This window comes from Culex quinquefasciatus, chromosome 3, assembly GCF_015732765.1.
Source record: "Culex quinquefasciatus strain JHB chromosome 3, VPISU_Cqui_1.0_pri_paternal, whole genome shotgun sequence".
Classification (NCBI taxonomy): Eukaryota; Metazoa; Arthropoda; class Insecta; order Diptera; family Culicidae; genus Culex; species Culex quinquefasciatus.
In genome coordinates this window covers 140,389,940-140,630,300 of record NC_051863.1, presented here as the reverse complement: position 1 = coordinate 140,630,300, position 240,361 = coordinate 140,389,940, and the positions used below count along the sequence as shown (strand labels likewise).

At 39.2% G+C, this 240,361-nt stretch overlaps 18 protein-coding genes and 1 pseudogene across 23 annotated transcripts; 10 read left to right on the top strand and 9 right to left on the bottom strand.

The window, feature by feature from the left end:
- Positions 1-2,016: 2,016 nt before the first annotated feature.
- LOC6033564 (otoferlin) lies at positions 2,017-27,839 on the bottom strand. Its single transcript, XM_038261237.1, has 17 exons — positions 27,710-27,839; positions 27,187-27,661; positions 14,535-14,661; positions 13,724-14,089; positions 13,311-13,442; positions 12,702-13,229; positions 9,058-9,195; positions 8,638-8,997; positions 8,238-8,474; positions 7,740-8,183; positions 7,414-7,613; positions 6,996-7,363; positions 6,479-6,941; positions 3,271-3,391; positions 2,890-3,192; positions 2,726-2,826; positions 2,017-2,410 (listed from the first exon to the last, which is right to left on the bottom strand). Exons 1-17 carry the CDS (start codon positions 27,837-27,839, stop codon positions 2,179-2,181), a joined length of 4,725 nt encoding a protein of 1,574 aa, XP_038117165.1. The 3' UTR covers positions 2,017-2,178.
- LOC6033565 (tetraspanin-18) lies at positions 19,425-87,521 on the top strand. 2 transcript variants are annotated; one of them, XM_038259324.1, is made up of 8 exons: positions 19,425-19,616; positions 20,628-20,721; positions 59,355-59,380; positions 79,222-79,420; positions 79,690-79,788; positions 85,591-85,719; positions 86,371-86,733; positions 86,796-87,521. In XM_038259324.1, the coding sequence occupies exons 4-8, from the start codon at positions 79,355-79,357 to the stop codon at positions 86,946-86,948; spliced, it is 810 nt and encodes a 269-aa protein (XP_038115252.1). In that variant the 5' UTR covers positions 19,425-19,616; positions 20,628-20,721; positions 59,355-59,380; positions 79,222-79,354; the 3' UTR covers positions 86,949-87,521. The 2 variants fall into 2 exon arrangements, with proteins under 2 accessions (XP_038115252.1, XP_038115251.1); XM_038259323.1 differs by having other exon boundaries at positions 19,425-19,640.
- LOC6033567 (cubilin homolog) lies at positions 87,384-99,437 on the bottom strand. The gene is made up of 13 exons (XM_038261236.1): positions 99,364-99,437; positions 99,025-99,300; positions 98,270-98,960; positions 97,984-98,211; positions 95,909-97,922; positions 94,457-95,851; positions 94,054-94,397; positions 93,637-93,997; positions 93,249-93,581; positions 93,007-93,191; positions 88,597-92,949; positions 88,450-88,536; positions 87,384-88,396 (listed from the first exon to the last, which is right to left on the bottom strand). The coding sequence occupies exons 1-13, from the start codon at positions 99,435-99,437 to the stop codon at positions 87,533-87,535; spliced, it is 11,205 nt and encodes a 3,734-aa protein (XP_038117164.1). The 3' UTR covers positions 87,384-87,532.
- Positions 99,438-104,701: 5,264 nt separating this feature from the next.
- LOC6033568 lies at positions 104,702-108,295 on the bottom strand. The gene is made up of 5 exons (XM_038261235.1): positions 108,275-108,295; positions 105,770-105,998; positions 105,613-105,706; positions 105,072-105,555; positions 104,702-105,007 (listed from the first exon to the last, which is right to left on the bottom strand). Exons 1-5 carry the CDS (start codon positions 108,293-108,295, stop codon positions 104,702-104,704), a joined length of 1,134 nt encoding a protein of 377 aa, XP_038117163.1.
- A 603-nt stretch (positions 108,296-108,898) lies between these two features.
- On the bottom strand, positions 108,899-109,787 carry LOC6033569. Its single transcript, XM_001843946.2, has 2 exons — positions 109,727-109,787; positions 108,899-109,678 (listed from the first exon to the last, which is right to left on the bottom strand). The coding sequence occupies exon 2, from the start codon at positions 109,655-109,657 to the stop codon at positions 108,953-108,955; it is 705 nt and encodes a 234-aa protein (XP_001843998.2). The 5' UTR covers positions 109,658-109,678; positions 109,727-109,787; the 3' UTR covers positions 108,899-108,952.
- Positions 109,788-109,874: 87 nt separating this feature from the next.
- LOC6033570 (probable prefoldin subunit 4) lies at positions 109,875-110,655 on the top strand. The gene is made up of 3 exons (XM_001843947.2): positions 109,875-110,032; positions 110,101-110,319; positions 110,462-110,655. Exons 1-3 carry the CDS (start codon positions 109,988-109,990, stop codon positions 110,609-110,611), a joined length of 414 nt encoding a protein of 137 aa, XP_001843999.2. The 5' UTR covers positions 109,875-109,987; the 3' UTR covers positions 110,612-110,655.
- On the bottom strand, positions 110,598-126,382 carry LOC6033571 (DNA repair and recombination protein RAD54B). Of its 2 annotated transcripts, none has more exons than XM_038262402.1 (3): positions 126,357-126,382; positions 123,807-126,299; positions 110,598-110,732 (listed from the first exon to the last, which is right to left on the bottom strand). In XM_038262402.1, exons 2-3 carry the CDS (start codon positions 126,258-126,260, stop codon positions 110,613-110,615), a joined length of 2,574 nt encoding a protein of 857 aa, XP_038118330.1. In that variant the 5' UTR covers positions 126,261-126,299; positions 126,357-126,382; the 3' UTR covers positions 110,598-110,612. The 2 variants fall into 2 exon arrangements, with proteins under 2 accessions (XP_038118330.1, XP_038118331.1); XM_038262403.1 differs by having other exon boundaries at positions 123,807-126,276; positions 126,357-126,377.
- A 1,639-nt stretch (positions 126,383-128,021) lies between these two features.
- LOC6033572 lies at positions 128,022-129,747 on the top strand. 2 transcript variants are annotated; one of them, XM_038260033.1, is made up of 3 exons: positions 128,022-128,221; positions 128,560-129,414; positions 129,521-129,747. In XM_038260033.1, the coding sequence occupies exons 2-3, from the start codon at positions 129,346-129,348 to the stop codon at positions 129,728-129,730; spliced, it is 279 nt and encodes a 92-aa protein (XP_038115961.1). In that variant the 5' UTR covers positions 128,022-128,221; positions 128,560-129,345; the 3' UTR covers positions 129,731-129,747. The 2 variants fall into 2 exon arrangements, with proteins under 2 accessions (XP_038115961.1, XP_038115962.1); XM_038260034.1 differs by lacking the exon at positions 128,560-129,414.
- A 23-nt stretch (positions 129,748-129,770) lies between these two features.
- Positions 129,771-141,990, top strand: LOC119768799 (probable RNA helicase armi). Its single transcript, XM_038260031.1, has 2 exons — positions 129,771-129,988; positions 138,517-141,990. Exons 1-2 carry the CDS (start codon positions 129,796-129,798, stop codon positions 141,885-141,887), a joined length of 3,564 nt encoding a protein of 1,187 aa, XP_038115959.1. The 5' UTR covers positions 129,771-129,795; the 3' UTR covers positions 141,888-141,990.
- Positions 131,890-133,594, top strand: LOC6037390 (annotated as a pseudogene).
- Positions 133,593-135,538, bottom strand: LOC6039955 (DNA polymerase subunit gamma-2, mitochondrial). Its single transcript, XM_038260032.1, has 4 exons — positions 135,058-135,538; positions 134,316-135,001; positions 133,949-134,199; positions 133,593-133,888 (listed from the first exon to the last, which is right to left on the bottom strand). Exons 3-4 carry the CDS (start codon positions 134,082-134,084, stop codon positions 133,605-133,607), a joined length of 420 nt encoding a protein of 139 aa, XP_038115960.1. The 5' UTR covers positions 134,085-134,199; positions 134,316-135,001; positions 135,058-135,538; the 3' UTR covers positions 133,593-133,604.
- A 10,168-nt stretch (positions 141,991-152,158) lies between the features above and the next one.
- Positions 152,159-163,199, bottom strand: LOC6033574 (importin-4). The gene is made up of 6 exons (XM_038261851.1): positions 162,871-163,199; positions 153,868-156,417; positions 153,576-153,799; positions 153,384-153,516; positions 153,147-153,324; positions 152,159-153,081 (listed from the first exon to the last, which is right to left on the bottom strand). Exons 1-6 carry the CDS (start codon positions 162,922-162,924, stop codon positions 152,957-152,959), a joined length of 3,264 nt encoding a protein of 1,087 aa, XP_038117779.1. The 5' UTR covers positions 162,925-163,199; the 3' UTR covers positions 152,159-152,956.
- A 1,703-nt stretch (positions 163,200-164,902) lies between these two features.
- LOC6038029 lies at positions 164,903-165,731 on the top strand. Its single transcript, XM_001847822.2, has 2 exons — positions 164,903-164,967; positions 165,038-165,731. The coding sequence occupies exons 1-2, from the start codon at positions 164,948-164,950 to the stop codon at positions 165,729-165,731; spliced, it is 714 nt and encodes a 237-aa protein (XP_001847874.2). The 5' UTR covers positions 164,903-164,947.
- Positions 165,732-166,243: 512 nt separating this feature from the next.
- Positions 166,244-167,436, bottom strand: LOC119770246. Its single transcript, XM_038264747.1, is given in 3 exon segments — positions 166,244-166,610; positions 166,613-167,305; positions 167,371-167,436. Coding segments are annotated over 2 exon segments (1,053 nt in total). The 5' UTR covers positions 167,304-167,305; positions 167,371-167,436; the 3' UTR covers positions 166,244-166,248.
- Positions 167,437-169,123: 1,687 nt separating this feature from the next.
- On the top strand, positions 169,124-181,279 carry LOC6033576 (acetyl-coenzyme A transporter 1). Its single transcript, XM_038260464.1, has 4 exons — positions 169,124-169,339; positions 169,409-169,747; positions 169,865-171,049; positions 180,698-181,279. Exons 2-4 carry the CDS (start codon positions 169,520-169,522, stop codon positions 180,878-180,880), a joined length of 1,596 nt encoding a protein of 531 aa, XP_038116392.1. The 5' UTR covers positions 169,124-169,339; positions 169,409-169,519; the 3' UTR covers positions 180,881-181,279.
- Positions 181,280-181,295: 16 nt separating this feature from the next.
- On the bottom strand, positions 181,296-183,591 carry LOC6033575 (probable ATP-dependent RNA helicase Dbp73D). Its single transcript, XM_038260463.1, has 3 exons — positions 183,499-183,591; positions 181,951-183,444; positions 181,296-181,891 (listed from the first exon to the last, which is right to left on the bottom strand). The coding sequence occupies exons 1-3, from the start codon at positions 183,519-183,521 to the stop codon at positions 181,318-181,320; spliced, it is 2,091 nt and encodes a 696-aa protein (XP_038116391.1). The 5' UTR covers positions 183,522-183,591; the 3' UTR covers positions 181,296-181,317.
- Positions 183,592-188,281: 4,690 nt separating this feature from the next.
- Positions 188,282-195,265, top strand: LOC6033577 (ribonucleoside-diphosphate reductase subunit M2). Its single transcript, XM_001843954.2, has 4 exons — positions 188,282-188,438; positions 193,369-193,590; positions 193,653-193,933; positions 194,111-195,265. Exons 1-4 carry the CDS (start codon positions 188,367-188,369, stop codon positions 194,709-194,711), a joined length of 1,176 nt encoding a protein of 391 aa, XP_001844006.2. The 5' UTR covers positions 188,282-188,366; the 3' UTR covers positions 194,712-195,265.
- A 4,186-nt stretch (positions 195,266-199,451) lies between these two features.
- LOC6033581 (phospholipase ABHD3) lies at positions 199,452-232,435 on the top strand. 3 transcript variants are annotated; one of them, XM_038262870.1, is made up of 6 exons: positions 199,452-199,643; positions 215,896-216,163; positions 226,285-226,558; positions 226,619-226,936; positions 230,525-230,661; positions 230,726-232,435. In XM_038262870.1, exons 2-6 carry the CDS (start codon positions 216,059-216,061, stop codon positions 231,179-231,181), a joined length of 1,290 nt encoding a protein of 429 aa, XP_038118798.1. In that variant the 5' UTR covers positions 199,452-199,643; positions 215,896-216,058; the 3' UTR covers positions 231,182-232,435. The 3 variants fall into 3 exon arrangements, with proteins under 3 accessions (XP_038118798.1, XP_038118797.1, XP_038118796.1); XM_038262869.1 differs by having other exon boundaries at positions 199,452-199,951; XM_038262868.1 differs by lacking the exon at positions 199,452-199,643 and adding an exon at positions 211,323-211,522.
- Positions 232,436-235,843: 3,408 nt separating this feature from the next.
- Positions 235,844-239,004, top strand: LOC6033582 (peroxisomal targeting signal 1 receptor). The gene is made up of 3 exons (XM_038263400.1): positions 235,844-236,590; positions 236,695-236,889; positions 237,379-239,004. Exons 1-3 carry the CDS (start codon positions 236,210-236,212, stop codon positions 238,651-238,653), a joined length of 1,851 nt encoding a protein of 616 aa, XP_038119328.1. The 5' UTR covers positions 235,844-236,209; the 3' UTR covers positions 238,654-239,004.
- The last annotated feature ends 1,357 nt before the right edge of the window (positions 239,005-240,361 follow it).

Below are 240,361 nucleotides of genomic sequence, written 5' to 3'. Positions count from 1 at the left end.
GCATTGTAAAACATTTATTTTGATTTTTGTTTATTCAAAAGAGAATCTTTCAGGCTTTTTAGCATTTTCCAATTTTGGGATCGCGGAACAAAAAAAATGTTCGCAACTGGAGCTTAAACAGTGTTTTCATGAATTAATTGATATTTGGCAAATGTTGTCAAAAGCCTATTTTTTTATATCAACAGGTTTTTGGCGAGTGTTTTCTTGTTTTCCGTTTCGTTTTTTCAACAAACTTTATTTCCATCCATTGGGATAAATGTATTAGTCACAGCTGTAAGGATCCCCCAAAACTCTGTACTGCACTTACAAAAACTATTGTTAACCGACAACTTAAGAAATAAACATAATTGAATTGAAAACAACATTTTGTGCTACTTTTTGTTTTAAAGTTTTGATTTGTTTAAACATGTTTGTTTGATCCACATTTCGAAAAAGTGCAAATATATATTTGCATATATATGCGTTCTTTAAATTATTTTTCAGATTGGTATAACGAATTATTTCTGAATTAGTAATAATGTAGGTTCTATAAGTGAATAAAAAAATGTAGTGGTTTGGTTCCAAAAACTTTAAATTTTGTTTGTCGTGTTGATGAAAATTTGAAGATTCAAATAATCCATGAAGACACTCGTTGATTTTTAAGACAATGTTCGTTCAATTCGTTCAACGTTCAAATGATTTTTCCTAACACTTTTCACTGATAATCCTTTTTTCTCTATGGTTTTTAGGTATCCAAAATTATCAGCTCACATCACAACACTTTCTTTCCTGGAGAAAAAAAAAAACACTTTTCCACTAAAACACTTCCGGGGCGGGAAAGCTCACACGTTGTAGCTGCTCGACGGTTGGACAAAAACTAACTCGAGCGCGCTGATTAGTCCGGAACGTAACTAGTGTGTCGTCGGAAAACTGCGTCTGGTTGGGTTGGGTCCTCCTGCCTTCCAGTATTAACTTGACGTCTGGGAGGGGGCGAGGGTGGGCCAGCCAGGAATAAATAGCAGCGCAAGCGATACATTAGATGAGCAATTCAAACGCAGTATCACAAGTGTCACCCGTACAACAATAACAGGGTGAAATCCGCTGGAAAGGGCATATGTACACACTTTGAGGCGCGGGTGGATGGATGCAGAAAAATGAAAAAAAAATATCCAGAAAAATCAACCCGCCAGAGTTTGCGATAGGATATGTGTGACACTTTGACGAATGGATAAACAGGCGTTGATAACGTCGACTGCGCGGTGTGTTTGTGCGGCTGATCGTCCTTTTAACACAATTTTATAGACACATTTAGGTACTTGCGACTTACGTGGGTGTTGAGAATATGGTGATGCAATGATACCAATATTATGAAATAGAAGAGTGATGTCGACAAATTTGAACAAAGGAAGCATTTTCGATAAAATGCCTCAACCATTACGCACTTAGATTTTTATACCGAATTCGGTAGTTGAAAAATCGCTAAAGATCGCTTTAGATCGTTAAACCATCTGTCAAAATGAACATAATTTTACCAAATTTTGATTGTACGATTAACAATAATGAACTTCATTACCGAATTTTGGAAAGCTCCTACCTAATTCGGTAAATTTCAGTTTACCGAACTGTTCAGCAGTTGAAAATTCGGTAAACCGAATTCGGTAAAAAAAATCTAAGTGTGTAACTATCAAATTTCAAGCAATTGTTAACTCCTGTTGCAATTTTAAGCAGTATTTTATTTACAGCATTCTTAGTCTCAGCCAACCCCTTCAAGAATAACCAAGTTTGCTCACCATTTTTTTATTACTGATCACGAAAAAGATCAGAATGATCAACTGATCATCTTTTTTGCTTATAATTTAGTGTCATCTTCCAATGTTCTTCCACCAATACAATCGAGCATTTACCGTAAACCGTTCAAACACAATCCATCACCATACCTTTGTTTGCAAAGTTTATTTAAAAATATTCTCGATAATCCTACCGCCCAAGAGCTTCGACTCGTTTTGCGATGAAATGAAAAATTGCCATTTTCCACAATCAACACAATTATAATTGTAATTAGTCCACTGATAACATGCCGATAAGAGGGAAAAACGAAGAAAGGAAGCCTGGTTTGTCTGGTTCGCGCCATTGTACACATAGAGAGGCAACATGTGTCACAGAAGTAAATAGCCAACCGCCAACCGCCAATCCATCTGTCTACGGCACGTCAACGATCCCGGTCCGGACGATGCGATCCGTGGACGCTTTCCGGGCGAGGGCTTGGCTGATGATGGTGGAGGTGGGCAGCATGATTATCAGCCCGTACAAGAGCAGAACCAGCAGTAGGACTAGAGTACAAACGAGGAGTGCTTTGCGTGCCAATGGCCAGAGGATTTTCCGGAACGACTTGAGCGGACTGCGGTACCAGTTGAAGGACGTGTCTGGACGGCTGGGTGGGAGAAAAAATAAATCACTTGGGTTAACGGAAACGTCTTTTAAGTTGATTTAATTAGGATGATCCGCGTGGAGAGAGAGAAGAGGGAATCCTGCTAATATCATCGAATTATATATTTTTTGTTTTGATACCCATTGTTGGTGACGTCCCTTCCGTGGGTGTGTCTTATGTACTTTGAACACAATGGCCTGGTGAAGCCTCTCGAAAAGATACTAATTTTAGCTCAAGCGATACGCACACAGAGCGAACTTTTAAGGGTGCTTTGAGATAATCGAGTGAAAATCTGGAAAAACATTACGCGCAACTTACTCTGGCATCACCAAACTCTGGGGTGGTTTTCGTCCTCTACCAGCAGGTTGCAAAAGCGCTTCCTCCTCAGTCAAAATCTGAAGCTCCAGCTCGATTTTACCCTTTAATCAAGTGCAATATGTGAACATAAACAAATTAACAAAATTTCCACCAGTTCCACTCACCGTTTGCACCAATTTGCCGTTTCCATGGCCAACAATTGGGTACCAACCGCGAACTTTGCCTTCGCGGAACAGATTCAGGAAACGCCGTTCGTCACCTTTTGATCCTGAACCGGGCTCGGGTAGGCCACATTTCGCAGGCTTTGAAGCTGGAACCGGCAGTTGGGCCAGATTCAGGTTCAACGTCCCCAAGAAGTCATCGCGCGTCAGTAGATCATTATCCCACACCTGCACCGTCAGCAGCGGGGGAACTTTGTGTTCGGTGTCGAGTTGCTCGTAGAAACTTTTCTTGCGTCTTACCACCATCTGGAAAGAGTCACCGAACGGCATCAGTTGGATGTGGTGGCGTTCATTACGGTGTTCTGCGAACGATTCGATTCGTACCATAATATCGGAGCTTGAGTAATTAAAAGGGAATATCATACGCCAGTTGAAGTTTCCGGATCCGTCCAAGGACCGGTAATGGATGTCAGTGAACTGGGCGTCCGAAATGTCCTGCAACCAGCTGGAAATGTTGTTAGAATTTGAACTTAAGTCTCCTTACGCTACTAGTCTATAAGATTATATCTATGTAACATAAAAAAAATCCTCTAGATAATGATGCAAACACAGATAAGGCTGGTACAAATATCTTTAAAAGTTTTTGTCTATTTGAGAGAGATTATCAGAACATTGATCATCAATTACAGCTTTCCTAAAGTGTTTTTGACTGTTTAAAAGTAATAAATAGCTCAAATTAATGTAAGCACGCAACTCTCTATTGTTGATGTATTTGAAAATGTTGTTTGGATAGCGGTAAATTGCAAAAGTGAGTTCTTAACTTTTTATGAACTTTTTTTTCAGCAATTCGTCAATCTGATGTGAAATGCAAAAAAGCAGAGAACATATAAAAACAAGATTTTCTGTTACAGTCAAAATTGGCGAGGATAAAAATTCGATTGATAATTAATTTAAAATAAAGTTTAGAAAATCCCATTTGTTTCGAAATTATTTTCAGATTCGAATTTACAATTTCAATACTTCAAACTTACGTGAAATTATCTCAGGATTCCGAATATGACAAAATTGAGAACAAAAAGTGCCGCCATGGCGGCCTACAGGGCAAATACGAACGTTGTGAAATGTTTGTTATAGAAAAATCGAAAAACTATGAGAAAAACTGCGATTGGCCAAAAAGTTAATATCGTAGGCTTATAGTCCATGAAATTACCTATCTTTTGACCTATGGGAGTATGGGTGTTGGAGGCTGTTGCAAAACGATATTAAGGTTTTAAAAAAAACCCGTTTTAAACAGTAATTTGCTAAAGCTATGAGAAAAAATCAAATCAATCCTGGATGTCTATGGCACATTTTGAAGTGCTCCAAAAGACCTTTCGAATGCATCTAAGAGAGTTGGAATTGATGAAGTTTCAAGGAAATGCGAGCAACTTTAAGATTTTTTATGTTTTTTCGACCTCAAACTTAAAAGCCCGTTTTACCCCACTTCCCTTTGTCGTAGAGGGCTCATATTTGGCATGAGTTCATCTTCGCTAAAAGTTTCATCCAAATCGGAGCACCTCGATACGACCGCTAGAACAAACCGAGCAATATTTACAAATACTGCCTCTTAATTATATTGCTCATAACTGAAAATAGAATATTTTTTTCAGTGTGGTAGAAACCTGGATAGTAAATAAGCTTACGTAAATATTAAAACAAGTTAAATTAAATAGCTGTCAAAGGCAAACTTATGGGAAATTGGACGAGCTTTTCGGTAAACATATTTTCGAGACTGAAAAATTAAGTCTGTCATATAGAAATTGCCAAACACAAAAAAATAGTTTTTCAACAATTTATTCTTAAAACCGCTGTATCTCAACAAGGATTGGACATAAGATAATGGTCAATATGGAGACTTTTATGTAAAATTGCCTGAAAAATCGATTCCCACAATCGGCTTTAAAAAATTTTGACGCTTAGACCTCTTTAAAAAAACAGTTTTAGTAAATGATTTTTGTATTTTTTTTAGGAGAGACATATCATTTTGCATTTTTCATGTAACATCTTAGGCCATTTCCTCAAAAAAATTCAACGAAAAAAAATCGTGACATCACCTTAAAATTTTACTTTTAAACTTAAAAAATTTCATAGAAATAGCGTATTTTTTTAAGAAGCCCGTCCAATCGGAGTGTTGGTACGGTATGTCCACGCATCCGTCCTCCCCTGTAGATTCTGTGTAGTGTGATCCGTTCACAGAATCCTCTCTGCGGTAAACACAACGCAGTAGGGCTGGCCGCTTTAATTTTTGCATTTCATTTTCGGGTGTTCTCGGATGAACTGCAATTATTAATATTGACAAGAAATGTGCTTGGGGCGTAATCTAATCACAAGACTTTCCAGCATGCTTTCATCGGACTGGCTGCGTTTGTGTTAGATAAGATTAAATTAGATTAGATCAGATTTGATTAGATTAGATTAGATTAGATTAGATTAGATTAGATTAGATTAGATTAGATTAGATTAGATTAGATTAGATTAGATTAGATTAGATTAGATTAGATTAGATTAGATTAGATTAGATTAGATTAGATTAGATTAGATTAGATTAGATTAGATTAGATTAGATTAGATTAGATTAGATTAGATTAGATTAGATTAGATTAGATTAGATTAGATTAGATTAGATTAGATTAGATTAGATTAGATTAGATTAGATTAGATTAGATTAGATTAGATTAGATTAGATTAGATTAGATTAGATTAGATTAGATTAGATTAGATTAGATTAGATTAGATTAGATTAGATTAGATTAGATTAGATTAGATTAGATTAGATTAGATTAGATTAGATTAGATTAGATTAGATTAGATTAGATTAGATTAGATTAGATTAGATTAGATTAGATTAGATTAGATTAGATTAGATTAGATTAGATTAGATTAGATTAGATTAGATTAGATTAGATTAGATTAGATTAGATTAGATTAGATTAGATTAAATTAAATTAAATTAGATTAGATTAGATTAGATTAGATTAGATTAGATTAGATTAAATTAGATTAGATTAGATTAGATTAGATTAGATTAGATTAGATTAGATTAGATTAGATTAGATTGGATTGGATTGGATTGGATTGGATTGGATTGGATTAGATTAGATTAGATTAGATTAGATTAGATTAGATTAGATTAGATTAGATTAGATTAGATTAGATTAGATTAGATTAGATTAGACTAGACTAGATTAGACTATATTAGATTAGATTAGATTAGATTAGATTAGATTAGATTAGATTAGATTAGATTAGTGTGTTTTTTTAGAAGGCCCGTCCGTTTCTTACAAGTTTGTTTTTGACCACTTTTTGATAAGATGCAACGGCTTCGAGATACAGTAATTTTTAAATTACAAAATACAAAAATATTGAAATAACTTACGCCTTTATCAAATGTAATTTTCGAGTATAATTGGCTATACACAAAAATGGCTTGTATAGGCCTAGGATAACATGTCTAAGTTTCATTGAAATCGGAGTGGGTCGGGTACAAAAGCACCAGAATAATTCTTTATTTGAGCTGGAATTGTTCTATGCAACCATGGACCACACTACTTACCACTTAACATAAATATCGCTCATCAGTGTTCCGAAAATATTCTTCTCGTCCAAAATCACATCTTTCGTGTTCCAAACAATCACTCGCAGTTCGTACGGCTTTGGAGGATTCGGGGTAATATCAACTAAATTGGGAACACATCCCTCGGGATATGTTTCAACCCAAAGCTGAAGCTTCCCTTGCTCGATGCGTGGATTATCCGGATGATACAAGGATCTCGTTTCCACGTGTTCGGGAACAAAATGACAACCAACTACGGGGATTTTGTAAAAATTCTTCAACGCCGCAAGGGCCAGCCGCTCACGTGGGTCTTCTGTGGTTGAAATCAGGGTGTCATCTTGGAAGTCTACTCCCGCTAAGTGAATTGATTTTGCCCCGTATTTGGGACCCGCTATACAGCTTTGTCGGCAAATCTGTTCCAGTAGCTCCGTTGGCTTCTTTTGATGACGCCACGCGTTGTACCCTTGAAAGAAGCTCGAATAAGTTTCAATCACATGACTGAATTAGCAGTACAAACCCGACGAGCTGTACTCCAGTGGTAAGCCAATCGACAACGCATGACAGCTTTGGTATCGATCCTCGATGTCAACGCACGTCGTTCCAATCAGATCGTCCGCGAAGCAATTGTCATGATCAAGCACGGATATCTGGAGGTGCTGATCCCTGGGAAGACTTCCGTGCAGCACGAATCGCTTCCCGAACACGGGATTCGTTTGGTCTTTCACAAAGTTTGGACGGTCCACGATCTTTGTGCTACCCAGCTGAAGCCTTACGTATGCATCGGATAGACTGAACAGATCGCGCGATCTCAGGTTGAGTCCTTGCACGATGTACACCACGACGATGACTTTGGTTTCGGGGGCCAGAATGGGGATTGAGCGAAGGCTGGAAATATTTGATCTTGAAAAGTGGGCAAAATAGAATCTCATACATACTTGAAGTTGAAAAGAGAATTTACTGATTTTATTTCATGACTTCCTTCAAACGGTTTGATCAAAATTTTGCACTTGACCATGCCATATGATTCAGCTGGTTTCAGCTGATTTTGTCTAGCTTTTTTGTACAGAGGTACCGGGATACTCCAATCGTGAAAATGCTCAAACTCTGGAACTTTCTCCAGCTCGCACGAATAAATCTGGGAGGGAAAATTAGTCTAATCATTCGGTGGGATTTGAAACTTTAGATTAAACTCCAAGAGCTTTGACCAGAGGTAATCAACTAAATGGGAGAACATGCTCAAGTTCATGCAATAAAACATTACCTTCAATTTGTGCTTGTGGGCGGACGGAAGCGGGCTGGCACTATTGTAGAACTTGGTCCACCATGTGTAGTCCGTCTCGAGAGAGTTTCGGCGCTTAGCCAAATTAGTTTTGACTGGATGCATGATACTATTTTTGACGGTGTGCCCGATAGTTTTCAGAGCAGGAACTAACTTTTCAGACAATCTAGTTTTACGTGTATCGAATTCAATTAGTGGTTCTTGCTCGGCACTGTGGAACGAATCCGACGAGGATTTCCGCAGCATTATTTCAGAATCCCGTTTTCGGAGCATGTGTTGCTTTATCGAGTTTAGATTTACTTCTTGGAAGAACTGCTCTGGCCTGTCCATCATATTTGCACCAACAACTTTTCCTTCTTTTGAGCATGAACAATCAACCTGTTGCACCATCAATGCCGGCCAATATTCAACATTTTTCGGAAGCATCTGAAACTGAAACTTAAATTTAAAGCTCCAAGCTTGTTGTAACTATTTTTTTACCAAATTTCCAGTTGCATACACGTCCACAAAGTTTATCGACCGACCGCCGCTACTTTTACACGAAAGCCCACTGGAAAGTTTCAGTTCGCCGAAAATCATCTGAAGCCGATATCGACCAGCACTTTTGAAGGGCAGCGTCACCAAATCTCGCAACCCCGTGAACAGGACCTCCACCGTAAATTTCTCCATGTCGGGAAATATATTTTGAGGATCATCTTCAGAGGCATTTTCAAGACCCTTTAAAAAAGTTAGAAAAAAAAAACAATAAAAAGAAAAAGTAAAGATTTAGTTGATTCAGATTTTCCTCTAGGCACAAAAACGATGTAATTCGTCAATTAAGACAAAATTCCATCAGCTGACACTCTCGAAGCCATCACTCAAGTATCGACCTCTTTATTACCTGATGCTGAACGTGGCACGACATCAGCACGCTCGCCATTTTCGTTCCATTCCGGTACAAGCCTACCCAGCGGAGGACCTTGTCCAGTCGTTGGTCATCGAACTCCTTCCACTGGCCAGAAAGTTTGCCCTTCCGGTGGGAGACTACTTTATGGCCCACTTCCGGTGCTGAGGTGTGACCGTCGGTGTCTGGTGGTGTCAATGTCTCATTATTTTCACTTTTTCTACTATCCAATAAAGAATAGCTCTCCGGAGGGAATACCATGTTGGTATCGTTGGGGTAATCTCGTTCCTGGAAAGTGGGACGGAGGCTACATTTGAACCATCCAGTGCCGATTACTTCATACGTTTTGTGCGTGCCCTGGCGAAGATAAATTTAAAGTATTTAAATATCCTTTAAAATATTTCTGGTTTGTTTTACCATCCGGGTATCTTCGTCAAGCAAGAGAAGCATCAAGGTCAGTTCGTCGTTGTAGAACCAATCGATGCATTCCAATAGATTTACATCCCGGAATTTAATAACCTCGTTCCATGATGGAGACAGCGTCTGATGAATTGTCTGAAATGAGTGGTAATTTGCATATCATTTTCCTGAATGTGGGTCAGAAAGTGCTGGGGGTAGGGCGTCCATATTTCAAAGTATTATCCTTTTTGAAACTTTTCTAATTCCATCCTAATTTGACGACAACGCACAGTGGTCCAGATCGCAAAATTAAGTGGAAAATGGATTTTCGAAAATGGTTGTTTTGAGCTTTGCTTCAGAAGGCAACTGGTTGGTTGAAAATGGTTCACGATTAATAACTTTTGGGATTTTTTGTCTTCTAGAAAGTTGTTGGACTTGCTATTTCAAGCAACTTTGTCGAAGACACCAAAATTTATCTCGTAATCTACGCCTTCTATGACCAAATTTATAGAAAGCATCTGAGCAAACCTTCAAAAATTTTGAACGTGGCACCAGGTTGTTTTAGAGAAAGTGATGTTCTGAGCACTTTTAGAGCTCTAAAAACGAACATTTTTTTGTTGACATGCCAATTTGGACTTAAGGGTCAAAGTTACAGCCATTTTAAGGTAAAGATGCAAATTTAAAACTTAAATATCTCGAAATGGCGCAAGCCAAATTTTAAGCACTAGGTTGCATTTGAAAGGAAATCTCAGAGGTGTTTTCTTTAAACTCGAGATATCTTCATTTGAAAGTCTAATTTTCAAGGGAAAATATGGGACCACCTAACGAAATTCGAAAATGTCCAAATTTTTCCATGTATTTGCTGAATGCTGAATCTCATTGAGCCAAAGTATCGAAAAATCGAGTTTTGGTCATTTTTTGGGTTTCCATGCAAAATTATCATTTATGACCAAATTATGACCAAAACTCGATTTTTCGATACTTTGGCTCAATTATGAGGGCAGATTCTGATTCAGCGGGCAAAAATACATGGAAAAACATATATTTGGACATTTTTCGAATTTCGTTAGGGTGGTCCCATATGATTTTCCCTTGAAAATTAGACTTTTTCAAATGAAGATATCTCGAGTTTAAAGAAAAATACCTCTGAGATTTTTTCAGCGTTTGTAGTGCTAGATCTCCTCTTTCAAATGCAACCTAGTGCTTAAAATTTGGCTTGCGCCATTTCGAGATATTTAAGTTTTAAATTTGCATCTTTACCTTAAAATGGCTGTAACTTTGACCCTTAAGTCCAAATTGGCATGTCAATAAATAAAATGTTCGTTTTTAGAGCTCTAAAAGTGCTCAGAACATCACTTTTCTCTAAAACTTAACCCTGAATTGCCACGTTCAAAAAACTGATTTTTGAAGGTTTGCTCAGATGCTTTCTATAAATTTGGTCATAGAAGGCGTAGATTACGAGATAAAATTTTGGTGTCTTCGACAAAGTTGCTTGAAATAGCAAGTCCAACAACTTTCTAGAAGACAAAAAAAATCCCAAAAATATTCCTGTAAAGTTAGATTTCCAAAATCACCCTAATCGTGAACCACCCTAATTTTCAACCAAACCAAAAGTTGCCCCTTTCCATTTGCAACAACTCTTCTGAAGACACCAAAGCTCCAAAACTTAACCATTTTTCGAAAAATCCATTTTCCACTTAATTTTGCGATCTGGACCACTGTGCAACGCTAATAATAATATTTTTCATACTGTTTCACAAATGTTTTGCTACGAAAATACATTCATACCAAGATTCATAGAAACAGCAATCTGAACAATTAATATGATAAAATCATTTACAGTTTTAAAAAATCTTAAAATCTTTAACCACCTTAAAATTTTTCTTATTTTTATGATTTTTAATTTATTTGGAAGACTAGCATTTTAAAATGTTCCCCTAAAAATCCCGGAATGGTTTCACTTTTAATCGCAGCTTTTGTAAATTAATGTACAGCACTTATTCGGTAACCGGGCGGAGAACGTAGCCCAGTCATCGAATGCTGCTCACTAACTGGGCTGAACGAAAAGTTATGAGGGGACCATCGATGCATAATATTTTTCTGATGTAATATACAAATAGAAGTTACTTATTTTTTTTTACAATACTAGCTTTTTATATTCCTTTAATTGTGACATTGTAAAAAGAGGATTTTTTCAGCACGAGTCGTACATTTATCCAACGAGGTTCACCGAGTTGGATAAATACGACGAGTGCTGAAAAAATCAAGTTTTTCAACGAGTTCCATATAACATTTTTTGCAATTTCGAAAAACACCCATTGAGTGAAATTTTAAGTCGAATTTTCATGTATTTTGTCAATAAATCGATTAAATCAAAAAAATGTTGGAAAGTGTTACTTTTCGAAACAAGTGCTGAAAAGTTCAACTTTTCAGCACCCATTTCAGTGCTGAAAAGTAGAACTTTTCAGCATTTTTTTGAAAAGTGTTGCTATTCGATTCTGTTATTTTTGGTACAGAAAAGTAGGCTATTTCGTCGTTCAAGAATGACAGGAAAAGTAAGTAGTTTCACGACGGAATTGCAAAAAAACATTTTTTTGCAATTGAAATGGGTGCTGAAAAGTTGAACTTTTCAGCACTTGTTTCGAGAAGTAACACATTTCAACATTTTTTTGATTTAAACGATTCATTGATAAAATACATGAAAATTCGACTTAAAATTTCACTCAATGGGTGTTTTTCGGAATTGCAAAAAATGTTGTATGGAACTCGTTGCAAAACTTGATTTTTTCAGCACTCGTCGTATTGTCGGTGAACCTCGTTGGATAAATGTACGACTCGTGCTGAAAAAATCCTCTTTTTGCAACTTGTTGCATAAACTACTATTAGAGCATTTTAAATTGTGTATGGGCAGCAAAAAAATACCTTTTAAGCAGAAATTTTGATAAATTGCACCGTAAATTCACATAATGTTTGATTTTTTACCTTAAAAAGCATTTTTGTTTATTTCAATAGTGCCCAAGTCTAAAAACAATTTTTTAAACTATTCCATCCATTTTTTCAGGGTCCTCTCGTAAAAAAATACAATGATTGGCAACAATGCTAAATATTTCTTGAGCCTTCATAGCTCAATATTGTCTTTTTTGATATGTACGGGAAGGTGGGGCAAGTGTAACAAGCTGAGGAAATGCTCGTTTTTTATGGTTTTATTATTATTCTTGTATTTTATTATCATGATAAATAATATACCAAGTACTTATACGGTAAGATATTTTCTTGTATTTTTTTCGTTCTTCTTCTTCTTATAGGATAACTTCATTCTGGTTTTAGTTCCATCATAAATTAAAACCCATTAAAAACGAAAATAAATCAGTCAGATTTTTTGATAATCGCCTTATTCCAGGTTTTGACAAAGGCTTTGATAGAAAAATTTTCAAAAAAAATCTGTTTTGTACTTAAATAAAATGATTTTAAAATTATCGATTTTCCGTACGTTCTACTCAACTAGTGGGGCAAAACGAACAACCCGTTGGGGCAAGAGGAACAATGATGATACGACATGTTAATTTGCTAACAATTGAACTGTTATCACTTAAACATATCAGAAAGGATGTATTTGAAACGTTACTTGGACGCCCTATTTCCGGAAACGAAAGCTGCCTTACCGCAGTTGCCATTTCGCGGTTTTCAACCAGCACCACCAATTTGGGATCACTCAGACCACTGCTGTCGAAGCCAGCCACAATTTTCCCCTGGTACACATTTGCAGTACATTTTACGGGCCCCACCGCTGATGTATGACATTGAACTTGCTGCTGGTTGTGATGCTTGTCCTGATTTTGTCGCTTGGTCCTTGCCTCTTCCTGCTCTTCCGTGCCCACCCAAATGGCCACGTCCAGCTTGGCGTACACACAACCGCACTGGTCGGGGCCACACGAGTGCCGACAGCTGATTGGCTTAACCAGCAGTGCCCTGCGTTGGCTGGCACCATTTAGGCCCCTCGTCGGTGATTTCCTATCACTGCCGGAATCTGATTGCCACGGCAAATAGTCGATGGTATCAAGTCGGCAGAATGCATCACAGGGCAAGGTCTCGCCAGCTGAAGTGCATCCTTTCGATGATGAGCCTTGAGTGCAGAAACGACCGGATGAATGACTTACTAAGAGAAATCCATCGGGGAGGGCGTTTTGAGGCTGGAGGTGGGGTAGTTCTTGGAATTAGTTGTAATGACGAACTTTTCGGCTGAATGAAATTTAATTTATCAAAGTGCTCACGTTATCCGCCAGTTGCGTCAGCTTTTGCAGCAGTTTGGTTAAATCACGTTGAACTGATAGAATCTTGTCGTCAGCGAGCGGTGACTTCTCGGAATAGCTTTTGAGCTCTTTTAGAGCAGCGCCGAAGCAGTCCTGAAATGAAAATGAAAAAGGGTGAACTTTTGTTTATTTTAGAAAAGCAGTTTTTAGATAATCAGTAAAAAGCATGTGATTTAGTGCCGTAAAGTTTGGTCAAATTGAAAATAAGACAAACTTACGATTTGTTGAACATTATGCAGCATCCATTTGTGGTCCCAGTGTGTGTATCTGTTATCATTTCCCGCGTAGAGCAATCTTCTAGCTTTTCCGATACTTTCACCAATTTCATTGATCACATCTAGGATAGCCGATTTCAGGCGGTCAGCATGACCAACCCCATTGTCCACACGGAAAAGCTCAAATTTCTCCAGCAGTCGCTCGCCCAACGTCAACGTTCGGTGGAGTGCAATTAATGGATGATATTTCCAGCGAAAATCCGGACATTCGAATCCCACTGTCAACACCGGGCGCAGAGAGGATTCCTTGAAGGTGGCGTAACGAACTTTTGATATGGCCAATTTGTCCAGCTTCAGTTCGACGACATTCGATCTGTTATCTAAGCATTTTAATGAGATTTTGATTTTGGACGGTTTGACCGCGTCGAACACCAGCACGTTGAGAACGATAAGCTTTATCAGAAACTTTTCCTCTTTGAAGTACTTTGACGCATCCAGCGCGACAGGAATGGATGTAGTTTGGCACTTTCGTGGAGAAATTGAACGATTGTGCACAACTTCAGTCAATAGGGAAAGTAACAGTTTTCCAGTGTAAAGAGAATGATTTTCCCCACGATAAAAATACAAATAGGATGGCCCAAACGTAGGAAGTGTGTCTAAAAACAAATAAAGCTAATGATTTCCAAAACTTCAACTCACTCATCTATCCTACAAACGCCATCAACCTCCATCGAAATCGTCTCGAAAGGTATTTCCACGCTTGCCAAAACTTTTTTGTAGCAGCAATCACTAACAACTACATCAACGATGAACGTTTGTGAAAGTGAGGGAAAAGTTCCAATGAAAGTGATTTTTTCGTTCCACTCGTGAGTATCCTTTGCCCGCACAAACCTCGTCCTGGACTGCATCCGGGGAAAACGCAAGAAGAACTTAAAGTGACAGCTTCCCGAAACTAGTCCAAACGATTTACCTTGATTCCACCGTAGGTCACCTGTACAGCGTAATCTGATTTGTCAGTGAATTCACCGCGAAAAATGCTGATGCAGTACTTGACTCGTTGCAGGTTGCCATCGTCGGTGAATGGGGTCAACAGATTGCTGGAAAATCGCAACATTTTAAAAGTAACAAAAATAATCTGCTGAAAAAGCTTACTCCTCAATAACATCAGTGTCCGTTGCAAGCATGGGAATTGGTTCGTCAGCCTGCATGCTGGATACAATTGATAAATCTAGCTGTAGATACCCAACGCTTTCAGCAGAATTGGAGAAATCTTCCAGTGGGATCCATTTTTGAAGAAAAGCATGATCTAAATGAAAGTCATAAGTAATCTATACAAATCAAAAAATTCAATCTTACATGGATTGTTCCAAATTGTTTTCATGTCAATGGAAAATTCGCCAATACAGCGGTTCTTTTTGGAAACACAAGTATGCTGAAATAGTGCAATGTTCATGTTCATCTTTACAAGATTTTTCTCGGAGGTTTTGAGTTCAAACACAAAATACTGAAAAAAAAGATTTGAAATGCATTATAATTATCAAAAACAAATTATCTTTTACCTCGTTGAAATACGGACAATCGGAGTTTCGGAATGTTTTAGTTCTGCGAAATTCTCCATTGAATGCAACCAGTACGAATAAATCCTCATTGAGAACCGGCAGATGGCGAGCTTTGTGGACGGTGGTACACACCAGAAAAGGTTGATCGACACTTTCGAAGCAGGATGGATGCATTTTGCGTAACGGTTGAAGAATATTGCGTCCACTTTGAAGTGTGATTGACTTTAAGTAGGCAATGTTACTAAACCCGAAGCTAACTTGATTGATTTTGAGGTTAGCTTTGCGATACAGTCCAGACTCAATTATCCGAAGTCACGATATTTTTTTCAGTTTTTTCCATTTTTAGCAGCTTAAATAGGACCCCGTGGCGCGGTGGTTAGCGGCTTCGGATGCCGATCCCTCATGTGTGCTAAGGGACCCGGGTTCGATTCCCGCCCATCTCCTCTGGGTGTTCTGTGTTTGTCCCGTTAGTTAGTAAATTCAGTCTGAAAAGACGGTGTGATGTCTATTAATCTATTAATCAATTTAAATATGTCAAAATAGCGATGAAACATAAAAAATAGAATTTTTTTTTAATCGACACTTGAAAAAAAAATCACGGATTTTTTTTTGAATTTTTGTTTTTCGATTGGATGACAAAAAATATTATGTTATGAGATATAGAACACACATATGGTTATTTTGGTCGAAATTTGTTTAACAATAGAAAAGTCGAAAATATTCTTTACATTTATTTTTGGTTCAGATGTAACTTCAAAGTTGCACAAAAAACACTGATTTTCGACCACATCAAATGTGGGTTGACGTGATATTTTTACCTCGAAGTTTATTTTCCTTTTTTACCAATTTTTGAAAATAAGTAATTATAACAAAGCCAATACTACAAAAAAATTTTGACCACCTTGTAGCTAGCTTAAAAAATGCCTTTTTTATCGTCTAAACTGTGTTTCTCAACCGGTGAGGAATTCCCCCTGGGGAAGTGTGACTAAAGCCTGATCTACATCGGGAAACTGCTGCGATCCTACGCTGCGCCGCGATGACAGATGTGAAATAAATTCGTTCTAAATACGCAGACTTTCCTGCGAGTATCTACAAGGGGCTGCGTTGGTTGCTGTGATTTCCCATTTGGAACTGTCAACGCAGCAATCATGCGAAAATTTTCATTTATTTCAAAATTTAGAACTTGCGACCTGCGGTCTGCGATTTTAGTACAGAATCGTAGCACCGCAGCATTGTCATTGTAGAAGATCAGATTGATTTGCATGTGTTTAAAACTTGCGCTTGCATCTGCGATCCTGCGAGTTTCCTGTTGTATACCAGGCTTAAGTCATATCTGACGTTTTATTGCAAAATCATGTTTACAAATAATTATAAATCAAGTGGTTTTCATTATTTGTTTTTATGAGTATTCACAGTTTGTATATTTTTTCGAAAATTCAACAGTTTATTTAAAAAAACAGCTTTTTTTCTGTGCGTTTAAAACATGGTTTTATACATGAGTAGTTCTAGAAAATAAAAAAATATTTGCCTCATATTTTTTTCGATTCACATTTCTATGATTTCTGTGTTCATGCATTCGTTAAACCTGAAAAGGTTTTTTAATCTTTTTTATGTGTTTGTGTGTTTTTTTTTTAATTTTCATTTTTATTTGAACATTGGAGAACTTTTAAGATGTTTTGCTGAATAGCAACGGAAGTTGAGTATCAAACAAGAGCTTTAAAAATATAAGTTTTAGCATTATGTCAAACTGGCAGGGATAGGATAATCGCAAAAAAATCATTTTAGCTTGCGAACTTTCTTCACCCGCGAAAGAGAGAGGAGGCGAATCACAGAAAAGAAAATCGCTTCCGAACTTCTCGAATAAAATCAATCAGTTAATGATTGTTGGTGATTTTCCTAATTAGCACCACTTAAAATTCATTTATTTCGTTTTGTTTACACACCTCGGCCATCTACAAAAAGTGGCAAATCTTTTTTCGACGTGTGACGTTACACCTGCAAGTGTAGTAGTGAAATAGATGATCCACCTAATAATCAAAATGATGATTTTTTGAAATTCCTTTTACCGATCTTTCGAACGCGAGAGAGGAGAGTCAAGTTCCCTTCCGATTTTGTCTCTTGATGAGCGTCAAATGATTTTCTTTTGATAATGATTCTTCCATCGCTGCAAACAGGAAATGTTTGTTTTTAAGAATTGCACTTCATTCAACATTATCAGTTGAACAAATATATTTTAATAACAGGTTTGCAAAATAAATATTCGCATTAAATTCTCTAAGTCTTCAGAAGTTGATATGCTTAGAATTTATTCATGCTGTGAAAAGCACAATTTTGATCAAATATTGATAATTATGCATTGATACAAAAAAAAATTAAAATGTTTAAGGGGGAATAAAGCACTTCAAAATAAGCCAATGGTACGAAAAAGGTTGAGAACCACTGTTTTATATTAGGATATTAGGGTGACAATGAAAACTGAAAATTTTGGAAAAGCTTCTGCTCGATTCCTTAGGTAAAATTAGGCATCTGTGCCAATTTTGAGCTAAATCAGTTAAGGCTTAGGGGCGCTCTTAAGCGTTGGAGTCTGTAACGGATTTAAAAAAAATGTATTGAGAAAAGCAAAAAAACTGGATTTTTCTCGGAAGATGAAGTTAATTGTGTCGGAATTCCATCAAGTGATAAATTCTATATGAAATTTAACGCTCTGCAATTTTGTCGAAGAGTGTTGAGCGATCCGAGTTGATTCTGGAAAATTATTAGCGAAGACGTTTTTGTATGAAATGATTTTTTTTTTCATCGATCTACACCTTAACCTAAAAGCTCAAAATTGGGAAAGATATTTAATTTTGCCTAAGGAATCAACCAGGGGGTATCCCAAGAATCCATTTAATTGTTGTCACTCTAATAAACTGCTGCCAAAATTGTGTGGAGACTTGTAGGGACAAACTAATGATGCACAATGTCTTCTTGGTCGTAGAAAAAGAACACACAAAGTTTCATCCAAATTAAAAATAAAATACTTAATTTTATATCCGATATGTTTCCTCTTTCTTGGAAGAACTGCTCAGAGATGACTTGATGCTCCTACGAAATTTTGATGAAATCTTTAGCATTTTTTTTATTTGTGCGAACTATTGATGCAATGTAAGATACAGTGAGTGTTAAAAAATCACAAGTTTTTTTTATGAAATATGATCAAAAACTAATATAATAATGTTCATAACAATATTAAGCATTATACAAAGATACCTAACACTCGTAAACAAACATTAAAAATTGGAGCGATAGTTGTCAGGATATCTTCAGTTGAAATATGAAGCCTAAATGCAATCATTTGAAAACGTTGAAATCTAAAATGTAGATTTTTTTCGAATACTGAAATCATTATATGTTTAAACATGATTTGTGGAACACATCTGAATAACCATTTAGAGTGTAACTTCTTTGCCAAAATTGTTATCACAACATTGAATACCCCCTCACAAAAGACGGGTTTCAAAAACATCCAAAACCAAAAAAATACCTTTTAAAAAATTCTTGAAGTGTTCAATCGTTGATTGTAACAACTTCCATGTAAGCCCAATCGTTCAAATTTGCATTCGTCTCTACTAAATCGACGCCTCTGTGCTCTCTTATGCTAACTAGATAAGAAAACCAGCAAGCTTAGTACAAGAGAGCACAGAGGCATCGAGATACAACCAGCGACAGTAAAAAAAATCAAAGATCTCTTTTTATGATTTATAAAACGAATCAATTCATTATTTTATTTTATTTTATTCCCTGTGGTACGAAATTATGTTGTAAACATTAAAGCTCCTTCAAAATTCACCGTTGTAGAGTTCTAAAAGCTTCATCGGACAGTGCTGGCACCGCTTACATACAATGCTACAAAGAGCAAACAGCTTTTCAATGACTGCACCAACACAATCATGAATCCATCATCAACAGGTGGTGAATGCTTGCCTAAGACTGGTTCAGCTAAATAAAGCATTCTATTTAGATGTTTGTAAAATACTGTTTGGTTTTGGACTCTTTTTTCATGAACAGGTTGATGGAATCAGAATACTTAATAAAGATTTTAATTTGAACTGTTCTTAACGCTTTTTCTAAACAATTATATTTGAATGTCTTACAACTTACAATATCTTAAAACCAACTCACTCTCCCAATTTTCCTCCCCTAGCAAAACTATGCTCACTTCCACAACATAACATCGCACAAACACATACAAACATTTCTACACCCTCAGCTGCCGATAGCATCTGTTTTATGCTGCTGCACAAGCCATGACAGTGCCCAGCGTGAGATCATCGGTTGAGGTTGTATTTGAATCGTCGTCGTTGCTTGCGCGGTTCGTCACTGCTTTTGGCGCGCTGCCTCGTTCAGTTTGGCTCGAGTCTTTGAACAGAGTCGTTGTCGTCGTTGTCGCGTGTGCTCGCGTTTTCCTTCGGGTCTATTCAGTAAAGTTCAAAAGTGAACGTGTGCCTCTGACGGTTTGTTATTTTTTGCTGAAACAGGTTTGTCACATTTCTCCTTTCGCTGGAGTCTTGACTCTTTTTTTTTTCGTGACGCGAATTTTTAGTGAGTTGTTTTAAGCAATTGAGGGTAGCTTGTTGTTTTTTTGTTGCGTTCTGCTTCTTCGGTGGAATTTCGGTGTGCCAAAACATCAACAAAATGCTCGGAGAAAGGTTCTGATGTTGGCGCGAACAAAAACGGTCATCGCGCGGTTGTTTGTGTGTGAACACGGTGTACGTGTGCGGTTCAGTGTCTGAGTGTATGTTTTATGTGTTGTTCTTCGTTTGATGAAGCTCGTTAACTCAATCAAACCGAACTCCGGAGAGTGATCGCCATAATTCAGGCTTGTGCGAATTTCCCATCGCTAAAGAAGAGAGGAAATTCAATCAGTGGAAGCAAAGAGCAACAAACATCATCAGAAGAAACAGAGCCAAAATCAACAGAAGAGACACGCGGGACAAGCAATCGGTGGATTCTTCTTGGACAAGACGACGTCGTGTGCATCGAGAGAAATTGAATGCATCCGATCATTAACGAATTACTGCTGGACAATTAGCGAATTAGTCAATTGAGTTGTTTTTCTTCATTTACACATATTATTTAAATTAGTTTAAATTAGCACTTTTGCATAATTAAATCAAAAATTAGCAATTCAGAATATTTCTCATAATTTTATTTAAATCAATACTATAACTGAAAATATGTCTGAGGTTCGTCTACACGACACAAGCATTATTCAAATTTCACAGTCACAAATATTCAAATTCAAACTTTAACGAATCAATTCCCAGAACATCGTATCAATGAGCTCATCGTAAGCCACAACATACGGCATTCAATTGAAATTAAATATTGTCGTTCTCTGGCTGGAGAATCTTTTTTTGTGTTTAGTTCATTCTTACCATATATACATATTCGTTCAGTTGTGGTGGTAGACCGCGCGTATTTGTTGATATTTCATTACCCCGTTGCGTTGCGTTGTGTTCCAGATAGGGATTATCATCGCCGACTAGTACAAGATTAGGCGGGGTTCCGGAGGCTGCGCCGAGTGTTTGTCGCTGATTGTACAACTGGAACTATACGGTAAGTGAGTGTGTTAGTGTTTGTCTGAGGGAGGGTTTGTTTTTAAATATTGAAGGGAAATATCATTGAAATTTTGCTGGTTTGATTGATGTTCCAGTATCGTAAATAAGAAAAAGTTGTCCCATTTTCCCGTTATTAAAATGTTGTATATTTAAAAATGTTGTATATTTCATGTTTTAAAAGCTTCTAGTATTTCTGAACCAGTTGCAATGATTAGTTTAAAAACTTGATTTCATTAGTTATTAAGTAGTCATTTTCACTCTATTCTTTAAAATCTTAAAAGTTTTGATAGAATTAACCAAATTGTATGCTTCCGGTAGCAAAAGATCCAAATCTTTCTACATTTGCAACTGTCATAAGAGAGAAAAATATCGTCCAATTTAACCGGAGATATTCCAGATTCCATTGGGGTACCTCGGCCCTGTGTGTTTTTGGTCGATATAACAAACACTTTTCCACCGAACAATGCCGAAAATGATACAAAACTTTTTTTTCGTAAAAACGCTACAACTTATTGTGATCGCAAGCAATTAATTTATTTTTAAAATAATGTTTGCTCTCAAACCTTGTAGCACATTTTTACACACTTAAAAAATAACCCTGTAACCCTAACCAAATATGAGCCTAATTGGTTAAAACTACGATTTGTGAGAGCCATTTTATCATTGTTCCCTGTGTCTCATTGATGACTACTCTACCCTATTCAAATCTATGAAAATTGTTGTGTGTTGTATGTCAGTTACTGTTACAAAACAATGCAAATCCCAAATATGAGCCTCTCGGGCGTCACGAGGTGCAAAGTCTATAGGGGAAATATACCCTTTCTAATCAAACTCCTATCTTCATCATATGAAGAATTTGATGCTCGATTAAAGCTCCAAAAATACTGTTTAGGCTATAAACTTACCAGCAACAGCACCGCCTCAAGTAAGCACTCAAATTTATGCCATTTACTGGCCAAAAGATCAAATTTAATGCACTTTTGATCATAATTTCTATTTTGCAAGGCCATTTCTCATCATTTTGGTGGCACACACATCCACACGCAAGATAAGAGGTTAGCTGCTTAACGATAGTCGCCATCAATATCTTTTCACTTGCGCTAACGATTTCAAAGCGCTTAAGATATAAAATTGCTTCCAACTACCGGCAACGTGTTCTTTTACACAATAGTTAGTCAATCACTTGGAAAATAATCCCGAAACATGTAAATAATTAGCAAGCGCCATCAAAAAACAAACGCGCCTAGTCTATTGACGTTTGAATTTTGACGACCCATTCCAATCAAATGCTGAAGAAAACCGAGCGAGAAGCGAAGGCAAATAGGGGAAGGTGGGGCAAGACGACCATATGGGGCAAGAGGAACAATCGCTCGTACGGCCGTAATTTTTACAATTTTGATTATTTCCAGTATGAGGAATTGTTGCTAGCAATGCAATTAGCTGATTCTACTACCACATAACCGCCAAAATGACGTAAACGCCACGGAGCATAAGATTTAATGAAGTTTTTTCGAAACCTTTGTTTTCTTATAATATTTGGAAAGTACAAAATAAGGCATAGGATTCGTTTGATGGCTCATTTTTTCAAAATGCAATTTTTCCTAGATCAGTAGTGTCCCTACCAATGACTTCCACCTATTACAAAGTATGATTTAACTTTTGGTTATTTTGTCGAGAGCTTTTAAAAAATCTTGTTCAGGTGGGGCAAGTGTACCATATAAATTTTTAATATGGAAAAAAATACGAATTGCTGCAACAACATATTTTATTGGGAAAGAAATACTTAAAAGTACTTAAAAACTGATAAATAATTGTTAACAAAACATTTCCAAACAAAATATAGTGATATTATGAAAATGTACTATTTGTCATCTCAGTAATATTTTTTTTTCGAAAAAACGATAAAATTTTTAGTAAAAATATATTTTTTAATCTAAAAATGAAAGAAACGTTTCAAATACATTGTAATCTGATATATCTAAGCATGTTGTTTCATGCATTGTTCCTCTTGCCCCAACGAGTTGTTCGTCTTGCCCCACTAGTTGAGTAGAACGCACGGAAAATCAAAAAATTTAAAATCAGTTTTTTACAGCCAAAAACTGGATTTTTTTAAAACCTGTTCTATCAGAGTCTTTGTCAAGACCTGGAATAAGATGATTATAAAAAAATCCGACAAATTTTTCAAGTTTTTAATGGGTTATAACGAGCATTTCCTTAGCTTGTTACACTTGCCCCACTTTTCCCACCAACACCACCAGCAGCGCCTGTTGTAGTGAGCCAGTGATGCCAGGAAATTGTCTCTATTAATGCTACATTCGTGAGCGTTCGCTTAAAATTTCATCAGTTTTGGCAGCACTAAGCTGATCCAAAAGAGCGCTGGAGGAAAAAAAGAACTAAGCTGAAAATAAGAAAATGGGCATGGCCTTATGCACTTGACTAATTAGAATGCGTTTGGGAAATATTTTTTTTAAATGTATTTAAAAGGAATAGCATAACTTTTAATAAAAGTGAAAATAAACAGAAATGTTCACAAAAAGTTGCTTTACTCGTTGGTGTACTTGGTTTTAGAAAATGTCAAGGAACACTCCAGATTATCCAGCATCATTCAAACACGACCGCTTATTAGGCTTAAAATGGGTATATTTCCCTTAGATATACCTTTTTGCTGTGGCCAATTTAAAAAAAAAATCCAAACTTTGAAGGCCTGTACCGACTTCCATGTTGCTCAAACCTTCAATGTAATATGTACCAAAACTTGCGCAAAGATCTGGCCTACACATCAATGATGCTGAAAAGTAATATTTTAGTGGCCAAAGTTCTTCGAAAAGTATCATTTTGAAAACAAAATTCTTTTTACGTGTCAAGTCCTGTTTAGCATGCAAATGCAAATGCCAAGCTTCTGTTAAGTCTATCAAGCTCATATTTGGGATTTGGGCTCACTATGTTCACTGGAACAAGCCCCTGAATACCCACCAAGAAGTCATTTTTGTTACACTCTCATAATCATGCTGGCAGTATGTGAAACAGTGATGTGATAAAATTTAGTTTTGTCATACACCTCGGTGACAATTCCTAGTCGCTTCATAGCTTCTAAAATGAAACTTAATACCATGATGATACAATTTGTAATAAGTCGCCAAACAGCATGATCGCAGCACAATGGTCATAAAATAAAACGAACGATTGCTAGCACAAATTGCTCAATGAAGCAATATTACTAATTGCTTTCGTCCCGGTCGTACTTGCATGCCACCACTACAATGCAGTGTGAGTTCACTTCTGTTTGTTTAATGCTGTAACTTGTCTAGTGTAAATTATTGACCTATAAAAATATTTCATAGCATTCAAAAATATATTACCTTAAAAAATAACAAATCAATTTGACAAAAAAAGCCACCGTCGATGATTTTGTAAGCACACCAAATTGAAACCCGATCTGGGGAACGCAATTTCCTTTCCAAAGACTAGAGGCGCATGGCGAAGGTGTTTGTTAAACCGACATCGTGACGGCAACTACAAAAGTGTTTCTTTTAGCTTTAAGGTAACTAGCACTTTTTCTGAACGAATCTGCAAGATTACATGTTTGGTGATTTGATCAGCAACCTTGAATAAAATTAAACTTGAGCTCGGTTAAAATACGTTGAAATCCAAATAGGTCCAAAATAGGTACACTGACTCCTTCTCCGCAGTGTCCAACACGCTGGCTGGCCGCATCAACCACTTGCCCTCAGCTTCTGGTCACTCCTGGTGTGGGGTGAAATTTAGCTCCTACTATACTGATGAGACAATACAAGTAGAGTAAGAGTAGTGCTAAGTACTGAACTAAGAGGATCAGTATCAAGTTTCCTGGTGTTCCGTCCTGTGTACAAACTTGTTCCACAGGTGACAACGCATGATTGGGTTTCAAGTCAAGAAACGTTTGACATGAGCAAAGCCGTAAGCTTGAATGTAGTTTAATGCTTTCCAAGTCGATATTTTCAAATGTTCGGTAACACTAACTTTGAAGCCTAGTTCAGCAAAGATTTGTCCACTTCAGCATCCTAGCTAGCAAACTTACTGGGGAGCAAACGCAAGTCGAGCATGACACTAAAGTTGCACGTGCAGAGTGCCATAAAACGTACAGTACAAATAGCTTAACGAACTTTGCCACAGGTGCACACACACACCTGGGAGACGAAGGCGAAACTGTCTGCGGAATGAACCGCCAATTTAGTTACGAGAGTCTGCAAAACTGGCCCCCCTCTCGAGTTGGGCGCAATTTGGCGTTGCTCGACTGTGAAAGATGATTGTGAAAAAAAGGGGGGAAGTGATGCAAATTTGCTTTTCGTTGAACCTTAGTTTTAGTTGATGTCTTTGGCGCTGGAGAGTGCACAGTAAAATGTGGCATTTTACAGTTGTTTAGTTTATGAGTAGGTTTTTATTTTAGATTTCAAAACAACCGCCGTTAATACCTCTAACATGATTTTATTTTTGGAACCAAAATATCTAAACATAAATTGTACATCATTTTAACCCAAGATTCACATGCGTCAAGATAGCACAACGATACCCTTCAGCAGAAAAGGTTATCCCAATTCGCCCCACATCACGCGGAACACCGTTGATGAACCGCTCGGAGGTCTTCGACACATCATCACCACGATCGTCCCCTCTTCAGAACCGCGATGCCAATTTCCAGCCATAATGTGATGTCCCGCCGTGTTGACCGACATTTGGTGAACTTTTTGTGCAGTGTACACACACGGTCCGGCCGGACCAGTTTTGCAACGTTGCACAAAATGCTTTTACGAGGGACCAAAACAGCCGCCCGAAGTGAGGGGTCCTTGGTGCAGTGAAGGTAGCCCTCATGAAAAGGTTTTATTTTAAATTTTGGGGGATCGTGATGTGGAAACCTATACGGAACGAAACAGGTTTCTCCGCTATCCCAGAGAGGGTCACCGATTGTGGTCTGAAATTTATTGTTCCATTTTGAATGGTGTTATGCAACTTTTTGCGATGGTTTCGGGGCAATTTTCGCCAGGTTTGTGACATAATTCTAGGAAGGTCAACTAGATAATACGTGTAATGTTTATTATGCAAACGTGGTTAAATCACACACTGGCAAAAAACAATGTTGAGTTTTACTTCAGTGTTCTGTTTTGCCCAAGTCAGTCGCTTTACATTCTATTTTAGGTACGGTTATTATGACGAATTTGATTTGGTGACTTTGATGCCGCACGACAACTTTGGGCCAAACATCGATGCTTTGAAACTGAGATATTCGACGAAAACTATGAAGCACTATTTATTGTTGCCACAAGCATTACAGCAATTCCTGGAAAATCAAGTCGGTGATATAGAAATTGCCAAAAAAAACCAACCCCTGTATTTTCAACATTTTTATTTCAAAACCACTGTATCTTCACAAGGATTGGACTCGATTCGAAAATCGAAAATCGATTCTCACTACCGATTTTTGAACATTTTGACGTTTAGACCACTGTTCGAAAAAACAGCTTAAGTAAATTATTTTTGTGTTTTTTTAGGAGAGACACGTGAGTCTATTTAAAATATAAGTTTTAAACTTAAAAGCGAAAAATATCATAGAAGTGGTGTGTATTTTTCTTTCAGTGTATTTTTTAAGATAGCCCGTGCAATTTGCTACAAGTTTGTCTCTGGCCACTTTATTTTTTACTTTTTTTCAAAGTAGAGCAGTTCTCTACGGAATCGGAGTAGGCGTTGCTGAATGGTTACGCTGTTCGCTTTGAAAGCGGAAGGTTCTGGGTTCGATTCCCATCTGCTCCTATCGAGAAATTATGGATTTTTTTTTCTTAACTTATTTTTATTAGGTCCTTTTAGGTGCTGTGACCAGGTTGGGACCGAGGATCAGTTAAACAATATATAATAACAACACAAAACTCCTTAAATTCCATACTTGGAGATCATGTAACTGACGAGGGTTACTTGGTCCAAGCGGGTCTTGCAGGTCTTGAACCTGCCGATGTACTCGGAGAAAATCCCCCACAGCTCAGCCGAACTGTAGAGTACCTCCCCGGCTTCCTTCTCCGTGGCTCCACCGTCTCGGGGGCCACCTTGGCTGCTTCCTGCGGGTCGAGGGCGATCCTTCAATTTTCCGTCCGGAACTGCGCCCGGCAGCGGAGGGAACTCCGCCGGCGTGAACGCCGGAACTGCTGGACTCTGCTTCTCCGCCTTCCTTGCCGGCGGTTTTGGTTTCGACGCCTGCTGTCGCCGCTGGATGAAATCCGCACGCTTGGGGCAGCTGCGGTCCGTAGCTTCGTGGGCACCAGAGCAGTTGGCACACCGCTTTGGCTGGGCTTCCTGGACTTCGCACTCGTCCGTCTTGTGGGGACCCTCACAGTTGTTGCACCTCCCCTTGAGGTGACAGTTCCTGGTTCCATGACCCAGCTGCAAGCAGTTCCTGCACTGGGTCACTTTCGGTCGCTTGTTCCGGTAGGCCTCCCACCGGATGTGAAATCTTCTCAAGCGCTTGATTTCACTCAGCTGCTTGAGGCTGGTGTACCCCTTGGGGAACGTAACAATGTACGGGGTTTCCTCTGACGAGGCGAACTCTCCCTTTCTCTTGATGGCGTGCACCTCCGCAGCATCCAGGTTTTGCGATTCCTTGAGGTTCTTCTTGACGAATTCAGGTGAAGCCGACGGAAGTCCTCGGACGACGACGCGGAGTTGCCGCTCGCTTCGTTTCTCGTGGGTGTAGAACTCCACTTTGTTCGCAATCAAGTGGGCCCGCGCGGTCTCAAAACGCTCCTCGGAGGAACACAGCAATTTGATCCCAAACGGAGTTAGCTTGTAACTTGGCTTGGTGGTGCACGGCGACATTACAGTCTTCAGCTTGGCGTAGCTCGTATTCTTTACCACCAGAGGTGGTGGTTTCTTGGCCACTGGAACCACTGGAACCGGTGGGACGCTTCCTTTCCCGGCTGGGATACCATTGTTATTGTTGTTGTTGTTGTTCTCCGCCAGCGGGCTGAACTTGTTGTTGTTGAGAAGATTCTCCTCTGAGCCATCCCCGACAACGGCTCCGTTGCTGGTCTTCCTCCGCTTCCCCGTTCCATTTACGGAACGAAACTCGTCCCCGTCGGGTTCTTCCACCTCCATCCGTAAGCACTGTGCCGCGCCACGAAAACAGCAGAAAAAACAACCGCTGTCTCCGGCTGTCAGACGTAAACTGAGAAAATTATGGAATTCTGAACACTTGAATATGAACGAAAAATTCATTAGCTCGCGGCGGGGTTCGATCCCCCGTCCTTAGGGTCAGCAGACAAAAATGCTAATCACCAGACCATCGAGGCTTAGTTGACTAGAAGGATTAAGAATGCTATAAGAATCCAAGAAACTTGATTGGAATGTGAACCTAAGAACAGGACATGCAATATTGAATGCAAGTTGAATTTAAGAACTTTACTGGTTGCATACTCGTTAGGCGAATATTTAACTTTCAACACGACCAGAATTCACCACAAAAAGCTTGGTGAACCAAATTGGAAAGCTTCCAAAATGAATCCAAGAACATACGAAGAATTAAGGACTATACATAGATTTGACCGGCCGCATCACTTACCACGGTGAATCCTGGCTTCACACCCATCTTACTAACACCCTCAAACCTCACGTGATACTTTGTCGAAGACGCAGCCGATTTAGCGGTCTTCATCACTCAAGTATCGGACTAAAATTCCTATCTTCTTCCCCGTGTCTTACCACTGGTCGTGGCCGGCGCTCTGATTGGCTAGCATGATAGGGACATTTGAAAGTTGCGAAGTGGTGATGATTGGTTCCTACTCTTCATCTGTGGTCCACGGAGCAATTCTTGGAGGTCCTGGCCAATAACAGAGTAGCAACTACGGGTAGACACCAATGCTATGCTATGCTAAGTAGAGCAGTTCTCTACGGAATCGGTCTTTTTTCTTTAATTTTAATTTTTGTATTTTTTAATCCGGCTGAATCTTTTTTGGTGCCTTTGGTATGCCTAAAGAAGCCATTTTACATCATTAGCTTGTCCATATAATTTTCCATACAAATTTGGCAGCTGTCCATACAAAAATGATATGTAAAAATTCAAAAATCTGTAACTTTTGAAGGAATTTTTTGTTCGATTTGGTGTCTTCGGCAAAGTTGTAGGTATGGATATGGACTACACTGAAAAAAATGATACACGGTAGAAACTTTTTTTATATGTTTTAGAGGACATCAAATGCCAACCTTTCAGAAATTTCCAGAATGGGCAAAACATCTTTGACCGAGTTATGAAATCAATACATTTTGAGCATGAGTATGAGCATGGTTGACTGCCAATGAGCTGCTACTCCGTTATTGACAGATCAGCTGAAGTTAAACAATGAATCAAAAATGATTAGTGGGAGCCAACCATCCGTTCACTGTTTAACCTCTGAAGATCCCTGCTTTATTAGTCAGCCTGCAGTTCAACGAAAGGGAGGAATGTTAGTCCGATAGTTGAAGTTGCAGACTCATCAAGCACACAGTTTTTCGCTATATACTTGTTGATACCGCTTGAGACCGTTGAATCCACAGCATCTCCTTCAAGCATCACGTGATTAATATTTTTTTGGGTTAGTAGGATAAGGTATTGGCTTTTCGATGCCTCCCGAGCTACGATGCTATGGGGAGGACTTTCATAACAGACCCGTCGGCGAGCCTTCCGAGCAACGATGCTATGGGAAGGTCTTTCTGGTTAACACACAAAATCACTCACTCACAATTATTTCACTCCACTATTAATTATTCCAAAATGTCAGTGCGTCTTTCGATCATTATATAGAAATGGCTTTTTCACCATAAAAAATAAAACCTTAATCGAAAAAATTATACACAATTTACCCGACGCCGTGCCTTCCGATCAACGATGATATAGGAAGGGCTTTGAAAATCACAAAACAATTAATTAAGATCACAAAAAACACCAATTACTCAACGAAAATTACGCTCAAGACACAAATAATTCAGTAAAGCATGCTATTATTCGATTACCACAATCACTCACCCCAAACGAATAGCGACACAAAAGCACACAAAAAATTAACCTGAATAATCACGACTTCGCGTCCCCACTTTCAGCGCGCCAATGATGCTATTATTCGATTACCAGCACACAAAAAAAAATAACCTGAATAATCACGACTTCGCGTCCCCACTTCCAGCGCACCAATGATGCTATTATTCGATTACCACAATCACTCACCCCAAACGAATAGCGACACAAAAGCACACAAAAAATTAACCTGAATAATCACGACTTCGCGTCCCCACTTCCAGCGCACCAATCAAAACATCTTTGACCGAGTTATGAAATCAATACATTTTTTCCAAAAAGTCGAAATATTGGTCGCAAAAATTTTTCAATTTCATTTTTCGATGTAAAATTGAATTTGCAATCAAAAAGTAAAAGAAATTTTGATAGTGCACTTTTTTTTTCAAGTTATAACCATTTTTATGTAACTTTTTTCAAAATAGTCGCAGTTATTGATTTTTCTAAAATAGTGCCCATGTTTGCCCACTTATGAAAAAAATATTTTTGAAAAGCTGAGAAAATTCTCTATATTTTGCTTTTTCGGACTTTGTTGATACGACCCTTAGTTGCTGAGATATTGCCATGCAAAGGTTAAAAAACAGGAAAATTGATATTTTCTAAGTCTCACCGAACTAATGGTCCGATTTACAATGTTAAAATATGAAACAGTCGTGAAGTATTCCGATCGCCAAAAATCAATTTTCCAACCGATTTTTGAGCATTGGAAAGAAGAACTCTTAAAATTTTAGAAAATTTCAGGGTTGGAAGTTTAACTTGTTTTATGTGACTTTGCCAATGTTTTTAAAAATGTCATTTTTTTAGGGGTCAACTTTGGCTGTGTTTTTTACTAACATTTCCTATATTTTCAGTAAAAAGAAGTATGCAGTAATTTTTGTAGTGTCCCAGACTATGCCTCTACGCATTTAAAAATGAAAAAAAAAATCAAATTATGATGGTGCATTTCTATAACAGAAAATGTGGAAAACATGCAAAAAATTGAAAAAGTGACTGTAAAAACGTGAAAAAATTAGATAGTCGAAATGTAATTATATTAGGTGGTAGAGTAGGTTAAATACTACCAAAAACAAACATGAAATAAACAAGATGAATGCAAATTTAAATACTAAAAATGAAACAAGAAAAACATAAAACAAGAGAAGTAAAGTTTTTCGTAGAACAAAAGTTGCTCAAAATGACCTACTGAACACGGGAAAAATAAATATTTTCGAAAAAAAAAATTTTTTTTCACGTCTCTCATTCTCCAGCAGCCGACCGGCACGAGTCAGGCGGCAGTGGTTGAACAGACACAGTAGGCTTACAGTCACATGCTAGCAGTGAACTGACATTTTGGTTTGTTTCATGTGTACGCTGGGTTGGAAACTTTTTGCAGGCCTGATCTCAGCAACCAAAAGTCGTATCAGCAAAGTTCAAAAAAGCAAAATATAGAGAATTTTCTCAGCTTTAAAAAAAATGGATGGAAAACTGCGACTATTTTCAAAAAAGTTACCTAAAAATGGCTATAACTTGAAAACGGTGAACTTTATGAAAATTTCACTAAAGTACTTTTTGATTGAAAATTTGATTTTACATCAAAAAATTAAGTTGAAAAATTTTTGCGACCAATATTTCGATTTTTTTTTTTTTGTAATCAGTTTTGATTCAAACATTCATAACTCGGTCAATTTTTATTTTAGCACAACCTGAAAATATCTGAAAAGTTGTCCCCTAAAACATATCAAAAAAAAAAATAGTGTTTTTTTGCAAATCAAGTATTAATGACAAAAATTTAAATCAAAAATCACTAAATTTTTTTACCGTGTTTCGTTTTTTTTCAGTGTAGTTCTTATCCATACCTACAACTTTCCCGAAGACACTAAATCGATCAAAAAATTCCTTCAAAAGATACAGATTTTTAAATTTTCATATATCATTTTTGTATGGACAGCTGCTAAATTTGTATAGAAATTTATATGGACAAACTAATGATGCAAAATGACTTCTTTGGGCATACCAAAGGCAGCAAAAAAGTTTTAGCCGGATTAAAAAATACAAAAATTAAAATACAAAAAAAATCGAATGACCGAAAACTGAGAGAATTGCTCATGTGTTTCTAAGAAACATGTCTGATCCCATCTATCTTGTCAAGGAACAAAAAAAAAAGGAACAAACATCAAACAAAAACCACACCGGCCGGATCAAGCCCGGTGAGGCTACTTCCTGAAGAAATATAATATTTATTACATCATTTCACGCCGCCACCACGCGACCGGTTCGATGAAGTGTGAACGACAACGGTGGGGGCCAAGATTAGATTTTTCCTGGGACTCTGCACAAGACAAAAAAACGCACATACAAAGTTTGAAGGAAAAGGTAGAGGCCGCGGCGGGGAACTCCGGATAAACGAAAGTAGCAAAATAAAAACCACATAAAATTGATCTTCGTCGACCGGGCGGTGTTGATGGCTGGCAAGAAGTGACTTCCCCAACCGGAAGTACGACATCAAATATAATGACTCTTGGTGGCCGGGTGGGTTCAGGTAACCAGGTAGGGTGGATCGGGCCATTACGGCCCTGCGGTTGATTTTCCCGGTGGTGGTCGGTGGATCAAGCTGGCTGTGTCTTTGGCGAAACTGTCGTAAAGCTGTTGCCGCGGTGAAAAATTTGTGGCCGCGGTTGTAATCTAGTTGGTGATTGGACGAGGTCCAATCTAGCGTAGCGATTCCGATCATCGTCGAAATTGGGGGGTTTGCTTGATCAGGGGTCTAGTTATCGAACATTGAAATTTCATGGGTCATTTCATAAAATTTGCTATTATGCTGGTGATCATACAACTATGTTTGAAGTATGAACATTTTCCCAAAAACTATTTGAAGAAATGTTTAACCAAACGATCAAGACACATTCACTAGGTGTAACGTGGGTTTCATTTGAAAAGCGATTCCTCACAAAGCAGATTCTCTTTGTTGGCCAACCTACAGAAATAAGGCAATTCTCGTCACGCTCATTAAACCGGGGCTCCACGGTGGCACCACAAAAACCCTTTAGAACCTGTCTCCCACTTTGGTATTCAGACCACTCCATGTGAAAGCCCTACCGCACCTCAACCTCAACGACTCCGAGGGTCATCGGAGACAACCAGCTTGAATCACACAGACATTCCCTAGCGCTGGCGAGTCTTTCGATACACTTTGCCTACCTATGTTTTTATGGTAGTTTTTTTGTCGTTGTTCACATAATCGACTCACAAAGTCTCAAACGGATCGAACCGCACACACGTGTATCGTTGGGGATGTCGACATATTATCCAATCTCTGTGTAATCTCCCGGCCATCAATACGCCTTTTTTATGATGCATACTAATATGTTTCGAGAAGCGCATCGCGTGATGAAAACATGAATGGGTATAATTACAAGCAAATCCGAACATCCCTAGCCCTGGTATACGGTTGGCTGGTGCTGAAAAGGAAATGCACAAGAAGCAATTAGAATGTTTTCTTACTTTGCAGGCTAAACACGAGCTTAACGCACTTGTACGAATGGGCTCTGACTTAATTAAATGGCCGGCTTCCTCTACTGAGCGACGGTTTTTTGTGGCTTGAGAAAACTGCTCTGCTCTTCATAAAACATGTCCCGTTGTTGAATTATGTGGAATAATTTCGTCAATGTTTGTTAAAGAACGTATAGCGTAAAACTACTATTTAGTTGATTCCCTGAAATAAAAAAATGTCATATTTTGGAATCTTTAAAACAAAAAAAAAACAAAAGGTCAAAAAATTAAGTGTTGTCAGATCACCTTTTTGGCACATCTTAAAGTTCTTTCAAAAACCTTTCTAATGTCGATCTATCACGATCTATCAGTTTTTCATTCAAAACGACTATTTTTATAATCTTTCAGACCTTTGCCAAAATGGCTTTTTAAGCATGTTGGAGCACAATGTAAAAAAGTATAACAAAATTGAAAGGAGTAATATTACCTATTTTATGATGTAATATTGACTCAATTTAGACAAAAAAAAAACTAGCAAAACACTGAAACAGTGGTGAATTCGTACAGAAGATTTGTTTGTTAATTTGAAAGATTACTATTTTTTCAATTACTCATGTTTTCTGTTCTGAAAGATTTCCAATTCCCAGATGTAATATTACCATAATTTTTTTTACTGTGTACTTTACATATCATTACAATTGTTTATAAGAACCTCCCCTATTTCTGAAATGATATGTATGAGTAAATGTAGGTCGTTAAGATGTTCATTTTGCGAGTGATTTTATAGCCTTTCTTTTGTGAGAAGGGAAACATAATATTAAATATATTTAATCATTTTTGAGTTAATATGAATTACAGTCCAGACTCGATTATCCGAAGGCCTTGGCAAAATTTCACTTCGGATAATCAAATCACAAAAAAATAATTTCACTGTTTTTTATTTGTTTTTCGAGCTTAAGTATGACCCCTAAACTACTCTAAAATGATTTAGAACTTTTAAAATCAAGATGGCGATGATGAAATATTGAAAAATGCATTTTTAATTTATTATTCAATAAAACATTGGGTGCTAGTCATACAAAAAAAAGTATATAAATGTTTGAAATTATGTATCTTGACAATGTATTTATTGATCGATTTGGTGTTCTCGGTAAAGTCTTAGGATATTATTAGGACTTTTCGAAAACAATAGGAACACGATAAAAAAAGATTTTTTATTTAATTTTTTATCACTAAAAGATGAATTCTTTCTATCAATTCCCGAAATTTTTCGATATGCTTTAGGAGACTAAAAGAGACATCTTGTAAGCCACAGTGCATGATGGTGCAAAATTTGGTTCAAAAGAAAAAAAAGATTTTTGAAAAATATCGCTATCATAAAAATTTCAATTACAAAAATTAAAAATGTTAAAATTTAATAAAATTGACTTGAATACATGAACTCTAAAAATTCGATAAATTTCTTTTCAAAATCAAATTTGATTTTGAACTTTAAAAATATTCAACCTCAATTCCGATATTTTTATCTCTGAAACCAGATTTTGCACTATGATGCACTATGGCTCAAATGACGTCTGCATCAAAAAAGTTCCAAAATTATAAAAAAACGTATTTTAGGAATTCAACTTTTAATGATATGGACTATGGAGACTTGTATGGAAAAAACTAATGGTGCAAAATAGCTTTATTTTACATAGGGAATGTGAGGATAAAGTTTTATCCAAATAAAAAAATACAAAGGAAACTGAATTTGCGGAATCGTAGAGAAGTACTAACGTGGAATTTTTTCCTTACATTTTGAAGGCATTCGAATTTGATTTACCAATTTGGAAATAACTCAACTTAAATTGCACAAAATGTATTTTGTGTACTTAATACAAAAACGAAACCGTATACATATTGGTAATTAAAAAAATGCGTAAGTAAATTAGCTTCGTGTTATTATCTGATTTTCTTCGGCTTTTAACACAAATTTCTGAAATGTTAATACGTTCTTTATTCTATTCTATTCTTTTTTTATTCTATCCTATTCTATAAAATATACCATAAATCTAGAGAGCATTTGTTTATCTCTAAATTTTGAGTACACTACAGATATACATGTGTGGCGAAACTCACTTAAGTACTAGTGAACAGATTAACTGCTCAAAGCTAAGCTTTACTTTTGAGCAGCCAAACTCGTTTAACCGCTCGATCTAAGTTGTACCACCGGTAGAACTTCAAGGAAAATGAAAACGAAATAAAACTAGCAATTCCCCCTAGAAAACATGCATTTCGCACAAAACTAGCAAAACAACTGTTGCTCATTGCACCATCTTACAGCTCAGCAGGTATGTTTCCACCACTCACCAGTTTATCCAGTTGGCTTTAAGCCTGGCAGTGGCAGCAGCACTATCGATTTCATCCTACCGAGGGGAAACCTGGTGCTGCTGCTGGCAAGTTCCTAGGTTCGTTTCCACTCTCCCGCAGGGGGGACAAGTGAAAGCGATTATGTTGGCTGATGCGTGGGAGGCGGCAGCCTCATAAAAGTGCACGTAACACATAACGACCACCGAATGGCATTCATATCCGCTGCATAATTCAAACACTAAAAATATCACGCGATCTTGCCATTGCTAGACTATTGGGTGGGGGAAGGTGGAAACGGAGAAAAATAAACACCAACATAAAGGGGGACCGAATAGTAGGAACAACTACCAGAGTTGGCATAGAATTCCATGGGGGACACTTCATGTTTCTTTGGCTGGACTGTGTGTCCCAATGGAAGTGTTTTTTTCTAATTCACTGCGAGGGAGTCAAACCGGTCACAATTGGCTGGATTCGGTATTGTATGGCACCAACGCTGCTGGCAGGAAGCATTCCAAGAAATGTACAGCGCTCAAGAAATAGGGGAACAGCTGAGTTCAACGAACCGGGTTCGTGAAATGTTGAACGCCAATTCACCTCTATTGGCATGTATTTTAATTGTGATCGTAATTAGCCACCCCCTCGTAGCATGCAATCGATATTGATTCTGTTTAATAACTATGTGCATAAATTTGAAAGGAAACATGCTAGTCAGTTTGATACTCAATTGGTACTTTTTAAATGTATGTATGTATGTATGTATGTATGATCCCCATACCCGCAGGCAACTTGGTCCCGAAACACATGTGAGCGCTAGGTGAACAATTCGATCATCTTTTACTCCGTAATCTGTACACCCACATGCATAAGTTTTTTTGCACGAATTTTAATGCTACAAATACCGGCGCATAGAACAAAATGGTTTCCCTCTTCCCTCCCCAAGCGCCGGAAATTTGTAGCGGGTGTAGGGACACTTTGTATAGACGCCCTTGTTCCCATCACGTCACTGAGGGTATGGAGCGACGAGAAATTAATAAGCATACCCCCTCAGTCGAACCTTCATTAGAGAAGCAGGCAATCCACAACTCACAGCGAACGACCAAGGGAACACCCTACCGCGTATTTAGTGGAAATTGGCGTAGTTAGTCTTGAGTGGAATGACTGAATGTTAGCGTATAAGTGAAAGTTTTTGTTGTATTATAACAAGAACGGGCTCACCAAATTATGTATCTTCAATACCAGCTTCATCTTCAGTATCAGGAGTGGTCCGATTTGATTAATTTGAGATCCGTCGACAAACTTGAAATAGCCAGATGGTTGATGATACGAATTTTCACCGAGTTTGAAAACGTCACCGACGGACCCAATGGTTGTCCGAGGAAACGCACCGGATGAAGATCACCATCCGCCGATGAGTTGCTACCAGGAAACGTTGATGTTGAAATCCGGAAAGCAGCTAAATTTTTTGCAACAGGCTCGGAAAATCCAAAAGATGTGTTCCTGAAGTCACGCTGGAAACCACCGTCAGGACGCATTTTCCGCGTCCACCACCTTCTCCACTGGATATCGGTAGACATAACGGCAATTTTTCGCACTTTTTGAAACGAAATTGTGGGAGGAAATTCACTCAATTGGTACTTTTTAAAACTCATAAAACAACATTGTTAAACCTCGTCGATTTGCGTGAAACTTTGTCCTAAGATATCCCTGTTCAAGAATCCGAGGTAAATTTTTCGATATCTTGTTCTAGAACATTCGAAAAAATACGTGTTTTCAATAATTTACAGGAACTCGTGATTAGTAGGGTGCCCAGAAAAAATGAACCCATGCTCAACAAGCGAAAAAATATTTTTTGGGTGATTTTAAGCATCTGTACTAATGTTGAGCGAAATTCGTTGAGATTAACCCATTGATACCCGAACCTGAAGTTGGTGTAAAGTAAGTAAAAGTAATTTGCTTGTTTTTGCAATTCCGTCGTGAAACTACTTACTTTTCCTGTCATTCTTGAACGGCGAAAAGGCCTACTTTTCTATACCAAAAATAAAAGAACCAAATAGTTACACTTTTCAAAATAAATGCTGAAAAGTTCTACTTTTCAGCACTGAAATGGATGCTAAAAACTATACATTTTTCAGCTCTTGTTTCGAAAAGTAATACTCTTCAAAAAAATTTTTATTTAAACGGTTTATTGGCAAAATACATGAACATTTGACTTATTATTTCCTATAAAAGGGTGTTTTTCGGAACTGCAAAAAATGATGTATGGAAATTGAAATTGCATAACTTGATTTTTTCAGCACACGTCGTTGAAAAAATCTTGTTTTTGCAACTTGTTGCATAAACTACTATTTTCGATTTGTGTGAGTAGCAGTTGATAACAATATTTAAAAAAATTCAAATATCATAAAAGCAACATATACGTTTTATAAAAACATTTGACTACAAACTATTCGTTTATATCTCGGATTAGTTTTTAAAAAGACGTAAGATCCAATGGTAAACAAAGCCTTATTTGCATCGGTGTTCGACCTACTGGCGAAAAAACAATTTCTTAAGATGCTTAAGATTGTTCATCTACACGTCTTTTTAGTGCCTCAAACTTTTACTTTAATGAAAAATGAACGAATAATAAATGAATAAATGAAATTTTGTTACAATTTTAAGAAAAACGAATACACTCAACTCCCGGTGGTTGGTTTCGTTTGACACTTTTTTAGTTTGTACCCCGTTGGTTGGTCAAAGTCAAACTAAAAAGTGACGAACTGTCACAAGGCGCTCACGCATACTATCAAAACAAACGTCTGCTCGGGGACCCCGTTCGTTTGACAAAAGTTGGTGTCAAACCATCGGGGTTTGAGCGTATTAGTGTCTGAGGTCACGGTGGCTCTTACTGCTTTTTGAAAACTCACCCGATATATCGACGTGAGAATGATAATAAATTATTCAAAAGTCATTCGATCGTGGGGGCTTTTTACTCCAAGTTATTTCAAATTATTTTGCAATTTTATCGGCAATTCATTCCACACTTGCGTAATCACTCGAGTTTCCTTAGCTGGCTCGTTGAGACAATCATGACGAACAAAACTAAAGGCTTAGAGAAGCATGCTCTTGAACAGATGGAGAAAAATTATTATTACACTTTAAAAACCTCCTCTCGACTAAATGAATGATCATAATTTATCAAACCGTGTGGTGTTGAGCAAATCTCCCTCCCTCTTCAACGATCCTTTCTCTTTTCACTTTATCCTCATGTACTCAACCAAAATCATGGTCTCAACTTTACTCGCATAACTACACCTAATGTTCACATTTTTGAATTGCACATAACCAACAAACACCTCATGATGATTGAAAAATGAATGATAATGATGATTATGACAATTTTCATACTTTTGTGCCCGGGTGACTTTTGATTGGCTTCATTGGTCAGCATGTGAGTACTGTGTTGTGCTACCATTCCATTCTCTTTCTTTCTGTTCGAAAACAGGGCCTCATCTCGTCTCTTGTTTTGTATTATGGTCCAGTCACTTGCGCAACAGGTTTTCTGCTCCCATGACACAGATTTCCGACCGCGTCAACGTCCAGCAGATCAAAATCGCGCTGAAAGCTGAATGGGGATGGACCCCCAAGCAGCATCAATGACAGCTCTTCATCACAACACCTCGGCTTCGCGGTTGATGAGGTTTCTGAATCATATTCGAGCGATTCTCTAGGAGTTTTTCATTTTTCTTAGACTGTCCTCACAGAATTTTTTTTTTCTAATGCCATTGTTCTTTTAATTTTCTGTAGCTAAATTCAATTTAATTTCACTGATTTAAAATTTAAAAAAAAATGATAATTTCCAGAGAACTGCCAATTTAGTGAATGGTAGCAGCATCGCCCAACAACGGTAGCATAAGCCATATAGTCGCAGCTTTACGAGACTTCTATTCAACCTATATTTAGCGAGGAGACTCTATTGAGCCCGTGATGCGTGGAAATTTATTGATTGATTGTTCGACGTGGGCCAAAGGTTGCATAACGCGACGCGACCGATCAGAACGTCTGGAGCTTTTGGCACAGACTCGCGTACACGCGCCCGACATCAAACCTGTAAGAGCAACCTGCTGAGAGCTTCGACGTTGCAGTAGTAGGTGGAATTAATGGTTGCCGGAGGGCGGACCACTAAGCTTCCCATTAAGCGATTAAGTCGAGAGAAGAAAAAAAACGTGGTAAACGTGGGAGAAACGTGGCTTTAACGATGAGCTTTCATGGCAAGGTGCAACGAGTAGTGAGTAGTGCGTAGTGCAATTGTTTCACACCGACTGATGACTGACTTGCTGACGGTTGGGCCTTAATTTCATGTAAACGATTGACCCTGACCGGGAGGTAACCGGCAAGTGGTGGTTTGCTCAGGCCCAAATGGCTTGTGGAAATGCAATGCTGCGTGTTAAAACTTATCTTCAAGAAGTTCTTTCTTGTTGAGCCTAAAGCTGCTGTTAGAAGGAGGGAAAATTGGCTTTGGGATTAAGGTAACAGAATTGTAGGACTACTTATGGGATGATCTTTTTCTTAAGATTTAATCCTATTTCTATCAAATTTGCTGATTTCCAGTGTAAAAACTAATAATTTTGCAAGGCTAGCGATACAAACTTGCTCATTTACTCCCTATTATTCTTAGGGAACCAAGGTACAAAAATTAAATATTTACCCTTTTTTCCAAATTGAATTCGGGGTTAATTTCAACTGCTTTTGTTTTGTGATCAACATAACTTCACTAGTTTTCAATTTGTTTCGTCAATCAATGCAGTGAGGCAACAATATTAGTGGCTTTGAAATGTCATCATTTATGGACAACCCGTTTTTTAAATTGTGTTTTTGATGTACCACAATTCGGATCCCAGATTTTTATGAAGTTCTGGAACCTCTTCAACCCTGGATATGTCAAAAAATCAAACCATCCACATTAACGACCCCCGGGTCTTTTGTGGTCTCTATTGCAAGTTTCTGATCGAACCTTGGAGTCCGAAGGCTTGAATGGCGAGAGCACCCAAACCTCTTTCTACTCCAAGGAACCTTGAACCCCAGTGTTTGAACTGACGACCTTTGGATTGCGAGTCCAACCGCCACCAGCGATTCCACCGGAGTAGGCTTGGTTTGGTGTGTTGTTTGTACTTATGGCAAAGAGACGACTCCTACACCTAGAATGACTTAACGGCCTAACAAACCAAGGCCGGGACCGACATTTTAATTCCTCATCCGATGGAAGGTTGAAGCAGATGAGAATCGAACCCAGAATCATCCGCTTATAAAGCGGACAGCGTAACCATTCGGCCACGCACTGCCACTGTGGCCGATATGTACCGGATAGTAATAGACGAGTTCTATGTTTCTATGATCAATTTTTCTATATTGATGTCTTTGTGAGGGGTGGGTCCAATTTGATCTCCATCCGCATTGACTGTTTATTGTTCCTGATTTTTTGTTTTTCTTTTGCTCTTCCTTCCTCTATATCTGTCTCTTTTATGTCCTTGGTTAGGGGATTCATCGATCTATCCGCATTGCCATACTATCGTTTTATTTTTATTTTTGTCTTTCTTCATATTTTCATTGCTTTTTTCAAACTTACTACCAGTCTTTTTGATGCGATACTGAGCCGATTTGCTCTCCATCCGCATTGACCTTTTCCCATCGCAGCGATTTCATGTCAAAAAGGAAGGATCCAAATTAAAAGTGCTCCGATTTTGCTCAAACATTTGGCATGCGAGGTTCTTGACCAAAATAATAAGACCTTTTTTTAAGATTAGGGTGTTCCTATTCGAAATAGGGTGGTCCAAGAAATTATGTTTTCGTCGATTTTAGCAAAAAAAAAGCAAAGCAATCCACTTTAACGGCCCCCGGGTCTTTTGTGGTCTCTGTTGCAAGTTTCTGCTCATTTCTAGGTGTCCGGAGGTTATGTGTGGTGAGTCACTCAAAACCTCTTTTACGCTAATGGACCGACGTTTTACTTCCCCATCCGATATCAAATCTCGTCTCGAAAAATGCCACCGGGTCCGTCTGAGATTGAACCCAGACCATACTGGGGTGAGAGGTTACCACGCCAACCACTGCGCCACCGGACCCGGCCGATTTTAGCATAAACCACTATTTTCCAAAAAAAATCATATCTCCGAAACGGCTTTACTAATTTTAGAGCGCCATGTTTCAAAAGAAATGTTGACAGTTGGGCTTTTAAGGAAAAATATGTTGGGGTCCAAAAAACTAGCTGAATATTTGAAAAGGTCCTATGAAAAATTTAATTTGCTGATTTGAGGTCTCGGGACCAAGAGCTCATATCGGAAAATATTTACCCCTCGATTTTTTCCCTGGTTACATATCCAAAATGGCGAATATCCATTTACAGTATTTGGATATATGATTTTTGAGCATAAAAACTGTTTTTTTGACGCGTCGCACGGAAAAACTGGATTATGACGGAAACGGGAAAAACTACTTTTTTCACTAAAACTGCGATAACTTAAAAATTTTAGTAATGAAGAATATAGTTATTTATAGTTTATTAATTGTACAATTCTTAAAGAATGACTAATTACTACATCAATCAATTTGTCAATTTCATGCTGTGTGAGGCCTGTTTTCCAGTCCTCTCAGACTTTCATATCGGAGTTTTTGGAGGTTACTGTCGCAAGAAGATTATTTTCCCCTGATGACACCGTGAGTGATTTTGATCTGCTCCTTTTTGGTCTAGGCAACCGCTACATAGGCCATCCTTGTGCCCTGTTGGTTATCAAATGAAATTAAAGTCAAATCACGTAGCAAAAGTCAATTATCACTTTATTCTTCTTTTACCAGGTACAGTGAATCCTCTTTTTACGCGGTGCGTTACTTTTTTCTAATTTGTCGATTTCTCTGGAACGACGAAACATTTTTGCAATGTTTTATAAGCAATTCGTAGGTTTTGTTCAGATCTACTAAACGCTTTTAAAGCATGCAAAAATATTGTAAAGTTTAAGAGCAATCTTCTAAACAAAAAGCGTAACGCCACCGTGTAAAAAAGAGGTTTCTCTGTATTTGGTATGAACACACTATATTGCTACATATTTTGAAAAAGCCTCCAGTCTGCTGATTGGTCACACTTTTGTATACAGCAATTCCCCACGAAAACAGCATGATTCGAAAAAAAAGTTCTCTGATCGGGCTCAAAATTTTTCTGGGGGATCCTTGGCTGAAATAATTAGACCCGTATTTTTTTGTTTGGCCATTAGGGTGACCTACGCCGTGTTAGGGTGGTCCGAAAAATGGCAATTTTCGTCGATTTTCGCAAAAACCACTTTTTTCAAAAAATCATATCTCCGCGCCATTTCATCCGATTTTAGCTGTCCTAGACGCAAAAGAAAGGTGATTAGTTTGGCTATTTGGGAAAAATAGTAAGAAGTTTCGAAAATCTAGCTTAACATTTGAAAAGGTCATATGAAAACTTAAAATGCTGTTTTGAAGGTCTCGGGACCAAAGAGCATATGTCTGAAAATATTTTTATCGGATTCCTCGGAAAATTTCACATAACATATCAAAAAATGGTGAAGTTATGTTTTCGATACTCTGAGATACGATTTTTTGAAAATAAAAACTGTGTTTTTCGACGCGCCACGCGCAAAAATTGGAAAATGACGAAAACGGGGAAAAATCGACTTTTTTCACTAAAACTGCGATAACTTTAAAATTTCAGCGATGACAGCGATGACCTATATATGGTACCAAAAGTTGCGTCTTTTAATTACGAAAATTTTAGTATCCTAACATGTATAGGTCATTGCTGAAATTTTAAAGTTATCGCAGTTTTAGTGAAAAAAGTCGATTTTTCCCCGTTTTCGTCATTTTCCAATTTTTGCGCGTGGCGCGTCGAAAAACACAGTTTTTATTTTCAAAAAATCGTATCTCAGAGTATCGAAAACATAACTTCACCATTTTTTGATATGTTATGTGAAATTTTCCGAGGAATCCGATAAAAATATTTTCAGACATATGCTCTTTGGTCCCGAGACCTTCAAAACAGCATTTTAAGTTTTCATATGACCTTTTCAAATGTTAAGCTAGATTTTCGAAACTTCTTACTATTTTTCCCAAATAGCCAAACTAATCACCTTTCTTTTGCGTCTAGGACAGCTAAAATCGGATGAAATGGCGCGGAGATATGATTTTTTGAAAAAAGTGGTTTTTGCGAAAATCGACGAAAATTGCCATTTTTCGGACCACCCTAACACGGCGTAGGTCACCCTAATGGCCAAACAAAAAAATACGGGTCTAATTATTTCGGCCAAGGATCCCCCAGAAAAAATTTGAGCCCGATCGGAGAACTTTTTTTTCGAATCATCATCATCATCATCATCGTGGGGAATTGCTGTATATTTAATCAATTTCTTTAGACAAAATATTTATATTAACAAGATATATCATGGAATATGAAAAGGAGCTTTTATATGCTCGTTACACATCCAAATTTATGTTGAATATAATACACAAAAGATAATGATTCATTTTACTTTATTACAATTCATTTGAGGTTCTAAAAATCAAAAAAAGGTTTCTATATAAACTGGATGATGTCATACCAAAAAGGTAAAGTTAAAATTACCCTAGTGGAGTCACGCTGTTATTTTTTGCAATACCCCTTCAAAAGTCAGTGGTTGAAATAAAATTTGCATTTTTTCCAATAAACCTGCACACACTCGACAACCTTTCCATGCAGTTTGAACCAATATTCGCAAACGACCAAAACCACCCCGACCCGTACCAGATTGACTGGAGAAAACTTGTTTCTTGATGGGCTTTATTTTTATCCTCTTACGGCAAGAAGTGACCACCGCCGCCGCCGTAAGACGCCAACGGCGAAGGTCACCAAACACAGCCAGTTCTCAAATGTCACATCGTGAGTCCCGCTGTACCCCCTTATTGCTTGAAGGCCTAACAATATTTGCATTAGAAATTTTTGTCCCACAAAAAGGTACTAATTGAATAGGTAAGTTACGCTGGAATTCCACAAACATTTGTTTCTCTCATCAGCATGATATCAAGGGTTATCAAGCGAACATGTGTTACATCAAATAAGTGGAGATAATGGCAATGATGAAGCCAAGTTAACACGCACGTGGTGGTGGATGGCGCACATTTTACGCGGGAAAATTTCTAAACAATGGCGGTTCGCTTTAACTCTTTTGACGTAAAATTATTCATAATTAATTGACTACTTGCTTATCTGCTCGTACACATTGCCTTCATGGGATGCAGGGAGATCCGCGTTTACTGAACAGTTGTAACTGATTTTTTACAATTTTGTTTCCTTATTTAACATTTTTATCAGATCAAGAACATGGAAGAACTGAAAAAAAGTTTTTTATGGTTCATCTCTTTATTACAACATTTTTATCAAATTTTCTAAAAACAATTAGATTGCTGTGACCAGCTGCATCCTCTTGAAATTCATAACCATGTTTTCAAACCCCAAATGAAAGTGAACGTCTCTTCACACAAAAAAACAGGTGGTCGCAGATGTTTGTACACACTCTGGCAGCAGTTTGCCAATTCCAGCGCCAACATCTGCGCAAAACGACTGCACGCAGAGGAAAAATAAATCCTAACCTCTATATGGTGGATTTATGGTGATTTGAACGCTTTATTTCGCTTTCTTGGCTCTGCCAAGCTGAGAGCGACGTTCAGGTCTTGTTGGCGTTTGATGCAATCAACGCGTTGATCGTCAACAGATCGTCACCGAGATCGGAAAAGGGGTCCAGTACGGTGACAACTCGGTGCCGTTGACAAACCCGCGGGTGAAGGTTTCGCCGTCCCGCGAACGTCCGGACGTTGTTTTTCTCTGCTTCAAAGTACCCTTTTACAGGTTACAGGTTTTCTAAGCGCAAGTAAAAAGAGAAAGTTTGACCGAGAACTGAGACTGCTGCACATGCCGATACAGACGACGAGGAGTTGAAGTCTTTCTGCAGAAACAGGAGTTCGGGCCTGATCGATGGCTGTCGTTTGATGTAATCACCTCGGCAGTTCATTAACCTTCCATATTGACCCGGTAGTTAATCTTTCAGCAAACGCCACAAACGCTAAGTGATTTAGAAATTAACCTTTACAACAAAAGTCAAACTATTGGCTGTTGAACAAATTGGTCGTGCGGGGTGCCCGAATAACCATGATTACGACTACCCAAAGGGCTTGAGGTATAGGAACAGGTTTTGGGGCGGCAATGTTTTGAAATCCACTGCCCTTTCACCGTGAAGAATAGAAAAGAAATAAAAGACATGAATGGACTCTGTTCCCCCAGCCCAATAATAAACTCTATTGTGTGTCGCCTCGAGACGAAAATCGGCAGTACCGACGAAAGTGAAGCAAAAGAGTTGTAGCGCAAGGAGGTGTTGATCGCAACCTGTTGATCGCGGCCTGACGAAACCAACCAGCAAACGATGGTCATTCAGAGTAGTTCTCTTCAGAAAATTTTCCATTTTCAGTTATTTTGTACTTTTTGAATCTGCAATAATCTGCAATAATCAGCAAAAACTTTAATTTGAAAATTTGTTGTTTTTTAACTGAAGGGTTATTGAATTAAATTTTGAAAAATGCTTTAAAAAAGCTAAATCCGTTTCCTCGAGACTAATTCTTCATTGATCAACGTCCGCCGAGATGCCGCCCCCTGTGATTGGATCGTGGGCACCGGCCAGTGGCAATCATCGATGTAAAGTCAAAACCTGTTTGGCAGTTTTGCCTTTATTTTTAATAACAGCGCGCGCGCGCCAAAATAGAAACTTTGGCCAGATAATAGTACTTCCGATACGGTTAGCTTTTGACCAAAACTTTCCTCACGATCGATCGGCCAAACGTAATCATCATGCAAGCTACACACGCATTCAAAAGTCGCGTATTTTTTGGGCGACTTGAACGCCCGAGAGAAAAAAAACTAAATAAACAAAAGTGAAGCAATTATGTTGCGGGTTTGTTTCGTTTAGAAAAAAAAAAACGCAAAAATTCGCCAATAAAAGTCTGCTTGGCAACTTGAGCAGCTGTTTTCTTCCGGAACTTGAAGTGTGTTCCCCCCGGAAAGATCAACCAAGTCGCGTGAGTTGGAAAGGTCCAACCGAACACCCGATTTGTTGTGAACGGTTTAACGCGGTGTAATTTGACCTTTCCCAATCTGCCGTGGCCGGCCACGGTGCGTTCCAAAACCGGTCCCGGGAGACCAGCGCATGTGCGCGCATCACCACGGACCGTAAAACGAATTATGTAAACGAAGATGAATGGTTTGTTATGCCGTCCGTAGCAAAATAAAACTCTCTTTCCTCAGATATGAGGAAATTGGACCGTAAAACCTTCAAAAAATATTAAAATTCTACACGGTAGACCACAGCCAGTTCTATAGAGCTCACTCGGACGGAACTCAACATTTCCTATTTACTCAAGAATTTTCCCTTTCAAGCCGTAGTCTGTAATGCCTCACGAACCGTGAAGGTTTTTCAAGAGGTTCTGAGGCGTGCGCGCGCTCAGTTTCCACACATGTCGGTCAGGTCAAACCGGACTGGTGGTCGGGGTGGACGTAACTTGACCGTGACCAGAACCGAGTTATTCAATCTCCGCCGAAAAGTGCGGCAGCGGCGATGAGCGGGCACGTACTCTCGCTACTGGGTGGATCGTTGCGGTTCGTTGACTTTGGCGTTGTTTTTAACTGATAATGTATGGATTGAGAATTTATTATATAATTGGCTTGATTTGATAAAACTGAAATGAAGGTAGTTGGTTATGATAGCTGCTAGTTTTGTACGATCTTGATTAAAGATTTAATGTTCAAAAATAATATTAGAGCAATTCTCTGAGATTTCGGTCATTTGATTTTTTCTGATTTTTTGAGATTAAATATGTCTTTATTGAACTTTCTTATAATAATTACATTTCATTTACATTCTAAGTGGTATGGCTACATGCTCTTCATCTTTGTTATATTTTTCGTTTTCTTATTAACTGTTCACATTCATTTATTTGTTTCAAATTGTTTTACATTTTTGCATTAAATCGAATACATTTGGGTAAAAAAGAAAAAAAAATCGCTTTAACAACTAATCCTAACTTAAAACTAAAAAATAAATTCATTGAAATATTCAAAATCATTAGAACGAGTAAACTACGAACTGTATTTTAAGATAAATCCTCCAAGCGTTCTTACTTGTTCCGCACGAGTTTTGCAACCACGCAGTGTTGTTGTCATCTCGATGAAAATGTTCAGAAGTTCTTGTGGTGAAAACAGGTCACTACTGCCTTCATCCGTTGATGCTGGTTGGTTTTCCTTCGGTTGCTGACTGAAACCAGGAGGTGTTGTATGCTCTGCAACTCTTTGCCGCTGATTCAACGGCAATGGCTGCAGATTTGGAACCACTCGAACAGATCCCGCTCCAGGTGACGCCAAAGCAGGAAAATCCACGTCCGTGAAAGTTGGTGGTGTTTTGCGACGATTTGGTTGGTGCCTCGTCGTCGCTTGCTGCCGAATTTTTACAAACTCAGCTCGTTTTGGGCAGCTCCGATTCTTGGTAGAATGGTCGCCGCCGCAATTGAAGCATTTCGCTTCGATGTTCTCGTTGATTGTTTCGCAAGCTTGAGTTTTGTGCTCACCTCCGCAGGTTGCACAACGACTCTTGATGAAACAGTTCCTTCCACCGTGTCCAAACTGCAAGCAGTTCGAACACTGTGTCACGTCACGGTGCACTGGACGATAACGTTCCCAAGTCACGATGATGTTGAAAATTGCCCGAACTGCTTTCAGCTCAGACGGCGTTGTCGATCCTTTCTCGAGATGAACCAGGTACAGTTGATCACGATACTTGATGTCCTTGTTGTGTCTCGTCATCTTGAAGACTTCGAGCACGTTCAACTTAAGGGTGTTGAGCTCTTCTTTCAGCACACTCACATCCATGTCGTACAGGCCTCGGAGGACCTGTTTCATGGGGCGTTTACCTGGATCGTCATGGCTGTAGTATTCAATCTTTGTGTTGTTCAGGAAATCCCGAACGTAGTTGTAATCCTTTCTGGTAGGTAGCAGAATTTTGAGTCCATCAGCACACAAGCGAATGGAAGCTCGTAAAGCACCAGATTTGATAAACCCGGTCAGCCACTTTCGCACCGAATCCGAAGACGATGTTTTCACAAAAATGGGTGGCAACTTTTCCCGTCGTTCAAATTCTTCCTTCTCGCTCACGTCCACAGGGAGGGTAGCGAACTGGTTTCCAGACGAATTTTGAGCGTCCTTGCTCAAACTGCCTGGCTTTGCAGGTAGCGCTTCGGCATTCTTTAGCTTCTTCAAATCTGCCGATCCTGCTGGTGAGGACCGCCTCTTTTTCTTGCCGTGAGGCATTTTTGCACTTTTTAAGCACTTTTTTGGTTTGTGAGGGACGCACGTCTGACTCGCTTCTCTGCTGATCGCAGACTCTTGATTTTTTCTGTATTTTTTAATCCGGCTGAAACTTTTTTGGTGCCTTTGGTATGCCCAAAGAAGCCATTTTGCATCATTAGTTTGTCCATATAATTTTCCATACAAATTTGGCAGCTGTCCATACAAAAATGCTATGTGAAAATACAAAAATCTGTATCTTTTGAAGGAATGTTTTGATCGATTCGGTGTCTTCAGCAAAGTTGTAGGTATGGATATGGACTACACTGAAAAAAAATTATACACGGTTAAAAAATTTTGGTGATTTTTTTTCACTTTTTGTCACTAAAACTTGATTTGCAAAAAAACACAATTTTTAATTTTTTTTATTTTTTGATATTTTTTAGAGGACATTAAATGCCAACTTTTCTGAAATTTCCAGAATGGGCAAAAAATCTTTGACCGAGTTATGATTTTTTTAATCAATACAATTTTTATCAAAAAATCGCAATATTGGTCACAAGAAAATTGATGTTTTCTAAGTCTCGCCCAAACAACCCACCATTTTCTAATGTCGATATCTCAGCAACTTATGGTCCGATTTACAATGTTAAAATATGAAACATTCGTGAAATTTTCTGATCTTTTCGAAAACAATATTTTCAAAAAATTTAAATCAAGACTAACATTTCAAAAGGGCGCAATATTGAATGTTTGGTCTTTTTGAAATGTTAGTCTAGATTTAAAAATTTTCAAAATATTTTTTTCGAAAGGATCGGAAAATTTTACGAATGTTTCATATTTTAACATTGTAAATCGGACCATAATTTTTTGAGATATCGTCATTAGAAAATGGTGTGTTCTTTGGGTGAGACTTAGAAAACATCAATTTTCTTGTTTTTAAACTTTTGCATTGCAATATCTCAGCAACTAAGGGTCGTATCAACAAAGTCCGAAAAAGCAGAATATTGAAAATTTTCTCAGCTTTTCAAAAATATTTTTTTCAAATGTGGGCAAACATGGATACTATTTTTAAAAAAAATCAATAACTGCGACTATTATGAAAAAAGTTACATAAAAATGGCTATAACTTGAAAACGGTGCATTTATCAAAATTTCATTAAAGTACTTTTTGATTGCAGATTCAATTTTACATCAAAAAATCAAATCGAAAAATTTTTGCGACCAATATTTCGATTTTTTGATAAAAATTATATTGATTCAAAAAATCATAACTCGGTCAAAAAATTTTTGCCCGTTCTGAAAATTTCTGAAAAGTTGGCATTTGATGTCCTCTAAAACATATCAAAAAATAAAAAAAAATTAAAAAATGTGTTTTTTTGCAAATCAAGTTTTAGTGACAAAAAGTGAAATTAAAAATCACCAAATTTTTTTTTACCGTGTATCATTTTTTTTCAGTGTAGTCCATATCCATACCTACAACTTTGCCGAAAAAACCAAATCGATCAAAAAATTCCTTCAAAAGATACAGATTTTTGAATTTTCATACATCATTTTTGTATGGACAGCTGCCAAATTTGTATGGAAAATTATATGGACAAACCAATGATTTTTTTTTTTTAATTTATATTTATTTTGATTTTCTTTTCCATGTACATTCATTCAGTTAAAATATTATTGAGTGTCCAATCACAATCGATGACTTTTCACCTCAATTTTAAATACTAGCAACTTTCATTTATTCATGAAATATTGTAGCTTTCGCTATTCAGTGATTTTAAATGTAGGAGGTCCTACATGTACAAAAGGGAAAAGGGATACCTTAAAACTAACTTATAAACTATATAAAGAGCGGATCAATGCAGCTGAAGACTGCAATGATTTTTGTCGAAATGCATCAATTATCTTATTGGACATAACATCCAAAGTGTCAACTTCGGCTAATTGATGAAGTTCACTGGTGCTGAACCAGGAGGAAGTTTCAGAAACATTTTCAGAATTTTGTTCTGAATCCTCTGAAGTTTTTCTTCCTGGTTAAGCAACAGCTTGTCCAAATCGGCACAGCATAAAGCATGGCAGGTCTGAAAATTTGTTTATAAATTAACAGTTTATTCTTGAGACAAAGTCTAGAATTCCTGTTTACAAGTGGATACAAACATTTAATATATTTGTTACATTTAACCTGGATACTTTCAATGTGATCCTTGTAAGTAAGGTTTTTGTCAAAAGCAAGTCCAAGATATTTCACTTGATCCTCCCACTTTAAATTTACCACATTCATCTTTATAATGTGATGACTTTTTGGTTTAAGAAAATCAGCCCTTGGTTTGTGAGGGAAAATAATAAGTTGAGTTTTTGCAGCATTTGGAGTAATTTTCCATTCTTTCAAATAAGAATTGAAAATATCCAAGCTTTTTTGTAATCTTCTTGTGATGACACGAAGACTTGGCGGAGATGCTTGTATCATCAGCAAAAAGTTATTTCTGACATCCTGGGGGCAAATCAGGCAAGTCAGAAGTAAAAATATTGTATAAAATTGGACCCAAAATGCTTTCTTGAGGGACGCCAGCACGTACAGGTAGTTGATCAGATTTGCTGTTCTGATAACATACCTGCAGAGTACGATCCGTCAAATAATTTTGAATAATTTTCACGATGTAAATCGGAAAATTAAACCTTTTCAATTTCGCAATCAAACTTTATGCCAAACACTGTCAAATGCTTTTTCTATGTCTAGAAGAGCAGCGCCAGTAGAATAGCCCTCAGATTTGTTGCTTCGAATTAAATTTGAAACTCTCAACAACTGATGAGTAGTTGAATGCCCAAGGCGAAATCCAAACTGCCCATCAGCGAAAATTGAATTTTCATTAATATGCGTCATCATTCTATTAAGAATTATTCTTTCGAATAATTTACTAATAGATGAAAGCAAACTAATGGGCCGATAGCTTGAGACTTCAGCAGGATTTTTATCCGGTTTTAAAATCGGAACTACTTTGGCATTTTTCCAACTACTGGGAAAATATGCCAAATCAAAACATTTGTTGCAAATTTTGACCAATCTACTTAAAGTTGCTTCAGGTATTTTTTTAATTAAAATGTAAAAAATGCCATCCTCACCAGGGGCTTTCATATTTTTAATTTTTTTGATAATAGATTTTATTTCATTCAGATCCGTATTAAAAACATCATCTGATGAAAACTGTTGTTCAACAATATTCTGAAATTCTATTGAAATTTGATTTTCAATAGGACTCAGAACATTTAAGTTGAAATTATGAGCACTCTCAAACTGCTGAGCAAGTTTTGAGCTTTCTCCCCATTAGTTAATAGAATATTATCACCATCTTTTAAAGAAGGGATTGGTTTTGAGGTTTCTTAAGAACCTTTGAAAGTTTCCAAAAGGTTTGGAATAAGGTTTAATTTGTTCGACATCTCTTGCGAACTTTTCATTTCGCAGGAGAGTGAATCTGTGGTCAATAACCTTTTGCAAATCTTTTTGAATTCGCTTCAGTGCAGGATCACGAGAACGTTGATACTGTCTTCGGCGAACATTTTTCAGACGAATCAAAAGCTGAAGATCGTCATCAATAATGGGAGAATCAAATTTGACTTGGACTTTAGGAATAGCAATATTCCTAGCATTCAAAATTGCATTAGTTAAAGATTCCAAGGCTGAATCAATATCAGCTTTGGTTGCTAAAACAAAATCATGATTTAAATTGTTCTCAATATGATGCTGATACAGGGCCGTAGCCAGGATTTTTGTTCGGGGGGGGCTTGGGTGCAAAAATTCAAGGAGCATAAAAATCTGCAAATCATTTATACCATCACTTGGTTTGTGGTATAATTACTGAGATGAATTGTAAAATTGTAATGTAATGTATGCAAAAAAGTTTTCGAAGATTTTCATATTAAGTTTTCAATGTCTTTATTGAAGAAACTCCTTCGTCATTTTTTTTTTCTTTATTTTAACAGCTAGTTTGTATTAAAGGAGTAGAGAAAGTGTTTTTTTTTAACATTTTCTTGAATTGTTTAATTGTAATCAAATTTCGTGATAAACGTCGCTAAATTTAACTTAACTTGAATCAAATTTTTGAAAGCAAAAAAAATTTTTTAAACTAATATCGATTTATCTAACCATAAGTATTTTGTTTTCTGTCTCTGTATCTGTATCAGCTGTGTGATAATTGTGATGGTTTATCTAACATTTTTCATTTTTTCTAGCACAACATAAAACTCATAACTGGAATATTTGTTTTCCTTAAAATTTTATAAACAAACTTAAACAATGTTTTATTTTAATTCTTCTAAGCTATTGAAGCCATTTCATATTTTGCGAAGCTCCTGGTGCTCTCAAAAATAAATAATTTTAATGAAATACAAAAAAATATAATCGTTGAAATTTCAGCTTCTGAAGTGTCTCCATGGTAATTGGACGACCCTATAGGCCTATAATAAATAACTGTTAATAAATAGATTTGAAGAAAAAAAATCAGTGCCTGTGTTTAATTTTAATGTGCTAAAAAATTTAGATAAAATGTATTAAATTAATTTTTAACGCCAAAATATTCACTGGAAGAGTTGTTAATAATGCATATGTAACCATTTTTAAATGCATATGTAACCGTTAAAATTTTCCTCGATTGCATCAAACATTAAAACGATTCATGTTTAACTTTAATATTCCGATTAAGCGCCATTTTCAAATTCATTACTCATTGTATTCTGAAAATTGGTCCAGAATTTGAGCAAAAATAAAATTTTAAAACATTACAAAAAAATTTAATCAGATCTTAATTCTAAAAATATTTTTTTAATAAAATTTCAATCTATCGTTGCAGTGCTGCTTATCTTCGAAATTAAAAAAAAAAATTAAAAATAAAATTTTCTGATCGAATAAACGGTTAAATTTAAACCAAAGAGTATCAAAAAGACATTATTAAAGATATCCAGAGTCAAAATATTTAAAAGTCTATGAATTCATAGAAATCATTAATTTATCGATAAAAAAAATAAATCCACAGTAAGCTTTAAAGTGCATATTTCGTTAAAACACAAAAATTAACATTATCCAATTTATTGTAAATAGTGTACAAACTGTTTAACAAGTATTTCAATGAAAATGATATAACAGCAACATCAAGCAAAACTTGTATTGTTCTTATCGTGTAAAGACTCAGAACCATTGGAGATTGATCTATTAGTTCCTGAGACACATCTTCTTGAAATAAAATAAAATGTACGATAAAAATTGTAAATGCGAACACGATTAACAAATTAAATTCTTCAATTCACTTATTTATTTATTTTGAAATAAGTGTCAAAACTATATTATTTTTAAAATAAGTTTTGATAACCAATATGATTTTACAAGATAAAGGGGAAAAATAATGTAAATTGGCTGTGGTGGTTCTAGAAAAGACTCTCTGAATATTTCTAAGCAAAACAAAAAAACACTCGAATGAAATCCTTTTTTTTTCTATTTCTGGGATCTAATCATGTTTAATAATTTGATGATTGAAAATTATTTTTTGAATATCTTTATTTAAAAATGATAAAAAATGTTTTTTTTATAATTTAAGGATTTTTTTAGTTGTAATTATTTTATTTTTTTTATGTATTTGATTTTTTTCATTTTTGGAATTTCTGATTTTTTTGAAATTATCATGTGTAATTATTATCTTAAATTTTTGTTTTAAAAGTACAGAATACTTTATGTAAGAATTCTTAAATCAATTACATTTTTCCTGTAAATCAAATCTTAGTCTGAATTTTGCTACAAGAACTATATTTTACATTCAAACGAAAATTTAAAAAAATGTCCTGTTGTACGGAGACTCTTAAAACTCCATACAAAAAAATCTCAGGAAACGGTAAAGAAAAGGTTTACGAAAAGACTTCTCGCGGTACGCAGCTGAAAAGGAACAGAAACAAAAAGCGTCGTTTGATATTTCTTCGGGTGCAATATGTGTTGATGAGATTTTGATTTGTTTATTTGGATGCCACTGAAAATAACGTTTGAAAATAATGTATTCGCTTAAATAATATTGAAAAATTGCCTCATGAAGCTGACTATCAAAACGTTGAATCTTAAAATGCTGAAATAAGGGAAAAGCCATTACAATAATCACTTAATTTTCTGGTAAAAATAAATAAATTTAGGAATACTAGAATTCAAACATAAAAATATTTAAAGCATCCAAAAATTAAGAATGAAAAAACATAATTTATTGGATTTTGAATAACTTAATTTTAAAATGATATTTTTTTTAGTTTAGGATTTCTTAAGTTTTAATTATTTTAGGCGTCATCCATAAAGTACGTACGCTTTTAGGGGGGGAGGGGAGGTTACCGTAGGTGTGACAAGATGTGACGAAGGGGGGAGGGGGGGTTGACTTTACTGTGACGTCACGCTAGGTTTTTTTACGAACGCATAATATTATTTCAAATTGTGCACAATTAAATGTGAAGCTCTTTTCTACAATGTCTTGCTTACTTTTATTAAGAAGCATCACATTATAATTGATTCTATAGTCACAATTCTATTTTTTTATTCAGCTTGAACTTAAATATTTTGCAATTTCTGGCTCGATACAACAAATGCTTTGAAAGCTTTTGTTTGAACTTATTAGATACAAAGCTGTGAAAAACAGTTTTCAAGATTTTTTAAGACTTGAATGTTATGACAGGTCTTCTGATTTTTATAAGGTACAAATCTGGTTTTTTATATATTAATTCTTTAAAAAAAAAATAGTTGAGTGTATTTTGTTATACAACCCGTCATTTTTCTTCATATGAAAATTGGCAAAAATACAAAATAACATTATTTGAGAGTATAAAAAAATAAAATCAAAATAAATACTAGAAAAAATCCCATCGAAAACAAGGGGAGGGAGGGTTTGGCAAAATGTGACGTACTTTTTGAGGGGGGGTTTGACCTTGCGTGACAAAGTGTGACATAGGGGAGGGGGTTAATTTTGGCCGATTTTGCGTGACATACTTTATGGATGACGCCTATTAATTTTTCAGTTTTAGATTTTTTAATTTTTGGAATTTCAGATTTTTTGATATTATTCTGTTGAATTGCTATCTTAAATTTTTTATGTTTTTATTTTATTTATTTTTGATTTCTGGCATTTCTTTGTCTTATACCAAAAAATTTGAAATCAAAAATTATGAAAGTTTAGAAATTTGAAAGTGTAAAATTTTTATTTTTTTTTTATTTTTTTTCACCTCCGTGTAAGCACGAGAGCAAGCAGCAGCCAAGTGCTCAGTGCTCTATCGTTTTTTCGATTTTTTTCGCCGTAAGTTACCGTGTTTACCCGCGAGTTTGCTCCTGCAGCATGCCAAAGGCCGGCCGTGGCCGTGGCAGTTCGAGTGCGGCCTCGAAAAACCCGCGAAGTTCGTCTACCGGCCGCGTGCAAAAAGGTAAACAAACCAACGCCGTGTCGACCGCCATCGCGCAGGGGAGCGTGAGCGCAGAAGGCATCGACAAAAAGTTACTACATCCCGGATATGTTCCAAGATCACCAGTGCGAACCCGTTCCGGTACTTCCGGTGCCACGACCAACACGTCAACATCCGCCAACATTCCCATCAGGAACGAGTTCCAGATGCTGAGCGACGATAAATGAGATGTTACTGAATGGAACAATGTTCAAATCTGCAGCTCAATTTTTAAATATTGGATCCATAATCTACAAAAACTGAGCCCGGCAATGGACAGGCAAATTACTTAGTTTGATCAATCAATTTTTGATTCTCTATCTTACAAATTATTTCTGGGAAGAGAACACACAATCATTGATTTTGAGATTTTTTAAGGTAGTTCAATTTAAAAAAAAAATGGAAAAAATTTCGGGGGGGGCTGCAGCCCGGAAGCCCCCCCCCTGGCTACGGGCCTGTGCTGATACCTGTCCCAATTAGCTTTGTGGTAATTAAACACAGAACTATTGGGTCTGGTAACTGCTTCATGAGAAAGTGAAAAAGTTACTGGAAGGTGATCAGAATCAAAATCAGCATGAGTCACTAAAGGACCACAATACTGACTTTGATTTGTCAAAACCAAATCAATTATTGATGGATTTCTAACAGAAGAAAAGCAAGTTGGCCCATTCGGGTATAAAACCGAATAAAGACCAGAAGTGCAATCTCTGACTAGAATTTTACCATTGGAATTTACTTTTGAATTATTCCAAGATTGGTGTTTGGCATTAAAATCACCGATGATCAAAAATCGAGATCTATGCCGAGTAAGTTTATTCAAATCCCCTTTGAGATAATTTTTATTTTCCCCAGTGCATTGGAATGGTAAATATGCAGCTGCAATCATAATTTTCCCAAAAGAAGTTTCAAGTTCAATGCCCAAACTTTCAATAACTTTTAACTTAAAGTCACGTAAAGTGCTATAAGTCATACTACGGTGGATAACTATTGCAACTCCACCGCCATTTCGATTCATTCTGTTATTGGTAAGTGCCAGTTTTTAAAAATGTTTCGGTTATAACAGCAACATGCACGTTATGAACTCGTAAAAAGTTGAAAAATTCATTTTCTTTCGCTTTTAAAGAGCGAGCATTAAAATTCATAATATTGATGAAATTACTTAGATCCATGATTAAACTTCAGGGTAAGAACAACATCATTCGCAAATTTTAATCCAATCTGGATAGCTTCCATCATGGATGTAGCATTACTCATTGTTTGAATCAAACCAAACAGTGAGTTTTGCAAAAAAGTCATTTTTTCAAACGTAACATCGCCGAGATCAGAAGATCCCAAAACGTTGCCAGCAGAAACATTTTCAAATGAAATTTGAGGTACCTGCCCAATTTGAAAATTGGTAGAGGATTTAAAATTCGTAGATGAACCCGAACCCGAAACGACGTTGGCATAAGAAATGCCATTGCTGTTACCTAACTTTTCCACGGTAGGGGTATTTCTAGCATTGTTCGAGTGAGACAGCACGAACGTTTGATTTAAAGATGCAGGTACAACCTGACTTTGAGAAAATTTCGGTTTGGATTTCGGCTGATGCTTAGCACGAGAATCCAAAACCTTTTTTCTGATGGGGCAATCCCAGAAATTTGATTTGTGATTTCCACCACAATTTGCACATTTAAATTGGGTGACTTCTTTCATGGGACAATTGTCCTTGTCGTGAGAAGAATCCCCGCAAACCATGCATTCTGGAACCATGGCGCAATGATCAGTACCGTGACCGAATGCCTGGCAACGCCGGCACTGGGTCAGATTCTGGCCATTACCGCCATGTTTCTTAAAATGCTCCCACTTTACCCGTACATGGAACAAAAACTGAACTTTGTCCAAAAGTTTCAAATTGTTGATTTCATTTCTATTGAAATGAATCAGATAAAATTGTGAAGTCAAACCAAAGCGAGAAATATTCCCGTTTGATTTTTTCTTCATTGGTATTACTTGGGATGGGGCAAAGCCAAGCAACACCTTAAGTTCGTTTTTGATCTCATCCACCGACAAGTCGTTGGAGAGACCTTTCAGGACCGCCTTGAATGGACGAGCATTCTTGGTCTCATACGTGTAGAAATTGTGTTTGTGGTTTTTCAAATAACCAACAAAAGTTTGGTGATCTTGTAAAGATTCCGTCAACAAGCGACATTCTCCTCTTCGACCAAGCTGGAACGAAACCTTCAAATTGCAAGTTTCCTTGCAATTCTTCAGTTGCGTTCGAAAGCTGGCCAAATCGGAGACGGAAGTCACTACAATTGGCGGAGCCTTTACTCGTTTCTCGACGGCAGAAGGCTCAGTACGAGGAGAAGGATCCTTGTCAACAGTTTCGGATAAAACACCGAAACTGTTTGCCAATGGAATTGGAGGATTGACCTCACTTTCAGAATCAGAATCAGACCTCGGATGAGGCTGTTTTCTTTTTCTGTTTCCGTTAGCCGATTTAGCGTTCAAACGCTTCACCGACGTAACGACCAAATCTTCAGAAGATTTGCGTTTACCTTTGTTTTGACGCATTTTGCAAGCAAAGTTCTCTTAAAAAGATGGCTTCGTTTGTAAAATACAACAAAATTTCAGGTGGGGTTAGTCTTGAAAAGACTGTTTAGAATTTGGGAAAATAACTCAGGTAGTCTTTAAAAAGACTGTGATTTTTTTTGTTGAAATAACTCTGAGCTTAGGTAGTAAAAAATACCGCAGCTCTAGTGTCCGTTCACCTCGAAGGTTCGCAAGACACTGACAAACTAATGATGCAAAATGGCTTCTTTGGGCATACCAAAGGCACAAAAAAAGTTTCAGCCGGATTAAAAATACAAAAATTAAAATTAAAGATAAAAGAACGATTCCGTAGAGAACTGCTCATTACTAAAAACATTCTGACTGGCTTATTTACTGAAAATATTTTTTTCTCTTCTTTCAGGCAAATAAACACGACTCTACACTCAGGTAAGATTAAAACTACAAATCATAATTTAAGTTGTTTAATGTATCATGTTGAGTGAAATTTTAAATCAAAAGCTTGGAATCAAAGCTTATTCTCAACGCTCAACGCAAGAACATAAAACTGCTTGAAACGTACACATAAATTTATAGTCTAGCATCAACAGTAAACTGCTGAGACATTTTATAGCCTGCAGAACAATTGAATCAGTTTTACGAGAATTCCAACGAATTCTGTACCGTGTCCAGTCTGAATTCCAAGAAATTTTCAATTAATCAACAGTTTGTCCGACTGCTTCTGCTGCAAAGTCCATTATGTCACACCACTGATGTTAATCCCATTAGAAGGCATTAATTGAAAATTAATTAGAGCGACATCCAACCAGCAGGGCTGAGGGCGCCCTCTTAGTTGGTAAGAGCCGGAAGCACCGCTAACAAGAAACAGGTCCCATCGGATTTATTCAAAGCATGTAGAAAGCGGTGACAAAAAGAAGCAATAAAACAGTTCCAGCAAAGCATTGTGAACAACAAGACAAAATACGATAAAAATGTACAGGACAGTCAAAATCGGAGATGATACAACTTGTGAAGTGAAAAAATGAATATGAGAGATGTAACTTTACACTAGATTCTGTGTGATTGCATTCAAATTGCATTTTATCATTAAAGAATCACACAGCATTGGAAAAAACACTAAAGTGTCTTCAATGAGTTTTTACTGTGACTTGAGCTGCGTCGTACGCACTGCGCGTAATTGACAAGTGAAATAAATATGCATGAAGCCGGAGAAAATTGTGCATGAAATTGATATCGAACTATTGTAATTCAAGCCTCGGCCCGCATCTCATCATCGAGGGAGCATTTCTCATTCGTTCATTCACCGCGCCGTATTTACGATGGAAGTCTTTCGTGCTGTTTGAATTGTACGTAAAACAAGTTGGACACACTTGAAGAGGGCCGTACTGATCGAATCGTGTTGGGTTCGGTCAGGATTTCGAGCACCGAATGACAACGTGGTGATCAAGTTGCTGTTATGTAAAACTGAAAATATTTGATATTGGGGGGAGGGATTGTTATAAAATGTTCAATATTATTGTATCAATTTGCTGACATATCAAAATATGGGCAGTCATTTTCAAAATTTTAAGAAATTATAAAAAAGTTGTTTTTGGCGTATTTATCAAATTTTAAAAGTGCTTTGATAATATTCGAAAACTTGTATCTTGAGACGAGATTTTCTGATTGATTTGGTGTCTTTGGCTAAATTATAGGTTATAATAAAGACTATTCAGAAAAGGGAAAAGGGACCATTCATAAACCACGTGGATATCTTAAGGGGGGGGGGGGGTCTTTGTGTGGAGATTGTCCACGATCCATACAATAAAGTTTTTTTTTTTTGTATGGACAATTGTCCACGAGAGGAGGGGGTGTAACAGATTTCCAAAAAAATGTCCTCGTGGTTTATGGATGGTCCCAAATGCTGATTTTTTTATTTCACTTTATTAGGGACATTCTACCGAGATTCCGACCATCTCTCCAATGATAGCAATCATATGACTCCTGTCACCACGCAGCATACAAAGAGAGAGACAAAAAAGAGAAAGAGCACGTAGTCTCGTTCGGGCGGCTGCTTGAGTGGTGCTCATTTTTCGTTCGTTTCGTCTTCGTGTTTACGTTCACCGACCGTCGCCAAGCAATGACGGTCATGATAGTCGTTGTGTGTCAGCGATCAAATATCGTTTTGGGAAATGATCGCTGACAGAAAGTTCTATCGAATATCGAGCAGTCCCATTCAGTGATAGATCCCTTTTCAAGCATTGCCTGCAATAGACGGTATTTTTTCATTTAGAACAAATAATTTCATTTTAAAATTAAGTGTTTTTTGTAACTTTGCAGGTTTTTCTTTATACAGTGTACCAATGTTTGGAAAGTTGTAGGGCAGAAAAAAAAACAAAAAAAAATCTTCACGAGTTATCAGAAATTTACGGAAAAGTTTATTGAAAATGTGATGATTTTGACTAGTGCTTCCATCCCGGAAATGCCCTGGATAAAATTCCCGGGATTTTTCCAAAACTGGGAATTCCCGAATCCCTGGAATTTTTATATTTTGTCTCGGAAATTCACAAAATTGAAAAAAAATCTAAATTTTGGTCTGGAAATTCAGATTTGGTTTTGGAAATAGATGAGCAATTGAATATTTAGTAATCAGTTACAATTTAAAACCGTATTTTTTTTTTTGAATTTCTCAGCATAAATTTAGAATATTAGCAAAAATTGTTAAAATTTTAGTTTACAGATCCGCAAAATACCCAGTGCTTAAAATATTTTCTATATAATTATATATTTTTACAAAAACTTGGTATTATTTAATTTGTGTTACTTATATTTATGATTTTAAATTTCAAAAATATTATATTTAATTTAATGTTAATATGTTTTATATGAAACATGATCTTCTAAACTTATCTTAAATTTTATTTGTTGTCGTTTCTTGTTTTTTTTTGTAAATTGTTTTCAAAGAAATATTTCAAGCTTTTCTAGTCTTGTCATATTAAAAAATAAAAAAGGGAAAAATATATTATATAAGAGACTTATTTGATTTGAATAACATAAGATTAAAAATTGTGGTTCATTTTAAATCCAAAGCACAACAAAAAACACAAAAAAAAATCATTTTATTTTTTTTCAGCTATCTAAAACTAATAAAAAAAATAAAAATAAAAAAATATTTTCCCCGTTTCCTGGGAAATTCAAAACCCGTGAAAATTGGACGCCATAATTTTGACGATTTTTGACAAGTTTTTCGTAGCTTTTAACTTCAAAATTCAACCGTGTGCCTTTGAAAGTATTTTTATTGGAAAGTTAGCAAATTTTGCATAAGAATGACTCTTTGGATGTTTGTTGTTGTTCGGGCACTGCTTGAAAATTGTTTTTTTTTCTAAATAAAGAAACAAACCAGATATTGCCGGTGTCAATTACTAGTTTTTGACAAACTTAAACCCCTTCGATTCTATTCCATTTTTTTGTGGTTTAGTGGAGGATAAGTTCCAACTTTTCAGTTATGTGTGAATGTTGTTAACCAATTTAAACATTTTTGTAAAAAATATTTTTTCAAAGTGTTTTGAAATATACTCAAAACGATTATTTTAATTCATTTTCGGCTTTGGAAATTGAATTTGCCTCTTAATTTTTTTTATTTTTCAAAAGTGCACGTTTTTGGAGTTTTTGTGATTAAAAATAAAAATGCAGAGATTCGAGATCTCATGAAGCTTAACCCTCTACTTTTGGCGATTTGTGCATTCGACCTTATGTCTTTAAACTTTTTGTTACAAAAAGTCACCCACGTTTATTTAAGTGGTATAAAAAATAAGGGGTGTGCATTAGGGTGCCCAGAAAAAATTACCCCCTGCTCCACAAGCGGAAAACAGTTTTTTGGGTTATTTTAAGCATCTGTGTAAATTTTGAGCGAAATTGGATGAGATTAACCCATTGATACCCGAGCCTAAAGTTGGCGAAAAAAATGATTTTCATACAAAAATGACTTTTTTAAATCGTTAATAACTTTTCAGGATTGAGTTGTACAGCTTGGTATGTTCTACAAAGTTGTAGAGCATTAAATTTTCAATAAGAATCTCACTTTTCGGAATATTTGGATGGAAGAAGCGCATCGTGCAGACCAAACCGTAAGAAACTTGGGTTTTCAACACATTTTTTCGATTTTTTCTATACAAACTTCACCTTCGAGTATATGATGACCGATTTTGCTTATATTTGACCCAGAGTCCTAATATGGCTAAAGGAACAATATTCAGCTTGTGGAGCGAGGTTTTGAAAAAAAGTCCCATATTCTGGGCACCCTAGTGTGCATGGTTGCCTATAAGAGGGTTCGCATGGTATCTTAAAATGATTCCATATAATTTATACCCAAATTTACAATTTAAGTTATCGGTAAAAAATTCACTAAAATTCAATTCTGTCGACTGGACTGTGTTCAGAGAGCCTACATTTTTCCTACCTTTATGAAACAGAAGATTTTAGTGACATCAAATTCAAAAATTGAATTGTGTTTTCATTAAAAAAAATCTTAAGTAATAAATCGAATCATAAAGAATTTACTGGTATTCCGTAACTCAATCATTTATCTGTAAATTCATCACAGCTTTTTTCTCAAGATCCATCTTCTAGTGCGGACAGTGATTGATTAGACATTTCATCAATTTCTCGTCACACAGCATCGATGAGCTGCCGCTTGAAAGCCTTTCACAACCGCCCGACTCACATGCCAACCGTACGAAGTGATCCACCTTTGAGCTCTTACCAGGGTCCCCCAATCTCGCTGTGACGACGCCATCGACGGTGGCAGTCAGTGTTCGATTTTTAGAAAGTCTTCCCCTGTACCTCCCCGGGGTAGCCCCAGATGTTCAAGCTTGGTTCAACGGCAGCAGCAGCACCGAGTAAGTGGGGTGTAATTGTAACGTGAGTTGTAATTTAAAACTCAAACCTCAACTCTGCGAAGGCATCTTCCTGCTCGGTGGCACTTGGACGTTCAACCGAGGGGGTTCATCGCTTAAGCAGAGACCCCTCTCGGCTTACCTTAACAATTAGGGAGGGAGGGTGTAGGAGAAGTTGGGGGTCACGTATCTATTAGAGGGAGCGGACTGTGAAAGTCGTTATGTGCGCGCATATATGCTAATTGTTCAAATCAATAGCCTTACTTAGTTGGACTACAGGACAAGGCAGACAAGGGGATGGAGAGCGCCTCTGCTGGAAGAGTGCGGCAAGTACAACTAACTTTCTTCGCGCAGGGGAGCCCATCACCCCCGGTTGAACCCTTTTTTGCAAGTGTTTCATAAGTGTCAAGTGCCTGAGGGGTACGTTAAGGGGCAAAGCGGTTGTACACTGCTGACAATTCGTTACGGCTTTTGGGGAGAGCGCGACAACAACTGCATACAGATTATGTTGTAAGATGAAATCTTATCTGGTAACGAAGCAGCGATCATCGATGTTGGGTTTGCTTTTCAATTAGTCGAACTTTAACCGCTTTCTACAGCTTTCTTTCATGCAGTTTACATTCGTGTTGTAAGTACAGCTATTCAATTTCATCCTCAAATTCAAGATAGTCGCATAACGAGAAACTGAATATCACTTCCACTAATAGCCAAATCATATAATTTTCATAAATAACATTTTAAAGAAGTAAAACTAATACTCTTTGAAATCTGAACACCCTGATCATTCTATGCTACTCACCAACAAATCCCAGCCTATGATACCGCCTCCAATCCGAGCAATACTTTCCACAAAAGGGTTTGCAGAAAGCCACTTTGGCGGTCATTGTCGATTACTGGTCTGTAGACCGGCAAACTGAGCCAATAAAGAGGAGGCAAGAACCGCGAGCATAAAGAGAGCCCAACTAAAAAGCCACCGACTACAGCACTGGGTTCTGCCCTCTTCCCGCGAAAATTGCAACCAAAGAAAAATGTGAAATGTCGTAGTACCTAACGGAATATTTTTTTCGTGTGTTTCGATTGTTGAACACACTTTTCATCCGGTCTCATCAACGCGGAGGAATGGGTGGGTCTGTGGTCATGGCCACTGTTTTGCGCGCTCCCTCTTAGGCCGCCGTTTATACCTGCGGTCTTCTCGTGACCATTTCTTGGGCTGCATAATGTGGACACCGCGATGAAAACCAACATTAAACACCCCGACTGTTACGAATCGTGGCTCTGATTGACGTAATTTGACGAACAAGTGCGCTGTGGACACTCTGATGTCGCTAAGACCACACACGACGAAATGCGTTTTACCTTGACCGAAAATTGTCATATTCTTTGAGTACCAATTTAAAACGATTTTCAACTTAATTGAAGTCAGTTTTAAACTAACGAACGGCTTCAAATTCTATTTTAGATATGATATTTAGATATGACCGGTTTCTCCTGTCTCGTCAGAGGCGCTGGAGCAGAAATCCCACGTTAGAGGAAGGCCATGCCCCGGGGGGCGTAGTGCCAATAGTTTCGTTTTTCGTTAGATATGACATGTCTCGAGTTTTTTTTTGAAAAGGTCCTATAAACAAAATTTTCAAATTTTGCTTTTTGGGTGTTTTAAGAACCGCCTTGAGTCAGGGGTATCCAAAAACACCTAAAAAGCAAAAAGTTAAAATTTTGTTTATAGGACCTTTTCAAAAAAAACTTGAGATGTGTTGATTTCAACTTTTCATTTTGGTATCAACTTCAATTATTCTCAGGATATAAATTATCACGTTCATATTAAAAAAAAAACTGGACTCGTTTTAACATTTACGTAAGCATATTTACTACCCAGGTTTCTACCACACTGAAAAAAAATCTATTTTCAGTTATGAGCAATGTAATGCTTATATCTGTGAGCCCATATATCCAATTGAAATGCTGTCAAAGGCAAACTCATGGGAAATTGAACGAGCTTTCCGGTAAAAATATGTTCGAGACTGAACAATCTGTCTGTCATATTGAAATGGCCAAACCCACTAAACAACCTATTCTTTCAACATTTTTGTTTTTAAAACCACTGCATCTTCACAAGGATTGGTCATAGGACAGTGATCAATATGGAGACTTTTATGTAAAATTGTCATGAAAATCGATTCCCACTACTATTTTTTTTAAATTTCGTTTAGTCCACTTTTCAAAAAAATAGTTTTAGTAAATGATTTTGGTATTTTTTTCGGAGAGACATAGCATCCTGCATTTATCGTGAATCTTTTTGTAACATTCAAGGCTATTTCCTCAAAAAAATTGAACAAAAAATATCATGACATCACCCTAAAATTTAACTTTTAGCTTAAAAAATTAAAAATCTCATAAAAGTGGCGTGTATTTTTCTTTCAGTGTTTTTTTTTCCAAAAAAGAACCCGTCCAATTTCCTACAAGTTTGTCTTTGACCACTTTTTGATACGAATACGGCTTCGAGATACAGTAGTTTTTAAATTACAAAATACAAACATTACAAATTAACTTACGCCCTTCTCTAATGTTATTTTCGAGTATAATTGGCTCCATATACACAAAAATGGCTTATATAGGCCTAGGATAACTTGTCAACAAAATTTCATTGAAATCGGAGAGGGTCGGGTACAAATCACCAGAAAAAATCTTGATTTGAGCTGGAATAACTCTGTTGTGTTTATATCGGACAATACAATAATTCTAAAGAAGAAAGAATTTTTTTGAAAAAAAACTTGATAAATACCAAATAATATACCCAATTTATATGTAAAAATAAGAAACTGTGCCAATTTTGAGCGAAATTGGTTGAGGTTGAAGGGTCGCTTTGGTCGTTGAAGTTTGCATGGGAATTTTTTTTCCAAACATCTTAAGGAGAAGCAAAAAGTTTTTCTCGATGGTGCTTTAAAAATTGCTTCGATGAAAATTGTTATTTGAAAATCCGAGGTGACTTGTCGTTCTTTATATATTTCAGCCTAAAAGTGAACCGAGCCACGTAGCCCAGTGGTAACGCTTCCGCCTTGTAAGCGGTAGATCGGGGTTCAAATCCCGGCTCGGACCAACACAACTGGTGATCTTTTCCCTTCTGTATTCGATTGCTTAGTAAAAGGAAAGTAGTATATCGTCACAAACTGGACCTTATGAACGACACCTTAGGAAGGCGACCTATGGAATGTTAACATTAACCTTAACATGTTAACATTAAGTTGAGAATGAAATTGCCACTGAATCCGCTTTGTTAATGCCGGCCCCGATACTCTTCAAGGGTGTTCCCCTCAGGAACTAGGAAAGATTTACTTTTTTTTACTAAAAGTGAACAAGTTAAATTAATTACGTACATTTTATAATGTCTTTTAACGTCTCATTTGATAAAAATTAAATGTTTGCTAAATAAAAAAATATATATAATTTTGAGGTTAAGTAAAATTTAAAGTTTGATCAAATATTCACTAGAACTTGATTTTGAAAATATCATATTTTGGTGCCACTACAACCAATTTTGTAGTATTCATACATTTTCCAAATTTACTTAGAAAATTGTTCTACTGAAAATGCCATTGAATCTAAATATATTTCTCTACCAACTCACACGAAATCGGGAAAAGTTGCCCCGACCCCTCTTCGATTTGCGTGAAACTTTGTCCTAAGGGGTAACTTTTGTCCCTGATCACGAATTCGAGGTCCGTTTGTTGATGTCTCGTGACGGAGGGGCGGTACGACCCCTTGCATTTTTGAACATGCGAAAAAAGAGGTGTTTTTCAATAATTTGCAGAATGAAACGGTGATGAGATAGAAATTTGGTGTCAAAGAGACTTTTATGTAAAATCAGACGCCCGATTTGATGGCGTACTCAGAATCCCGAAAAAACCTATTTTTCATCAAAAAAAACACTAAAAAAGTTTTAAAAATTCTCCCATTTTCCGTTACTTGACTGTAAAAATTTTTGGAACATGTCATTTTATGGGAAATTTAATGTACTTTTCGAATCTACATTGACCCAGAAGGGTCATTTTTTAATTTAGAACAAAATTTCTCATTTTAAAATTACGTGTTTTTTCTAACTTTGCAGGGTTATTTTTTAGAGTGTAACAATGTTGTACAAAGTTGTAGAGCAGATAATTACAAAAGTTTTGATATATAGACATAAGAGATTTGCTTATAAAGATCACGAGCTATCGCGATTTTACGAAAAAAAAGTTTTGAAAATTTTGGTTTTGAAAATTTTGGTCGTCGTAGGTTCCCATTTATCGCTATTGAATTGTTTGAAGTTTCGATAAGTAGTTCAAAAGTTATGTATAAAAATGTGTTTTCACAAATATCCGGATCTCAATTATATGCATGTAAACGATGTCCGGATCCATCATCCGACCCATCGTTGGTTAGGTAATTGAAAAGCCTTTCCAATGAGTCAAAAACATTGAAGATCTGGCAACCCTGTCTCGAGTTATAACCATTTAAGTGATATTTATGTACTTTTTTGATGCCGGATCTCACTTAAATGTATGTAAACTATGTCCGGATCCATCATCCAACCAATCGTTGGTTAGGTAATTGAAAGGCCTTTAGAAAGAGCCAAAAACATTGAAAATCTGGCAACTCTGTCTCGAGTTATGACCACTTAAGTTATATCTGTGTACTTATTTTTCTGGATCTATAAAAAATAGCTGAAATATTTGTCCAAACCACTCATATTACCCATTTTTGGTAAAAAGTGGTGAGGGAGGCATCAACCACATAGGTGGATTAAGTTAGTTTTTTAGAATACAGTCCAGACTCAATTATGCGTAGCCTCGATTATCCGAAGTTTCGATTATCCGAAGGTCGATTATTCGAAGGTTTGTATAAGACTTCGGATAATCGAGTCACGAGCAAAAACCTTTTCTTTTTTTTCATTTAGGCCGTTGCAAATATTTTTTGAAGTTTATGTCCCGCGGCTCTGATCAAAGTCGAGGGGGGGGGGGGCAAAAAAATTAATAAAATATAAAAATTTAAATTGCAAGCCTAGGTTTCAACATTTGGACGAAAAAAGTGTTTTAAAATGCATTTTACAGGTTAACAGTAGCTTTCCAATCATTAGTTTTAAAAATATCGAGGCATCGACGGATTTTTTTTTTCAGCAAAAAAAAACTTTTCTGTACATTGGTATTTCATGAAAATTTAAAATGTTTTCAAAGGAATTCAAACATGCTAAATATGATTATAAACGCGGGAAAATGAATTTTAACTGGTTTTCAGTTGATTAAACTTTAATTTTCTTGAAGTTTTCTGAAAAAAAAAATTTTTTTTGCCCCCTGATTATTCAGGCCAACTTTGAAGGGTATTTGTAACGGCCTTACTTCTTTTCAACATCAAATTCGAGTTTTACGACCCCATTTTAGTCAAATTTGAACAGTTATAAAATGCATATTTTCAATATTTCATCAACGCCATGTTGGAATATCGTACGAATTTAACAGAATGCCTATTTTAACAGTTTCCAGCTACTTGTTGAAAAATGTGGCTTAAACGTTTCCTTAGGAAGTTCTTAGGAAGTTATAGAACACCCTCACTTTACTGAGATATCAGAATAGACCCCAAACAAAGTTTCATTAAAATCTATAAATAATAATTCGATGTGATATAATTCTGTTTTATATACAAATAAATGATCTTAGTGAACATTGGACTTCCCGTTAAACACTTCAACGCCCGATAATTTTAGATTTCAATTTCTGCAAATAATAAAATCGCGACACTTTTTCCCCGACCCATCAAACATGGTGGAATCATGAATGTTAATTAAATTAGTGCGTAGGTGTCAGTTATAACAGTTGGGCCTTTCGTTGCCTGATCTCAAAGTCTACTTGCAGTACCCCCATTCTCAATTAAGTATTTCTCCCTACAGTTCAACCGCCTGGTTCACTCTCTAAAGCTGCACACCAGAAGTGCCCCATTCGGGAATCGCACACGTCCAATTAGTGCTTCATTCGAAGTAAATTGACGCTACTATGTGACTTGTGAGCATTTTGTTTTTTCCTGCTACGTCCACTTCTGGCTTGACCCCCGTGAGCTGACCTCTTTGCCGTAGATTCCGGGGGACGTTGTTCGATTTGACTACGTGCCTTCGCGCTACCCAGTATGTACTCAGAAGTGTCGTTGATTTGCACACGAGATAAATGATAACAAGAGCTGTAAAGCTCACGAGCCATGTCGTTTTATTTGCTGTCTCGTGTTTGGATAGAGCTGACGATGTAGTTTAAATTGGTTAATTGTGCGGATAACGTTTGCATCACCGGCGGCGACCGGCGATGGCATCTTTCTTAATTTAATTACATCGTGTGACGGATGTGTAACAAATGTGCCACATGACTCATAATTGGAGATAACGTCGGTTACGTTTGGGGGGCTTGATGAGCACACGCATGATTGAGACGGTTGAGATTTTTCTCGTACGTATAATCATACATTTTACGTGCCTTCCAGTGGGCATCGTGAAGTAATACGCACTCTGTAGGGTTGAAAATTGCTGGAATTTAACACCCCAGACCCACATGCTGGGCTTAATTAAGATAAACACGTCCGATGATGATGGTCGGTGGTGGGAAAATTCAAGTGGCGATCGGAAGCTAAGAGTTTAGTACCTGTTGAGCCAGCTAATTGCGTCTTCGAAGTGAGCTTTTTTTGTTCAGCGGAGTTATTTGAAGCTATTCGAAGTGTCTTATTTGTAAAGTTATAAAACTCAATGCCCATTTCTTCGCTGCTCATTCATTCGCGTTTATCCGCTTCGGCGATGATGATCTGGAAAAGCCGCCAACCATCGCTCCATTCACGAACTGGTAGGAAATGACTTTACAACACCCATTGACTAGTTAGCGGCAGCAGCCTGCACCACATGGCTGGCATCAGCGCAGACGACAAGTGGTCTTGTTACTGAAGCATGGCCAGCACCATCATTCACACGGAGTCTTTCAGCAGCTCATGTGACTGGGAAACATGAGAGCAATTGCCCCACAAGTTTATCTCTGGGCGGTCATCAGCTGGCATCACTGGTTCGCGTTGTGACCGCACCCTGGATAGGCCGGAATTTTTATATCAGATCACACTCGCTTCATCGACTTTCCGAGAGTTTAAAAGTCTGCAACGTTATGGCTTAGCATGTCAATTGCAATAATATTACTAAAATCCAGAATCTAATTTAAAATTAACGATATTTATTTTGAAGCTAAAAAACTGGTTACCAGGTTTTGAATGCTTGAATTACCAAAAACATTATTTAACCCCTTAAGGCCTAAATTTTGAATTTATTTTTTAGTTAATGATGGAAAAAGAATTCTTATGACCATACGAAATGTATAGGCCAGTTTTGAAAATTTGGATTTTTGGGTCAAATACTCATCAGGCCTGAAAGAATTAAATGAAAAATTCAAAATATAATTTCTAGACTTATTTGGAAAAGGCCTTTCCAAATAAAACTCTAGATTTCAGGTAATTATACTTGTCAAGCAGTTGCATTTTTTATATTTACTGGATCTTTATAAGGCCGTTGCAAATAATTTTCAAAGTTTATGTCGCCCCCCCCCCCCCCCCTTCGAAATTGGTCTGAAAAATAGGGGCCAAAAAATTTTTTTTCCAAAAAACTTCAAAGTTTTCATGAAAATAGAAGTCGAATCAACTGAAAACATTCTAAAATGCATTTTTCTGCATTGATAGTAATATTTAGCATGTTTGGGCTTGTTTGAAAATGTTTTGAATTTTTATAAAATTCCAATATACAGCACCGCAAAAAAAATATTTTTCGCAAAAAATAAAATTTTCGTCTATACTTTATTATTTTGGAAATAAATGATGGCAAAACAACTGGACAGGTGTATAATGCTTTTTTAAACACTTTTTCATTAAAATATTGAAACCATTACTCGTAATTTCAATTTGTATACCGTAAATTGGGGTCAATCGGGACACTTGGGGCGAATTGGGACAGCAGTTTTAACAATGTTGGAGCACAATATTTTGATTTTTCTGGTTGGTTTCGGTTAGATCAGACTCAGGCCAACAAAATGTGTACATCCATTTCCAAATTTAAAAGCTTTAAGTGTTTTTAACTGCTGTCCCTATTCAGACTGTAGTCCCGATTCACCCCAGATTACGGTACTTTTTTATTTTTTTATCTTTTTATCTTTTTTTTTATCTTGAAAATGGAGTCCTTTATAAAAAATCTGTAAAGTACTTTTCGATGGCAAATATACAATAAAAATTTGGTAAAAAATATATATATATAAAATTTCGATTTTTTCCAAAAATCACATTTTTTTCTAAAATTCATAACTCGGCGCAGAATTTTTGAACATACTTCTCTATGACTAAAAAGTTGCTGGTTTTGATTCCCTAAAACATATCAAATCGCGAAAATAAAAAAAAAATGGGAAATTAAGTTTTTGTAAAAAAATAGTTAGGTAAAATATCGGGAATTTTTTTCCGTGTACCTATTTTTTCTAGATATTCCTCAACAATACCTACAACTTTGCCGAAGACACCAAATTTATCAATTTTTTTTTCAAAAGTTACAGATTTTCGAATATTTACGTACCATTTTTGTATGGACAGCGTGCCAAAATTGTATGAAGACTTGTATGGGTGAACCAATGACACAAAACAGCTTCTTTGGTCATAGGGAAGCCCCCCACAAAGTTTGAGCCAAATAAAAAAATACAAATAAAATCCATTTCCGGTTTTGCTGACGAATTGCTCACCTGTCCAGTTGCTTTGCAATCATTAATTTCCAAAATTTCTAAATATTGACGAAAATTTTATTTTTACGAGAAAAAAAAATTGCGGTGCTGTACATTGTAATTTCGTAAAAGTTCAAAATATTTTTAAACGAGCCCAAAAATGCTAAATATCATTATCAATGCAGAAAAAGGCAATTTATATTGTTCTCTGTTCATTAGACTTCTGTACTCATTGAAATTTTGAAGGGGGCGGCATAAACTTCGAAAAATATATGCAACGGCCTAAACTAAACAAGATAATTGCAAATATAAATACTAAGAATAAATCAAGAAAAACTTAAAACAAGAATAGGAAAGTTTTTCGTAGAACAAAAGTTGCTCAAAAACACCTCCTGAACAAAAGAAAAATAAAAATGTAAGAGAAAAAAAAATCGGCAGTAGAGGGCTATAATAAAAAAAATAGTCGCAATAATGTGTCAAAAAATAATATGGGCATAAAAAAATGACTGTATAGTATACTATACTTATTTTAACGTAAAAAGTATTATTCAAAATTTACAAAAAAACCAAACTATCAAATCAAACCACAGAATTTCATAAAAGTTTAAGAGTTCTGTTTTTGAATACTTTCTGAACATTTAAAGTTGGTAAAAAAAACGTCGAAAGGCAGGGTGAGAGTTGAGGTTATTTTTTAAGCAAATTAAATTAATTTATCAAAGTTTTATCAAACAATAACCCATTTTTGAATGGAAGAACTTTTGAACATTCATGATTAAAAAACTTTTCTATTTCATTTAAATAAAAGTTACAATAAATAAACTTACCTAAAAAAAAATCAAAGTTTCAAAAATGCATAATAAGTCGAATACCAAATCGAGTCTAAGTTCTCACTATAACCATTATTTCCTCACTCGAAGTTAACACCGCTCCATTCCAGCCGTTCCAGTTGCTGCATACCGGCGTATAATTTATTCATCCCCATCCCAGCGAAAGGCTGGAGTAAAATTGAAATTGAAAGTGCTGTGCTTACTCACGTGTGCATGCCTGCAGCTAGCTAGAAGCAAAAACGAAGCCTAACCACACTGACTGTCTAAGCTTAGGGGCAACTTTGCCTCAGTCAGTCCCCAAGTCCGGTCCAGAGGTGTGGAAAACATCAGGCGACGACGGCTGAAAGTGAAATTCCCAACCCCCCTGGCCGGCAGCGACTATCAGTCCCTTGTACTCCTCCTCCACGGTGATGGTCGGTCCAGACAGACCCGGCGTAGTGTTAGCATAACCTAATTTAGAAAGTCCGGAAAAAAGTCCACGGCTATCGGTTTTTGTTTTCAGAACCCACCCGCGGTAGATGGCGTGTGTTCAATGAACTCGGAACTTTTATCGAGGCTAAAGATAAAGTGCAGGCCACGTGCTCGGGTGCAATTACGTCGAGCCCCCCATCCATTTGGCGCCCTCCAAGAGAAGTTACCTGTATGCTAAAAGTGGGTCCCTAATTCACTCCTCTGGTGATGCATCTACTAGAGTGTGAGAGAGATAGACAGAGAGAGAGGTAAATGCAACCAGCCAATTTCCGCAATCATAAATCTTAATAACGATCGATGCACTTTGGTCTGACATCGATCGACCACGCAGTGCTTGCATAACGTTAAGTCAGATCTCCAGCAAGTGAGCAATTCAACTTGACTCTGGATAGAGGTTTGCACCACTTGTGGATATCGAGAGGCGGTTTCAATTAAAACAATTCGTGTCAAGTACGTGTAGATCTTGCACCTTTACCTTTACATGCGTGGTGCATAATGTGGGGGAAAAATCTTTTACTCGAAGATAAGTGTGGCATGGAAATGTACAGCAAATTGGCGTAAATCATGTCTGCTTTATTAGCTTAATCGGAACTTTTCTGTTAGCAATTCAACCTTTCCAAATAGATACTAAATGCATGTTCTAAAATATTTACTAAAATTTCTTACTCCTTTACAAAAAAAAAATCTTACTGAAAATGAGCTCAACTTCATCCTGATACTACATTATTCAACCAACACTCTCTCTGCGCCTCTATCCCTTCGGATCGATCATTAAAAATTTACTGTTGACACAGTTTGAACCGCCACTTTGCACGCTACATGCAAGCGTTGATTCGACTGGCCTGATGTGTTGCTGATACGGGACGGGAGACACTACTATACAGGTTGTTTTAGCTTTGATGGAACACAATGGATGCACGTCATCGATCGGTTGGTGGAATCATGATCACGAAACGCACGAACCGCACAGGGAACCGCCAGCTGGAGTACCTCGAACGTTGAACGAGTTTGTTGGTGTTAAGGGATATATTGCGGTGTAAACAGATTCAGTAGGAATTCAGTTCAATGCCAGTCAACGGAAAATGAAAGGGAATAATGGTTTCAAGATTCATTGGTTTATTATTGCAAGAAATTTTCATTTTTGTAACCCAATTTAAACGAATGTTTCCGACATTTTAAAATAATTGATTATCTTTCTATCAAACGCAAACCTCATAGCCAAAACACAAACCATAAAAACAAACTAAAAGCTGATGAAAATTACTCCCTCGTGTTGTGCGGTTGTGTGCTGCACGCCAGCGAGAGCTTCATTACTCACCTCAGAGGTATAACGTGGTCGTGTATCTAAAAAAACAATATTTAAACAGCGATCCCGTGACAAATTGCATCATTCCGCCGGAGACTGCAATCTTGCACACTCGTCGTTGGGTTCCCAGCGAGCCCTCGCTTATCTACTGCAAAAGGAAATGGGGTTAGAGCAGTGATGATGAGTACAAACGCTTAATTATGAGCGGTGTTTTTTTTTCGGCAACCAAGGATAACGGACTTGTTGATACTGGCTTTATGGCTGTAAACATTTGCGAAATTATTCACTAAATTGTACTTGAACGAAGCTCATTTCCTATTCGTAATGAAGATGACTAATAATGTCGTTTATTTCACAAATAAATGGGCTGTTTGAGATCCAGATTCCAAAAAAATCACAAATATCAATTAAGTGATCATAACTTCAGGCAGGGTTGAAAGATCAGCAAGCTTTGGGACTCGCTCAGAAAGACTTTCGATTGTATATCCAAAGACCCATCTGGATCTAGATCTGGACATATATTCCATACGACTAAGTGAGATCCGGCTTACATGTACTTAAATTTCACTTAAGTTGTCATTACTTGAGACAGGGTTGCCAAATTAATAAACTTTGCTGGTGAATTTTCTATCATCAATTTTTTTCGTAAAATTACAGTTTAATGGTACGAAACACTAAACCGGATCGAATTCAAAAATTGCGAAACAATTTTGGTCACATACATACACAAAGACAGACATAAATTTCAGTTTTCGACTCTGAGTTGATAGGGATTACAGTATTCCCAGGATTCCCATTAAAACACGAGATATTAGCACCAGGCGGTAGAGGATGTTCCAACGCATCTCCTGGAACTTGAATTTCACTGAAATAGTGTTTAGACTTGGCTGCCGATGCGAAAAACCAAACGGCTAATATGCCACTCTTATGGTAAATTGCCTTGACGGAGAGTTTGTGACAAACACTAAAACGCGTTTTTCTTGGAATACTTGATTTGGCATAATAGCCGAATTTTCAATTATGGGCAGATAAGTGCTTATAACTTTTGATAGGGTTGTCAGATCTGCAATGTATTGAACTCATTGGAAAGGTCTTTCGATTACCTATCCAACGACCTGTCGCATGATAGAACCGGACAACGTTTTCATCAATATATATGAGATCCGGCCTGAAAAAAGTACGTAAATAACACTTAAGTGCGTATAACTTTCGATAGGGTTGTCAGATCTGCAATCTTTTGAACTCGTTGCAAAGGGCTTTTAATTACCTATCCAACGACAGGTCGCATGATAGATCCGGACAACGTTTTCATCGAAATATATCAGATAGAGGCCGGAAGGTTCATAAATAACACTTAAATGCTTATAACTTTTGATAGGGTTGTCAGATCTTCAATGTCTTGTACGCGTTGGAAAGGTCTTTCAATTACCTATCCAATGATAGGTCGCATGAGAGATCCGGACAACGTTTTCATCGAAAAATTCGAGATCCAGCCTCCAAAAAGTGCATAAATAACACTTAAGTGCTTATAACTTTTGATAGGGTTGTCAGATCTTAAATATTTTGACGCATTGGAAAGGTCTTTTTATTACCTTTCTAAAAATGTATAGCATGATTTTACGAAATTGGGCATATCTCTGCCTGTATTCGACCAAAACTGATACTTATTTTAGAGAACGTGTTCAAAAAAAACTGTTCTCTACAATGTAATTGATTCGAAACTGTTTTAAAATGTAGTGGCAGAGGACTAAACAAATATTTTTGAGAGTCTATTGAGTAATAAACAGCTTTTTAATGAAATAATCTATGTTTTGCATTGTTTAATGCTCAAATTTGTATCCGGGTTATAAGTTGCTGTATTTTCATGACAAATTATGCAATGAAACGCTTTTTATTCGGATGTCTTGGTTCTTCAAGCTTTGATTTTGGAGTTATTACAAAGAAAGACATAATTCTGCTAAATTTGGATCGGAAACATTTTTTAAAGGTCAAATATGTAAGTTAGAGTCTCCTTAGACATATGCATAAGAAATTGGATGGATATCAACATGAACGCACCGATTTTCAGCGACTTTTCTGAAAAAATATCCTATAAAATCGAAAAAAAATCTTCAAAAAAAAAGTTACTCTAGAGCAACTTTTGCACCGTGATACACACTAAGAAAAAAACGTGTAATTTTCGGTCAAATAAGATGCACATAACTGGAGCATCTAATCAGACCTAAGTTTGGGTTAAATAAGACGTAAAATTACACGACCAACAATCATCCAAGTTCGTGTAAAATTACATTAACATATTGTTTGGTGGAGAATGATTCTAGTAGGAATCTTGTTGGATAAAAAGAAACGTTTGTTTATTTGAAGTTTATGATTTTATTGCAACACATTTCAATTCATCACACAACTAATTGTCACTAGCCACTAGTCACAGCAACTAATTGTCTTATTTTTCTTCCTCGCATTTTCACCGAAATTTCATCTATGGCTTTGTTCCATTACAAATTTTCCGGCATGCCGTTTGGAGTGTGTTGGTCACACAACTGGAAATGTTGCCATGCTTGAAGGAACTCACTTTTTGGGCACTACGGTTTTGGTCCACTCCGGGAACATCCTCTTCAGTGGACAAAACTGGAACTGGAACATCGCCGATTTTTTCTTTGAGCTCGATGATTTCGGCAACCTGCGACAAACCGCAACGCAACGGAAAACGTCAAAACTATTAGTGTTTTATTTTGCCACCTCAAGAATGCTTAAACTTACCTTTCTCATAGATTTGAGTGCCGATAGCAGGTCCAGGCCAGTAAAAAAAATTAAGATAATCTTGACGAAAAAAGCTGACACAACAATATTTTTTGCGGCGTCAACCATGGCGAACGTTTTGACGTTTCGCCACTCAGACAAAAGTGTAACGGCTAAAGCTCGTGAAATTAGGTTTCGTTTGATGTAAAATTACATAAAATTTGATGCTCCAGTTATGTGCATCAAATAAAACGTGAAGTTGGGTTATAAGTAATGTAATTTTAGGTTTCGCATGAGGTTATGGTATTCCAACGAGAATTTCATCAGTTTACGTCAAAATAAACATAATTTTACATTAAATATACGATTACATGTTTCGGTATTAGGTTTAATATACGATCACGTCAAATGTAAAATTTCAATTTTTTTAGTGTGTAACTGTCATATCATTTCAAAAAGGTTTTTAAACCATTTTTGTCAAGAGCCTAGATTTTTACGATTTTTACCATGTATTACTGGCTTAACCAAATTGGATGTCATTTGAATTAGTAGGTATCAGTAAAAATCCTTGTTAGAAATGTTGGATTTGGATTGCAAAACGGTTTGGTTCAATTCGTTTCATAATTTTCGAGAAATATCAACTGTGTTTCAAGTTAAAAAAATACTAAAGGTATTATTGAAAAAGTTTTATTAGAATCAGAACAACTTCCAATAAATTTTGAATTTCTCGAGAAATTCTTTGAAAAATTTCCGTTTCCGAGATTTTTGTTTCCCTGGACTTTGGACGCTCAAATAGGTATTATTAAAGGTGGGTCAACGATCTTTCTGTAAATAGCTCATTTTTAGAGCAGGATTATAGCCTTACCTCAGTGAGGAAGGCAACATATTATCGACATATCGTTTCAACAAATTTCACTCTTTTTTCTCTTGGCTGATCCGATATTGCCAATCCGTCTTGGAGTCCTTTAAGCTTAGGCAAGAATTTCAAAAGTTACGCAACTTTATTTAAAATTAACCTAACTGAAATTTTAGAACATTTGAAGGTTTGAATGAATCTTCAATAAATGAGATGTGCAGTTCTAAATGCTGTTTGACAAATTACAATTTTCATTATTGAACAAATTGTCTTTAGATTTCAGATGACATTATCAGATCGTGAAATATTTCCTTGGAGTGCGTATTTAACAGAAGTCATATATTGCACCACAAATGCAATCTCCTCCATTCAGTAGAACACTAACCCCATTGCCAAAGGTCGCCTCTTTGATTACTCATCTAACCGCGCAATTTTCTTCTCGTTTTTCCCAAACAGATCAAGGTGCAAGCACCAAATAGCAGCGCTACCCTGTAGCAGCAGTAGCGCATCATCGAAGGAAAAACGACGACGAACCAGACAACGACAATCACAAGAGCCAAGAGACGGTGGCGGCCCGCTTTCCCGCGAGATGGGATGCGACTGTGAATCATGCATAGCGAGGTCGCTATTGTCGGTGTTCAACTTTGTGTTCTTCGTAAGTTGGTGACTACTGGTCGACTGGTGAGATTGAGGAGGATCATTTCACTATATCATGATTAGTCTCTGAAATATTGCAGAATTTTGATTTTCTCTATTCTATAAAAACGACATTCGGTGAAATGACCCTCACTCGTAGACACTCACGGTTGACCTGAATATCCGGACAAAGAACCAGCAACCCGGGTTGGCCTTTCCGAGCCATTCGGATGCCACAGCTGATGAGTAATTTTATCATAACCAACTTCTCCTCCACTACTCTTCCAGGTGCTCGGATCGATTGTTCTAGGTGTGGGAGCATGGCTGGCGGCAGACAAATCATCGTTCATAGCGCTATTGAAAATGGTTGAAAGTGATCAGCTGGAGGTAAGTGGCCATCATGAATCAACACTAGTGAGGGCTGAGGGCGCAATGTGATGAAAACTGAACCGTTAATAGGAGTGAATTGTTTACTAGAACAAATTCAACCGCATAACTCCAAGTCAGCCTCACTTCACGGTGTTATTGCGTAGGAGTACGAATCGAGCTTAGAACCCCAACGTCTGCAGAATGACGAAGCTTCGCATTGCAACCCCACGATTAATTAAGATTCAATGCAACGCGCGAAGATCCGTACACACGCGAGGAGGGGGGGGGCAATTCCCCCCATATTTGTTTTCGTTCAGCGGCTACATACCTCTCTACCGCAATTAATTGCTTTTGTTTGAAATATTACGTGTATGAACGTTTGCTATAGTGGTGCTGCTGCACCTTCTGGGCAACACTTGGGCCGGGTTAATTTTATGGCGGTTCTAACGCCTTCGGACGATCTCGATTTGGGGCTCCGAGATGGAAGATAGATTTGCATTCAAATTAGTCGCACGTGATGTGCAGCTGAATAATAAAAATGTGTTTTATCTGAATTACGCCATTTTCTCCTAATAAATATATTAAGCCTGAAATATGAGAAACTGTCTAAAATTTTGATAATTTACTGGTGATTTTAATGTTGTTTATGAAACTAAATGGGCTATCCTAAGAAAATATTTTCTGATCGATTTTATAACAAAACACATTTTTGAAGTGAATGTCAAGTTGTGTTTCACCTTCCTGATTAAGAGTATGTTCGATTCAAAATATTTTATCGTTCAAAAAATAGCGTTTTCGGAAAAATGTTTATTTTTATGATTATGCAGACGCATGGTATCAAATAAAAATTTAAAAAATTCAATAAAAAACAACATTTTTAATAACTAGCTATAATAATAATATGTTTTTTTTTAGATTATTAAAATTTACTTGAGCTACCATGATATTTTAAGGGTCTACTACACGCGAACATTTTTTGTTTCGACTTTTTTACGGAAATTGTCATAACTCTGAATAGAAAACAGTTAGAGTCCCACTTTTTGTATTAGGTCCTGTAGAAATGTTATGCAAAGTTAACAAAACCTAAACTGATCTGATTGTTTTAATAGTTTCTTCAAAAAGTAAAAAAAAAACTTGCGAAAATAAAAGCTAATCACCTGCCAAATATTGGAGATTCTCATTGCAGATAAGGCAAATAAGGTGCGCACTCTTGCCCCGGTTTACTCTATAAATCTCCCATGGGTCATCTCGATTAATAATACTTTGCTTCCACCATACCGCATGACATCAACTTCAAAAATCGTCGCTTGTGTGCCCCTTATGCTGTAAAAAGATAAGACTTGTCACAATTTAGCATGCAAACGACGAAATATCGAGTTATATAATTAAAAATAGGGGCAGGGGGGGCAGAATGGACCATGGGGGCAGAACGGGCCACCCTTGGTTTTGGGCTTTAGAATGGATTTAGACAAACTGTAAGGCAAGGGTCTTATAAAGGACGGCAAAAAGCATCAGCATACCGGAAACGAGGTTTGAATTCATTGTATTTTTCGAATTATGAGCAAAAATGTAAATTTATTGACGAAACCACGCAAATGTTGTTTATTTCTAGGTTCTTAAATAAGCTTTTTTAAAAGTTGGATTGTTTGAAAAAGTTTGCTCAATGCTTATAACGTTACTAGATGCTACTACCAAGGTATACAAACAACAACAGAACCTTACAATCATTTAGAGGCTTGGTGGTGGAAGTGTTAAATTAAATCCACTTGGGGGCAGAATGGACCACCCTTTTCCTTCCTTATAAAAACAATCAAAAGTTAATTTTTTTTAGCTGGATGGATTATTTCACTTCTGGTAGAATCACAAATCACGTGTAATGCAACATTAGTTGATTTTTTAGTTGTTTTGACGCTTAGTTGTAAAAGTAGTGTCTTTTTTCGACATATTTACACTATTTTCAAAAATCTTTGTTTTGTTAAGTTACTATTTTTGTAAAAGTGATCAAATTTCATGGAAACTATAATGGAAAGGTCCCTCAAGTTATTTCTTATCACCCTTTAACGTTGTATTGAAAAAAATGGGTTGTTTTCTAAGGTGGCCCATTCTGCCCCGCACCCTGGAAAGTAAGCCGATTTTTTTTTTTTTTTTTTGAAGTGGCTCAAAAATAGTTTCAAGTAAATTTTTTCATCAACCAAGTATACAACATTGAAGGGAACATTCCAAAGCATAAGCCTACTATACTGAATCCATTTTTTTTTTTGTTTTTCTATGGTTTTTGGTGCATTTCCCTTAGGTGGTCCATTCTGCCCCCCCTGCCCCTATATGATATTGTAGGTATTGTTGACGACTATTCAGAAAAAAAATAGTCTAGTTCTTTGAAAAAAATCTGATGTATGTATGTATGTATGTATGATCCCCATACCCGCAGGCAACTTGGTCCTGGAACACATGTGAGCGCTAGGTGAACAATTCGATCATCTTTTACTCCGTAATCTGTACACCCACGTGCATAAGTTTTTTTGCACGAATTTTAGTGCTACAAATACCGGCGCATACATCAAAATGGTTTCCCTCTTCCCTCCCCAAGCGCCAGAAATTTGTAGCGGGTGTAGGGACACTTTGCATAGACGCCCTTGCTCCCATCACGTCACTGAGGGTATGGAGCGACGAGAAATTAATAAGCATGCCCCCCCCAGTCGAACCTTCATTAGAGAAGCAGGCAATCCACAACTCACAGCGAACGACCAAGGGAACACCCTACCGCGTATATAATATGGTTGGCGTAGTTGTCTTCAGTGAAATGTATGAATGTCAGAGTGGATGTAAGAGTTATTTGAAAATAATAATGGAAAGCTCTCACCAAACAACGGAGTCTTCACATCTGAGACGAGCTTCAAAAATGTTCATCTTGAAATTTTAAGTTTAAATCTTCAATCTTGAGTTGCTCTACTTCTCCGTGCCGGGTTCCTGGTACTTTTCCCGCGATCCATCCAAGATGCTCTTCTCAAGCGGCTCCTTATATCCATGCTTCCGCTGGGCATTCAGAGGTGTTGAGACATTCTTGATCCAGAACTTGATGGCTATCGGTATTCGGCACACTTCCGGCATTAAGCTGCCCGTAACGCGAATGTAGGCACTTATCCGTTTGATGGAAATCTTATCGAACACACGCGAGGAAATGGCCGGAGGTTTGGACATTTCCTTTTACAGAACGGATTAAGCATTTTCCACCAGGCGCACACCGAGTTTAAGACCAATCACAAGCCGTACGAACTTATTTGTCGGAAAAAAACATTTTAATTTTTACTCAAACATACAAAAACGGAAAACTCCATAAAAAAAACACGAGCAGAAAAATTAACGTCCGGCCTCTAGTTCTTTGAAAAAAATCTGATTTTTACTTTTTATTATAAAAGTAGTTAGTATAAAAACTATTTTTATAATTGGAGAACCAAAAAGGCATATTTTGCATCATAGAGCATAATTGTGAAATATGTGGATCAGTAGCTATAATATTTGATTGAAAAATTAAACCCCAAAAATCTATTTTTATTTTTCCCGTGCTTACTAGGTCATTTTGAGCAAATTTTGTTCTACGAAAATCTTTACTACACTTGATCTATGTTTTCTTGTATCATGCTTAGTATTTTAATTTGGATTTATGATGTAGTTTATGTTTCTTTCTGGTAGTTTTTGGCTTATTCTACTATCTATCTTCATTAGTTTTTGCCTTTTTAAGTTTTTCATTTTTTACTGTCATTTTTCCAATTTTTTGCTTGTTTTTCACATTTTCTTTAATAAAATACCCAGCAAAAAAGATATGCGTCGCGTCTCGCGACGCCCGAGACGCCATTTGGTTTGCTGAGGTCAATTTTTCGAAAAAATGCCAAACTTTGAAGGTCTGTTACCGAGCTCCAGGGTGCTCCAAATTTCAATGTTATATATACCAAAAGATGCGTAAGGATCTGGCCTACACGCTAATGATGTTGATAATTATGCCAAATCAAGTATTCCGAGAAAAACGCGTTTTAGTGTTTGTCACCAAACCTCCGTCAAGGCGATTTCCCATAAGAGTGGCATATTAGCCGTTTGGTTTTTCGCATCGGCAGCAAAGTCTAACACTTTTTCAATGAAATTCAAGTTTTAGAAGATGCATTGGAACATCCTCTTCCACCAGGTGCTAATATCTCGTTTTTGCCAAAAGTGGATATAAGCCGTTTTTTCAATGGTGGGCAGTATAGAAAATGTTATGAAAAAAAACATCCAATGTTAACCCCAGAATAAATTAGATTTTCAAAAACATTGACAAAGTCACATACAACAAGTCAAACTTCCAACCCTACTTTTTTATAACATTTCAAAAGTTCATCTTTACAATGCTTTTTGAATATCAAAATTGGCAAAAAAAAATGATTTTTGGGAAAGTTTTAAATGTAGAGGGTTAACACTTCTGCTAACAAATTAAAAAGTATTTTTCAGTGATAATGCCTTCATCGATTCATTAAATGTTTTGTTCTCAGAAGAAAACTGTTTTGAACTGCTTGAAACATTTTGTAGTCCTAATTATTTTGCGTTCTTTTGAGATTATTTTTGGTCACATTTTTTTACTCAAACTTAAAACTTGTGATTTAGATTTTTCAATTGTTGCAGTCAATCAATAAAAGTCATTCCAACCAGTGCATTTCAGCACACTCATCAACCAGTACTGCTCTCAAACAAGAAGAGAGGTCAAAAACCCTTCCGGGCGGGCAGGCAGTAGTTGCAATGACCCGGCAACAAAGACCTCCCATGCCAGCCAAAGGCACGTCCATGGCGAAAGACCTTCAAATTTGCATATCTAATCATGAAAATGCAATTTGTGCTGGTCGTTATGCTGACCCCAAAGTGGGTTTACTCGCGGCCTCCTGTGTAGAATGTTCCCCTGAAAGGGGGATGGAATAAACATGCATAAATGGGGTGGCGCTTTTTGCGGAATGCTCGTTTCACTTCCGGCAAGTTCTAATGAACTTTGCTCTTGTTTGAAGTTTCAAAAAATGCAACTTTCATCGATTGGTTGAGCCTGTGGCATAATTGGTCAAGAACGATCAGAAATGTATCGGCTGTAGTTTGGTAGACTTTTATTCATTTCTTTCAAAGGAGTAAACGACCGGAAAATGTTACCCACCTGCCGCTGGTCATAAATTTTAAATTGATAGTTATACCATAGTTTGATGAGAACTTTACACTGCCATAAACACATGTCTTTCATTGCGTGGTTCGACTACACTTAAACACAGCTGACGAAATTGAAACTAAATAATAAAACAGCTTCAGCTTCGTTATGAGCGGTAACGGAACGAATGTGTCAATAAAAATCGCGTTATTGTACTGCAGCAAGTGCTCCCAAATATGTACCAAATTTACGAACCATTTATAGACAGACTGGCGTCTTCAATTAAATATTTTCATCGGTTGTTAGCATAAGCCGTTCCGACAAACATCCTCCTCGTAACGAGTTGTTTTCATTTTGCTATTCTCGCCGCGCAAAAAAAACACACAATTTCCAACCTACATGCTAAGCGTTTTTTAAGTCCACAAAGTGTGACCAGGGAATGACGAAAAGCTAGGTTTCATATTACACACGCAGTTCATCGCAACTATGGACGCCCATTTAACTTTGAACACTCTAATGAATGTGGCCTGTCCGGAGTTGAGAAAATTTTAGTCCAAATTGTTGCGACCTATATTCAAGTATTTCGTTACATCCCCGGCCCGCATTAAATTAGTTGTAATTCGTCCAATTTAACACTCCTTGTCCTACATTTAATGTTTAATTCGCAGCACTTTACACAACCGCAAGTGATAGAACAACTGGCGTACTGCCTGATGGCGATCGGAGCCGTCATGTTCTTCCTGAGCTTCCTCGGATATTGCGGCGCGATACGGGAAAGCCAGTGTCTGCTGACCACGGTAAGTTTGTGTTCTGTTTCCAGAAATTTTACAGATTTTAGATGTTGAATTTGAATAGAATGTTGATGTCGTATTAAAAATAAGGCATTTTTGAACATAAATACTTCAATGAAGACAATTATAGACTTTTTATAAAGACTTTTAAATCTAATGTCAATATTTAGTGTATTTGAACAGTCGAGTTTTTAAGAACAACAATACTAATGTAATGGTTCAAAATTAGTACGTGTTACCAACCAACTAACAGCTGAAACAGCAATAAATAATGTTCCCCAATCAATTCAGCCCAATCTGGGCCGTTGCAACATTTTTGCCTGCTGACAATTTGTGAATATGTGTTTTCAGTTTCAACGTGTATCCACTTTATCGCTACATTTCCCAGCAATTCAATTTAATCTGGCCAACCGCGAGCAAGCGCGCGTTCGAGGTACGTGTGTAAGCGCGCTTATCCAGCCGGCAGCACGTGCTCCACGTGATTTTCCAGCAAGCGACAACTTGCTGCCTGAAACAAGGTGGCCAACGAACTGGAAATGTTTTGAGCAACTTTTCTAAACCGAAAAATGCTGCTCGTTTCGCAACCACTTGGGAAATTTCAACCCCTCGAGCTTAATCTTGATTTCTTGTTTTACCCCCCTCTCTCTCCCTCAACAGTACGGCCTGTTCCTGCTGGTGATACTGATTCTGGAGGTGACTGCGTGCGGGCTGGCCGCCGCGTACAAGGACCGCGCCAAAGTCGAAACCAAGAACTACCTGCAGACGACCATCTCCAAGTACTACTCGAGCCACGACCGCAACCAGTCGGACGCCGTCACGCTGATGTGGAACTACCTGATGTCGGAGATGCACTGCTGCGGCGTGGACGACTACCGGGACTTTGCGCTGTCGGACAAATGGAACGAGAGCAAGGGCAACCGGATCATCCCGGAGGCGTGCTGCATGCAGACGGCGCTGTTCGAGCCGCTGGACCGCAGCTGTCCGTACTCGCCGTCCGACAGCAACAGCTACTACAAACAGGTAGGGTCTTGAACTTTAACTTCTTCGCGGAATCAATCGATCAATTTTGTTCTCTTCCGCAGGGATGTTACAACGCACTGATCGACTGGATAATGTACAACCGAAATTTAGTAATCATCGTGGCCATCGGGGTGGGATTGGTGCAACTGTTGGCGATATTCCTCGCGTTCTGCCTATGCAAGTCAATCGAAAAGTACCGCGGTATGCGGCTGTAAAGCGGATCCAAACACTACAACAACACGCGTGGGATCAAGCAGCAAGAGAACAATTCATATTGTAGAGTAATTAGGACAGAATCTCAGCGCGAGCCTTTAGCCAGGTCGGCGTCGGGGCGGAACCAATCACACATTACGTTCAAAGCAAGATTAGACTTTTTAGCCGGTAAGACTAAAGCCGTTCGACAACGCGAGAGACAGAGAGAGAGAGGAGAAGGGTTATCGAACGTACAAGTGCACTTCTTTTTTAGACATCATCAGAAGAAACACGATGGCCATTGCGTTAGCTGCGAAACAAAGCATACACAAACACTTTAGACATTCAGAGAAAATTTTTGGCTAGATCTTTCAAGAGGGAGAAACGGAGAAAAGATTTGTTTTCTTTCACTTCCGAATCGGCAGCATCGATTGTAGACGCGTGTAAAAAGCAGTAAATCGACTATTTTTACAAGCATGCTTTATTGATTCACCTACAGTAAGTTATGTAATGGTACATAAATTCGAATATTCGATTTTATATCTACGATAACCAATTGTTTTTGTTAAGAAAATAAATACATTAATTTAAAAACACTTTACAGACTTTAATACTCATTGACCTGCGCTCCCTTTTCAATAGCCATGAATTTGGCCTGCCAACCGGTTCCTCCAAAGTTTTGCGTTTGCTTGTACACAACTTGCATAATGTTACTCTCGCAGATGAATGTCGCTGGCGTATCTCCTCCGCAGTGTCTTCGTTCCTCGCTAACAGCCTCGCCCTTAACCTTCATCAACTTGACATAATCCGTGCCGCACGTGGTCTTGCTGCCCATATCAAACACGTCGAACTTGAAGGCAATGTGCATGTTTACCGGAACCGTCACCGTCCACAAACAATCCATCCTAGTTCGATTGTTGTTTGGGTACAGCGGACTAGTGAACACTCCTCCATAGTTGAAGATCTCCCCCCCACATCCACGACCCTTGTCCGTAGCCAAATAAGTTGCATCCAGCATAGTCGTTGCGTACTCTGCAGTAGACGCCGGAATATCTATCGTCAACGCGTTACCTTCTGTAAAAATGGGACTTGGCGTAACGTAATTGCACAACAACGCCATCTGCTTGTCCTTCCCCAAACCATCGTATATCCGAATTCCTTCCGTCGTACAGTCGGTCGTGTGCGTATAGAACATTCCAAAGTACAGCGCAATCGTGTAATTCTCCGGCACTTGGATCGTCAGCGTGCAATGTTCGGTTCGGCTGAAATAGTTGTTGCCGATGCGACCCTGCAGCCGGGTAAGGTTCTGAGCACAGATCTGATTCTGTCGCACTGCCAGCTTGAATCCCTTGTCTTGGCTCGCTTCATCACTCTGAAACTTGACGTATATCTTACTAGCTGCCGAGTGATACGTTGCTGGCAGCTCGTTCTTGCCGCAGTAGATGTGGTGGGCGTTGGGATTTCTAACTCCCTATTAAAAAACATGTTAATCTCCACTCAAATACTGAAAAATCATAAACTTACATGATAAAACGAAGATTTATGCGCATGAGTTGACTTTCCTCGGAACACCAAATCCTCTCCAAGGCCTTCATATATGAATGACTTCAGCTAGAAAAACACACAAATTTGATTTAACATACATTCAAAACAATCTTAAATCACCCATACATTAGCATCAAACACTTCGATCCGATCGGGGCACTTCTCCTCCTGGTCGTTGTAGTCCTGCAGCTGCAAGTCCTGGAACTCTACCGTGATGGTCTTCCCAGCCGGGACCTCCAGCATCCACATGCACTTGCTGTTCGGTGGGTAGTTTCCACTGCCATAGTTGGGACTCTTTAGGTATTCCAGCTGACCACTGGACAAGTTGTAGTATCCAGCCCCGCACGGAGATTCCACCAGCGAAACCGTAGCGCCAAATCCGGTTCCCTTCAGGGAAGAATCCGTAACCAACCGGGCAAACAGTGCTGAACTGAACGTGCTCGCTGCCTGAGGCAAGCTGTGTCCGCAGTATTTTCCGATCAACTCGCCAAACGGTCCCGCTCCGTCCCGAACTTCCACAAAGTTGTCGGAACAATCGGTTACGTTACGCTCCGATCCCACGTGGAACTGGTTGAAGGTGAGCTGTACGCCGAAGCCCTCCGGTGCCTTGAACGAGTACTGGCAGTCCTGGATCTTCTTGTTGTCGCTGCCTATTACGGTCAAGTCGTACTGTCGAGATTTTGTGTCCAACGTTATGTCCCGATCACAATCATCAAAGTAAAGCACCTTAGCTGAGAATCGATGACTACCGGAAGAAAACGGTTCAGACCGGTAGTAAATGACTCCATGGGTAGCTTGTTTAATACTAATCATCGGAGCGTGGGCAGTAATGTTTCCACAGAGTGTAGCTAATTTCTTTTCCGGCGATCGTTCCAATCCTTTGTACACCTCTACACTATCGAAATAGCAGCCATCCGAATGTTCAATATCAAGTTCTTCGAACCTTATCACCACCTTCTTTCCGGTCGGTATCGTGATGTTCCACGCACAGGTAACGGTGTTGTAACCATAAGCAGTAGTAGTACCCGTCATTTCAGGACTCTCTATTTCAGTTGATTCAGTGATTGACCCTCCGCAAACGTCCAGCTTGTACTCAAACTTGAATCCACGTGACTCCAGCCAGCGATCAGTTTGGAACACCACCGCAATTCGATTCTTATACTTTAACCGACCCGGAGAGTCCTCCTTGCAATAAGTGCCCACCTTTTCCCACTGGAAAGGCTCAAAGTACTCCTGCTGTTTATAAATCGTTACATTGTCGTACATGCAGATCGAAGTTTGGGGACCATTTTCCAGCGAGAAGTCCAAAAAGTTTACCCTTATGAATGAATCCTTCTCCTTCGTTACAAACGTGTAATTGCAAGTTTTCATCCTCTCGTAGTTCAGCGGATAGTTCGGACTGGTCATTATTCCTCCCACTCGGTCAACCTCATACACTCCACCGCAGTTCTGCTCCCACTGCACAGTGAATCCATCACTTTCAACGGTTGCATCCGTTCGGAAAATCACCCTCATCATAGATCCGGTTGAGTTGAATGGTTTCGGAGTATCCTTTCCACAAACGCGACCCAAACTCACCCACTCATTGTTGACTCGATCAAACACCTCAATATGATCCTTGGAGCAGTTTTCACTCTTCTCCAGACTGTATCTTCCAACAAAGTACATCCCAATGTGGTATCCATTGTCGGCTTGCATCGTCCAGATGCACTCCGTGTTCGGCAGGTACTTCCCGTTATTAAGCGCAGATGCAAACGCGTACGAATTCTTGTGCAGTGTGCCACCACAACCGGAGGACATCTGAGCCAACGTCAATTGGAAATTACCACTGGAGTTGTAACTCTCCGAGTGGTACTCTACAAACAAATGCGGTCCTTGGGTCGTGAGCGTTTCAAAACCGGTGTCCTTGCAGAACCGACCCAACAGTGGGCTCATCGTATTTGGTCCGTTGTAGATCATCATGTATTCGTCGTCACATGATTGGTTAAGTGCAAAGGTGGTAAAAAGAATACTGATGATACTGTTTTCCGGATAGTTTACATACCACGCACAATCAATCGGGTTTACAACGTTACTTAACCTATTTGGACTACTTAAATTCTTGAACTCAGCTCCAAACATACCACCACACTTGTGTACTTGATATTGCAGCTTGAACTTCACCTCGCCCAAAAACAATCCTTGCCTAGCCAAGATGGATACATCGGAAAATGGCGACCGAATTACATCCGTTGCCGTAGCATTTCCGCAATACTTTTTCAGGAATGCATTGTGACCGAACGATCCAGATCGTCGGACGAATATTCCACGCGTGTTCATAGTACACGCACTACGGTACGTCCCGGCACTCATGTCTCTGAAATACATCGCCAAAGTACCGTTCACTGCGGTCGTCCGTTTGTACTCACAGGTGTAGCTTGTTTGGTTGATCGGGGTGGCAATAATTCCTTGGTCACCTTCCAAATTTCCAACACAAATCGTAGGGTCTTCACTGCTAAAGTGCAGCTTAAATCCTCGATTTCCCGACGCTATCCGAGACCAGAAGTTGATCATCATCGTGTTGCCGCTAGAGTAGATTGGTTGTTTGTCGTAACCTCCCATCACAAACTTGATACGGGAGGCGTAATCAAATCCATGATAGAAGCCAATTCGCTGCAGGTAACTCGCACTCAACGTGGAGAGATCCAAATCTCTAAACTCGACCTTAATCCGGCGACCCTCGGGAACGGTAATTCTCCACTCACAGAATCTCTTCAGCCTCAAACCATCCGCCGGATACCCGGGACTGGTTATGTCACCGGAAGCAGCGTTGATTTCACTTCCACATCGATTATCGGTAGAGCTGAACGTGAGCTTAAATCCGCGATACATTGTTTGAGCATTGAACGAGGTGAATACGACTTTCATCAGGTTGTTTTCGGTGATGATCGGCGGTGGCAGCTGAGTACCACAGAAGGTTCCCTGATCGATGTCGGTATTGTTCTCCCCGGGAACTATCGAGTATATTTTAATATTATCTAGCGTCGAACAGTTAGGGCCACTTGGCAAATGGAGATCTTGGAATGTTACATTTAGGATTGTATTCATGCTGCCGTGAATGTAATATTCACAAACCGTCTTCGAAGGGTATCCTCCTTGGACTGGATAATTTTTAGATGTTATGGTTCCTCTCGCAGCATGGAATGAGCCTCCACATGGAGAAAGAGACACGCGCAGCTTGAATCCATTTCCAGGATCCGAAAAGTCAGTGAAATATTTCACTCGTAGCATGTTCGATGTTGTTAGCTTCGATTGAACGACCTCTGAACCACAAGTGGAAACTAATACATCTGCATTTGATGTTCCTCCGTCTCTTAGTTCCACGTATTCCTTTTGGCATAACGATGAATACTTCAAGTTAAACTGTTCAAATTTGTACACCAACGTTTCTCCACTCGGTGCCATGATCGTCCAAATGCATTCACTGTGTGGGAAGGGTACCTCCGGATAGCGTGGTGTCGTAATAATCGTTGAATTGTTCTTTCTGAGCAAAATGTTCCCACCGCAGTCCATACCGACCTCACGATACGAAAGCCGGAAAGAGTTGGAAAGGACATGTCCGGTGAAAAACTTCACAAACGCTCGGTTACTCGAAGTGTTCACCATCTGCGGTATGTCGTTGCCACAGAATGCTCCCAAAAGTGGCGAATATTCGTCTATTCCATTTTTGATCGTTACAGATCCGACACAACCATCCGCTGTTTTGCCGATTTTGATCGCATCAAACTGGAACTGGATTATTCGTCCCGGGCGTACGGTAATGTTCCACATGCACACCGGATCCAGGAATCTGGCCATTGTCTGGTTCGTATTAACCACTGCAGAAACTTCTATAACGCCATTTGGCTCCGTTACGACACCACCGCATCGCAAGGACACGAATCCAGTGAATCCGGTTCTGTTGTTCAAGTAATCTGTGTTGAATGCAACTTTTAGGAACGGTTTACCGTGGAACGCTGACTTGACTCGATAGCCGAAGGTGCATATTTTCTCCGGGGAAGACCAAGAAATCATATCCGAGGATGTTGAAATTGCCAGATAATCCGATAGACATGCGTCAGTCTCTTCCAGATCTACATAATCAAGCTTGAGCATTGGATGCAAGGTTGATATGGACGATTGGAAAATCCAGCTACAGTTTAAGCTCGTTCGATAGCCATCGGGATATCCAGGGGATGTCAGATTATAAATAGTTGAGTTTTCACCTAGGACAATCACTTCATGACCTCCACAGAACCCATCGTCTAAGATGGTTGCAGCCGTTACGGAGTCGGCTCCGATTTGCATCCAGTTCAACAAAAACTTCGATGGCCCGTTAGCATCCGAATGGTCCAACCGCAAGTAAACTACATTAGATGTAGACGTGAGAGAGTCCGGAATCGATGTTCCACAAATCTCTGGTATTAGTGGCTCGGCAGTGTCGTCGAAGCCGTCGTAAATCTGAAAAATTGAAGACGTACAAATAAATATAAAATCATGTTACTCGTTGTAGAATACCTCCAGTTGTCCCTCACAGGAATCCATAAACTTCGAGTCGATATCAACGTCGATTAATTTAATTGAAATCACCGATCCCACATCGACAATTATTCTCCAAGAATGCACCTCATCGCGTGCATAAAAGTGAGGATAGGTGGGCGATGCAATGGACCCACTCCTTCCAGTTAGTTCGTTAAAGTGATCTATGTGTAATAAAATTGTTAACACTCAAAGAAATCAACTCTAAAAACTGATCATACCATAAGAATACTCTGCCAGGAAACCCTTAGCCACACCTTTATCGCTTGTTTTAAATTTGATCCACAAACTGTTCGCCGAGGTGATATTGGTCATCGGTTGGTCCCCGCAGTAATCCCCGATCAATTTGCCACTACCAGAAGACTCTCGCACCTCGAGATAATCTTCGTTGCAATTGTCGGACTCCAAAATGTTAATTGACTCTACGTACAACCGAATCATATTTCCCGGTGCAGCCTTCAGTTGCCAAACGCACTCAACGTTCATGGGGTACGAATTGGGATAGTTTGGCGATGCTATCTGACCGGCGAAGGAGTGAAGTTCTCCACCGCACGCTGGAAGGACGATCGTGATAGATATTGTAGGACTTAAAAATTTTATCTGACCTACCATTGTCCAGTACGCTGTACGACGCCACCAGTTGAACTCCCATCAAGTTGTACATATTAAAGTCCTCCGAAGTGATGTGCACCACCAGCGAATTTCCATTGCTCACGATCACCGGTGGAGTCTTGCTGCCGCACCCACTGTACCGTATCGGGCCTTCGAAAGTGTCACCATCGTGGACGGTCAAATTTGCCAGACAATTGCCATCCACCTCAACGATGTTCATGTGCAACACCTGCAGGGTAACGTGTCGTGTCAACTCATTCGCCGTCAAAACCCAGGTGCAGTTTTCCGACTTGATCTTTGCAGTATTCTCCAGCGAAATCATCCCGGAGTCCGTTACATTGATTCGGGAGCCACAATTCTAAGTTGAGGGATGAAATTGATTTTTTGTTCAATAACATTGTGTGAAATACTCACGATCGAGAAGTTGGCTCGGAATCCCTTTGCTTCCAGTGTTGCGTCCGACTGGAATGCCACGAGCATCTGATTACCCGAGGAGATGACCGAGGTAACGTTCGAAGCACTGTCGCAAATGGTCATCAACAGATTGGCCGCGTTGCGGTTAGGTCCATCGTACACCTTCAAATAGTCGTTCGTACAGTTGGGACTTTTGATCATGCCAATATCCTCAATGTTAAACTGAAGAGTGTGAGAAGGATCCGTCGATATGATCCACTCACAAGATTGGTTACTGGGGTAGTTCTTGGGATAGTTTGGAGAGTACAAATAGCCCTGATGCACCGTAAGCGGACCTCCACATTCTAGAAGATTTTAAAGATTTTCAAAAAGGTATTATCAGCAGATGAAAATGCCAACTTACTTTGAGGAACTACTCTGTAGCTTGCCTCGAATCCTTTGTAAGTATACGAATGATCGCTGAAAAACTTCACGTACAACGTGTGGCCAGCACTAACCAGCTTAACCGGTTCCTTCTGGGTATGGCAAAGCTGGGTTACCACCTGGCTAAAGTCTTCCGTGTTAGATATGGTGAGTCCATCGAAGCGGCAATTACTCGAAGATTCCATGTTGAAGCTGTTCACCATCAACTCGATGGCAGTTCCTGGAGGCATCGATATCGTCCAAAGGCACTGGGTGTCCGGTGGATACTCGCGTGGATAATTGGGTGACGAAAATGTTCCACCCGGTTTGGTAAGGATTCCTCCACACCCGTTGATCTGCCACTCCAATCTAAATCCACCATTTTCTCCGCTGCCATCAGTGCGGAAGCCAATTTGCAATGTGGGACCCTTCGAAGTTATCTTCGTTGGCATATGGTTGCAGTACTTGTTCGAAACAGGTTGTTCGCCAATTTGCTCGGTAATTTCCACATAATCGAAATTGCAAACATGTGAATTGTTTTTATCGAACAGCATTCCATTCTCAATGTCAAAGTGAGAAAACTCCAAGTCTATTTTATTACCAGGTGGAACCGTTATTGTCCACAAACAGTCCGCTTTGACGGGGTATTTGTCGGGGAAATTCGGTGACTCAATCACACCACTATAACCGGTTATGTTCCGCTGGCATAAGATTTGATACTTGAGATGAAAACCTCTACCCTGATTGGTGTCATCGCTTTTCATTCGCAAAAATGCATGGTTGGACGTGGTATCCAACTGAATGGGATCCGTTTCACTTGTGCAGTACTTTCCCATACTTGTTCCAGCGGCATCCCGTCCATCGAAGATCTCCAAGTAATCGTACCGGCAGAGTCCATGACTTTCAAGTTCCAAATCAGTAAACACAATATGAATTGCGGACCCTGCACTAACACTGATTCTCCATGAGCAGAGGGCATTATTTCCATACGGTTCCGGATAGTGTGGTGATATGATAGAGCCTCGAGCCGAGGTTAATACACCACCACATCCAGTTGCTGTTCCATCCCACTCAATCTCAAATCCTTCGTAATTCCGAGACGAATCCGAATAAAACTTTAGGTACAGCTTATTGCTGAACGAAATCAGCCCGTTGAAGTCATCCGTGCCGCAGTACTTTCCAATCAACGGTGAAGAAGCTGTTCCACCATTGCGAATTTCCAACCCATCAAACCTGCACGCACTATGCTTCTCCATGACGAATTTCCGCACGTTGAGTTGAATCTGCTGACCCGGTGGAACCGTAATGACCCATTCGCAAATTTTGTTCGACGTGTACTCTGGACTCCCCGGAGACTTTAGCACCCCGAAGGCGGTATAGTAGTTACCACCGCATACTACAAGTACAAATCAAATAAGAATAAGTCAAACAAAAAAGAAGATTCTATACTTACGCCTCTGAACATCGACGAACGTAAACGACAAGCTGAATCCGTCCTTCGTCTGCGAGCTGTCCGACTTGAATCGGATCGTAACCACGTTCCCACCGCTAGTGATGGCCGGAGGTTTCGTGACTCCGCAGTACCGACCAACAAAACTATTGTTTCTGGTTGAATTGTCGTAAATCTCAACAAAATCGTACGCACAGTTGGTACTCTTCTCCAGATCGAAGCTGTTCCACGTCAGCTGGATGGCATGCGTCTTGGGCGCCACAATGACCCACCGGCAGTCCGCATCGGGGATATAGCCACCGCGTTCCGAAATCGAAGGCGATCGAATGGTACTGTCCTCGGAGGTGATAACTCCACCGCAAGCAACGTCCACGAAGGAAAAGTTTGCCTTGAATCCTCTATCGGACACGGAAATATCCGACACGAACCGCACGAACAGTACATTCATCGAAGATATGGTCCGCGGAGGGATTTTCGACGAGCAATACCGACCAAGAAGTGTACTATTTGAGGGATCGAAGCTGTCGTAGATAGCTACGTAGTCCATTTCACACGCCGGATAGCTGTGTCCTTCTATTGAGAAGTCAGTGAAATCAAGTAGAATGGCTTGGCCAGGTGGAGCTTGTATAACATAGTCGCATTGCTTCAATGCTTCGTAGTTGTTCGGATATCCCGGGCTGGCGATTTCAACGCCCGGTTCAGTGAAAATTCCGCCACAACGGGTCTTGTAAGTCAGTGAGAATCCTCCGTGAGATGTTGACCAATCGCTGCGGAACTTTATCAGCAGATTGTTCGATGTTGTTGCGAAGGTTGGAGGTGGTCTATCGCCACAAAATCTCCCTAGAGTTGGATCATCAACCGTTCGTCCATCGAACATTTCCAAGTAATCGAACTTGCATGAATCACTCGACTCGAGGTGGAATCGACTGAATTGTACGGTAATCTGGCTTCCTTTTGGCAACTGAATCAAGTACTCGCAGTTCAAGTTGTGAGGGTAGAGATTGTCCTCGTAGCGTCTTGGAGAGCTGATTTCACCTTCTGAAGTGGTGAAAACTCCTCCGCATCCCGGAACTCCTTCAATCACAGAGTAGCTTATCTGGAAGCCGGCATCGTTGTTATCCTCGTCAGAGTGAAAATAGATCGTCGCTTCATTACTTGGCGTCACCAGCGGCTCTGGGTGAGATGTATTGCAGAACATTGCCAGCACTGGGGACGTTGCGTTAGCTTGCTCTTCATCGCTAGATTGGATACCGTCGGTTATTTGCACATAATCATATTGACACGAGTCGTGTGCCTCCAATTTCATTGTGAAAAAGTGAAACTGCAGCCTCTTCCCGGCTGGAGCTTTGAGGAACCACTTGCAGTCCCGATTTGGAGGATAGTTACCAGGTGATCCAGGAGAGGCAATTACTCCATGACTCTTCACCGCTTTTTCACCGCCACAAACGGGATCGATACTGTCCCAGTGTAGCTCAAACCCTCCATGGGCAGAGCTGTTATCCGATCGGAACCAAAGATACAAAAAGTTATGCGTAGACATGAGATTACCATCTCTTGGAAGTTTATTTCCACAAAACCGGCCAATGTTGTGCGCTGCGGACGTTTTGCCATCATGAATCTGTAACCAATCAAACTTGCATTCGCTTGAGGACACTGAGCTCTCCAGGTCGAATCGAGTGAACGTGACGTTCAAAATTTTAGTATAATTGGTTTTGATGAGCCACGCACATCGCGCGTTGTGATTGTAAGTTCCATTATCAACCGGATATCTTAATGTACCCGAATACGAGTCCAATATACCGCCGCAAGCTCGCGATGCTCCCTGGCAGCGAACTCCGGTGTAACCTGCTGAACAAGCGCAAACGTAGCGGTCCATGAACGGAGTACACGTACCGCCGTTCAAGCAGGGATTCGGCACACATGGTGAGGTGAGCCGTGCACAGTTCGGTAGTGCAGTTCCCGGTGGGCAGCTGCAGTTGTAGTTGTTGGTGCCCACCGGTGTACATGTTCCGCCGTTCTTGGATTCAAATATAAAAATTAATTATGAAGGCATTATACGTTGGCAATACTAGATTTACCTTGCAAGGATTCAAGTCGCACGGACTCAAGGTCGCCCTGATGCAACCGGTAGGACCAAATCCTGATCCTTGATAGCCCGGGGGACACTGACAGGATACGACCTCGGAGAAGGCCTTACAACGAGCTAACGGATGGCATAGTCCAGGGGTGCACCGGTTACCCCGCATCGTGCACGTTTTCCCATCACCAATGTAACCCAAAGGACAGCTGCCACATTTGTACGATCCCTGCATCAATTATGAAGATTAAGAATTGAGATACTTATTTAAGTATTCCTGTACTCACTCTGGTATTGATACAGGTCACTGAAGGAGTAGTACTGCAACCGCCATTATTAGTCTGACATTCATCAATATCGACGCAGTAAAAGCCATTCCCGCTATACCCCGGTGGACAACCTCCACAGACAAATGACCCCGGCAGGTTGATACACGTCACTTCCGGATCCTTAGAACAGTGTGGCTTGGATTCATTGCACTCGTCAACATCCACCGAGCAAGCCGGAGTGACTCCGTTAGTTTTCCAACCCTGCTCACAGATACACTTGAAGCCGGGATCTTCCTTAATCTGAACGCACGTTCCATGCCCACACAGCTCATTCCCATTGGCCATACAATCTTTCGTTGGACTATTACAGTGAATACCCTGCCAACCACTGGCACAAAGACAGCTGTAACTTCCGGGAGTGTTCTTACACGTGGCCCCATTCTGACACCCCAGATCGGTTCCAGCAAATTCTGAACATTCATTCACATCCGTGGCGCACGTTGGTCCCTCCCAATTCTTCGTACACTGACAGATGAACGAATCAAACAGACTAATGCACGTTCCACCGTTTTGGCACGGACTAGTTTTGCAGTTATTTTCACGCAATTTGGTCATCAAGTTCGTAACCTTTCGCTCCAAAGCCGTCAGTCGTCGATTGATATTGTTGATACGTCCACGTGCTCGAATGCCATCGTTGGAATCAGCAGTCCTAGAAACAGCAACAAATTGCAATTCTTCCCGGAACACCAATCACTCAAAGCCAAGTCCATTACCCATTTTCCAGCACGGCAACGCGCTTAAGCAGACCAAACGGCCCCTTTACGGCGTTCATCAGATACTGCAGCTGGGCGGCAGAACCCTCGATGGGCGTTGAATCGCCAGAAGTCGGAACCATCGACGAAGACGACACGTTCGAGAGGCTCTGCAGCATTTTCAACAGATTGAGGTCGCCCACGTTCAGGAAGCCGTTGCCCTTCATCGAGATCGTAATGTTCCGATCAACGGCCGACTCGATTATCAGGTGGCCATCGCTCGAGATTAATTTCGGCCTGACGGAGAAATTACAACGATTATAACAAAACTTTTGAGGATCAACGATTTTCAACACTCACTGATTTTCATAGTAACATGTCGCTTGCATAATGCAAACCGCTATGAACACGGCCCAGTTCAAATGTCTCTTCATTTTTGCAAGATTTTTGCACACTTTAACCTTTCATGTTAAATCAACTTTGTTTATATTTTCACTACCACTTTTCACTTCAATTATTAACTTTAAACTGTTCTTTCACAACTAAACTTTCGCCGGCGACTACCAACGGTATTTATAGTGCTTGAAAAAGGGGCGTTTTGCTCTATCTTGCTTCTGATAAAAGTGAAAATTTAAAAAAAAAATGCAGCCTGTCGAGACAATACTCCCACTCTCGGTAAAATAAGGTACATTTAAAAATGTAAAAATTGACCTAAATTAGAAAATAATGTTATGAAAAGCTGAAAATTTCGCATATTTTATTTTAGTTTAATTTACTTTTTCAATAAAATCCATTATATCACGGAACAAAATCCGGTCGGCGGATCCGAAAAATTTTCGCGATGAATTCGAAAACAATGCATGTTTTCAAAATCATGAAAAATGTTTTCGATTTTGAAATAAATGTTTTCAATACCGAAGCAAACTGTTTGCGGAACCGCAACCACCATGTTTGCGGCGCAATTTTGTTTGGTTCGCCGCAGCCACAATGCGTTACGCTGTCAGAGTGTCAGAATCAGCTGCCTGAGGTGCGCTCGCAAAAAATAAACAAACGAAAAAAATCGTTTTTGAAGCGTTTGAATGTTGTGTATTTCTGCGGTGGCGAGTAAGTACTTTTTATTAAGTATAAGATTATTGGAATTTTACCTCACTTCTTATTTTACAGCACAAAAAGTAACAAGAATATATAAGAATTGAATAACCGTTCAGTTTTTAAGAAACTCAAATCATACTTCCTAACGAATGGAAATCAATACTTTTCATGATAATATTTTGCAGCTAAAAGCAAAATACATCACAGCATAATGGATTATAAAATATGATAGTGCTCCCAGAAATTATATGAAAATTGTTGAACATAGAAAATAATTTCGGAAAATATTGAGGGTTGGGCTTAGGCTAAGGTTGAGCTTTAAAAGTATATTTTTTTATAAAATTATATCTCCTGCTGGTTTAACTTCAGAAAAAAAAAACTTATGAATTTAAACGGTTTTAAGAATCCATCTTTGTGTCATAAATTTTCAACAGTTTGATGAGGACACATGGTACCGGTGATTTTCTTATATTTTAATCGACAATAACATCATTTAAACATCTTCAAACTGATGTTCACTGTTAAGTTTCACATTACTTGTTTAAAAAAAATGCTTTTGAGTCAAAATATTCAAGATTAAATATACATGTAATATTGTATCTTATACTTTTCGTTCATATATAAACAATAAAAATACAAACGAAGCTAAAAAATGTTCTATTATGGAAGTGAAAATTCAATCTGACATAATTAGTGCGATTGGATGAATGAACTTGACCTACAGATAAGTTTATCTGGCCATGTGTTATGGATATTGTTCAACAAAAAATAGTGGGCACGTCAGTGTTAGAACGGAAATTTCAAGGAAATCTATCGTAAAAATGTTTTTTTTTCGATTTGGTCAGTTTATTTAAACTGCTAATTTCAAAAGGTTTTAACCTTGGCAATATTTAAAGGAAAGTTTAAGTGACTTTGACATTTTTGCTGATTTAACATTTATGAAACCCCTTTAGAAATAGGCTCTCTGAACATGCTCCAGTCGAAATAAATCAATTTTAACTCTTTTTCTAACTCTACTAATCCTAAAAAATATGGAGCATAAAATTAATAAATTATTTTAAAACACCAAGCCTTTCCATAAAATTTGTCTCTGTACACTCACTGTGTGTTTCGCTGAGTACTTGTACAGAGCCAAATTAGAAGGCTAAAAGACTTGATCACACACACATACTTCCTCAAATGGCCCTTCGCTGACTTAGTTTTCCGTCCTTTATATCTTCTTCTATGACTCTTAGTCGACCTATCCACCTAAAATTTCATTATCTTTCTTCTAAAATTTGCGTCAGCTTTCACCGATAAAGACCGATTAAATTAAATTCACATAAAATTAAATGGAAAGATCTGGCGCCTCCACTTAATTTCTATACAACGTATGACGGAAGCAAAATACTAAAAAATACGAGATTTATAAGTAGAAAGTTGTGTTTCATCTTCCTTATTATGAATATATTCAATCCATTTTTTGCCTTCCTCACCTTACTGAGGAAAGGCTATAAAATCACTCGAAAAATGAACTTCTCAATTAGACCTCCTAGACCCACCTTCATGTATACCTATCGACTCAGAATCAAATTCTGAGCAAATGTCTGTGTGTGTGGTGGGATGTTGATCAAAAAATTGTCACTCGATTATCTCAAGACTGGCTAAACCGATTTTGTCCGTTTTGGCCTCATTCGATCTGTCCTGGGGTCCCATAAGTCGCTATTAAAAATTATGGAGTTTAGTTAAGTACTTCAAAAGTTATGCTAAAAAAACGATTTTAACAAAAGTTCGGAAGATTGTAAAAAGGGTGGTTTTTGTAAGAAAACCCGTCATGCTATACATTTTCAGAAAGGTATTTAAAAGACCTTTTCAACGCGTCCAAGACATTGAAGATCTGGCAACCCTATCAAAAGTTATGAGCACTTAAGTGTTATTTACGCACTTTTTGGAGGCCGGATCTCAGATATTTTGATGGAAACGTTGTCCGGATCTCTCATGCGACCTAGCGTTGGATAGGTTATCAAAAAACCTTTCCAACGCGTCCAAGACATTGAAGATCTAACAACCCTATCAAAAGTTATAAGCACTTAGGTGTTATTTACGCACTTTTTGGAGGCCGGATCTCAGATATTTTGATGAAAACGTTGTCCGAATCTATCATGCGACCTATCGTTGCATAGGAAATCAAAAAACCTTTCCAACGCGTCCAAAACATTGAAGATCTGACAACCCTATCGAAATTTATAAACACCTAAGTGTTATTTATGCACATTTTGAAGGCCGGATCTCATAATCATCTCATCTTATCTTATGATATTCATGCGACCTATCTTTGGATAGGTAATTAAAAGACCTTTTCAACGAGCACGAATTGGATTGAAGATCTGACTACCCTATCATAAGTTGTAACCACATAAGTGCCCTGCAATATGAAGATCTGACTACCCAATCTAGTGGTATGAATAATGAGTCAAAATTGATAAAACTCTAAAAAACACCGCCATTTTGTGTCTATTTTGGATAGCACCCTTTAAATGTGAGGAAGGCACCAACCACTTAAGGGTGGATTAAGTAACGTTTTTTTTTCAATTTAAAATATTCTGCAGGAGAAAATGCTTTTTTTTCAGAAAAACGTATTTTCCCATATAAATTACCATGGGAGGAGGCACATGGTGGCTCAAACAAATTTGAATAATTTGTAAATAAGCCATATTATTTTTCGCATTTTAAAATGATTTGCATTTATTATACCTTTAAATAACCTTTGACTTAAAAAAGTTATTTTAATCATAATTTTAAATTTTTATTTTTCAGTTCCTAATTCTTTTAGTATGAAAAACACATTTTTTCTTACACCACTTTTTACGTATAAATCTCCGATTTATAATATTTTGCTTCCACCATACCATTCTGTTTGTACTGCCAATATGCACTTAACTACAGCCAGCACAAGTGAACTGAAAAAAATATTCAAAAACTTTTACTATATATATAAGGCTAGTATGCTGATCGGGAGGAAAGGGGTCAAGAAACAGCTTTACGAACAGCAGAACAAAGGAGAGAGAGCGATTTCTTGGGGCTTTTCTTCACCCTCTCTGACTTGCTTGCGCTGCCGCTGCTGCCCATTTGATTTTTTTCTTGACCGGTTCCTTCCGAAGTGCGTATACCGCTATATATTATATGATTACAGTATTTTTGCATTTTTGTAAACATGTTTGTAATAGGTCTTATTGACATAGTTACACGCAGAAAAATATTTTGTAGAATCAGCCTGTACGAGGTTTGATTCAACATAAATATTGTTGAATATAATCAACGCCGATTTTGCGATGGAACAAACCTTGATTTTCTCAATTCCACAAAAGTCTTTTGTTGTTTTGAAAAAGTTGCTTTGACGTTTAGCGTTGATTCAACAAAAATCTTGATTTTCAAATCAACAAAACGTTTTGTTGATTCAAATATGCTTTATTTTTCTGCGTGTACTATTAATTAAATAAATTTATATGAAAAAATGATACACTCAAACCCCGATAGTTTGACACCAACTGTTGTCAAACGAACGGGGTCACTTTTTAGTTCACACACACTTACAAACGTTTGGTTTCATAATGTGCGTGAGCGCCATGTAAAAAGTGACAGTTCGTCACTTTTTAATTTGACTTTGACCAACCAACGGGGTACAAACTAAAAAAGTGTCAAACGAAAAAGTGACCAACCACCGGGTGTATCCAGCTTTTTAAGCGAAAATGGCGTTCGAATGGTGAACGCCCGAAATGTCAAAATCACGCAGTGGTACCAACATAACGAAAAAAGTGTGCCATGGCATGACAGCCGCATTTTTTTCTAATGTTGGTGCTACTGCGCGATTTTGACATTTCGGACGTTCAACATTCGAACGCCATCTTCGCTTAAAAACCTGGATATAAATGAGTGTATATAAATGTAAAAAGAAAAAAAAACAAGAGAAGGATTTTTTTGTTAATACGGGAAAGTTTTCGTTTATTTATGTATAATTTATGGTGTATGAAACGTTTTAAATTATAGGCAACAATGTCTCTGGATAATTAACTGGCACTTCATATTGCTACCAGTGGTGTAGGGGTAAGCGTGGTTGCCTCTCACCCAGTCGGCCTGGGTTTAATCCCAGACAGTCCGGGTGGCCTCTTTCGAGATGAGATTTGTCTGATCACGCCTTCCGTCGGACGGGGAAGTAAATGTTGGCCACGGTCTAACCTAGAGGTTAGGTCGTACGCTCAATCCAGGTGTAGGAGTCGTCGGCAGTTGGACTCACAATCCAAAGGTCGTCAGTTTGAATCCCAGGGTGGATGGGAGCTTTGGTGTAAAAAAAGGTTTGCAATTGCTTCAACAATCAAGCGTTCGGACACCTAGTTTGAAGGTGGAATCTCGCAATCGAGAACGCCAAGGCAATGCTGTAGAGCGAACATTTTTTTTTACATATTGCTAGAACACGTTTCAAAACAAACAATTTTAATTTAAATAGATGCTTAAAAAATATTACACGTGGTTACACCTAACATAATAAATAAATACTTTTTTATAAATAAATACTTCCATACATTGTATTACAACCTCTTTCCCACAAAAAAAAACTATTTTTTTTTTCTTATTTCCCCGAAGGAATGGGACACGAATTTTGCACGTACTGCAGATGGAATCCACGATTGGCAACATCGCCCGTTTCGGCAGCATCGGTTACGTAGTACATGACGAAGGGCAGCGTGTTACTGGTCGTGGGCCCCAATCCCGCCCCGCAGAATCGATCCGCTGCGATACCGACCGGATTCGGGATGACCAGGAAATCTGTGGTGCAGGCCGTTCCCTGGGCTCCTACTGCCGCCGTTCCGAGCATGGCCGGAGCGATGGTTGTCACGTCACTCGTCAATGTGAATGCGTACGGTTCCGTGGCCGGCTAGGGATTGAGAAGGTTGAGAATTAGTTGGGATGAAATGTTGTTTTTCGTTTAAAATACCTACCAAAGAATAAGTAATTGAACAATATGTTGCAGCGTTTTGGATACAGATTCCATAGTTTGAGAGGGCCAACTGTCTTGTTCCGGGCAGTCCCATCGCATTCATGGCAGGATTAGCCGCAACTCCGTAGTTGAAGCTGTACACATCTCCGGTTGTTCCCGTAAAGTACTGCAAGCAACCAGCTGGGGCTTGATACGCACTGGTACAGGAAATTTGAGAGAGTTGTAGGTTCCAGACTCGAGGGAACGACATGGCTGCGGTCGTCGAAATTGAAACCGTTATCGGACTTGTTCCACTGAAGGGAATGTAAATGTGTTGACCGTTGTTGTCTCCACACATTGTCGGAAATCGGGTTCCACCACCGGTTACTTGCATATTATCCACAATACAATTTCCGTTAGTATCTGGTTGTGACAAGGTGAATGCTGTAAAATCGATTCTCAGCTGGCAAATTGAACTGTCCGGAGGTACCACTGTGAAAGAACAGCTAAAAAAATACGTTTAACTAGTGTCCGACCAAAAACCAACTCCACTCAAAACCTACGTTCCACCGCCATTGTATGGAGACGGATATCCAGAGTTCTGGAAGTAGGTCACATTTGCGTTCGTGTTTGAAGTCCCGCCACACGTGCCCGAATCTGCAAATAACCGTTACAGCTTATTCACCCAACCCAATTCATCCCACAGAACCCGAAACTCACAGACACAGCAGACGGCCTGCCGGGTCAGCGCACTGCAGGTACCGGAGGCGTATCCTCCAAACGTGGCACATTCTCCCTTGATCTGGCACGTCCCGGCGAGTCCGTTGGTTCCGATGCACGGAACGTTCTTAATTCGACCCAGCGAATAAAATGGAAATTGTCGCCCGTGGCGATCGCCGGACGTCGTTGTTTCATTTGATATGGTGTCCGTTAAAATTGAACCGAAGGACTTTTGAGTGAATGTTAAAAGCACAGAAAGGAAAATCAAAGATTTCATTTTTAGTGACGAAATCAACCGACACGTTCGATCTACAAGCACCAAGAGACTGAGCGGTGGAATTATATTTTTTCTAGAGAAAGGAGAAAGTAATAAAACAGTGCAAAGTGTTAATTAATCGGTGACGAAAACTAATTGGAGCATCGAACATCACTGAATGCGTGGATAGATTGTCACTTCGGGTTTTGGTCGAAAAACCTGTTACGTCTGGCCTGTAAGATACGGAAGTGTTTTAAATAAGTTCTTACATACGGACCACCAAAAAAAGGTGTCAAGAAATAGCTTCACACAGTAGAACAAAAAGACTGTCCGATTCTCTACCACCCAACCCCGCCTCTAGGTGGGCTTCGATCTAATTCTCTTAAAATTAAAAAAAAATGGGTTGACTTGTTTTATGCCATTGATTTTAAAAAATGTATTTTTTCAGAGGTCAACTTTGGCTGTGGTTTTACTAACATTTGTGTGAATTTGTGTGAAAACAGTCGAAAAAGTAACTGTAAAAACATGAAACAATTAAAAAGGCAAAAGGGAATGATAGGAGGTGTTTAAACAAACCTAGTACAATGATAAACAAACATAAATCAAACATGATAAATGCAAATTAAAATACTAAAAATGAAACAAGAAAAACTTAAAACATGAGCAGTGAAGATTTTCGCCGAACAAAAACTGTACAAAATGAACTCCTGATCACGGGAAAAAAAATATATTTACATGATTTAAACATATACTTTAAACAATTTGAAAACACTTTCCTGCGTTAACAATTATTTTTAGCGTAATTGGGCTTATTTAAAAAAATATATATATACACTCAACCCCCGGTGGTTGGTCACTTTTTCATTTGACACTTTTTTAGTTTGTACCCCGTTGGTTGGTCAAAGTCAAACTAAAAAATGACGAACTGTCACTTTTTACACAACACTCTTGCATACTATCAAAACAAACGTTTGGTAGTGTGTGTGAACTCCGTGTAAGAGGGGTATCAAACTAAAAAGTGACCCCGTTCGTTTGACAACAGTTGGTGTCAAACCATCGGGGTTTGAGTGTATTAGTTTAAATATGATGTACCGCAAAAAGATTTTTTTTTCGCAAAACATATATTTTCTTTCAAAATTTGATTTTGTTTAAACTAATGCTTGAAAAACAACTGTGCTGGAGTGAAATGAATTTACATATTTTGTTCTACACTTTTTTGATGCAATTTAATTTTTTTATATATATTTAACCGATAAATATACATTCTGTATTTTCGGGCATAAATAAATTTTGAAATTAACAATGATCTAGAAATATGAATGAGTGGAGATATCTTTCAAGTTTCAATCTTTGTGGGGGCCTTTCCTATGACCAAATAAGTCATTTTTTGTCATTGGTACAAAAATGGTACGGAAATATTCGAAAATCTGTAACTTTTGACGGAATTTTCCGACCTTCTACAAAGTTGTAGGTATTAATGAGGACTGTTCAGAGAAAAAAGGTACATGAAACAAAATCTTGCCGTTTAAAAAAAAACTATTTTTTAACAAAAACTCAATTTCCCAAAATAGATATTTTTTGATTTTCAAGATTTTTTAATAAGTTTTAAATATTTTTCAAGACTAAATTCCTGCAAAAGTTACAGATTACAGTTACAATTTCAAAATTATAATTCAATTAAATTTTTAACAAGAATATGATTAATTGCATATCATTATAGAGAAAAAAAAACTATTCAAGATTTTGAATACAGACACAGACCAAAGAAAACGGTGCATCATATTCAAAATTTCGAGTTTTAAAGTGCTTTAATACAGCTAATCCTATTCAAACTGTAGTCCTGACTCGCCCTAGTTGACGGCACAACAGAACTCGACAACTGTGTTTGAAGAAAATTGAACGCAGTGAATTAGGTGAATTAGGTAATTGTAAGATTATTTCATTTCATTTTATTAGATTGTTTTAACAATTACATTGGTGCAGTTGTGATATGGACTACCTTTCAACAGCTGATTTGTTCGAAATGGGAAGAGAGTTTACTGGTACTTAGGAGAACGAATTGGATAGAGAAGGAAAAAAAAATGCAAAAATAACCTTCGAAATAGCTAATAGATGTGGGATAGTTAGAGGAAAGGAGGCATTACTAATTCTAATATCACAGCTCAAGGGGACAACCGCTGCAGCAGGGGATTGACTGAGGTGGCGCACCCCATCCAGAACTTCGGTAACACTCGCTGGAGCCAATGAACGATCAGCTCCATCTTCGCCATATTGTAAGATTATAAATTCTATATCTTGAGAAATAAATATAAATTCGACCAAAAATAATAAAAATCATCTGGAGAACACATTGGTGACTTTCAATTTCAAATTCAATCGTATGTAGATCGAGAAAATTCTGTGTAAATATTACATTTACACTAAACGAACTCAAATTTTCTTCAATAAAAAAAAAATCTGATGACACCATTTGATTTAACGCCAATTTTCTACAAAAATAGTGATCCAATGTTATTCTATTATGTTTTGTTTCCAAGACATAGCAGAAAAAATTACAAACATAAAAAAAATAGCTGTCGGATTTTGATGAGTTCTGAGATTTTTGTTTGGATTTTTGCATGTTTTGATAGTTGATGGGGACGCCTTATCCTTAAACCGTGTATACGGAGTAATGATTTTTTATGCTTCCAGTATTTCTCTCTTCTCTTGCTCTTTCTCTCCGGCTCTCCGCATCCCTAACAAGGAGAGGGAATCTCTTTTATATGCTTCCGTTGATGCGCGCGCTTCCATCATTCTAAAGTAGAACATGTTTTACCATGGAGGCGCATGGTGCTTCAAGAATCCAGTAAGTTCGGAATAAAGAACAATAAAACTTGTTTACTTTATATATATTTTTATTTCAAATTAAATATAATAAACAGCCCACTCTACGAGCTCCCCAGCAGCAGCTTCAGCTGATCCTTCCTCGTGTTCTTGATGTGCTCCGCGATCATTTTCTTCGGATTCTTGCGGTACTTTTTCGACTTCAACAGCTGGTTCACCTTCTGGCAGCGGTTCAGGAACTCTCCCTTCTGTTTCTTCAACCGCTCCACCTTGAGCTGCTGTTTCGTTTTCGGCTTGGCCTTCTTGTCGTACTTGGGCACGCCGGTTTTGAGATTTTCCGCCGACTTGAGCTGGAACAGCGAGTCCAGCGAGGGCAGCGCGTCCAGCAGGGGCCGCATGTCTCCGGTGACGGCCGTTTTCTCGCGCTTTTTCTTTTCTTTCTCGCTCTTGAAGGCACTCTGGGTGAGCTCGATCTTTTTGAGCACCTCCTCCTTGCGGAACTTTTTCTTGTCTTTTTTGTTCAGCCGAGTGATGGCCAGCTTTCGGAGTTTCTTGGTTTTGGTTTTGGCGTCCTCGGGGTCATCTTGGGCTGGGGCGGGAACTGGAATCGGTGTGGTTGTGACTGGTTTTGTGACGGCTTTGTTTTTTTTGGTCGTCTGCACTTTGAAGCTTTTCGGTTCAGGACCGTTAAGCTGTACCGGCATGGACCGGTAGATGGGGAACGGGCCGGATGTTTTGGCTTCTGGGTCGGCTTTCTGCTTTGCCGGAATCGGTTTCACAGGAGTTAACTTTTTGTTGAGTTTTCCCATATTGATGAGTTGTATTTTTATCTAAAATTTTACTAATTAGTATTCCGAGAACAAAATTTAATTGAATACCTTTTCACACAAAAGTTGCAAACTTTTAGAAAATTAATGATAAACAAGTCCCACGAGGTAAACCAAAACAAACTCTACACACTCTCAAAAAAGAAAAGGGCTCATTTCATAAAATCCACTCTATTCTAGTACCGCACAAATGAAAAGACAAAAAGAACTGTCAAAAGAAACGTCAAATTCGATTACTTCCGAAAGCCGGACGTGCATTTACATTTTTCTCGCGATCGGAAATCGAAAAGTTTCCAATTTTCCCCCAACATAATGAGTTCCAAGACCGACAGCAAGAACAAGGGCACATTCCAGCCGGTAAGTCACAGTCCCAATCGGCGAACCCACGATCCAGCCGTAAATTACTTCCATTTTTGGCCTTGCAGGACTCAGATGTTCACATCACCATCGATGACCAAATGAAGATCAACAAATTTGCGAATTTCAACGCCAAAGTCGAGGACCTCAAGGAGGAGCTGAAGGTGCGGCAGAACGAGCTGAAGAATCTGGAGGAGGCCGGCGACGAGATCGAGCTGATGGACGAGGACACGATTCCGTTCCTGATCGGGGAGGTGTTCGTGTCGCACGATCTGCCCCGCACGCAGGTTAGTTTTTTTGTTTTGTGCGGGGGTGGTGGTGGGTCGGTTACGGTTTATGGAGTTTCTTTTATTATATTAATTCTTTGTTATGTGTAAATAACGGTTCCTATTTTTATTTTCTTCTTTTCACCATACAAAAAACCAACAGGAACTGCTCGCCGAAGCCAAGGAGAAGAAAAAGCAGGAAATCGAGAACATCCAAAAGCTGTCCAAAGACATCCAGGACAAGATGGGCGATTTAAAGGCGCACCTGTACGGCCGGTTCGGCAGCAACATCTATCTCGAAAACGATGAATAAATTAATCATTCGAGTGTGTGATATTCCCCTTGCTACTCAAACTAGTTTGCGTTTTATTCCTGTTGACGACATTCCTAAACAGAAACACGATGTCTTCCGGGCAAGCTTGCAAGGACAGTTCCTGAAAAGATACAACGTTAATCGTGTTGATTATTGCACTCGGTGGTAATTTCTGCGCTCACGATAGTAGATTGAGATCATTCGATCGTAATTTCTCGATCTACCTTCTACAAATTATGAATGACGCTTGAGTAATGTGTTTTAAAAAAATTCAAGTCAATTTTTAAAATATCAAATGACATTAAAAAGTTAATTTAAACATAGCAAAAATAAACAAAACATCTGCAGAGTTTTTTTTAGGTGCTATAAACTATTTTGTTTCATATGTTTATAGGACCTGTTCAAAAAACACTCTAGATCTGAAAAAAAAACAATTTCCAAAACACAAAACGTTTAGAAAAATTTCAAGAATCTCAAAAAATTGAAAAGTTATTAATATTTTAATGATTTCAAAGTTTAAAAAAAATCTTCAAAATAATAAATTGGGAAATTGTTACTAAAAAATAAATTAAAAATCATAAATTGAAAATATTTCGAAGAGAATTATATTTAGTTTAGATTGTGTCACGTTCCCCAGAAATCCATTCCCCCGAAAACCATTCCCCAGAAAACCATTCCCCCGAAAACCATTCCCCAGAAAACCATTCCCCCGAATGTACCATTTCCCAGAAAACTATTCCCCAGAATGTATTGTGGATTTAGCTCGTAGCTGGATTTTCTGGCATCTTCTCACGGTCATTGGAAACGGTCGTGGATAGACCTAGGGGTTCCCAGTTGGAGTGAAAAAATTCAATTTATAGAAAAATTATGGATTAACATTTTGCTTTTTTATCACTTCTCCGACATCAGGAATAATTGTTTGAACATGCTCGCAATTTTTTATTCGGTCGGAAAAATATTATTTTTCTTGAAAAAACTTTCATTTTTAATCACATGATCACCCCTAATTCTGGCTCGATGCCGCCATCATGCGACCGCGTGCTCCGTTCGTTTGTCAACAAATCTGCAGCTGGATGGTGAGACGAAGTGAGGGGGGAAGAGATTTTGACATTTTTATGCCCGCATCTGGCCCGCCGCCTATTTCGTCGGTCACTGAGCAGCCGGTCGTTTCCAGTGACCGAGTCCAGCTAGGTACTGATCGTACAATAGAGAATTTGCAGCAAAGCTAAAAGACGCGTGTCGCCACCTATAAACAAATAGCGTAAACCTATGATTTTTAGAAAAAATGTGTTTTTTCCTTCCTAATCAACATTTTTTATAAAACTTATGCCGGATTCGGATGAGAAAAATTATTTCCAACAATTTGGTGTATAACTTTCCAATATTTGTTTGATTTTTCTATGAGAAAACTGTAGATTTAGAAAAAGATAGTAATTTGGACTATTTGGCAAGAAAGTCTGTCAAAAATCAATACAAATTGTTGAATATACGTTAACACATCTGTTATCAACTTTATAACTGTTTATTTCATTGATATATACGGGGAAACTCATTTTTTCGTGTTCCAAAACATGTTTTTTAAAGAAAAAGGACACAAATTTTTGCGCGCCCAAAAGTTGAGGTTCATTATTTTAAAGCAAAAAATTTTTCTCGTCTTTTGCAACCAGTTTCATGAAGATTGATGCAGGGAATCATGAGAAATAAGCGATTTTGTTCTTTAATCGACAGAAAGGCATACGACTTTAGGCAAGTAACCTCATTTTGGCGCCACCTACATTTGAAACGCAGTCGCGCTGCAAAACCTCAATACCATTCCCCAGAAAAGTTTCTTTCTCGAAAAATCAAAGTAGTTTCAAATATTAGTTTGTTTGAAATTTCTTAGAAAATATAAAAATTAGACAAGGTTCTTTTATCCATGCCAAGAAATTTTCCTTTTTTTTTTGACAACAATTCTTGAGAAAATAATAGAAAATGTTAATTCGGCTTATGACTCGTTCTATTATTCTAAGAAATTTTCCCTTCTTTTTCAAGTCATGTTAAATTTGTTATACAAATGCCGAATAAATTGCAGTTTCTTTTTATTTCTTGTTTTCCGTGAATGCTATTTTTATTTTGCAAAGAAGAAAAATGTTTGTTAAAATTAAAATATGATTATGGGTGTCATTTTTTTTTTTTTTTTTTTTTTGGGAGGGTGATCCAGCCGCACATCGTTGATGTTGAAACCTCTAAACTGGGCCCTCGTCCTGTCACGTCCGTCAGTAGTCTTGTCGTACATTACAACTAGAATCAGATCTGCCAATGAATTAGTACACTTCGACCAAATAAACACTGACGCTGTATGGATCTGACTCTAGAATAAATGCACAGTTGTGTGTTATTCATAAGTCCAACTTATTCAATTATTCATTTAAGTCCAAATATTCATTTGCTAACTACTTTGGATTGAAAATCTAAATTTTAATCTAAAATCCTCTAAACTTAATGTTCAAAACTAAACGTTCCTTTAACTGTTGCAATACTACTTCTATAAAAAAAAACAATAAAAATTTGTGAACTAATGTACAAATAGGATAGAAATCGCGATTTTAAAAAGAAATGATCATTTACGTCAAAAGATCCGTAGTTCCTCGATTCGCAACAATGGTCAATACAACCATAATCCGAAAACCGTTAGTTCAACAGATCAACGAATTTTGTCCGATATCATTACATTATTGATTGATCGAGACTCTATGTACAATTTGACATAAACGAATGCCTAGTATTCTACATCAATCAAAGTTTATTGACAGCATTACTCTAACTTAACAATTGCAACTAAATTTATCATCAAATAGATTTGGAAAAGATACAGATTTATTTTAAATGCTAGTGCTAAGCAACAAATCAATTGTACTATCCTGAAGTCCCACCTAAATCCCACATTGTGATAGTGAAAAAGTCACAGAAGCAGCGGTGTCTTGTGCAATTGTGATATTTTCACTATCGGAGAACTACCTACACAGAAAAAAATATTCCTGTATATTTACATTATTTATCATGTACCAAAAGGTATCATGATAAATGATGTATATTTACATCAACTTCATTGGAAATTTACATGACTTTTATTGTAAATGTTCAAAATCAAAATTTATTGAAATCGTGTAAATTTCCAATAAATCTAATGTAAACTTCCCCGACCAAAAAAAAATTTTTTTTGCTCCGTTGAATCCAGAATTCGATGTGTTTTTTGAATTCTAGTTTCAACGAAGCTTTATAAATCTTATCGGTGATGTTAGCACTGAAAAATATATATTTTCTTCAAAGACTACTTACGTGCATTGATTCGTACACACTCTGCAGCTCGACCTGTTCCTCCTCGCGATTTTTTTCTGCTAAGCGAACCTTATCCCCTTCCGGATGTAGTCGATTACCTCCGATGATTTGGTCCTTCTTCTACTATGTGTTTGTGCTTGAAGTTGACCAGGGTTGTTGCAACCTTTGACCACGGACAGGTTTTCCCGCGAGGACATCTCAAGCTGCCGCTGCTGGGCTTCGGCGCAAGCTGAAACAGAAAAACAATATTTCAAAACACTTAATTCAAAACATTTTGGGATGAACGATAAACTTACACTTTTCGTGCTGCTTTGCAACGTGCCGGTGCGTCGTCTCTTCTTTGACCGTGTGGTTCAGATCCACGTCCTTGCCTTGCCATTCAGCGCGGCTAGCATCGCCTCATTGTGGTGATTCTTATCCGCAACCCGGTTGACACCACTGGCTACTCGCCGGCTTTTTCATATCCTTCTCCAAGCTATTGATGTTGTCCGTTTGGCGCGTCTCTCGATTTTTCACTTTCTGCATCTGGCGCTTCTTGTCGCTCCCGCAGCTGCTGGTCAGTCCGTCGTGCCTGCAGGTACTTCTTCTTGACCTCCCCATAAACGACCACCTTCGCCTTAATGTCCCACCGATGGCGATCAATGCTCGATTCCGATTTCCGCGTTCGACCGATTCTGGATGGCACCGTTCTGATTTTTCAGCACGTCCAACTTCTCGCCCCGCTGTTGTTCCACCGTGCTGCACCCGGCCGTCCTCGTGATTCTCGTGATCTCCCCCTCCATAAATCGCAAACGCCACTCGTTGCACTCCAGGTTGTGCTTTGTATTCTCATACTGCGGCGTACATCCCAAAGGCCGGACAACTTCCATTCTATCTGCAAACCGGCACCAACTGTACCCTCAACTGCCTCACATCCTTCTTGAATGCCTCATTCCGCTCCTCCAACACCAACCTCTCCACCCTGAACTTCCCGCACTCCACAAACAACGTCTCATAACACGACTGTAAGCACTACACCTTCTCCACGAACCCACCCCCCTCCACACTCTCAACCGGCAACTTCCACACATCATCCCTGTATAGCCGGAAGAACTGTCCAATCGGCGCCGACACCCGTACCTTCTCTTGATCGATCATCTCCAGCGATCTCTTCAGCAGCGCATTCTCCGCCTCCTTCTACTCCGGCTGAACCTCAACGACCGCTATGTCCGTATTTTCCGGACAAATAATGGACCCAGACCCAGCTCAACTTCAGCATGTCGCTCGAGGTGTTCAAAAGGTCACCGCCGCTGGAGCGGGTCGGTTCTGATCCGTTGCCCTGCTGTTGTTCTTAAGGTTTTCGCAGTTCCCGCGAAGAATATTAACATTCCATCGCACCGTGGCTTGTTCGTACACCAGGTGTGCGGCAAAATTCACCTGGCGTTGACTGCAATAAGTAAAATCAATGTTATCCCAAAGTTTTGTTATTTAAAATCAAAATACATACCAACTTTTTTTATCTGCTTTCCTTTTTGAGCAAAACTTACACAAACTGGACTGCCAACAACAAAAGGTTTGTTTATGTTTTGGAAAATTTGACATTTCTCCAAAGGGCCCGAGCGAAGCAAACATGACGGTTGAGCCAGTTGCAGCAGGTTGACCTAATTGCAGCCAGTTGCACCCGTTGCAATCCATTGCCTACACAAAGGCGAATCATGTTTGAAAATTAAACTGGCCTTTGTAAACGTCCCATCTTCCAACAAATCAACATTCAATTTACCTACCCAACTCTTGCAATAAACGTTTAGTTGTGAGCAGGATGAACTGAATGTTTACATTTCTTGCTTTTCAAAGAAAATCACAGATATTTCATTACGCAGCACCGCAGCCTCAAAAATAATTGTTTTGTTTTGGTGAGCTGTCATTTAGAAATCATTTGTGCAGCTATAATTTACATGCTGAAGGTATTTGTACATTTGATTCGAATTTACATATGATAATGTTTACATCTGTTTTAGGATTTACATGATTCAGATTTATGAATAAATGGCAAAACCAATTCCATTTACATGAGATTCATCAATTACATGCAAATAGTTTTTACGTGATCGCTTTTTACATATGATTCATCACTTTACATGTGTTTTAATATTTACATGTTCCAAGTTTACATTTGAAACATACTTTACATGACGTGGAAATTTACATATTTTTTTCTGTGTAGTTCACGAAGACAGCTTATCGGTCAACGCTTAAGCCCTGGGGCTGCGACAAAGCGAGTTCTCGTAGCATGAAGTGGTGTCCATAGTGCTTATAAAAAAGAATGTATACCCAAATTTTAACTAATGCACTAGGATCAAATCATGCCCCTTGACTTTACAAGGCCCAGGGAAAATATGATTATGGGTGTCATTGGTATAATTCCATTTGACATATTGGATCTTTGGCATATTGCTCATTTTGCATGATGATTTCTCGATTAAATTTTCAAAAGGCCCTATCTGCATAGGAAACCCATGAGGGATAGGTTGTTTTGAAATTTAATCTAGATTTAAATTTTCTAAATTTGATTTAAGGTGACAAAATTTAATTTATCATTTTTGGAAGAAGAAAACTCTCTTGACTTACAATAACTGACTAATTTTTCCTTCTTTTAAGGTCTCCTGACACAAGTTGAATTTCACCTTCTTTAAAGAAGGGAAAACTGTCTTGACTTGTGATATCTGCTAACAGAAGTTGAATTTTCGCTTTAAAGTTTTTTCTTTCTTGTATTCTTTCTTGTTTCCATAAGGAAAAACTCTCTTGACTAGTGATAACAAATTTAAAAAGTTGTGTAAGTGGTCAAGTATTTTTTCCCTTACTTAAAGAAGGGAAAATTAAACCCGTGTCAGCAGTTATAATAACAAGGCTTTAATTTTTTCCCTTCCTAAAAGAAGGGAACTATGTTAGAAAGGTCCTTTAAGTCATTCATTATCTCCCTTCAACGTTTTATTAGACAAAATAGCTTGTTTTCTAAGGTGGCCCGTTCTACCCCGCAGGGTGGTCCATTCTGCCCCGCACCCTCGAAAAGTAGTCGAAAAACTTTTTTTTTTAATTGCATCAAAAATAGTTTTTTGCTAAAAAAAATCATCAACCAAGTATACATCATTGAAGGGAACATCCCAAAGCATAAGCCTCCTACAATGAATTCATAAATTTGTATGTTTTATGGTTTTTGGTGCATTTTTCTTAGGCGGGTTATTCAAGAATAATAAAAATCAATGTTGTGGCAAATGGGCAGTATTCATGATTGCTGAGAGTCGCAGGACTCTCGCCCTTTGCTATTAGTAAGTATCCAGCAAAGCAAAGGGTATAGCCAGACATGCATTGGCACTGCGCGCGGTTAGCACGCGTGCTATTTTAGCGAATAGCACTGCGCTTTTCATCATAGCACTCGCCCTTGCACTCTAACGAAACTGGTAACTAAGACGCTTTTTTCATTTGTTTATCTTGAATTGAGTGACGTTGATCAGTGGAACGTCATGCAAATAATATCTTCAATTTGTATCTGAAAGTTTAGTACAGTGCTTGCGTTCAAGACTTGGAAGTGAATGATCCACGGTTCTATTCTCTGCAAGGTAAACTTTTTTTTCTTTTTGGTGTAATAAAAGCGCATTTATTTTCTTTTAGTTAAAGCGAAAAGTCTTCCAAAATGGCAAGGGAACCTGAAAAATTGTTAGTTTTTGAGTTCTTGGGCAAATGGATCAACGCTTGTGGCCATTGGGAACGCAAACCCAGTTTTAGTAACAAATTAACCATAAAAACTAGTGAAATTTCGTGGGCGTGCTACATGAGAGTGCTAAAAAATAGCACTAGCACTGTGCAATGCGCAGTGTGCGTAGAACTTGAGGTAAGTGCTAATCTAAAGTGCCAGTGCAGAGCGTGCCAATGCATGTCTGGGTATAGCATGCATTTGATACTGTCAACTCCCATTCGGCTGTGTTCTCGTCGCTGTCATGTTGTAAACTGGAGCCGAGGGAGGTCCTGTTGTGAATTCTAGTTGGAGGTGGTCCGAAGATCATTGAAGAAGGTAGAATTCGCCATCACCCAAGACACGAAGGCACGAAGGATAGACCATGTCTTGGGGGGTGAAAGGATGATAGGATTTAGTGATAATACCACAATTTTAATATTTGTCTTTCTCTCTTATTTCAGAGGATGCCTGTTCTGAGTTCTAAGTGTTGCAGAAGCCTTCCGCTCTACATAATGGAGCCTTCCTTCTATCATTTCCTGTATTTTGAAAAAGGTGATGCGCCGAATGTCGACATATAGAGGAAATATACCCTTTCTCAGCCTATTTCTATTATCGGCCTATCAGCACTTTGATCATGAATTACAGCTTTTATAAAGTGTTTTTGACTGTTTCAAAGTAACAAATAGATCAAATAAAAGTGAGCAAGCAACTCTTCATTGTTGATGTATCAAAAAATGTTGATTTAATAGCCGAAAACTGCAAAAGTGATTAGAATTGGTCGAACGGCTTAGAGTGATTAAAATGGGTATATTTCCCCTAGTTTATCACACTTACTCCATATGGTGTGAGCGTGAAATGCTGTATGTTTGCAATTGGTGCATTGGCTATTTTCAAATCAGGCAAGATTTTTCCTATTATTTTAAGATAAAATTTAGTAAAATCTATCCATCTATTTATTTTGCTATTGCTATAACTTGTCCCTTACCTCACAAACTTTAACTACTCTATTCTTCAAACTTGGAATCGCAATACATTATTGTAGAAATGTAACAGTTGAAAAAAATTGGTAAGAAATTTGGGCATAACTGTTATTAATATGATTAAAGGTTCGTTCAATCTGTTTTATTATATATATATTTTAACTATTCTAGTTTGTTTGTCCTGTCCCATATTTCACAACTTCAGTTGTTATCTTGTAAACTTCTCGTTACAAGTTGGTAGTTCTGTCTAGTTGCAAAATAAGGTTTCTTTATTCTTTCTTTATGTGTTAGTCTGTTATTCAATGTTCGATTTTATTTTACATTGTACTTATCCCATTTTTCTCTTTTCTTTCATGTACCTTGCGAGCATACGATGACCAAAAAGTCATTGTATAAGCCAACACACGTGTATTTTTCACAAAGCCGCGAAACAGAACAAGTATTTTTATAAGTGCGTGAATAACAATCGGTCGTTGAAGCTCAAAAAATGTGAGAACAATATCGCGTCGTGGTTAAGTGATAATAAGGCGAAGAAAGTAGACGACGATTCCGCATGAAGAATATAGCGGAAATTATGTGTTAATTGCACAATGGATGAAGGTTTGAAGTTGACACTGTCAAAAGGGAATGGTAAGATGCAATAGTAATATTGCTAGGTTTGATAGTGTCAAAAGGTAAGATCAAGGAACAAGGATTATATGAACCTATATTGTCATAATTATTGTATTCACTGAAATATCTATCCGCTTTCTACCCCCAATGTGTCCTGCACTGGGGGTGCCTGGGGTAACTTCGAGTTGACCTGGGCCGCCCGAGGAATTATGTCGTAGGTGGTTCGTGTACTTCTCACTCACCTCTCCTCGCGGCAAGGTTTTCCGTAGGTCTACACTCGAACATGCAACATGGGACAGCATGAATCTTCAGCTGAAGCCGGACGAATGTATTCCGAAATTACAGAATTACAGAATTAATAAAAATCAATGTTGAACCATCTTTAAAAAAATTTAAAAAAAATAGATTTTTAAAACTATTAAAAAAAATTAGAATATTTATATTTTTTTAATTTGTAAAATATTCCAAATTTATCGGCAATTTACGACTGACGGTCGAAAAAAAAAAACACGCAGAAACACGTTTTAGAAACATTCTAAATTTTTTGCCTTCCTCACCTCAATGAGGAAAGGCTATAAAATCACTCGAAAAATAAACTTCTTAATTCGACCTCGTAGACCCACCTTCACGTATACCTTCAGAATCAAATTCTGAACAAATGTCTGTGCGTGTGTCTGGATGTGAGTCCGTGCACCGAAAAATATGCACACGATTATCTCCGGACTGGCTGAACCGATTTGGACCGTTTTGGTCTCATTCGATCCGTCTTGGGGTCCCACAAGACCCTAGTTAATATTATGAAGTTTAGTAAAGTACTTCAAAAGTTATGCTAAAAAAAGATTTTAGCTTAACATCTGATTGTAAAAAGGGGGAGTTTTTCTGTAATTCTGTAATTTCGGAATACATTCGTCCGGCTTCAGCTGAAGATTCATGCTGTCCCATGTTGCATGTACGAGTGTAGACCTACGGAAAACCTTGCCGCGAGGAGAGGTGAGTGAGAAGTACACGAACCACCTACGACATAATTCCTCGGGCGGCCCAGGTCAACTCGAAGTTACCCCAGGCACCCCCAGTGCAGGACACATTGGGGGTAGAAAGTGGATAGAATTTTCAGTGAATACAATAATTATGACAATATAGGTTCATATAATCCTTGTTCCTTGATCTTACCTTTTGACACTATCAAACCTAGCAATATTACTATTGCATCTTACCATTCCCTTTTGACAGTGTCAACTTCAAACCTTCATCCATTGTGCAATTAACACCTAATTTCCGCTATATTCTTCATGCGGAATCGTCGTCTACTTTCTTCGCCTTATTATCACTTAACCACGACGCGATATTGTTCTCACATTTTTTAGCTTCAACGACCGATTGTTATTCACGCACTTATAAAAATACTTGTTCTGTTTCGCGGCTTTGTGAAAAATACACGTGTGTTGGCTTATACAATGACTTTTCGGTCATCGTATGCTCGCAAGGTACATGAAAGAGAAAAAGAGAAAAAATGGGATAAGTACAATGTAAAATAAAATCGAACATTGAATAACATACTAACACAGAAAGAAAGAATAAAGAAACCTTATTTTGCAACTAGACAGAACTACTAACTTGTAACGAGAAGTTTTCGAGAAAACAACTGAAGTTGTGACATATGGGACAAGACAAACAACTTGAATAGTTAACATATATAATAAAACATATTGAACGTACCTTTAATCATATTAATAACAGTTATGCCCAAATTTCTTACCAATTTTTCAGCAGTTACATTTCTACAATAATGTATTGCGATTTCAAGATTGAAGAATAGAGTACTTAAAGTTTGTGAAGTAAGGGACAAGTTATAGCAATAACAAAAAATAGATAGGTAGATTTTACTAAATTTTATCTTAAAATAATAGGAAAAATCTAGCTTGTTTTGAAAATAGCCAATGCACCAATTGCAAACATACAGCATTTCACGTTCACACCATATGGAGTAAATGTGATAAACTATATGTCCACATTCGGCGCATCACCTTTTTCAAAATACAGGAAATGATAGAAGGAAGACCCCATTTTGTATAGTGGAAGATTTCTGCAACAGCTTGATTCGGACCAGACATTTTGTCTGAAATAAGAGAGAAAGACCAATATTAAATTGTGGTATTATCACTAAATCCTATCATCCTTTCACCCCCAAGACATGGTCTATCCTTCGTGCCTTCGTGTCTTGGGTGATGGCGAATTCTACCTTCTTCAATGATCTTCGGATCACCTCCAACTAGAATTCACAACAGGACCTCCCTCGGCTCCAGTTTACAACATGACAGCGACGAGAACACAGCCGAATGGGAGTTGACAGTATCAAATGCATGCTATACCCTTTGCTTTGCTGGATACTTACTAATAGCAAAGGGCGAGAGTCCTGCAACTCTCAGCAATCATGAATACTGCCCATTTGCCACAACATCTGATTGTAAAAAGGGGGAGTTTTTGTAAGAAATCACGTCATGCTATATATTGTTAGAAAGGTATTTGAAAGACCTTTCCAACTCAATCAAAAGATTGGAAATCTGGCAACCCCATCAGAAGTGATGAGCACTTAAGTGTTATTTATACACTTTTTTGAGGCCGGGTCTCAAATAATTTGATGAAAAAGTTGTCCGGATCTATCATGCGACCCATCGTTGGATAGGTAATCAAAAGGCCTTTCCAACGAGCCCAAAAGATTGAAGATCTGACAACCCTATCAAAAGTTATAAGTTCTTCAGTGTTCTACTACACTTTTTTTGAGGCCAGATCTCAGATATTTTGAAAGAAATAAGTGTTATTTATACACTTTTTTGTAGTGTATTCTCTTTACGATTGCGAGGAAGGCACTAACCACCTAAAGGTGGATTAAGTAACGTTTTTTTTAATCTTAAAAATTTTAAGTTGTTTTTTTATGAGGATGATCGTAGTAGTCGTGGTGTGCGGGCGCGTTTATTTTTCGATCCGTCACGTATTTTAGAAAATTTCCGGCTTATTGATTTTGCACAAGAAGAATTTGCCGTGAAGTGGAAGTATCTCAAGCTAAGAAGAATTCGAGATGGAGCTCACTCCGGAAGAAAGCAGGGCCAGGTGGCTGCGGAAGCTGGAAACCTGTTCAACGGTGACGGCGGCAGAGATGCCAAGGAAGCGGGGGTTTACATCGGAGTTTAAGGAGCGGTTTGGATGATCAAAGAATTTGGTGAGAGCGTTCTAGTTTTGTCCTTATTATTGTACTGCATTTCAATTTTAATTATATTTAACAACCAATGCCCACTACTTCATTCGTCGGTGAAGTATCCCATCAATCCCTTTCCCCTTCCAAATCCGGATATCTTGGAGGTCGTCTAAGTTCTTAGGCATCTCTATAGGATATCCAATCATCACATCCCTCCCCCAATTCCCCCGTTGATCGTGAGGAGTCGACCAAAAGGACAAATGAGTGGTAATGTGTCATTCGGCACATTCCTGACGCATTTATTTTCCTTATCGGCGCCAACCTAGCTATTGCGAGCTGTATGCTCGGCTAGAGTACGGTCAACTAAGCTAAGCTAAGCTAAGCTAAAAATTTTAAGTTGTTTTTAAATTCTGAAATTAGAAATAAAATTTAAATTTAAAACATTTATAAAATTTCTAAAAATAAAAAAAAATATTAAAATCCTTATTTATTTAGTTTTTTTTATTCAGAAAATTTCAAATTTTTAAGATTTAAAAAAATACATTTTAAAAAAAGTTCTGTCGTCTGGGGCGAATTGGGACAGCTGTTTCAACCATGTTATTGCACAATATTTGAATATTTTTTATTGATTTCGGATAGAACAGACACAGATTAACAAAAATAGTGCATTCATTTCCAAATTTCAAGCTGCTCTTAAACCTGCTGTCCCTATTCAGACTGTAGTCCCGATTCGCCACAGATGACGGTTATTAATATTTCAAGAATTGAAAAAATATTGAAAAAGCAATTTTGAGTCTTAAAAAAAATTTATTAGGTAAATACTTAAAAATTTTCAAATTATTATTTTTTTGATTAAAAAAATATATTGTTTGAAGATAACTAAATCTTTAAACATTTTGAATATTTTAATTTTTTTTAATATTTTTTTTTACTTTTAGAATTTTAATATGTTTTTTAAATTTGTTTTTTTTTTGAATTTTTTAATTTTTTTCACCTTTTTTTTAAATGCTTTTATTTTTTAATTTATGAATTTATGGAAATTTTGAATTTGCGGATAAGGGGCCATTTATAAACCAAGTGGACACTTTAGGGTGTGGGGTAGGTGTCCACGTGGATAAAAAATCGAGATATTTCGTTAGTAAAATTTCGATCGGAATTTATCGATAGTAGCTCGATCTACTATCTACTGTTGAGAGTTAGATTTCGATCTACCGTCGACAAATCTCGATCGTGAATCAAGAAATTACGATTACTCGATTGAGTGCAATAATCACCACGAATAGTTAGACAAAGTTTCTATCAAAACTAACACCTAAACTCCCAAGCTCGAGAAAAAGGGGGAATTCTCAATCTTGGGAGTTTAGGTGCTAAAGAACCTACCTCAAGTACTTCCTGCTGCACCGGTGCCCGATGGTGCTGCCACCTCAGCAGCTCCTGCATTTTGAGCGAATGCTTCTGGTTCTTCTTCTTCGTTTTGGCCAACTTGACCCGATACCGACTTCGCTCGGGCGATTCCACCTCTTCCTGGCTGGAGGCGGCTCCCGCCGGTTCCGGAACGTCCCCGCTTCCGGCGCACTCGCAGGCCAACATCTGGTGCGTGAGGCAGTCCTCCCGGTCGTCCTCCTCAACCAGCGAAAAGAGATCTTTGAGTTCGTCGTCGGAGAGCTTCAAGTTGCTGAGGTTCTGCTTCTGGTCGACGACGGACCCGCTGAGGGAGGTCTTGGAGATTTGCCGCTGGAAGATTTTCTCCTCGATGGAGAAGGCGGTGATGAGTCGGTAGATGAAGACGTTCCGGGTTTGTCCGTCGCGCCAGATGCGGGACATGGCTTGGAGATCGCTCGCCGGGTTCCAGTCGTTGTCGAAGAGCACGAGCCGTGAGGCGCCGACCAGGTTGAGACCGATTCCGCCGGCTTTGGCGCTGAGCAGGAAGATGAAGATGTCGGAGGACGGGTTGTTGAAGGTGGCGACCAGTTTGCCGCGGTCTTGGGAGGGTGTGGCGCCGTCCAGCCGGCAGAACTTGTAGTTGTAGTGCTCGCACAGGCCCGCGATCATGTCCAGGGTTTTGCTGAAGTAGGACACGATGACGACCTTTTCGCGCCGATCGATGAGGGCTTCGAGCAGGGATTCCAGGATGGCGAGCTTGCCGGAGTCGGCGGAACCCATGTGTTGCCAGTTTGGGAGTTGGGAGATGAGGAGGTTCTGCAGCGAGTCCGGGTCTTTGGAGTCAGTTGTTGAGATGAGCGACGGATGGTTGCAGATCTTCTTGAGGATCGTGATTAGCTGAAGCGGGGTTATGGCGTTGGTTCCGCTTTGTTCGTAGTGCTTCAGGGCCAGCGTGAGAAGCTTCTCTTGGAGTTCCGAAGGGTGGGCAAAAATGACCAGTTCTTGCTTCTCCGGGAGATAGCTGTTGTTGACTTCCTGCGTTCGACGCAGAATAAACGAGGAGGTGATGGAGTTCAGCTCGTTGAGCCGGGTTTGGCCCAGTTCTTGGAACTGAGGAAGGACATTCGGCTGTTGTGATTGGACGATCGGGTTCTCGTACTTGGCTTTGAACTCTGAGTAGGTGCCGAGCAATCCAGGGTTGACAAAGTTTATCAACGAGTGGAACTCTTGCAGGTCGTTCTGGATCGGCGTTCCGGTGAGCAGAATTCTACGCCGACAGTCGATCCCGTCCAGAACTTCCGCGATCTTGATGCTGCTATTTTTGAGACGATGCCCTTCGTCACAAACAATCAGATCAAACTTGACCGTCTCCAGCTCGCTCACCTGCTTGGCCAACAGCTCGTACGAGATGATCAATATCGGAATGTGCGCCGATTGTGCGTACTTTTTCAACTTGTTGTTCGGCCCAACGATGAACGTATAGATCCGTTCCTGCTTCAACCACTTTGTTATCTCTCGATCCCAGTTGTCTACCAGACTGCTCGGAGTCACGATCAGAACCCGCTTCACAATCGGCTGCCCGTAAGGTCCCTGCTTCATCAACGTGTAGATCAACGCCAACGTCTGCAGCGTCTTCCCCAGTCCCATCTCGTCGGCCAAAATCGCTCCAAACTGTTCCGAATCTTCGCGTTTCATGCCCAAAACGCACTCGTACAGAAAGCTCACCCCTTCCCGCTGGTGAGGCCGTAAATGCTTCGCCACGCAGTACGGAACACTCACCGTCACAACCGGAACCTTACCCTTGTTATACTTCCACTGATGCTCAAACGACGGTTCCCGCATCGTCAACGGAACAAAGTCCTCCGCAATCGCTTCCTCCCCCACCGTCCCAACCTGCTTAAAACTCGACACCACAATCGGCCTCCCGGCGCACATCGACTCCGCCGGCGCCTTAAACCCACCTCTCGCCTCCAATCGAACCCGCTTCACAGGCACATCATTCTCCTTGGCCACCTCCCCGTCAATCCGCTCCACCAGCTCAACCTCCTTGCTCCCCACAATCAACCGCGAACCCTCCTCCAGCTCCTCCCCCTTCACCGACCCGGCGTTCCCAATCACCTTGCCGTCCTCGTCGCGCAACGTGGCGCTCTTCCCGCCCACGATGGTCAACGTTCCGTCGCCCTCCCACGTTTTGTGCTTTTTGGTCGTTATTTTGCCCCAGCACACTTTGAAGCGCACCTGCGACGTCGATGGTTCTGCGGGGGTGTCCACCAACGCCGCCGGCTTTCTGACTGCGGCGGCGCGGGCTTCCAACGCTCGGGCATGGTTCTCCGAACTGGTGAGCAGCTCCAGCATTCCCGGGTCCGGTTGGGCTTGCGGTAACGGCTGCTGTCGGATTGTCGGTTCGGCCGGCAGGGACCGCTTCATCGACGGAGCGCAACTGCGGCGCATGGCGAGAAGCGAACTACTAAAGAATGTTGGTGTTTAAAACTAGACGACAAACTGTGTTAATTTATATTATTAAAATTTAATTTTATTTGAAATTACTTTATGGCTTTGAATTTTGTTTTCCGCCTTTAAAACTACTTGGCCGTTTTTTTCTTGTTTACATTTGAATTTACTTGGTCCTTTCATTTGACATTTAAAAAATGTAGTACTAGATTAGTATTTTTTAGAAACTTCAGGCAGTGTCAGGGATGCCAGTTTGTATTGTTGTATTCAACCACACGGTCAGATGGAGGTACTCAAACTCAAGTTCGATCCCACTCAAAAAAACGCATTTGAATGTTGAGCATTCATTTTCAATTGGGTCCTAAAATGAAGCTTAGATTGCTGATATTATTGTTTACAGCGATAAAGCTTATTTTTCTGAGTACAACGACCCTTTGTACGACCACAAAGAGTTTAAAATGGATTTTTAAATCAATTTTGAAAAATTAACCTCGCGGTCCTTCTTGACAGAAAAGCTCCTACTTGACAGCTCGTTCCAAGGGGACCATAGTTGATTCATCGAAAAAATGTTGTCTTGTCAATTTTTTTTTGCATTAAAATGAAAAAAAGTGATCAGAAATGGTTTTTAATCGTGTTTTTTAGCGTTGTACACAAGGCACAAGCAGTTTATGGCGCATGTTTTCGAATGGATTTTTGTTAGAAATTGAATTGGGTACTAAAGCTCTATGTCAATTTTTATGTACAACGGTAAAAAACACGATTAAAAATCATTTCTGATCACTTTTTTTCATTTTAATGCGAAAAAAAAAATTGACAAGACAACAGCTTTTCTGTCAAGAAGGACCGCGAGGTTTATTTTTCAAAATTGATTTAAAAAACCATTTTAAGCTCTTTGTGGTCGTACAAAGGGTCATTGTACTCAGAAAAATAAGCTTTATCGCTGTAAACAATAATATCAGCAATCTAAGCTTCATTTTAGGACCCAATTGGGTACTAAAGCCTGTTGAGGATACGCAAAAGTACACTGAAATCCTGACCATGGTAATTTTAAGAACATTTGCTAAAAATGCTGCTTATTAAATTAACTGTGGCTTTTTGGTGATTCAGGAGGAGATGGAGATCCTGACCATTGGAACTCGCAAAAACGAAGCCTGAAGCCGTTAGGGATACACCCTTACCAAAAATCATGATTTTTTGAGTTCCAAATCCCACTTTTCATACGAATTTTTCAGTTCAACCCATATAACCATTTTTATGGTTGTAGTACCTGAACTCGAAAAATCGTATGAAAAGTGGGATTTGGAACTCAAAAAGTCATGATTTTTGGTAAGGGTGTACTCATGCGAGGAGGAGTGTTGAGGATACGCATAAGTATGCCTTGACTTGATATTGACTTAATGTAATTTGTTGAATAAATCATTCTTGTTCTGTTCGTTGCCCCTGCAAGACGTGTTCTGCCAATAAAGCCCTATTTCAATTTTTATGTACAACCTTGGCTTGTGCCTAGATTTTGAGTGAAGCTGATTTCTGCGACTTCAAAGTTTATTCATTTTTGTATCGAGAAATTAAAAGTGAGAGTGTGTGCGTGCAACATGGAGTTAAACTTTTCAAAGTGTCATGGTAACCTTCACAGCAACTTCATAGAAAGTTTAACTCCATGTTGCACACACTCTCACTTTTAATTTCTCGATAAAAAAATACTCAAAAAAATTAATTATTTTACATGAGCGTGTACCCATCCCACTTATGCATGGCAACACTGTCAATCGAGCTGAGCCGTCATCCGACGAAGAAGATTCCAAAAAGTTGAATTTTCGATTGCGCTGCTGTTTTCCCTTCCAGCAGCAGCATTTTTTGCCGTCCTCAGCATAAAATCGTCGCTCTAGAATTTCATTCCGCGACATTCGTTTTCTCGCGAGAAAATTATGTCCAGCAACGAACACACCCCGAAGGAATCGTTGGTAAGTTGCACAAAAATCTTTCTTTTTGTTGACGTTTGATTTCTTTCGATTTCCTTTTTTTTTTTCCTCACGCCAAACACAACAATCTCAAACGAAACTCATCAACCTTCCTCCTTAAAAATCAACCGCCCGGGTGCAAGTTGTGTATTTACGTTACATAATCCGGCGTTGGTCACACGGTGACGGTGACGCCGCGCAGAATTCCTCCCAAAATGATAAGGACCATCAAAAACTAACCCCAAAATCATCTGTTCACACTTCCGGGAACTTACACGCTTTGTTTGGTTCGCACTTCCGGTTTCGTTTATTTTCGTTTTTTTGTTTGGTTCCGGATTCAGGTTGGCGTGCCTTCTTTTGTCGGTGGAGTTCCATCAGTGGTAAGATTGTTCCGGTTTCACCGGACTCCGGATTGGTTGGTAAGATTAGATTAGGAGGGGGGCCATTTCCGGGTAAGATTTTTTTGAATCCTGACGTGTAAGATGAAGAGTCAGTATAACGTATAGCTCGCTTGGGATCGACACCAACGACCGATAGGAGGGTGGGCACATTCCGTTGAGATATCCTTCTGACGAACTCTGTCCCCTGCTAGTTGAACGGCGGCGCAGGTTCAACATCAACGACAAGATCAAGGAGCTGGGCACGCTGCTGCCCCGGAACATGGAGGGCTCGAGCAGCGACATCAGCGGCAAGGATGGCCGCGTCAACAAGGGCACGATCCTCAAGGGGACGGTGGACTACGTGAAGGAGCTCAAACAGGAGCTGAGTGCGTTGAAGCACAACGGAGAGCTGCTGGTCGCGATCAAGAACGAGAACATCATCCTGCAGCACAAGTTGAGGGTAATTTGGACGGGTTATTTTATTGATTTTGGTATACGAAAGTCCTCAGATGATGTACCACCATAGATATTGCTTAAAGATTCCTTTCAGCCCTTAATTAAGTAGGATTCTGAGTTGAAGACGCGAGTTTTAGACGCATCTCTTCTTCGTATTGGTCGAAGGATTGATTTGCTAGAACTTACGCGACAACCTTTGGCCTGAATCCTACAACATTCTTTCAGTTTACCAACGTGTAAGTATCCCTTTATTGCCTAAGTTCCGCAATTACCTCGTTTACTTTTTATGTTATGTTTGTTGTTTACACAGACTCGGTCACTTTGGGAGGAATTCTGGCCGTGGAAAGTTCCCCTTTTCAGGTACTTTTCGTACTAATCCGCCATAAAACAGATCATCGCACCATAAGCACAACTCGCCCCCTAATAACAAACTCTAATCACGCGTTCCTCCTCTCTTTCTCCGCAGCCAAAGACCGACCAGCAGCAGCAGGCAGCCCCCACCAAGCAGGGCATCGTGCGGGTTAAGTTCTACCTGTACGTTGAGATGAGCGAAAACAATCTACAGCTCGAGAACCACCTCAAACGGCTGCAGAACCTGCGCAAGGAGCTGACCCACATCAAGGACACCGACTGGCAGTACGACTCGATCGACAAGTTCTTCGGCCAAAATCACTAGTGAAATAGACTAAAAGAAAGCAATTGAAAGAACAGTTTAGTGTGAGAAGAGTGAGTGAGCGAGAGATGTGGCGGTTAATTTCGGCGGTGAAAGGGTTGGTGGTCGGTGGGCAGCAGGAAACACAGGAGGACAAGATTCGGCGGCTGGAGGCGCAGGTCGCCGACGAGGACGAGGTGGACGGAGAGGCCGAGCGGCAGCGGTTGGAGGAGCAACGCCGGCAGGAGCAGAACAAGCCTACGAATTGCTTTCAGCAGACGGGTGAGTTGCGGTTGCGATGGTTCTTCGAAGATCACCGTGGTGATCGTTGCATTCGATCGAGATTTCTCGAGATTACGACTTACCATCGACAAATCTCGATCTACTATCGACAAATTACGACTTACCATCGAGAAATTACGATCGTAATTTTACTGTTTAGAAATCTCGAAATTATAAGTAATTTTTTTTACTGTGAAAAAATTACCAAATTCAAAATAATCTAAATAATTTTCTTTTTAATTTCAAACAATTTCAAAAACATACAAATTTTTAAAATTTAGTAAAAATCCGAAAACTGAAAAAAAATCAAAAAATTTAAAATATTAAAAAAAAAAAAAATTTCAAAACTTTTAAAATTTTTGATGAATTAAAAAAAAAATTAAAATTCAAAAAAAATTAAAGCAAAATCTTAATAAAAATGCATTTTTTTTTAAATTGAAAAACAACATTTTTTTTATTTTTATGAAATTGAAAAAACTTTTCTTTATTTAAAAAAAATGAAATAACAAGTTAGTTGTGGTTAGTTGCGCTAAAAAGTCAAGAACAAATTAACAAACATATTTAATTTTAATAATCCAGAAAATAAAAAAATATTCAACTCAAAAAAAATATGGAAATTGGTTAAAATTAATACAGGACCAATAATTCCACTCTGAACCCCTCTTATTGTTTTGTTACAGCTATTTATCTTTATTTTTAGTTTTATGTTTCTTCTGCTATTGTTTCCTAAAAAAAAAATCATTGAGTTTCTAATACCTCTCGATGAACTAAACTAACATAAACTACGTTATTCATCGCCATTCAAGGGGCATTACTCTGTTTTCACTAATTTCAAATTACATGCAAGCAGGGTAGATAAAAATATCAAACTATCAGCTCTCAGCAATTCGATTATCAAGCCTGATAATCATGCGCTTAATATAGCAGATCTTCTTTTGTCATTGATTCTTTTTTTAATTAAAAAAATCTTTCAATAAAAATAGAAATTTAAAAAAATGGTAAAACTTTATTTTTTTAACTTATGAATTTAAATTAAAAAAAAATTATATTATTATTTTTTTTTAATTTTAAAATTATTAAATTTTTTAAAATTTTCGGAAATTTTAAAAACTTTAGAATTTTTGAAATTCTTAAAATTTTTGGAGAGTTTTTTAAATTTTTTAAATTTTTAATCTTTGAAATTTTTGGAAACTTAATTTTTTTTTAATTTTTGAATTAAAAAAAAATCTATTTTTTTTAAACTTGGCTTTTTTTAAATTTTTGGACATTTATAAAATTTTTAAATTTTTGGACATTTTTAAAACTTTGAAATTTTTGGACATTTTTAAAATTTTGAAATTTTTGTAAATTTTTAGATATTTTGAAATATTTTTTTTGAAATTTCTTAATTTTTTTTAAATTTTCGAAAAATTGAAACTTTTTAAATTTAAAAAAAATTAAAACTTAAAATTCTAGAGTAAATTTTCAAAAGGTCCTATGCGACAAAAGTAAACAAACTGAGTTATTTATTGCATGAAATTCTGCAAGCCGAAAACTACACTTTCCGCTGATCCAATTTATTAAAAGCCTTTTATTTTTTCAGTTATTGATAAAATACAAAACAACCTAAAACGATTCTCAATAAATTATACACCAAATAATTATAGGTCGTTTTACCACGTGGGAGTCCTATGTGCATTAGGGTCAAGCGTGCACATAGAACCTTAGCAATTCAACTTATGATTCATTTATATCATTTTTCAATTATGATGCATATACGCTCATATCAAAATGACCAAGGTGCATGATTTTTAGTTATTTTGTTAAGTCGTTTTTTTATAAAACTCTGAAACAAAAATATTTTGCAATCTTCATGTTTGTCCAGTCCATGCGAAACGTGTAGTCATCAGCTGATCGAGAATATGAAATGTTTCAATGCTTGCAGTGCGAGAGAGAGAAACCGATAGGAGAGAAAATCGACCAATCAGCGCTCTCGTCGTCAGCTGTCAGATAGGTGCTGGCAAAACATCCTATCCGACAATGTAAACAATATTTGGCAGAGTCGCATAGGACTTTTCAAGTTTTGCCAATTTGCAGTTGTTTCTATTTGCTTTTTTGTTTTAAAAGTGCTTTAATCTTATTATAAGCCGAATACTTGTGTCCAGGTAAGTTTTTCCTAGAAAATAATGCGGTGACTGCGTTTTGGCAGCTGATAATTAACTTTAAAAAAAGTGTTTCTTGCGTTTAATTTCATATTTCATTCCAGATGTGTGGCGCCCGGGATTGGACGGCAACGTGCGAAAGGACGCCGTCGGGACGAGGATTCGCCGAAGGCCATCCTGAACCGGCTGACCGGTCACGTCCCGTGCGCGGCCAACGGGTACGCCTCGCTGGCCAGCGTCGACTCCATGAAGGACTTTGTGGCCCAGCTGGCGCGAGTGTCGCCCTCGCGAAGCTACATCGTCGTGCTGGAGAACGCCGACCGGGTTCGCGACATGGACCACAACGTGCTGCCAATGTTGCTGCGACTGCCGAAGGGGACCGGGCTGGACGTGTGCGTGCCAGTGCGTGCTGCTCGTGTCGGATTTGCCGTTTGAAAAGTACTTTGTCAGGACGGGGCTCGCGCCGGTAGTGAAGCTGTTTGTGGCCGAGTACAGCAAGAAGGACATTTTGGTGATTATGATGAACGATTTCGAGGCGGTGCGGGAGCAATTAAGGATTGAGTTGGAGTAAGGGTTATTTTGGATGTTTTAGGGCGATTTGTGATACTGATTGGTTGTACTTTTTAGGTCTTACAAGCATGCCAACTTGTCGGAGGAGGAAATTGATAAGCATCTGAAGATTGTGGAGATGCTGACGCCCGATTTCTACGAGAACTACCTCAACATCTTCCTGAACGTGTTTTTCAAGGTGTGTCGCGACTTGAAGGAGCTGCAGCTGGTTGCGCTCGAGTGCTTCCACAAGTACTGCGAACCGGTGCTGGACGGGACGACTGCCGCGGACGACGTGACCCGGCTTTGGCGGAATATTTCTAAAACCATGAAACTTGCCCTCGGGACAATCTACATGCGCATGGAGAACGTCAACCAGGAGTTGCTACGTCCCATCACCGTCGACGACCAGACTTCTTTGGAATCCGTCGAGCAGATGCAAACGATGAAGCGGCTGGTGCAAACCCTGGAACTGCCCTTCTACGCCAAGTTCTTGCTGATTGCGGCGTACCTCGCGAGTCACAACGCCGCCAAGGAGAACAAACGACTGTTTATGAATATCACGGCAAGCAAAAGAAGCGCCTCCAGTCGGTCAACGCAAAGGCCGAGGTGTCGGAGAAGATGGCCACCCAGCTGGGACCGAAGGCGTTCACCATCGTCCGGCTGTTGGCCATTTTTACGCCATTCTGGACGAGAAGGTCGGCCTGACGTGCAACTTGTTGGCGCAAATCTCAACGCTGATTCATCTCAAGTTCCTGAACTTTGCCTCCAGCGAGGGAACCATCATGGACGGCAGCGCGCGACTTCAGTGCACCGTAGGAATGGACTTTATCGTGCACATCGGCAAGATGGTCGGCTTCAACGTGAGACAATACCTGTGCGATTTCTTCTAAGCTTGCGCTTGCGTGTGTTTGTATTTATTAAACTCAACTTGTTACTATTTTCAATAAATATTCTGGTAAATCCGAGATGTGAATCGTTTCGCTGAGGGTGGTGACGCGGTACCGCACCTGAAAGAGGCCATTCTGGAGACACTGGTCGCGCAGCAGCAGGCAGTACGGGACGGCAATCGAGTCGAGATGGTGCAACTGTTTGGCCAGGGAACGACCGCCGTTACGCTCGGAGCAGTCGAGCACGGGAAGGTTCGCTTTGCGCAGCACGTTGCACAGGTGTTTGGCCTGGTCACGCAACTCCGGCATCAGGGCGGGATCTGGAAAGCGAGAAAGACAGTTACAACTCAAATCAGAAACAAGAACGCAGTCTTACTTACTGTCGGAAAGACACACGATGCCACACTTGAACGGCGTCAGCTTGCGGTGAATCCTCACGCTTGCATCGCCGCCACTCTCAAACGCATCCAGCACGAACTGCAGCGTGGCCACTTCGCACTGACGCAGCCGCAGCATACTGGGCCGAATCCTTTTACTGCTGGTTCGGCCCACCTTGATTCGAAAGTCCCCCAGCTCTTCCTCTAGGGCGGCGGCGTCCGCCGGAAAGAGTTCCAGCTGTTCCAGCGTGAGTTCCTCTCCGCCAAGGCGACTCTTGATGGCGACGGATTAAACGCGCGTGTCCGCGTCCTGGCGGGGGTCCGAAATGAAGAACCGGCCCGGATCGCACGCGTATCGCATCCACCAAATCTTGCGCTGACGTTGGACCTTGTACATGAACTCGCTGGAGGTCGACGGGTTGATCAGGTATCGGCAGGAGAGCGTGTGACCTTGGTCCAGATTAAGGGTCAAGGAATCATTCAAGGGAACCTTCCCGTTCGCAAATCGCTCCTCAATAAATCCTTTCTCAATAATTATTGATTCTATGTTCCCAAATCTGTTTCTTTTTCTGTCATATTTAGTAACTACCGAAATAGAAATTTTACATCTTTTTAAACTAACAATACCAAACTTGGCAAAAAAAATTTTGGTCAAAACTTAACACTTTATCTTCTTCGGGCGGAACCACCGGAGCTGGAACGCTTACGATGCCGCAGACAGTCCTCCGTAACACTCGCGATCGATTCTCGCCTGCTAATTGCTCCACTGTGCGGATACCGATCCGAGGACGACGAAGAGTGGGCAGCTTTCGGTGGCGTTCCTTGCGGTGGTGCTTCGAGGACAGCGAACTCGACGATTTACCCGACGAAGATCTGTGCTTGTACCGATGACGGTCCTTTTCCCTGGATCGCGGATCGAGTGCCGATTCCGGCCTTTATTCTCGTACCACTCGCCATTCGACCGGTGCTTCTTACTACTGATGCTACTTCCATCACTACTGACGACGAGTAAGTCTCTACCCACTGGACTGCCACAGCGAACCGCCTTCAGGACACCTAAAACCAAAATGCCTAATTAACTCGAATCACGCAATCCAACAAATTCAACTTACCAGCGACAGCCAAGTGGTTGCTTGCTCATTTTCTTTTTACACTCCTGCAGTCCCCAGCTCGTCTTCTCGTTCCGGCCAGCACCTGAACTCTAATTTATCACTCTGCAACAAGAATCTAGCCCCACATTGGAAAATAATCTAAAAAAACATTCAAAAGCTTGAAAAATATTAAAAGTTCTATCCGCACCCAGGCAAAGAATGTTTACATTGTCGTATAGGTTGATTTGTCAGCACCTATCTGACAGATGCAGACGAGAGCGCTGATTGGTTGTTTTTCTGTCCTAACGGTTTCTCTCTTTCGCACTGGAAGCATTGAAACATTTCATGTTATCAATCAGCTGTTACCTACACGTTGCGTGAGGATTGGGTGATCATATTTATTTGAAAAAAGTTGTTAATTTTAAATCAGGATTTAAATTTAATCTTGAAAAGTCCAATGTGCAATACTACACGAGTTTGGTCCAATGTGTTAAGTCCTATGTGCAAAATTTGACCTATAAAACGTGTCCTATGTGCACTCATAGGTCGTATGAAACAAATTGCTTCAGAAATCAGTTTAAACTAGACTTTTGATTATTCCTGTTAATTACACTTAAAAAGCATCATGCTAAGTCCATTTGGGCGTTTTTAGAATTGAAAAAAACTCAACCGTGTTTAAATGGGATTTAAAAATGTTCCACAAAACTTCGACGTGAAATTTCTCAGAATGAGGATTTTGCAGATAGGACCTTTTGAAAATTTACTCTAGAATTGTTGGAATTGCTAAAATTTTTAAAATTTTTGAATTTTTTAAATAAAAAAAATAAAAATAAATCAAAATTTTAAAAAAATTAAACGAACATAAAAATTTCAATTCAAAAAATTTAAAAAAATAAAAAAAAATCAAAAATTTTAAAAAAATTAACAATTAAAAAAAAAGCAAAATTGAAATTTTTAAATTTTTTTGAACTAAATTTAATTTTTTTTTTAATTTTCAATTTTTTTTAATTTTTGAAAATTTTGACATTTTTGTATTTTTTTAAATTGTAAAAATTTTCAAAACTTTTAAAATTTAAAAAAAAATTAAATTTTTTTTTTGAAATTTTTAAAATTTTTAAAAGTTGTTTTTTTAATTTTTGAAAAATTTTACATTTTTGAAATAGCTAAAATTTTTAAAACTTTTAAAATTTCTAAAATCTTTAAAAAAAATAAATTTTTGATATTTTGTAATTCGTTATTTATTAATTTTGTATTTTTTCAATTTTCCTAAAACTTTAAAAACAAATTTAATGTTTTGAATTTTTTGAAATTTTTTAAAACACTTTCGATTGTCAGTCGTAATTTGTCAATGGTACATTGAGGTTTTGCAGCGCGACTGTGTTTCAAATGTAGGTGGCGCCAAAATGAGGTTACTTGCCAAAAATCGTATTCCTTTCTGCTAGATTGAAGAACAAAATCGCTTATTTCTCATGATTCCCTGCATCAATCTTAATGAAACTGGTTGCAAAAGACGAGAAAAATTTTTTGCTTTAAAATAATGAACATCAACTTTTGGGCGCGCAAAAAATTGTGACTTTTTTCTTTAAAAAACATGTTTTGGAACACGAAAAAATAAGTTTCCCTGTATATATCAAGGAAATAAACAGTTATATAGTTGATAACAGATGTGTTAACGTATATTCAACCATTTTTATTGATTTTTGACAGACTTTCTTGCCAAATAGTCCAAATTACTATCTTTTTCTAAATTTACAGTTTTCTCATAGAAAAATCAAACAAATATTAGAAAGTTGTACATCAAATTGTTGGAAATAATTTTTCTCATCCGAATCCGGCATAATTTTTATAAAAATGATGATTAGGAAGGAAAAAACACATTTTTTCTAAAAATCATAGGTTTACGCTAATTGTTCATAGGTGGCGACACATGTCTTTTAGCTTTGCTGCAAATTCTCTATAGATCGAAAAATTACGATCGAATGATCTCAATTGAGAGATTCGACAGAAACGTGCACGCATCCTGGTGGCGAGTAGAAACACTACGCAACGATGTTCGGAATGACAGCGTGCTTGGAAATATTTTTTTTTTTTGCAGTTTTTGATTTTTATTTCCTTCAAATATTTTTTAACGCCGATGAAAGTTATTGTAAAGTGTGACAATCGCATAAACGAATCGAATGATGTATAAATCATAGGGGCTGAGTTGATTTTTCATGTTCTTCCTCAAATTTGCCAAAAAGATCTTTTGAAAAATTGATTTAAATAGAGAATTTGCAGCAAAGCTAAAAGACACGTGTCGCCACCTATGAACAAATAGCGTAAACCTATGATTTTTAGAAAAAATGTGTTTTTTCCTTCATAATCAACATTTTTATAAAACTTATGCCGGATTCGGATGAGAAAAATTATTTCCAACAATTTGGTGTAAAACTTTCCAATATTTGTTTGATTTTTCTATGAGAAAACTGTAAATTTAGAAAAAGATAGTAATTTGGACTATTTGGCAAGAATGTCTGTCAAAAATCAATAAAAATTGTTGAATATACGTTAACACACTTGTTAGCAACTATATAACTATTTATTTCATTGATATATATCGGGAAACTCATTTTTTCGTGTTCCATAATATGTTTTTTAACGAAAAAGGTCACAAACTTTTGCGCGCCCAAAAATTGATGTTCATTATTTTAAAGCAAAAAATTTTTCTCGTCTTTTGCAACCAGTTTCATTAAGATTGATGCAGGGAATCATGAGAAATAAGCGATTTTGGTCTTCAATCTAGCTGAAAGGAATACGATTTTTGGCAAGTAACCTCATTTTGGCGCCACCTACATTTGAAACACAGTCGCGCTGCAAAACCTCAATAAGATTTATTTGATTGATAATGCTCCTTATGTGTGTATTATTGATCGAACAAACTATTAGAGTCATATTACAGCAGAATTACAAAAAATTGCCAGTTATTCGATTTTTTCCAAAAATTTCCAAAAAATCACCAAAATGCATTTTTAAGGTCAATATTTTGGTCAAACAGGAAGAAAAGTAAAGTTTAAACACTTTTACATAATATTACATCATTACTTTAAACTTTTGCAACATTTAACTCAAGTTATCCAAAATATCGATCATCTTTTCAGAAAAATCGTTTAAATAAAATACCAGTCACAATTAATCACTACAAATCACCAAGCATTATGATCCTTAGCGAAATTGCCACACTTTGCAATACCCACTTTTCTGAAAATGCTTGATTTTTCATTATAAACGCAATTTTTCCCTAAAAACTGCTCAAACTGTATGGGGGCTGTCATTCCGAACACAGCTGGAACAACAGCGAACCTAGCGGAAAAAACGTCGTCGAATTCTTCAATCTACTATCGACAATTTACGACTAACCATCGACAAATTACGATCGAGAAATCTCGATCGAAAATGCAAAAATCACCACGCACACTTTTAACGCCCTGCAACCCTTTTCAGGCTCCATCACCAAGGTCGAGGCAGATTACGTCGTGATCGACTCGAATCTGTACGTGAAGAAGAAGGTCCTGCAAGACTGTCCCTTCCGGCAGCAGCTCGAGGTGGGCAGCAAGGTGTCCTACCTGGCGTATCGCAGCGCCGACGATGACGAGTTCCGGGTGACGAAGCTGGAGTGCCTGCTGGACGATGGTTGGGGCGAGGAGAGCAAGCAAGCACCGACCACGGTCGACGAGGAAAACACCCAGCTGATGAAGGAGCTGGCGCCGACCTACTTCAACTACAACCAGCGCAGCGAACAGGGCACGGTCACGGCAAAGCGTAACGGGTTGCTCACGGTGGAAACGGATTTGCGTGAAATCCCGGTCGAAATGGACGATGTCGAGTTGACGTTCATTCCGGAGCGGGGTGATTACGTCGTGCTCGAGTGCATGGTACAGATCGACGAGTCGTACTTTGACACGCGCGGGGACATTTTGGAGGTGAAGAAGATCTCCCCGACCCGGTTGGTGCGCGGTTCTGGGCTCGTGAGCAAGGCCGACGAGCGCGGAGGTGAAATCATGACCGACGATGGCAAGTACTACTACTGCGTGGAAAACTGCGAAGAAGCGGCCAAGCCAAGTCACGGCGATCGCGTGGTTTTCGAAGCGGTTGAAAATGCCGAACTGAACTACCGCTGCACCAAGGTGGTGATCGAGAAGGCGGCGCCCAAGACGGTGGAAACGGCCAAGGCGTCGCAAGCGCAGCGCGATCCGGACTTTTTCGACGATAAGCGCGGCATCAAAATTACCGACCCGCTGCAGGTCAAGCTGAGCGAGTTGAACGAGACCAAAAAGATCGACGTGATCATCAAGAATGAAGCAAGACATCAGCACAAAATCCTGTTCATCTCGATCACCACCAGCCGGCAGACGTCCCAGCTGACGTTGCTGTCTCCCCTCGAGAAGGAGCACTTTATCCAATCCGGGGAGTCGATCAAGTACTGCTTCGAAGTCACCGCCAAGAACTACGGCATCAGCAAGGAGGTCGTGTACTGGCGCTTTGGTGGAGGCTTCAAGATTGGTCGGTGCATCACGATAGCGGTGGGAGATTCCGAAATTATCGTGGCCCAACCGACCAACGAGGGAACAACGCAGGCCCGATCAAAGGCTGGAGTGCACCGGTTGGCAGCGTGGAACGAGTACAAGCGCGGCGGTGAGATCACGCCCGGCCAGAAGATCAGCAAACGGGCCAACTTTATCGACATAAAAATCGGCGGGTACCAAGTTCCGGACAACCTGAAGGAAATCCTGCTCAACCCATCCTTTACCAAGAATCAAATCGACGAAGAGCTGATGCGTACTCAGCGCTGCCTCCAGCTGCAAGCGCTCACACCGGAAAACTACAAGGCACTGTTCAAGCTGTTCCTCTGGATGGAGGACATTCAGTGCGAGATCACCATTAAAAAGTTCAACCTCGATCGGGCACACTTTACCCGAGAAGACAGTTACCTCGCGTTGCGCATCGAAAACGTAGGCGAAACCCGGCCTTCCCTCATCCCGGGAGATCGTCTGGTAGCGACAGCGCCGTGCAACAACAACCAAATGGAACCCGGAAACGGTGCCGTCATCCACAAGGTGCTCAAGCACAAGATTTTGGTCAAATTCAGCGAGCACTTCCACGCCAAGTACAACGGCGAAGACTTCAAGGTGACGTTCCAGCATTCGCGCGGTGCCTTCCAGAAACAACACCACGCCATCAACTGCGTAACGTCCGCCATGACGCTGGACTACCTCTTTCCGACGAAAACGACCATCCGCGAACCGTGGGTTGACGTCAAGATAAACGAGAACGGCAACCTCGCAACGACCGAGTACGACAACGAGTTCAAGTGGTACAATCCGTCGCTCAACAACATCCAAAAGGACGCCATCAAGAACATTCTCCGCGCGGAGGCTCGCCCTCTCCCGTACGTGATCTTCGGCCCACCAGGAACCGGCAAAACGATGACCCTGATCGAGCTGATCCACCAAATCGTGAAACTCTCCGCCGACAGCCGCATCATGGTCGGCACCCCTTCCAACAGTTCGGCAAACCTCATCACCGAGCGGCTCATCAACGCCAACGTCCTCCGACCCGGCGAGTTCATTCGAATCGTTGGCCTCAACTACGTCGAGCAGGAACTCATCCCGGAACATCTCGCCCCGTACTGCGGAACCGTCGACATCGCCTCCGAGCGAACCGTCAAGGGCGAGGAAATCGTGACCAAGTCCGGCCTCAAGCAAAACATCCAACTGAAGCACCTCGGTCGACACCGGATCACAATCGGAACGTGCGTCACGCTCGGAACCCTAATGCAGATGCGTTTCCCCCACAACCACTTCACCCACATCCTCGTAGACGAAGCCGGCCAATGTCTCGAGACGGAAACGCTCATTCCAATCACGTTCATTAACCAACGCTGCGGAACCGTCGTCCTCGCCGGTGACCCGATGCAGCTCGGACCGATCGTCATGAGCACGCACGCGCGTGGCTTCGAACAGTCGCTGCTCGTACGCCTCATGGACACCCCTCTCTACAAACTGGACAAGAACCGCTTTCCCGACACCGCCGGATTCAACCCACGCCTCGTCACCAAACTTCGCTACAACTACCGCTCCCTGCCCTGCATCCTGGACCTGTACAGCGACCTCTTCTACGACTCATCGCTCATCGCCTGCGTCCCCGCCGAAGACAGCAACGAATCCGCCTTCCTCACCCAAGTCATCGACACCCTCCCCATCAAACCCTCCCAAACGCCACCCTACGCGTTCATCTTCTGCGGTGTCAACGGCGTCAACAAGCAGAGCCCCGACAGCCCGTCCTGGTTCAACCCCGCCGAAACCAAAAGCGTCTTCAACCTGCTCCTCAAACTCTACAAAAAGGGCGTCCGCTCGGAGGACATCGGCGTCATCACCCCGTACCAGGCGCAGGTCAAGCAAATCCGCCGAATCCTCGACGAGTCCGGCTATGGCGGCTCGTCCGGCCTGCAAAAGCCCAAAATTGGCTCCGTCGAAGAGTTCCAGGGCCAGGAGCGCCAGGTCATCATCATCTCAACCGTGCGCACCTCCAAATCCATGCTGTCGAGCGACCTGCAGCACGCGCTCGGATTCGTCGCCAGTCCGAAGCGGCTGAACGTGGCCATTTCGCGCGCCAAGTCGCTGCTCGTCATCTTTGGCAATCCGCACCTGCTGTCCGCCGACAAGAAGTGGCTCGAGCTGCTGTTCAAGGCGATTAACAACGGAACGTACTGCGGGTGCGAACTGCCCGACCATTTGGCGCCGTTGGCACGCGAGCAGGCGCTGCTGAACGGCGGTGGGGATGAGCCCGCGCAGGATGAGGAGGGGAAGGAGTAACCTTTGTCAGAATTTAACCAAGAACTTTATTATTTGAGCAATAAAACTAAACGTTGAATTATTATAATTATTGGTTTGAAACACAACCTCATTTTAAAAATGAAGTCTATCGTAATAAAAAAGACAAGTGTAGGAATTTATCAAAAAAAAAAAGAAAAAAAATTTATTTTAAGAGAAATATAAATGATTTAAACAAAATCCTGAAGTTTGTGGTCTTTTTTCAATCTGTGGTCCCAAAATTCATTTTTTTTAAAAGCCCTAAAACTGGCTCATTTGATAAAAATAAACGTTTTACAACGTATTCTAAACTGTTTTCTAGAGATAGTACGACTTTTTCAAAGAAATTAAAAAATTGGCAATACAGTCCAAACTCGATTATCCGAAGGCCTTGGCAAAATTTCACTTCGGAAAATCGAATCACGAAGAAAAAAATTCGTTGCATTATTTTTGATTGTTGAGCTTTAGTATGACTTTAAACTACTCTAAAGTGATCTAGAATTTTAAAATCCAAGGCGGCCAAGATGGCGATGATGTAATGAACATATTCAAAAAATGCATTATTTTTTTAATTTTACAGGAATGGTTATTCAAATTTGACTAAAATGTGGTCGCAGAACTCAAATTTGATGGCTCCGCGGAATTTTGGGCGATTTTTTTCACAGGCGCAAAAAATAGGTGGAACGATGTTTTTGATCGCAAAAATTACAAATTTGATCAAATCGAGTTCTGCAAAGTTCTAAGATCATCTAGACATCCTTACAAATCACTGACTCCCTTGTGGACCACCGATCAGTGAGGTACTCCTGGATATTAGCTCCTGAAAAGTGCTTTAAAAGTGCAAAAAATGCCTCACGGCAAGAAAAAGAGGCGGTCCTCACCAGCAGGATCGGCAGATTTGAAGAAGCTAAAGAATGCCGAAGCGCTACCTGGAAAGCCAGGCAGTTTGAGCAAGGACGCTCAAAATTCGTCTGGAAACCAGTTCGCTACCCTCCCTGTGGACGTGAGCGAGAAGGAAGAATTTGAACGACGGGAAAAGTTGCCACCCATTTTGTGAAAACATCGTCATCGGATTCGGTGCGAAAGTGGCTGACCGGGTTTATCAAATCTGGTGCTTTACGAGCTTCCATTCGCTTGTGTGCTGATGGACTCAAAATTCTGCTACCTACCAGAAAGGATTTCAACTACGTTCGGGATTTCCTGAACAACACAAAGATTGAATACTACAGCCATGACGATCCAGGTAAACGCCCCATGAAACAGGTCCTCCGAGGCCTGTACGACATGGATGTGAGTGTGCTGAAAGAAGAGCTCAAAACTCTTAAGTTGAACGTGATCGAAGTCTTCAAGATGACGAGACACAACAAGGACATCAAGTATCGTGATCAACTGTACCTGGTTCATCTCGAGAGAGGATCGACAACGCCGTCTGAGCTGAAAGCAGTTCGGGCAATTTTCAACATCATCGTGACTTGGGAACGTTATCGTCCAGTGCACCGTGACGTGACACAGTGTTCGAACTGTCTGCAGTTTGGACATGGTGGAAGGAACTGTTTCATCAAGAGTCGTTGTGCAACCTGTGGAGGTGAGCACAAAACTCAAGCTTGCGAAACAATCAACGAGAACATCGAAGCGAAATGCTTCAATTGCGGCGGTGACCATTCGTGTAGAGTCGCAACCGGGACTCCTTGAGACACGACGTTCCGGACGCAGCACCATCGCTGCCGATCATTAACCTCCCAACCACCCACTGACCTCATGTCCGCTTCCGTCGTGTCCTGCTCCGGATTCCGCCAACCGGTTCCTGCACAATTCAATCACACTCACACTTCCGCGCCAATCGTTCACTCTCCACTGTTCACAGCGTAAACATAAAACACGCGCCTCTTTTCATGCGCTGTCAAAAAACCAAGTACACGCTTCAGTAAGGGATAGTCTGTTTTGGGTTATTATTACCCGGTCAATATATTTATATTGTTTACATTATTTTGAAGGACGAAAACCCTACATCCCCATCTTCCTTTAAATAAAACATTTGTTGGATTTGAATTCACTCTCATTGACAATTTCAAATATTTAATCTCTTCATCACTTGCTTCAATAATTTATCATTAGTTAAACTTGAGTTAAACTAAACAAAACCACAGCAAAATACACATCCGTTTCAACCAGTTATCTAGTGATCCCAAACTTATTTACCGCTTAGTAAACAAGTTTGATAATTCAACATTCAAGGCAAAACAAATCAACGTCCTTATCAACTGCCACAATTACTTGCCGGAATGCAACTATTTATTTTCAAAACAAATTAGAATTCAAATCGTCTTCAGTTATTTCCTACACAAGTGAAAATAAACATATTTTTTATAAGTAACACTCAATCTACCTCAACACATTTGAAACAGTGATGTTCATTAGTTCACCAGCTATGTTCTTCATCCGCTCTCCCACTTCACCTTTTGAATAATTTTGAAAACAGTTAGTATACTTCACTGAACCTCAAACCATTCGTATGACCAATATGCAATATTAATAAATACATTCTCACGATTTCTCTACACTTCAAGCTATCAAAACATTAATTCACGTTCTATCCCGATTTTTTAAGTCAATGCTCCAATTTCTTCATGAGAATAATTCTGAGAATTTTGAACCCAATATTAGATGTCACACAAGACACACAGATTTATCTGTTTAAGCTGCAATGGATTTAAGTCATCATATTACATATATAACATACCAATGGAATGTGCTAAACATCCTACTTTATTTGAATTGCTTTAAAATAAAATATCTATTTTTTTATCGATCCCGGAGTTAATTCAAAAATTTTACAAAAAAAAATAATAAATCATTAATTTATTATCAACACAACAAACCCTGAAAACCATTTTTAAAATTTTACTAGCGCATTTACCAAAAATTGCATTAGTAGTTAGACTGTTCTTTTATTCTTTATCATTTCATAACTACATTGAATTCAACAACTCATATTTTATGTATATCTCATTTGGGCCATGTTTTCATCTTTTCTCTGTTTTGAAATTCTGGTCAATCACTTTGATATGAAATCTCAACATTTATTATCTGAATAAATTTCAAAATCGTACATATTCATACAGTTTGATTATTTTCAGTTCAAATAACTAGCTAGATCACTTTTGTTATCACTCATAAACTTACGACCATTGGATTGAAAATTTAGTCGATAACTCATTCCGTGCCGAAGAAGAGAACTTTACTGTTCCGAGCTAAACAGCAATTACTTTGGTTATATCATTTTCGCTAAAATGCAATATCGAAAAAGATTTCATAATCATCATAATATCAGGAGTGATTAGCCTTTTAACAATTATTTTATAAAACTGAGATGATAACTAACTTTTGAACGGTTATTGAAGTTCACCAATCCTTCAATTACAACATAGAACAAATAACACTTTAATTTATTTACTACTATACAAGACCTCTCATCTCGACTTTCGATCTGAACCTGAATAAGTCCGATCTTTATAAACACGTTACTTTAGCCATTCAAAACAAATGCATCAGTACTCTCGTATTTCAACTGTTCTCAATCTTGTATATTTTACATGTAGTATTTTACTTATTCAAGAACACAATCAATGTTTTCGAACCTTATGCAGCCTTTCTGTACACTAGTATTTGAATCAGTAAATTGTCATGTCTATAAACATTATCATTTTTATAATGTTTAATAAGTATCAATAAAACAACACAATACTTTTTTTCAATTACGTTTACATTTAAAGTTCATCATCTCGGTACGAGAATCGAACTCACGACCTCTGGATTAGAAACCCAGCACGCCGCTAGTCGAAACCCATCCCCTACCGGTCAGTATTCCCAGTGAGCATATTTACCCTCTTAAGGGATCTGACTGTCAGTGGCCATCAACTTAAAAAAGTTAAAAAAAAAAATGAAAACTCTTAGATCCATACAATTTTTTACTGTCATAATTCTACGTTTCTCAAAACATAATTCATTGTACTAATACACTATGCTTTCACATATCACAGAAAAAAAAATACAAAACCAACAAGTAACACAAACCACTTGAATAATTAAATATTGAAAACATCATTCATTCAAAGTTCTCTTTTTTTACGCCGAACATTTATTTTTAATCGACTCGTTCAGACAAACATTTAACAACTTCAATTGAAAAATTACAATCCATCGCGTGATCCATCGTTACCTACCATTTTAGCAATTCTGAATCTGGAAAACATTTTGATACTTTGATTCCTAGCTATATCTAAATGTTAATAAAACATTTAGATCAGTGACTTAGATAGGCACAAAACATTAGGAATGTAAAAAACTCACTAAATCATCTGCATTACAACCTTCGGTGGTCTCTGCTGCAAACCTTTAACTCAAATCTGCTATGCACTTCGAACCCATCAACCTGTGGATCACCTTCGGTCTACCTTTGGACCGTTCGTCCAACACTTGCCAACCTCTCATCTCTTTCCTTTTCTTTCATCTGGCTTGCTTTCATATGTTGCGCCCCAATGATAAGAAGAAAAACCTTACTATTGTTTTAAACACCAAACAAAACAAAAGGCACTTTGAAAACTTGAAACAATTATGTTTTGAATGGTTCACAAATATTTCCTGGTGGGAATTTTAACCATAACGATCTTTTTCAAAATATTTTACATATCCAAACAAGAAAGAGTAGAATCATTTTCATCATAGCCTTTTTCAAATTCAAACTCCTTTAACCAAATATCGTCTAATCAATATTGCAGTAAAGTGATTTAAACTGCAGCATGCGTTTTGTTCTTGTCATATTTCCAACCACATTCGACCACTAGTCTCAAATGTTTAGTCTTCAAGTCTTTGCACATTAAAATTTGATCATCGTTTGGCTCTCAAACCAAAGCAAACCTTTTCTGCCAAATATATGAAACACTGTCAATGAATTTGACTCGGAAATCTTTCAGTTACATTTTGTCCTCAAACTCCGTCCGTTGCCTCGATTATACACCTATCGAGAAATCACTTTACTTTTGAATACTTCAGATTTGACTAGGAAACATCTCTTAAATACAACAACGTACTGGGAATCAATTCGTACAAATTCAATTCCTTTGACTCTTGTCAAACATTTAGCTCTTTTAAATAAATTAAGGTGCCTCTTAACTCGGACAATCAAAAGACATATGACATCTCTGCAATAGTTATATTACTGTAGAGCCTTCTAGTTTCTCCACGATATCAAAATTTAGCCCCCAAGCCAAATCACTGATATTTAGATCTCCCAGGATCTAGCAAATCTTTATAGATTGAAACCGCTAGCAAACATTGAGTAATTTAAGAGTCACATCATTGAACTCCAGAGCCCTCTAGCTCATGCAAACTTTCAATCGTTTGGCCCTAGCCAAATCACTCAAATCCAGAGGTCCCTAGCTCTTGCAAACTTATGATCATCTGCCCCCCTAGCACATCATTCTACTCCAGAGTCCCCTAGCTCTAGCAAACTTATGATCATTTGCCCCCCTAGCACATCATTCTACTCCAGAGTCCCCTAGCTCTAGCAAACTCTATATAATTTGGCCCCTAACCAAATCACTCAAATCCAGAGCCCCTTAGCTCTTGCAAACTTTTGATCATTTGGCCTCTCTAGCCATATCATTCGACTCCAGAGCCCCCTATCTCTTGCAAACTTTAAATCATTTGGTCCCCTAGCCAAATCATTCAACTCCAGAGCCCCCTAGCTCTTGCAAACTTTAAATCATTTGGCCCCCTAGCCAAATCATTCAACTCCAGAGCCCCCTAGCTCTTGCAAACATTTGATCATTTGGCCCCCTAGCCAAATCATTCAACTCCAGAGCCCCCTAGCTCTTGCAAACTTTAAATCATTTGGCCCCCTAGCCAAATCATTCAACTCCAGAGCCCCCTAGCTCTTGCAAACATTAAATCATTTGGCCCCCTAGCCAAATCATTCAACTCCAGAGCCCCCTAGCTCTTGCAAATTTTGAATCATTTGGCCCCCAAGCCAAAATCATTCAACTCTAGAGCCCCCTAGCTCTTGCAAACATTTGATCATTTGGCTCCCTAGCCAAATTCAATTTTGAGCCCCCTAGCTTTTGCTAAGTTTTTTTTTATCATTTGGCCCCCTAGCCAAATTCATCTCCAGAGCCCGACCAAAATATTCGATCCATGACCCTTCCAGCTCAGCACATCTTCTACTGCAGTAAGGCCCTCTAGCCAAACTGTCAAGAATCAAATCATAAACAACGACAAGCCCTCCGGGAAAACAATCAACCATTTTACTTTGACTTTCGCTTTCGCTTCCACTTTCAATAATTTCTACTATTTTCTTCTCATAAACAATCTTGCGAGAAATCACACTCGCTTCACCACTTCAATACCAGAATCAAATTATCAATTATACAATTACCACACAATCGCTCGTTTATAATTTGACGACACCCGGAACCTGGTCCATTGTCCTCTTCTTTTCCCTCTGATAAAAAAACGGTCCATCCCATCCTCGTCGCCAGATGTAGAGTCGCAACCGGGACTCCTTGAGACACGACGTTCCGGACGCAGCACCATCGCTGCCGATCATTAACCTCCCAACCACCCACTGACCTCATGTCCGCTTCCGTCGTGTCCTGCTCCGGATTCCGCCAACCGGTTCCTGCACAATTCTATCACACTCACACTTCCGCGCCAATCGTTCACTCTCCACTGTTCACAGCGTAAACATAAAACACGCGCCTCTTTTCATGCGCTGTCAAAAAACCAAGTACACGCTTCAGTAAGGGATAGTCTGTTTTGGGTTATTATTACCCGGTCAATATATTTATATTGTTTACATTATTTTGAAGGACGAAAACCCTACAATTCGACCAAGAATCGAAGCTGCCCAAAACGTGCTGAGTTTGTAAAAATTCGGCAGCAAGCGACGACGAGGCACCAACCAAATCGTCGCAAAACACCACCAGCATACACGGACGTGGATTTTCCTGCTTTGGCGTCACCAGGAGCAGGATCTGTTCGAGTGGTTCCAAATCTGCAGCCATTGCCGTTGAATCAGCGGCAAAAAGTTGCAGAGAATACAACACCTCCAGGCTTCAGTCAGCAACCGAGGGAAAACCAACCAGCATCAACGAGTGAAGGCAGTAGTGACCTGTTTTCACCACAAGAACTTCTGAACATTTTCATCGAGATGACAACAACACTGCGTGGTTGCAAAACTCGCCAGGAACAAGTAAGAACGCTTGGAGCTTTCATCTTAAAATACAGTTCGTAGTTTACTCGTTCTAATGACTTTGAATATTTCAATGAATTTATTTTTTTAGTTTTAAGTTAGGATTAGTTGTTAAAGTGATTTTTTTTTTTTTTTTACCCAAATGTATTCGATTCAACGCAATAATGTAAAACAATTTGAAGTAAATAAAATAAATGTGATCAGTTAATAATAAAACGAAAAATACAACAAAGATGAAGAGCATTGGGCCATACCACTTAGCATGTAAAAGAAATGTAATTATTATAAGAAAGTTCAATAAAGACATATTTAATTTCAAAAAAATTTCCTTACAAATCACTGGAAAAAAGATTGGTTACGTTATGCCCGAGAACCAGCGAGTTTAAGTTACCGTTCCAACTTTTTATGAGCCTTTGGAGTTGGAATGTGGGTCATATAAAAAATAAGACAACGGAAAATGTTTTGTTGTGATTCGGTTATCCCAAGTGAAATTTATCTTAGACCTTCGAATAGTCGAGACTGAACTTTTTTTTTTAATTCCTAAAATCTTTTAGAATTTTAAAATTTTAGAGTTTTAAAGCTCATACAATTTGGATTTTTTATTTTTGTTTGATTTTTAAAATGATTAATTTTTAAGATCTTAATTTTTTTTTCAAATTTAAAAATGTCAGTATTCGTACATTTTTGATTTTTAGGATTTCTCGACAATCAAAATAATGACAACGAATTTTTATTTTCTTACTTTTTACATCAAAATCGAATTTGCTTTATTAATATTTAATTATTTGATTGCATATTATAAATTCTAAATCACTTTAGCGTAGTTTAGGGGAAGGACGATGGATTTCAAAAATAATTTGTATGGAGAGTCACGTCTGTTTGTCTGTGGTTTAGGGGTCATACTTAAGGTCGGCAATCAAAAATAAGAAGGTTTTTTTTGTGCTACGATTATCCAGAGTAATATTTTTCCGAGACCTTCAGTTTTCAAAGTGTTCACTTCGAATTGAAGTTTTTATTTTTCGAAGAACTTGATTAAAATATTTTTTTAAATGATGTAATAAATTTTCACTTGAAAAAAAACCTTTAAAAGATAAAACGAATCTTAGTTAAAATATAGATCGCTTAAAGTATTTTTGAAGTATCAAAAAACCCAAAAATAAGTCAGATGAAATCAAGGAGCACAAATCCAGAGTTTTTTTTAAAAAAAAAGACCAATAAACGATTGTCTTTCATATGTTTATAGGACCTAATAAAAAAAAATCTAGAAATATATTTTTTGCTATTCCGTCGTGAAACTACTTACTTTTCCTGTCATTCTTGAACGACGAAATAGCCTACTTTTCTGTACCAAAAATAATAGAATCGAATAGCAACACTTTTCAAAATAAATGCTGAAAAGTTCTACTTTTCAGCACTGAAATGGGTACTGAAAAGTTGAACACTTTTATTTTTTTTAAACGATTTATTGACAAAATATATGAAAATTTGATTAAAAATTTCCCTCAATAGGTGGTGTTTTCCGGAATTGCAAAAAATGTTGTATGGAACTCGTTGCAAAACTTGATTTTTTCAGCACTCGTAGTATTTATCCAACTCGGCGAACGACTCGTGCTGAAAAAATCCTGTTTTTGTAACTGCTGCAGGGCCAAAAGTTTGAGCACCCGTGGTCAAGACAGAATTTTCAGAATATTTTAAGAATTGAAAATATGAAATTTGTTAGGATTTTTTTTAGAAACTACAAGTTTTAGAATTATAAACATATGAATTTTGGATTCAATAATTTTACTATTTGAAGATCTTAGAATTCTATTTTTTTTAATTTAATATTTCAGAATTTTTACATTTTAGAATTTTCCGAGTATTTACTTAACCTGAACAAACAAAAATAAGACTACGATTTGTTTTTGTGATTCGATTTATCGAAGTGAAATTTTTCCAATCGAGACTGGACTGTATTTTTAAAATCCTAGAATTTAAAAATTTATGAATTTTGATTTTGATTGACAGATCAGCTGAAGTTAGACAATGAATCAAAAATTATCAGTGGGAGGCAACCATAGTTCACTGCTTAACCTCTGAAGATCCCTTCTTTATTAGTCAATACCGGCGCCCTCCCAAGAAGCCTGCAGTTCAACAAAAGGGATGAATGTTAGTCCGATAATTGCCGGCTCATCAAGCTTTTCGCTATAAGGTTTTACGCCGTGACGTCATTTGACAGCTCGTGTGAACCAAAGCGCACACATATCTACATTTTAACAGAGACACACGTGGCGAAAATGTAAACATTGCACGCAAGCTGTCAAAATCCTAACCTCTAAATCGAGTAGGCGTAAAACCTAATATACCTGTTGACACCGCTTGAGACCGTTGCATCCACAGCATCTCCTTCAAGAATCACGAGATTAATATTTTCTAGGTTAGTAGAATAAGGTATTGGCTGTTCGATGCCTCCCGAGCTCCGATGCTATGGGGAGGACTTTCATAATAAACCCGTCGCCGAGCCCTCCGAGCTACGATGTTATGGGAAAGTCTTTCTAATTAACACACCTAAACACTCGCGCACAATTGTTTCAATACTAAATACATGTAATGATGACTTAAACCACCAGCGTGCCTCCCGATCAACGATGCTATAGGAAGGAAATGTGAATAATCCTGTACAGTGTCCGCGCGGTCCCACTTCCCACAATCGACTCAAAAGGCTTTGTTCGGTTGGACAAAATAAAGTGATGTTTCGCATTTTAAGATAAAATGTTTATTTCTTTAAGGCTGTATAATATTACGGCTTGTATAAACTTCAACATATACGTTGCTCATATTGTTTTATAATTTTTATTATTATTTTTTAACCTTCACTTCTAGTAATGCATCATTCCTAGGATGATCGTGATAATTGATGTTCGGTTCTTCTTCGGCTACAATCTGTATACAGAGTAGTTAGGACCTTTCTATCTCGTACTAATTATTTCGCGAATTTTTCAAATTCACTTTACTCTTTCCTTTTTTTTGCTGGGTGAGAGAACTATTTTTTTGTTTCGATGGCGGAAGGACAGAAACGTCGATTATATCTAGTTCTGGCTGGCTATGTTTAGGTTTTACACTATTTTCTTCTGTTTGTTTTGTTTACTGTGGATTCTACTTGACGGAGAGATATTGATTTACTTTTAGGGTTTTTTTTTATTTCAGGTTTAGATTTGCGCTGGACTGTTTTGGCTTGCACGTTTTATGCGTTGCTTTCGTTTTCTCTACTGATGTATAAAGAAAAAATGTTTTTGGAAAAGTTCACATTTTCATGCAATGCAAGCAGAGTATGTGTGTGTGAGTGTATTGTATTGTTTACTTGTAACAATGAACTAATTCTAGGGAGAATAAATAAACTTTAACACATCACTGTTAACACTAGCGGGTCTGTTAACTAGCAGTTTATAAAAAAATAGAGAATAATTATGCATCTGCATAGCGAGTAGAATATGTTACGGGGGGGTTGATACGTTCGCGCACAGGTTTAAAGGGTTCAAGGACTGCCATCTTCTTGCTCACATTCCGCACAACACGATAGACCTACTCTACTCGGACGTTCCCTCCATCACTTGTACCGCTCGTCGTCAGAACTGTCGAAGCTGCGCGCCACGTTATCGTCGTAGTCGTCGTCGTCGGAATCGCGGTCGCGCCCCCCCGAGGCACACCCCGTCACGCCAACGCTCCGTCTGCTCCGGTATCTCATCTTGGTGGTTTTCAGCTCGACGCGGCGCACGCAGTTCTGCAGGTACGGGTTGATGTAGGACACGTACAGTTTGTGCATCAGATGCACGCGCACCGGCTTCTACTGCAGCGGCAGCGTCTGGACAAAGAGTGCAAGCTCTGCGTCGCTGCGCACCGCCTCGGCAAACTTCTCCGGGAAGTCCTTGCCGATCTGCTTGACAAAGTTGAACACCAGATCGCGACACTCTGCGGGGGGAGGAGGACGGGTTGAGGTTGAACTCCTAATCAGAAGTACATGATATCGATCTTACCGTCATTGTTGTGTTGCTTTTTGTAAAGAACTTGCAGGCCGACGAGCAGCACGCGGCCCAGCAGCGGAATCAGATGTTCGTTGCCCTGGCGGTAGATGACGTCCAGGCTGCGGAACACGGCCTGGTTCTCTTCAAAGTCCTCGCGAAGGGGTAGGTATTGGACGAAGACGGGAAGAACCTAAAATAGAGCATTTCATGTTGAGTAAGATATCTCAATCAAGACCCGCCGGAACTGACCTCCTTCATTGGCACAAGACTGCTGTTGGTGGTGATGATACGAGCGAGGGCACCGCAAATGTTGTCCAGCGTGCCCGGGTGCTGTTCCTTCGAGACCACCGTCGAAAGCGAGGTCAAAATTTGCGGAAAGTGCCTGCAAGAAAACGATGTCATTTTCTACCCCTCGAGACATCAAATCCAGATCAAACTCACTTGTACGAGCACTCGTTGCCGTTCAGGACCATCTCGCCGATGCCGTACACGGCGTTGTTCCGCACCTCGTTGTTGCGGTCCTGCACGCACGACACGAAGATCGGCAGCAGCGTCTCGAACCAGTTGGCGGTGAACTCCTTGAGGCCGCTGAAGCACTCGGACAGAACGCCGATGGCGAAGGCGCGCTGCGAGTCCGTCGTTTCGTCCTTGTGTTTCGTTTTCTCCTGCAAAAAAAAAAATCGAAGAAGCTGTTCAAGATGACTTGAATCTCTCAAACGTAGAGCTAACTCACAATCTTCTGGATGAAGTAAGGCCAAACGCGTCCAAAGTAGACGGCAAACTCCGCCGGAGGCAGCGCCCGGCCAAACTTGGGCAGAATGTCGCCGGCCGACTCGATGATGGCCTCGTCGTACTCGCTCTCCTCCTGCTCCTCGTCGACGGGTTCGTCGAACTGGCACGCGACCTTGCCGTTCAGCACGTCCACAATGCAGCCGAAGATGGCGTCCTTTTGGCCCTCGGCTTGGATGGCCGAAGCGCCGACCTTTTCCATGATGTCGCTGTAGCCGTCCAGCGCCGACATGACCACCGTTCGTTCCTCGTCCGTCCGGATGATTTCGCTCAGCTTGGGCACCAGAATCAGGATCGTTTGGTTGACGCCCTCGACGTTGCCGAGCTCGTGCAGGGAAATGACGAACTGCTTCAGCGCGTCGATCGACGCCTTCCGGATGTCCTCGTTGGGGTAGTTGATCAGTTTGTAGATTTCCTCGAATGCAGTCTGGATGAAGGGGGAAAAGGCCGGTCCGGTGTGCTCGGCAAACTCCATCAGTGCCAGGATCGCTTCCTCCTTTTCGTCCATGTAAGCATTCTCCACGCTGTACCCGGCAATGTCGTCATCGTCTTCGTTTTCGTTGTCCGAGTCCTCGATGTCGTACTCCTGGTCGTCGTCATTCTCGGCGTTTCCCCCGTTTGGCAGCACCAGATCGTCTCCGTCGTCCTTGAAGGTTGGCACGATGCCTTCGGTGCTCTTGACACTCTCCAGCATAGATTCGACAATTTTCGTCAGCGATCCCGCCATGTCCTCCTTCACGGAGGAGGCCATCGAGGCGAACAGATTGTAGCAGCTTCGTCGCAGATCCGGATCGTCACAGCCGTCCAGCATGGTCAGTCCCAGGTTCAGCGTGTCCACCGCCAGCGGCAAGAAGTTGTCCTTTCCGATGGTTCGTACCAGCGCGGCAAACGTGTCGATCGCCTGAGGCCTCAACGTGCAAATGTCCTCGTCCTCCGTCTTAACCAGATACATCTTCAAGCTGTCGATCAACCGCGGGAAGTACGGCAGCATGTTCACCTTGGCGGCGTTCGCCGTAGCCGCGATGGCCGTCAGCGAAAGCTCCCGCAGGTGGACCGAGTTGCGCGAATCCAGCGCCTCAAACAGTCGTTCCATCAGAATCGGCAAGTGTGGCGTCAGCTGATCCTCCAGGTTCTCGCAGAACGTCTCCAGCGCGTAAAAGACGCGATCGATGTGCTGCGGTTCCTTGCCACCGGTGCGAATCTGCAGACACAGCTGCTGCAGAAACTCGAACAGAATAGGCAGAATCTCCTCGGCGTACTGCGAAATCTCCGGCTGCAGGTGCTCGGAGAACTGTCCCAGCGCAAACAACGCCGCGTTACGGATCATCGGGTTCTGGTCGGTGATGCCGTTCTTAATCACGTCCAGCAGCGGCTTCAAATACTTGCTGCAGATGTGCTCGGAACAACCTTCCGCAATTACGGCAATCGACAGGTACGATGCCTTCTTGGCCAGAGGATCAGTGCCACGCAGAGCAGGTTCCAGCAGCGACATCAGCGTCGGAATGAGCTGCTTCGGTGGAATGTGCAGCGCAAGCACGTCCAACGACTGGGCCGCGCAAGTACTCGGCGTAGACACCTCGTTGCTTCCAAAGTACTCCTCATCCTCATCCTCAATATCCGGCGCCACGCTCATCAGTCGGAACAACGCAATCACGATCGGTTCCACCAGCTTCTGCTTGATGATCATCTTCTTCTTCAACCGCACCAACCACCCAATGTACGTGATGGCCTTCACCCGGACGGAATCCTCAAGCTCCCCGTTCTGGCCAACCTCCAAGCAGAACTCAATCAACAGCTTCAAATGCGGCGTCAAAATTCGCGACGACTCGTCGGCCAAATTCTCCAAAATATCAAACGCCTCGATGAACTTGAACGAGTCCAGCTGGGCGAACCCCACCAAAGCCTTCGCCACGTACGGAATCGACTGCTGGTAGGTGCTCTCCGCCGCCGGATGCCCCGTAATGAACGGCACCAGATGCGACATGCCCTGCAGAATGTAGTACACGACCGGCGTGCACATGTTCCCACTCGCCTCCGTCGCAATCAACGCCGACGAAAACAGCTGGCACACGTTCTCAAAGTGCGGAATAAACTGATCCGGCGACGTGTCCGTCAACGTGGCAAACGTGGCCGCGCCAATCTCCGCCAGCTTCGGATCCCCCGAACTCGTACTGTCGAACATAAACTTCAACACCTCGTTCATCCAGCCGTCCTCCTTGGCCGCCTCGTGCCGCACCAGCACGCCCACGAACGCCGTAATGGCCGTCCGCACGGACTTCTCCGGCTCCTTCACGATCGCCTCCAGCATGCCCTTCTTGATGAGGGCCTGCTGCTCGGGCGGAACCTGCTGCCAGTTGCGCAACTTGCACAGCTGCTTCTTCAGCAGCATCGCGCTGTACTGCCGCACCTGGGCATCGGAATGCGACACGGTCAGCTCGCACAGCTGCGGAACCGTCTCCGGGCGCTTGAACGCCTCCTTCAGCTCGGCGCTGGCCTGTAAGACAGAGAGAGAGAGCCGTTAATCATCCCGAAAGCATGCGGTCGATCGGTTGGCAACACGCGCGCATTCCTCTAACCCCTGTTAATGAATCATGATTTTTTTAGCTAGAGGAGAGAAGAAGAGATCCATTAAACAATTTTTAGCTTTGCTGCGCCGTACACACAATCGTGCGAGTTTTGGGCAGTCGGTGGTGGAGCGAAAATCGCAAGAAGCTCTAAAAAGGCGTTCATGACACATCGCTACAAAACGCCGGGCGTGCGTGGATTCGTGGAAAAGAAATGCGGTGTGCGGTGTGTTTGGTAAAGGGCAATACGGTCCCATTTGGAATACAAGTGGGTTCTGAATAATTCTTGAAAAGTATAAATCTCTAGCATTTTTGTTTGGATAACAAAATGTTACTTAATCCACTTCAAAGTGATTGGTACCTTTGTCACATTCAATCTTGTTTACAAAAGTTATTAGCTCAATGAAAAAACCTAGCTGGTGGCCTGCGGAAACGGCTCCTACCTTTGACCAGCGAGGGTCAGAGTCGAGATGTGGGAAAGGGAAGTAATTTGTGATTGTAGACGGTATTGTTTTGATTCGCAACATGTTGAGTCAACTGTTGTGGATGTACCGCAAACCGGGGTGACTTTGATAGGATTTCAATTTGTTTTTGGAATATTTTCCAACAGGTAAGCTTTTTCTCGAGATTATTATTTTTAAAACATGTACTGGGGTAGACCACACAAGGTCCATGCACTATTTCCCAAAAAAAGTTTTTTCAATAATGTTTAGAAAAATAGTTACGTTAAAAATTCTTAGTTTTAATTCCGGGGTGACTTTGATAGTCATAGTTTTTCTTTTGAAATTTTTTTTGAAATTAAATATGTCTTTATTGAACTTTCTTATAATAATTACATTTCTTTTACATGCTAAGTGGTATGGCCTAATGCTCTTCATCTTTGTTGTATTTTTCGTTTTATTATTAACTGATAACATTTATTTTATTTACTTCAAATTGTTTTACATTATTGCATTTAATCGAATACATTTGGGTAAAAAAGAAAAAAAAAACACTTTAACAACTAATCCTAACTTAAAACTAAAAAAATAAATTCATTGAAATATTCAAAATCATTAGAACGAGTAAACTACGAACTGTATTTTAAGATAAATGCTCCAAGCGTTCTTACTTGTTCCTGGCGAGTTTTGCAACCACGCAGTGTTGTTGTCATCTCGATGAAAATGTTCAGAAGTTCTTGTGGTGAAAACAGGTCACTACTGCCTTCACCCGTTGATGCTGGTTGGTTTTCCCTCGGTTGCTGACTGAAGCCTGGAGGTGTTGTATTCTCTGCAACTTTTGCCGCTGATTCAACGGCAATGGCTGCAGATTTGGAACCACTCGAACAGATCCTGCTCCTGGTGACGCCAAAGCAGGAAAATCCACGTCCGTGTATGCTGGTGGTGTTTTGCGACGATTTGGTTGGTGCCTCGTCGTCGCTTGCTGCCGAATTTTTACAAACTCAGCACGTTTTGGGCAGCTCCGATTCTTGGTCGAATGGTCGCCGCCGCAATTGAAGCATTTAGCTTCGATGTTCTCGTTGATTGTTTCGCATGCTTGAGTTTTGTGCTCACCTCCGCAGATTGCACAACGACTCTTGATGAAACAGTTCCTTCCACCATGTCCAAACTGCAAGCAGTTCGAACACTGTGTCACGTCACGATGCACTGGACGATAACGTTCCCAAGTCACGATGATGTTGAAAATTGCCCGAACTGCTTTCAGCTCAGACGGCGTTGTCGATCCTTTCTCGAGATGAACCAGGTACAGTTGATCACGATATTTGATGTCCTTGTTGTGTCTCGTCATCTTGAAGACTTCGATCACGTTCAACTTAAGAGTTTTGAGCTCTTCTTTCAGCACACTCACATCCATGTCGTACAGGCCACGGAGGACCTGTTTCATGGGGCGTTTACCTGGATCGTCATGGCTGTAGTATTCAATCTTTGTGTTGTTCAGGAAATCCCGAACGTAGTTGTAATCCTTTCTGGTAGGTAGCAGAATTTTGAGTCCATCAGCACACAAGCGAATGGAAGCTCGTAAAGCACCAGATTTGATAAATCCGGTCAGCCACTTTCGCACCGAATCCGATGACGATGTTTTCACAAAAATGGGTGGCACTTTTCCCGTCGTTCAAATTCTTCCTTCTCGCTCACGTCCACAGGGAGAGTAGCGAACTGGTTTCCAGACGAATTTTGAGCGTCCTTGCTCAAACTGCCTGGCTTTGCAGGTAGCGCTTCGGCATTCTTTAGCTTCTTCAAATCTGCCGATCCTGCTGGTGAGGACCGCCTCTTTTTCTTGCCATGAGGCATTTTTTGCACTTTTAAAGCACTTTTCAGGAGCTAATATCCAGGAGTACCTCACTGATCGGTGGTCCACAAGGGAGTGATGTCATAGTTTTTCTTGTTAAAATCATATTTAAGATGTTCAAACTTTATGTGTACGTTAAATGTACCATCACCAAAGTAGCTGATATGGTTTTTAAGAAAAAAAATCTATGTTTATATTTAGTTAACTAAGTGTATAAGCTTTTTAGCAAAATACATATAAATTTTAGGTAAAATTGTTAAAAAGTCGGAATTTTGCCTGAAAATTGTTAAAACTAGTTTTGTTTATAAAATTATCAATTTATATTGCATTTTATACTGAATACGAAGCACGAATCACAAGTTTTCACATTTTACATGAAATTTGTTCCACTGAAATTGTCTATAAATTTGGAGATTTTTTTTTATTGTGTTTCAAAAACACATACTATTTATTATTTACAAACTTGTTCAACCTTCTCCTAGTAGAAAATTGTCCAAAGAATCCGAAAATGCATTCCGTTTTCCGATTAAAAATCATGTTCATTGAGAAAATTATGACACTTTGAGAAGTTTAAAATAACGACTTTCATCAACATTTTCTTAACTATAGTTAACTAACTTTTTAAATCTGTCAAAATTTTATGAAAAGTTCTTCTTGAGGTACTTTGAAAACTTCTCTACCACGGTCAGTATGTTTCTAAACTATTCCTTACGTTTCTAAACTATTCCGAACCAGTGGGTCTCGTGGCGCAGGGGTAGCGGCTTCGGCTGCCGATCCCGATGATGCTATGAGACGCGGGTTCGATTCCCGCCTTATCCACTGAGCTTCTATCGGATGGTGAAGTAAAACGTCGGTCCCGGTTTCTCCTGTCTCGTCAGAGGCGCTGGAGCAGAAATCCCACGTTAGAGGAAGGCCATGCCCCGGGGGGCGTAGTGCCAATAGTTTCGTTTTTTTTTTTTTTTTGTTTTAGAACCAAATTTTAATTTAATTTTTTTATATCAACAAATTTTCACTTCAAATAATCGAATCACGAAAAAAAACCTTTCTTTTTCGTTGTTCTATGTTTGATTTCCAAGCTTAAGTTGACCCATAAACTACTCTAAAGGAGCTATTACACTACGGCAAACAAACAAACAAACTCGCACTTTTTGATAGTTGGCCTGCTTTGTGTGTTTGAAGGATTTGTTTTTACAAACGTCAGCCTGCATACATTTTGCCATGTTTGCGAGTTTGGCAAACTGTCAAACACGTAAAAGTGCGAGTTTGTTTGTTTTTTGTTTGCGGAAGTGTAATAGCTCCTTATTTCTTTTTTGTTTTTTTTTTGACTGCCAACATTTCAATTTAAAAGACGATAAAATATTCAAATTTGACTAAAATGGGGTCGCAGAACAAGAATTTGATGTTAAAAGTAAAAAAAATACCGTTTTTTATCATGATTCGATTATTCGAAGTCCCATACAAACCTTCGGATAATCGAACTTGGAATAATCGAGTTTGGACTGTACAGTCATCCCACAAGTAGGATCTTAAAGCCCTATGTTAATTGTTATGTACAACGGTTAAAAACACGCATAAAAACCATTTCTGATCACTTTTTTTTATTTTAATGCAAAACAATAATTGGGTAATAAAGCCCTATGTCAATTATTATGTACAATGGTAAAAACACGATCAAAAACCATTTCTGATCACTTTTTTCATTTCAATGCAAATAAAATAATAATGAAAAGACAATTTTTTTTTGATGGATCAACTATGGTCCCCTTGGAATGAGCTGTCAAGTAGGAACTTTTCTGTCAAGAAGGATCGCGAGGTTAATTTTTCCAAATTGATTTAAAAATCCATTTTAAACGCTTTGTGGTCGTACAAAGGGTCATTGTACTCAGAAAAATAAGCTTTATCGCTGTAAACAATAGGCCGCGATGTTTTTTATAATGATTTAAAAATAAATTTTAAACACCTCTGGAGTTTTTTTTTTTTAAAAGGTCCAATAAACCAAATTTCTAGTTTTTGCTTTTTGGGTGCTTTTGAAACCACCTTGAGTCAGGAGTATTAAAAACACCCAGAAAGCAAATACTGAAAATTTGGTTTATTGGACCATTAAAAAAAACTCCAGACTTTGTAGTCGTACAAAGGGTCATTGTACTCAGAAAAATAAGCGTTATCGTTGGGAACAATAATATCAGCAATTGGGTCCTAAAAGGAAGCCTAAATTTGTTATATTATTGTTCACGACGATAAAGCTTATTTTTCTAAGTGCAATGAACTTTTGTACGACCACAAAGAATTTAAAATGGAATTTTAAATTAATTTTAAAAAATTAACTTCACGGCCCTTCTTGACAGAAAAGGTCCTACTTGACAGCTCATTCCAAGGGGACCATAGTTGATTGATAGAATGTTGTCTTGTCAATTTATTTTTTTTTTGCATTAAAATGAAAAAAAGTGATCAAAAATGAGTTTCAATCGTGCTTATACCGTTGTACATAAAAATTGACATAGGGCTTTAGGACCCTATTTAAACTTAATTTTAGGATCCAAATTAATTTTCCTATGTACATAAGGAACCTCAAATTCTTAGAAATGTAAATAAAGCTTTTAGCAATCTAACTTACATTGGCCGATTTACATTATTTTTCTAGACTTGGAATAATTATTTCTATCGGAATGCATTTTTTCAACAAAATAATGATTTCAAATTCAATGTTGGTAATATACACATAATATTATTGCTTTTTTTTGTTTGAACGCAATTTAAATAATAAATAAATTCAACTTAATTTTTTACCGCATATTCAGTAACTTTTTAATTTTTATAAGTTTGAACATAGGCCAAACATGCGATCACGCGCAGCTATCAAAACTGTCTGTAGGTTGCAGGCCCGTGATACTGACGTAGCTTGCTGAAGCCGCCACCAAATGTTTGGTGGCGCTGTTTCGGGAATAACATTTCAGAGGGTCACAAATCAAAATATAATAAGTCTTATTTAATTTTTTGGAAAATAATCCTGTAGCTGCTCAGAATGATTCTTTTCAATAAAATAAACAAAAATGCCGCCAACAACAATATATGTTAAGCATCAGGTCTCAGGCAAAGCTTCCCAGCAGGTGTCTTTTTCAAATCCTCTGAAATATCTTCCGCAAATTCCTATTTGGCCAATGAACTTACAGATCATCATAATGTTAATTTAAATCTACAATTTGAGGCGGTTGAGCTCAACCATGTTGTTGGGAAACCTTAAGAGCGAGTCCACGAACAGGGCATAGCCCATTGTTAGGACGTTGTGGGGCTTTACAAAAAGCATGTTTTTGAGTCAAACAAACCAACTTCTATGGTACCCCGTGGTTTGAATGTGTTGGTAAATTTTCGACAAGAAAGCCAGAACATAAAAGTTCAAATTTACAAACTAATTTTGTTGTTTTGTGTCTATTCCTACTGAAACAAATTAAAAGCTATTCAAATATTGTGCAAAAACATTGCTTAAATCACTTCTCAATTCACCCCATGTGTCTCGATTTGCCCCAGATAATGGTACACATTTAATTTCATTTTAACTAACGAAACAAAAATAAAGAAAAAAAAATATTTTCATCCTTTCGATATTGCGCTCTTTTTGTCATGTTACTCCCCATAATTTTGACACTAGACACCAAAACTTTGGTGCTTTTTAGGCTTCAGTGACATTGTATGCAGATGACAGCCGAAGCATCCCCGTGGTAGGTTGTCGAGTTGGGAGACCGGTCTGAACGGCGTGAACTCCAAACAACACGCCTTTGCTGCGAAGTTTATCTTACTTCCCTCCCAGGTTCCAGACCCCACCACGGCCACCACTGCCATCCGATCCCTTTGATAACCTCCCAAAATCCAATTTGACCCTCTGCGCAGGAACGAGACGGAGACTACGACAGAGGCAACGTGTGCGAAAATTTCGATGCAAACTTTTTTTTTCCCGAAAGACACCTCATGAATATCAATGGGTGCCACTCCAGCACGGGTTCAAGGTTGCAATTTCTCCTGGGGGTAGGACTCCGATTCGACTTCCGGTGCAAAATCCCAATCAAAATCAACTCAAAACTCCCCGCGGGGCTGCTCACCTGTTGTATCAAATCGTTGTCTGCCACCAGCAAATTCCGGATAATTTGTTCCATTTTGTCGTGGCCACACACGTTTTTTTTCGTTCCGCAAAGAAACTCACACGCGAGGTCCACTTCCGGTTGCGATGGACACACACACACACGCTACGTGTTGAGGGGAGGAAGGGGGGAACACCTTCGCCACAAACTTCCGCTTGCTACGATCGACGACGGAACACGACGCACGGAAACACGGCGGAACGTCCTGCGCTGCACAAAGGATTTTGCACTCTGAAGAAAATTTTCCTGTCAGCAGATCTAACCTCAAACTCTTGCTTCGCGGACCGAAAAAGCATGCACGCAAGATGGGAAGAAAAGAGAGCGGGTTTTTTTTGGCGAGCGAATCGCAGAGCTTCTCAGCTGATAACAACCGCGGTGCGAAAGAGAGCGAGCGTCACTGTTGTGAAAATTTGGCACAGGGGAGAAAGAGACCGAGCATGTTGGAGGGGTGCGTTTTAGAACAGTGATGATTGGCGCGAGAGAGATTTGCGAGCTGAGAGAGCGGTTTGAAGTACTAGAATATTATGGCAAATCGGAATGGGAGTGTACCGCGCGAGGTCGAATTTTACGGGCGTAAATAATACAGCGACAATTCGCTAACTCGAAATCCGGTAGTTCGAATGCATTTCTGGACTATTTCATATCTGGAGCTCACCAGAGGGATTTTGTTAATTTGATTCGGTTAACCGCGGTGGATTTTCTTGAAATAATTCGAACTGTCAAAAATCCACCAAAGGATCTACCGGTGGATACTTTTCTACCACAGTTTTGTGTGTGATCAATGTGGTAGATGTTTTGGTGGATTTTTGACAGTTCAGTAACAACTTTTCAAAAGGGCTAAACCCTCAGATGTAAACAAACACCTTCGCCACAAACTTCCGCTTGCTACGATCGACGAACAAAACTGATTCTAAAACACCTCCAACATCTCAAAATTCCGAAAATACGTAATTTTACAAGCAAAAAACAAAAGGGCTAATCAACAACATCAATCAAAACAAACCAAATTGAGTTTCCGCCCCTGTGTTTTCACCCAATCACGAGGGGCGAATGTAGTGTTTTCTGCAAGTTCCGACGTATACACTCAACCCCCGGTGGTTGGTCACTTTTTCGTTTGACACTTTTTTAGTTTGTACCCCGTTGGTTGGTCAAAGTCAAACTAAAAAGTGACGAACTGTCACTTTTTACACGGCGCTCACGCACACTATCAAAACACACGTTTAGCAGTGTGTGTGAACTCCGTGTAAAAGGGGTGTCAAACTAAAACGTGACCCCGTTCGTTTGACAACAGTTGGTGTCAAACCATCGGGGTTTGAGTGTATTTAGAAACCCTAAATTTTCGTTATAATTTAGTGAATTTTGACCTGACAATCCTCAATATGGATCAAAATGTATGTTTATGATGTCTCTGAACACAATTCCACAACAAACACAGTTTTGTATGATCCTAAATACATAACTTTTTAATTTCAATTATTGTAGTATCGGATCTGGTCTGGTTTCACAATCTGGATATGAAGGTCCATAATTTACCGGTTCTTGGAACATCCGGGGATTCTGGGTTGAGCAGTTGCAGGTCAAAAAGTTAGTGTAGGGAGGTTTAGGAGGAATGCCGTACAAAATCATCGCCTCCGCAACCATTGAAGCTATGCAAGGATTGAGAAGGCAGGGTGGTGTCGCGGGATGGCCTAGTCGTCAGTTGCCATGTCTCCCACTTCCGGCGGGGACACCCCAAGGAACGTCACTTCAATATAGACCACATCGTCAAACCAACTTGCTACTTACGGTGTATCCTGGCTCAACGATTCTTGGCCTGAATCGGACTCCTTCTGAAGGCTTTCTAGACCAATTTTTTTATCACTGAGGTTGCAAATATCACTGTATTGTGATTTCGGAAATAAACCGAATTATCGCGGCGACTTATCTGACACTTCCGAAGTGATTTCTTTGCAAACTTATCTAATTCTAATTCTGAGTGTAACGACATGTGTTGAACGCAAGACGAAACGTCACAGAAAAAAACAAAGCGGTTCGCGTCATGTTTTCCCAAGAAAATTTGTAAGTTTTCACTTTTTACATAAAAAAAAGATGAATAATACATGTTTTCGACTTTCTTCAAACTTTACAGTGAAAATGACCCCGAAAGGCAGGTGGAGGAAGATGAAGAGTCCGAGGAAAGCTACACGGAAGAAGAGTATCTGAAAGAGGATCAGCCGGAAGAAGTAAACCCCGATAGACTCGAAGAATCTAATCCGGAAGCTGGCGGGATCGATTACGATCCGTTTACGGACGACGAAGCTGGACCTTCTCCATCCCCTCAGCGAGAGCAGGAACGCTCAAAAGCGAAGCGACGAAAGTGCGAAAAATTGTTTTCATTGGAATGCAGTTTTTGTCAGAGATTGTACCGAAGTCAGTTGAGGCCAAAAGAAAACTTCTCGGCGCAGATCAGTGGCGATTCTGTGCAGGAGGTGGTAGCAAATATGTGGGAGTCGGGAAAAAGCCTCATCAAACGGGAAGTCAGATTCGAAAATGGAGTCCCGAAATGGGCTTCTGGTGAAATCCCCGGAGAAGAATCCGCAGAAAAGTTCCTCATCGTGTACGACGTAACCGCTCATAAATCGTATGCCACGACGAATCTAACCTCGAAAAAGCTGCAAAAGTGGCGTGATCAGATTGTTAAGGTGTTTGTGTACGCTTACTCCAAGGAAGTTGAGACCAAGGGTCAGTATGGGGATGTTCTCAAATACTTAATCAATCCCAAGAATCCTGATCGGGCTGGCGCCAACTCTATGAGGGAGGAAGCTGCTTTGGCAAAGAGTTGAGAGAGAAAATCCGCACCTCGAAGGTCATTCCAGCTCCTGGCTGCTGTGGGCTACCACAATTCACGCGGCCCCTGCCCACGAGCAAGAAGCTTTGAAGGAGGCGCAACATCCCCCCATCAACATATCGAAGTATTTCCGTTGGGTAGGAGTGTCCGAGGCAGCTCGCCTAGATTCAGTCCATCGAGGAATGGTCGTAGCGAATACGGTCAATTCGCGATGGTCGAAGCAAATCCGGGAGATCAAGGAGGATCTTCACACTGCATTTAACATCATTCAAGGGGCAATCAGGAAGGTGGAGACCATGGAAGCGGAATCGAACGCAAGCATAGATATACTTTCTGCGATGGAATCGGCTGTGCAACCCGAGGAGAGCGAGTTAAGCCAACAGTAGGCTTCGGTATCGATCACATTTAATCATTTTTAAGTGATTTTATCACATTCATGTTTTCTAACATTCATGAAATAAACAAATTCGTAATCAGTCGTTATTAAATCAGTGCTTTTATTCCTTCATTGCTTACGGTACAATATCTAGCCCAAATTTCTTCGGTTCTTGTCCCAATCCCTTTTCTGGCAAAAATGATCCTCCAGCAAAGTAGCCACAGTGCTCGAACAGTTTGAGGCACGAATAAGTTTTAAATCGATTAATCGCATCGAGCACTTCATGCAAAACCGGTTCGTTCTGGCGATGGTGGCGCTGCAAATCTTTTTTAATCAACCCGAAGATAATCTCCAACGGGTTAAAAAAAGGGCAGTAGGCTGGGAGAAATATTGGCAAAATGCCAATTGACCTCAGATACATTATGATATTGCGGTCACAATGTATCTTGGCTCCGTCCATAATCCACACGGAGTGGAATCCTGGATAGCGTTGAACTTTTTGTTCTTCAGGGCAAAATCACGACAACAGTCAAAGAATTTTAGCCGTGTGAAAGTGCCCTCAGTCCAGAAGCTATCCAGAATTCCACCGGAGCCAAGAAAACAAAGCATGGATGCCCGAGGTTTGCGGCAGAACTCTCCTCGAAAGATGACCTTTTGTCCAACGACGCCGTAGCCTTTGGTCCGCAGCATGTCACGATTATCGAAGCTGACCTCATCCAAAAACACCAGGTTGAACAGGTCCCACGGAATTGAAAGCAGCTCGAGGACGTACCGGACAATTTCATCTTCACGTATCTGGATCGCCCGGCGTTCTATGGTCTTCCAGGACATTCCAGCTTCGTGCAATACGGCCCAAACGGAAGACACACTGATCGAAATTTTGAACTTTCGTTGGAACATTGACTGAGCTTCATCAAGAAACAGAATCGGATATCGATTGTAAAGCTCAACCAACCATGTCCGCATTTCCACTCCAAACTTTTTGTAAACCTGGGCCCGCTTCTTCCGGCTAACAGCTCCGGTTTGGTCGAATTTAGTAAACCACTCGGTTATCGTCGACGGTGCCTTGCCATAAATTTCTGCCAATCTTTTCTTAGACATTCCCAAGAAAAAATGTCCATACAAAGCATGGTAAACAGTATTAGCGCTGGCGTGTTGTCGTCGAACGTTTTGGATGATGATGTTGGCCATTTCTGCAAAAAATGTATTTTGTTATTTTTTTTCATTAAATAATCAAGCAAAAGTTGTGTTCACCCACCGACAGCAATTTTCGTCAATCAAAACAAGATGACCGAAGACAGATGACAACAAACTTGGCTTACACACTGATCGAGAAATACCAAATATAGTTTGACAGAAAAACGGCGGAGAGAAAAATTGCGGCGAGAGTGGAAATCGCTTGGTTCGATTTAGTGCCAGAGCGACAATATTATCACTAACTGTAACGTTTCACAATGATAAAATAGTCTTTCCTCCAGTTTTTTCTTTAAAAACCCGAAAAATGAACAAAAAACAAAAGGACGAATCTGTTGTTTACTTCTGCTTTGTGGCGTAACCTGACGGGCGAAACCGTTGTTTTGGTTGAGTGGGTGGCGAATACGGGGGCGAAAATGTAGGCACGCTCTTCAAAAAGGCGTAATTTCTTTTTCTCAATTTTTAATAGCAAAAACACCTTAATTAATTTCAAATGGCTCTCTATGATGAAATTCTTGCTATTTTCTATTACGTTTTGACAAAATTCATGGTTTTCATGCTTTTTTGTGGAAATAGGAATTGATCGAAATTGCAAAATTTAGTGTCTAAGAATATCCAGCTCTCTAAGAATTTTGCTAGAATCCTGCTAGAACGTCGAGACTGGGTACTGGGCTTGAGATGGCAGTTACTGGATCCGTGACCGAACTGCAAGCAGTTCTTGCACTGGGCCACGTGCGCTTCTTTGTTACGGTAGGCCACCCACCGGACGACGACTGTTCCCACTTTATTCACCTTCATACTAAACTCCTTGATATTGGTGTGCCCCTTGGGGAAGAGCACGATGAAAGGCGTCTCATCGATGGCGGGAAGCTGCTGCTTCCGCCTGATGGTGTGTACTACCAAGGCGTCCAGCTGCTAAGCAGCTCTTTGATGTAATCCGGTTCCACGTTCGGGAGACCTCACATTACTACCCGGTGCGGTCTCGCACTGCGCTTTCCGTGCGTGCAGAGCTGCACCTTGTTCTTCTTCAGGTGGGCTTGCACCATGTCGAAGTCGTCGTTCGAGAAGCACTTAATTTTGGTGCCGTACCGCGTTAGTTTGTGTTCCGGCTGGACATCACATGACGACATCACCTTCGCAAGGTGGGCGAAGCTCGTGGCTTTCACCACCAGCGGCGGCTGCTTCTTCTCCCCGGCCGACTTGCCGGGTGCTGTAACTGTAACCACGGGGATGTTTTTTTCTGCTGCTGGGTTTGCATTGTTGTTGTTGTTGCTCTCCTCCGCTAGCGGGCTGAACTTGTTGTTGCTGAGCAGTTTCTCCAGTTCCTGGCCATCGCCGACGTTGATCTCCTCCATAGCCATCCTGCGCCGAACTTTGATAACGGGACGAAATTCGCCCCCGTCCTCTCCTCCTCCTTCGGAGTCTTCCACCTCCATGCCCGTCGCCGCCTGCGTTTTGGGTTGGAACCCGTCCGGTTTCTCCCACACACTTTTCTTTAAGGCCTTCCATCCTGAGCCCTGAGCTCCGTCCACTCACTCTCCGCCGTCGCGGCCGCCGCCATGGCCGTCACCGTCAAAAACGTGCTAAGCTAGCTCAAAAGACGACCGAACCCAACGAAAGTTGATCTGGGAATGGTTTTTTACCGTTGTACATATTAATTTACATAGGGCTTAAGCACCCTATTCCGTTCGAATTTACCCTCTGTAGATTCAAAATATTCCAAATTAAAAAGTGTCAAACAAACGGGGGGTTTGTTTTGCAGACTTCTGAAATCATGTTTCCGAACATTGGCAACACTGCATTTGATAAGGCCGCGATGAAATCAAAAACGAAACGTCACTCGCCCTCGCAAAGCGAAAACAACTTTCGCGACTCCTCCGTGTCTATTTTTGTTCGCGATCGCCTGATTTTTGTGCGGTGGCCTGACCTGGCCCACACACGCTGGACGCGACGGGTCAATCTTCTAAACTACCGCAACAACATTCCGTTTTTACTCTGAGAACTTCCCCGGAACAGCGTTGAAAGAAAAAAGGGTAAGGCTTCCTTCATCCCGCCTTCCATATGCCACCTGAACAACAATTTTGTTCTGCCTCCGTTTACAGGTGACGTGTACCTTCTGGTTGGAGAAGACGAGAGCGAGACCGGGTTGACCGTTGCGAACCCGCGAATGATTGTAACGGGACCAGCACCACCAGCAAGAAACAGAACCAGCGATGGGTGTCCGGAAGCGGCCCGCGGAGAAGGAGCAGCTGCTGGTGGCCAAAGGAACCGGTGCCGGCGTTGTCCACGATGAGGACAAACACGAACGGAGCGACCTGCGCGGCGACTGGGGCAACATTGCCATCCTGTTCTTTCTGTACCTGCTGCAGGGCATTCCGATCGGGCTGGCGGCGGCCATCCCGATGATGTTACAGAATCGCGGCGCCAGCTACAAACAACAGGTGCGTGTTGAAGGTTGGGCCGGTTGTGCCTCTTATCTCGATGGGGTTGATAAGAGATGAGTTGGAGGCATCACGCGTCGCGATAACAATAATTGTTAAACATTGTCCCTTTTTCAGGCCGAGTTCAGCTTCGCCCACTGGCCGTTCAGTATGAAGTTGCTGTGGGCGCCGATCGTCGATTCGTTGTATTGGTCACGCTTTGGCCGGCGCAAGTCCTGGCTCATCCCGACGCAGTACCTGATCGGGTTGTTTATGCTGATCCTCAGCCTGCACGTGAACCGCTGGCTGGGCAACTCCGAGGGAGACGATGTGGCGTCCCACGTCGCGCCTAACATTCCCATCCTGACGGGGATCTTTTTCGCGCTGAACTTCCTCGCCGCCACGCAGGACATTGCCGTCGACGGGTGGGCACTGACGATGCTGAAGCGTTGCAACGTGGGTCACGCGTCCACTTGTAACAGCGTTGGCCAGACGGCCGGATACTTCCTGGGCTACGTGGCGTTCATGGCACTGGAATCGGCCGAGTTCTGCAACAGCTATCTACGCTCGGAACCGGCGGACGAAGGTCTGGTGACGCTGCCGGGCTTCCTCTGGTTCTGGGGATTGGTGTTCCTGGTGACGACCACGTTGGTAGCCCTGCTAAAACGTGAATCGCTGCCCAGTGCCGAACGTGGGCACGAGGAAAGCGTAGATCTCAATATCAAGCAAACGTACCGCCTTCTGCTGGACATCATCAAAATGAAGCCCATCCTCATCCTAACTGCCATTCTACTAACGGTCAAAATCGGATTCGCCGCCTGCGACGCCGTCAGCTCCCTCAAGCTCATCGACGCCGGCGTTCCCAAAGATAAACTCGCCCTCCTCGTCGTTCCCCTCGTCCCGCTCCAGATCGTCCTCCCGCTCGTCATCAGCAAGTACACCACCGGCCCACGACCCATGGAAGTCTACCTCAAAGCCATCCCGTACCGGATCGCCCTCACCCTACTGGCCGCGGCCGTCGTCTGGTTCACCCCGGCCATGATCTACGACCACCACGTTCCGTACTACTACTATCTGATTCTGCTGACCAACTACGGCCTGTATCAGATCGCTCTCTACAGTATGTTTGTTGCGGTGATGGCGTTCTTTGCGCGAATTAGCGACCCGGCCGTCGGCGGAACGTACATGACGCTGCTCAACACGCTGAGCAATCTGGGTGGGAACTGGCCCACCACCGTGGTGCTGTGGATGGTCGACGTGCTGACGTGGCGGAGTTGCACGAACAACGAGCAGAACGATTGTGCCGGGAGCGTGGAGCAGGAGGTAAGAAAAAGGGCGATTTTTTAGATTTTTAAGCAAATGTCGTCGGTTTAGCTTGGAGTCCTAGGCTAGTGGTTCGAACTCGCTAAATTTTTCTCATCGTATTGGATGAATTCTGTAAATTGCTCAGGCTTTTTTAAGCTAAGTAATCTTCCGTTTTACGCATAATTGTCCCATGTTCAAAAAAGTGCAGCTGAGAAAAATGCGATTGAAAATTGTCAACCGACTTCAAACTTGTTTTCTCGGTCGATTCTTGAATTCAACTGTATCAGTCTAAATCCTCCTTTAACTACCAATGCTTCGCGATCAAGTGAAAAGCATTTTTGCTTACCAACCCTAAAGACAGAACCCCGAACCCCACGGAGTGAGCTTCATGGCATTTTTTTTTATTAATTTCAAAATTCAATGAGTCCAGAACGTTCTCGTTGGGAGCAGATGGTAATCGAACCCAGGATCATTCTCTTACAAAGTGAACATCGTAACCATTCAGCAACGACTGCTCCTATAACAAATTAATAATTTAACAAATCGTATCATGAAAAAAACGTAATTTTTATTTTCTTGAAATTTCAAACCGGTTGGGGCCAATCTCGGATTACATATCCCCAGATTACTTTAGAGCACTTTTGGTGTCCCATTTCAGCAAAAAGACAAAAAAAGACAGCATCAAAACGTAACTGTAAGTGAACAGAAAAAAAAACAGCTCGATCGTGATTCCTCGATCTACTACCCAGTGTGAAATGTATGGGCGATGCAGGTCTGGTTCCCAAGGCGAAAAAAAAAACTTGGATTTTTGTAAATTATCAATATTTTTGTAATTTTTTAAATTTTGATAAAATTTAAAAATAAATCAATAAGGCCGTTGCAAATATTTTTCAAAGTTTAAAGTCGGCCCGAAAAATCGAGAGGCAAAACATTTTTTTAGAGAAACTTCAAAATTTTAATGAAAATTTAAGTTTAATCAACTGAAACCAGTTGAAATGCGTTTTTAGCATGTTTGAACTCCTTTAAAAACATTTAGAATTTTTAAGAAATACCATTGTACAGTCCCCCAAAAAGTTTTTTTTTTGCGAAAAAATATCAATATTTGAAATGTAATGATTGGAAAACAACTGCATGTAAAATGCATTTTAAGACACTATTTTCATCCAAATATTGAAACATTGGTTTAAAATTTCAATGTTTATATCTTTTTAAAAAAATTTGCGCGTTATAATGTTTGATCTTGAATAAACAAAAATCACGCAAAATAAACCATAACAAACATGTTTTGGAAATTTTTAAATACTTAAAAAAATTATAAATTACATAAATCTTTTAAAAAAAAAAAATCAATTTCAAATATTTCGAAAAAAAATGGAATTGAATAACAGAAATCTTTCAAAAATTACTTTTTTTAACCCTTAGAAATTGAAAAAAACTTTATTTGTTTTTAATTTAAAATTTTTAAAGCAAAACGAAATAAAATTGAATAAAAAGTCTACAAATCTAGAGTTTTTTTTTTTAAAAAAGTACCTATAAGCTATTGTCTTTCATATGTTTATAGGACCTTTTCAAAAACAACTCTAGAAATTTAATTTTAAAAATACAGAAAAAACAAATAAATAAAAAAAATATTCAACTTAAAAATAAATATGGAAATTGGTTAAAATGGATATACTACCCCTGATCGCATAAATGTCCCATATGCTTTTTCATCGATTTCGAGTTATTGATGCAGTTTGGTTCAAAATCGTGTGCTCTTTCAAAAGAGCCTATAACATCCAGTACTTTGTTCTAGAAATCTTGGGGAAATCCAGTTTTTCGCGAAAACTTAACACGTAGCCTTATGTATGGGACAAACTTCAAATGCGTTTTTCTCAGCTTGCTGTTTTTGCATATGGGACATTTATGCGAACATGGGCAGTATAGGACCAATAATTCCACTCTCCACGCTTTTTATGTTTATGTTACAGCTACCTATCTTTATGTTTAGTTTTATTTTTCTTCTGCTAATGTTTCTTGAACGTCCTCTTAAACGCCCTTTCAAGCCTAATAATCATGCCCTAAGTTTTTGGATTGACTAAAAATATATATATTTTTTAAATCTTTTGAAATTTTTAAAACTTCAGAAACTGTTTAATTTTTTGTTTTTTTTTATTTTTTAAATTTCTTGTAATTTTTAAATTTGTTAATTTTTTTAAAATTTTGGATTTTTTTTTAATTTTAAAAAAGATTAAATTTTCAATATTTTTAAAATTGTTAAAATTTTAGAAATTTTTAATTTTATTTAAAATTATTTTTTTTTAATTTTTGAATTTTCCTGAAATAAAAAAAAGAGTTTTTTAAATTGTTTGAAATTAAAAAGAAATTGATTTAGATTTCTATTTAATTTTGTAATTTTTTCACAGTAATAAAATGTACTTAGATTTTTGTTTAATATTCCGCTTGAATAAAAAATATGTTAAAAATGGTATAGGGGCAGAATGGCCCGCCCTGGGTGCTGAAAAGACAGAATGCGTATCGTGATTTTCGAAAGCTCCCCACTGCTCTCCACTACACTGAGCAAAACTTACACAGCTCAACGAAGTGTTCTACACATGATCTGGCCCTGCTGTACAGAGCACTCAAATATCAATCGCAAAACACTTGAAATTTCGGTGATTGGCCACGAAATAATGTCAATAGCCAAACACTTGAATTTTAAATGGCGTTGAAAAAAAAAGTACGTACAAGCGATTTACAGGTTCTCGCTTGCTAGCCGTGCACGCTACCACTGCGCCGGCCGGCCAGTTGAAGACGGGAGTGTTTTTTGTGCTATTGGTTCTTGCCTCGCTTCTAGCCTTCGATGAAAGTCGCGCAAAAATCAATCAGTGAAACACATTAAATTCATGTGGATAATCACGTTGACTTTGAATAGTGCCTGTTTTGGGTAGATCTTAAGATCATTTTCAAGTGTTTTATTCATCACTTTGAATAGTTCAAGAAGGTGGGACAAATTCATGAGCAAAACAATTGAAAAGCTTGAGCCACCCGAATGAAAATAACATGTTAAAAAATACCAAAAAGTCAACCGCCCAAACACTTGCATTTGATAGTGGTTTGGATTGATGTTGAAACACAAACCAATTAGATCTACGATGTGACTTTATTCAATCATTCAAGTGTTTGGGCACTTGAATAAAAAGTGTGGCATATTTTCAGTGTAATACAACAGCATTACAGCTGTAAACATAAACAAAGTAGAAGGCTATGTTCAAGCTCAAGCGTGACATATTTTTTGCTGCTGAAGTGAAATGTTTTGAAACATTTTGGACCTGTTGATGTTGATGTTTTCAATGTAAAATTAAGTGCATCCCACTTTTTTCTTCGTATACTTAACGATGGGCGGCCAAAAGAGGCCTTTTTTGTTTTGCACGTGATTAAAAATGGTGTCAAAAGTGGGTGGAATTTCGTGAATCAGAAGAGCCACCGAATGGAAGTTCCGAGATTATGTATCTTTGATGTGCAGTGATAATATCGGAGTAAGATTATCCAATATTATTTGGCAGGTACCATTCATTGTTATTGATAATTCGTCGCTAACATTTCAAAAAGCGTCATAGGTTTTGCGTGAGACATAGCGATTGTTGAATGTTAGCAACGAATCATGCCAATCTCGATTTCAATTCTCTTCTTAAGATGTTTTGACTTCGAATACCTTAATAGCTCGACGCCATCGACTTTTTTTTATTCGTGACAAAATAAATTATAGATCGATCACAATACTTGCCACTCCTTGGTATTATTTTGCGAACAGTAAATTGGTTCCGCTTTGACAGTTCTAAATTGAGGCCGCTTTGCGGACAACTATTCTGCACCCAGGGCCCGCCTAAGTAAAATGCGCCAAAAACCATAGAAAAACATGAAAACTTTTGAATACAGTGTAGTAGGCTTATGCTTTGGGATGTTCCCTTCAATGTTGTATACTTGGTTGATGAAAATTTTTAGCTTAAAACTATTTTTGAGCCACTTTAAAAAAAATGTTTTTTCGACTACTTTTCCAGGGTGCGGGGCAGAATGGGCCACCCTGCGGGGCAGAATGGGCCACCTTAGAAAACAAGCCATTTCGTCTAATACAACGTTGAAGGGAGATAAGAAATGACTTAAGGTACCTTTTTAACATAGTTTCCATGAAGTTGGACCACTTTTATAAAAATAGTCACTTACCAAAACAAACATTTTTGAAAATAGTGTTAATATTTTGAAATAAGACACTATTTTTACAAATAAGCGTCAAAACAACTGAAAAATCAACTATTGTTGCATTAAAGGTGATTTGTGAAGCTACCAGGAGTGAAATAATCCATTTAATCCAAATTTCATAACTTTTGATTGTTTTTATAAGGCAGGAAAAGGGTGGTCCATTCTGCCCCCAAGTGAATTTTAATTTAACTTTTGGGAGATTAGCCAGAGACCGAACTACTTCAGTTGAGTGTTTGCAATAGAATGAATTTTATTTTGGACTGTCGTCCCATTACACCTCCGACTCCCCTATTCGTAGTCTACTGTGATCTGATCTTCGTCGTCTTCCATTACTCCTCCTCGACGTGATCCGGTAGTAGACCGATTTCTTCACGCAGCATCTTGATCCGCAGGTTCTGCAACGGCTTCGTAAGAATGTCTGCCAACATCTTCTCAGTCGGACAGTACTGCAGATCGATCATCTTCTTCTCCTTCAGGTCGCGAACGTAGAAGTATCGGGTTTCGATGTGCTTCGTCCGCTTCTCGATCTTGTTGCCGTCCACGAGCTTGATGCAGCTTTGATTGTCCTCGTAGATCGGCACAGCTCGGTTGATCTTGATCCCGAACTCGCCCAGCAGCATCTGTATCCAGATCAGCTCCTTGCATCCTTCAGTCAGCGCCACCAGTTCAGCTTCTGTTGATGACAGCGCTACACAGCTCTGCTTCCGGGAGCCCCAGCTGACGAGTCCGCCGCCAAAACGCACCAGATAACCAGAGTTAGATTTCCGGTCCCGGTGGTCGCCTGCCCAGTCCGCATCCACGTACATCTCCAGTCCTGCACCGGTAGATCCCAAGTGCAGTTTGTGATCGCTCGTCCCCATCAGGTAGCGTAGCACTCGCTTTGCCTCTTGCCAATCCAGCTGCGTCGGACGACTCGACTTCTGAGCAAGAATCGATGTGCTAACGGCAATGTCCGGTCGGGTGTGAACAGCTACGTACAGCAGACCTCCGATCAAGCTCAAATAATCGGTGTTGTTGGGTAGCTGATCGTTCTCCTCCTTCTGCTGTAGGTAGGCTGGATCCAAGGGAATCTTCGATTTCTTGGCATCCTGCAGACCGAATCGACTTGCCATCTTGTTGATGTACTTCTGCTGGTTCAACTTGAATCCATCGGCCGCTCGCTCAACTTCCATTCCCAGGAAATGCTTCAGATCACCGAGGTTCGTGACGGTGAAGTGCTGTTGCAGGCCGTTGAATATCGTTTCAAACTCCTCCTCAGTCTCGGCAGCGATCACCATGTCGTCCACGTAGATGATGATGTACGCTGTTGATCTTCCAGTCTTCCGAACGTAGAGGCACGGGTCAGCCTTTGCCTGGCTGAATCCCAGTTGCTTGAAAACTGCGTCGATCTTGTGGTTCCACACTCGAGCGGATTGTTTGAACCCGTACAGACTCTTCTTCAATTGACACACAGTGTTGACGTCTCCGGTTGTGTATCCTGCAGGCTGCTTCATGTAGATGGTCTCCTCCAACTTGCCATGAAGGTACGCTGTCTTGACGTCCACGTGCTTTGCCACCATCTTCCGACGGCTAGCGATCGTCAGCAGGATCCGGAACGTTTCTTGTCTGGCCACAGGTGCAAAAACTTCGTCGAAGTCCACGCCAAACTTCTGGGTGAAGCCCTGTGCCACGAGTCTGGCCTTGTGTCGCACGATGTTGCCCTTCTCGTCCTCCTTGGTCTTGAACAGCCATTTACATCCGATCGCCTTGCGATCCGGGGGCAGCTGGACCAGCTCCCACGTGCCGTTCTCCATGAGTGATCGGTACTCATCGTCCATCGCGTCCTTCCACAGCTTCGCATCGCCACGTTTCATCGCCTCTGCCGGTGTAACGGGATCTCGACCCTTCGTGGGCTGACGTCTGGCTGCAAATCCAACTAGTGTATCGTCCGAGTTCTCGTCTCCACTTGTTTCCGAGTCCGAAACGATCTCGTCATATCCAAGGTTGGCTGTGAATGATGGAAGGGACAGGCCTTTGCTCGACAGAATAAAATCTTTGAACTTGCCTGGAAGACTGCGCTCCCGACCGCTGCGCAACAACGCCGGTGACCCAGGCGGATGTAATGGTCGCGAGGGGAGCGCAATAGGTGTCACGTCACAGCTGGGACCTGCCACGGGCTCGGCGTCCTCTACTTCAACTTCAACTTCAGCGTTGTCGTTTTCGAGTTCAGCTGTGACTTCAGGCTCTTGTGGGACATCATCAACGACTGGTTCAGCTTCTTCCAGCTGCACCGGCGGCTCGTCTTCTTCCTGCACACACGGGATGGGTTCTTCAAAATCCAGACGAATCACCATCGGTTGCTTTGCAAAGACAGGTGCACTTGCCGGGACTCCTCCTTCACGGAGAAAAATTACGTCTCGTCGCTTGATCAACTTCTTCGCTATCGGATCCCACAGGCGGTAGGCCTTGATATCCTCCTCGAAACCTGTCAGAATACACTCGTGGGCTTTGGCGTCCCACTTCTTCCGCTTCTGTTTCGGGATGTGCACCATGACTGGAGTTCCGAACACACGGATGTGTGCCAGATTTTGTTTACGTCCAGTCCACACCTCTTCCGGTGTCTTGTCGTGGCCTTTGGTTGGAGATCGATTCGCCAGGTACACCGCTGTGCCCGTTGCCTCCGCCCAGAAGGTCTTTGGTAGGTTGGCGTCAAACAGCATGCACCGCGCACGCTCGACAATGGTCCGGTTCCCGCGTTCAGCAAGCCCGTTCTGCTCCGGCGTGTAGTCCACCGTCGTTTGATGGCGTATTCCCAAGCGGCTGAGCAAGACCTGCAACTTCTTGTTGGTGAACTCCTTACCGTTGTCCGTGCGAAGAATCTTCAACTTCCGACCAGTTTGCCTCTCCGCCTTGCAGCGGAAATCCTCGAACGCGTCGTAGACTTCGTCCGCCGACTTTTGCTTCAGAAAGTACACAGCGATCCGCCGCGACTTGTCGTCTATGAAGCTCAGGTAGTATCGCCTACCTCCGAGGGATTGAACCTCCATTGGTCCACAGATGTCGGAGTGAACCAACTCCAACAGGTCGCTTGCGCGCGAGCCAGCCTTGCTGAACGGAAGACGTGTCTGCTTACCCATAGCGCATACCTTGCACTTTTCGACAGCAGACTCGTTGTAGTGGACTCCGGAAACTAGACCATTCTTCAAACGTCTCACGCCGTCGAAGTTGAGATGGCCCATCCGCTTGTGCCACAGTTCCAACGATTCCGCAGCAGTCACCGCGAACACTTGAGGCTTCGGTACGGCCTGGTTCAGCCTGAAGATGTCCTTGACCATACTTCCGGTGGCAACGATGGCCCCGGCTGCGTTGATCACCTTCACTCCACCCTTGTCGAACGTAACCGTGTTCCCTCTCTTCACGATTTGGCTTACCGAGAGTAGGTTTGTCGACAGGTCCGGAATTACCTGCACGTCGTTGACTTCAATCGGCTTCTCGTCGGGTGAAACCGTGGTCCACAGCTTCATGCTTCCCTTCGCGACGACCTTCATGGCACCTCTGTTCGCAGCAACGACTGTACCACTGTAGTTCTCCAGGTTGTCCAACGTTTCCTTCGACTTCGCAAAGTGGTTGGAAGCCCCTGAATCGAAGTACCAGTGGTCGTCCTCGTTGACGGTTGACAGTACGGTACACCAAGCGTCACCGTCCCTCCGATTCGAGTCCTTTGAGCGGCAATCCTTCGCAATGTGTCCGAACTTCTGACAGCGCCTACACTTCGGACCCTTGCTGTCGCCGGTTGGTCGTGGTGGCCGTTTCTGCTCGGGTCTACGTTCCTGCTTCCTGCTTGAGTAGGCCGCACCTGCCGATGTCACCGGGAGCTCCTGCAGCAACTTCGTTTTGATAGAATCTCCAGAAATCACCGTTCCAGAATTCTCCAGAGCCATGATCATCGGGCGGTACGATTCCGGCAGTCCTGCTAGCAGCAGTCCACCTACCAAATCCTCCGGAATAACCATTCCGATACCACGCAGCTGGTGCGCGGTTGACATCACCGTGTTCACGAATTCCTCCATGGACGAACAGTCCTCCAAGTGCGTCGAACCGAACTTCCTGATCAGGCCGGTCCGTCGGGTCAGCCCCGCGTCCTCGAACGCGGCTTCGAGCGCTTCCCACGCTTCCTTGGCGGTCTTCGTGTCCTTCACGTGACAAAAATTGTGACGTTCCAGGTGCAAGATGATCTTGCCTCTTGCCTTGCGATCCTTGACGGCATCTACGGCTTCATATGTTCCGTCCGCCTTCTTTGCCGGCTTCACTGCGGTCCAAAATTCTTCGACTTCAAGGTACGTCTGCATCGCAAACTTCCAGTCGGCCCAATTTTCGCGACCAGCAAGCCGTTCCAAGGCTGGGAAACTTCCGGCTTGACTCATCTTGCTCTGGAACTTTTCGTAAACTTCTTGAAAAAATAACTGCTTCTCAAAATTCTTCTAAGTGTTCAGTTTTTGAATCTTCCTGGGCCCATAACCTTTTGGGAGATTAGCCAGAGACCGAACTACTTCAGTTGAGTGTTTGCAATAGAATGAATTTTATTTTGGACTGTCGTCCCATTACACCTCCGACTCCCCTATTCGTAGTCTACTGTGATCTGATCTTCGTCGTCTTCCATTATTAACACTTCCACCACCAAGCCTCTAAATGATTTTAAGGTTCCGTTGTTGTTTGTATACCTTGGTAGTAGTATCTAGTAACGTTATAAGCATTGAGCAAACTTTTTCAAACAATCCAACTTTTCAGAAAGCTTATTTAAGAACCTCAAAATAAACAACATTTGCGTAGTTTTGTCTATAAATTTACATTTTTGCTCATATTTCGAAAAATACAATGAATTCAAACGTCGTTTTCGGTATGGTGATGTTATTTGACGTCCTTTATAAGACCCTTGCCTTACAATTGGTCTAAATCCATTCTAAAGCCCAAAACCAAGGGTGGCCCATTCTGCCCCCATGGGCCATTCTGCCCCCCCTGCCCCTACCTATAACAAATTACGATCGTAATTTCTCGATCCACGATCCAAATTTCTCAACAGTAAATCGTAACGATCGTAATTTATCGATGATAGATCGAGATTTGTCACAAAATAGAGCGAGTTGTGGCGCTATAACCATGGCAAAAGTGTCCAGGGCATTTGTGGAAATACAATGTTAATAATGACAAGAGGATGCTAGGTGTTAATCAACCTAAGGCATTTTCCAGGATGCCCCCGAAAGACTGGCTGCGCTAGGGTTAGATTAGATAGATCGAGATTTGCCACCAAAAAAAAAATTAAGTTCAGCGACCCCAAATTTGTTGAATTCGTCCTGTTGATTGCCAAATACATTAAAAATCTGGACAAATCTTTTGACCCCTTTCGGCTGAAATAATTAAAACAAAATAACAAACCTCTCTTTTTCCCAGGCCTGCACCACCGGCGGCGGCAAGTGCCGCATCGACGTCGACGGGTACTACATCGAGATCGGCGTCTGTCTGGTGTACGGCATCCTGTGGTACGCCTGGGGCAAGCACCAGATCCGCTACCTGCAGAGCTTGCCGCTGAAGGCGTGGCGCGTCGTCCGGCTCCAGAAGGCGCACTCGAGTTAGCAATTAATGCAGCTTATCTGAGGGACCAAACCGACCACCGAGTAACGTCACACGGGAGGACAGGTGTAGATTGTTGAGTTTTTTAAGTAGAGGAAAATTTTGAGTTAAATTATTATTTTTTTTTGTTTTAAATAGTGCTTAAATTTTACGTCGTGTGCGCGCAAAGGAAAAAAAGCGGGAAAACACTTGGTTTTGAACGAAAGTGTGAGTTTTGTGCACAAATTCCACGAGGCAAACATCCATTCGCAATTTCATTATTCCAACGAGAGAGAGAGAGAAGGGGGTAGAGCATTTTTTCTCACCGTAATGTTTTTACAAATATGTAGCAAAGCTATGTGATTTTGATCCACTTTGTGTAAGATATTAAGATATTCCATAAAAGAACGAGTGAACACGAAAGGGTAGTTTTGTTTGCAGTAAATAACGAAAGAAAGTCTTTATTCCGATACGTTTTTCCCCTCAATCTTTTGCCGTTTCGTCTCTTCGCCGGGTTGCGGCTTCTGCTTCCGCTTGCGATCGCCGGCGCCGGCGCGCTTCTCCATCGATTCGTTGGTCCACGCCCTCGGCAAGTGCACCAACGTCTTGATCATTTCGCTCGAGTGCCCACCGTCAATGTCGACGCGATCCTTGAGCTTGCTCAGCAGGTTCACCTTGGTCATGTTGGCGATCGACATTCCGCTGCGGATCTTCTGGATCGTTTGCTTCTCCAGGTCCAGGGCTTCGCGCAGGTCGTTCAGCGCCGCCGAGTACAGCACGGCGTATTCTTCCTCGGCGTTGGAGCGGATTTCGATCGGTTCCAGCGGCTGCTTGCCGGCCTCGGCCAGGGTTGATTGGAATTTTTTTCGCTCCTCGTCGATCAGCATCGTGATGGAGGTTCCGCGGTTTCCGGCACGACCCGTTCGACCGATTCGGTGGATGTACGTGTTGATGTGGCGCGGCATGTCGTACGAGATGACCACGTCGATGTCGTCAATGTCGATACCGCGAGCGAGGGCGTCCGTGCAAATGATGCTGGAAGAGTTGAAGTTGTTTACTTCGATCAAGTTAAAAAGGTATCTCAAACAACTCACCCGTTGACCTTTCCCAGCGCGAACCGACTCAGCACGCTCTTCCTCGCCTGTGGACTCAACGACGAAGACCACTCCTCGATAACAAGCTCGGTGCCGAACATTTTTTGCAGCACAAACGACAACCGATGCGAGCCGTCGATCGAGTTGGTAAAGCACAGGAATCGCTTGTAGCCGTTCTCCTTAATCAGGGCAAACAGCGTCAACGGTTTGATCTTGAACTGCGTCATGCAGACAAGCTCGCGCAGTTCCACCGGAGTCGCGTACTGGCCAATGAACTTGCCACGCTTCTCCTCCGCCTGCTGGTGGTGCCTCACGAGGGCGGCCAGACGCTTGGCCGGATCGGACACGGCCGTGAACAGTTTGGGGTGGAACAGCTTGAAGGTGTTCAACTTCTCGGGGTCTTGGCTGAGCGTCGCGGAGAACAGCAGCTTGTGCGGTTGGCGAGGTTTATCAAACAGTTCCGACTGGGACAGCTGGCCGGCCGCTCGCCCGAGCAGATACTCGTCAGACTCTTGCTTGACGTGTTTGTTCAGGTGGTACAGCCAATCGTTCTGGATTTGGTCCATGACACGATCCGCTTCGTCGATGATCAGGAAGCGAAGGTGCTTCAGCGTGAATCCCGTCGTCGAGTGAAGATGTTCCACGAGACGACCCGCCGTCGTCACCACAATGTCCACCTTCGGTATGTACTCTCCGTTGAACCGAGCCACCAGCTTAGACTGCTCCACGCTGAACGTCTGCTTGCGGGACAAAAGCAGCGGCCGAATTTTAGTTCCCTCACAGAGCTTCTCAAACACGCCGAAAACCTGCTCGGCCAACTCCTTGACCGGCAGAATGACCAAAGCACGAATGGCCGGAGCAATCCGATTCAGCAACAGCTGAACAACCGGTACGGCAAACGCCAACGTTTTGCCACTTCCAGTGGGTGACGAAATACACACGTCCCGTGGCCAAAACGGCGTCGGCTTCTGGTGCGCATCCAAAATCCACGGAATGACCGTCTCCTGAACCGGAAACAACCGCTTGAACCCAAGCTTCTTCAAGTTGGCCTTCACCTGATCATCCAAATACCCCAACTTCTTAATCGACTTGCCCTTCTTGCTAAGATCGCTATCAATTACAGTCGGATGGGACAACCACGGTGGCAAAATCTCCTCCACCTGCTTCAGCTTCTTAAAGTAGGCATCACCCAGCACCAGAAAATCCGGCTCAGCCTGCGCAGCAGGTTCTTCCCCCTTCGACTCATCCTCTTTCGCTTCTTCTACCACAGGCTCGGCTTTCTCATCCTCCTCACTCTCACTCTCTTGAGCAGGTTCCTCCGGCTCTGGCTCCGCAGGAGCCGCAACCTGCTGCTCCTCATCCCCTTGCGGTTCCGGCGACTTCTTCCTTTGCTTGCGACGTTCGGCCTTCTCCTGAAAGGATCGCTGCAACCGCTGCAAGATCAACTCCTCCTGCGCTTCCTCGTCGTTCTTGGTGAGTTTGGTTTCGTCGTAGCTGCAAGTGGGGGCGATTAGTACGATTCAACACACTTGGTTGTAAAAGTATTACCGATTTACTGCGAATAATTCCATTTTGTCGGAATTTTGTGGAACTCCAACGTCGTGCCACTACCCGTGCCGTGTTTACTTCTAGCACATGTGTTTCGCGGTTTGTTTACGATTGAGATGACGTTTTTTTTTTTGGTGGATGGCATTCGGTCACGGTGGTCGAATGTTTGAAACCTTGATGTTCTAAAATACCAAGCTAGTACTACAGTAATATTCGACTGCTGATGCACCAAGAAAAAACATAAATATTTTGTCGAACGATTTTTTTTAAAATAATGTAAATTTTACCAGCGTATTTTTTTTGTTGATATTACTTATTGTTTTCAAATATAAAGCTTATTTTTCTGAGTTCAATGACCCTTTGTATGACCAGAAAGAGTTTGAAATGGATTTTTAAATCAATTTTGAAAAGTTAACCTCGCGGTCCTTCTTGACAGAAAAAGTCCTACTTGACAGATCTTTTAGACCTCTTTACAAGGGGACCATAGTTGATCCATCGAAAAAATGTTGTCTTGTCAATATTGCGCCTTGCAGCAATTTCTAGAGTTTTGTGTTAATCGTGCTAGGCCTAGATTTTTTCATCACACTGCCTTGCATGACTGAGAACTGTCAACTTTGCGCACTTTGCACCTCAGTAGAGTGCTGCGGGATTATTTTCATCACAGTTGGCAAACTAAATTTCTATCACACCATCAAAACAAAACAAGTGCAATGCATCGACTTCTGATCCCAATCTAGTCACCAAGCTGTGGTGGCCGAGGCAGTTAAGTCATTGAGATGGTCTGTTAAAGGTTCCTGGCTCGATTCTAGAAGTTGGAACTTTTGAAATTACTTTTTATTTTTTTTGGCTCAATTGATGTCATATTCCACCTTTGGCCTGAACATTCAATTACCGGAAGTTATTAAAATTTGAATTCTGATCGTTTCGTAAATTGTCTAAATGAATTTAATGACCTAGACAGTTTTAAATGTTTTATAAAGATCATATAATGTACTGAAGAAGAACCGTTTATATTTTAATGTCCAATTTTGTGCCAATCTATGGAATACTTTCAGTAGACTTAATGATTTTGCCAACAGGAATTTATTCATTCTCCTTTTATGTTTTCCGATTTAAATACATATTTTCCTGTAACCTTTGGTCATAATCCATGACAAACTACATTTAATCCTTCACATCAGTAGTGAGGGGACTTCTCCAACCTGGTGTCATAATGGATAAGACGTGATCCTCGGTGTGTTGATCATCAATGACCGCACAAAAGATGGAACCCGGAGATTTCGGGAGCGCGCGTCCGTTTCGGTTTTATCTGCCTGGACAGTGTAAGTCCTGTATGGCATTTGCCTACATCCAACCGTTATAAGAGCACCTCATCGCGCCGTCAACGCCAAGGACGTATACCCAGAAGCCACTCGCCTCCAACGCCAAGGAGGGCACGCCAGCCCTCTCAGCACGCTCGGATCAGACGCTGGAGCTGCCGATTGAACAAGGAAGGCAGATTTCTGCGTGAAACGAATCCAACAGCTGGTCGTCCATCCGAATCCGGCACGGAAGTTTAAGCCGAAGACAGCCTCAAGGCCGCATCCGGCAACAAAGACTGGAGGTCGCAGCTGGGAAAACCCTCCACTGCCAAAGCTAAAAAGCCAAGAAAGTGAAGTTTTTTGAGTGTTCAAATATTCCACACACTTAAGTCCCACAAAACTGTCTTGCACTTCCAATGAATCTGTTCCGTTCCTCTTCAGATTGGGTCCTGAAACACAAAGGATGAGTAGAATTTTCGTAACATGGCCCGACATTCCAAAAGTAGAAATCAAAACATAAACAGTTTACATACCTTGACAACCCTTAGAAACGACACAACTGTGATGAAAAATCACTGTGATAAAAAGTTACTGTGATGAAAATAACTGCGCAAGACTCTAGTAAAGTGCAAAATGCGCAATATATTTTTTTGCACTAAAATAAAAAAAGTGATCAGAAATGGTTTTTAATCGTGTTTTTTCCGCTGTACATAAAAATGTACATAGGGCTTTAGGACCATATTTAGTAAATCTAAATTTGGAATGTTTTCAGCAAAAATACGTCGGTGCATGGTCTCAATATAATCCTACAACTACAATATGGTGCTAACCACTACAAATAATACTGTTTCCAGTATGATGGTGATTTAAAGTTTATATCGCTACAAAACTCAACAACAAAATACAAAATAACCATTAAAAATTAAATAACTTTTTCAATCTAAGTCCTAGTTTTAAAAACAAAATTAATTGAAAATCTTGCAAAAATTGGGTCCAAAATCCAAAATGTGACGTGTTTTTGAAGAATGGGGGGGGGGGTATATTTTGGCCGATTTATGCGTGACATACTTTATGGTTGACGCCTGAAATAGCATAATTATCTCGATAATAACGATAATAATAAACTCAGCTCTCATGATTTATGGCTAGTATGGAGATCGGAAGGAAAGGGGTCAAGAAACAGCTTTACGAACAGCAGAACAAAGGAGAGGGAGCGTTTTCTTGGGGCATTTCTTCACCCTCTCTGGCTTGCTTTCGCTACCGTTGCTGCCCATTTGAAATTTTTCTTGACCGATTCCTTCCGAAGTGCATACACCGCTTTATACAGAGCGGCTTCGTTAACCCTCTACAACCTAACCCCGCCTTTAGACGGGCTTCGATCTAAAAAATCGCCAAAAATCAATTTTCCAACCGATTTTTGATCTTTAAAAAGCATTGAAAAGAAGAACTCTTAAAATTTTAGAAAATTTCAGGGTTGGAAGTTAAACTTGTTTTATGTGACTTTGCCAATGTTTTTAAAAATGACATTTTTTAGGGGTCAACTTTGGCAGTGTTTTTTACTAACATATTCTATATTTTCAGTAAAAAGAAGTATGCAGTAATTTTTCTAGTGTCCCAGACTATGCCTCTACGCTTTTTTTACAATTTAAATGATGATGGTGCGATTCTATAGCAGAACATATGAAAAACATGCAAAAAATTGAAAAAGTGACTGTAAAATCATGAAAAAATTAGATAGGCGAAATGTTATTATATTAGGTGGTAGAGTAGGCCAAATACTACCTAAAACAAACATAAACTAAACAAGATAAATGCAAATTAAAATACAAGAAAAACATAAAACAAGAAAAGTAAAGTTTTTTGTAGAACAAAAGTTGCTCAAAATGACCTCCTGAACACGGGAAAAATAAATATTTTCGAAAAAAAAATTTGGGCAGTAGAGGGTTAATTCGAATTTCGCCATTTCGAATTTCCGCTATTTTCAATGCTCACTAATTTGAACGTACTCGAATTAAAAAAAAACACTCAAACGTCAAAACCAGTATTCAAACTAATGTTGATATCTCATTGTTCAACGAATTCCGATCACGTGATTTCATGCTTTTGACAGCTGTCAGTCATTCCAATTAGCGAAGTCGGATTCGCTCATTCGAATGCAGTTCCATTCAAATTAGCGAATCCTCAACTTTCGAATCGTTTTATTGCCACACTTTTATTGGTAAGGCTGTTGCAAACATTTTTCAAAATTCATGTCGCGCAATCAGCTGCCCAAAAAACATCCGTTTTATAACTGATTTCTAGGTTTGAGCTAGCGTTTGAGCGCCCTTGGGCTGAATCCGTTCGAATTAACGAGCTTGTTTCAAAACGATAATAAAAAATATATGTAGTAAATTGACATAAAATATTTAAATGAATGAATTTACAGAGAATTTATCCTTCACCAATACACGCACTCAACAAGGAAGAATGAATAACAAACGATAAAAATTGGAATTTACCCGACAAACACATGAATGGATTGATTCATGAAACGCGAAGGACCAGACAAACAGCTGAGAACGACCGATAAAGGACTTCTAGGAAAAATACCAACCGACGACGACGGTCAATCACGTATTTTCCTGTTCTGCTCGTCGCGACGTTGCTGCTTGCTTTCCAAACAAAACTTTCAGGAATGTACGTGAAAAGCAACAAAAGCAGGAGAAGCTAGAGAAGCCAAGCAGTCCACCGTGGAAAATTCCAGTGGCTTGGCTTTGAATATGTTGTGGTTGTTTGGTTGACTCTTGAACTAATATGTAACATAAGTTGAACGGAGTCGGCTAGTTTATTTATTAATGATACGCAAAAATATTAAAAAATACATTGGAAAAACTGCAAAGATTTACAAAATTATCGTGTCTGTTCAGAAACTTATTGTCAATGTTTGATAGTCTTTGTTTTTAAAAAAACAATTGAGCAAAGTATTTAGTAAAAAATATGAAAAAAATATCGAAAAATTGTTGATGTTGAACTTTATCTATTTTTGTCCATAAGACCGGAGATTATGAAAAATAGTTGAGTGATCTTTTTCTAACCTTGTTAGTTTAAATTTTATGTTAAATAATGTTTTTCAATCACAATTTTGTGTATTCTCACTATTTCAAACACTTTTGGAATTTTTCGACCACTATGCCGACTCCTGTTCCCCGCGCGGGTGTGTGAAAAGCAAATTATAGCAAAACACACACTCTCACAGCGTGTGCGCCAAAATTTACTCCCAAGCGAGACAGCGCTAGGCGAACCGGCGTCCGAGCGAGCGAGACCGCCGTACCTGTCAATGCGTTTGTGTTGTTGTGTTGAACGTCAGTGCCGGTTTGCCGCCAGTTTTTCACATTTTCGCGGGTTTTCTGAGCTTTGGTCAAAGAATCCGACCACCCGAGTGGGCCATTTCACGTTCCGAGTTCAACCAGAGTGGTTCAGTATTATTCGCTTCTTCCTGCTTGCGGGATTTACAGAAAAGAAGAAAAAGTTGTCTGAACTTTTTTTTGTGTTTTAAAAACAGTGAATTTTTTGTTGAAAGTGCACAAAATGTCCCGCATCAGTGAGAATATTTTGGAAAAGGAGAACATTGCCGAAGGAATGGAAAAGATCTCGATCAAGGTTAGTGGGTGGAACTAGGAGGAAGAGGGTGGAGGATTGTTCTGGGCTTGGGGATTTTCCTTTTTGGTTTAGGTTGAAAAAAGCGCGGGAACATGGCTTGGGTTGGGCAAGTGTGGCTACGTGGAGGGTGGATTACAATGTAACATGTTGCGAAATCTTTAGAAACTATTGAATTAAGGCCATTGCAAATATTTTAGCATGTTTGAGTCTTTCCAAATGTTTAACACGTTTGTCCTTTTTAAAATTTCTATTAAAAAATCTGGGAGCTTCAGAAAAAGCTTTCGATTACTTCATAATATACAATTCTAGAGTTTGTTTTGAAAAGGACCTATAAGCTATTGTGTTTCATATGTTTATAGGACCTATTCAAAAAAAAACTCATGAATTACATGATATATTTGCATACATTTTCTAATAACATAATAAATTCCTACACAACTAGGACAAATTTTCAATACTACGATAAGTGTTATCATAGGTTATCATGTTTTGGAATTAAAAATAATGAAGTTACATTTTTTTTTGAAGTTTAAAATTTGTAGATTTGATTTTTTTTAAAGTTCCTTCACCTGATGCACAGACTATACCAAAAAGTTATCGTAATCAATAAAGCAACAAAATTTTATTAATTAATTTAATTTAATTACAAAAAAGTTGAACCGACCTGTAATTTATTTAAGAAGTTTGCAAAAATATATCCTTCTTCTAACGACTTTTGCAAACTTAGTGCTGAAAATGCGTGAAAAATACCCAGTAATTTAAGTTGAAGAGTTTTTTCTAAAGTTGTACGCATTCTATGTTTTTTGTGTGTTATATCATAGTTTATTGAACTAGGTTTATTCGCAAATCTTCTTAAAAATACATTTAACTATAAACTGTCCAACATCTGTAGTTTTTTGCCATTAATTTTATTTTTAAAAGGGACAAACGTGTTAAAATTTTCTAAAGACACAAACATGCTAAAATATTTGAAACTTTTAAAATTATTTTATCTGTGTTTATTATAGCATTATTTCTGAATTTGCGTGAATTCACCAATTTTTAGAGCATTTTAATCGATGAGAGTTTTTTTTTTGAAACTTCGACTTCGACATTTTCATCGATTTTTAAAAACTTGTTGATAGCATTAAAGCAGTCTACCTTCTAATCGCTACAACTTGATAAATGGATTTTTATTTTAAAAAGTCCAATATTCTATTGTGTTTTAGGACCTTTTTTTTTTTAGAAAAAAAACCCTAGATTTGTCCAATAAAGCCGTGAAGCCTCCAGGAATTTTCCGTTCCCCAAACAACTCTACCGAAAAAGGACACCATGCTGCGGGTCTCACATGTGGCAGTAACGGCCACCCCGTCGGACAGGAAAATACATGATCGCGTCCGACAGTCCAGCCCAGCTCAGTACAGCTGTTCTCGTTCATGCTGCCTAGAGTTGGTTTCGTGTTTCATTCACTCGTTGTATTTCATTCACGTGGTTATTTCTCCGTATCTACTCTATTCGTATACGTGTAACTCTGGTTGTGTGAGTGTGAACTTTTGCGTGAATGGCGGGAGGGGTCATTTCAAGCGTTTGTTGCAAACGCGTTGTTGTACGTTCATAAGTCATGGCTTCGCATGACTTGCTCCAAATTGGCAGGAAGTTAGAATTGAATTTTAAAAGGCTTTGTATTGCCTTTAGTTTCCCATGTCTTTTTGCGGTCGTTTGTACTTCAAGGCGTTTTAATGTCTTTCCAAAAACACTAATCATGTGGAGGCATGAAGTTTATATAATTTTCAATTAGCTTATCGTTAAAGTCGTGACCGACAATCACTGATAAAAGGGGATTTTCATAAACAACAGGTACCTTGCTGCCAGAATGTATTACGATATGTAAAATACTTGTACGAAAACTAAATAAATAACGGTATGTAGTGCAAAATCTTTGAACAAAAAATTATGGCAATGATGGCAGTCGTCACCTCAATTATCAAAAAAAAAAAGTTTCAAACCGGTTCCTGACCGAACTGTACTTTCCGAAAAACTTAACATTTCGGTGAAATTTTACGGAAATTCATTAAAAAAATGTTCATGGATAAGGATCGTTCATCTAAAGGTGAAGCCGTCAATCATTTTAAAATAAAATTGATCATTACTCTAAAATGCTCTGTATTCAGCTCAATTTAACGAATATTTGTACCAAAATTAATCAGCATATCCCACCGGAGGTCGCGTACGTGTACTTTGTACACAGTTTGTATGGGCACTTGTAAGAAAGGCGAAAACACGCGACTTCCCGAAGGATATGCCGGTTGTACCAATCTTGAAGGCCCTTAAAGAACTTTTGATTTAAATCGTATTGGTCTCAAAAGTTATAAAACTTGGTGAAGCAACTATTGACTTTCTGGTTGACAATCATTAATTTATGATGATATATCACAAGAGAGAAGAAAATCGATACCAAAAAGTATCAATACGTGTAGGAAGGAATATTGTGAAATAGCAGTTTATGCAACAAGTTGCAAAAATAGGATATTTTCAGCACGAGTCGTACATTTATCCAACGAGATTCAACGAGTTGGATAAATATGAAGTGTGCTGAAAATATCAAGTTTTGCAAAGAGTTCCATACAACATTTTTTGTCAATAAATCGTTAAAATCTGAAAAATGTTGAAAAGTGTAACTTTTCAAAAAAAAAAAAAAAACGAAGTTGACTTTATAGCTGTCGGCCACCATTGCTAGTACCAACCACTAGTGTCTTCCTTTTTATCTACAAGGACTTCGCCGCCCTGGGCTCCTAAGTGTATGAAAGTATGGCACGGAGCGACGGCGCCGAATACCCATATTTACACAAAGAATTTTAGAGCGCCCGCCGCGGGAAAAAAAAACTTTTCAAAACAAGTGCTGAAAAGTTGAACTTTGAACTCAGTGCTGAAACGAAGAACTTTTCAGCATTTATTTTGAGAAGTGCTGCTATTCGATTCTGTTATTTTTGGTACAGAAAAGTAGGCTATTTCGTCGTTCAAGAATGACAGGAAAAGTAAGTAGTTTCACGACGGAATTGCAAAAATATTGTTAACAAAGCATAAGTCGTCATCTTAAACAGATTTTTAGTAAAAAAATATTTTGATAAAAGTTTTACCGATCCTAACTGCCGCATTCGCTAATAGTTTATAAAATATAGTCCATAGATTCCTCATGCCCAAATTAAACTTTTTACATCATTAGTTTCTCCATGCAAGCCTACATATAAATTCGGGAGCTGTCTATACTGAAGTGCTATTGAAATATTCGAAACTCTGTATTTTGATAAAGGACTTTCAGTTCGTTTTGGTGTCTTCTGTAAACTTCTAGGTTATATGATCTGGATGACTGAGGATAAAATAGATGCACTATAAAAGCGTTTAAAAAAAAAAATATTCGAGCAAAATTTCATCCATCGATTATTCCTTGCAATTTTTTTAATTTTGATTTGATTTGATGTGATAATCAAAAGTCAAAAGGGCCACAAGAATGAGCTATGAAGCGGTTGAGTAAATTTACTCAGGAGAAGAGAATCTCCTTCCGACAGTAACCTCCAAAATCTCCGAAAAAAGTCTGACAAGGCTGAAAAATAGGGCGCGGTAGACAACTGGAAAATGGTAGAGGTCAATAGATGTAGTTATTTTACAATCTTTGAGACCACTTGCGGTCCACTGCCCTGATGCTCCCCTCCGATTCCGGCTTTGATCCAAACTACTAATAAAAAGAAAAATTAAAGATGAGAAAAGGTCAATTCGGATGGATAGCAAATCCAGCTCAGTATCCCCTCACAAAGACTGACAGTAAGCGCGAAAAAAATAATGAAAAATAAAGAAAGATAAAAATAAAAGATAGTGTGTCAATGCGGATGGATCGAAAATTCCCCTCACAAGTACATAAAAGAGACAGATGGTAGGAAGAGCAATTAGTTCCTGACAAATTTTTATATTTGCGATTATTTTGAAATTTGTCCGTTTTTTTCAAAGTGCCCATGATTTGAAGTATTTCTTCCGAAAAAAAAAAAAATCTATAAATTGGTCTAAGATTTTTTTTGATTGGAACTTTTAGACTAGTTGATGAAACAGATTCAGCAATAATTCAGCAACTATTGATTCGAATTTCATGGTAAAAAAAGTACGAGAAATATAAATATTATCTTTTCGATAAAAATAGTATGAACACTTTTTTTTAGTATGACAGACATTTTTTGAAAAATAGCCTAAAGGTGGCTTTGACTCGAAATCGGTGCACTTTTATCAAAATTTCATTAATTCAAATTGTTATTGATTAGGGGAAATTCTCGTATGTTTGGCAGGTTAAGCACTCGCTCCTAACTCCATCCAATTTGCTGATTTTCACTATTTAAACAACTTATTTTGCAAAACTATATATAGAAACTTGCTTGCTCACTTCTTATTGAGCTATTTATCACACGATTTCAGTTGAAAACGATTTTAATTAGCTTTAATTGAATGTCAAAGTTCTGACCTGCCAACATTAGAGGCACGCTGGAATTAGATGCTGTTCCCCTATATTCATTCTACGTCATAAAAAGTTATTTAATTTAACGATTTCACAAATGTTTCAATACAATACTCTCCTATGTTGACATTCAACATCCGCCAAATGCCCAATCAGCTGGTTGGGTTTGATTCTGCGCACTATCACACTTTACCAGATGCTTCTGCTGTGCTAAGCTGAGATATGATTTCGCAACTAGTGTTCACCTCTCGAGCAAGCAAACCCTTAAAAAATGAACAAAGAAACAGTTCACAGATGAAGGGACTGAGAGAAACAACAAAAATAAATAGTTTTCGCGATGCTTCTTTGGCATTGATTTGGCTGTGAAAAACTCGCGTTGTTTTAAGATGCAATCTGTATGCTGCTAAACAATCGATTGTTTGAAAAATTGCTAATTTTTTTTTCTCTTTCCAGAATGTCCGCAAAGCTCTGACCGAGAGCGGTGCCAACGTGCCCCAGGCTGTGGATGCGGAAAAGACAGACGCCAAGGACGCTTCCAAGCCGGACATGTCCGCCGTGCTCAAGGCCGGCCAGGCCCCGTTCGATCCGTCCATCGAACCCCTGCTCAAAGACAACCCGCGCCGTTTCGTCATCTTCCCGATTCAGTACCACGACATTTGGCAGATGTACAAGAAGGTAAGGGCTGTTGTCTTGTTTGCTTTGGGTTTTATGTAAGACTTTTTAATCTTTTTCGCCAGGCCGAGGCCTCGTTCTGGACGGTCGAGGAGGTCGATCTGTCGAAGGACTTGGGCGACTGGGAGAAGCTCAAGTCGGGCGAGAAGCACTTTATCTCGCACGTGCTGGCCTTCTTCGCCGCTTCGGACGGCATCGTGAACGAGAACCTGGTCGAGCGGTTCAGCCAGGAGGTGCAGGTGACGGAGGCGCGCTGCTTCTACGGCTTCCAGATCGCGATGGAGAACGTGCACAGCGAGATGTACTCGCTGCTGATTGACACCTACATCCGGGATCCGAAGGAGAGGTAGGTCCCCCCCAAGTCTTCTCAGTAACGGCGAAACACTTGCGTTTGTTTGTTTTTGTATCCATTCTCACAAGTTGAAAACAAATCGCGCAATCGACTTTTGCTCGGAACGCAAACCGGTGCAAGTTTCCAATTTCTGCAAACCTAATCACGTTCCTCTTTCTTTCGCTCGTTCAGGGAATACTTGTTCAACGCGATCGAGACGCTGCCCTGTGTGAAGAAAAAGGCTGACTGGGCGATGAACTGGATCTCGAGCAAGCACGCCAACTTTGGCGAGCGCGTGGTCGCTTTCGCCGCCGTCGAGGGCATCTTCTTCAGCGGCAGCTTCGCGTCCATCTTCTGGCTCAAGAAGCGTGGCCTCATGCCCGGTCTGACCTTCTCGAACGAGCTGATCTCGCGCGACGAGGGACTCCACACCGACTTTGCCTGTCTCATGTTCCGCTACCTGGTCCAGAAGCCTTCCAAAGAACGCGTGCTCGAAATCATCCGCGAAGCCGTCGTCATCGAGCAGGAGTTCCTCACGAAAGCCCTGCCCGTCGACCTGCTCGGCATGAACTGCGAGCTGATGTCCCAGTATATCGAGTTTGTCGCGGATCGTCTCCTGCTCGAGCTGGGCAACGAAAAGATCTACAACACCAAGAACCCGTTCAGCTTCATGGAGTTCATCTCCCTCGAGGGCAAGACGAACTTCTTCGAGAAGAAGGTCGGCGAGTACCAGAAGTGGGGCGTGATGGCCAACCGCCTTGACAATGTGTTCACGTTGGACGCTGATTTCTAGACTAGACTGTAAGGACGGCATTTGTGTTTAAGCGAGGTTAGACTTAGAGCCCGACGAAAGCGACGCTCGATCGATCTGGATTGATCAGCTGTGGCGTTGGGCGGCGCCAAGGATGAGAAGCTCTGCGTTGAGCATGTGATTTCGTGAGTCGTTGTAACGAAAGTAATTGTATATTTTTTTATTTCTCCACCCCAATTCGATACCAACCTGAACGTTATATAGATTTTTTTCTTTATAGAAATTTTTACGTGCGATATATTTCGAGCTGAGGCAATTCTCCTATCATACAATTATTATTTTTCCGCGTTTATTGAATCATCGTAAACAAAACATATATTTATACTAAACCAATTTTTTATCACAATCACAATTTACAAAAAACAAAAAAACAATATTCGTTAAGCGTCGTATCTTAGATGTGTAAGACTAATAAAATTATGACTTCTAGACGTAGTTTCTGTACAAGCAAAATACAAAATATGTAATCAGGCTGGAAAGAGGATCTCTTCACGACTGTAAATAAACGTCTCAAATAAATCGCAAAACAAACATAATAATTGATGTTTTTTTTCAAATTGATGATATTTACAAAATCCTGCATTTTTGTGTTGGAAACGACTTATGACAAGAATCTGCCGCTCTAATCTAGTCCGTCCCATATGAATTTTTGTCAAAAATGAGATAAACTTAACAAAAGTTTTAATTTTACATGTACTTTAAGCCTATTGAACAAAAAAGCAGTGTGTTTTTCTAAAAAAATCCAAAATAAATATGACTTTATTGCTGTCTCATAGGGGCAGGGGGGGCAGAATGGCCCGCCTAAGTAAAATGCGCAAAAAACCATAGAAAAACATACAAATTTATGAATTTAGTGTAGTAGGCTTATGCTTTGGGATGTTCCCTTCAATGTTGTGTACTGGGTTGATGAAAATTTTTAGATTAAAACTATTTTTGGTGCACTTTAAAAAAAAAGTTGTTTCGACTACTTTTCCAGGGTGCGGGGCAGAATGGACCACCCTGCGGGGCAGAATGGGCCATCTTAGAAAACAAGCCATTTCGTCTGATACAACGTTGAAGGGAGATAAGAAATGACTTAAGGGACCTTTCTAACATAGTTTCCATGAAGTTAGACCACTTTCATAAAAATAGTCACTTACCAAAACAAACATGTTTGAAAATAGTGTTAATATGTTGTAATAAGACATTATTTTTACAAATAAGCATCAAAACAACTTTAAAATCAACTTTTGTAGCATTAAACGTGATTTGTGAAGCTACCAGGAGCGAAATAATCCAATTAGCTCGAATTTCGCAACTTTTGATTGTTTTTATAAGGCAGAAAAAGGGTGGTCCATTCTGCCCCAGAGTGGATTTTAATTTAACACTTCCACCACCAAGCCTCTAAATGATTTTAAGGTTCCGTTGTTGTTTGTTTACCTTGGTAGTAACATCTAGTAACATTATAAGCATTGTACAAACTTTTTCAAACAATCCAACTTTTCAGAAAGCTTATTTAAAAACCTCGAAATAAACAACATTTGCGTGATTTTGTCAATAATTTACATTTTTGCTCATAATTCGAAAAATACAATGAATTCAAACGTCGTTTTCGGTATGGTGATGCTATTTGACGTCCTTTATAAGACCCTTGCCTTACGGTTGGTCTAAATCCATTCTAAAGTCCAAAACCAAGGGTGGCCCATTCTGCCCCTCCTGCCCCTATGCAAAATAAAGGCAATTCAGTTCCTCATATAGAAATGTCTCGCAAAGCGGATTGTCAAACTTTGTGAAAGAACTGCTCATATTTTCAATGTCAAAACATGAAACATTAGTGAAGTTTTTCGATCTTTTCGAAAAAAAAGACTAACATTTTAAAAGGGCAAAACATTGAATATTTCGCCCATTTAAAATGTTAGTCTTGATTTAATTTATTTCAACATATTTTTTTTTATAAAAGATCGGAAAATTTCACGAATGTTTCATGTTTTAACATTGAAAATCGGACCATTAGTTGCTGATATATCGACATTAGAAAATTGTGGGTTGTTGTGGCGAGACTTAGAAAACTTCAATTTTCGTGTTTCTTTTTCTTAAAGCGGCTCTATCTCAGCAACCCGAGGTCCAATCTTCAATGTCTGTTAGACAATTTTATAGCAAATTTTTTGAACTCTTAAAAAAATTTTTTTTAGAAATGGTCACTCATGGTCACTATTTTAAAAAATTGAAAAACTGCAAATATTTCAAACATTCGGTGGCTATATCTTGAAAACGGAGCCCTTTATCAAAAATTCTGTAAAGTACTTTTCGATTGCAAATTCAAAATAACGTCAAATTTGTTTTTGCATAAAATTTAATTTTTTTCCAAAAATCACTATTTTTTTTAAAATTCATAACTCGGCGGCAGATTTTTTTACCATGTTTTTCCATGGCTCAAAAGTTGCGGATTTTTGTCCCCTAAAACATATCAAAAAATCTCGAAAATAAAAAAATACGTATTTTAGGAAATCGAGTTTTAGTGAAAAAAAAGTTCATTGAAAAATATGCATTTTTTTCCGTGTACCTATTTTTTCTCAATAGTCCTCAACAATACCTACAACTTTGCCGAAGACACCAAATTGATCAGAAAATTCACTCAAAAGTTACAGCTGTTTGAATATTTACATACCATTTTTGTATGGACAGCAGCCAAAATGGTATGGAGACTTGTATGGGTGAACAAATGACACAAAATAGCTCCTTTGTAAGGTCCCCACAAAGTTTGAGCCAAATCAAAAATACAAATAATAAAAATGGTCAAAAATCAACCAATACAAAAAAATAAAAATAGACAAAAATAAAAAAAAATGTCGAATTGGGCCGATTTCGTAGGGCATTGCTCATATGCATCTTATAATTTAACAGAGTTTTTTTTTAATGTAAAATAATAAAATTTCACAAAATACCGTATTTTACCAAAATACAGTAGTTGTTCGGTAACTGGGCGTTGTTTAACTGGGCTGTTTTATAACTGGGCGTTCGATAACTGGGCCGTAGCCCAGTTAAAAAGCAGACAAACGTCAAAAAACCAAAACAAACCAAAATGACCGAGGGGTTAATGGATGCAAAAATCATATTCAATAAATAAAAAAACTTTTTTCAAACTTTTGTTTAATTTCAAGTTACAATTAAAGAAAAATTAAAAGTAAGCATTGTAAATAAATTTCAGTAACTTTTATTTTTATATTTCATCTGGAAAATATTATGCATCGGTGGCCCCTCGTTATTTTTTGTTCAGCCCAGTTAACGAGCAACATTCGGTGACTGGGCTACGTTCTCAGCCTAGTTACCGAACAACTACTGTAGGTACTCTTATTTTTATAATTTGCTATGATGACTTTATTATTTGGTCAAGGGGAAGGCCCCCACCAAGTTTGAGCCAAATAAAAAAATACAAATAAAATCCATTTCCGGTTTTGGTAGAAACACTCTAAAAAATAACCCTGCAAAGTTACAAAAAACACGAAATTTTAAAACGAAAATGTTTGTTCTAAATGAAAAAAAAACCCTTCTGGTTTAGTGTAGATTCGAAACGTACATTAAATTTCCTTAAAATGACATGTTCCAAAAACAATTACAGATGAGTAACGGAAAATAGTAGAGTGTTTGGAACTTTTTTTGGGTTTTTTTTCGATGAGAAATACGTTTTTTTTTTCGGAATTTTGAGTACGCCATCAAATCGGGCGTCCAATTTTACATAAAAGTCCCTTTGACATTAAATTTCTGGTCCTCCCAACACATCTCATCACCTTTTTAGGTTGCAAATTGTTGCATACGCAAGAAATGGACATCCCTCGTCAGCTAGACTCACTGGTGGTAGTGAAGCTACCACACAGATGATGTCACAAGAGCTCGACATCCACCAAAAGAGCTCCAGCCGCCATCGCGCGCAGCCAGCGCGTTTGGCGCAGCTAGTTTTAATTCGTTGCGTGTTAATCGTGTGTTTTATTACCCCTCCGAAAGGGCTAATTACCGGGATCCAAAACAAATTATTGAAAAACATGTCTTTTTTCACATGTTCAAAAATTGAAGGGGTCGTACCACCCCTCCGTCACGAGAAATTAAAAAACGGACCTCAGATTCGTGATCAGGGACAAAAGTAACCCCTTAAGACAAAGTTTAACGCAAATCGAAGAGGAGTCGGGGCATCTTTTCCCAATTTCGTGTGAGTTGGTAGAGAATTACCCCTTAACTTTTTTAATAAATAAAAACATTTTAAATATTTTTAAAATAATATTTGGAATAAGTCCTGCATTATTTATCACTTAGAAAGCCTTTCTCTGCATTTATTTTGTTTACTGGTAACTATCAATCTTACGGTTCGATCAAAATATCAAAAACTTTCTCCAAAACAAACTTATAAACCATCCAGCGTCTCCATCTCCTTCAGTATCGATCCAAAAGAAAAGCACAAAACTTATTGCACGCAACTTCGCCTTCCCCATGGCACGGAAAATGCTGACATTTCTTCTCCCCGCATCGAGTGAGCAGGAAGACGCCGTTTTCCTACTTTGCTTTTCCGTCACATTCACTCCACCGGCGCCGGTTCCTCAATTGGCCGTGGCCGAGCACGTGATTTTCATTCATGAAAAGTTGGTTCATTCTGGCAGTGCGGGGACGTACGTCTGCTGCGGCCAACGCTGGGGTTCATCGTTTCCAGCATAATGCGGCACTGGAGTTCAGGCGGCCAGTCCTGGTGCGAACGTTGATCGGAATTGGTCGGTCGAGGTGTGAAAAACTCTGCTGCCTGCTCCTTCCGAAGAAAAGGAGGTTAATGTAGCCCTTGCTGGGGAAAAGGACCTTCTTCAGCCCTTTGGTTTTTCTGTCTGTCCTCTCAGTTTTTGTTTCGGTGTTTAGTGCAAATTAGTGAACGTCGTCATCCCTTAAAAGACTCAGGTAAAGAATTTTCACCAGGTCGTGGACGTGTGTGTGTGTGAGTGTGTGTAGTTGAGGATTTAAGGCCAGGATAAGCTGGAAATTTTCTCGGTCGAATGTTCCTGAAGCGAGAAAGGGGTTTTTGATTTTCCCCCCGAACCTCCCCCCGCAGAAGCAGCCAACCAAGGATTAGGCAGTTTTTCGTTTCTCAACGTTGCATGTTTCATAACTTATCCGTTTTTCAACGCAAGGAAAAAACCCCCTAACGATAGTAATCCGAAATCTGGACCAGGACGACTGCGCTGCTGTTGGTGCCGCCAGTAAATCAGGTACGACTGAAAAATTTATTTAATCGCTCCACTGCGACGACGGCGGCCAGGACTGTAAAGTGTGTCCCAATTTGGAGGAAAGTTGGCTACCCTTCAGGGACCTTAGCTTTACGACGTGTTTAGCTTGGTAGCGATGCGGACGTGATGGTTTGGAAAATTCGATTTAAAGTCGAACAAAATTGAATCAACCACACAGATTTAACATTTGAGAAGGTCGAGCTTTAGTTCAGGTGGAACGAACTTTAATTTGCGATGGAAAGTGTTAAATAAAACGAATGGCGGTGGAGAACGAACGAGGTGATGATTTTTATGGTGCAAGCTTTCATACCAAGTCTTGTGTACTTATATGAGAATGAATGATAAAAAAGGATAGCATCCACTTGGTGCTGCAGTGTGTTTTGTGTGCTGGTTCACGTGAAGTGGGTTTTGTGTGGAATATGAAATGTGTCCAAACTTGAAGCCTTGAAGTGCTGCTTTTAACCTTTATACTTTATTTTACGGTTGGCTGATGTATCACTAAGATTATTTTTGTTATTGTTACGTTATGTTGAAAGGAAGAAAAAATATTCAATTCAATTTCCATAAATGAATTGTTCAACACTTGCTATCAAATTAATAAGTATCTCTTGCGAATAAAAGTAAAAAAAAACTATAAACCTAAACTATTGTAGCCTACTTTTTCAAAACAATCAATGCGCCATGGGTTTCCTATGTACATAGGACTTTTTGGAAGAAGTAATCTAGAATTCTAAAAGTCAGAAGAATATGGTTTGAAAAGTATTTTAGAAAATAACGGATAAAAGTTGAAGAATATAACTCAACATTTTTGAAGTTGTTGAAAACGCTTCAGTTTTGTCATTTTATTGAATATCAAGCGATTTTTTTTTTGAAATTTTTGGGTATAAATGGTATAGAATCATGTTAAGGCTCTGAAAAGAAAAATGAATCAACCAAAAACATGTTTTTTTCGTGTTGTTTGTTGAAACATTTTACATAGGGACCATCCATACAAAAAAATTCTTTTGTATGAAAATTGTCCACGATGGAGGGGGAGGGGGGGAGGGAGGGAGGTTGAGATTTGCAAAAAAGTTTCTTCGTGGTTTATGGATGGTCCCAATATAGTGATTAATTTATCATTTCAATTTATTATTTCTGGACCCTATTGACAATTTTGGAACATACATAATTTGAAGATTAGAGAAGTAATTTTACCACAATTTATGTGGGATGTGTAAATTCACTTATAAAATGATGCAAATTTACAAATTTGACAGGTAACATTACACATTTTTTGGACACAAAATCTGTCAATATTCCCAGATGTAATATGTAATTATTTATTATTCCATGATTTTTTATTGTGTATTTTTGAAGATACTTTTCACCTTAAAAAAAATAACACATTTTATCAAAACTTCCTTACATTCCTTGAAAAGTATTCGAAAAACTCAATCTGAGTTATGTTTCTTAAAAAATATCCTGACGCAATTTTTGGCAAATTTAATATGGCAAGTTTCGTGACTTCGTTATTTTCATTCTATTTCTTTATTACGTTATTACTATCCGCTTATATATGAACTACAGTGGACTCTCTCGTTGTCGATATTGAAGGGACCCTCGAGAGCGGGAAAAGATTTTCTTTTGATGAAGATTCTTCCATCGCTGGTTGGGGGCAGAGTTTTCGAGCGGATGAATCGAGTAAACTAGTTGGAAAAAAAAGTTACAAAATAACCTTTGCAATGGATACAGTCATCCCACATATTCGGAACAGTTTACAGATCGACCAATGTTCAACAAATCATATAAAATCGATAATTGAACATAATGATTTGCTTTTACCTTAATGTGAAAGCTTTTCTTGCGATCTTTCGATTGATGTATAGACCGGTTGTACATTTTTACGTTTTATATCAAGTTTTCAAAGAAAAACATTGACCCTTGAAATCCACAAATTCGGAACACTTCTTTCTTACGATGTAAACAAACTTTTTTTTCTCTCCAGGAGTTTATATTTTTTACAAAATAATGACTTTGCACTCTGAAACCAATAAAACTCATGCTTAGTAATGTTTTATGAATGGTCTGATATCTTTTTTGTGAAAATATCAGTTAAATTCAGGTGTTCCACAATTGTGGGAGACACAATAACATCCCACAATCATGGAACAGGCAATTTGGAGGCAGTGTTTTGGTGCTCTGGATAAAATAGTCTTGAAATGCAGTTTATGTTTAAAAAGTATTACTTTTACTAGTGAAATAGCAAGAGAATGTCCAAATAAAGGCCCTAAAAATAGCAGGGTCGACAGAAAAGTTGCATGTTGGATTCTATTGACAAATTACCACAAAAGTGTTCCGAATTTGTGGGTGTTCCGAATATGTGGGATGACTGTACTAACAATAAATATATCAAAGTATGGGAGAACACAACATATTGTTTTGAAAATGTTGGTCATAATGCCACTTTTTAATGATTTAGTCTTGAGAAAGTTTAGTTTAACCCGGGCATGGTCTTCGGGTCTATATGACCCAAGAGCATGATAAAAGTTATCGTAACTTTTGACCTTTGGTCTACTTTGCGATTCCGACTGGCAGAACCGGTTTTGGGCACTGTGGCCACCGGGAACCTGCTACAACCGAAAAAAGTCCTTTTTGAGGCCCCGACTTTGAGGACCTGTATCTCCGGAACGATAACACATAGCGGGTTGCTTCCAGTTGCATTTGACGGGTAATAACCTCAACTTTAAGCTCCCGTAGAGATGATTTGTCAAAAGTGGACACCGGTTCCGTTAACCCGGAACATCCGAAAAACATGATTTTTTCAGCTTTTGTTATAAAATCAACACATTAGTCAATTTTTTCAACCGGATTTTTTGTAAATCATTACATTCGTATACTATATACTACCCCTGACTGTTTGGAATCGATCCGGCCAACTGTGGCCAATCTGGAACCGGTTCTAGGGTACCACCAAAACGGTTCCAATAATGGTATCGCTAGAAACCCGTCATGTTGCATATCAAACTTCATGAAATAGAAAATTATGACCATCTGAAGTCATTCCGATATCCTCTGACTCACCCTGGTCACTCCGGAACCGGTTACCGGTGGCCACTGGGGGACACTTCCGGAGTATGCAGGAAAGCATATCATGCGACATATCAAACTTCATGAAATTGAAAATTATGACCATCTGAGGTCATGTCAATATCCTATGACCCAACCTGGTCACTCCGGAACCGGTTACCGGTGGCCACTGGGGGACACTTCCGGAGTATGCAAAGAACCCTACCATGCGACGTATCAAACGTCATGAAATAGAAAATTATGACTATCTAAGGTCATGCCAATATCCTATGACCCAACCTGGTCACGCCGGAACCGGTTACCGGTGGACACGGGGGGACACTTCCGGAGTATGCAAAGAACCCTACCAGGCGACGTATCAAACGTCATGAAATAGAAAATTATTACCATCTGAGGTCATGCCAATATCCTCTGACCCAACCTGGTCACTCCGGAACCGGTTACCGGTGGCCACTGGGGGACACTTCCGGAGTATGCAGGGAAGCATATCATGCGACATATCAAACTTCATGAAATTGAAAATTATGACCATCTGAGGTCATGTCAATATCCTATGACCCAACCTGGTCACTCCGGAACCGGTTACCGGTGGCCACTGCGGGACACTTCCGGAGTATGCAAAGAAACCCCCCATAAGTTTGCCTTTGACAGCATTTCAATTGGATGTAAGGGCTTACAGATATAAGCTTAATTACATTGCTCATAACTGAAAATAGAATATTTTTTTCAGTGTGGTAGAAACCAGGATAGTAAATTTGCTTACGTAAATATAAAAACGATATTAATCAAAAAGCTGTCAAGGGCAAACTTATGGGAAATTGAACGAGCTTTCCGGTAAAAATATTTACGAGACTGAAAAACCAAGCCTGTCATATAGAAATTGCCAAAAACCAAAAAAAAACCGTTTTTTCAACATTTTTATTTTTAAAACAGCTGTATCTTCCCAAGGATTGTACATAGGAAAATGGTCAATATGGAGACTTTTATGTAAAATTGTCTGGAGAATCGATTCCCACTACGGGTTTTTAAAAATTTTGACGTTTAGACCACTTTTCAAAAAAAACAGTTTTAGTAAATGATTTTTGTATTTTTTTAGGAGAGACATACCATCCTGCATTTTTCGTCAGTCTTTTGGTAACATTTTAGGCTATTTCCTCAAAAATTTTGACCGAAAAAAAATCGTGACATCACCTTTAAATTTAAGTTTCAGACTTAAAAATCAAAAAATCTCATAGATGTGGCGTTTATTTTTGTTTCAGTGTATTTTTTTCAGAAAGCCCGTCCAATTTCCTACAAGTTTGTCTTTGACCACTTTTTGATACGACGCAACGGCTTCGAGATACAGTCATTTTTAAATTACAGAATACAAAAATATTTAAATACCTGACACCCTTCTCAAATGTAATTTTCGAGTACTGTTGGCTCCATATACACAAAAATGGCTTATATAGGCCTAGGATAACATGTCTACAAAGTTTCATTGAAATCGGAGAGGGTCGGGTACAAAAGTACCAGAAAAATACCTGATTTGAGCTGGAATTGCTCAAAGGCAAAAAAAAGGAAAAGAAATCGAAAATGTATATAATAAATATGGATTATGCTTTCAAAAACTGATTTTTTTAACATTTTAGTCCAGGTTTTCGATATTTTCCAATTTTATTTTCAAAAAATCATGTTTCCTAAATCAGATTTAGCACCATCACGCTCTTAGCTCAGAAAATGTCTTTTTCGTCCCCTAAAAATAATAAAAAAATAGAAAATTAAAAAAATCGTTTGTGTGTTAAATTGATTGTTAAAATGATAAAAATTCTTATAAAAAAAACCGTGGATTATTTTTTATTTTCCATTTTTCAAGCAGCTTAGCCGAATTGGTGTCCATCAGAAAATCTCTTCTCAAGATACAGAATTTCATACATTTATACCCATTATGTTTGGAGATTTGTACAGAAAACTAATGATGCAAAATGACTTCTTTTGAGATAGGGACTTGAACAAAGTTTCATCAAAATAAAATAAAAATACAAAGAAAAGTCGATTTGTGTATTTTTAGATAACCACTCTAAATTTAAATGTGTTTTCATCTGTATGGATTACGTAGGGCTTTTATTGTTTTAAACTTACAATTTATTTGTTAGATAGGTAATTTTGCTTTATTTTTCCAGTCTCTTACTTGAATTAAGACTTGAACATTTTATGACACACTTCTTATTTTTGAAATTTTAACAGATTTTTTACTGCAATTATGAGTATGTATTGCTAAAGTGACCTCTTGCCCAAATGTCAGCTATTTAGTTATTAAGTGCTTGCCGCAAATGTAGAAATTCTTGGATAAAAATCTTTTAAAATTTCAATTATATTTTTTGGTTTCGGTTAGAAACAATTCCTAACCGAAGCAAACAAATTTTCAACCAAATCATTTTAAATTTGATCAGTTTTTAGAACCCTTTGACCCAGTCGAAGGGCTATTTTACTTGGTCGACCTGGAGACATTCCATAATGACCTTAATCTAAACCCTCAGGCCGACATTTACATCCCATCCCCACTCTCCCCTTCGGGAATGTGGGTCTTAATAACGATATTTTTCAAGTAATTTCACAGCCTTTCCTTAGTGAGGAAGGCCAAACTTACTATGAATCATGAAACGACAAACATTATATTTGAAATTTCGTTAAATTAATCATGCCAGAACATAATTTAAATTGAATTTTCCAAGAGGCGCCAAAACTACTCCAACTTAATTTGAACGTTGTTACAGCATCACGAGCAAACATTCCAAAGGACATGGCCGGTGCGCCAGTGGGAAAGTTCATTCCGACATGGTGTGCCTTTGTGCCCTGTTTTCGTCCCAATGAAACGGTGTTGAATGATGCATTCAGCACAAAATATGAAAGGTTCTGACGGTTTCATCTGGCGCGGGGTGTTTGTGACTTTTCCCCGGCATGTACTGGCGGAAGGCTTTCCACTTTTTTTTCCCATGGCTTTGTTTTTGCACACCAGTTACAGTTGTATACATATAGGTTGTGGGGGAAAATTTAATGAAATTGCTTTTTTTCTTCGCTTCTCTGTACCAGGACTTTTTATTGTTAGTATTGGGCGTCCATTCGGTTGTTGTGCACCTGCCAAACAACACATACGAATGCAGCACCAGTACGACAGGACTCAATGCACTCGATGTGAATGGAAAAAGCTGGAACGTTCTGTTTTGCTCCTTTGGGGCAGATACAGGAGTTTGACCAATTGTTGATAAAAGTGTTCAAACTTTTAGAGAACATTTTCGGATCTATTGAATTTTTGTTATGTTATTCTTGTGTTTCAGAATCAATCAATTTCAAATCAAATCAAAATTCAAGTTTTTGAATTTTAAAAATAAACTTAAAATAGACTCCCTACTCCTCAATGGGGTGCCGTAGCGTGGGGATGAAAATTGTCCCTCCGAAGAACATTGATGAATTATTGATAGGCTTCGTGTCAGCAAAGGATGTGTTTTTGTGCTCCTATATAGGCGTAGGGATTAATTTGTTGGCACCATTTTTGGGATCTATTTTTAACCCAGTTGAAGTTCAAATCATTGACGGAAGGATTAAGATGGCAAGGTTTTAAGAAAATGCTTCAACATCAACGTCATTTGTGGATGGAACCTTCTACAATATTTAGGAAAAATTAGTCAAAATTATGCGAGAATTTCAATGGAAATAATCATTTCGACTTTTATCACAGAAAATGATTCTGTAAATGTGAAAAACCATCAAAAGCACTAATTGTGGCAAAAAGTTGAGAAATTTGCAGAAAATTTACAGATTTACAAAGGTTTTACAGAGAAAAACAAACCATTTCTCAACAAAATCATAAAAAATTCTCATGAAAAGCTACATTTTGACAAATTTGTCATGAAAGTACGACATCAGCGAACATTCTCAACGGTGGAGAGTACACAAACTGAATAAAGTGGCATCACCAATCGAGCAACGCAACCGCATGGTATTCAAACACAAACAAAAATAAACACACCGGATTTTTTTGGCACTCAGTTTCGGAACATAACACCGCATGAGACGAAGTGGGCCGGCACGCGATTCGCGAAAAAAAAGTCGGAGGTCCAAAGTACAACTTTGTCAGTGCAAACACTAAACCCCACCGCACTTAGTGGCTTGGATAAGTGTGTGCGTGTGTGCCGCTGCACTCATACCTGTAAACGATGAACCAACACAAACCAAGCTTGCCAGCTGATAATGAATCCATGTTTGTTTATATACTGCTACAATACCGCATAGAGCGAGCATTCTATTTTGGACCTAGTGAGATCCTATTTTGGGCTTATTTTAATATTGAAAATTTGTAATGAAGAACATTTTGATGTTTGATTAAAAAAATTTTTTTTGGTCAAATAAAACATCTTTGATCTAGGGCGAAAACAGGGACACCCACTGTTCACAAGTTTTCGACCTATGAAGTCATCACATATTATAATGACGTTTTTGTGCAGACCTTTTCCGTGACTATTTTTAGTGGGTCCCTCTGTCTCCGCACAAGTACCGAACAGTGCAGTAATGTCAAGTCATTTTTAGTGAAGGGACGATGCGGAACCAAAGTTGCAAAATAATGCGAAAATGTGCTGAACTTATTGAGGCACTTTCGCCAGTGTGTCAGCCAGCCAAACCAGACCAGCGTTCGTCCTTGAGCAGAGGCGTACTAATGTCGACTGGTTCTCAACGCCATGGATGGCCATGCAACGACCGCGGTCCGAATGCGACTCGGGGAGAATCCGTCACTCAATGTGCAGCTGATTACTGTTTGATGATGTCCGGACGTTGGGCTAGGAATGTTCAGTTCAAAAGGTTTTTGAAATAAAAATAGTAGTTTATGCAACATGTTGGAAAAACAGATCCAGAGTTTTTTTTAAAGGACCTATAAACTATTGTCTTTCATATGTTTATAGGACCTAATAACAAAAAAAGTCAAAAGATTTTTTCAGCATGAGTCGTACATTCATCCAACGAGATTTACCGAGTTGCATAAACTACTATTTTACCCTCTACTGCCCAAATTTACTTTCGAAATTGTTCAGGAGATTATTTTGAGCAACTTTTATTTTACAAAAAGCTTGTTGTCTTGTTGTCTTATCTTTTGTTTTGTCTGGAACTCTACATAAATTACTGCAAACCGTATAGGATTTCAATTTATTTTTGGAATATTTTCCAACTGTTAAGATTTTTCTCAAGATAACTATTTTTTAAACATGTATATTTAAAAAAAATCAATAGTGCCTAAAAAAAGTTGCGTTGAAAATTCTTATTTTGAATTCTGGGGTGACTATCAAAGTCATAGTTTTTCTTGTTAAGATCAGATTCAAAATCTATTTTTACGTAAAAGGAGAATGGGCAAATTTGTATGGGAGCTGGTCCAAGGATGTACACGAACGGGAGAAACTTTATTCGAAAGATCTCGCCGAGACATGAAAAAAAGTCTTCTGGACGCACTCTCTAAACCCCGGGGTTCAAAAGTTACAACTTGTTGAAGTTTGAGTATTTTGAATTAAAATGTACAATTTTTTTTTTGCTATTTCTAAAATCACTCCTAAATTCCTTATTTTATTATGGATTTCGATCATCATATCAGCAAAAACTATAAGTTTTGATATGTTTTAGCATGAGTGCAAGAGGCTTACCATAGAAACAAGTCGAAACTTGAAGATTTTGAAAACGGATCCTACCTAGATTGCTTCAGTTAGTATGGAAGGCTACAGTGCATTGTTGTAACAACTTATTGAGATGTTCTGGGTCATCCAAGAACTCCTTGGAGTTAAGACCGGTGGGTCTACTGCCGTAACAAGCAAGAGGTCAGTGATTTTTTAACCACGGATCATAACCGCAAAGCTTCATTGAGTATGGTAGACTACTTTATTAATGTTTTGAAATGTCCTGGGTCATCCTAGGACTCACTTAAGTTAAGAGCTGTGGGTCTACCACCGTGACAATCTAGATTTCTACCTGTTTTGACCACTGATCATTCCCGCATAGCTTCAGTCAGTGTGGTAGACTGCTTTTTTAATGTGTTGGGATGTCTTGGGTCATCCCAGGACTCACTGGAGTTAACAGCCACAGATCATAACTCCAGGGAGTCCTTAGGTGATCCAATACAGCCCAAGTCATTTACAAAGTAGTCTAACCTACTCTGAAGCTATGCGGGTATGATCCGTGGGCAATACCGGTCGACATCTTGCTAGTTACGGTAGTAGACCCACAGATCTTAACTACAGGGAGTCCTAGGATGATCCTGGACATTTCAAAACATTAATAAAGTAGTCTACCATACTCACTGAAGCTGTTACGGCAGTAGACCCACCGGTCTTAACTCCAAGGAGTTCTTGGACTACCCAGAACATCTCAATAAGTTGGTACAACAATGCACTGTAGCCTTCCATACTAACTGAAGCAGTCTGGGTAGGATCCGTTTTCAAAATCTTCAAGTTTCGGCTTATTTCTATGGTAAGCCTCTTGCACAAACGGTTCAAACGTATAAAGACAAGAGAAGACATGTTTCAATCATGCTTAAACATATCTAAACTTATAGTTTGTGCTGATACGCGTCGAATGAAGTCAAGATGATCGAAATCCATAATAAAATAAGGATTTTATGAGTGATTTTAGAAATAGCAAAAATACGATTTTTTGTACATTTTAACCCAAAATACTCAAACTTCAACAAGTTGTAACTTTTGAACCCCGGGGTTTAGAGAGTTCGTACAGAAGACTTTTTTTCATGTCTCGGCGAGATCTTTCGAATAAAGTTTCTCCCGTTCGTGTACATCCTTGGACCAAATCCGCCCATTCTCCTTTACCATAACTAAGGTTGCTAATATAGTTTTTAAGAAAAAAAAAAAAGTTTCTTAATCAACCATTAGGTTGATGCCTTCCTCACATTTACAAATAATTCAATTCCTAAGTTGTACTAGAGTTGTCGAGTGATTTTATAGCCTTTCCTTAGTGAGGAAGGCAAAAAACAATGTTTACATTTAGGTTTACCATGTTTATCAGCTTTTATACAAAACACACATAAATTTTATATGAAATTGTTGAAAAGTCACAATTTTGCCTGAAATTCGTAAAAACTGTTTAAAGAAAATTATTGATTCATATTGCATTTTAAACTGGATTTGAAGCACGAATCAAAAGTTTTCACATTTACTTTAAAATTAGTTCTACTGAAAATGCCTATAAATTTTTAAAGATGTTTTGAAGTACATTTTAAAAACACATCATGGAAAATTGTCCAAAAAATCTGAAAATGCCAAATACAAAATTTCATTTTTAAAAACATTGGCAAAGTCAAACTTCCAGCCCTAAATATTTTTATACTTTTAAGAGTTATTCTTTCAAATGCTTTTGAAAGATCAAAATTGGTTGAAAATTGATTTTTGGTGATATTTTTTAGATTGAAGCCCGTCTAGAAGCGGGGTTGGTTGTAGAGTTTTGAATGAAATTTTAAGTCAAATGTCGTTTAGTGTTTAGTCAATTCACCGTGTAAATCAAAACAAACTGATGAATATTATTTTAGATACAAATGCTGAAAAGTTGTAAAACTTTTCAGCATACATTTAGTGATAAAAAGTGTAAATTTTCAGCCCTTTTATCGAAAAATATTATTTTTCAATTCTTTTTTTTTTGTAGAGAAAAGCAGGTAATTTCGTCGTTCGAGAGTGACAGGAAAAAATAGTTTAAACACATGAACTCAACAAAAATTGCAGCGGCCTAAGTTTCACTTTTTTACCTGTAGTAAAAAAATCCAAGTTTTGTGCAAATGTAAAAGTACTTTTTCAGATTACAAACGAAAAAATAAAATAGTATAAAATCAATTGACCAATGTAAAATTAATTATTTCAATATATTTCAGCAGATTCTTTTGCTTAACAGGCATTTTTTTCCGAAAAGATAAAAAAAACTAAAATTTAGCATTTTTAAAGGAGATTTAAATGCGATTTAATCAACATTTTCATCTTAAACTGTGAGAAATTTAAAATTATTATCAAATGTCAATTTAAATTTTCATCTTATATGTTTTATTCTCGTATAAATTTATTGTTTTTAAATTATTAAAATATATGCTTGTGATAAACTTTTACCTATTTTAACAACTGAAACTTTTATTGATGATTTGAACTACCCTACACAGTAGGTATTTGAATAACTCACCAACACTCTACACTATACCGACACAAATGCCACCGGCCTCGTCCGTCCATATGATGTGTGCCGGTTGGCGGTGAATTTCGACTTTGGCTAAGCGAGCGAGCTCGTTCAGTCTGATTCATGCGATCGCCCAACGCTGCCGTCGGTTGAGGCCCCTGCCGCGATACAAAATATTTTATTAGACTCATCGATTCGGAAGAACCCAACGCGGAGTGAATCACCTGTGCGAAAAGAATGGTTGAATTTCCTGTACCTTATCTAAGTTGTGTTGTTAATTGTGTTTTTTAAATAGTTTTAAAAGTGAGTATGAATTCCATCTGTTATCAGTTACAATGTGATAACCTGAACCTTGAATAAAATACAGCAAATAGTGAAACCAGACCGTATGACCACAATATGAAAAGAAAAAAAAAAACGTTTCTAACAGCATCATAAAGTGAAAACATTCTCGAATGAATTGAGTAATACCATCCGCAACCGTGAAAAAAAAACGGCGCGCAGAAAGACAATTGGCCTCAATTCAGCATCACGTGCGTGCCAGAAGTGCTCTAATCTCGGCTAGAAAATGTCGCGTTTTTAAGTCTACAGCTTATCATGCTACCAATGGAGGCACACGCGAAAGGAAGAACTGATTGGTGTCGAATGTATGACATCGTGATTAACAGCATTAGTGTGGCTATAATAATAAGGAGTTTTTTGGCGTGAAGATTGTCCTTAGATAGTGTGTTTGTGCTAATCAATACCGACATAGAGTATTTTGCGAGAGGGAAAAGGTCAGACAGTGAAAACCGTTGAAGATGTGACTAATTCTGCAAAACTTCTGGAATGACTTCGGGGAGTTTTGAATGCGGAATCCCTGAGCGCATTTTTTGCTTGAAAGATTACATTCTGAAACACAAGGATATGAAATCAATTTGCAGGTTTATCTTACGTGTTTCTAAACAAGATTTTTAAACTTATCTTTGCTCAATTTATCAAATGTTATTCCTATACAAAGTGAATTTACTAAGTTGTATGCAGCTTCTTTTCAACCCACGAAAACATTTTTTGATATTTTAAACAGTTAATGTTTCATTTCCAACGTATCGAAACTTTTTAATACGAACAAGGGACATATTTATTGATATGATCGCGAAATTGAAGGCTCTTGTGAAATAATCATTGTTTTAGCATATCAAATCACAATATTTGGGACTTAAAAATATATTTTGGGGATCCGAGAAAAATGCGTTTTGAATTTTAACCTAACAAATAAAAAAACTAGAACACGAAATATAAACAATAACAATTTTGTACATTGTCTCGAAGTTTGGTTGAATTTGGTTGCCGGAATCTCGAGTTATAATTATAAATATTTACGGTAGTCGGGCATGTACGTGTGTCAAACGCGTTCTTTCCTGAAATCCCTTTTGCCCGTTGTCGCACTTACAGCTATTTTTAGGGTGTGTCAAGATAGCATGACCAAGTCAAACTTCTTCCATATGAAAAGTGACAACAAAGCGTGGATTTTTTTTCAGTTTTTGTTAAATATCTCAGGATTGAACTCGAATTTTGGGGTTCCGTGAAGGTGAGGCATAGATAGGTGCACAATATGACATCCTTAACTTAATTTAGCCTAAAATCAACATGCAACATGATAGCACGGTCTCGACCATTTGTTGACAGTTTCCAATCCTCCTCAGTAAGTTTTCAGCAATTGGGTCCTAAAGCCCTATGCCTATTTTTATGTACAACGGGAAAAAAACACGCACGCAGAAAAATATTTTGTAGAATCAGCCTGTTAGAAGTTTGATTCAACAAATTTTTTGTTGAATATAATCAACGCCGATTTTGCGTTGAAATAAACCTTGATTTTCTCAATAATACAAAAATCTCTTGTTGCTTTGAAAAAGTTGTTTTGACGTTTAGCGTTGATTCAACAAAATCTTGATTTTCAAATCAACAAAACATTTTGTTCATTTCAAGACAATTTTTATTTCGATGGATCAACTATGGTCCCCTTGGAACGAGCTGTCAAGTAGGACCTTTTCTGTCAAGACGGGGTAAATTTTTTAAAATTGATTTAAAAATCCACTTTAAATCCTCTGCAGTCTTACAAAGGGTCATTGTACTTAGAAAAATAAGATCTATCGAACTATCGTTGTGAATAATAATATCACAAACCTATGCTTGATTTTAGGACCCAATTCCATTTGAAAAGAGCCTAAACCGAAAAAAAAGATCTCCGATCGGGCTCAAATTTTTGTGGAGGTTCCTTGGCCAAAATAATTAGACCCGTATTTTTTTGTTTGGCCATTAGGGTGACCAACATCGTGCTAGGGTGGTTCGAAAAATGTTTTTTTTTTCATTTTACGCAAAAACCACATCTTTCAAAAAATCATATCTCCACGCCAATTCATCCGATTTTAGCTGTCTTATACTCAAAAGAAAGGTGATTAGTTTCGCTATTTGGGAAAAAACGAGTAAGAAGTTTCAAAAATCCAGCTTAATATTTGAAAAAGTCGTATGAATACTTAAATAGCGTTTTGACCGTGCCTGGACCAAAGTATCACATAACTTATTAAAAAAACGAGAAAAAATCTTTTTATTTTCGCTATAACTGCAATAACTTTTAAATTTCGGCGATGGCTTATACATAATTGGGTATCAAAAGTTGCGTCTTTCAATTGCGAAAATTTCAAATGAAACTGCTGTTTTAGCAAAAGTCAGGATCTACGGTTCACAACATGCATTCCTGATTTCGTATAAAGAAACGCGGTTTCAGCTTAATAATAACTCAACATTAGACCGATTCTTCGGCTCCTTTTCAAAAAATTCCCAAGTTTTTTTCAGCGTTTTGGCTGTAGTGGCACAATTAAAGAAGAAACCCCCCAATGTTATTACATATTTGAAAAGATAATTGATTTTCCATCAAAGAAATGACATGCATAATGAACAATATTATACCTGTGCTTCTCCTGAAATGAAAATGTAGCGTGACGGGACAACATCGTAAAACTGGAATTTTAAAAGGCACACCAAAAAAATCGACACAGTTTTGCCAGATTGATTATTTAAAACTTTTGCTCTTCTACACATTATCACAAATTGAAAAACGAAACTTTTGCTCCTTGAACTGAAAGATTTGGTTGAGATTTGAGTTTTTGCCAGCCATTTCTTTTCGTGACGGGACAACGAAAGGAGCAGATTTATGAAAAAACTCCTCTCCCATTCAATGACTTGCAGACCTTATTTGGTCAATATTTTTGGCATTTCAGATAAGAAAACGCATTTAAAGCACATTACAATTATTAGATCATAATTAAAATGAAATTTTTCATATAAAAAATCACATTGAAAATTGAAAAAAAGTTACATTTTGGTGTAGCTTCGCTAAGAGTAGAATTTCAAGAAATTTTCAAAGCAATATGTACCAAAATGTTCTCAGGTTTATGAAACAACAGCGCTGAAAAACATGTTATCAAATTTTGTTTTTAATTTTTAGTCGTTTAATCATCTTGTTCCAGAGGTTTATACAGCGATTCCACGTCAAATTAAAAGGATCCAGATCAAAAGTTCTCCGTTTTGTTCAATTTTGGCATGGGAGTTCCATGGTCAAATCACAAACACGTCTGTTTGTCTGTGGCCAAATTAATTAGACCCGATTTTTAATCCATAAACAGAATTCCAAGATATGACTTTTATAAGCAAAATATCGGAATTCGGTAAATTAATTGAACATAAAGCACCATTCATCTCCAGCAAAATGTACTCATTTCGATGGAGAAGCATGGTACTTTAAGTTCGAGTGATATACATAATTTCGATAAATTTTTTTTCGAATGATCATTTCTCAGAACCAATTTTCAGAATCATTATAATCATTTATGGGTATATTACGTAAAACATTCTGAAAAATCATAGAAACATATTTTCAGCTCTAGAGCTTCAGCTTTAGAGTGTTTTTCCCGAGATCTTCAAATCAGTAATGTTTTCATTTTATCTGTAAACGTGTATTCAGCCAATATTCAGCTATGTTTTAAAAATGTCTTAGTATTTTTCATTAAAACCCCAACGCCCACCTCTCTTTTGAAACGTGGTGAGCTTAAATTGGTTCAGCCGTTCCGGGTTATGCTGGTTTGACGTGGAATTGCTGTATAGACTTATTTTGACGATCTTACCTAGTGAGCAAAATCGAGCCAACCTTACTTGAGTTGAGTAGATTTGGCTCTTTAATTTTATTTTTGAACTTTTGAAAGTAAACTATTGTAATTGTTTTTAGAGTGTGCCATGAATAATTTCTAAATATTGTTCATATCATTGTTTGACAACTAATTCTTTTCCAAATCTTTGTGCTCATATTTTTTTTTAAATCGAAGTAAATGTAGGTAATAATGTCATCAATTTTGAATCAATCTAGAAAGAAATGGCTCAATTTGGTGTCCATTCAAATTTCTTATCCTAAACGACAAGTTGAGTGACGCTCGGTCGATTAGCCATTCCATTCACTTGATTACACTTAATAACTTAAACATTTCAAGTTGAAACTTCAATGCAAGCCACCCGGCTCGCGACTGCAAGTGCAGCGTGCAATGTTGCAAAAATGATTGCTCCGCCGCAGTAACCCTGAGTTGGTCGAAAACGAGTATTTTTGACGGTCAAGTTCATCAGATCATTCTTTCCTTTCGTTTCAGGTCACCTCGGGATATCGCAAATCGGATAACCGCGTGCATTGCTGACTGGATGATCCGCACAAATCATCGACAAACGACGACGAGGAAGCTGCACTCCGAATTAGGAGCTTACTAAATTGCCACTGAGTGGTGTTACTTAAAGACTAATTTAGTGAGCCGCAGGATGTTTGTGGATCTGTACGCGTACTTGACGAACCTGCCCCGATGGCACATATTCGCCATATTCCTGGTGGGGTATTTGTTTTACTACTTGATGGAGGTGGTTAAGGTGAGTTGGGTTTTTTTTTTGTTTGTTGCAATTTCGCTGCGGAGAGTTTACTTTTTGCGAGTCATCCTACTTGATAGTGGGGAGTTGTTCTTTAGGAAATTGGCGAATATTTTTATATTTGATTTACCACATAATATTTTCTCTTCAGTTCAGCTGTCCCAAATTATCCGCTTGAACTCCTTGTCATAAACAGGATTAAAACAATACAAAGAGGAAACATGTTTTAAAGAAAATGGTTCTGATTTACAGAATCATGAATTCTTTATGTGGGAAAACTTGCAGGCTATGTTTCATTCGCGGGGAGGTCTGGCGACTATATAAAATCTAGTGTTTGGTTATCATTAATAACAAAACGATTCTTAATCCACCATTAGGTGGTTGGTGCCTTCCTCATATTTACAAAGTAATAATAAAAATAAGTTTATGAAAAAATATATACCTGATACAGACTTTTCCAGAAAACATGCAGAGTCTCATTTGAAGCAATGTGGCAACCGAGCGTTTCGCATCTACACTCAAAATAGTTTTCACCACAATGTTGCATGAAAATATACGTGATTTTTTTCCATTTGGCATTTCATGCAACAGTGACATGAACGTCATGTGGGAACTGAATCTCAGTGCACAGACCCTCGATGGCTGTTCACTACCGCATCACGCAAGGTTTGCATGAATTTCTCGTGAAATTAGCATGACTCTCCATGCAATATTCACATAACATGAATGTCAAATTCACCTGATTCTTAATTGGCATTTTAGTGGGTTATTTCTTTATTTTTATTTTTTTTTCAGATAAAAAATTAATAATACACAAGTCATTAGTTCTTTAAACTTTTTATTGTCAAAAGATTTGATTTTCCGATCTTTAAACCACAATCTTATTTACATTTCATAAAACACTATTAATCACAATTCACTAGCAATTTAGCTGCTTCCCGGGTGAAGGGTTTAAGTTGGGTGGAATTCTTGTATTTTTGTTGAATTTGATTCTCGTATCCGGATTTTAGGTAACGGTGTGCGGGCCGGTATGCTGGAGCACTTTAGCAGCCTTAATTTTCTGTCGGTTCCCTCCAGCGCCTTTCTCAGCTTACTTGTCTCCATTTTGCGACGTTTGATGGCCTGGTTTTGCTGGGCCTTGCGCTCCTCCGGATTTATGTTTCACTCGGCCTTTCGGAGGTCGACGACGATTGTGCGCTGGAAAATTTGCTTTACGAGGATCTAGAAAAAAACAATTGCAATTTAATTTTTAAAAAATACAACATGATTACAAAAATACTAACCATCGAACTAGAAATCTGGCTGAAAGAGCGCGACGAGGAATGTCAGAAAATGACCAGCTGAATCGACAAAAAAAATTAAACGATGTTCACTTCAAGAGAATCAGCAGCAGACTGCTCGCCCGGTTTGAAATTTGCAGACAGGAATTTCATGCAACCTCTTCAAACATTGTTGCAGACACACAAAACATTTCACCACAATGTAGCATGAAAAGGTAAGTGGATTTTTTCCATACCAGTTACCCTGTGGATTTGACAAGATTTTCATGCAGACCTAAACACAGCTGACTGTAAGCCACGCCTCCAATTTTTCAGGCATGAATTTCACGTAGCGTTCAATTGTGTGAGTGCAGACTATGTGAGAATCAAGTTGGGATGACGTGAATTCACTGTGACAGTTGCATGACTCCTGTAAAACGTTGTTCTGAACCAAAAATGGGCTGCCACTGGAATTTTCATGCAACTATGTGGTGAATGGTTTTTTGAGTGTACCCGGATAAACGAAAACTATATCGATTCTGGTGAGGAACTTAAAAAAACCTTATGAGATAAGGTCACCATTTGTAATAATGTTATTTGGCGGACCTCGATAACTATTTGTTAAATGGTTACCATACGTAATAGAGTTTTTTTAATGTTTGTAATGGTAAACAATTTTCTTGATGACTTTAAAAAACTACTTGAGGATGTTTTCTCAAATGGTTACCCTAACTCATAAGGTGATTTTTAAGTTCAAATGGTTCATATTGATTCACGATTACCATATAGAAACATTAAATACCCATTTGAAAAATAGTTACAATTTGCAAAAAGCGTTTACAAAATTTGACTAAGTTTTGTTTTCAAATGAAAGAATCCAACTTTTTTGTCTGTACACAGAAAAAAAAATCCGGTAAATTTACATCATTTATGATATACCAAAAGTACCATTATGATACACCAAAAGTGATGCAAATTTACATTAGCTTCATTTTAAATTTACATGTCTTCCGACGTAAACCTGCCGAGAAAATTGTGATTCAAATCGTGTAAATTTCCGATGAAAATAACGTAAATTTACCAAAGAAGCAAAAAAAATTACTCCGTTGAATCCAGAATTCGATGTAAATTCAAATTGCTTTTGCTTTTTTGGAATGAATTTTTGCTTTCTTTTCTAACTTGAATAGTCAACATCAATAAAGTTGACTATTAGTTTGAAAAGCAATCATTCAGAAAGGCAAAAAAGCTATAAAAGTACATCAAAATCTAGATTCAACGAAGTAACATCGTTTTGTAAGTCAAAAAAAGATTTGGTTTGACTCACAATATGAATTAAGAAACTCTAAAAATATATCTGAAACAACATTCGAAAAGGGTGCGTTCATTCTAACCGCTGAAACTTTTTTTGCGATTTCCGAGATAAAAAAAATCTTAAACATCTAGTTTTATAAAGTTGCCTGAAGCTTGAAAATCAGCAAAATAATTCGAACTGACAAAATGTTCATCTACCATTTTCTCGCGTTGGTTTAGACCAGCGATTTTCAACGGGGGGCCTACTTGATTAACACGGTAGGGGGTACCAGCCTAGAAGAAGGTTAAGAATCGCTGGTCTAAAAATAACACAAATTTAAATGACGTAACAATTGACTTTCAATCAATCGAAAACCCACGTTTAACTATAATATGTATCTACTAACTTATGAAAAACCCGTTATTTGCCTTTTGCAAACCAGAAAATTAACTACTAATTCTTAACATAAACATGCTAAACTAACTCAAGGTTTTAAATCCTCTACTGCTGTCATCAGCCGACACAAAGTTGCTGATCATGGGCGCTCTCGATGTTCTGATGCTGTTCGACGACTTCTGCCTTAAATTACCTTCTTGGTCTACCTTTAAGCGTTGATCAGCTGGTCTTGCCCGTCGCCGCCCGCTTGATCTGCTGGCCGTACCTTATCTGCAAAACGAACTCCAGCAGCACCCCGGCGCACGAGTTTTTCGACTTATCGTCGCCGTTTTTTTCAAATCCAATCGTTCTGTCAGATATCTTTGTTGCGGTTAGTCAAGTCTTGATTAAGCGATGGAATTTTGGCGGGATTCTGGTTTTCTAGAAAAGAGAGAAAGTTAACAAACATTAACAATTCCGCATTGTTCATTCTTTTAAAAAAAACACACACACACACACACACACAAACTTACTTTTTATCACTAATTTGCTGCTGCTGTCTTGACCTCTGCCCTGCTCTGCTTTGTTCGAGATGTTCCGGTGACATTTTCCTGGTTAGCGTTGACCATCAACCGTCGTCCAGCTGCCACTGCTTCCGCCGTAGATGGTAGAACTGGTCAAGCAGGCCCTTTCTTTACCAACTCCCACAACAGCAGCAAGATGCAATGGGTTTGGATCGCAACCGTTCAGCCAGCGCAGAACCAAAATCCGATCTCAGTTCGAAATTGTTGGCCACTGAGTCCGACACCGTGAACCTCGGACACTTACGACAATCCCAACTGAGGCAGAAAACAAACATTAGTGAGAAAAACCGGGGGAAAAAGACCCTTTCCAACAATTAAATTGCAAATTTTGCAACGATCGCAGTAGGCGGGCAAACAAAAACCAATGAGAAAAGACAAGCAAAACGAACAACCACAAAAAACATTGCACGCTGCGACGATACTGCGAAACATGTACACGGTTAAAAAAACTAATGCTTTTTCAAGATTTTGTAGGCTTGGGGACGTTTACAAGTTACGTTAGAGGGATTAGGCATTTTGGAAATAATTGGGTACTAAAGCCCTATGTCAATTTTTATGTACAACGGTCAAAAACACGATCAAGAAACCATTTCTAATCACTTTTTTTCATTTTAATGCAACAAAAAATAATTACAAGACAACATTTTTTCGATGGATCAACTATGGTCCCCTTGGAACGAGCTGTCAAGTAGGAGCTTTTCTGTCAAGAAGGACCGCGAGGTTAACTTTTCAAAATTGATTTAAAAATCCATTTTAAATTCTTTGTGGTCGTACAAAGGGTCATTGTACTTAGAAAAATAAGCTTTATCGCTGTAAACAATAATATCAGCAATCTAAGCTTCATTTTAGGACTCAATTATTGTGTGAAACAGAACGATAATGCGGTTTTATTTTACGTTAAAGTTGTAGTCTTTATTATGCTTACATTGTATGTAATTTGCTAACAAAACCCTGTCGAAAAAAATAGTTTCAGTGCCGGAAGGCGTCGGTGGCTGTATTACCAACTCCAAGTATAGAGTTTTATTTGAAAAGGTCCTATAAACATGAATATCCCATAACTTATAGAAACCTTAAAAAAAACTGGAAGAAGGGTAAGCTTCTGACGAGTGCTTCTGATTTTGAGCTGAAATAAAAAATAAGTCATTAGACCACGGATTCTTGAGATCATGCTACGTACGTAACTTAATGATCTCACCCCTCATGTTGATTTTTTTACCATCCCCCCGTTCATGCACCAACAACGAGACCGAGACTGGCGATTTGCTTTCATTTAAAGCAGTATTTCCCAAAGTGGGTACTGGGACACACCATCCAGGTTTTTAAGCGAAGATGGCGCTCGAATGGTGAACGTCCGAAATGTCAAAATCGCGCAGTAGCACCAACATTAGAAAAAAAATGTGGCTGTCATGCCATGGCACACTTTTTTCTTAATGTTGGTACCATTGCGTGATTTTGACATTTCGGGCGATCACCTTTCGAACGCCATCTTCGCTTAAAAACCTGGATTGAGGCCCGACGAGTTCCTGGAATAGCCGTGGGCCCCACTAGGCCCCACCATTGTTGTATGGGAGTGGGGCCTGGACAAAAATAGTTTGGGTATCAGTGATTTAAAGCAATATGTCAATCAAAACAATGTAATTGGGCCAATGTCAGTTTGTATCCTGCTCACTCTTAATGTAAACATCCACTGATTTGAACAGGATACACTCTTTGTTTACAAACTGACATTGGCCTAATAACATTATGTTGCTAGAATTGTCAAATGCATCACCGAACACACATAATCGTAAAACTTGTATTAAAACTCTAACGGAGCATGCAAAATTTAAAAAAAAACAAAACAAAATTTTGCTTTCCGTGAACAACTTCTACGAGAGTACTTCACTGCCGCTCTAATCTAGACCGTCCCGTATAAAAACAGCAAGCCGAGAAAATCGCAAGACAAATTTGTCCCACCCATAAGGCTACCTGTTAAGATTTACGAAAAAAAGAAATTTGCTACGGTTTTCTGGAATAAACTACTAAATTTTATTTGTTTTTCTGATAGCTCACATGATTTAGAATCAAACAGAATCCCAAAAAAGTGTCCACGTGGTTTATGGATGGTCCCATATGGGACGAACTTGATTTGAGCGACAGTACAATACACGTTTAAGTGAATGCACTGATTTAAACAATCGTTTGACTAAACATAAATTCATTTACTATCATCTTATCAGCGTGCATGCAATTTTTTGACGTTCGAGCAAATCAATATAAAAAGACCGCAGCTGGTGTACACAAATAGTGTATCTTGCTCTCATTAGTGCATTTTGCATCGAGTACGAATGAGATGCACTGTTTATTAGCAAACCAACTTCGCTCCTTACAAATTGTTGTACTCAAGTTGTGTAAATTTATCTCTAAAATTTGGTCTGCGAACTAACAAGTTTTTAAAAACAAGCCGAAATCCGTTTTAAACGCTTCGAGTCGGATTAGTTCTTTGCCTAAAGTCCGATTTCTTTAGATACTTTGGTATTTGGAAGTATATTGTGTAAAAAGCAACTTGATTCGTCAAATCTGCGAGTGTACGGAGTCATGAGTCGGCGAGGCTTTTGACCAAACCAGAAACATCTGCTTGTGCTGGTTCACCTGGTGAATAAAATCCAGCCGAGCAGTCGGATAACCTCGGGCAGGATAATCGGCAGCGGGAATCACAGAAACGTCGCTCTGGAACCGACCGACACGTACCTACACATGAACGCCCCACCAGGTTTCCACGCAAAGCAGCTACTTATCAACAAGGAGGATGCCACCAGCAACAACGCCCGTGGCCGCGGCCAATTAACCATCGGCTAGGAATTTAGAGTTGGCCTTCTTCTGCGCGCTGTCCACCATGAAGGAGTTTGGGTTGGAGGATTTTCAAAAGCAACAATCTTACGTCGGCTCAGGTAAGTTCCGGCTGAACGATTTACCTTGCTTACCACGACCACAAATCTATGAGAGCACCAGATTCTGTCCCGTCAGGATTAGTATCTTCCTGCATTCGATCATTTTTAATCCTGAAATGTACATTTGAAAATGTAAACAAACCTTTTTTTATCAAGAACTCAGTTTTACCTAATTCTACGAATCAGTTTATCATCAAACTTATTCTGGAATTACTTTGAATTACTTGCTGTTCAAACAGTTTCAAACACTTTTATTGACGAACGATCAACAGCGACCAAACTAAACTGAACTAGTTCGAACATGAACAGTTTGTGTTTTTGCCTCCTGTCATTAGCAAATGAAAATGACTTTGAAATTTACATTTAGCTAATTTTACATGAGTTTCAATTTTTACATGCTTTTTGAGCATTCAAATTCACAAAATAATTCACCGAAATTTCCCTTTAAATCTGTTTTCGAATTTACATCTGATTTAATTTTACATTTTGGCAGTTTAAGTGTTATACAGCAAATTACATTAATTTTCAAATTTACATCTAGCATGTTTACGTATGGAACATCGATTCAGTGACCTGTAAATTCACATTTTTTTTGTGTAGCTTCATAAGGGGTTGGGTTTGTGCTGGAGTCGGATTTGGGCAACTTTCGGAAAAAGATTTTGTCTGACTAAGTTGCCGGAAAAGTGTACGATCTACTCAACGATTACAACTTTGGCGGAGAGTTTGTGAACCATATGGTAAAGGCATTCACTTTACGGTGAAGTGTTCGTCGTGCAGCTGCACCAGTAGTACCAAGTTATGTGGACATCATTTGGCTTACTTTGCCCTGGATTTTACCCACATTTGAGCTGCCAAAGAAAGCCAATCCGAAGTTTACCAATTTTAATTGACAGAATCTAAACCAACAAAAAGGGAAAACAAACTGAGGAGCTCAAGAACAAAAAGGCTCGAAAATGTCGGTTCCTTTTGATGCGCTACAATTCCTTTGAGTTTCGTTGACGATTAAATTTTATACATATCATGTTTGTGATAATTGTTACTTTATTTCAATTGTATGAGCGAATCATTTTTCAACAGCTGATAATTTTGGATTTACGGCATATTTGCGAGAGAAGAGAAACGGAAGAGCGCACCAGGCAGAGTATTATTACTCTGCTTTGCGCGCTCTCTCGTTTCTATTCTCTCGCTATGCTCGTTACCTGCACTCGTTGCAGGCTGGCGCAGGCAAAAACAGTCTGAAGTGAAACGTTTGTGCGGCTGGTTGTTGTCTACGTTTTGTGCGCAGGTATAATTTTCAAACAAATCATTTGATTTACCAGATACTTTGTTTACATTTTTCTTTTTTATCATTTCAGCGCCGTGGAGAACTTGAACCAACGGAACAGCTGGTGCTGGAGGATTCGATCGACAATCTTGGTGGCAGCCGGCCGACAAAACAAAATCGAAGCGAACGCACGATTGGCATTAATCAAGGAAATCATTTGAATCATCAGATAAGTACACATATTTGAATGTTACATTCTACTCGATACTTTGTGATTTTTTTTTTCTTATTTTTTCAGGTTTGGACAACTTTGGCAGTATGATCAACCGAACAGAATCGGCAATCAACTAGAATTAAAGCCAAAAAAGTTTTAATATTATTGTTGTGAACCATCCGTCAAAAAGTGAACAATTCTGTAAAAAATAGGTAGGTAAAAAATGTAAGAAAAACTATAAAATACAATTTCAAAACTATTTCTCAAATAGTGGAACTGGGAGAAAATTATAGAATTAACCTCAAATAACCATGTTAAAACTATTTCTAAAATAGTAGCGCTCGGTAAAAATAGCAAGAAAAACCCTAAAAAACCATTTACGTACCATTTGTAAAACAGTAGCAGCAAGGTTAAAAATTGTAAGAAAAACCTTAAAATACCATTTAAAAACCATTTCTGAAACAGTAAAAACCGGAGGAAAAAGGTCGCTTCTACGCGAAAATTAACTTTATTTTTACCATTACACAAATGGTAATCTTACGAAACGTTGTTCGGAGATTTTTAAAGTTACCGTTGCTAACCACCCTCAATTCAGATGGTCGAACTTTATGAAAAATGGTTTGGTACCATTTCCGATATGGTATTTTTAAGGTTTTCCTACCATTTTTCAAATAGTGGTTACGATCTCTGAAATGGTGAGAAAACCATTTAACACAAAGTTTTTTTAAGGTTCTCGTTTATGCGGGTAGCGCGACTCTCGCACGTAAACAAAAAGACCCGGCCTTTTGAGGTTATGCAAAAAATCACCCTTTTTTGTAGATACAAATATCTTTTTCTTAGCATAACTTTTTAAATACTTTACTAAACAGAATAAATTTTAATAGGGTCTTATGGGACCCCAAAACAAATAGAATGAGGCTGACCCAGCCAAAATCGGTTCAGCCAGTTCTGAGAAAATCGTGTGGAAAAAAAAATCATGTCTACACACATCCCCACAGACATTTGTTCAGAATTTGATTCTGAGTCGATATGTATACGTGAAGGCATATCTAGAAGGTATATTTAAGAAGTTCAATTTTCGAGTGATTTTATAGCCTTGCCTCAGTGAGGTGAGGAAGGCAAAAAGCTTCGATGCAATTTTGTGAATCTTTCATAAGTACCGTACAACGGGGTGACTTTGATAGGTTTGCGATTTTTCCGCAAAATGAAGAGTACAATTAAAATACGTAAGGAATGGTTTAGAAACATACTGACCGTGGTAGAGAAGTGTTCAAAGTACCTCAAGAAGAATTTTTTATAAAATTTTGATGAGTTTAAAAAGTTAGTCAACTATAGTTAAGAAAATGTTGATGAAAGTCATTATTTTAAACTTCTCAAAGTGTCTTGATTTTCTCAATGAACATAATTTTTAATCGGAAAACGGAATGCATTTTCGAAATCTTTGGACAGGAGAAGGTTAAAAAAGTTTGTAAATAATAAATAATATGAGTTTTTGAAACACAATTAAAAAACATCTTCAAATTTATAGGCAATTTCAGTTGAACAAATTCCATGTAAAAAGTGAAAATTTGTGATTCGTGCTTCGAATTCAGTATAAAATGCAATATAAATCGATAATTTTTTAAACAAAACTAGTTTTAACAAATTTCAGGCAAAATTCCGACTTTTTAACAATTTTATCTAAAATTTATATGTATTTTGCTAAAAAGCTTATACACTTAGTTAACAAAATATAAACATTGATTTTTTTCTTAAAAACTATATTAACTACTTTAGTGATGGTATATTTAGCGTACAAATAAAGTTTGAACATCTTAAATTTTAACAAGAAAAACTATGACTATCAAAGTCACCCCGGAATTATAGCTAAGAATTTTTAACGCAACTATTTTTCAAAACATTATTGAAATTTTTTTTTCCGAAATAGTGCATGGACTTTGTGTGGCATTCCCCAGTACATGTTTTAAAAATCATAATCTTGAGAAAAACTTTACCTGTTGGAAAATATTCTAAAAACAAATTTAAATCCTATCAAAGTCACCCCGGTTTACGGTATTTGGAAATTAATTTAAATAAAAATAATTTAAATGTAACTTTCACAAAAAGCTAACTTAAATTTATAACAAATAAAGAAAAATCCAAGAAAATGCAAGAACTGTTTTGCACGTATACAAGTACTTAAATATTATCTCTCCTTCCACCCGTAGCGACCTATTCTGGCCGTATCGGACGGACCGTTCAAGCGGTATCTGCGCAAACACATCCCGATCCTGGGCATGAAGTTCTGGCCCACGTTCTGGTGCGTGGAGAGCCGGGCCCAGACGGTATTCGCGAGCATAATCAGGTCCAACATTATGCCCAACATCGAATACAGGCGGGAGGTGCTGGCCATGAAGGACGGTGGCCAAGTCGCGCTGGACTGGCTGGAGAGCAACTGCGATCCGGAGTCACCGCTGATAATAATTTTGCCCGGATTAACAGGTTTGTGGAGTGAAGGCCGCGCGTAATTAATCAACGACTAATCCCTCCCTACTAATCCAGGTGAATCCCAAGCCGAGTACATCAAGTGCCTGGTGACGGCGGCTAATCGCATCGGCATCCGGACGGTCGTGTTCAACAACCGGGGTCTCGGTGGGCTGGAGCTGAAGACCCCCCGGTTGTACTGTGCCTCCAACACGGACGATCTGGCCGAGGTGATCCATCACGTGAAGAAGACCAACCAGCACGTGAAGATTGGTGCCACCGGGATATCGATGGGAGGGCTGATCCTCGGCAACTATCTGGCCAACTACAGCGAGGAGTCCAAGTCGATTTTGACGGCGGCGCAAATCATCTCCGTTCCGTGGGATGTCAACAAGGGTGAGTGAGGGGGAGGGGAAGCAAAATTACAGGTCATGCTTGAGGAAACGCTCGCTAAGTGGCTGCCATGCCGAATTTTCTGGGCTGGGCTGGATGACGTACATACATACGCGTGCGAATTGATAGATTGCGTGCCAGCAACGTTTTCGTTTCCGTCAGGGTCGTCGTCGGCAGAGTTTTGGCGATAAGGTTTAATCTTGCGAAAGGCGCGGATTTTTGTTTTTTTTTGCCTGATATCGCTTTGGTTGTGAATGTGCGACTTAGTCATTCTTTTGTTTCGATTGGTATTTAGGGAAAATGCGGTGGTTTTTAATTCCAGTCTTGTATTGCTAATGAGTTCTCTTCTCAGTTTATATAAATTTAAGACCCATTATTCTGCCTTATTTTTGAAATTGTTCATGTTTAAATATTTTCGTTGTTTCTATTGAAAAAAAAAACTTTTTTGTATGGAGCGTGGACAATCACCAAACACTGTTATGAAAGCTCGCGATTCTGAAATTTGTATGGCCCGATCTAACACAGGAAAAAAAATTAAATTACCCGGCATGCCAATTTCAAAACATTGAAATTTCACGGCAAATTCACGGTTCTCTAAAATCTGCCTTATATTAACTCAAAAATGTGTTATTTGAGAATAATTGTTCACAGGATAAGTTACTGCAAAATTTAGCAATTGTTTATGATACTAAATTTGACCCCTGACACAAAATATTCATGACAATAAAATTATGAGCTCAATTTTGTGAAATTTTGCATAATTTTCATTAACAGGATTTACGATTCAGCTATCCTATTTTTTCTGAAATATTAGAAATTTAATTCGCAAAAATATCTTTAAAACCTTAAAACTCCTTAAATATTCTAAAAACAACTCACATCCTAAGCAATAAATTCACCAAAAGCAGAATCAGAAAAACAAAAGAACTAAAATTTGTTTGCTTATGGTTTTAGCAAAAGAGAAATTTGAGTATTGAGTTTAGGCAACATTTCATTTAGAATAGTGTTTTTAACAATTATTTTTGAAAATCCAGAAAATTAGAATTATTTGATATTTAATCGTTATTTTCATAAACTAAACAGGGATGATAATAGCTCAAACTACTCTGCGTTTTCTTTCTTTGCAGTTTTGAATCTCGTTTTTCAATTTATTGTTGAAGTTTGATATTATAAAGAAAAAATGTGCATAACCTGATTTAAATTTCATATTGTTTTATCCCTAGCATGTTACAACCAAAAAATATTTCGCTGGAGTTCCAAAATATCTGTAAATTTTTTGTGTGAATTGTTTGAATTAAAAATCTTAATTTTAATAAACTGAGGAGCAATATGACAGTCAATTATTTCGAATTTCACGGCATTTCGCGGTATTTATCAAATTTCACGGCCAAGGACGAATTTCATGGATTACGCGGCTTCCGTGAAATCGCGAGAAATCACTAGCTCTAGTAATGCCATTTGGCATTATTAGTTCTTCCATAAAAATCACTATACAATTTTGGCAGTAAATCAATATCTTGAGAACGGTCTGATCGATTGATATTATAGATATTTTTGAATTCAGAATCCAGGAAGAAAATGTTACACTTTAAAAAATGTTCCCAGATTTTATTAAAGTTGATCAAAATAAAATTGGGCAAAATCCTCATTCTTGAAACATATTTCATGGCAAAACATGCCATCTTTTGAGCATATTGTGATTTAAAGTGTTGCCAATTTCCATGGAAAACTTCGTGATTAATGTCGTCAAGTTGATTACTTTTTGAGATTTTAAATACAATTTTTAATCAAAAAGTATTTTCTAAACTTGCGATAAAGTGCACCATTTTTTAAATAATAAACTTTAGTAAGTGACTTTTTGTATAATAAGTGCTTTTTTCACCTGTAGAAGACATAATTAATTTTTTGTTTTAAAAATTTATGAGAAATGATTCTCAGAGTGCAAATTTTTTCTTTATATTTTCAAAACTACTTGTTCCCAAGAAATTGTCTTAATAAATTTGATTAGCATTTTTGTAAGAATTGGATGGAGATTTGTCTGGATGAATTTTTGTTGTAAAATATCACCCTAGTAACATTTTAGGTTTTAAGCAGACCAGAAAAGCCATTTTAGGTTGTATGCGGGTTTCCAGGACCTTAATAAAACCTGTAAAAATAAAAATGTTGCTAGGGCAGCCAGAGTCTCAGATAATTATACTTCTTTTTTCTTTTGAGAGATTTTGATAAAAAAATGAAAATTTTCGAAAACTTTGTAAAAAAATATGAGCACTTATTTCAATTCGAAACTTTTGTCAATTTTCGAAAACTATGTAAAAAAAAGAGCTTATTCCCGGTCGGCCATGTTTGTTTTTCAAAATTATTAAAATCATGATTTAGAATGCATCACTAAAAAAATTGTTTTCTACAGGTTGTTTGTAGAAGATTTTTACATACAGTGAATAATTTTTCATTAGAATTTACTATTTCTGGGCTCTGTATCCAGCAGGGAAGGTATTTGCCGATGGGCCTCCAAAAAGCTTTTTTAATTTATTTCCTTCCAGTTAAGGAATTTACTATAATCATGTATGGAGCACTTGTAGATATTTTACTAATGAACAACTTTGTAGAACATTGTTTTGTTCTTAACTGAATGCTGTTGACATTAGAGCGTAAACAAAAATCCCCTCACCATCGCGAGTGAGGGACGCCGATGGTGGCATTTTTAGACATTGTTTACGCTCTGGTGTCAACAGCATTCACTTTGGAACAAAACAATGTTCTACAATATTGTTCGTTTGTACAAAATCTACAATTGCTTCATACATAATTATAGTTAATTCTGTAACTGGAAGGTAATAAATCAAACGAGGGCTTCGCGATGGTTTTTAGCCATTTGCCATCCCTGGTATCCGGAACCATCATTAACAGTCATTAATCCAAAAGTGAATGACACCATCTACGACCTCAGGCGAAATTCCTGTATCTTATCAAGGCCGAAACTTTTTCTAGAGGCATAATGTTTACCAATCTGGCAACACTGCAAGAGATGTCGAGACTTCTATGGAAAATAAAGTAATTTTTTAAATCAAATACCCGGGCAGACGGTAATAACAAAATTCATGCCATTTCAATAACAAATGCTGTTAAAATAACGGAAAGTGTTATGGAATCTTCTTGAAAAATCAATTTTTGCATAAGGGTTTAATAATAGATTAGGTTATCATAACAAAATTTTTTATTAGTCTGATATTGGTTGAAAGCCAAAACAACTTTGGAATAAAAATTTTTGTTATGGAAGAATACCTCAAACTGTTATTGGGATGATCGGATTAGTTGTTAAAATAACACAAAATAATAACAAAGATTTGTTCAAAGAATAACTAAAAATGTTATTAGTCTGTTATTACAATAACAATCCAATAACAAAAAAATCATAACGACGAATAACAAATCTTGTTATAAATAACATAAAATGTTATTGGACCAGTATTTTCAATTATCAAAAAATGTTATTCCCAAGTTATTTCCGTCTGCTCGGGTATGGTATTTTTGAAAAAAATGGAAACAATCAGCATGGCTTTAACTATTTTAATTTTTACTCTATTTTTTCAGGATCGGACAGCATTGAACAGCCATACCTGAACAGTATGCTCGGCCGTCATTTGGCGGGAAGCTTGTGTCGGACTGTACGTAAGTACGACATCTTACGAGATAAAAAGTTCGATTGGGATATGGACCGAGTACTGAAGGTAGAGTATTTTTGAAGCCCTTTGATATCAATTATCTTGATCCTTTTTCTCGCTTCATTTTTAGAGCAAAACCATCAAGGAGTTCGACTCGCTGTTCACCTCGAAGCACTTTGGCTACAAAAACGTAGATGCGTACTACGCCCAAGCCACGTTGCACAATAAGCTCCACAAAATAAAAGTGCCTCTGCTGTGTCTCAGCGCCGCCGACGATCCGTTCCAGCCGCTGGATGCCATCCCGGTCAAGGCCGCGGCCAAGTCCTCGCACGTGGCGATCGTCATAACCGCCCGCGGGGGTCACATCGGCTTCCTGGAGGGCTGGTGGCCCGCCAACAAGGACCAGTACATGGGCCGACTGTTTAGCCAGTTCTTTGAGAAGACACTGTTTGATGAAAAGTCTGAGTTTTATCGCACCTCGCAGGTCATGATGGAGCACAACTTGCAGACGTCGACCTCGGTCCCGAACACGCCCGTTTATGGTTCGTCCAGCAGTCCCATCCGGAAGAAATCGATACCATTCTAATGGAATGTCGTTCGATCGCTGATCGAGGTTGATTGAGGGGCAGCTTCCTCGCGTGTGCACGTGTGCATGTGTTGCGTGTGTGCATGTGTGCGTGAGTGTGTGAAGCTGATAATCTTGTCCAAATCATCAATCAAATGCGATAGATTTTGTGATACGTTACAATTAAAGAAAAAATGAGAGAAAAGAAAATCACTAACATTGTTGTTACGGTTGAACCATAAATCAGAACAGGAATTCAATTAAGGTCTTAGACTCTCAAACAACGATTTTACATGCATGTTGTGGTTTTAAAACAAAATAATAATTTATTAACAAATTTTTATCGCGTTAAACAGTTGTCGATTATGGGACGACGAAAAGCTCTAGAATTTCTCGCCAACGTTATGCAACGCAAATTTCGAAGCTTTAAAGTAAATAGTCAACGCGAAACGATGCCTTTGTAAAGAAACAAGAAAAAAAGTTAGCGATAGGTCACGTTTGTTAAATTAAAAAAACACAGACTAGTCTAATTTGCGGTTGATTTTTAAATTCTTGACTCCTGATCAATATGTATGCAACAACGTTGCGAATAAACTACAAGTACTATTAGAAAAAAAAACTCTAGGCCATTTCTTCAACCGACAGTAACTTTACTAACAGAATATTTCCAAATCCTACTGTAAGTTCTATCATAGTCGTTGATTCTAATACCTGGAAGCACAATGCTAACGGTTAGTCTATTTGGGAACACAAACGTAGTGGAAGCAATACATTGTCATGTTAAGAATTTAACTTTACATTAAAACAAAAACAAAAGATTGAAGCAATAAACGGAATAGTTTTTATTCACATATCATAAAGTTTGAAACGTACGAGCCAGCAGACATGATCATCGCAAAAAACATCAAACAATGCAATAAAATTAAACAAACTCTAACATTTAAGTCTATTTTGTAACAATAAGAAAAAACAAACTAAATCTTAGCGGATGGTTGCTTCAGCAAACGTCCAACCAACAGCGATTTATCCCTAAACAACTTTAACTTAAAAATAACGTAAAACACCATTCTTAAAAAAAACTCTAAATAGTAATAAAATCGATTCCGAGCGAATCACACAGTTCTATCCGGTCAATTCTTTCAATCAGTTCCAAACTCACACTACAATATAGATACGTTGCTGACAAGATGGCGCACTAGAGAGTGTTCAAATTCAATTTAGGTTAAGGAAGAATACTCAAAGTTACAATTAAATTTAACACACAACACACACACACAAAATTACAAAAGTCGTTAGCAAGGAAAGATGCCGTAGCTTTTGGGCATTTTTCCACAGACAAATAAATGCAATTTTTCCGTAGGTTAGTTGGTTACCATTCTGTTACGAAAAAAAAGGAGCAACTGTGTTGCGTGCGCACTGTCGCACGACGAGTAAAGCGATGCTAATAAATTATAGTACAATCATTCCGTTGCCGAGATGGGTTGGGTTACTTTTCCGAAAGCCTGGTTCTTTTATATTCTTAAGTTTAATGTTTCTTTGGTTTGTTCCATTCTACTTGCAATTTAGAAAATAATTGGCCCCTTTACAAATAGCATTTTTGTCGATTTTAGACCGTTCATTTCTTTGAAGCTTTTCACGTTTTCACACAAATTTCTAGAACTCCACAGCTAAAGTTACGTAACCCCGAGCAGACGGAAATAACTTGGGAATAAAATTTTTTGATATTTGAAAATACTAGGCAAATAACATATTATGTTATTTATAACAAGATTTGTTATTCGTCGTTATGATTTTTTTTGTTATTGGATTGTTATTGTAATAACAGACTAATAACATCTTTAGTTATTCTTCGAACAAATCTTTGCTATTATTTTTTGTTATTTTAACAACTAGGGGAAATCTACCCTTTCCAATCAAACACCTATCTTCGTCATATGGAGAGTTTGATGCTCGATTAAAGCTCCAAAAATACTATTTGGGCTATAAACTTACCAGCAACAGCACCGCCTCGAGTAAGCACGCAAATGTATGCCACTTACTGGCCAAAAAGATCACATTTAATGCACTTTTGATCATAATTTGTATTTTGCGAGACCACTTCTCATCATTTAGTTGGCACACACAGTGACACACACGAGAATCCCTCAAACGCTTAATGAATATCGCCAAAATTAACTTTTCACTTTCGCTTACTTTTTCACGGCGCTTAAGATATGAAATTGCTTCCAACTACCGGCAACATGTTCTTTTGATCATTAGTAAGGCACTCACTTGAAGAATAATCCCGAAAAATGTAATAAATGAGCAAGCGCCATCAAAAAAACAAACGCGTTATGTCTTTTGACGTTTCAATTTTGACCACCCATTCCAAACGAAGGCTGAAGAAAACCGAGCGAGAGACGAAGGCAAAAAAGAACAAAGGCTGGCCGTCAACACCACCAGCAGCACAGCCAGCGATGCCAGGAAACTTTCCCTATAAATCCCACTTTTCGTGAGTGTTCGTTTGAACTGTCTGCGCAAATGGCAACACTCGACAGAGTGTTGGAAGAAAAAAGAACTAAGCCGATATTAGAAAAATGGGCGTGGCCCAATGCATTCGCCTCGATTAGAATACCCTTGGGAATTTTTTTTTGTTAAATGCTTGGTAAAGAAATAGAATAACTTTTAGTGAAAGTGAAAATAAACAGAAATGTTCACAAAAACTTGCTCTACTCGTTGGTGTACTTGGTTTTAGTAAAATTCAAGGGAGACTCTAGATTATCCAGCATCATTCAAACACGACCGCTTATTAGGATTAAAATGGGTAGATTTCCCCTAATCCGATCATTCTAATAACAGTTGAAGGTATTCTTCCATAACAAAAAATGTTATTCCAAAGTTGTTTTGGCTTTCAACACGGGTATGAATCTTCAAGCAATTTCAATATGGCGACTTGTATCAGAAGAAAGTGAGGCATTTTCGCTAGTTCTCACTGTTCTGTGTTCTGCGTGCACGTCCGCAAACATCGACCACACACATACTAACACAAAGCGCCACCATGAGGCAAAAGGTGATTACGAATATTTTTGGCACTTTCGTTAAAAATATGCGGTTTTGCAAAAACAAGTAACAAAACCCACTTTTAACAGTAGTTGGACTGTCAAACTTGAAATTCGTTGCTGATTTGGTCGAAAATTTGTTAAAAAATAATAATTTTTTAACAGCACCTCTTTTGGACGGACATTTCTGTTATCACCTTCTGGTTCCTTGGATTAACCATAGAGTTATCTAAGCCCGCTCTCACGCACACTAACACGCCATTTGTTTTGCTAGCGGGTACAAAATTTAACCTCAATCTTTTTCGTGTACGTACACGCAATACAAGCGTACGTAGATAACTCTATGGATAATTTCACTGTGTAATAAACAGGGCAGCTACCACCACGTGGCGCCACTGTTTCGAATGAGAAAATGATACAGGTTTTTCAGACGAGTTTCAATCCCGTGCTTTCAACCAATATTAGCCCAATAACAAATTTTGTTATGATAACATAAACTGTTATTGAACCCTTATGCAAAAATGGATTTTGCAAGAATATTCCATAATACTTTCTGTTATTTTAACAGTATTTGTTATTGAAATGACATGAATTTTGTTATTATTGTCTGCCGGAATCGTTTTGTCTTCAAGAATACAGCTATGTCAGCTTCAAATTTGTAAATCGATGTACAAATGTTGTTGTTATGTGTCTGTTTCAACTAAAACCAATCAAAAATATCAAAAAAACTGTGTTGAAACATGGCTGTCCCGATTCCCCCCAGAAGACGGGTATATGAATAGTTTAACGACTGTAAACATTTTTTACATTACCCAGTTAAGCATCGCTTGTAAAAATGCTTACGACTTTCAAAAACTTGTGAGATTACCAAGCAAAAAAAAAATTGATCTCAAGAAAAGTTGTCTTGTAATTCTAACCAATTTTCCCAAAAAAAAGTTAAGGTCTCACACACTAGGAATTTTGCCATCTGTTTCCATTGCGCTTTGTACAACCATTGTTGAGAGACTTCAACGAACGGAAACAACGAACACATCCTTGGTTGTTTCACAATTGATGAATGCATTGTTTATTTTTTCTTTTCTTTGCTCTCTTTATGTTTTAATGCCCGTAATAACTATAATTTCTCGCTTACTTTTTCAAAAGGTCCATGCCGCAATGATTTTGAAAATGTAAGCGAAATTTTCCAAATAATTTAAATTTTATATAAAAAGAGCTTTACATAGTTTTCACAAACCGCTGATTATAATTGAGTTCGGTTAAAAAATAAAATTTAATCATCCTGTCGTATGTTCTAAAATGTTTTCTTCCCGTCAATGAATCTATTTAAATAAGTTTTCAAGCGATTCCAGCTTCGACCAGACGCCTTGTTTGGCTAATTAAGGGCGAGCTAATTAAAACAGTCTGTTCAAGGCACTTTCCTCGCGCCAGCTAATACGTCTACAGTCTTTACGGAGAGCGAGACACTTCCTCACCTAGACGAATTCGGTGTTTGCTAATCTACCTCGCGACATCCATTTACAGAGGCACGACAGTCCGAGCTCAGTGGCGTACTGGGGCAAGGGGCAAGACACTTGAAATATTTCACCGGTACTTTTCCACGTTTGACAGCTGACGTATCAGCGCCATGTCGTGTCAGATACGCATAAATATACATCGAAAGAGGAGAGAGGAGGAGATAGAAGTGAAACTTCACTTCGTTTCGATTAGTGCATAATTTGGTGTTATCAACTTTTATCACTGTTTTCGTAATCGCCGTCGGCGCTAATCACGTCCAATTTGTGTGGATTTCGGTGGTCCGGTCCGGAGGGCTCTTCCTGAGGCCAAAAGTGGTACGGAACTCCCCGCGGTGAGCGCTACTCCGGAGTCGAGGTAGCAAAACCAAAGGGCACCACCATGATTCGTGTTTAGGAGGAAAGTGTGTAGAATTCGACCTTTAGACCTCCCTTCTTTGGGTGAAGCTGCTGCAGCTGACGACGACTAGGACTTGAGCGGGGATCGTGAACGCGGAATCATGTCCTTCAAGGATTTGGTGGAACCGGAATGCGGCGGGGCGAACCCGCTGATGAACCTGGGCCGCCAGGTGACCCGGGATGTCGCGTTCCAGGACGAGGGCTTTGTCGGCGGACGGTCGGCCTTCATCGGCAGCGACAACGACCTGGTAAAGGAGTTTATGGGCCAGATCGCTCCAGCTCCGCAGTCGTTCCGTATGGACGTACTGCTGAAGGAGATGCGGGATATCGACGCGCAGAACTTCCACCAGCGTCAAATCGTACCTGGACCGCCGGTCATCGAAGAGGTCAACCGTTCGGATATGGACTGGGCGAAGGAATTCGCCATCGATTCGATGGGAGCCAGCCACTCGGGACATCGCGCTGAAAGCAAACTCTCAAGTGTAGGTATTTCTCCCGACAGAGACAGGATTACCTTCTTTGAATGGCGCGTGATTAAGCGCTTTCTTTATCTCTGACCATAAATATTTTTTTCTTGTTATAAAAGGTTTGGTCCAACTCCCAGCTGGCTCCAATCGAGGAATCGTTCGGTGCTGGTCCAAGCAACATTCTGTATGCGAAGGATTTTTTCGACCTGAACGAACCGAAAAGCGAAGAGGAACAGAAGACCATACGCCAAGCCGCGGGGGAACTGGCCGAGGTTGCCTATGGCCATGATTCGGAAAAGTTGAACTACAGCGAGGTGAGTCATGTGGGATTTGCTATTTTGGATGATTGGTCACTGAATCATGGACATGACGTCGTGCGCTGTGTGAGGTGGTGGCCCGGTCTGAATGTAAACAAAGGAAGATCAAGTGAAACGTGTATGACGACCGCGTTTGCGTGGTGTTTGTGATGCAAGTGAAATTGAAAGTTGAATCAGGAATCGTGCCCAAAAAGATTCTAAAATGTTATCTCTTTTTACAGGTGTACTTAATTTGACAGTTTGCGAGTTTGACTCTACGTTACCTTAATGATATTTGACATTGAACTTACACGAAAACAAAAAAAAAAAACAAAATCAGAGAAACGTAAACCGCGTTAATGAAAAGGAATGGAATTTTTGGTGGTTTCAAAATTTATGAATGCTGTGTACGTTTTTCGAACTTCTTTTATGTTTCGATATGTTCCAGCAACAAACAAAATGAGCATGTTATGTACCCCAAATAAAAATGTTAACAAAACCTTTCAGTTTCTTCACTTCATGAACAATGTCGGCGAGGGTGGCATCAAGATCAACGACGGCCAGGTCAGCGGCGGTAACGTTTGGGCCAACGAGTTCGACCAGCTTGCCGCTGGGTCGTCCAAGGCGGCCGCCACGAAGGAGGAACCGGGCATCGCGGAGGACTGGGCCAAGGCGTTCGAGGACAGCAAGAAGGGCAACCAGGAGGCCACGGAGAACTACAACAAGCAGTTCTGGGAGCGCCTGCAGGACGAGTGGCGCTCGATTTCCGAGAACGAGAGCCAGCATCCGTGGCTGTCGGAGTTTTCCGAGTTTTACGACCCCTACAAGGAGTACAAGTTTGACGAGGAAAATCCAATGAGCAACGTGGAGAACGCGTTTGAGAAGGGCAAAGCCTTTCTGGCGCAGGGAGATATTCCGAGCGCGGTGTTGTGTTTTGAGGCGGCCGTAAAACAGGATCCGGAAAATCCGGAAATTTGGGAACTCCTTGGGTTTAGCCAGGCTGAGAACGAAAAAGATCCGAATGCAATCGCTGCGCTAAATAAGGCGTTGTCATTTAATCCGAATAACATGCCCGTGTTGATGGCACTGGCCGTTTCTTATACGAACGAAAGCATGCAGAACCAAGCGCTGAAGATGTTGGTCAAGTGGATGAAGTGTAATCCCAAGTACGAAGCGTTGGTTCCGCCGCAGATGCTTCAAGCGCAGGAATCACCTCTGGCCAGCTCGTTGATGGGCGGACCAAGTCTGCAAGATGTGCAAGATCTGTACATAAAGGCGGTGCAAACTTCCCCGAGCGAAATCGATGCAGATATTCAGGAAGCGCTGGGAGTGCTGTTCAACTTGAGTTCCGAGTACGATAAAGCGGTCGATTGCTTCCGGGCTGCCGTGCAGGTTCGTCCGAACAGCTCGAAGATTTGGAACCGCCTGGGGGCAAGTTTGGCCAACGGCAATCGTTCGGTTGAGGCCGTCGAGGCCTACCAACGCGCCTTGGACATCCAGCCCGGTTTTATACGCGCACGCTACAACGTTGGCATCATCTGTATCAATCTGAAAGCATACAAGGAAGCTGCCGAGCACCTGCTGACGGCCCTCAACCATCAGGCTTCGTCGATCGCCCGCTCGGGCATCAACGTTTCGTCGCCCGCAAACCAGATGTCCAGCACGATCTGGATCACGTTGCGCATGGTAATGTCACTCATGGGACGCCAGGACTTGCAGCAAGCTATCGATAACCGTGACCTGGACATTTTGAATCGCGAGTTTCCGATGAGTAACGATTAGAGGGAGGGAGGTAGAAAGAGATAGTGAGAGAGCGAGAATGGGTTTGTTTTATACATACAGGGAGGAAGATGAAAGGAGAAAGAGAGAGATGTTTTGTTTTATTTTTTTATTCACATAAAATACCGAAGGTGGGACCTTGTAAAAAAAAGAAAAGTAACATGAAGATGGTGAAGAAGAAAAACATTTATATTCGATCCAGTTAATTCTGACGAGCAATATCAAAATAAATAACAAAAAAAATGTGCGACGGTTGAGGAGAAGTGGGAGGATGAGAGATACATTTTCCTTTTTGTTTTAAACTGTAACATTGCTGGGTTTGATAAGGGTAAATAAAACAGGAGTACAAGAACAGGAGGTTTGTTGATTTATTTTGAAAGAAATCCATGAAAAAATAAGTGTTTCCTTTAGGCATTCTGATTTTAAGTTCAATTAGCTTCAATGATGACTACTCTCATGCAATCAAATTCTCTAATTACACAACTCGTCATTTTTGAAGTTGACGTCAGTAAACGCTTTAGTTTGGTCAAGGTATGATAGATTTGGGCTCTCTGAACACGCTCCAATCAACAGAATTGAATTTTAGTGCATTCACTGCAAACAGGGATGGAATAATCACAAAAAAATCAATTTCGCTAGCGAACTTTCTTCACCCGCGAAAGAGAGAGGAGGCAAATCACGCAAAAGAAAATCGCTCCCGAAATTCTCCAAGAAAATCAATCTGTGGATGATTTGTTTGTGAATTTCTTTGTCAGCACCACTTAAAAATATTTATTTCACTTTATTTACACACATTGTCTATCTACAAAATGTGTGTGGTCATTTTTCGACATGTGACGTTACTCTTGCAAGTGTAGTAGTGAAAAAGATGTTCCGCCGAATAATCAAGATGATGATTTTTTTAGATTCCTTTTACCAATCTTTCGTGCGCGAGAGAGGAGAGCCATGCTCCCTTCGGATTTTTTCTATTGATGAACGTCCAATGATTTTCTTTTGAAGATGATTATTCCATCGCTGACTGCCAATAAATAATATCGTAAATTTCGGGAATAAATACTATGGAATCACTTTAAGCAACCATGCGTACCCCCTATTTTTTGCTACCCTCATAGATAATCCTGGGTTTGCATGGTTGCTCAAGATGAATCCATATCGTTTTACCCGAAATTTACAATTTTATTCATTGTCAGGGAATTCACTAAAATTCAATTTGGTCGATTATAGCGTGTTCAGGGAACCCAAATCTATCATAACTCGACGAAACTGAAGCGTTTACTGACATCAACTTCAAAAATGTGGAGTTGTGTTACGCACGTTTTACCGTATTTCAGGACAATAATTACTGATACCTTCCCAAGTAACCAAACAGCACTAAAACAAGTCAGATTGCAGCACTAGAAGCGCTTTGCCAGCTGTGGCTTACAGCTAAGTTGTGTTGACATCTGCACTTAATGCGCTTTTACAGCTGATAAGCAACCGGTTTTGGACTTTATATTTCTGATTTCCAACTAGCCTCTACTGTTGTTGATCCAACCCTGCACAAATGATCATTTTTTGACATTTTGTGCAGGGTTGGATCAACAACAGTAGAGGCTAGCTGGAAATCAGAAATATAAAGTCCAAAACCGGTTGCTTATCAGCTGTAAAAGCGCATTTAGTGCAGATGTCAAAACAACTTAGCTGTAAGCCACAGCTGGTAAAGCGCTTCTAG

Bases quoted from the DNA above. Each gene is read 5' to 3' on its own strand.
- LOC6033564 (XM_038261237.1), bottom strand. From the start codon at position 27,839: ATGGAGGTGGAAGAACCCGACGGGGACGAGTTTCGTTCCGTAAATGGA. The intron at 14,090-14,534 runs GTAAATCGTTTG...TCTCCACGAAAG, and splicing joins TGACCTACGGTGGAATCAAG to TGCCAAACTACATCCATTCC. The intron at 9,196-12,701 runs GTAAGGCAGCTT...CACTCATTTCAG, and splicing joins ACCGCGAAATGGCAACTGCG to ACAATTCATCAGACGCTGTC.
- LOC6033565 (XM_038259324.1), top strand. From the start codon at position 79,355: ATGGGATGCGACTGTGAATCATGCATAGCGAGGTCGCTATTGTCGGTG. The intron at 79,421-79,689 runs GTAAGTTGGTGA...CTACTCTTCCAG, and splicing joins TGTTCAACTTTGTGTTCTTC to GTGCTCGGATCGATTGTTCT. The intron at 79,789-85,590 runs GTAAGTGGCCAT...TTTAATTCGCAG, and splicing joins TTGAAAGTGATCAGCTGGAG to CACTTTACACAACCGCAAGT.
- LOC6033567 (XM_038261236.1), bottom strand. From the start codon at position 99,437: ATGAAGAGACATTTGAACTGGGCCGTGTTCATAGCGGTTTGCATTATG. The intron at 93,998-94,053 runs GTGAGTATTTCA...CCCTCAACTTAG, and splicing joins TCCGAGCCAACTTCTCGATC to AATTGTGGCTCCCGAATCAA. The intron at 93,582-93,636 runs GTAGGTCAGATA...TCGTCCTTCCAG, and splicing joins GTACAGCGTACTGGACAATG to CGTGCGGTGGAGAACTTCAC.
- LOC6033568 (XM_038261235.1), bottom strand. From the start codon at position 108,295: ATGGCGAAGATGGAGCTGATC. The intron at 105,999-108,274 runs GTTCATTGGCTC...TTCACTCAAAAG, and splicing joins TGGCGAAGATGGAGCTGATC to TCCTTCGGTTCAATTTTAAC. The intron at 105,556-105,612 runs GTAGGTTTTGAG...GTATTTTTTTAG, and splicing joins CCATACAATGGCGGTGGAAC to CTGTTCTTTCACAGTGGTAC.
- LOC6033569 (XM_001843946.2), bottom strand. From the start codon at position 109,657: ATGGGAAAACTCAACAAAAAGTTAACTCCTGTGAAACCGATTCCGGCA.
- LOC6033570 (XM_001843947.2), top strand. From the start codon at position 109,988: ATGAGTTCCAAGACCGACAGCAAGAACAAGGGCACATTCCAGCCG. The intron at 110,033-110,100 runs GTAAGTCACAGT...TTGGCCTTGCAG, and splicing joins ACAAGGGCACATTCCAGCCG to GACTCAGATGTTCACATCAC. The intron at 110,320-110,461 runs GTTAGTTTTTTT...AAAAACCAACAG, and splicing joins ACGATCTGCCCCGCACGCAG to GAACTGCTCGCCGAAGCCAA.
- LOC6033571 (XM_038262402.1), bottom strand. From the start codon at position 126,260: ATGCGCCGCAGTTGCGCTCCGTCGATGAAGCGGTCCCTGCCGGCCGAA. The intron at 110,733-123,806 runs GTAGGTTCTTTA...GTATCTTTTCAG, and splicing joins TGCAGCAGGAAGTACTTGAG to GAACTGTCCTTGCAAGCTTG.
- LOC6033572 (XM_038260033.1), top strand. From the start codon at position 129,346: ATGTTTGTTGTTTACACAGACTCGGTCACTTTGGGAGGAATTCTGGCC. The intron at 129,415-129,520 runs GTACTTTTCGTA...CTTTCTCCGCAG, and splicing joins TGGAAAGTTCCCCTTTTCAG to CCAAAGACCGACCAGCAGCA.
- LOC119768799 (XM_038260031.1), top strand. From the start codon at position 129,796: ATGTGGCGGTTAATTTCGGCGGTGAAAGGGTTGGTGGTCGGTGGGCAG. The intron at 129,989-138,516 runs GTGAGTTGCGGT...AACCCTTTTCAG, and splicing joins GAATTGCTTTCAGCAGACGG to GCTCCATCACCAAGGTCGAG.
- LOC6039955 (XM_038260032.1), bottom strand. From the start codon at position 134,084: ATGCTGCGGCTGCGTCAGTGCGAAGTGGCCACGCTGCAGTTCGTGCTG. The intron at 133,889-133,948 runs GTAAGTAAGACT...CTCGCTTTCCAG, and splicing joins CATCGTGTGTCTTTCCGACA to ATCCCGCCCTGATGCCGGAG.
- LOC6033574 (XM_038261851.1), bottom strand. From the start codon at position 162,924: ATGGAACAAATTATCCGGAATTTGCTGGTGGCAGACAACGATTTGATA. The intron at 153,800-153,867 runs GTGAGTTAGCTC...TTTTTTTTGCAG, and splicing joins CTTACTTCATCCAGAAGATT to GAGAAAACGAAACACAAGGA. The intron at 153,517-153,575 runs GTGAGTTTGATC...GTTTTCTTGCAG, and splicing joins GGCAACGAGTGCTCGTACAA to GCACTTTCCGCAAATTTTGA.
- LOC6038029 (XM_001847822.2), top strand. From the start codon at position 164,948: ATGTTTTCCCAAGAAAATTT. The intron at 164,968-165,037 runs GTAAGTTTTCAC...CAAACTTTACAG, and splicing joins ATGTTTTCCCAAGAAAATTT to TGAAAATGACCCCGAAAGGC.
- LOC6033576 (XM_038260464.1), top strand. From the start codon at position 169,520: ATGGGTGTCCGGAAGCGGCCCGCGGAGAAGGAGCAGCTGCTGGTGGCC. The intron at 169,748-169,864 runs GTGCGTGTTGAA...TCCCTTTTTCAG, and splicing joins GCGCCAGCTACAAACAACAG to GCCGAGTTCAGCTTCGCCCA. The intron at 171,050-180,697 runs GTAAGAAAAAGG...TCTTTTTCCCAG, and splicing joins CCGGGAGCGTGGAGCAGGAG to GCCTGCACCACCGGCGGCGG.
- LOC6033575 (XM_038260463.1), bottom strand. From the start codon at position 183,521: ATGGAATTATTCGCAGTAAATCG. The intron at 183,445-183,498 runs GTAATACTTTTA...CCCCACTTGCAG, and splicing joins GAATTATTCGCAGTAAATCG to CTACGACGAAACCAAACTCA. The intron at 181,892-181,950 runs GTGAGTTGTTTG...CAACTCTTCCAG, and splicing joins GCGCTGGGAAAGGTCAACGG to CATCATTTGCACGGACGCCC.
- LOC6033577 (XM_001843954.2), top strand. From the start codon at position 188,367: ATGTCCCGCATCAGTGAGAATATTTTGGAAAAGGAGAACATTGCCGAA. The intron at 193,591-193,652 runs GTAAGGGCTGTT...CTTTTTCGCCAG, and splicing joins TTTGGCAGATGTACAAGAAG to GCCGAGGCCTCGTTCTGGAC. The intron at 193,934-194,110 runs GTAGGTCCCCCC...TCGCTCGTTCAG, and splicing joins ATCCGGGATCCGAAGGAGAG to GGAATACTTGTTCAACGCGA.
- LOC6033581 (XM_038262870.1), top strand. From the start codon at position 216,059: ATGTTTGTGGATCTGTACGCGTACTTGACGAACCTGCCCCGATGGCAC. The intron at 216,164-226,284 runs GTGAGTTGGGTT...TTCCACCCGTAG, and splicing joins ACTTGATGGAGGTGGTTAAG to CGACCTATTCTGGCCGTATC. The intron at 230,662-230,725 runs GTAGAGTATTTT...CTTCATTTTTAG, and splicing joins ATATGGACCGAGTACTGAAG to AGCAAAACCATCAAGGAGTT.
- LOC6033582 (XM_038263400.1), top strand. From the start codon at position 236,210: ATGTCCTTCAAGGATTTGGTGGAACCGGAATGCGGCGGGGCGAACCCG. The intron at 236,591-236,694 runs GTAGGTATTTCT...TTGTTATAAAAG, and splicing joins CTGAAAGCAAACTCTCAAGT to GTTTGGTCCAACTCCCAGCT. The intron at 236,890-237,378 runs GTGAGTCATGTG...AAAACCTTTCAG, and splicing joins AAAAGTTGAACTACAGCGAG to TTTCTTCACTTCATGAACAA.